Here is a 285,700-nt window from a genome sequence, read left to right on the forward strand (position 1 = left end):
GGACGCGCTCTGCGGTGTTCAGGTACCGGAGTTCAGGCGCACCGGGGAGAGAGAGAGGGAGAGCCGCGTCAAGCCAGCCAGAGAGAGGCAGACCGGAGATACCTTCAAAATAAGACAGTCTAGTCCTGGAAGCCACACAGTCTTGTTACACCTTGTTGAATACCATGAATCTAGTATTTAGGCTTTTATTTCAGCATTCTCTTCGGTAGTATAAACTAGAAAACATAGTAGCTGGTGAACAAACAAAATCATTAGGAGCACAGCACTTTGTTGCCATTGCAACCAGATGGTTAGCTGCTACTAGTGTGTGCTAAAGTGAACAAATCACTTAAGCACAACACTCACTAAGTTATATGGGAAACAGTGTTACCATCAGCAACCAACAATTTCCCAAGTAGGCCTAATCTCTCTGATTTCATGTTGACTTTTTGTACTCACAGCTTCCATCCCGTAACCAACCCCAATAACGTTGAGTGAATCAAATAATAAACAACAATAAATAAAAAATAATACCTACTCCGATAACCGTTTTATTTTGAAAGTTTTGGCAGGAGAGTTTTATTCTTAATCCCGGATAACTTGACACTGACGGAGCAAGTGAGAGCATGTGACTGGTCCCCACTCCTCCGCCTCAAAGTGCACCCCAACCCAATATATCCCTCAGACACTCTGTCTCTGCGTGGCGGTTATCTCACCAGCCATGCTGGGGCTCCACACTCAGCAGGGATGAGGATTCACTAAACCCAAAGGTGTGGCAGAGCTCCGACACAGCAGTACCTTGAAATCATCTTATGCTACACCAGGTTTCAGAGAACAACGGATAATGGCCATCACTGTACTCTATATTATCATAGTGGTGGAATAAGTAGATCCTGTACTAAAAATATAAAGACCATAATTAAAAAATACTCCATTACAAAGTTAAAGTCCTGCATTCAAAATGTTACGTAATGCTGTAAAAGTGCAAAGATTTTTAATAATGAGGTATTATATACATGTTGAGTTGTGTTTTTATTACTAGGGCATTCACATGTTATCAGTATCTTAACGACGTATAGTGGTCATGGTGAATGTATTGTTAGGTGGTTTAATCTATCACACCCGATGATATTTCATATTTCATAAACTGGTCGTATGTTTTGGGTCAAAATTGAAAATTGTAACCTGAAATGTAACTAGTAACCAGATGTCAAATAGGCTTATATTTAGGGGTAGAAAGTAAAATGTCCCTCTGAATTGTAATGTAGTGACATAAAATAGAAAGACTCAAGTAAACAACAAGTACCTCAAGATTGTAGTGAATGCACTTTCAGCGTTGTCCAAAATTTGGTTTCACTTACTTTTCATCCATTAAATAACGTGTTTTTTTTATTCACTCCAATCAAAGAAAGGGCCGTTATATTTTAGATGAGAGATGATACCAACAGGGCTGAGTGAAGACGGTAGAGAATAGGCATCTTTAACGTCTTAAAATAGAGAGAAACTCAACTGCTGCTCATTTTTCTTGGGGCTCCATCCGATTCCCTGAAGGCCCGCTGGCAGTCCCTGGATCCCCATTTGGGATCTAATATTAGAACTGCAGTGCAGTAGGTGTAAGCAAACAGCTCCCAGGGAGCACTAGTCTTAAATGCTCTCATGCCAATTTTTTAATATGGCCTCCAAATAATTTTCTGCTGGTGTTCTGTTCGATGTTTACATTCATCAGGAGTCCTGTAGCGGCTCTGAGGGGCTATAATGCTCATTGAACACTAGCAAACAAATTTGGAGGCATTAAAAATAGACAAACTTTGCTATTTTTAGGCCCTACGAGCGCGGCAAACTATTTCAAATGTGCTGTGCTGGAGGAAAAGACACGTTGTTACCTAAATTGAAGAGGTTTTTCGGCTGTAATGCCAGTAAGATGCCAGCTGTGTCTGGGAGGTAGGACGGGAGATGGCAGCATCTTCAAGCCTGTTATTATGAAGGGACAGGAATTTAGGCAGGTAAATTATTTTAAATATCTGGAAACAATTACTAACAATAAACTCACCTTTACGACGAATGCGACGACTATCTGTCCTCGGGATATTGAGGAGCTTCAATGCCAGCAAACACACCCTGATCATGTTCTACAGGTAGCTCTCTGAGAGTATTCTCACCTATAACTTTGTCTGTATGGGAGCCGAGGACACAGGGACAAGTTGAAACAGCAGTAGTCAGATCATTGGAAATAACCTATAGAACCGGTCCACGACCAAAAAGGCAATCCAGCCCCCCCCCCTTCACACATCATTCCAGCTGTTGCCATGTGGCAGGAGACTCTAGGTTCCACTAGCTAGAAAACATGGTTAAAGAAGTAATGTGAAAATGTATTTTATGTATTTTAGCTGCTCTATGTCTGTTTGACACTGTATTGCCAGAAAACCAAAGTCAACTTTCCATTTCATGTAATGGACAGTAATCTTATCTCTATTAAGTCGGGGGATCACCTATATAAGTCAACCTGATTGTCGAATGTCTGCATTAAACTGTGGAGATATTCTGCTCTGACCCAAAGTGTTGCACTTACAGACTGGCGGATTCACCGCTAGTGTGGCTGTAAAATAAAATGAGATTTTCCCTCAGAGTAGGGAAACACCGTGCAATACCCAATCAACGCCCACAGCCGACAACACTCCTCGCAGCTCTCATAACTGTTACAGCAGCGGCATACATCAAACATTTAGTGTATCTCAACAACAGAGTTAAAGAATCTAGGACACATTGAACCACATAAACACACACAGACCTCTACGGCTAACATCTTGCTCTCCCCGAGAAGAGAACTGATGAGGAGCATTGTTGGATGCCTCCGTGTGTGTGTGTGTGCGTTGGTTGTTACTGGGTCTCCCTGGCTGTGTTCGTTTTCTCTCTCCTTCCAGCTCAACTCATCCTTCTCACACTTGCTGTCTCGTGTAACTCATGCAAGACTCCTTCTGCTCCACAGAATCATGTCATGGATTTTTTTCACTCCTCCGTCACCGTGGTGTGTCCAAATGATGCTTTACATTAGTCACTGAAATGCACTCACACACACACACACGGGCAGAAATACTTTCCCTCTGTTATCGGTTGACGGATGGGTATCTAGGGCAAACATTATTATCAGCGTGTGGTTGGCACCCCTTGGGTGTGTTTCCATGGTGACCATCACATAACATTATAAATGGGGAAGTGTTTTATTCAATGCTATTGTCACAACTACGCGCACACACACACACACACACACACTGATGCAAATTCAATCACAGATCAATAGTCCTGATCAATCATTGAAATTGCCATGAAAACCACATCATGCTGCAAAGCTGACATACTCTACATACACACACACACACACACACACACACACATACACTTACACACACACACACACACACACACATACACTTACACATACACACAGCACACAAACACACATCCAGAAACACATTGACACTGAGCCTGCCTACTACTCTGCTTGACCTAGTGTCATGTAGTAGTACATGAAGAGGTTAACAGAGCATGCACACACCACACACACACACACACGGTATGGTCAGCGTGTTCATGTCAGCTTCTGAAAGGTTCAGCTTTCTGAGCAGGGGAACAGAGGAGACAACAGCAATTATCTGTCTCTGTTGACTGTAAATGTGTCTGTTCTGCCCACAAATCACTGTGTTCATATTTCGCCATTCTTATGAGGAAAATGTCTTATGTGAAATGTTTCCACTGTAATCTGCAGCGTGTAATCTAAACGGTACTGCATTAGTAATCACAGTAAGACTTTCATGTACAAAATAAGTTACAATTGAGTATCTTTTTCACCAGCATAACAGGCTGCTCGGATATGTTGCTGTATTTTAGACAAACAACCGGAGGGATTGTACCGTGCATCCTTTTTATCAGTTCGAGGAATCATAGAAATGGATCACACAATACAATTTCCACATCCCGCTCTCCTCTCGCTGTCTCCCTCAGCTTTTTCTGCACCGTATTTGCAAAGCATAAATGCACAGCGGTCCTTACAAACGCATGGGCGATCATGCACGCAGAGCCAGCGACTACCTCAGACGTTACATTTATGACAGGATAAGAGAGACTTAGGGGGTGTGTGAGCCAGTCAGCGTAGAGAAGCATCTTTTCTGGCAATCGGCAGAAGTGAAGTTGCTTAGCAACCTTTGGCCTTGATGACAGGAAATTATGTCATGCTTGTAAAGCAGACACACACTTATTCACAGGCAGATAACAGGTGCACACATGCACACACACACACACGTGTGAGTGTGTGGACACGCAGACGCACACATGCAGGGTGAACGTTGCAGGAGAGTAGATGAGAGGAATAGTGTTGAGATGATAATCTGGTGCAAGGGTTAAAACAAACATTGTATTAATCTTCTCTAATGGTCCCACTGATCTCTGAGTCCATTAAGGCATATATATACACACACACACACACACACACACACACAATACATGGACTAAGCTGAGAATGTGCTGCTGTTTATGGGAGAGATGCATCTGCTGCTCTGTCATTTCTCACCGCATCCTCAACCCTTCTGTGACCCCATCTCCTGCCTTCAACCCGTTTCCTGTGATCCAACAGTCACGCCATCTCTCTGACTAGGCACATACACTTGCAACATGCACACACAGACACACAAACACAATGAAGCGTATTGCTGTGTGCTCTGGGAGAGATAGAGGGAGAGAGAGGTGGTGACATGTGGGGTTATATTTTGGAGCTGAGGCATATGAGAGAAGATCTTTTATTGTTAACCTGCTTCCCTCCCACGGTAGAAGTTGCAGGAGTTACAGCTCCACACAGTGTTCAGTCTGTGTCACTGCACTGGTTTCCTTGTGGGACTTCGTGCTTTAATTATTCATGTTTGTGAAGGAATGAGCTGCCAAAGACCCTGCAACTCACCAATGAGTTTGAGGATCTGCTTTCGAGGACATACTTCATCCTCCCTGAATAATCCAGTTACTTCCAAATATATCTGATACTTCATGTGCTGCAGTACATCACTGTCTTTTACCACCTATGTGTGGAATGTGTTGTCCAACGTGTACTTTGGGCTTTTTGTAACAAAATGTGGTTGAGCCTTTATGTCCATGCTGCTATTGTTGGTAAAACTTTCCATGAAGACATCTATAGCGCATTATGAGGCCATTCATAGTGCAATTATAATGCTTCATTACTACATTTCACTTTACTTAGCACACACAATAACGTATGATACAGGATGTACTATTACTGCAAACTATGGATCCTTAAGTACAGGTGGTTGTTGAGAGTACAGGAGAGTATAGGTAGTCATAATCTATTATAAGCCCCGTCAGTCAACCTCTAGTTTATAATTATTAAAGAGCATCCATAAGACATAAGTCTCATCTATAATATTAGTGAATCAGAAAGCATAATAATTGCCCCCATAACACGCTATAGATGTGTTCTTCATAGAAAGTGTTAGTAAACTGTTTTAGATAGTATGTACAGATAGTAGATTTTAATTGGAGTACCCGTGTTTACACATTCTTAGACGGTGGGAGCACAAAGAGCAGCCAAATGTCTTGAGAAAGACTTCACACGTTTAGAAGGTGATAGTCAAACTGTCAGGTAAAATCAGTGAGCTCACTCTTAACTTATACCGACGTCAAGAATGTATTCGCTATGTTGCCAACATACCTACATATTCTCCCTGGTAATACTATTGAAACCTTAGATACTGTAAAAATGTAATTGTAGTTTATTTTAACTCAATGCTTAATGAAACTGTTTGCTAATCTTTGCATTTCAGTGAGAATAATCACACTATATTCTGTTGGATTGTTGCAAATAAGGTTTTATTATCATCTCTGTAGGTGTTTTTTTCTTCTAACACTTACTTTACCATTATCTTGCTGTGCAACATTAAAGTGTTAGCACACGGTGTGCATTATAATGTCAACAGTGATGATTTTACTGCAACTCAAAACAACTTTCCACGCCTTCTTTTCTAATCACTGGCACCTTCTATCCATGTCTGTATGGATAGAAGGCAGGTACATTCAACACCTGAAGTACTTCGTGTGACTTCACTCGCAGCCTAAATCCACCAACTGCATCATTTTGAAATATGCTAAAATTAAATGAAAGTGCATAATGGGCTAAGAGAGTCTCAGTGGTAGCATAGTGGAGATCATCTCTATTTCAGCATTGGCCTTGAAAACAGTAGACGGCGTGTTGAGCGATTTCCAACTCGTTAAGTTCCTTTTTATATATTTTTTTCATATTTTCATCCCAGTATTCACACATTTAGATGTGCAGCATCTCTTCAAATGTCTAATAGTCCATGCTACAACACGGTGCCATTAACCTTCATCTGTGTGCTCATTACACAACTCGGAGTTCAATCATTGATAAAGTACAACTCAGACATTTTCATGAGGTCAAAACATTTTAATTAAAAAAAAAAACCCGAACAACTCATTTGTAAGAACACAAGTTCTCCAATTTGTCCAACTTCCGTCACATTTCACTTTCTCTCGCGCACACACACACTCAGACAACGTGATGGACATCTACTGCAACTTTGGAACAAAAACATGCCGACTGATTTTACATTAATGAACACATCCTAGATTTAAACAATCCAGTGTAGCATGGGTACATAAAGATTTGTTTTAACTTAAAAGGACCATACTGTGATCGTGTCGGTTTTAGCACATTGATCAAAAATACTGTAGTGCTAACTATTTCCAAAGATGCAGGTTTGGTAAGAAAATCAACTTGATAACCTATCCAAGAATAATTTGTTGCCTTTATTTAAGCTAATTTATAACCCCCCCAAAAAACAACTCCTGGCATGATTGAAACCAGTGGCTGCCTAAAGATGATTTTATCAGCGTTGAAGATTATTTACAGTAATGGAAAGTATTCCTGATTTGGACATAATGTACTAAAACATGCAAAAACCACAAGTACAGTCCTTAAAAAAAAAAAAAAAAAGCGCTTACAACGACCCTCATAGCAATGAAGGTTATTCCGCATTTAAGCCTTAAACAGCACACAGGGATGTGAGCAAAACAAACGGAGGGAAAATTATTATGTGAAGCAATAGCTCATCTATTTACAAATGAATCAGAGACGGAGAAACGGCAATTCCTCCTCGACAAAGAAGCAATCACATCCCTGAGTACAGTGTTTGTTATTCCTATCATTTAGATTCACTGCTGTGGATCCGGTATTATCATCAAGTCCTTTCTGCCCGGCTCTACGTGGATCACAATAGTGCCGCACAGCATCAAATTCCAAGGTTTCTCTGACCCAAAGTCTCAAAGAAAAGGCTCACATTGAACATTAAAGAAACCTCCGCAGCGGTCGTAATGCTGCAAATCCAAGCACAACAAAGTACCGCGAGTACATTAAGCGAACAACAGCCAGACAGCCGTCCAGTGTCGTGGACAGTCAAAGACTTGTTTCATCCCTCAGAGTGGCACATGGAGCAGCATGCCAGTGTTAGCCGATATGTCTAGAACACATCATTATCTCCTTATTAACAAAAGGCTAGGGTGGAGCCCCTTCCTCTGCTTTCTCCAACTTCTCCTCCTCTTCCTCCACATCTTTGTCCTTGCTCTTTTTGTGTTTCTTCTTCTTGTGTTTGTGCTTGTGCTCCTTTTGTTCTCCTTCCTTGCCCTGGGCGCTGTGCTTCTTGTGCTTCTTGTGTTTTTTATGTTTCTTGTGTTTCTTCTTCTTCTTGTCCGCCGCGGTGGTGGCTGCCGAGCCGCTGTGGTTGCTCTGGGTGGGGCTGGAGGGTTGGCTGCCAGACACACTGCCGCTGCCACTCCTTCCCCTCTCCGTCTCCGAGCCTTCGCCTTCACCTTCGCTGTAGTCGGGCACAAAGGCCGCCTCGTCCGTCTCGCGGCCCAGGTCAGAACACAATCGCTGTCTCCTGGGCTCTAGGCCACGACCCTCCTCTCGTCCTCCTCTGCCCTCTGCAGCTCTCTCTTCCTTCCCGGTCACTCCTCGTCCCTCATCTCTTGCTGCAGATCTCCCCTCCTCTCTTGCTGCAGATCTCCCCTCCTCTCTTGCTGCAGATCTCCCTTCCTCTCTTGCTGCAGATCTCCCTTCCTCTCTTGCTGCAGATCTCCCTTCCTCTCTTGCTGCAGATCTCCCTTCCTCCCTAACAAGTTTTAGTTTGGTTGGTTTGTCGGAATTTGTCTGTGCCGACCTGCCACCTTTACCCTCTTCCCTCGGTGCTCTCCCTTTCCTCTCTTCTCTACCTGCGCCTCGCCTCTCCTCCCTTGTGGCATCCTTTCCTTCACCCCTAACAGGTTTCGGTGCTTCAGTCTGCCCTTCTCTGGCTCGGCCCCTTTGTGGCACGGGTGAGGGCTCCTTGGGTGCACTAGGTCCGTTTTCCTGGCCTTCTTCGTCGTCCTCTCTTTCCCACTTGGAGCGAGGAGGCGGCTGAATGAGCGGCTGCTCGCTGGCCGGTGTGGGTTCCGGGCTGATGCTCGGGCTGCGGCCCCGGCTGTTCACGGGGCTCGATGGGAGCTGCTCTGCAGGTTTGGAGGATACACCCTTCTGATCTTTGTCGGAGTCTCGCTTGGTTTCTTGAGATGACCTAGTGTGGAAGGAAAAACAGACTTCTTTAAAAGAGTAATGCAATGATGAAGCGTTTCACTCCTACAACAGCGTCAGACCCAGGATGGACAGAACGTTCTCAATATTAAAGCAGCAGAACCAGAGAGATCACCTTTTTTACTCCGAGCATTCTTCTTCCTTGTGAAAACCTGCCGCCTACTTTACTGACAAAGCAACGGCACCGCTGACAGTTCGTCAGTGTTTTGTGCTAGCAGCAGGCTAATGTAGCCTTGAGCCTACAGGGGTCTGGTAAGCTCACTTCTTGCTTTTCAGACTTGATCCCCAACTGACGGAGGCTCAGGTGACAACACTTGAGGAAATGTATCTGACTTTGTGCAGCTCGCTCTGGAGTCACAAAAGGCTTTACGCAAAGAGTTCCCCTTTAAGGCGACCGAGGAACATGACTTGGTTATGTAAAATCAATCCTTTAACCCATAAGGCTCAGGCTGGGTTACAAGAATCACCACAAGTAATGATTTGTTTTCATTATAAAATAATTGGCAGATGATCAATTTGATTAATGGTTTGGTCTATAAAATGTCAAAATAGAGAACAGTGAAAAATGACTAAGATCTCAGGTGACGTCTTTAAATTGCTTGTATGGACAAAAGCAATTTAAGCGAGTGCAAAGCTATTCAGCAGGAAAACATGTCATTTTATCGATGCTGATTAATTCTGTCCATTAACTGACTAATTGCTTCAGCTCTATTTTTTCAATACTTCTACATGTTTACATACAAAGTCATTGCAAAGACACGAGCAGACATGTTCGTGTGGATAGACTTATAAATCGGCATCATTACGTAGTTACTTCGACATCCTTCTTATCCGTTTATTGCAATTAAATCAAAGCAAAATCGTTTATTTTGGGTTCATACAGCTGTAGTAAACCAGCCGACGTGTGGCTTGCGTGATACAGTGAATACATTACAAAGAAATTCAACAAGCGCCTCCGGATGATGTTATGAACCCAGACACGACGGCATTTACTTTCCCGGAATATCTGGGACTTCCACAACACGTACAAAGCTGCAACAGTGGTTATTTCAGCCACGACTGATGAAACGTTGTCTACATGGAGGTCAGCCCCGCCTCCTCTACGACGCATCCGGCACGAGTGATGTGGATTTAATAAAAAATGAACGAGCGATCAATCTCCCGCAAGTAACCAGATGTGACAATTCGCTTTGCGTTTGGTGTGAATACAGCATCACAAGAAAGATACCAGGTCGGGATATCAACGGTTAAACATTTAACCACACAGAATATTTTGGACCGGTTACATGTCCTTCTGCAAGTTAATTTAATACAGGTGCCAAAGCTTCATTTCGGCACCCGTGTTAGCTGCCCAGTGCCCGCGTGTGTGTGTGTGTGTGTGTGTGTGTGTGTGTGTGTGTTTCTAGCTGTGTCTGTAAGAACAGCCTTTATAGAGACCACCGATCAAACTATTTAGAACAAATATCGGCCCATAACCATCAGTGGCCAATCGATCGGAGAACCCTAAACGATAGCCTGATCAAAGTGCGGCAATTAACTTGAACAAAGAAATTACACAAAAAGGCACAACAGACTCACCTTGTGGAGCTCACTGTGTGGCTCGTCAGCGCCTTGCGGCTGATCCTGGGTTTGCTCTTCACAGCAGGCTCCTCGACATCTTTCACTGCTGGAAGAGAAGGAAGGGGGCGGAGAGGAAGCTGGTTTAATCAATGCTTAATTAGCTGGCACAAGACTAAATCAAAGTTATCATCTCTTCACACACACGTGCACGGAAACGGAGATTCAAATTACCTTCTCTGTGAGCAGCAGCTGGTTTCTCTCCTGAGGGGGCACTCCTCTCTGTTCTGTCCTTGGACACACTCCTGGGAAATAAGAGTGAGATATAATTACACGTATTAACGACTGCGGTCACAGAACCACTATATCAAATCATGGATATGGATGTGGTTTGACAAACAGCAGGGAAAACAAATGTAACGCACCTGTCAGATTTAGAAGATCGCTCGGACCCTTCGCCCCTCTCCTTAGACGATGTGCTTGGCTTCTCCTGAGGGTCTGAGGAGCTCCTGGAGCCGGTTGACTTCTCCTGAGGGTCTGAGGAGCTCCTGGAGCCGGATGACTTCTCCTGAGGGTTTGAGGAGCTCCTGGAGCCGGATGACTTCTCCTGAGGGTCTGAGGAGCTCCTGGAGCCAGATGACTTCTCTTGAGGGTCTGAGGAGCTTCTGGAGCCAGATGACTTCTCCTGAGGGTCTGAGGAGCTCCTGGAGCCAGATGACTTCTCCTGAGGGTCTGAGGAGCTCCTGGAGCCGGATGACTTCTCTGCGATGGTCATTTTATCCAGAGAGACAGACCTCCCTCCTGCACTGGAGGGCTTTCGCTCGGTCCTCACCGACCTCTCTCCTTCGAGGTCTCTCTCCACTGAGACTGCTATTTTCTGCGAGCTGGAGACCCTGTCCCTCTCTCTGTCGGACGTCGTGCCTCTGTCTGATCCTGAAGGTCTGTCCCGCTCTCTGTCCAGTCCGGAGCTTCTGCTCTGCTCTCTGTCTGAACCCTGCAGTCGGTCTCCAGCACTTCCTGGTCTCTCTCTGCCGACTCCCCTCTCCCCAGATGCTGACCTCTCCTTTCTAACGGCACCTTCTGCTGTACCGCTGGGCCGGTCTCCTTCAGAGAGGTTAGCAGCCGCTGATCGGTCTGAGGTGGTCTTCTCAGACCCAGACGGTGTCCTGTCTGTGGTTGCTGACTCGGTGCTACCCTTCCTCCCCAGGTCCCTGTTCAACTTGATCCTCCTCTGGGTCAGCGGCTTCACCTGAAAAGCACATAGAAAGTGTCACAAGGGGTTAATTCAGAACAACTCAGCGCTTTCATGAGATGATATATTCTGAAATTATAATTTTTTGATTAATGGTTATGATGGTTTTCTCGAGTGCATAACTCCAAAAAAAAGCTATTTGGATGTCACCTTGCGCTAAAGGACATTTTTAATTAATTATTCCATTTTACACACCGTTATTCAATTAATCAGAAAAATAAATACAAACATGAATTCGGGCTGCAACTAATTATTTTCAACTGGTCTATAAACTCAGAGATGGTGAAAAATGCTCATCTCCTAAGCAAAAGCCTAAAACACAAACATTCCATTTACACCAAAGACAATCAGCAAATATTAAAACCAGTATCATTTTTGGGCATTTAACTGTTCTGTTGATTGACTAGTTGAACAATTGAGTAATTGTTTCAGCTCTAATGAGAATCGTTAGCTGCAGCCATTTGTAAATACAAGAACTTAGTGAGTCAGATTTTTATAATACCAACGCAATTAATGGAGTTGACAAACACATCTGCAAGTACCATCTGTAAACCCACAAATCATTACATCCCAGTGTTTCTGAGGACCCACCTGAAGGTCCATTAGCGGTCTGATGGATCCTCGATCCGCGTCTCCCCGGCCCATATCACGGCTCCCCGGTATGGGAAGAAGACCGGGCCGGTCTGAGGGGGGTGGGAGTCTGTGGAGCGGGTTCTGATGAGACATGTGAGAGTGGGAGATGACATCACCTCCGAGTCCGTCTATTCTCCTCAGCTTTCCAGGAGGGGGTCCAAGCAAAGAGCGGCCCTCCTCTCCCATCCTCCTCCGACTGTCGGGGGAGGGAGGTCTGTGGAGGAGTGGGAGTCCGTGTTGATGGGGGGTGGGAAGGAGACCACCGCCCTGAGGAAGATCTCTTCTCCCCCGCATGTCGTGGCCGGGCCGCGGGCCGTCATGAAGAGAGGGATGGTGTAGAGGAAGGCTCTGGCAGGACAGTGGGGGGGTCTTTAGCAGGGCGGGCCTCACTGCAGAGCTTTTACCCTTCTCCTTTTTAGGGGTAGAGTTGGGGGCGTCTTCTGGTTTGGTTTTAATGGGCTTCAACGGTTTTGTGCCAGAGGAGGAGGAGGATGAAGAGTCTTTCTTGGTCACCACACCTTCTCCGGGCCTTTTCTTCACTTTGTCACTCTTTACCTTCACGCTCTCCGTCTTAACTTTAGCTTTAACCTTTTGGCCCCTGTCTTTCTTTGTCCTATCAGACGGAGTCTTTGATGTTGACTTGGTTGGCGGTTTAATGGGTGCGGCGGTGCTTTTAGAAGCTGGAGCTTTAGAGGTTGCGGCTCCAACTGAAGCCTTTGAGGACATGGGAGGCGTTTTAACGAGTGAAGGCATTTCGTCCATCGGTTCGTCTCTGACAGGAGTCGCATCCCCTCTGTCTACTGACTGATGTGATGCCTCCGATTCGTCCCCAGTCCTCTTCTTCTTTACTTTCTTTGTCTTCGGGAGTTTAGTGCTGGACTTAGTCGCTGATGAGGAAGAGGATGGAGGATGGTTAGGGGGAGCCCCTCTCTCGTCTCTTCCTCTTCTTCCTCTCCCCTGGGGAGAGTAATTTCTAGATAATGGGGACATTCTGCCCCTCTCCCTGTCTCTGCTACCACGGCCTCTGTGATGCATTGAGGGGTGGTCGTAGTCTTTGTAGTACTGGTTGTACCAGTCTGCATACTCCTTCTCCCACTGCCGATACCGTTCTCTTTCCCAGCGCTCATTGCCGCCAGGACTGGGACCCTTCAGTTCATACGGCGGGAGCTCCCGAGGAGGCGGCTTTCGTCCACCAGGGCTGCGGGGCCGGAAGCCACCAGGGCCAGGGCCAGGGCCAGGGCCAGGGCCAGGGGGAGGGGGAGACCGTGACCTGGACCTATAAGGTCCTGGTCCTTCTGCTCCCTCCCAGCCTCCTGGCCTGTAGGGGGGAGGAGACCGCGGTGAGCCAGACCGACGATACCCATAAGACCTTGAACGGGAACGGGACCTTGACCGCGATCGTCCATAACTGCGGCCATTGCGTCTAGAATAAGGGGAGCGGGGATAAGACCGGCCATGGGAGCGTGAACGGGATCGACTGGGAGAATAAGAGTAAGACCTGGATCTTGATCTGGATCTAGAGCGAGAGTAAGGAGAGCGGCTGAATGGAGAGCGACTGTATGACCGGGATCTAGCAAAGGAAATGGTTCAGAAGACCAGAAGGAAAGATTGGATTATGCAAATTCTAACAAATGGCTTTAAAGGACTGTGTATATGCAATTAATGTAAAAACTAAAAACTATTTTGATATGCTGTCTTCATGAAGTTACCTTGAATATGATGGTCTTCGTCTCTTTGGTGCATTTCTGTACTTCATAAGCTCTTTGTGGAAGTCTTTAGTAAATTCATCCAGTTTGGATGTAACTCTGAGGATACAAAGACAAAAACACTGAAACTACTAAAAACTACTCTCGTGTGAAACCACAATAGTTCTTATGTCACTGATGTTAATGTTATTTATGCGTTCATTTCACATTAGAAATTCATAACTGTATGAAAAGGAAACAACTCACGTGTCCTGTCGGTGGTGCCGCTGTCTGTAGAAGTCTTCCTTAGAGAGGGGGGGCTGACCGAGGGGGGGCATAGGCAGAAGAGGGGGCTGGGATCCAGGGGGAACCCAGGGTGGGTTGAGCCCTGGGGGCCCGGGAACATAAACAGGCTGGGGTTGGTATCCCATGATAGGAGGGAGAAGGCCCGGGCCAGAGTTGTACGGCGGGGGATAGGACTGGGGTGGGGGCGGGTACATGGACGGCGCTGGGTACACTGGAGGGACAGGTGCAGGAGGTGGAGGTGGCTGGAGGTGAGTGGGGGGGTGGTCTCCTCTTCCTCTGTAAAACCTGGTACAAAGGGAGGGACATGAACCATTGCGAGACTGACATATTACAAGACAAACTTTTAATTGATCAGATAGTCCCAGACGGGTCTTACCTCTCCCAGGGTCGGCCTCCTCCTCGGTGAGAGTGCTGCGGTCGTGAATGGTGACCTAATAAAGAGCAGAGAGTTTGCTAGTTGAAGAATGTGGTTCCCTCAGGCTCACTTAATCTCATTAAATGATCTAAATTAAACCTCCTACCTGGTGGATGAGGCGGCCTTATAGGCGGCGGGGGGCCGATCCTATTTAAATGGTAGTTCTGCGAGAGAAATCACAGTGAGAATAATGTAGTTACATCCAAGAGAAATTACAGTTTCTTGTGTTCACAAGTATGTGCAGAGGCAGAAATCTGTAGGTTCTCAGTTCAACTTGGCACAAATCAATTATACCTCTTTTTCAGAAATGCAACCACCTAGGGGAAATGGTGTTTACATTTTTGGTAAAATAGCCATCATGCATTGGCTCCTAATTCTGATCAATTTACCTCTACATGCTTGTCAACAAGAATATATGGTGTGGTATTCATTACTCTACATATTAAACAAACAAGTTTACAATAAACAAGTGTCTTCTGTATTTTAGGGATGGTGAAGGTTCTCTTAATATTGGTGTTGTCATAGATTCTAAGATAAATATAATCAGTAATAGTTACCAACCCTGAAATTCGTTATCGGTGCAAAAAATGTAATAAAACTTGTCACAAGGTCACTAAAGAAACAAGAGACGGTAAGTAATCTGCGGGGTCATATTGAATCTCTTGTACTAAACGCTGATAACAGTCAGTGAGATTGAAGTGGTACACCTTGGTTCAAGTAGACTGCTTTTTAATACGAGTAGCAGTCCCAAGTAGTTTCGAAACGGCAGCTATTTATTTTTTATACAGCGCCAATCTGCAATAACGCAAATCATGCGGCAATCTCATCTGAAGTGCACGGCCATGGGTGATAAAGCAGGAAGGCAGGCGGGATGTTTGTTCTCGTCTCCAAAATATAAACAAAGCAACAATGCAAAATAACATCACGAACCTGATGACTCAAATGTAAAGGTTAATGTGAAAGCCGTGTGGCGGAGGAATGAAGTGGGAAGTAACTGTACTCTGGCATGGTGTGAATAAATCTAGCTCGTGTGAAAACGCCTCAATTCAGATGTTCAAGGCGGCCTCATCTGTGATCCACTTACTGAGGGTCCTGAAGAGTCTGGTGTCACAGTAGGTTCTGGATTTGTCTCACTGGAACATAAAACAGACGGAGACATTTAGAAATAAAAATGGCGTTTAATTTCAAACTTTACTTCTTTAGACTGCAGCTTTTAGATTAAACTTACCCCGGAGGGGGTGGTTCCACATGGCTGGCGGAGTGCATCGGAGAATGGTGGTCAACAACAGGTGAAGGTGCAGGGGCTGGTGAATCATCTTGTTCTTCAACAGCAGCAGCATGAGGAGGGGTAGGAGCAGAAGTAGGAGCAGGTTCAGGGGCGGGAGCGGATGCAGGAGTGGGTGCAGGAGCGGGGGGCGGGACCTGTACTTGAGGGGCAGTGGAGGGTGCACTTGTGGGAGGAGGGTGAGTGATGTGGGCCAGCAGCGGGTCCTGCTGTCTCGAGTGCAGTGGCCGGACCAACTGAGGGCGCGGTGGCGGCGGGGCTGCATTTTGCACCTGCTTGCGAACATGTTTGGTGTATCCGGTCTCATTCTTAAAGTTGTTCACAGCCTGCATGAAGAGAAGCGTGTTAAAAAAAAAAAAAAAAAAAGGAGATTGTGCTTTTTTTCAAATTTCTGCTTTGTACCAAAACATACAACGCATCAAAACACATGCATTTGAAGGGGGTTACCTGTCGGAGAAACTTGTTGGCGATGAGATTATCAGGTGAAACATCGGACTGTTTGCATGTGAAGCAGGTGTGCTCCTCTGAGTCCAACAAGGCAGTCCTGATACCTGAAAACAAACAGCCCTTGATTAGACGGAAGCTAATTTGACAAACAACTCAAGCCTTTAGACTCATGATTATGTACATTTTTATGAAAATAACTTCCCCTCAACCTGCCTAGTCACCATATATTCACAGGCATCATTTTCTACTTTTTCTAAGAGTGAATTTAGACTTTCCCAGAGATTGAGTGTGAGATCAGTCCATTACACTGTGGAACATAAAAATGAATCAGAACGACTCAGAACGAAGCATGGCGTGAGGCAGCAGTTCTCTAGAGGGGCCACTGTTGATTAAATAGATATTTCTGCCATTTTCCCAGTAAATTCCCCCTAAACATCTATGCAAAATGAGCACTTTAAAACATGTGTGACGGGACCAAAACATTTAGTAGTATAGTCGAGACGTTTGCTTGGTAAAGCCTCGTTTTGACTCCCTACTTTTATTAGTTTGTATCACTATTTTCCTGTAAAATTTAAGATCTTTATCACGAGTAAGAACTCACACTCATCGCAGTAACTGTTTCCACAGCAGGGTATAACGACGGCATCCGTCATCAGGTCATTGCAAATCGGACACAAGAGTTCGTCGGGGATTGGGTCGGTCTCGTCCTCAGAGGATGACTGGTCATGTGGAACAAACGGAGGGCGCTCCTTCTTTCCTTGTGCATATGCCTCCCTGTAATAACAGAGATTCATTTTTGTTTTTAGTTTTGAGGACCATTACTAGCAAAAAGAAGGAAACAGCAGTCAACCTGTGTTTGTGGTCACAACAGATGGGTTAAGACAAATGTTGCAAAAATGAATGTGCCATAAGAGAATATTTAACTTTGGCTGAAACGTACGCATCTATAGCAGGTATCGCATATTCTCCAGTGCTGGTTAACATGGCTCCTTTGGTGCCGGGCTCTGCCTTCACCATGAAGCTCTGAGGAATGCCCTTACTAATCCTCACTGGCTTGGGACTCTCCACACTCTTATCCTGGATCTAGAAAGTTAAAAAGAAAAATTTGAATAAAACATAATACAAATAACCATTACAGACTTTGAAGATGAAACGATAGATGATAATTACCATCAGCAAGGGGCATTGCCGAATGTAGTGGCCAGCCTTTCCACAACGAAAGCAGGTGTAGTGAGCAGGTGGAGGTCCAACACACTTCTTGGAGTAACTACAGAGACAAGTTCAATACATTTCTTAAAACTATATACAGCTAGAGAAAGACATTGTTCAGTATACTGCATCATGAGCGTAAACACAGAACAAAGGCTGACTTTCATCGAGCACAAGAACACAGTGTGTGTGTGTGTGTGTGTGTGTGTACTAACTGTATCGGGTCATATTCATGATTGGACTGAGATATCATGGCTTTAATCTTGTCCTCCTCTGATGCATTAGCGTCAACCAGGTTAGCAGTCTAAAACACATAATGGAGAGAGGGAGAAGAAAAAAGAAAATAGATAAAAGGAGGATGTCAACGCCACAAGATGAAAGGAAACATCTATTCAACTTGATTAGCATTTGTTCTGGAAGTACAGCCCGCATGTACATAAACAGTACCTTGGCGAGTTGGGCGAGTGACATAGACGGAGAAGAGTCGGTCTGTAGGAGAATCAGAGTGGAGATATTAAAGGTATTAACACAGTATCTAATAGACATACAGTGGAAGATAAGAGCCCAGATAGTCCCCCACCACATCTGTGTCCAGTCCCTTAAGAGTCTCCATCTAAGTCAAGATTAAAGTCTTTTGTTGAGGACCGAGTGCATGAAATAATGCAGGCATGTGAGCATGTAAATCAAGACATGGTTTATTAGGCTCATCCCTCTACAGACAGTTTCGAGTCATAACTAAAAACATAATGTTGTGAAAGCCTCACCTGAGGTTGTATCTATTCAGAGCTGCTTATATGAAGAGATCTACATTTAGAGAATAAAATAGGATTTCCCCAATCATAGGAATATCAGCGACTCCCTATTTGGGCACCATCAGCAAACTCCAGAAGTACATGACTAGCACATCTGTCTGTAGAGTCCCTAAAGCTTCCGCTACGGTAGGGAGAGGCCGATTTCCTCAAAGAAAAACTTGACATTTAATTTTAGCACGCGGTCTACCTTCACCAGGCCACAGGGATTCAAGTTTTAGCACAGACTTGTCAAAAGAGGCCGTCATAGACGTTAGAAGCTTTCATCAAAAGCAGTTCACGCCTGCTTTCTGTAAACTAATGAGCTTGCAGGGAGTTGTGTCAAACTGTTTCAATAAGAAATGCTAACACTGTTAAAGTGTCAAATATTTACAGCCGACGAGACACAAATGTAGAAATGAGTCTTTAAATAAAGTGCCTGATGAAGAAACTACTAAGAGTTGTCAAGTGTTCCTTCAAAGTGTTCCCTAAAAAGCACCCCAACACCTCTGGAGTGAAGGGAGAAAGCAGGTTGAGTGACGTTTCTGATGCAGGTCAGGAGTCAATGAACCATGAGAATTAAGTCTCATGCACGGACAGAGAAAGTCATACTTTACAGCGACAAACACAATGGCTGCTCTGCCCATTTCTTGGGAAAATGCTCTTGGAGGTAAATAAACAAGTGGGCAGGGTGGGTTGTCCGTCGTGATATGCAGGGCTCGGAGGAAAGACTGGGTATTGCAGAAGGCTGTGGAGGGAACACACAGGGATCTGGTGCAAGTGGTTCTGACACTGAACCACTGAACAACTTTATTGACAGGTTCTGCAGCTTACAGCTCACAGGACACACTACACCAGTATACTTCTCACTGCAGCAGCCATGGAGGGCCTCCGGAGATTGACAAGATATTTACTTTACTGATAATCTGTCAAAGTACTTTGTGATCATGTCACAGCAATAGAAGTCAGTGGCCAACGGACAGCATCTCACGTATCAAAATGAGCTTCTTAACCGATGCCCCAAACCACAAAAATACACTTAGAGCTAGTAGCTGCTGTTTGTAAGACAGACACGTAGGAATCTGAATTAATTCAAAGCTTTGAACTCATCAGGATGACATCTGTGAGCCTTCGGGGTTTAAAGGTTGTGTGCAGTCCATACTCAATGCAGAATAGAACATCTTCATGGTGAAATTGTACAGGACAAAAATAATTGACATGGGCAAATATGACTGAACAAGTTTAAGTATATTAAAGATTAGCAGGGTGAGCTTTCAAAATAAAACACTGGTGAGTCTCTCCCACAACTTTAGTCTTGTAATTGTAATCAAAGTTAATTACAATCAATCCCAGCCACATTTTACTTCATTGGGTTCTTAAACCACATAGAAATTGAATATTTTCACAGAAAATAAAATGACAAAAATACCATATTTGTTCTTTTACAAACCCCTTTAAAATACATTTTCCTGGCCTGAGGCAGGCAACAATACCATTTCATTATGAAATACAATCATAAACAAATTACGTGATATCTCAATCCATTATAAAGTGGCAACAGTTCAACAAGTTCATTAAAAAAAACAAAAGGCGGCGAGTCTGTTGTTTCTCATCTTAACCTCATCTCGTTCAGCAATTTGAAACTTTAATCTGCTCCTTTCAAAACAGAAACCCGGTGGTTTTAGAGAGAAACAACAAACTATTGTTAACTGTGGTGACTCCAGGAAACCCTCCCAAATAGACATCAAATAACACAGAGGTTGAGATCTCAACACAAATGTAGCCAACACACAGTGAACAGAGGATACACACAACTCGATCAGTACTGACAGAATGTTCTCAAGAAAGGTGACTAAAGCCAGAAAGAGGGGGAGAGGGAGAGAGGTGAGAAGAGGAGGAGAGAGGGTTGATTTTGGGTTTGTTTTACATACGGGTCTAGAAGATCCCACCACAGCTGTGTCAGAACGATCTCTGCGGAAACAAAAACAGCAGAAAGAAACCGTCAGCTGTTGACAAAACTCAAGAGCAAACATTAAAACCACATCCAGGGTAAAGTTGGCCGCATTCACACCAGATCAGGCAGTGCAGCGTAAACAACAGTTATCCCGTTCATTTAATAATGTAGTATTTTGGGTATACTTACACAATGAACGTCCTGCCAGCAGGTTTCACTCCTCCAAGCGGAGTGCGGCGGACGATCACGGACGAGTGTTTCGGGATGTGGATTTCATCATCGGTGTATTCTACAAAACACGACACAAATTATAGTTCAGACATAAAACATTGTTCAGTAGAATATGTAGCAAAGTAACTTCGGGCCAGACCAAAAAAAATGGCATATAAACCTAATCAGTAATGTACACAGTGTCTTAATACGCAATAATAATATTAGATGTAACAATGTTTTATATCAAATAAGTGCACAAAAAGATGGTGTTGGAGGAGTTAACTATGACTTGCATAGTCTCACAATTTCAATTTAGGTTGTGAAAAAATATATAACAATAACCAAAAGATCTATGAGTTAATAAAAATCCTTTTTCGTATATATTTTTTAGGAATCACCTGGTACATTTGGGTATTTGATGCAAATAATATTACGATATTAGTAGCTTGACATAAATAAAAAAAACCTGGCTCAGGAAAATGTTAATGTTATCTAGACACGGGGTATGGCGCTAAAACAGATTGACAAAAAAAAAATTGGAAATTTTAATTATCTTTTTAAGGAAAACATGTGGCATATTCATAAACAATGAAAAAAGTCCATCATTTCAGTGGTGTAGCACAATATGTAGCCTCAACATACGGCGTGATATTTTACCTCTGTCCTAATGTTGAGACAGACGAAAATGTGCACCCGTTATCCAACTATTACTCGCCAAAGATAATGGACGACATGTTCTTGTCAGCTGATCACATACCTTCTCGCGTCTGCGCATTGGTGATCTGCAGGTCGCAGTCTGTGGCCTTGAGGCGCTCTCGGCCCATAATCTGCTTCTTAAGCTCGTTGAGGGTGATGTGCAGCCCATCGAAAGTGACAGTGTTGTAGTCCAGTTTGGAAGAGAACTTATAGTGAACACACGACATTTTAACAGGTCTAAGCACTTAAGTCAATCAAGCACAAGGAAGAAAAAAAAAACACAGGCCTGGTATGATAACAAAATAAAACAGCGTCAACACTGAACACAGCTAGATCTGGTGACTTTAATATGTTAAACTTTTGTTATATTCGCTGAAACACTGTAGACAAAAGGAGGTGGGTGTAAGGGGCCAAAGAGTCTTTGTTATTGCCAACAAAAAAATAATCGAGATGCGAGGCCAGAGCGCCATGGAGCGGCGTCGTGTGCCTCGTCAGTTCTTTAAAGTCCGATTAAACATAACAGGGTGCCTCCGAGAGAGTCCATACAGCACAAAGTAAATCTATCACAGCGGTGTGAATGAGGTCCTTCGTGAATAGTCTTTGGTGGAAAGCCCGGGCTGCTAGTGTGGCTAACAGCGGGCCTGGGGTTTCCAGGGCATCAGTCCGTGAATGTTTGCCTTGTTGGTACAGTTCGTATTTGTCAAGACAAACCCGCCCGAGCTCCACAAAAAGTCCACAAAACCGAGTGAAATCTTCCGCAACGAGTCCACAAATGTTATCGCCGATAGACCTCCTTGAAGACCGTATTCTGAAATCGTAATATACTGTTTTAAGTGCTAAATTAGCTAGTTAGCTAATGTCAAGGCTAGCATGCTACACCTCGAGATTAGCTAACGATACCTCGCCACTCAACACAACATGAAACCACCACTTGCCTATCAGAAGCTAACAGCTAGCTAACGTTAACGGTTAACGGCGCTATGCTAACAATGACCTAACCAATGCACCAGTTAGGTGGTCGGGACGCAAAGGTTCCTCTTCATTAAACGGCCATTTTCCATCACGTCGAGTCGAAAGTTGAGTATCCGCGTTAATCTTCAATTTAAATCCATAAAATCCATTTCGATGATCCAAACTGCTTCTCTCCTCGCTGTTTCATCAAAATGGCGCATGTCGGAACCGGAAGTACACAGGGTTCTTCCAAAGACAACACATGAACGCAAGAGGTTTCACGTCGGTCTATTTAAAAATGGAAGCACACTTCCGACAGAACAACGACATGAAAATATTGGCAGTTAGTGACGGCAGTTCATCATTGTTTTCTTTTCTTTTTGTAGATACCGGCTTCCATAATATGTAATGTTATTCTATCTAATATTAAATTAATAAATATGAAAAAGTGAGGCAATACAGTTATTAATACATGTAGATATAAATTAGTTGCTGGAGTTCAATACATACTTATACTTTATTTCATAGCCATATGTATTTATTTCATAGGCAAATGTATGTATTTATTATTATTGTTATTTAAATAGCATGCCAATAATATAATAGCAGGTGCTGATTTAGCCCATACATATTAAATATTTATTTATTTTATAAATCAATTGATCCGTCATCAATCTGTAGTTTAGAAGACGACTTTCTTTCAACTTTTATTTCTTATTGTATGTGTCTCGTTGTACCACTAAACCCTATGCTTGAGTTTGTGTTGGTGTTAGCAGGGCAAAAGGTTTCAAAATAGATGTGAACGATCTTGTTTTTCTGATGTTCTTTGGCTGTTCAATTGCGTTGTTTCAGGAGCATTAATGTATTTTCATGGTAGTTGTCGGACATGACTTCAAACAGGGATCTATATTATCCCTCTAGTACTGTAGGGTTAGTAATGGATGAAACTCGACATATAATGAAATATGTTTACAGGTAGCGTGGCCGAGCGGTCTAAGGCGCTGGATTAAGGCTCCAGTCTCTCAGGAGGCGTGGGTTCAAATCCCACCGCTGCCAGAGTTTTGTCGGTGTACTACTTAGTAATATGCAAGAAGGGAAAGTCATACACAAGAGAAATATACATTAACATTAAGTCAGTGCCATGAAACCATAAAACGGTGCTCGACATTGAAGCTGGCTCAGTTGATGTTTGTGACGGTTTTGTAAGGTATTGCCATATGGTTAGTAAATTATATAAGTAAAAATTTGAATTGTTCATTTTATTGAAAAGATAAAGTCAAAGCTGCACTAATCAAACATTTTTTTTCCACAATGCACCAAATGAGAAAAGTGCAACGTTAGCAGTGTCTATGGACAAACCCACAAAGAATTATCACCTCAGTTCTGCATTTTTAGCATCTCTCAGCTCACTGTTTTGGTCCAGTCTCACTGAGGTTCATCAACCCCATTTTTCCAGTCCCAGCAGGCAGCTGTCTGCCAAGCACCAAATGGAAGAAGGACAAAGTTATCGACTAGCTAATAAACATAAAAACACAACAGTGATTAATCTGTATATTTCTCCACATAGACAGACTTAAAGACTTGCCTTGCTATTGGTTTTCAGAGGTAGGCCGAAACAGTCTTAGGTGCTGGATTAAGGCTCCAGTCTCTTCGGGGGTCGTGGGTTTAAATCCCACCGCTGCCAGTAATACTTGTGAAGTAATAATAACAAGCAATGTACCAGGATGACTTTAAGTCATTGCTTTGTCCTGTGGTCAATATACACAGTGAAATAGGTGACATGGTCTCTAGTATGTGCGATGGTGTTGATTTTCTTGTGTGGTCAGTACGTGATGGCACCGTGAGCGTATTCATCAAAACTGCCTTGAATGTTCGCCTGCATGATGCTGCTGCTTCCATGGTAATGAATCACTCTGCCTGCTGTTATGCTGTTGAAGCTGTTTATGCGGTCCTATCATCATCTCTAACACAGCTTACTCATGCACGTTCACACACACAAAGTCTTCCTGTTTTTTCACCACAGGGAGGGGGTCAATTTTATTTTGATTACTTGTTTGTACATTTGTACTTTGCTTGGAAATTTGCTTCTGTGCCCACTTATGCAAGGGCGGATATATGAATATTCTCTCTCACAGACACCTGAGATGTGAACTGTACAGCAAAAAAAAAGAAAAAAACAACACTGCCCCTTAAACCACACGTATTTCTCCCCAAAGCACATTTTTGTGTAAATTCATAAACTTTATTTGATGTAAACAGAGACTCGGTGACAAAGCCATAAGGGTTCCCTTTGTTACACTGATGCTCACATGCTTATGCAATGCACACTCAAACAGACACAGCGAGAGACAGATTGAGAGGGATCTAATGCATTTAATGGGATTTCGATTTTGAGCTTAGGTCCACGAAAAACGAGGACAGGAAATGGACATAGTTAGTTGTATCATTCCCAGATGTTTGTGTGTGTGTGTGTCTTGTATTTCTACGTGATAGTTTATTATCGTCATGAAAACGCTCCTCCTTCCTGTCTCTCTCCGCATGACTGTCTGTCTCAAACACACACTCCTATAATTATACACACACTCATTCGCACACACACTACGGATATACTGTAGATATAGCTACTGTAATAGCATCGCAAAAGGACATACAAAGAGCATACAAATATGAATTTTTTTCAAGCAAAAGGATGCCAAACTGTCTCTGATTCCAGCTTCGCACACATGAAGTTTTACTTAATTTCTTTGTTTTGTATCATTGTAAATTTAATATTTTGGGGTTTTGGACTGTTGGTCAGACAAAACAATCACTCTGGATACGTCAAACTTGGCACTGGGAAACTGTGGTTGTGATTTATTTTATTTTCATCATTTATTCTCTGACAGATCAGTCTGTGCAGGCCTATTCCGGTCTCCAAGGCCTCTCCCTCTTTTCTTTACCAAGAAAGACTTCCGTTCATTTAATGTTCTCCTCTCACAGAAGGTCCTCTCGTGTTTTACGTCCTCCACTTCCTCTCCTCTCAGACAGGCGTGGTCCTCCTGTTGGCAGCACAGTTTCCAGGCACCATCTCTGTGTTGTTGTGAGCTGCCGCAGTAGTTAAATCATTCACGGCCATGTCTATCTTAGCGTCTTTGAGAGGCGAGGTCAAGGTGTAGAGCATGAACTCCGAGCCCACTGTCACTGGTGTTGGCAAACCTGCCATGGCTTTGGATTCAGCCGAGATGGACAGCTCTCGGTCTCGCACCAAGGATGCTCGAAAGGAGTGTGAGACCGAGTCCCCTGCACTGTGGTTGCTCCTGTAGCTATATCGGCGTGAGCGGCTGTGGTTGTAGCGGTTGCGGTAGTAAGATGAGCTGCGAGAGGTGGGCGGTTTAATGAGGGACGGCCGGCCTTTAGTGCGCAGCTGTCTGTGTTTCTCTATGAACACGTGCACTGCAAGGACGCCCACCATCTCAGCCAGCACGAAGGACAGAGCTCCAAAATAAAAAGACCAGCCATAGGAGTAGCTCTTCTTGTTGTCGCTCTGGCTGGGGTCGCCTGAGTTGGCTGATATGTACACGATGATGCCAATAATGTTGCTGAGACCTGGAAGAGTTCAGAGATGGAGAGGGTCAGATGCATGATAAATACTGTAAATACATGCATGCACATTAGATGTGCGTGTGTGTGTGTGTGTGTTTCTGACCTGCAGAGACAAAGAGTATACCCGCGCAGAGGATGACGTTGTAACGTGACTTGTAGAACTCGCTGGCAGCCACACATACACCTCCGAGAAATAACAGTCCCACACTGAGGATGGGGAAGAGGCTGGAGGCTCGTACTGCGCCTGAGGAGAGGAGAATGGGGATATACTGTATGTAAAACTTGAATACCTGAGACTTGCACTATAGTTGTTATAGATCTCGCAGTTACATGTGCACATTTGTTACCCACGTAGTAAATACTCTGCAGCATCTTGCTCATAGTCTGCATCTTCAGCAAAGTGATCGATGTCTTTGCAAACCCCCCGAAAAGTCCCTGCAGACAAGAGGAAGACAAAGAAATACATTACAGTACACCCATTTGATAACTTCTCCGGCTCTGTGTCACTCTGCTCTGTATCAGTTTATAACATGACATATATACATGAAAATGATTTTTGACCCAGCACACTCTATCTTCTCTAACAATGACTTGCATATTGAATGTGATGCTACCAACTGATGGGCTGTATCGATTTTTTTTTCCCCTGCTTTTATACATGCAGAGGCTAATTTTGATATTTCTCTCATCTCAATTTTAGTTCACTATGAATCCAATTAAGACTGAATATGTTTCTGAAAAAAAACAACAGGAAATTAACTATCTATCCATCCATAACAAACTAATGATACGAGGATGTTTTATATATAGAACTCACACGATAGGACACGTTCAATAAAACTGTCAGAGGCATTTTGAACTTACCAACCTTCACGTTTCACTTTCAAAGAGCAGACTGAAGGGACCTCACATTAGTGCCGATAGTGCACTTATTTACTTGTCGGCCTTGTAGCACTTAGAGGTAATTATGTCTGAAGACAACAAACCTCATGTTCTACTCTATATCATTTCAGGACCTGCTAGTACTCTGAGGGGTTTTGAAGGGAGTTGACTTGAGGTAATTTGTACGACTTTCCAAGAGCAGATATTCTCCTTGGGCAACAGACAGCTCTGTCATCCATGAGCTTAAGTTTAGATCACTGGACAGCCAGGAGCCCCAAGTCAGCTGACCTGAGGGACCTGGAGGGAGATTAAGGGGTTAGGGGGTCAGGGCCAGCCCATTTGGTTCCTGGTAAAACCTTTTATAGAGGTTCCACCTGGAACCCCGTTCAGATGGTTCTACCTAGAACACAACATAAAGGGTTATACCTACACCATCTAAGAAAGAATCCAGCCAGAGGGTCTATCCAGAACCTTCCGCCTTCTAAGGACGCTAAAAAGAACACACCCAGGGTGTTGTAGTGTACCGAAAACCCCTTTTGTGTTTCAAGGGTTTTATCTAAAACACAATAGGGTTCCTCATGAAACATTCGAAGAACCAGGGACTGATGTGGTGCAGAGCAGGTGTGTCAGTTTGTAGTTTTGTGTCACCGGCCTCCATTGAAAACGGACTTGTAGCCTTGTGGTGTGAACACAGCGTACTAAGAACTCTTGAAGAACCCCTTTGGAACCCTTATTTCTAAGAGTGACAACCTATAAAAGCTTTGATTTAACTCCTCTGAAGAGTCAAAAATCAGCTGCACACATCCTCCCTCCTCCCAGTAACCTTTGGCCCAGCAGTGCCTTTCAGCATTTTGCTCACACGGGGATGTATTGATAATTGTGGCCCGACATTGCTGCACCGATTGACCAGTATTGATGATGTGACTCGGTCGCCATGGTTACCGAAATAAAACTCATTCAGGCGAGCTACAACTCGGCCGCGGTGAGCAGGTCAGAGAGAAAAAAGATCCCGAGAGAGCGTTTATTCAAACGATTGTCAGGATACAAAGAGAGACGAGGTAACATGTTGTTTTCCTCACTCTCAGGAAGAAGAGCTATTTTCTGAGCACTTGTATTATGCGGCGTGTTTGTGTGCCGGCTCATTAGTCTTTATTCAAACAGTTACTTTAGGAGACAATTTTGTTGTAGCTTGACGTGAATATATCTCACAGAGCTCCCATTACTCCGTTCTGTCTGTGGTGCTGTGTTTCATAAGTGCACACAGCCATATGGCAGGCTGCTGTCCTCGTGCGTTTGTATTTTGTATCAATGTCTTTGTTGTGCCTGTGGTGTCACTATTTATTGTTGAAATGTGTCATCTGGAAGAAACCAACTCTGCAGCCTCATCCTATAATTAGTTATAATACACAGAGAGCCTTCAGCTTCCCGTCTTTCTGTCTGCCTGCTTCTGGCTCACTGTGACACAAACCGACGGACACACACACACACGCGTGCTCACATACACGCACACACACACACACAGGACTGTTGAAGCATTGATGTCCTCTGCATGCTTTGTTACCTTCCCATTAAACCATTTTGGAGCTTAGCGATAGTGGGGCAGCAGCAGCAGCAGCGGGGGCAGAGAGAGCGAGAGAGTTGAATATTTCCATTTCATTCAGAAAATTAAGTAAGTGCAGCCAGAGGATATAGGAGAAGAGAAAGAGGGGCACTATTAAAAAGCAATGAATAATTGAAAATGTCATTTCCATCCATCACATATCTAAGACTTAAACTCCTTCCCCTTCCCTCCCCAAGATGTGGACATCAATCCAAATCAAACCATGAATCTGAGCTATTATATGTGATATGTTGTTGGAGATGTTCTCTGAAGACTGTCAGTGCCTATCAAAAGAGTTAGAGGTTTTCATCACACAGAGAGATAAAAATAAAGACTTAGACTCAAATGTATTTTTAACTGACTGCTTTAGGCTCAAAAGGCTGGTTGATAAAAGCTTAACGTCTGTTTCAGCTCAAACATTGTGGAACAATCTCCCACTTAGTATCACTGCTTTTATTATCTTGTTGGGTGTAAATTCAAGTTTCTTATTAACTTTGTTTCAACTCTTTTCTTGATCATTTGTAAATAATTAAATGGATACATAAATAAAAAACATTACCACTGTTTGAGTACTGTAAGTGGTTATTCAGTTATTCACTTAGTTCGACCGATGTTAAGATTTTACATACAAAATATATGATAAGCTCATTATGATGTACTGGTATTGATCAAATTATTTCTAACTGTAAGATTTTACTCACACATCAAATAATAATAAGAATAATAATTCAATAATACTATAAAAATCACAGAAGACTTTTTTCTGCATGAAGTACTTTTACTTTTGATACTTTACATTTCAACAGTACTTGCAGCCTACTTCTTTTGAATGCTGGACTTTTACTTGTAAATAATAGGTTATTTTTACATTGTGGTATTGGTTATTTTACCTAAAAAAAGGGTCTGAATACTTCCTCCACAGCTGCTAAATGATGTTTAATGCCGTTATTATTTATATTCTGCAAGAGTTATGATGATATAAATACAGGCAATGATTTAAATTAGCAATTATTATACTGTATATTGGTATAATTTCATTTATAATGTAGGCTACTATTATATTATATCTAAAGAGCATTTATCACCCCATATAGAGACTTGATGTATTTTCTCTCATGTGGAAGTAAATGCATATTGCACCATAGGGACTTACAGTGTATTTGTTACTTCATATCAAGTAGTCTACTGTTCTAGTACTTTGATACATTTTAATTTGATGATATATTAACATATGACAATAATATTGCTGTATATTAAAGTGTTGCGATTCTGTATTCGTGGACCGGTGACATTTGTAAACTTGTGGAGTGTATGTCTTACCCTCAGTGCAGCAGGTCCTCCACAGACCGGAGTGGGTCAGGACCTCCTCGTTCTTGCGCACGGTCTCGTTGTCGTTCTGGTTCTTGGAGCGGCACACCCCGCGGGAGTACAGCCAGTAGTCCGTGCCCACCGCGATGGTCATGAGGCTGAAGGCGCAGAAAGCCCCCGCCGTGGTCAGCAGCATCATCACACCGCGGTTACACAGCCTCATGTCGGCCGGGCCTCCTCCTCCTCCTCCTCCACAGCGAGGAGTCCTCCAGCGGACGGAGACCAGCGAGGGTTTAGAAACTGTTAAACACTTTCCCCCGGTGTCTTGTCTTTGTGTGGATCCATTCGGCTGAAAGAAACTCAGATTGTGTGCACATCTTCTGCAACCTAAGCGATAGGCCCGCTCGTGTAGTTGGATAACTGTGCAGGTTTTCCTCTAAGCCACATGCACAAGACTAAGGTCACTGAGTTGGGAAGTTTTGTCAGAAGCACAGTTGAAGAATCAGAGAGGAAACACAGGCCGAGGGGCAAAAAAGTGGAATAAAAAAAACACAAATCCTCGATAAAACAAAAAGTTGTTGGGAGAAAACAGCAGCAGCGCTCCTCTGGACACCATCTAGTTGATTATAGCTCGACGTGTGGTTAACTGCAGGATAATCCCGCCCTCCTGTGTGTGTGTGTGTGTGTATGTGTGTGTGTGTGTGTGTGTTTGTTCCTGTCACTGAGCAACATGGACGAACCTCGTAGCCTGAATTAGTGTGGTTCAGCACCATGGACAGCAGCACAGTGGTGATAACGTTAAAATGGGAGTTTTCACAAGTGAGGGGGACAGAAAACTTTACTTTCTTAGTTTATATGAGCGTATATAAAAAACATGGACTACGGTTAAATCATGCTTTCCATAGTAATGTTAGTATAATAAAGAAAGCCACATAACTTACTTCATTATTATGCACTAATCAAATAATCACCTATAATTTCCGAGCATTGAATACAAACAATGATTGACAACCAATTGAAACCCTTTCCAACAAGTAATGTTCATGTGTCTGTACTGTAAAGAGCATCATCTTTTACTGCATTATCTTTGACTGAAGATCAGTCAGAAGAATTATGTGAAATAAAAACATCTAAATAGTGTCTTTACACGAAAATGCATAATAATAATAATGTTGAAATAGAAATACAACATCAATAAGTACCAGGTGTGCAGCTGATCAATAAGGCTGCCTTTAGTAAATGAGGTTGATAAGATATTAGACGCACTTTTACAATATTTTGAAAACTTTATATAAGGTACAGCCAGACATTTTATTTTCTAAGGACATTTTGATTGATATCTTAGCTGTTTACTCATTACGAGTTCTTTATATTAACATCATCAGGGTCACACCAGTAAATGGGAGAGGAGAAGAGTCCAGGCTCCTCCATATGAATGAATAAAAGAGTTAATGACCACATGAATATTTAAGGTTTGAATATAAAGTGACCATCTGGGAAGAAGCCAAAGCAATCAGCATCAACAGAAAAGATGGTTGAAGAGAAAAACAACTATTGGAATGGAATGCAACACACACACACACACACACACACACACACACACACACACACACACACACACACACACACACACACACACACACACACACACACACACACACACACACACACACACACACACAAAACAGCAAATCTCAACCACTGATTAAAACAATAGGAGAGAACAATAAACCTTAATTTTGATTAGTTGTTGAAGTCAATTATCAAGCAAAAAAAATTGTATTTCTTTAAAGTTACAATGAGGAACTTTTAAGTTGTTATTAAACTGTCTTAATTTAATACTGAGGAATCAGCGAGATCAGGCCAAATCACGCAAGATCACCAGAAACTCCTTCAGCTCAGACTTTTACTTTCTGTTAGCGACCAGACATCACTGCCGCCTTCGAATTTCGGTGGGAGGAGGAGGAGAAGGAGGGCTCCACGCCCGGCAGTGCGGTCTCCTCCTTTGGCGAGGAGCAGAGCTTCGCTGCGCTGGGAGCCAAAACAAACACCACACTGCTGGAGGTCCCTGCCCCATATATCTGGGGCTGCTTGAGGGAAGGGAGGCTCAGGAGCACCCGAACCTGGACAGCGCAGCGAAGTCTGTCAGACCCTGCTGCAGTAAAATTAGTTTTTCTAAAAGGAACTCTGGAGCTCAGAAAGACACCAATTTATCCACAGCGACTGTCAACAATCAAAACACAAAATTAAAGTCCCTCGTAGCAGCTTTTGTTGCAACAGATGGTGTAGTGATGTGTAATCTGTTATGTACAGCTGAGTAAAATACAAGAGCCAGTGTTACTGAAATGGTATAATGATAATTCACTTTAATGTAGGTATCATACTGTAGGTGTCTCTCACGCGCAGGTAAATATGGCGCATGCAACACGTACACTGTCCTGTTACACAATTTCTTCAGGTTGCTTTATAAAAGTTGCCCTCTTCCCCCAAACCTCTTGCTTCTTTTCCGGCTTTTTGCATAGTAAACAGTTTATTCTCCCCTCCTCTGCCCTCTCACTCTTGTATTACATATCTCATTTCCCATTTCTTTTCCACCTTAAATTGTAGAAGTGAACGTGAGTTGGGGACAGGGGAGGAAGAGGACAACGGGAGATATAAAAATGGGAAAACAAAGTAAAAAGTTGGCAGAGATAAAGAGCAGAGAGAAAGTGAGATGGGGCTGTGAAGAATATAGAAGTGTATTATAACATGACAAACACTTCTAGCTCTAGATCCCAGTCCTATTTACCACATACACTGAAACACAAGTCATACAGAATTATTACATCTACTTTATATATTCATTTGACAGAATCTCATATTTTGCTCCACGCTTTGTAAAGCTAACTCTTTAGCATATTTCGACATTATTAGAGACACAGCATTCGAAGTGGAAACAAAATATGAGCATGGATATTTCAAAACTGACTTGCATTGATAAATTCAAGACACCAGAGGTTGTTTTTTTTCCCTCCTCCATGATGTCAAACGCAAATCTTAAGGGAACTACTGTACCAACAAATATGGCATGCATAGAGGAGCTGCACCACAAAGACTGTATATGCCTACACAGCACTAAACCACTGCGTACACAGTGCCAGAGAGAAAAGAGAAGAGAGAGATTAAGCAAGAGGAAAAAGACTGAGACATTTTTAAATATCGCTGCCAAACAGGCATTTGGGGGAATTTTCTTCTTCTTCTTTTTTTTTGCATCAATTCGGAAGACGAGACGTGCTTAAGACTAAGTTCAGGACTAACTTAGACATGAGGTTACAAACCAGGATTTTCAAAAAAACCTTCCTTCCCTCCAAACCGCAGCCTTCACAGATGTGTGTGTGTGTGTGTGTGTGTGTGTGTGGATGTGTGAGTGCATATATGACATATTGATCATGGAATGTTCATGAGGCAACTTTTACAGGCCGAAGAGAATCAAGTAAACAAATGAACACTGTTGTTGATCGATAGGAGCACATACACACAGTTACACATCCACTATGACTCTGTATTGACCTGCTTCACCACGAGGACCTGGGAATACTATGCCTGGAGTTTTCTGGAAACTGGTCAAACTCAGTCTCAGTGTGACCAACCAGCAGCTGAAGCCATTGTGGTGGTTTATGATTATTGTCCAGTTAAGATTCTGGTGTGGGTTGAGGTGTAGGAGACGTGGCGGCTTTAGCCTCGGCGGTGATGCGATGAGATGCTGGATGAGTCCTGGATAGCTGTGTAACTGGACTCTGCGGGTTGGAGTAAAGTCTTTTTCGGGCGGCGTCTAACCAACAGGAACTCTTCAGACTTGTATGATGAATTCGGGGTTGGTGTAAGAGAAGCCTTGAAACTCGTTCTGGTCCAAATTCATAATGAAGAGCTTGTCTGTGGGCGTCAGCTCCACCGCCATCTTGGTGAACTCCTTGTCGAAGTTGCCGACGTCACGGCGAGATTTCTGCGAAAGAGAGAGAAAAGAAGGAGAAAGAGAGAACGTGTTAATTAAGTTAGAGTGACTTTGTACAGCGTTTAAAAAGGCAGTTTAGAAAGAAGAAGGTTGACAACAAGCAAAAAGAACAACTCTCCCATAGAGGCACAAAGATGGAGGATAGAGAAGGAGGGAAGGGAGGATTCAGAGTTTCAGCACACAGAAAGACAATAATCTGCAGAGGTGGGACAAAGTCGACTCAAGTCCCAAGTCAAGTCAAAGTCCTAAATGTTGTGTTTAGAGTCCTAAATCATTATGTACCCTTCACCAGATATAATGCAATTTTAAATCTGTAAGCAGGTAGTACAGCACATTTACAAAAATGTTATGTTTTCACACAATTTATTGTTATGAGACAGAGTTTTGTGAAGCTGTCCTTAGTCTGAGTGAAGTCATGTGTATTGTGGTATTGCTGAGTCTCAGTAGAGTCTAGTCCACACCTCTGATCTGTAAATGGAGGCGCCATCACTCTAGACTCAGAAAACACACACTTCTGATTCCACACAGGACTTGTCGACAAAAACCAGAAACACAATCAAAAGATGAAAAAAGACCCACCGAAACATTTCAACAGCACAAATGCAGAAAGATCCAAGACAAACCTCCGCAGCCAGAGAGAGGAAACGTTCCAGTACAAAACAGACATGGATCGATAAAACAGACCGGCTGCAGACCAAATCACAACCGGAAAGGATTTCACACAGGGAGGTGAAGCAGTGAGCCCCAGGCAAGACACATGTACCACACACACATAACGTCACACACACAAAGCATTCAGTTTCCTACCTCCTCCTTTTTGTCTCATCACAGGGCTTCCAGCTGAAATGAGGGGGGGAAACTTTCCCACCTTTTACCACTGGTCCACAAACTCACCACTAATGCAGCTCATTATAATGTAATGTATCATGTGATCAGTAATTGGTGTATATATGGAAAATGGACACCATCACACAGTTGAAATAATATAAAATCTTGAGTCATGTTTTGTTTATTACACATTAATAATTTGTTTATTTATAAAAACTTCCTCTCACTCCACTCTCCACGGATGAAGGCCATTAATGATGCAGTGAAAACTCAGGCAGAAGTTTAGTAAATGGACCTTTCATTTTTGGTTAAACTGTTTAGATTAGGATTGTAGTTTTTTGAAAAGCAATCTAATATTGTTATTTTTGATGTCTAGTATTTCAGAGGCCTCTAACAAACACCATTTCCCATAAGCCCTAAACCACATTATGGCTCGTGGCTCGACAAGTTTGTTCGGTAGTTACAGCTGAGTGAACACTGTAAAAGCAGAGGTCGCAGCTAAAAATGTTGGTGACTTTTATCGATACATATAAAACCAAATTAACCGAGCACCCACGCGGCTAAATGTTCATAGAAGCTGTAGGTTTTTTTTCTGTCCGTACAAAGTAATTGCTGTTTTACTTTGATAAAATCCCAAAGGTAAGAAAGGTGGCTGACTGACACCTTTAAACAGAAACTGTAATGACAGTCATCAGGGTAGCTGATATCCAAACATTTTTAGAAGTCCGATGAACTGGAAATCGTGTTAGTCATTTCCCCATTTCTAGTTGATGCTGAGCTAAGCTAAGCCAGCCGGCTCCTGCCTCTTTCGCTTAGCTTCCAGGTATGATAAGAGTTGAACTGATCTTCTCACCGAGCAAGTCACCAAATAAAAAGTATGCTCTTTAAAAGGGTTACCGTTTTGGGTGTAGCAGCAGAAACAAGGCAGACACAGCAGAAGTAGTCTGGTAGGCACCAGTGAGTATATTATCAGTTTCCAGTCATACAGGACAATTATACAACCCACAGAAGCACCGCTCTCATCCAGAACAATTTATCCAAATACCTCTCTGATATAGAACTCCATATATATCTATATTTTTTTCCTCATAATCTCTCTCGTTATGTCACTATTAATTCGACACCATTACGATCATCACAATAAACGCTCACTTTTTCCACCTGGCAGAATCAATCAAAGCGAGCATCTTTGTGCATCTGTGACGTCAACATGATGCCGCCTCCCTTTTTTTGATAGGAGCTCAAAGAACAAGATTTGACACATTGTTATAACCCTGCATCGTTTCACAGTTACAAAAAGATAATACAACCTGCCTCACAATGAAACACGCGTCTTCATTCATTTTATACATGAAAATGACTTTCCGAGGGTATTGTATTGTTGGAGAACAGATAAGCTATAATGCATATTCTAATAATTACACATTATACTGCAAAATGGCACAAGATGGCTGTCCATCACAGTTGTTGAGGACAATATCTTTCCACGTCCTCGTGATTCTGAACCCTATTTTTCTTTTTTTGGCACTTTTGGACATCCTAACAAACTAGCAGCTTCACAAGACTCGTCGGATGTGAAATTCTCCCAATAAATGTTGTTTACAAGCGTAGAGATATGTCATTAAAACACAGTGTAATGTGGTGAATGTTTTCATTAATGAGTCAGGAGAAAAGTAATACAATTTCAGTCAAAAATCACTAACTTGACGCAGACTTACACTCTTGCTGGCTGCATGTATAAAGACGTCTATCCTCTGACTGGTTAAAAATGAAATCAGCAAAAATGTTAAGCCCATCACAACACTGACGGAACAGAAAGTGGAGAAGTATTTGGTCCTATAGACAATATAAAGTCAGCATTGGGAAACTGATCGGTACTCAAACAATCATAGCAAAGCAATCGGTCAGTTTTCACTTACATTGTATGTATATTACCAAATATGTGAGTATAGTACATCATAGTACACGCATCAATATTACTGAGAGGTCGTCATCGTCAATATGCAATCACAGGGATGGTGATACGGAGAGAGAGCAGGTTCGGGTCGGCCCTGAGGTCGGACCCACGACCTGAACGCGCTGGTGTGAGCAGCCGGGCGGCATTCAGGAGCGAGCAACAAGATAGAAATACAGCCGGTAGAGCTGATGTGCTAAAACCACAGTAAACTGAAAACCGTGTCTCCTACTGGCAACCTGACACGTGAATATTGGATTATTTCTCCTGATTGTTAGTGTTTGAGCACCTGTATACATTTGCACCTGAACGTTATTTGGAGAAATTGTTTTCTAGGAAATACGCTTGTTTGTTAGTTTGAGTTAAGACGAGAGGATCGATACCAAATCTTATGACTGTAGATACAGAGCTGGAGCCAGGAGGCAATTATCTTATCTTGGCTTAGCATAAAAACTAGAAGTCGGGGGAGAAACAGCTAGCCTCGCTCTCCTCAAAGATGCAGCTACTAGAAACTAAAATTAAGACGTTTTATCTCATACACATGTGAAGAGAGTTGAGAGAGGTTTTTATGGTGAAGACTCTCGAGCAAACACAACAGCCTGCAGGTGATGAGTTTAACTTTGGAGAGAGCCAGGCTAGCTGTTTCCCCCTGCCTCCAGTTTTTATGCTAAGCTAGGCTAATCGCCTCCTGGCACCAGCTCCTCACCCTACACGCAGACATGACACTGACATCGATCTTCTCATCGACATTGAACTATTTCTTTAACATTTCACCCTGCCGCATGCAGCCTGGATATGACATCATGGTGCATTTGTTTTGTTTGTTTTTAATGTGTGTTTCCGAGGTGTCGGGGATTACTAGTGCAGCCCAGTGATATGTGGCGTGGTCAGTGAGTTGAGTGAGGGTACTCAGGGTTAACAAATGAGAAGCCTTGGAATTCTTCCTGGTCCAGGTTGGATATAAGCTCCTGATCTGGGGGGGTCAGCTCGGGGGGGTGGCGCGTGAAAAAGCGATCAAAGTTCTCTGCATCACGCCCACCCTGCCGTGGAGAGGAAAGGAGAGGAGAGAGATATGGGCGGGGTGGAGGGGGAGGTGGAGTGAGTTGGATGAAGGATGTGAAGAAATAAAGGACAACGACAAAGAGAAAAAAGAGAAATACAACTAAAACATGGCATCAACCAATCAAATCACTCACAGCCGAAACTGTGGATTTCCATTGGTCCGCATGTGAGCCGGTGACATCTCAGCTCTATCATTGGTGATTACACTCACAAATCCCATTTGTCAAGGTAGTGACCAATGGCAGGTGATGGTTGGGTTCAGGGGATGAGCGATGTAATCTATAACTTACCTTCACTACGTGTGTTATTCCCTTCTTTACCGTGACTCATTTCTTAGGTAATCAGTAAAGTTCAGATAATATTCAACAGTTGAAAAGAGTAAGTGTGTGTAATATACTCACAGCTTTAGGTTTGAAAGGCGGCTGGACCTCTTTATTCTCCAGTTTTTCCCAGTCTATGTATCGGAAGAAGGCGTGCTCTTTGATGTCTCTCTCCCCCTCTGGACCGCAGCCCAGGCGCTTACCTGGGTGCTTGGTCATCAGCTGAAATCACACACAGACACACAAGGTGAGAAGAGTTTGGACATGCGTCTGTGTGTGTGTGTGTGTGTGTGTGTGTGTGTGTGTGATTGTGTTTGCCTGCTTATATAATGTCCAAACTGATCCCCCCTTCACTGCATCGAGCTGTATTATAGGTGTAAAGAAGCAGATAAACTCTATTAGGGCTGAACTATACATTTTATTTGTGGATGTATGAAGTCTGATAAATTGGCTCAATTGATGTCAAGACTGCAAGTTTGAAAATGAAAAACAATCTGGAAATGTGAGAAAGAAGTGAGCGTACCAGACCTCTGCAGCCCGCTCCTCATCTCTACTAGAGGCTCGCAGCACAAGGCTACATTAGCCGCTACTAGCATAACACATACCAAATCTACGACTGAGCTGTCGGCGGTCGAGTAGCATTATGGGTAATGTAGGCGCCAGGGTTTCACAAGAAAGAAGAATGCATGGAGTAAGAAAAAGACAATATCTCTGGTACCGCTGCATGAAGTCCTCTTCCCGGGGCTTTGCGATATATATATATATATATATATATATATATATATAACGTTTCCAAAACAATCTGCATGTGCAGACAAAAAGATGATGCATTCTTTAAATGATTGTTCTTTTATTTAACTTGACTGAATATTCTGAAATTTGAAACCCACAATGAAAAGGCAGCGTTAAGAAAACATACCGACAGGTTTATGTGCTTCACCAAAATGTAGCAAGATGGACCTGAAACTTATACGGTGTTTCCTCTATTATCTGGCACTCACAGCTATCATTAGGACTTGTGGAGAATGATAAGTAGCTGTAGCTGCACTGTTGGAGGTATTCTTACACATTTGCACTCTAAGCTATTAGCCCTTAACATGTCGTAAACTCCGGTGTTCCGAGTGGATATCGAGAGGGTTTATGGGAGTGCATTAGGTGTCTCTATAGTTTGGTTTATACACGCCGTAGTGAAGGTGGCGCGAGATTCGTGTGCCAGAAAATAGCGTAACAACGACCTGCAAGTCTTGCGCGATGGCTCCGCAAGCGGTTGTGACGGTTGGTCGTGCACCTCTGAATTTTTGTAACTCGGCGCTCGCTGCTCACACGCTCTAAGGTCTTAAAAATACATATTTACAAAAGTACATATTTAGCCAGCCAAATCAAATTGTTTACATGATATTCAACCTTCATTTCTTTAATATACATTTAATACCAATTAAAAAGACAATAAAGTAGTAAAGTAGACATTTCGGAAAATACTGCAACACACAGCATGTGGAGCATCAAGGCCTTTGTGCGTGCTTGTAGATTGCGTGCCATATGAGGAGGCTCCTGTGAGTCTAGACAAAGCTTATGTGGATGTGCATTTGAGCATGCGGCCTCACCCCCTTGCAGATAGCAACAGCTTCTTTGGACATGGATTTAGGGTAAGAGACGTGGTGCTCCATGATCGACTGGAACAGCTCATCTTCATCTTCCCCGTCAAAAGGCGGCTGGATGGGCACAAATATACTTCATCATTTTTTATTTTTTTTGCCACAATTGTTCTCAATTAAAAAAGTAACGACAGTGATTGAATACAAACCTGTCCAGCAAGCATTTCATAGAGCAGTACTCCAAAGGCCCACCAGTCTACCGACCTTCCATAAGGCTGATAAGCTATGATCTATAAGACACAATGGTGGAGTCGTGAGTCTCATTCAGGGGTTAAAAAAGAACCATCAACCAACTATCCAACAGCACGTTAACACACCTCTGGAGCGATGTAATCTGGCGTTCCACAAAAGGTTTTTGTGGTAGTTCCATCGTACATGTTCTCTTTGCACATGCCAAAGTCGGCTATCTTTATATGGCCTTCAGCGTCCAGCATCACGTTGTCCAGCTTCAGATCCCTGACACACACACACACACACACACACACACACACACACACACACACACACACACACACACACACACACACACACACACACACACACACACACACACACACACACACACACACACACACACACATTATTCACACCTGTATTCTCCAATGATTGTAAACTGCACACAACTACACAACACTCGAGCTGATTTACAAACTGACCCACCGGTACACGATGCCTTTGGAGTGAAGGAAGAAAAGTCCAACGGCAATCTCTGCAGCATAGAACCTAAAAGACAGACCAACACCAGTTTCTAACCATATGTGTGTGTCTGCATTGACATGGATACACAGCATGTTGTGTGATGACATAAATAAAAGGCAACTTTTTTTTACTTATGATGTCAAAATTGCACAATCATTTTCTGTTTTCATGAATGGACTGACGCCTGCAAGCTAGTTCAGGCAGGCAACTCGAGCTGCAGTGATACATATTCACGTCATGTGTCTCAACTCTGCACATCATCTACCAAACACACTTGATCTCTCCCTCAGCCTCGTCAATCTCTCAGTTTTGCTGGCTTCTTTTTCCGCCCCACCAACACACCAGCATCCTCCTGCAGGCTCCGGCTAGCTGGGGGAATATATCCAATATATTTAAATCAGCTCATGTAATCATATCTGCATGATGAGTCACGAGGTCCGAGTCTAGACGCCAAACTAACTACAGTATGTTTATTTATAACACTGTCTTTACTGTACATATGAGATCTATAGTGTGTGTTCATGTCATACCTCCAGCTGTATATTATCTATATATTGTCTTACTATTAGCATTACTTGTACCTCTACTTGCACTATATATGTTAAATATATAAGTATTTCATACTGTAACTGCTGTACATGTTCATACTGTATATATATATATATATATATATATACACTAACTCTGAACCAACAATGTGCAACTCTGTGCAATGACCATAAAGTTGAATCTACCAAAAAGCTGCTGAAATCATTTGACAAATACATATGCATGTCTGAATAAATGGTATTATATTTCTCACTTATTTTATTGTATTGAAGTTGTATAATGTAATTTCTCTTTCATAGTAATAATCTAGTGGATTATTTTATTAAATTGTTATCTTTTTAATGTCTTACACTTTTTAAATTGCTGAATTGCTTTGGTCTTATCTTTTGATTGATTAATTAGTACATCTTTCAACATTTCAGGACCAACACAAAGGGTTCAGACATCAACTGATAAAGAAGAGAAGAGCACAGTATAATGAAGGGGAAAATGAATTAGAAGTAAGAGGAGGAGCACAACAAACTCTGAGCAAGAAAATACAAGAAAGTGTTTTGCATGAACACTCACACAGCATGAGGCTCCTTGAACTTGCCGACTTGTTGGATCTGGTACATAAGGTCTCCTCCATTTATATACTCCATGACAAAATACAATCGGTCCTGGAAGACAAAGAAGAAGAGGAGAACAATTCATAAATGTGATAAACCGTGTCACAAGTGCTGCCATGTTTCTTTATGTTCTCGTCGTTGTCATGTTGTCTCCATACCATGGTTTGGAAACAGGAGTGCAGCTGAGTGAGGAAAGGTGGTTTCCCACCCAGAGCGAGGACTCTTTTCTCCACCATGGTGCACTCCACGTCGTCGTCCTGGATCACCACGTCCTTCTTCAGGATTTTGACGGCGTACAACTCATCGGTGCCCTTCCTCTCAGCCAGCATCACCTGAAGGGAGTCAACCAAGAGGAAACAAATCAGCTTCACAGTGATTTAATCTTGTTGTCCCGCCACTGGCTGCCATGTCTAATGAGCATCACCTTGCCAAAGCTGCCCTTGCCCAAAACCATGATGAAGTTGAAGTCCGAGAGCTTGACCCGGTCCTGATTGCCATTGCTGTCATACTTGCACACCGAGGAGGAAGAAGAGTCTGTGGGCTTCCCTGGCCCCACCCTCGCCCTCTGGAGAGAGAAGATATGACGGGAAAAGAACGAGATTATAAGAGAAGAAGAGAAAGGCCTCATCTTTAAAAAAAAACACAAGGACAGCACAAATTTAACCTGTTGTCATTTTGTGTCTCTGTTTCTCACCTCAAACTTTTGTCGTAGCTCCTCGTTACCGTCTTCTCCATCTGGCTGGACGGGAACATTAAAGTATTCTCCTTCCTCCTGAGAAAGCATCTTAAACCTAAACCCCAGAATAAAAACACAACATCCAGGATTATCACTGGACTATGACAATAAAGCCCTTAAATATCCACACCCCTGTTCCCTCTGCCTTTGTTATTTGTGCATACACCTGTGTCATTTTCCACCGTATCTTGACGTCTTACCATCCATCTACCCCTTGTTTCTGAAGCTCCGAGATCCCAAAGGACAGGGATCCCATGAAGTCGTTCCTGCTGGTCAAGTCCCAGTCCCAGATCTCCACTGACAGACGGCGGTCCTTGTCGGTTTCTTTTAGGTTGCTAAGGAAATGAGATGAAGGGTGTTCTTAAAATAGGTAAAACATGAAAAACCGCGTCCACAATTTGATTTCAAAGCCACATTCCCCACATCTCTCTCCATTTTAACTGGTTAACGCCTCAGCAAGCGACAGCTTTTCATGCCTGTGCCTTTCCTTGCAGCCACACAGCAACCCAGAATAGCTTGAATAACAACAAGCAACAACAGGAAAAAGAATGGGGACAGGGTCACTCGCATGAGCTCCGGTTAGATTTCTACTTTAGTGACCGAAAACGGGGCCAATAGAGTAACTTGAAACCAAAGTGCACATTGCAACAATGCCAAAAATACGTTTGCTGAAGCCTCAAAACTCATGGAACACAATGACTCACAAAGTGAAGGTCTCATTCCAGATGGGGTTGAGGCAACATTTGATGGTCTTGGTCTTCTGCTTGCTCTCACTCTTGGGATCTGGGATCAGCTTGAGCTTGACGTAGGGGTCTGACAGGCCGTTGGGATCCATGGGGACCAGGTTCCTGGCCTCTTTGACTGCGAGGGGTTGAGGAGGACACGGTTACAAAAGAGTGTCAGAAAACCATCTGAAGATAAGACACACTTTGAGACAGTTTAGTCTGGATGTTGTCCTTTCCAGAGGACAGCAGGATGTGAACCTGTCAGTCCGAGTCCTGCCCTAAATAACTCTTTGACAACATTTAACAACAGTTTAGTTTCTGTTCCATAATCAATCCACAGCCGTCTGAGAGAGAGCGCCGGGACGTGGATGCATGTTCCAGTGCCGATATGGGTCAATCGTTGGGTCATTGATCGACTAATGGACTTTCCAGTTTTAGTCCTAGGCTGATAGAAATTTGAGAGGCCTTCAGTGTGTGTGTGTGTGTGTGTGTGTGTGTGTGTGTGTGTATGTGTGTGTGTGTGTGTGTGTGTGTGTATGTGTGTGTGTGTGTGAGAGAATGACGAGACAGAGCACTCACTGGTGACGGTGAGAGTGTCGTCAGAGATCTGGGCAGAGATTTGGATGCGTCCTCTCCTCTCGGTGTGATCTGTCCCACACAGGCTCGGGACGTTGGTCACACATCGCTTGTGGATGTTCATCATACAGTCTGACCACAGACACACAAAAATGCACAAGTTAGTTTTATCCAAGTAAGTACAACGTATGACCCTCCTTAAACCTTTAACTCAGTACCACAATGCTTTCGGTACTTTATCATCAGATTAAAGGGTTCTCAGATCTAGTGTTGTGTCCGGTAGGGATGGGACGATGTACTAACTTGTGATTTATCATTATCTTATTTAAGATTTTGTTTTTTTTCATGAAAAAATAAAAATCTGTGATTCAGTGGAAAAATTAGTTTCTTAACAAAATGTGAGGGGAAGTGATTCCAGTATGTTTCAGTGCCATTTTAAGAGTTTTAAAGCAAGTTGTAATAATTAGTGAGACAATATCGTCAATCGCAATTACTTGGGCCTTCATTGTCATGACCAACAATGGTCATATCGTCCCATGTCCAATGTGTTGCATTTGGGGACTGACAAGAGAGATATTGCTGAAGCAGCAAAAGGTCGAGACATCTGGACTTTTAAGGATCCTATGCCTTCCATAATGCAACTCAACAGCATTGTTTCATTAGACCCTCCCTGCATAATAAACACCATTCTACTTACATCTGGGATAGTTTTACATTAATTTGTTTTGAGTACAGCTATACAGGCAAACATAAAAAAACAGATAATAGTTCATCTCTTATAGTGAGCACTTTTTTAAAACACCCAAACCTTCTTTGTAATTTCTCCGTCTGTCCACTAGATGTCAGCCTGCTCTGATGTACAAAGCTCCACATTTTACTCCACTCACTGGAGGCAATCGATTCCATGATAAAGACCTTTCTTATGAGAACGTCTTCTGATGATGTTTCATCTTAAAACTCCACGAGGCAGTGCACTAAACACATCATTCATTTATGTAACTTCCACATTTCTGTCTGCCTCCACTCAGCTGCACTGTCCATTAAAACTTTATAGAGGGATGACCCAGAAAAAACAAGTTTTTGATGTGGCAGAACAACACATCTCATCTCATCATGGTAGCAGATCTAAAGTAAATAAATCCCTTGCCTGTGTATTAGGAGCCCTGTGACAGTTTCTTAGGTCTCTCCAGTTTAAAGCGAGCAGACAGAAAGTTGGGAGGGACTTGATCCGACATTGTCAGCCATCAAGAGTCACGTCCCCGTTTTTTGAAATTTAGCCATGAGATCATAACCAAACTTTTGTTATCAGTGATTTATGTCTCAAAATGTCTTACAAAGAGCCCAAAGATTATTGAGAGTTAATCATTTAGCCATAGCGAGTTGATATCAGAGACAATTTTGTGTGCATTTCAAAAACATCTAATTTATTAATATGAATAAAATTTGCAAGAAACACAGAGCTCTTAGTCAAATGTTTGTTCACGTTGGATTAATATAACCGAATAACCTCCATGTGAATTGTGTTGTACAAGCTACTGCAGTATTTTCAGCACCAACACTTTAACACCAACCTTCTTTCTTTTCCTTTTTGACTACATCTGGTGACTAAATATAAATGTATAAAAACTGCTTCAAAGTCCATCAAACGCTGTGTGACGCTCACAGGTCCAATGAGGAACTGTCTGCTGACTAAATACTGCTGGTGATCGCACAGCAGAGATGTAGCCTACTTCCTGTTTGTGTCTTTGTTGCCAACGAACAGGCAAATGATCAGCAATAAATACGACACAACAGCAAGGACGTAAAAAAAACATTCACTCGTATGAGAAGCTGATAATATCATCAGACATTGTGACTCATGAGCAGGTCAAATATAGTAAATGATGTCTGCAATGTAAATTCAGATAATGTGTTTTTTTAACTTCAGTCCACAATCCACATATCACAAGCAGTGTGTGGATTATGAATGCTACAAAGTAAAACAGTATGAATTGGAATGACAGAAATATACAACGTCAGCCCCGATGCTGCAGAATTAAGAGTCTGGAGCTGAACCCAGCAGGGATTCAGTCTCTGTCTCTGGACTGGATGAGGAACCCGGAGAGAACCTGGAGAGAACCCCCCGACAACACAGGAAGGACAGGTGACAGCGCTAATCACTACACTACAGAGACACGTTAACAACACACAGTGTATGTTGATGTTTGGATCAACTGTTAAAAAGAAGCAAAAAGACAAATGTGCAAAACTGATTTCATTGTCTCTTGACTATAAGCCTATAGATTATAAGACTATAAGATGTATAAACGAGTATATTAAAGTTGTAAATCTATAAAAGTTTGTCAATATGTGAAAGAGTTCAAATTAATTGTCGTAAAAGTGAATCGTTTGAAATGTATACATTTATGCAGCGAGCCACAAAAGCTCAATAAAGCAGGTAAATTCACAATTTCTGCTCAAAAGCATAAAGTTCATTTGTGCCACGTGCTCAAAGTGTGATCACTGTAGATCATTAAATAAACGTTTTCATTTTAAATTAATATCATTTTGAATAAATAAATAAATATCCCTATAAAAATAAATCCTGAAATAAATAAATTAGTGACTCATTTACACATTTATGGAGACAATTATTGCCAAATGTATTTATTTCAGGATCCATTTCATAGGCCACACACACACACACACACACAGATAATTGTGTACGTACGGTCACATTTCATGCCCTGGTGTATTAGCCCGTAGAGGAGGGAGCCACAGTGGTCACAGAAGGTCGGGCTGGAGTAAGTGTGGACCTTAAATTTGTGTTTACTACGAGGATCCTGCAGAGGCACAAACACAGAGAGGAGAGAGAACAGAGAGTCACTTCAATTCAACATTTGAAGTAATCCAGGTCGCTTTGTGTCGCTGTGCTACGACTCCATTAAAAGATTGAAATCTGTTCAGTTGTTCCCAGTAGTCCTGTAAGCGGTATTTAAAGGGTCGTTTCACCCGAATTACAAAATAGAAAATGTTCTCACTTACCTCTTGTGGTTTCTAACCATGCCGATAGTTTAGCACGTTTTGAGATATAATATATGGCCATAAGTATGTGGACACCAGAACATCTCAGCCGTGTGTGAGCATCTAACTCCATAAGCATGATTATGAAACTATAACAACAATAATACAACCGTACAATTCACTCTTCTGGGAAGACTTTTCTCAACATTTTTTGAACCTGGCTGCAGGAACTTGCTCTGCAAAATTATTGAGATGAGGCAATGCAGCTCTGATTGAGTGAGTTTGGAGGATGCTTAAAAATAGGTGAGAACAAAACAGCTTTGGTGACAAAACAAAGAAAGACAGAGGAGTTAGAGATTAATAAACATCAGTTATAGGACTTCAAAATCCATGCTGACTCACAAATATGTGTGTGTGTGTGTGTGTGTGCATCATTGTGAACACAGTAAATGAGTGATGTTGGCTCATTAACCTGAGGCAGCCAGGCAGCACATTCTCTCTTTACTGACATGTCTCAATGTGATTTGGGGCTGACAGCTCAGCAGGAGGACAAGGGGTCTGTACGTGTGTGTGTGTGTGTGTGTGTGTGTGTGTGTGTGTGTGTGTGTGTGTGTGAGAGAGAGTGTGTGTGTGTGTTCATCCAGCAGCAAATACAGGAACTACTTGGATGTACACACACACACACACCAAAAAGCCAGTGCTGACCTTGCTAATGTTATTAATAAACATCACTCACCAGCAAAACAATCACTAACCGTGTGTTTAACATCTAACTTGAACAGCAGCAGTCTGCTTCACGTTGTCTTTACTTACATCGGAGGCAGGTCCCTTGTCGGCCCCCGGACAGGAAAAGGTGACAAATTCATGACAGCGCTTATGGACCACAAAACAGCACACTGGTGGAGGGAGAGTGGAGGGGAGAAGAAAAGCAAATGTCAGACTGAGGCTTCCTTACAACGCCAAATAAGGCGACACAACAGCAACAAAGAGATGAATCAATATGTCAATTATATGCATTAGTCACTGCGCAATAGGCTACTCATATTTCAGCAGTTCCCATTTGTTTCTTCCGTGCTCGCCGCCAGCTATATTTAGTTTTATTGCTTCAGTTTGAGATGATTTTAAATTTAACCACAGCATGGTGGGACATTTCGTAATCGCGCCCCATAACATTAAAGCTGCGACAGGAAACAGAGACAGCAGGCTCCACACACACACACACACACACACACACTTTAGGGAAGTCTTCTTTTCCCTAATAATCTGTGGGACAAAGTTTAGTGACAGTTCATGACCGTCTATCACGTTACGATCAAGTAGCAGCTATGCTCAGAAAATGACATTACTTTACTGTAAAGCCGCCTTTTAAACCATGAGAAGACAACAACTATGCCGTATTACGATATCAATATTTAAGACGATATCTCATCTCATATCGAGATATCGATATATTGCCCAGGTCTGCATTTTACGCGAGTATTTTCTCTTTATGCTGCTTTATAATTTGACTCCTCTACATTTTATCTGACCGCTTTTGTTACATTGCAGATTCAGATTATTAATACAAAGTATAAATCAACTTATATACTTATGATATATTACACATTAAGTATGCAAAGTGGAGTAGCTGAAATTAGCTCCACCTTTTCCAGCTGCAACATAAATACCTCACTAATTTAAATCATTATATATTATGCATAATTCTGCAAAAAGAGTACTTTCACTTTTGGTACATCTGTAAATTCTGATGTCGATTACTGAAGTAAGGACTTACATGCAGGACTTTTACTCGACACAGAGTGTTACTATCAGAATACTTCTTACACCAATGAACGGGTGTTTTTAAAACGTCCAGGGCTGCATTCTTCCTCATCATTTCATAGCTGAAGCATCAGACTTCTTGCTTGCATCATTGTTCACAGTAAGTTGGGTGGTAAAAGCTCAGACAGGCAACAAACCAAATCTTGTCTCAAGAAAATGTAAGAAAACAAAATCTTAAATTTGGGTTTCACTTTGAGCATTTTAAAGACAAACCCGATAACTTTGTTATCAAGTAAACGCGGATGAGTTTTGTGGTTTTCAGGTGTTTTAAATGAAAAACACGATCAACATGTGGCTGTCTGACGGTTTCACGTGTAAAATAAAACCCCATTGAATGCTGAGAGACTGCAGACAAGAGATCCAAAATGCTATAAAAAGGTACAAAAATGTTGACAGGAGTCGAGTAGGAGAGACGGACAAGCTGGTCTGATCCATCGCTGTGAATGTCACCACGGCTGCAACTAACAAATGTCCATCACAATCCTACAAAGCCCAAGCTGACACATTGAAGTAGCTGGTTTTGTCCCAAAAAAAAACAAAGAGATGTAGTTTGCTGAAGAAAACCAGCAAAATCACATTTGAAAAGCAAGAATCATTGAATGTTTACCGACTCAACGAAACGATTATCAAATCATGTGGATCGGCTACTTGATTAATCAACAACGTATTTAAACTTGAACGTAGTGTATACGGTTGGAAGCCGTTAAAAAAGGCTTCAATAATTACAGTATAAGAAATTGGCCACTACTTGTAATAAAGTGGAACGTTTGAATTGTGAACAACAGATCATTTAACTACAAATAAATAAGACAATATCAGTTTACATGTGCAGAAATGAAGACATCATTTTGGGAATTTGTCAATACATTCTGACATTTTAGGGACAAAACGATTCATTGGGAATATAATCTGCAGATTAACAGCTCATGAAAACGATTGTAGTCGCAGCCCCGATAGAAACCGAGCAGTACTAATGAGTATTTAGCCCTCAGTAGGTTTGTTTGAGCAGAGCTGCTACCGATCCATCACACATCCAGCTTAAACCAGACCATGAGTCAGTAAAGCCTCTAAACTGTGCACACTCTGGGTCAGACGGAAATAAAGTACAATCCTTCCCTTTAAATTTTGATCAGTCACTCGCTGCAGAACGAAGACGTGAACGTGACCAACACCAGAAGTCCATTTAGATAAATAGGGCAGATCAAGTCTTCTGTACAGTAGCCCGACTTTGTGCTTCAGCCTCACATCACTGCTGATTTAAACCACTTTACTATGACATGCAGTATCGGCTAAAAATAGAATTAAGACATCATTATGGAAATATTAAACACACAACAGCCAGAACAAAACAAACACACACACAAACACACACACACACACACACACACACACACACACACACACACACACACAGGGTGACATTAAGCTCTGGTTTGATCTTAATTATTCACATTGCCATTACGTTTTCATGAGGCACCGCGGCACTTTCCGCAGCTTTCTAGCAGGTAAGCAACAGAGTGCTCCTGGTTGTCCATGCATCTGTGCAGGAGAGAGGGTGGCTCACATCACTGAACACCTGGACCTACAGTACATTTTTTTTTTGGTTGGTGCAGTTTTAATTCTAACAACAGACACACCAGTAACTGACGGTGTGACATCGAACACTGTCCCTCTGCAGTGCAGGAACAGACACACAGAGTGACTGAAAATAAAAAGGGGAACGCAAAGAGAAGAAGAAGAAAACAACGAGAGGAAAAGAAAGAAGAAGAAATAAAGTCAAACGGAGAGGCGTCGTGTGTGTGTGTGTGGGCAGGAAGGGATGGGGGCACAGCTGGGTTTGAGGCGATGTGAGGGGGTGGAGGATTCATTTGTGTGTCAGAAACACAGAAACACTGAAGTGGAGCCACAGAAAACACAGCGAAGGATCGCAGTCGCACTTTAGAGCTTTTTGTTCATAAATCTGCTCCGTCACTTAAACACACACACACACACACACACACACACACACACACACACACACACACACACACACACACACACACACACACACACACACACACACACACACACACACACACACACACACACACACACACACACACACACACACACACACACACACACTACTGAGAGACAGGCCTAGTGACCTGCCGAAGAGGTCTTTGCTCTGTTGCCTAGCAACCAGGCTGAGCCCTACAGTCGGGTCTACACACACACACACACACACGCGACGCCTCGGTTTTATCTGAATGACGGCGATAACGGTAAACTCAGAGCCGCTCAAAAAAAATAAAAAGAGACTCCTGCGATGGACTGCCAGTATGACAGCGGGCCGACCGTTTCACATCAACATGACCATCGGGAAGTTTCCTCCATCTTGGATGATTACAAGTCCACAAAACGGAGACACTTGAAAGCATCATTAGGGCTTCAGCTGGCCTGAATAAACTGAACCACAGCGAAGACCCCCGCTACTGGACAGACTCTTCCAATTTAATATTCTTTATTACTAAAAAAGGGACGACAAAAAAGGGTGTAAGGAGATCCATCAGAAATGCTCGTTTAGCATCCAAACATCGTGTGTTTGATTGACAACTGATCACTGAGATACAATGTCACAAACCTGGGCTGGTTTTTACTGAAGCTTGACAGAAATGAACAGTGTTTTTGTTGCTGCGAAAGAAACGAGAGCTACCGGCTCACTGTTGTATGCCAATGTTAGGGTTAGAACAAAGGATGAAGGAGCCTGCAGGCCGCAGGTACTCTTCTGCTGCGAGCTTCTTACTGCGCACGCGCATCAGAAGAATGAGCTGGACCCGGTCCAAAATTAAAACAATATTTAATGTACTACACAAAGTTCACTTACAAACTGAATTAACTATCAACAGTAATGTTCTCGAGAGCAGAGACCACATACAAGCATCTCCTCACAGTCCGGCGCGGCCAGTTAGCTGAAAATGAGAGCTGCAGTAATCTGAGGTAAACTCCCTAAAACATTGTCTTTTGTATCCCCTGAGAGTCGGAAAGTGTCCGACACTGTCATAAAACATGTGAATGACCCTCCGTGGCGATTAGTGATTGGCTTCATTTGAATTCTGCCCCCTCCCATTATCGATCCCTTAGCAAAACATCTTGGCTCTTCTCAAAACATCTTGAACTCCTCCTCTCTGTCCTGCTGGTCAGCTTTGGCATTTGACCGTCCCACTGGCCCCATCCTCCATCGATGAGGTCGCCTCCATTTGCTGCTGCATGTCTGACACCTCACTCAGAATCCCTATCTGACCCTCAAAACTATTCTTAGTGTTTTAATACCTACAGTGACTATACTTCTATGATTTAATACATTCAATGAGTTAATATACTGTAACATATAATATCCTCTATAAGTAAGAATATTGTAAACCTATAATACATTCCATATGGAAACATATTGTGACTAACATATTTATTATTGTGACACTTCTACTCACCACTAGGGGTGTTATTAAATCCTACTAATAATGCATTTAATACTGAAATTCTCCACACCAACAATCAGTCACGTTGCAGTTTACATCCACGTCTGTCATTTTATCCTATTAGTCATCTGTGTAAAATTGTCATAAATGCCATTTGAATTCTTGAGATAAACCGTTTTTCTTTTGTGAAGTCATAGTGACCTTTAACCCCTCTACGATCGAATGAGTCGTTCCTTTGATATCACGATAACAGGTCGCACGTGAGGTCATAGTTACCTTGACCTGTGACCCCCGAATTTGTCATCAGTTCATCCTTTAGTCTAAGTGGTCGTTTGTGCCAAAGCACAAAGTTAATGAGTAAACACATTATGAATGGAGAGCACCGGCTATCTCTATGCTACGTTAGATAACATGCAAAGTGCTCGTCATGTGACCTGGGTCAGCTGATGTTATCATCACTGGGTCTGATGGAGGAGTGTTTATATTGATAGAGCTGAAACAATTCAACTACATAAGTATATTAATTAATCAGGTAATTAACAGGGATTACGCTGGTTTAAGCTTCCTGTGTTTTACTGTATCTTTGTAAATTAAACACATTGGTGGTTTTTGACTGGAAGACAAATTAAGCAAATTGAGGAGAAAATGAATAAATCTACATGAGAAATCATCTTTATTTGCAGCCCTACCGACCAGTAAATCATCAATATGTTGTTATTTGCTGTGATTTGATTAATTCATCTTCATCTCAAAACATTCTGGGTACTTCTCCAGTCACATCAACATCCAGTCAGCCATCCTGACATTTGACAGTTTCAGAGCGCCGACGCTGGAAAGACGTGTCAACTTTGAAATTCATTGTGAAGCAAGTTCACTGACGAGCCGGCGCTGTGCTGTGGGACAGCCGGACTCTAAAATATGTGTCTGCTTTCTCGGCCTCAGTGTCACAAACGTATCTTGTAATCAATATCTTTAGACTGGCTGGCCTGTCATCGAATCAATGACAAAGAGACTTCACTTCAACCGCTGATCAGCCAATGATCGGGATTAAACTATTTTTGGCATTTTGTTCTGCATTCTTGTTAAGTTGTAATGTGGGCACAGAGGCAACATTAACTCTTAGGTGTGCAAATAGGTTTTTTTTCTTTTTCAATTGTTCCCAATGAGGAGAGAGCAGATGTAGCTGCATGTGGCCACCTCGAGAACCCCCCCCCCACCCACCGTTTGAGCGGTGACTCGTCCATACAAACAATGAGGGCAAGCATCCTCACGTGGGTGCTTATGGTGAAACAAAATCAGACAAATAGAGAGTAGCCCGAATAGACAATAAAATAAACAAAGGAGCGATGCTAGTCTATCATACGACAGCAGTTAGAGTGGTGATATGTTGCCCACGATATTGTTATACGCTGGGATGAAGCGCCCTGTCAGTGCTTTTCTGCCAGAAAAAAACAAACCGCTATACGGACACGCGCCCTAACACGGACTCTTTGCACGTTTGATCCTTTTTATTTCTGTTGTGAAAAGCAGGTTATATCTGTATCTATATCAGTGGGGCGAGAAGTATAACGCTTCCTCAACAAGACAAGAAAGAAACATGTTTCGCTCTCGTCAACCTTTGGTGGAGTTATAAGAGCTCATGTTACGTCAGAAGGGACACACCTGCATAAGAGCACAGTGTAACTGGTAGCCATCTGTGTTTTGAAATGTCCTCCATATTAGTAATCAGAGCAACAATGCATTGATTTAGATAAATATCTCAACTACTGGACTACAGTATGGACATTCATGGTCTCCAGAGGATGAATCGTACCGACTTCAGTGATCCTCTGACTTTCTTTCTAGAATCGTCACCAAATCAAAACTTGAATTTGTCCAGTAAACCGTGGAAAACATACGTGCTTAACACCAGCATGTCAGCATTTAGGTCAGTACAGTTACCAGTGTTTAAAAAACAACATCTCTAAAGCAGCCTGAGACGCATTTTATCTTCTGAGCTTCTGTCTTTCAACCATATCGGACAATTTAGTGATTTCTGTCCTGATGGAAAGATAAAACTTTGAGACTTGTCACAGTAGGAAAACAGCAGGCGGGATAATAAAATGATTGATGCCCGAATTTCATTTAGCTAAGTTTCATTAAGTTTCAGGCTCCCAGTATTGTGCATTCTGGCTAACCAACATGGCTTACTGGGACACTTAAAATAATAAACAGAGCCTTCAGATCATTAATATTATCAGTAATGTGCAGTTTTACATCTAAAGTTAAAATGTCTGCAGTGAAAAGGCCTTTGTAGAAACATAAAACTAAATACAAAAAAAAAAAAAAATACAATCATTTCATAACCATTTGCTGCATTAAATAAGAGTTTGTTTTCAGTTTACTTTTTCAAATCAGAAAAGCTTTCCCTCCACTGATCCGATATGACGGCCGAGAAGAAAATTTACGTCATAAACCTGAAGTCCAAACTCTGATTAGACATCTCTAAAGCAGGAAACCACCCGAGAGTGACTTCCTCCATTTGCTCTCACTTTGAAAGACAAAAAAGAGACATTTTTACCTGCAGAACAGGTATTCAAAACACACCCACAAAGCAACAGAAGACACCAATGTAACACAAACATAAGCAATAGTGTCTAAAACACACAATCTGCCGAACACGTCAGAACAAGTCGCCGCCACATGTCGAACATTCCTCCTGCTTAAGAAGCGTGTGTGTTTGTATAAGAGTCTGTGCACCTCACATTCACACCGAACTGTATCTACACCCGTCCTGTTCCTCCAGCTGTCTTTAAACAACTCTCATGTTAGGGAGAATGAATGAAGAGAAAACACACACAGCAAATAAATTACTATATTTGGCTGTAAAGTGGGTCTTGACTACAAGTTGAAACATAGTTAACAAATGCTGTTCAAACCAAGCCTAAAAAAGACAGTGCAAACAAAATCTCCCCCGTTTTATCGTGTTATGACCTGCAAGTCGCCAAATCAAAGCTTTCTGTCGCAACACGTTCAAACTAATCTCACCATTATATTCTCGTTATGATGTGATCCACAGCTCCAGGAGAGCTACTAATGGAGGTTAAGTTGACACTGGTTTAATCGACCAAATCCTGATCATTTCTCGTTCACTAGTCGTTCCAGCTCACTCCTATCGTTTGCTAAAATGAAGGAAAAGAAAACCCAATAAATGAGGACACAAAAGCTGTTTTTTCATCGTTTTTTTCCACTTGTTGTTGGTCAAAGTCTGTCATTTAAATGAACATCAGTTCCCCAGAGTGGCATCTTCAAATGTTTTGTTTTGTCCGAACATTTAAAATCTCAAAGTGATCAGTTTACGAGATCTAAAGCACACACAAACGATTAACCGATTATCAAAATATCTGACGATTAATTTATCAATAACCAAATCAACACTTACTGAGAACTTGAGACGAACATGTTTGTTGATAAATCTTACTGTTTACCTCATGTCAACATGTTAGGTTAACAATAATCTAATAATACTAATTAAATATAACTACTAGGAATCCTTCATCACCAAGTCAGCTCTTACTGGATGTTTGAGGTGAACATTTGTTTGATCCATATTTTAATTTAAGTTGAATAATTCCTATTTATGGCTTCAGTGTGAAAACCACAAGAAACCTTTTGACCCGTTCACAAAATCCATTTCTTCATACTAATCGTTAGATTCAATCAAGCCCGCTGTTTTCCTTCTCCCACCTAAAAAAAACTCACATTAATTTGGTCCGCAGGTTAAGTTAATTAAATACATACTTTACTTTTCAACCAAATTGAGCCAAATATATTGGACTAAGTTCATCAAATGTTAGGGCTAACGTTTTTTTGTAATTGAAAAATGTGATTTCTTTAATTTCTAAAATCTCATGTTTTTGCAGCAAAATCCCAAAATATTAATATTATAAGATAATTTATTTTTTTAAAGTTTGCTAGAATAATGACATTAACGATTAACTGATTATCAAAATAGTTGCCAATCAGTTTTATTTCAATCAATGAATCGATTGAACTAAAGGTCTCAGCGTCCACCTGTCTTTGTGAGTCCGGACCCTCGTCTGTATTCCCCATCCTTGGTCCTGATCAGCGGTTGCATGCTCCCTTTTCTGTTACTTTCACTTTGTCATGTGCAAATACAACAAACAAAGGAGCTCTTTATCTTGCTTTCATGCGTGGAAAAATGTCTGCGTAAAGCATGACTGTAGTTTGTAGAGAAGTGTCTGTAGCTGTCTGTGTCCGTGGCGAGTATGATCACAGCTTATTTAACCAAACGCATCCCAATATATATTTTCCAATTTAGCTCCATGACAGCAGAGTAAACGCCGTCCATGAGATGTGGTTGAAAACTCAGAAAATAAGCTCGTAAGTGGACCAGAGTTACAGATTTGTTGTGAGATTTAGCCCAGCGTTACCCAAGATGCCTCTCTACCTTTTGACCTGCCAATCACCAAACCACTGCTTCCTGTGCAGCTTGACCGATTGTGTATTAACTCCTTTCTCTATCTAAAGAGGGAGCAATAATGGCTGACTCACAACATCTCAAACAACCCTTACTGTACAACAGGCCGTCCACAAATTTAAGAGTTATCACTGAACGGTTGGAAACTCACCGCGAAACCCGACCTGAGAGCTGCTCTACCTATGGAAGGCTCCGATTGGTCCGTGCTCTGTAAAGTGTGTTATCAGCTCAGGTTGATTCACCACAGGAGCTCACGAGTCCAGGAGGCTGTGCACTCTCACTCAAGAAGCACATAAAGTGTTCATTTATTTTCTATCCCCAATGCACTTCCTGTAAAACCACCAGAGCTGCTGCTGTAGTCTCAAGGAGACGAGGGGACTGCTGATAAAATTACACAACTTTGCCCGACTCTTTCCAGTCAATGAAGTCTTATGCAAGAGCATAATGTGGAAACAGCTGGTCATTTTCTCCTCAAACGTGACTGGTCACGTGACTGGAGCCAGATGAGTTCAGGTGTTTGGGTTTCTGAGATGGATCAGTGAAGAAGAGGAAGTGATACCGCGAGCACATTTTGCTGTAAGCATGCATGTGATTGAGGGGTGTCACTATGTTGCAGCCGGTTTATGAAACTATTTTATGCAGAGGTCCGTGTCTAGACACCCACCCGTCCCCACAACCAGCTGCCCACCCACGGACTCACATCACCGCCCGCCCACACACAAACCCACCATTTTACAATTCCAATCAGATGTTAGGCTCGATGTTAGGGGAGGAAAAAAAGAAAAAAAAGCTAGAGAAATCCAACTTCCTGGTTTGTCTTCGTTCCATTTCTCCTTGGCCAAAAACAGACATCTCAGCTTTCACGACTCCGCAGACTCTCCTACTCTTACGTTTCACACCGTCTCTTCAGCCTGAGCCTCCTCGGAGTGCTCTCGCTCTCATTTATCACTGTTGGCAAGCACCTACTCCGAGTTTGTCACCTGCCTGCCAACACCAACACACCGTCGACGAAGGAGCCAACAGGTCACTCTTAACATCGTGCAGACCTGCGGCCCCTGAGCACAACAAACACACAGCAACACTCCTTCAGACAGTGAACATCCGTCCACACACCCACAGCCATATGCAGCAGAGGGATTTGTGAATGAGCCACTGCTCTTACCTTGGCACTGGAATCCCTGTTTCCCAAAGCCCCTGTGGACAGAAGACAGGGATGTGAAATTTGGGGGGATTCACAAGAGATGCACTGACAATGATGCATGCATGCACACACACATGCAGATATGCAATCACACATGGACACACACGCACGCGCAGATCAACACACACACACACACACAGAGCTGCAGCAGCAACAGTGGGGCCCTCTGTGTATCCAGCTGCATTCCTCCACCAGAACCTCCAGTTTCAGAGATGGGTGTCGGGTCGATGCGGTAAACGCCGAGCAGCGGCGACTGCTCTGCGGCTGCCGACAACGCATCCCACCCCCCCCCCCCCCAACACCCCTCTCCTTCCGACAGGCCCGCGGTGCTGTCGCATTGTGGGAAGACTGGGGGAATGGCGCATCGCAGTGTTTTTGACAATGACAATGAATGAAACACTGCGGTGTCTGAACACTGTCGGTGTGGAAGGAGGCCGTTCAGAGCCGCAGCAGCAAGTGACTCACCTGTGTCCGTTGCCCTCTCACACACATACACACACACACATACACACACAGACACACTCACCAGATGAAGTCCGTGCAGTGGCTGCAGAAGGTTGGCTGCTTGAAGAAGCGCGCGATGAACTTGTGGTTCTTGATCTCGTGCACATTCTTCTGGCGGAGTGCTCCCTGGCGGGCGAAGCCGCGCGCGCTCTCCGGTGCCTCTCCGTCGCTGCTGGGGTCAGCCATCTTAACGAGGAAGCGGCGGCGGCGGTCCGAGAGGAACAAGGGGTGAGGAGAGCGACGAGAGAGAGGGAGAGACGACGGAGGCAGCGGGGGAGAACGAGTCGCGGTGCAGGTGCCTCCTCCTCCTCCTCCTCTCCGCCCCGCTGACCGCCTCGGTGTCGCTCGTGCTGCCGGTGTTTCGTCGGTCTGCGTCTAGCTCGCGCTGAAGCTGAAGCTGCTGCTGCTTCTTCCGGCGGGTCCCCGTGCCGCGCGCCTGCTCCCCTGTTCTCACCAATGTGTTGCTCCTCAGCCGACAACTCTCTCTCTCTCTCCCCTCCTCCTCATCTCTCGCTCCCCCCCCCCCCCCCCCCCCCTCTCTCTCTCGCTCTCTCTCTCTCTCTCTCTCTCTCTGATACCCTTGTCAAAACTATCAAAGATATGAGTGCGTGCGCGCGTAGATGTTTACATATCTATGAAACCATATACTGCATACTTTCAGTGAAGCATAACAATAACAAACACGCACACACAAGGCTGAATCGCTAACCTGACAATGACTCTGGGGCCCCAGACTCAGGGGCCCCCAAAGCCCCGGGATTAATTGTGCTTTTTTTGGTAGCCTACTGTGAGGTTACCAAGACTCCAGGAAGTGACTGGTCCCGGCAAATAAATAGTCCTGCACATAACACAACCAGAAATGAAGACCCCACAAATAGTATTTGAAGTTTGAAGTTCCCCGAGCTTCACAAGCAAGATAAAATGTATTATTTGTGAGGTGTACAGGTTCTGGTGGGCAGAGTTTTTTGCCGTTGGACAGCTGCCGTTTCCCCTTTTCAAGTATTCATTCAGATAAACTGGCTGCAGCCTCATGTTTATCCTTCAGAACTGAGAGTAATGCAGTATCAGTCCTCTCATCTAAAGCTCTCGGGAAGAAAGAGATAAGCGTGCTTTCCAAAATGTGTGAAATAAGACGTGAAGTGTACACATTGCACAGAGATGGGGGCCCACGTACACATACAAGGATTACTAACTAGGAAAAATTGCCAACTGTTCCAGTCCCCCAGACCTCGAGGGCGCCCAAAAAGTCAGTTTTGATAACTTCATTAGTTGTCGTGTCGTCTTTCTCTTTCTTTGTCTCATTCAGCCCTATAACAATTATTAAAAATGAAACAACATTCTTTGGTTGAACTGCTCACAACTCAGGGATTACAATGTGTACTAAGAAGACCGTGACTTTGGAAGATATATTAGTCTAAAAGTAACAATAATGTCAGGAAGTAAAGTGACATTTCTTTATCAACCTGACAAAATTACGTTCTTGTGGGAAGAAAAGAAAAGAAAAGGCAACACTGTAGCTTCTTTACATTCTAATAGAATGTAAAGAAGTTACATTGTATCAGAATGTAGCTTCTTTACATTCTAATAGAATGTAAAGAAGTTACATTGTATCAGAATGTAGCTTCTTTACATTCTAATAGAATGTAAAGAAGCTACAGTGTATAGAATGATTCTATTGAAGTTATTCCTTTTTTAAATGTTTTAGACGAGTCACTAATCACTTTAAAATAGTTATTATAGCTGCTTACATTTGGTTACATTGCTATTTGCTGTCATTGAAAATAAAATGATTCAATAACAATGTATGTATAGGCTACTTGTATTGTTTAAAATAATGTCAGCAGGGACTGTTGGCCCTTGGGCATTTTCACATTATCAAATCTGGCCCTCTTTGAAAAAAGTTTGAACACCCCTGGTCTAAATCAAACTGCTGAAGCCTCATATCAACGTCAGATAAACTGAGGAATGTATTTATGCACAGAAGGAGGGCTGTGGACTCTGTCCCTCTTCCCAGTGGAAGTGCGTCAGGAGAGGTTGACCTAATGTACCTGAATGAGAAGGAGGAACGATCACAGCATCTAAATCACTGCTCATATGGGTCCATGACTGTTGTTCTAAAACAGACTGATGAACCTATCCTCTAATAATGTGTGGAAACTTTATGAATATGCAACACAAAAGCAGAACATCGACATAATAAGGGCTTTAAAGTGAGCCCGGCTTTATTCTCTAACGTTGACACTTTGTTCTGAAGAGGGTCCGTGTATCAAGCGTTTTAAGACCTGCTGTTATTTTAGGTTTCCAATTAGAAAACAAATGATTTAATGCAGCTTTAATCAGTCAAGTGTTTGATGCAACAGTTCAAATCATCTGTGTGATTTCAAATTACTTTTCTTATTGAATGCATCTGTGCAGCTAAACGGTATATCGTTGCTGGTATGCTTGTGTAGTTGTGGGCTGGTGACAGACGATGAACACCTTTTGGAGCCCCTCTCTCACATTAAACCTGTAACATAACAGGTTCAAATATTCACAGTTAACCTCCTACACATAACATGACCATTCCAGAGGAATTAAAGGCACAATTTATAATGTACAAGGAACACCCCAGCACATAAATCCATCAGATTTTTGGATGCTTAAACAAGAAAACCTAACCTTACTCAGTTCAATACGTTCAGGGGTTTTGCTTTACAAAAACAAATACTGTATTTAGTTTTATCGAGGGCTGCTAATCTATTATGAATTCAGGTGCTGGGGTGTCCCTGTTCATTACACTTAGACTACGGATTGTGCCTTTAATTCCTCTGGTCATGTTATGTGTAGGAGTTTAGTGACAGAAACAAATATGTGTAACTGTTATGTTCAGGTTTGATGTGAGAAAGGGGCTTAAAAAGGTGCCCATCATCTCTCACCTGTCACACAGATGGTGTAAAGAAACGAATGCAGTCTATAAGGAACATTTCATTTACGTGCAAGTCCCAGCTAAATACTACAAACCTTTACTACTATATAATGTAATCAATCTTTCTACTTTTACTGACATTCTTTCAAATAGCTTAATGATGTTTTACTAATATTTTTGGGGATATGTTGTTTGGATATTTGACTAATGATTTATTAATATTTTAGAAGTAATATTAGGATATTTTATTAATATTTTAAGAATATATTTATGCTATTTTACTAATATTTTGAGGATATTTATCTAAACAAATATTCTGATATTTTAATGATATGATTTGATTATTTCACTTATGTTTTTAGGATATTTTCGTAGTAACTCTTGGATATTTTATTAATATATACAGTAAACATGTCCAACTGGAAAAGAGGGTCGAGGGACAGAGGGTGTCGTATGCGTTATAGATTATTAGACTCCTCGAGGCAAATTTGTGATTTGTGATATTGGGCTGTATAAATAAACGTGCCTAGTTGGTGGAGATACTGGTCATGATGAGTGCATTAGTAAGATTACACAGTCAACATGTAGTCACTGGTTGATCAATAAATAAGATGCAGAAATACATGCAGTGAAACTCTGAGCCGACCTGGGTTGTTGATCTGAACCTGATCCCGATTTCAAACACTTTTTATGTGACTGCACACTTCCTCTTCATCGCTCAGAGGTGACTGTGCACTTCAGCAGTGAACATGGACTGTGGTGGCAGAAGTGGGAAGACAAAGGAAAGAAATGTCTTCATGTATGTGTATAAAATGACCAAATTCTGCAGAAAGGGGATGTGACCGCTGGTTTGTACCTTCAACAATGACAGCGAGCTTCTGAACAGCATTTCCTCTCTTGGTTTATATATCAGCTTGTAGACACTGAGGACAAACAAACAAGCTTTCCTTGGTGACCTAAAGAACAATGTTGGTGTTCAGTTTCTGCAATACTGACTTTAATGTCATCAATGATATTTATAATAAGCTTATGTAGACTATGTGTTGTGGTAATAATTACAAGGTAATTAAGAGGGTCAAGTTAATAGTTAATCAACAACTTGAACTGACGAAGAGACACTTGGTAACTCAAGTAAATAATCCTATTATATTATAAATATGTGTTAAGTTTAACTGTATATCATCTTGAATATTACAACCAGGCTACATTTTCAGTTTTGTGTCTCAAGCTACAAACACATTATTTCTTTATTTCATAATGAGTGAATTGTGGTATCCACAGAACACATTCTCCATTTTTCTTATAATTATACTTATCATAATTATAATACCTCATTAGCAGCGATGGAAAGTGAAAGTACATTTTCTTAAGTAGGCTAGTGTATTTACATTAGAAACAATTTGGAGGTACTTGTATTTTACTTCCCCCTCATAAATATTCTACCTTTATTTTTTATTACATTTTATGTGACAGCTATGAAGATGTTAAAAAACAAAATATATAAACAGCTTAATAAATTAACAGCTAATAAAAACAGTAATTAAACTAGTTCAAATGAGCTTCAAATCAACCACTTAGATTTATATATTTATATTTATATATATATATACTTACAAATGATTCACGACTTACATTTTGAGATCCACAAAATGCATTTTTAAATATCTAGAGATCAGAATTCTTATTTTAGAAACATAAAAGCAGTCCACTATATTTAGATCTCCTGTCTGGACAACATGGTGCTGTTGATCAGCAGTGGAAGTAAAAGATGCAATACCACATTATAAATATCAAAGAAAAAGTCCTGCATTCAAAATTATACTTTTTAAGTACAGAAGTAATTTAATATTATCTTTACATACAGAATTGAGCCTGTCAGTGTTTTATTGTTGGATTATCATTACTGCAGTATCAATGTCAGCGACACTTTAGTTGAGGTGCAGCTAATTTTAACTACTTCATATATTGATGTGTAGTTTAAACTATGACGATCATGCGGACTTGTCTCGTGTTTTGAATTAAAAAACTTAGTCTGTGAATAATTAGTAATTACAGCTGTTAAATAAATGTACTGGAGTAAAAAATACATTTTCCTCTGAATTGTAATACAAGTAGCATAAAATAGCATAATACTCAAGTAAAGTTAAAGTATCTGAAAATAGTACTTAAGTAGGCCTACTTGGTAGTATTGAATTAATTTCAATATTGCTAAATTAAAAAATAACCTGCAGTAAGTAAAAGTATATTTACTCAAGTAGTACTTGTACTTTACTTGAGTATTTCCACTTTGTGCTTCTTAATAGTTCTACTTCATTACATGAATGGTCTTAGTATTTCACGTAACATGTATGTTACAGTTAAAGTTATTAGTAATTGTAGTTGTGACATAAATGTAGTGGAGTAAAACACATTTCTCTCTGAATTGTAGTAGAGCAGAAATGCAAAGTATAGCATACAATACAAATACTCAAGTATAAGTACCTCAAAATTGTACTTAAGCACTTTAGTAAATCTATTTAGTTACTTTAGTTACTATAGCAACAGTCATTTAAAATAATGTATTTTAAAATGTAGCCTATTTTGAGACACAAAACTAAAATGTTTCCAGTGTTGTAAATTACAGTTTATCATACTACTGAATATAATAAAGCTACTTTTGCTTAATAAATAACTAAAATATCACACTTAAGATAATTGTCAAAAACGTATAAGTTCTCAGCTTCTCTCTAGAAACTAAGTGGGAACATTTCTAAGTATTTAGTATGAAACTAGGAGACATAAAATAAAGCGTTGACGTGTAAAAAGTAGTTTTGCTTGTATTTGAATAAACCTGTATTTGGGGGACATGCCTTGTTATAAACTGTAATCTGGCGCCCTCTTGTGGTTGAATAGAGAGATGACAGGTCGCCTCTGAGATCTGACGTTTGTGTAACAAGCTGCAAGCCCCGCCCAACTGGCCGCGTCCTATTGGTCCGCGCATTGAATGGAAACACATGATTGGACAGAACGCTGAGTTACAGCTCCCCCGGAACTTAATGTACACATGAAATATATTGTATAAGCGTCCCGCCTGCAACCAACAGAGCAGTAAGTACCAGTCTTCCCCCTCTAAATGTTCATTTAAGTTACGTGTGAGACTGAGGAGTGACTGTGTGAGGCATGATAAACGTTTTCATTCAAACTGTCTCCAGTTATGCCGACGTCTCCCGTTAACACGCGGATCCCCCTCACCAGTTTCGGTCATCTCATAACAGAGGTGAAGGTAAGAACAGTGTTTGATTTATGCATGCACTGTCTACAGTGGTGGAATTAAATAAAATAAGAACAAGTGGATTGATGGAGTGAAAATGCATCTGTTTTGATTTAAAAACAAGGGATTATTTGCATTAAACAAATACCTATTAACATATCACTTTCTCTCTTTTTACTTTTACTTTTCCCTGATCATTTTACTCATGAGGTGGAGCACCTTTCACGGCCTGAAACAATAATTTGTTTATTGATTTTGGCTTGATCATATCAAATAAAATAAGATAAGATAAGATGGAGGCGTTTTATGATCTCCCAAATTCACTGTACAGCTTTACAAGAAACTGTCTAAAGGTTGGAAACATGTAGAGTGTATAACATTTGTAAAATAGCAAATAGCTGTGCAAAAAATAGGGATACAAATAACGAGTATTTAAAAAGACAAGGGCGGAAAATACACAGTGAGTGTGTCTCTCCTCAGCAGCCACAAGGGGCAACAATGAGCCCAGTACGCCTTCTAAAACAAACTTACACAAGCTACACAAAGGTGAGATTCATGCTGATATATATATATATATATATATATATATATATATATTATATGATATTTATGAAACTGATCTTTACAAGCCCCGAACCAGGAGTTTTAAGTAGTGGTGGATAAATCTTGTACTTAAGTAAAAGTATTACGGTGCAACTGAATCAGAATCAGAAATACTGAATGTATCTGCGGGGGAAATTGGACAGTGACAGTTGCTCTTATATACTGTATTATAGGCCTAAGCATAAAGAAATATGAGAAAAATAGAAATAAAGGACTCTGTAAATGTAAATGATCAACATAATGCTACAATATACCCAATATATGAACCAGTAAGATGAAGAAGAAAGCTGCACATGCACTCCTGCTGTTACTAAACCTTACTCACAAGTAAAAGTCATGCAATCCAATTTCTACTTAAGTAAAGGTACAAATGTGTTAGCAAATATACTATGTAAAAGTACTATGCACAATGTCCCATTTCAGAATAATGTACATTATATTATTGGATTAGTTATGGATGCATTTATGTGTAAGCACCACCGAGGTTGCAGCTGGTACTGTGGGGGCTTATTTTTAACTACCTTTTTGTACTTAATCTGCTCAAAACTGTACAGTACTTGAGTAAATGCATGTAGTTATTTTTCCACCACTGTTTTTAGAGTCTTTCCACTGAAAACAGCTGCTTTCTGCAGCTGAAAATAATGTCATGAGAGTTGTGGGTTTTTCATTTTCGTATTGTTTTCATAAACAATCCTAAAAAAAGACTTGAAGTTTTCATGGTAATACTTAAACAAAACATATTTAGCATTATTTCAAATAACTATAAAGTTATCTCATCTTTTCTTTTCTCCTTGTGATTGTTTAATCTATTAGACATTGTAATATAAAATCATCCACACAGAACCCTCGTCCCGTTCATCTGTGTTTAAGAGTTGTAACAGAGGTGTCAGATATGCTCATTATGACATTTTATCATCGATAAAATCTTAAAAGAATCAGATAAACAACAAGGGCACAGCTGCTGATTTCTAAATGATTGAAACAGCTGTCCTCTGCCCATCATGCTCCAGTCCACAACGTGGTTTCACTTCATTAAATCTGTATCAGGCTTGAGGGGGAAGAAAGGGTTTCCTCTCTACTCTGCTAATACCGGCTGCAGAATAAATCAGTGCTGCCGAGCAGAGCGGCCTCGTCAGCACTCTGCTGTCGCCGCTGGCGCACTCCGTGCAAGTGTAATGTTCATAATGGAAATTATTCATCTATTCACATGGATGCTTGTATTCTGCATTCTCCCCCCTCATGTGCTGTAAACCAGAGGAACACTTCACTTCATGGAATTCAGTCGTCTTGAATTTAAAAAAAAGACAATGTAAGAAGATGGCGGCGACATTTTTAAAGTGATAGTTCATTTTTACTGTCATGTATAGCACAAATTAAAAAAATACACCTTTTCACTTCAATTGCTGAGAGTTAGATGAAAAGATTGATGCCACTCTTGTGTCTACATGAGTATGAAAGTGTCAGTAGACCGTTAGCTTAGCTTAGTGTGACGACCCTCTCTGCCTGTTCGTTTGGCTGCCTTCCTTGCAGGTGTGGAGGTGGGTGTGGCAGAGGGTCGTCAGGCAGAGTGGAAGCACCTGAGGCCATTTGCAACACTGGCCCTGTGTGCCAGAGCACTCAGTACAAAAACCCTCTGGATCTTCAGTTGGCTCTCGCTCCTTCCTGAGACACCCGCTTTGGCTTTGGTTTCAGTTATGGTTTGTTTTTACACTATACAACACTGCATATACACTTTACCCTCACTTACACTGCTGAAATGACTGACTTCACATGTCACTGTTAGTTTATGTTTGTCTTTTATATTACTTTAAACTTAATAAATAATTAATCAACTGTTCATTGAATGCGTCTCCCTTTTTTTGTCATGGCCGTTCGGCCCGGTTTGTGACAAGTGGGGGCTCGTCCGTCCAAATTGATTGGTTTGAAGCTGATATTTGGTTCTGTGTTTGGGAGATGCATTTTTTTGGCAACAGTGAGTACATGGTCTTCTAGTGTGTTCGTTGACTTTTGTGGAGTGTCCCTGGATAGGTGAAGCAACGTGGTCCGTGTGGCTGCGTTGGTTTGTTTTTTTTGTTTGTTATTTTTGTGTGGTGTTTTTTTTTTTGTCTTGGAACAGTTTAAGAACTCTCTGCCCAGTCGTGTTGCCACATATCTTACGGAGCGTAAGGTTACAACTGCCAACCAGGCTGCAGGATTGGCTGATGAGTATGTGCTCATTCATAAAAGCCGGCTCGGTGAGCCTGTGTGGGAACCTGGGTTGCAGAATGATGGAGGGGTTAAGTCATCTGGTCGCTTCGGGGGTTTTCCAGGTGGAGCGCCTGAAATGGGAGGATACGTGCAATTACTGCCGTGAGGCAGGCCACTGGAAACAGGACTGTCCAATACTTAGGGATAGGAGGCAGCAGGCTGGAGGTGGGCGGCTAAAACCTGTTGCACTGGTTGTAAGCGTTCGTGGTCCTGTGGGAGTGTGGCAAGATGGGCATGCAGAATCTGGCGTGGTTGGAGGCCCAGATGAGTCCTATCGGCCTTTTGTCTCAGAAGGGTTTGTAACACAGACTGGTAGTGACATTAAGGTGCCCGTTAAGATTTTGAGGGATACGGGTGCTTTCAACTCCTATGTTCGAGACTCCATTTTGTCATTTTCAGATGAGACCGATACACGGGATAAAATCCTGATGCGAGGAATGGGGTTGAGGGTGTTGCCTGTCCCGGTGCATATGCTGAATCTAGACTGTGGCTTGGTGCAGGGCAGAGTTCCTATTGGGGTGAGACCAGCGTTACCAGTGGAAGGGATTGACGTCATTTTAGGCAACGACCTGGCTGGCAGTCGTGTGTGTGGGCAGATGTGCCTCCTCCTCCGATAGTCACTCCCTTTCCTTCAGCCTCAGAACAGCCTGAGAGTGTTGTAAACTTTCCCGAAGGTTTCCCTCCATGTGCAGTTACTCGATCGATGAGTCGTGCCAAATCAAAGGAGGTAGATGGGGACGTGGAGAAAAATTTGCCATGTTTACCTGATTTTCCTTTGTCTGTGTCTCATAGTGATCTGCAGAATGAACAGAGAGCAGATCCAGCCTTGGAGGAGTTGTTTGGATCAGTGCTGTCAGTTGGTGAGGCGAAACATGTTTCCAGGGGCTACCTTCTTCAGGATGGTATTTTGGTGAGGAAGTGGGTGCCCCATGGTGTAGATTTTGTTGGGGATCCCATTTTTCAAGTTGTCATTCCAGCCAAGCTTCGGGGTCATGTGTTAAGACTTGCTCATGATGGGTCAGGGCATTTGGGTGTCTGGAAAACCTATGACCGGATATTACGCCATTTCTTCTGGCCACGAATGAAAAAGGATGTTTCTATGCATATTAAAACGTGTAGTACGTGTCAGCTGACTGGTAAGCCAAATCAGGTCATTAAACCAGCTCCACTGGAGCCGATTCCAGCTATCAGTCAGCCGTTTGACTACCTAATCATTGATTGTGTGGGGCCGCTGTGCCGTGCGAAGTCTGGTAGCCAGTATTTACTGACTTATCTGTCAAAGCACCGGGTACCCGGCAGCGTATCCTTTGCGAACAATAAATGCAGAATCTGTGGTTAAGGCCCTGAGGCAATTCATAACTGTGTTTGGCATCTCTAGAGTCATACAAGGTGACCAGGGATCACATTTTTCTTCTCACCTGATGGCCCAAGTGTTAAAACTGCTAGGTATCAGACATAACCAGTCGTCTGCTTATCACGCACGGAGTCAGGGTGCTTTGCAGCGGTTTCACCAAAAACTCAAGTCTCTTTTGCGTTCATATTGCACTGAGCTAGATGGGGACTGGGAAGATGGACTACCGTGGTTGCTGTTAGCTGCACGGGAGGTTGTAGGCCTACAGGACAGGGCAGGGTTTAGCCCAAGTGGTCTGGGGTTTGGCCACACTGTCCGGGGTCCATTGTCTGTGTTTGAGGATGGTTGGAAGGAGTCAGGTCCGCCCACCGATCTTATTGATTATGTGAATGGGTTTAGGCATCGACTTTGTTCTGCAGGGGAGTTGGTGATGGAAGTGTTGGCCGCATCACAAGCTGGGATGAGGAGGAGGTGTGATCCTCAAGCTGAGATGTGTGAGTTTAGTGCCGGTGATCGAGTTTTGGCTCTTTGTCCGTTGGGGACTTCACCCTTCCAGGCTGAGTTTTGTGGTCCGTTTGCAGTGGTCAGGCGCATCTCAGACAAGAATTATTTGATTTCAACTCGCGGTCGCAGGAAACCTAATAAGTTGTTCCATGTTAACTTGCTTAAACCCTATTATGCTCACTCTTCTAGTGCACCTGGTGATGTCCAGCAGGAGCCAATGGCATTGAGTCCTGTGTTGGAGGCTGATAAATTGGATGCAGATTCAGTTGAGTATGGGCGATGCTGTTCTGGATTCTGATGAGGGGTTGTTTTCTGGTCGGCTGAAAAATTAGGGGACCCTCATGAGGATAAAAGGGTTGTTTATCTCCTAGGTTGTTTGCTGTTGTCGTGGTCCTGTGGGACCCCCGTCTTATGGGGGGGGGGGGGGGTGTGACGACCCTCTCTGCCTGTTCGTTTGGCTGCCTTCCTTGCAGATGTGGAGGTGGGTGTGGCAGAGGGTCGTCAGGCAGAGTGGAAGCACCTGAGGCCATTTGCAACACTGGCCCTGTGTGCCAGAGCACTCGGTACAAAAACCCTCTGGATCTTCAGTTGGCTCTCGCTCCTTCCTGAGACACCCACTTTGGCTTTGGTTTCAGTTATGGTTTGTTTTTACACTATACAACACTGCATATACACTTTACACGCACCCACTCACTTACACTGCTGAAATGACTGACTTCACATGTCACTGTTAGTTTATGTTTGTCTTTTATATTACTTTAAACTTAATAAATAATTAATCAACTGTTCATTGAATGCGTCTCCCTTTTTTGTCATGGCCGTTCGGCCCGGTTTGTGACATTAGCATAAAGCCTGGAAGCAGGGGGAAACAGCTAAAAGAGCTTCGCACGCAACCTCCAATAAAACTACACCTTTGTTTTACAGGAGCTTATGTGCTGAGCTTTATTGACACTTGTTCTATGTATTCAACAAACGAGATGTAATGGTGAGCTCTAGAGGTGCTGCTAGGCGGATGTTGTTACCTTTGGACAGAGCCAGGCTAGCTGTTTCCCCCTGTTTCCACTCTTTATGCTAAGCTAACTGTCTCCTGACTGTAGCTTTGTATTTACTGTTCAGACATTAAGGGTAGTATCAATCCTCTCTAACTCTCAGCAAGAAAACAATTAAGTGTATACCCCAAATTCAAATCCTTTAAATATAAAGATACAACCAGGAGAAGGTTAGCTTAGAATAAAGACTAGAAGCAGGGGAAACGGCTGCACAGGGCTGCTAATAGTCAAATGCATTGCCTAATGTGAAACCACAGCTTGTAATTGTAACACTTTGTTTTTTAATAGATTAAAGAAATGAGCTTTAGAGGTGCTCACAGGCATTTCTTTTTTGTTGAACAGAGCCAAGCTAGCTGTTCACTCCTGTTTTCAGTATTTATGCTAAGCTAACCTAAAGGTCTCCTCTTGGTATAGCTTTATATTTACTGTGAGTCTGCTCATCTAACTATACATTTCTCAAAATGTCAAGCTATTTCTTTCTCAGCCACATGTCATGCAAAGCTAGTTTGAAAACATCATTAACATTAAAACGCATTCATCATTTTTAGTGACATGATTTAGATAAATGTGTTTTCAACATCATTAAAAAGTTAATTCTCCTGTCAGTAGTTATGAGAAACGCCTGGCTTTCATGTATTTCTGTTGCAGCTATTTGAGAACGGAGATATTTTGTTAATAAATTTCAGCATATGCATAAGAAGAAGAAAAACCTTCAAACTCTTCAGCCAAAGGGAATTGCAGCTTTAAGCTTTTATCACAGTTAAACTCTCATGAAAAAAAAAAAAAAGACCGTGTAGAGTCTGTGGAGAATGAGCTCTGTGCTGCCAGCAAGTCCAGCTGATTAGCTGGAGCTCTGGCTGATGAATAATTCAGTTTCATCTAATTCAAAGCATTTGTTGAGTGTGATTCGCATCCCCATAAACCATTTTGTCATCTCAGCCCTGCCTTCGTCATGCCACTTAAAACAAACCTCCTGTTTCAACATGCGAAGAGTATTTTGTGTTTGCAACTGTCTCCGGCACTTGTAAAGAAATTGCTACATTTCTTGTCACATAGTTTTCAGATTGTTTTTTGTGTTTAGTGGCTGCGTGCAGCATTTTTACCTCCTCGCTAAAGAGCAGGCCCTCATCTAGATTATGATGAGACTCGCTAAATTATTGTGTTTACGTGTTCCCGTCTTTTTTGTTTCACATTCATTTTGACCATGCAGGCTTCATTCTATCACATTCTATTCTGTCACCTTTCTTTTCCTTAATGTACAATCATTCACGTTTACGTTCACGTGCACGTTTACGTTCACGTGCACGTTTACACACTGATGATGGAGAAGTCAGTGGGAGCAATTTGGGGTTCAGTGTCTTGATCATCAAACCGTCGACCCTGCGTTTAAGACGACACGCTCAAACGGCCACAGCCACTCCCGGCTCATTGATGTCTGGTGATGATTGATTTTTTGGTTAACTGTTTTTTGCTTTCATTTTCACATGTGGTTTGTTCTATTTACTATTTTATATGCTTTGAATGCACTTTGGCTTCACTTGCAATGAAATGCTGTTCATAAACTAGATTACTTTGTCTTTGATCTCCTCAAACGTACATTTTGATATCGTGATATCAAGCAGTGTGGTTGCAGTGCTTCCTCTTACTGTGTTTATTTGTGCATTTCAGAAGCAGCTGTTTGGCATCGAGGCCCCGGCTTCTGGGGAACTGACTGGTTTGAGGAAATACTTTAATAGCTACACTCTGCAGGGTCGCAGAAATGTACATAACACACACACATATTTACACGCACAGGCTGCATTCAATATAAACGTTAATTTAAGCTTTTACATATCAAGTACTTCAGAAATATGTCCTTCTCCGCTCTCTTACAGTGTGTCGTGGCTACTTATGGGCTCTTTGCTGTAACAGCTGCTGCCTACTGGATGCACAGACAAAACAAAAAAGAAGACCAGGCGTCCAGCGCCACAGTCTGAAACATCGGCCTCTCACAGTGACGTTTATACTCGCCAATGATTAATAAAGATGTGAAGAAACAGAAGGAAACCCTGATGTTTCCTTTGTGTAACTTGAAATCTGCTATGTTAATGAATGCTTTGTAAATGCTAGAAGCTGACTGATCATTGCTCTGTGATCAGAGAAGTCAGACTAGTTACCATGGCATCAGTGTGTGCGTACTAATGTGTGTGCAGTTAGATTGTTTCCCCACAAGGTGTACTTCTGCCTCTGATACAAACTGCAACCAAACCAAAATTGTATATTTCATCTGGTTTTATATACTGTTTTACTACCCATATTATAATTATGTCAATCACAAAAATCATACATTTTGTAAGAATGAACAAAGGGCATATCTAAGATTACATTTTATTCATGCAGGTTTTGAGGGACAATGCTCCCCCTCCAGGGGTTGAGAGTATCTGCATTCAAAATGTTTTAAAATGGTATTAGATTGAATATTTTCTGAATGCAACCAAGATCATGTCTGAGCTTGTAGGGAAGTTCTTATCTTTTTGTGTTACATGTTTGTGTGTGGCCATTATATTCTTCTGTCTTTAGAGCAAAAAACGTGTTTTTGCATTTCAAAGTGATCTGCGTAAAAATCCAGTAATGTTGCACATTGAATGTATTTTTGCATTTAGTCGTTTAAACCATGAAGGAGCTCAACATGTATGAATCTTCATAGCATATACATGTATGTTTGTTTAGTTTTAAGTGTGCAGCGTTTCACCACTTTATTAAGAAAAGAAGAAGCAGAGAGCATTTTATATAATAATGAGACTCATGATAATCAATGTTTGATATGCTGAACACGCATCATTTACAGTTTCACATTCATTTTGACGGGAAGGAGTAGTTTGCATAGTTCAAAATCCGGATCCAAAAAGATTATTTGCATTAAAGTTAAACATTCAGACCTACTTGGTAATTCTGCATTTTTAGGTCATGTAAACGGTCTACACGCGACATTTACACACGCACGCACACACGCGACATTTACACACGCACGCACACACGCGACATTTACACGCGCATACGCACGCGCTCTGCTGGCAATCACGTGATTTAAAAGAATCAGCTTGTCTAAACTGAAAGTAAAAGTAAGAGCTCGACCGGAGCACCTGAACAAGCGTGTGGTTTGTGTGCGCGCGCGCGCGCTCGCATGTGCGCGTCTGTCAATTAAACCGTCATTGGAGAACTTGAGGAAACATATACGGTGTTACAGAGCCAAAAGATCTTTTTGATAGTGCGGCCCCGCCTCCCGGTGTGATACGAACCTGAACCGAAAGTAGGAATGTTTCTTGTCATGAAGAGCTGCGACCTCCAACAGGGACCAAGCTGACTGGAGCTCTCTGCTGTTCGGACTCGCCAAGACTCTTCTTGACAGTCAAGTTGTTGCAAGTAAGTGAACTCTGTGCATCATTAATATTTAACTAAGAGTTGGTTGGTTACGAACTTTTTTGTGCGGCAGCAATGACACATGTCACTCCTTCATTCATTTGAACTCAAAAAGGTACAAAACTGAAAGACACAAATGATTCTGTTTCGGACGCTCTTACTGTTTAGAACTTTAATTGGGGTTGTATCAGTGTGTTATCAAGCAATTCAAATATATATATATTTCTATTAGAAATGGACAACCTCTCCCAGTCTTATCAACTCCTATTTTTAGATTGAACACTGATACCCGTGTAACTACCATCTCACCTCATCCCCTAAGGTTCCAAATAACAGAAAATATTACTCAATAGTAAATTGTTTTTTAGCACTTCTGCTGTGACGTTTGCCTACTTTTTGTTCTGAACTCAATATTTGGACACATTATCACACGTTGTGAATTTTTTTTGTGATGTTTCTAAACTGCATTGGATCTCTTATGAAACACTTACTATGAAGTAAGTGCGTGGGTTTTAACATCCACTTCGGGTCGACGGGTCAAAGCCGTGTCCATGTCCCGTTGTACTGCTTCAAAAACGTAGGCTATGCACCGTTCATCCAACGTGTAAACCTTCAAACTGAAAGTTAAACTTCATAGTCTTTGTTTTATTACAAAGCGGAGCACAGACACTGCACTTATTGTGAGCTGAGAAAAACAGGATCCTGGAGTTACACGATTTACTGTAAACTGATACCTCACAAATAGACGATCAATCAAGTTTATAGGATTTGAGCTGAGATTGAAATGTTTGGTGAAGCAGCAAGATTACAACTTAGTGAGATATTTACATGCATTTATCATCGTTTGAGCAAAGAGTTAAAGCAAAAGCTGATGTTAAGTATCATAAGAAACTAAATAGAGATAAGATAAAATAATCCTTTTATTATTCCCACAGCGGGGAAATTTACAGGATTACAGCAGCGTATAGTATAGTGCAAACAAGAGATCAAAGATCAAAAACAAGTATTATAAATAAGTAATAAAACAGTAAAGAATATTAACTTAGTAAAAAATCCACAATAACAAATATTATATACAGTATATACAGACAGAATACTTTTTGTATTTCACAGTGTATTTATATTGATCAGATTTTTAGTGTGTGGTCTACTGGGAGCACGGTGAAAGAAAGAACAAAAAATGTGTTGGAAGCGGTCCATCTTCTTGTAAAGCCCTATAGTCGAAGTAACAAGTAATATGTTACTTTTAACTTTATTTAAACAGCACGTCTCTAAACAAAAGTTGCTTTAAAACATATAAGCAAAAACAAGAAAGACAAACAGAAACCGAAAAACAAGACTATACTTATATCCTACATACTTGCATACTAACGTGTTGGAAGACTTTTACATAAATTATCTTGTAGAGCACGATCGGTTTTTTTTTTTCTTTCATTGTCTCGCTTGCCTGCAAAAGTGAAAGTGTTTCGGCTGTCATGAGCTATGTTACAGCCGCCCTCCCCAGTGATTGATGATACAAAAACATGCGGTTTATTGTCAGTCACATGACCTAATTAAGACACAATACACACAGACTGGATTACTTGTGCCCAGTATGCAGTGAGGTTAAAGGGCCGTAAAGTGATATTTTTATAGTAACAATGAATCGAATGATAACAAAGGGAAAGAGGTCGCTCATTGTGATGAACCTTCAGAGAGTAAACAACTGAATCTGCAGCTCCCCTCGGCTTTACAGAGATGTATAGTGAGCTCATTGTTAAGCTGTCCGGCCCACAACCTTAAAAACCCACAGAACACTACCTGCTCAGCACCAAACAGCTTACAGACAAAGTTAACGTCTCTAGCTGTTGAACATAGTGGAGCATTTAGCAGCTAAAGAGCCAGATATTTCCCTGAGGAGTTGGTGGAGACCCAAAACAGAGCTAAAAGAGAGAGAATATTGGACTTCATTTCGTCAGGTGGCCAGAGACACTAATAGAGCTGCAACGATTAATCAATATATTAACTATTACATTAATCAACTATTTTGATAATCAAAAATTCTCTGATTCCAGCTTCTAAATGTGACATTCTCAAAGATTTTAATAAATAAATCACAAAGTCACTATCTATTGCCAAAGGAGGTAACACAATGGTGATTATTACTATACTGATGAAAGAATTGCAATATTTATATATTTGCTGTGTTATGAACTAGGTGACTGTGGTGACATTCCACTATGTACACAATTCAGAAACATAGCATGTTAGTATTACATTTCTTTCTCAGCTTTCTCAAACGTCCGACTGGTAAACTCAACTACAACTGAAATGATTAAAAGTGAATATTTTCTGAATTCTTGAGCTGCTCTGTGACAGTAAACTGAATATCTTTCAGTCGTGGACAAAACAAGACATTTGAGGACGTCATCTTGGGAACTGAGAAAATAATCAACAGCTTAATCCACAGTGAGAATCATCTATAGTCGCAGCCCTAAACACAAATGAATGATAATGTTGCTCTGTAACTGCTGGATGTGTAAATAAGCAGCTGTTTATATGTCAATGTTGTGTTCACAACTGGTTTCTGCTGCCCCCTAGTGGCCATACATACCATTAGACCTATTGCAAATATATTGTGATGATTAAGAAATGCAGTTCAGTGGAATAAACTGAACTTTTGACTGATTGTTCACCTTTTTGTATTTCAGCTCATCACGTTCTTCAGTGGCAATCCGTCAAGGACAGATGGCTGAACAGATCCTGCATCTGCTCCTCTCCAGAAGTTTGTGATGAAGTTGATAAATCTTGATTCAATTCTCAAGCTGTTGTTTAAAGCAACATGGAGTCTGAAAGAGGACTGAGCAGCAGATGACCGGCCAGAAAGGGGTCAGTGATGGAGGATCTGCCAGTGAAAAGTGGAGGAACTGGTGCAACAGCTGGACAAGAGGAGGATTTTCCTTTCTAGGATGGTCAGAGACAATCTTGATAGAACAGTAGTACCGAGCAGAAAACAGAACGGTGCAGCGGAGACGCAGAACCAAAGTCGACCCCCCGAGGAACCTGCAGGACCAGAACGAGTCCAGAGCCCAGAGAGAGTTCAACCAGAGAGCCAAGAGCCCACAGAGAGTCCGCTAGATCTACACTGGAAACCACTGAACTTACATGAAGAACCTGAAACCTGGAGCCAGGTTAGCACTCAACGTTTGCTCAGTTTGTGGATTTTATTGTTTTGGGAGATTTGTTTTTTTAAACAGCACACAGATGGCTGGAGCGAAATCAAACACCAGGATTTATTTCTCAAATTTGACATCCATTGGTGGAAGAAGTACTCAGATCTTTTACTAAAAGTAAACGTAAATACGCAACAGTGTATATAATGCTCTGCATTCCCAATTGTACTGCAGTAAAAGTACATCAAAATATGAAAAATGAAAGTACCAAAAGTAAAAGTACTCTTTATGCAGAATGGAATGAGTGATGCGTTAATGGTTAAGCATCACTTTGATGTTGCAGCTGGTAAAGGTGGAGCCAATATTAACCCCTTCATATATATTTAAAGCTATTTTTAAAACATTGTTATGAGATTGTCTTTTTATCAGTGACAAATAATGGACTTCACATGTTTGGGCTGAGCATTTGTTGGTTTTTGTTTGAGCCAGACATTACATAACAACAATAATTAATAGTATTAATTTGTTATTATGCAGTGTTTTTTACATCTGTATGAGTTCCAACACACACACAAAATCTGTGGTTATCACTGTGTCATCGTTTTGAAGCTCAATTTGGAGAAGTCAAATATCTGAGTTTACCTTTGGACTTTGACTTTTTATACTGAACACAGGACACATAATCTGCAAGTTTCTATTACAAAGCGTCTAAACCACTGCAGAGCATTACTGTTGTTAGTATTACATTATTTTTATTCATACACTATACTATAGCATCTCTAAAAATAATGTTAAGAATACATTTTATAGATATATATAAACTTTGGTAGGATGACTTAGACTCAACCCGTAAACATTTGTTTAACTCTGCTTTACTGCCTCCTCTGTGACTGTTGTTGGCAATAACTTTATTTATTATTCTCTGCTGCAGCCAATCACTGGAGCTGATGCTGAGAATTTCCCCACGCACCTCCGTCCATTCAGCAGCGCAGCAGAGTACAAACTAGTGAAACACACCTACCAGCAGCTCCAACACAGTGGTTACTACTGGGGATCGATGACCATGGAGGAGGCACACGAAATACTCACACAGGCACAGCAGGGTACCTTCCTCATCAGGTAAATCTACCACTACATGGTTTTGTTTTATCTGTTGTTTTTGTCTGCATTTGGTTCAGGGTAAATAAATAAAAAATGAACTTCACCCAGTGTAGCTTGTTTATCATAAAATATGTACAAAGCATTTATATCTTGCAGTATTTATATTCGTCACGACTTTTGATGAATCCTATTTTGTGAACAGCTGAGTCTGATTCTAAAATGATCTATTGTGTTCACTAATATCTTATCCTATATTTAGTCAAACAAATTCCTATAAGATCAAAATTGGACATGCATATAGATATAGTCCTTCTGTACCCTTTTCTCTTTACTGCATGCCCGATAAAAAGCATTATACAAGAAAATAAACCACACTACGTGTGCATAAAGTGACTGTAAATGCATGCTGCTGTGTTGTTATAGAGACAGCGGCCAGCCAGATGTTTTCTTCACTCTGAGTTACCAAAGCGACGAAGGCCCGACCAGTGTTCGCGTCCAGCTGAACAACCTGCTCTTCAGCCTGTGCGGCAGCCACAGGGCGTTTGCGTCACTTTTCGCTCTGCTCACTTATTACACCGGCTCATCCTGTAAACTGACATCGCCCTATCGCAAGCAGCGACCGGAGCGCCTGAAGCAGATGTGCAGGAGGGCTCTCATGGGCTCATATGGAGCAGAAAATATAAGCACCTTACCTGGACTCAGCACTCCACTCAAAGACTATGTTCGTGCGTACCCTTGTTGTATATAGACGCCTGTGTGGACAGAGTGTCTGTCGCTGTATCAAGATGTTGATTGTATTCTAAGTTAAAGAAATATTCTGTTTTTGTGTTATTTTTATTTTTATAAATATCACAATCACAGCTTGAGTATTTGATCTGCAAGTTGTTGAAGGCTTATTTGCACACATTATCATTATGTTTTACAGAATACCCATGGTACACGTTATCGTTTTCTGATAAATAACCACAAATATATCCTGTGTAGCAGCTGCATCACTGACGACATGATATGTATGTATCAGTTGTAACATCTGCTGCTGTTTGAAGCTGCATTAATTGATGGTTGGCCAAGAAGGGGGGAGCTTCAAAAGAAGCTGACATATCACCAGCTCATCATGTTATGGTAGAAATAATAGCAAACAGTTATTTGTTTCTAGCCACTAAGGAATAAGAGTCTAATGTTTTCTCTTCTTTTACTCTGTTTTGAATAGAAGCCTTGAGCCGCCGTGATTGCAATTATGTTTTTAATCCTGTTATCTCGAGATTGTGAATTAATTATCTCGTTATCTCAGGACAAAAGAGTTGTTTTCTGGTCACAACGGGTTAATTATCTCATTATCTTGGGAAAACACTAGGTCTGTTTCTCTGGATAATTGGACAAATACCCAATTTTCATGAGAAAGCAACAGGTTGTTTTCTTGAGATAAGTTATGGATGAACCCTAAAATGATTAATCCAGCTAATGTGCATGTCTCATTCAGTATTTGGTCAACAATATCAACAGGATTACTGAAATATACTGGCCTCTTTTGAATGAAGGTATCTGAAGATTTAGTTTCTCTAAATAAGTATCGACCCTTTCACATGACATAGCCATTTGATTCAGTTCTTAATGCAGTTTTCAAACCAATAAACTATTCAGCATTTGAACTCAGTTAACATGTGTAATTACTTTCTTCAGTCCTATGGAACAACAGACAATTGTACAAAAGTGTGACGCTTTGCAAAATGTTGTTCATGTTGAATGAATTAAATTATTAAGTTGACAAACTATAATGCATGTGAACCCAAGGCTGAACTGCTGACCAGGCAAAGCAGGAAACTGCCCCTGGAATAAAATCCTGCTAAACATCAGCCTGATAATATTTCCACTGTGTTAGCATGCTGACATTAGCACTGAGCTCAAAGCACCGCTATTCCTATATACAGCCTCATAGAGCAGCTAGTATGTAAACTCAAAGTCCGTATAATAAACTTATCTGTACAGAATACTGTTTTGTATAGTCGGCGCACCAGAAATCCGCATTCTTTATTTTTTTATACAAACAGGAAACTACACAGTAAGTGCGCCGTTGGACGTCAATCAAAGTGTTGCATTCCAATTAAACCTCACAAAGAGTAAACAATATTTGATTTTCCAAGATTTTCCTGGAGCTGTCTTTTCTTTAGCAGCTCCTGTATTTCAGCACTCTTAAAATCAAGCCTTTTCTTACTGCTACATACAGTATATGCATGCGGACTTTTTGAGTATACTTTTATCATTTTACAGTGCAAACACTACTCAAAAGCTGTATGGCATTGTGATACAGCTCTATGCTTTTTATTCTCAAATACATTTCTGCTTAACTTTAACCAAAGTAAATTGGTGTGGGGGGGCTGAAGAGGGGCCCCCATAGTGGGTTAATCCGGCCGTGTATGAAGCTGACTCTCAACTGAAAAACTATCTGCCATTCTAATCAGCTATGTGTCAATACACAAATATAAAGCTACACACAGTTTGATTGAGTACCAGTCTTCTGTCATCTGTTCCATTTCCTGTCCTAAATCTGACTGCCAGTGGCCCCTTTAGTCTAAATTAGCCCTGCATCAGGGACACACACACACATACACACACTTTTCCTGTCCTCGAATTTTCCCTGCCTCATTAACCTTAAACAATGTTGACGTGAAACCATCACCACTGTGACACATATTGAGGCGAGGTCCGTTTATTTGTGTCGCACTTTAAAACAATAAAGCAGTTAAAAGTGCTTTACATTAGACATATATAGATTAATTAAAAACTATATATTAAAGAAACATAAAATACACACGTAAAGAGGATTTAAAGAGAAGAAAGAATCATTTGAATGAAACAAAAATAAAGGGGAGGATAAAAAATAGGCTACAGTGCAAGATATGTATGAATATTGCCAGATTTATTTTATGAAGGACAGTGTTATAGATCCGATTTGTCCATCTATCTGAGTGACGGTGCGGAGTGTCTCAACGGTCTGCGCGATCCCGTACTCTCCCTCCCACTGTCCCGCGCACTGATTGCACCTCTTGCATGCGACTGAGTACATCTTTATTTTGTCAAACGACCTCTCTTGACTTGTCCGCCCGAACGCGCGCGGGGACACGCAGACTGGGATTACAACCACTGGAGTGGCGCGCGCACGAGTAGCTCGTGTTTATGTAATGCCATATGTGACTGTGAATGCATGTGTGTGTGTGTGTGCGCGCTGGAGCTGGCGCGAGCTGGTCCAGCATCGCAGCGGCGACAGCGGTCACACGTTAAACATCAGCGACCCGTGCGTGTTATTCTGCAGGATTGAGGGCTCGTGAGATTTCAGGGGGTGCGGATTTGACCCAGCATATAGGAGGGCGCTCGAGCTCCACCGCACGCACGCACGCACGTAGACCCGGTGAAATCGTCACGCGGATAGAATCAGTGGAATCTGTCGCTGAGTGTGTTCCTGCGCGGCCGGAGAGCATCTTTTGCAGAGAGCGAGGTCCGGTCGGTCCGGTTGGTTGGTCGGTAGCACCGCGAGGAGGGTGGGGAGGCACAGCGGGAAGAGCGCTGGACTCCTGGCCGAATCGGAGCATCCCACTCCCGGCAGCATCAACCCTTCCGCGCCTCAGCTCCAGCGGGAGGCCCGGAGCGGCGGCAGGATGTAGCAGCGGATTAGCGGAGGAGAGAGGGGCGCTCAGAGGAAGAGAGCGGCACCGAGAGGACCGAGGCGGGACGGAGGGGACATGGGGAAGGACCAGGAGCTGCTTCAGGCCGTGAAGACCGAGGACTTGCTGACAGCTCAGCGGCTTCTACAGAGACCTCGGCCAGGGAAAGCCAGTCAGTATCCCTCCATCCTCCTGTCACACACACACGCGCGCACACACGGACACCCGTCATTACGAGGTCAGGACAGTGCAGGCTAAATCGGATGTGATGCCATTTATCCTAAATGGTGTACTATGTTTGTGTGTGCGTATGTGTGTGTCTTTTTCCTGCAGGCATAGGTGTATTTATGTGTGTGTGTGTTTGTGCTATGACGTTGCATGTGTGATAGTGATGACGTTGCATGTGTGAGAACAGTCATCAGAACGAATTTAGAAATTAGGAGGATGCTTGTCACCCATTTTCCACCATTGACCGTTTGTGTGTGTGTTTCTGCATGAATGCACAAAAATGTGTGTATATGTGTGCAGACCAGAGAGGATGTGTGTATTCGTGTGTGTGTGTGTGTGTGTGTGAGAGGGAGAGAGAGGTGGAAGTACACAGAGGTCCTACACTGCTCTCGGGACAGGGGAATTAGTGGTGTGTGAAGATGCCAGATGTTAGTGGTAATAATGTGATGATCGTACGAGGACACGTGCAGACGTGTGCACAAATGTGACGCTCATGTGTGTGTGTGTGTGTGTGTGTGTGTGTGTGACGTGGAGTCAGCTGGGGCTTGAGGTGATAATTAGATTTCAATTACAGCCTTTGAAACTGGTCTCCTCTCCCATTTCATCACCAGGCCCCTCTTGATTCTCTGCTCTGAATTTATCTTCTCCTCACTACTCCTCTCCTCCTGTTTCCTCTCCCCTGCTGTTGCCTCCTCTTCTCTCGGTTACTCTCTCCTGCCTCCTCTTTTCCTTTCCTCCAATTTCCTTTCACATCTTCCCCTGTTTTCCTCTCTTGTCCTTACTTTCTCTACTTTTTCTTATTTAACATATCCTCCTCTCCTCTATCCTTGTCTTGTTTCATATTATCTCCTTTATCCTTGTCTCCTTTCCTACCCTCCCCTCTCCCCTCCTCTTGTTTCCTGTCCTCTCCTCTTCTCTATCCTTGTATCCTCTCCTCTTCTCTTTTCTATCCTTGTCTCTTCTCCTCCTCCCTCTCCTCACCCATTGTTTCCTCTCCTCTATCCTTGTCTCCTATTCTCACCTCTTTCCTTGTCTCCTCTCATCCCCTCTCCTCTCCTCCTCCCCCTTGCTCCTATATCCTTGTCACCTCTCCCCTTCCCTCCTCTCCTATCTCCTATACTCTCATGTCCTGTCCTCTCCTCTATACTTGTCTCCTCTTCTCCTCCCTCTCCCCACCTCTTGTTTCCGGTCCTCTTCACCTCTATCATTGTCTCATCTCCTCTCCCCTCCTCTCCTCTCCTTCCCTCCCCTCTATCCTTGTCTCCCCTCTTCTCTTCTCCTCTCCTCCTCCATCCACTCCTCTAGTATTGTCCCCTCTCTCTCCTCTCCTCCCCTCTCCTCTCCTATCTCCTTTATTCTCCTCCTCTCCTCTCCTTGTCTCCTCTCGTGTGTCTGTCTCTGGACATTCCAGCAGTGCCATGAAAAAGAAAAATGCTTCTCCTCAAATGCCAGAACAGATCAGCTCTGAGTGCTCAGTCCACTGCACACTGACAAAGAGAAAGGGGGAGGTGGGTGGAGGGTGAGGGACATGAGGGGTGAGGAGGAGGGCTCGAATGGGAGCGAAAAAGAGTGAGAGTGCAGAACAGAAGGAGGGAAAGAGGGAGATATGAGTACAGGCATGTAAAGAGACAGGAAGTGATGGGTGAGTTGTGGAAGGTGTGTGTGCATCAGAGAGAGAGTGTGTGTGTGTGTGTGTGTGTGTGTGTGTGTGTGTGTGTGTGTGTGTGTGTGTGTGTGAGTGACTGTTGAATTCAGGTTTATGTTTGAATAATTAAACAGGAAGCCGGGTTTCTCTGCTGGAGAATCTCTCACACACACCCACCCACCCACCCACCCACACACACACACACACACACACACACAGAGAGACACACCTGACTCATCAGGTGTTAGTCATGTGCCTGGCTGCGTTTTCATTATTAACAGTAATGATGTTCAGAGCAGCAGGTGAGAGGGAGTTGCCGTAGTGGTTGTTTGTTGTCAAAATATCACAATTTGATGGAGGAGGGTTTAAGGATTTGAAGTGGTGGCGGCACAATATGAGGCCACTTCACTTCACAGTCTTTCTTGGTCCCTGCACGTCAGACAGTCACTTCTTCTCCAACCGATTAAAGCAATAGTGCAACATTGGTGACAACATCGATACCACTCTTCATGTTTGTACGGCAAATCTCAAGCTGGAAGGCTTAGCGTAGCTTAGCATAAAGACTGGAAACAGGGGGAAACAGCTAGCCTGGTTTTGTCTGAGGGTATCCAAATCTGCTTACCTGCAACTTCACAGCGCAGAACTTCAAATACTATTTGTGGGGTCTTTACATCTTATTCATTTTTTCATTTTTCAAGGATGACAGGATTCCCCTGGCATTTCTGCCTTCTGAAGAAACAAAAATGAAATAAAACAGTACAAAAGATGATGCCTTTCAGATGATTTGTGCACACTGTAGCCTCCCAAAATGGCAGTCAATTCCAGTCCAGATACGTATACAGTATATATATAAAATAGCACAAATCCGCAGTAGCAATATTGGCAAAATATGGCAAAAATAAGGTATAAATATGGCAGAAATATGTGACAATACGCTACGTTTATCTGGCTTTGGCTACACAGACAATACTTGTTAGAATGATCAATGCATTATTGGTTCTGGACTTATCGTTGGGTTCACTGACAATAACAACTAACTATTTATCACCAAACTTCTCCGTTAAGTTCATAGTCCTGCTGGAATCAATGGGCTCACTGATTCTGTGGATCAAAGTTTTAATGAATCACTTCCGACAGAGCGATGTTGAGTTTCTGGTTCACTTTAAAGCCGAGGACATTAAAAGACAAAGAAAGGCGTATTTCTAAACCAATTGGTAATGGTTTCTTTATCTTTGGCTCAGTTGCAATAAAGCTTTTCATCTTAGAGATTTGAGAACAACTCTAACATATTTGTATCTCTTTAAAGTTGTAGTACGCGACTGAAATGAGCTCTAAGTCATTTGAAAGATGTATCTGCCGCTGTTGGAGATCAAGGAAGTGCTGAACGTTTTCACAGCCAGCAGTACTTCACGAAGTAATAGGGACTGGTATTCCCACAACATCAAGTAAACAACTGTATCTGAACAGTATTGTAATAGACCAACAGTAAACCAGCTGAATTATTAAACATTATTCATTTGTTTGTTTCTGAAAGTAAAAGTTGGAAATCTCAGTTATCAGTGACTCATCAGCAGCACAAGCAACCTTTATAATCCCCAATACGTACAGTGTAGTGTAGCCATGGGGCAGTACAACTATTTTAAAAGTATTTTAAAAAATCTTTTAAATCACCTTTTCAAGCAAAAACACTCAAAAGACAATGCAGTGGTTCCAGCTTCTCAAATGTGAGTATTAGCTGTTGTTGAACTGAATATCTTTTGGTTTGGGGCAGTTAATAATGTGTCACCTTCGGCTCTGGGAAATCAGCATCAATCACAATTCTTATCACATTTTATAGACAAAATGATAATATTCAACAGATTAATCAACACCGAAAATAATGTACAATTAATGGTGTTTTCTTCCTTCATATCTGGGTGGCCACAAAGATTAAAATGTAGAGGAAGGGTATGACTAACAAGAAGGTGCAGCATCCATTGTTACATATTTTGTTTTTGATCTTTGAGAAACAAATGAATGGCTTTTAAAATATTTTCAGATTGCCAGGTTCAAAGTCCAGCTGTTACAGAGGAAATCAAAATGTCACCATATATTTCTCCCACTGTTGTTGGTGATGTGCTGTATTTGGTGTCTCCATAGGGACCACTGTCTTTCCTAAAATTGTATTCTTTCTGACAATAAAATGCAGAATAATACAAGATTTACAATTTTCTTGAACATATAATAATAATACCAACTATTATTGCATCATTTCTAAATGTTTTATATCATAGAATTACAACATATCTGCGTATTGGTTTTCTTATCATTGCCCTTGCATTGCCTCGTCAACCTGTCATTGTGTACTTTTGATTAAAGTGTGGTGTCGTTCCTGCACTATCAGCATATTGTGACCCTGAGTGCGGTCACTCGAACATATGTGTGCACTCGTCTGGAAGGCGAGCGATGGAGTTTGTTTTAGGCGACACGTTACACTCAAACTCTAAATCCATGATGACAGGCGGAAGTCAGAGGGGAGGAAAACTGGACTTCAGAACATCTCTGGTAATGAGAACCCTTGAGAAACCCTCCACTTCACCTCTCCTGAGGTCTCTGAATCTGCTCTGTTACACGGAAGGTGGCTTCGCCAGCAGCTACCAGCTCAACCAAAACTGAAGGGTTTCAAATTAAAACCTGAATGATGATGATTTCACGTCAAAATAAGCGACACATGAACTCTTAAATGGCTACAATTTGTGGGAGATGCTGCTAAATGATATCATAGTAATCCCTGCCAAGTGATTGACTGTCTGTGAGAATGGCACATTGAGGGGTTACTATAGTGACAGGGGCTCGGTTGCAGTGTTATGCCTAAAATGATCATTTAAAAAAAACACAAAGGAAAAAAATGAACCCTGCTCCAAGGACACCATCAGAGAAACATTATGGTAATGCTCTTAAAGTTTGGAGAGGGATCACAGAGGTGGTTCTGGGTTAGAAGGGGGGAGTTATTAAGTGATGTCATGATTCAGACTCGGTGTAGTAAAAGAAGTCCATTTGAAAAAACAATAGTTGAACTAGAAGGACACTCGGGCCATGCCCTTTATCGCAATGTTGATAAAAAATGATTTGTGTATCCACTGCAAAATGTAATGGGTTCTTCCTTGGCCGAAGCTCCGCCCCTCCACCAAGTTGTATGAAAATTGGGCGATGAGTAATTCTGTAATCAGACAGACAAACAAACAGGAGGTGATAATTGTGGGTGTTGGATGTCGTGGCGCTGCCATAAACTTGTGGTCGGGGAGGCGGGGTCATGTGGCTCTCTGATGGTGATGGTGACACAGATATCTGCACTCATTGATTCATCTGCAGGGGGGGAGGGATGATTCATATTTTTAATCCAAGATAGATGGGGGGGTAGAACCTTCACGTGCACAAACACACACGAACACATGCAGCCGAATGATGTCAGCTGCAAAGTGTAAACAGAAAACAGCACACCAATCATCAGCACGCGCTCTTTAGCAAATTACAGCGAAAATTAGAGTGTGAGAGCAGGATGAGGGGATGAAGTGCAGATAGAGCTGCAGAGAGAAGGAGAAGCTTTTCCCCAGATTACAGAGCAGCTACAGATTACGGCCCGTGGATTATGAGGGTTTGACCAAAAAAAAAAAAAAAGTTGAGACAAACGAGCCGCTTTTTCTGTGTCTTTTTCTGAGGGTTGTGTGTTGGTTTTTGTGAGTGTGTTTGTGCCTGTGTGATTGTTCCTGCTGTCTGATTGCTTTATCTTTCTGATGCACATTCACATAATCACAAACACAGACACACATTTACGCATCGACAGGATATGCACACACCCAAACATACTAAGAACATACTTAACATACAGACATTGAAAGTGGAATCAATCTTTAATCTAAATCTCAAGCACATTTCCCAAAATACTAGTCCCTCAAGTTTATTTGTTTGCTATACAAACCTGGTTTTACTGAAATGCATCATTTAACAAAGATGCATGTGTCTGGTGCATGATAATGAACTCATGATCAAAACCCACTATCTCACATAAATTGATTGACAGGTCTTTTAATAAAAGGATAAACGCCAAAAAACAACTAAATCAACGTTATTCATGTTTGGGGGCGTAATAGGTTTGTTAACATTAGTAACACCGGCGGGAATCAAGCCTATATTGTACTTATTATCAATTGAGAAACACATTTTTCAAAATGTTTCATATTTGTGAATACGCCTCCAATTTATATGTTTAAAAAACAAAATGTTTTAATCGTCGTCACTTCTCCTTGACCTCTGCTGCTGTTGTTGCTGCTGTTGTTGTTGTTGTGAAGAAACTGTTGTTTGAGCTGTCACAGGTGGAGCTGTCTACTCTACCAGCAGGAAATGACTTATTATAATATGCACAAGGAGAGAGAATAATCACTGGATTCTGAATAGATTTCAATTTTGACCGTTTCTGTCATGAGTTTGTTTCTCCCTTTCTTTGCTCACTCATCCTCTGCGTCTCTCTTCTCGGTTTCAGAGCTCCTCGGAGCAGCAAAGCGGGTGAACGTCAACATCCAGGATGCAGACGGGTGAGGGACTACAGCTCCTCTGATTCATGTTCTCCTTGCTAATATTCCACATTGCCATCGTGGTTTTTTAAGGTTCTCTTCACTCATCTTCTGTTTTTGCCCTGATTGTTTTTACCTTCTTTCCCTCATTGTGTTCTAGTTTCTTTGCTTTCTTTCTGTCCTCTTGACATCATATCACACCTTTACATGTTTCATGAGTTTGTTATTCATTACAGTGTATTGTAGCTTTAGGAGTTTAATTGATATCACATTAGGTTTGCCCTGATTCAGGTGTTAGATTCAAGATATCGAAATATATATAAAAATATGTTATGGTGTTGTGGGACAACAGGGTTTTATTATTATTTCAGGGAAATAGACTCTGTGGCAAACAAACGTTTATAATACTTACACGTTTTGTTCAACAAGATAATGATTGTTGAAGCTTGAATGCAATCAGCAGAAGTAAAAGCCAACGTTAGGCTATAAAAGAACTACATCACGGGAACATGAGCGCGATCATACATGCGGCGAAGCTGTGAAGGCCGACTAGACGGCGTGATGGCGTTATTGTCTCATTTATCTCCTTGTCAGTCACTTAAAATTTTGGATCTAAACACAAAACTTCAAAAATCTCGAGACAGATCTTATTTCAGGCATCTAACCAAAAACCCATAAAAAAAAAACAAAACACTGACTTCGAGACAACGAAACCGAAAATGTAAAAAATGCTCAAAAAAACAAATTTCCGGTTTTTAGGACTCATTCCTGCAGCGCCAACAATTTAGGACAGTGGTTCCTAACTTGGAGGTCAGACCCCCCCACGGGTTTACAACATGTGCCTATAATCAATATTTTGATAGAATGGACTAAATGACAATGTGAAATCAATGTGAAAGGGGTCGCTCGTATTGATGAACCTACAGAATTATCACCCAAAACTGAGGTAATAGGAAGGACTGTTAATCACCTAAAACTAAGAGTCAGTTGTGTTTTCATTAGCTTAGATAGAGCGGATCCTGTTCACAGAGTCCACCATGTTGTTGTAGTTCATTGTGGGCGGTAGTAGTAGCCCTGAAGCGACAAACCAACACTGGTTCTAGAGAGGACCTTTCACGTTTTTATGTTACCTGAAGTCCACCGTGGCTCTCTGACACACTTGGAAAGGGAAGTGTGAGCCAACCTCACCGCTAGATGCCACAAAAATCCATCACTCTGGTCCTTCACCACCCTTTGATGATGTAGTTTGTGCTGACCTGCAATGCTTTGACTTTTCCCCTTGCTGATGTGCTGAACCTCTTCACTCCAGTACCACGTAACATCAAAACTCCTTCAAGTCTCTTAGACTATATTCTGACACACGGTTTGATCATCCGACTGATGAAGGCAAGCCAAAAGGACATAATCTCCTTCTGAGATCAATATACTCTATCAGTCGTAGACGCATTTTACACATTACGCTCATCTTAAATCTATCTTTGAAACATATATCCAGCTGAAGGCTGTAATTACCAACATTTTCCGGCTCTCAATTTGCTCAGAAATGTTCCCTTATCAACTCTGAATGTACAGCTATGGATTTTGGCTATATTTAGACTGGTGAGCGGTTAAGCTTTTTATGTGCACATGCTTGGTTTGCGATTGTGTTCCATTCGGCACCATCAGATAACAACTTTTTATTCTGTTGATTGGAATCAGATAATTGGACTCAACTCCTTGTGTAATGACTGATGATTCGTTGATTTGACTCCAGGGCCTGGCCCTTATATTCACTAGGGATCCATTAGACACACACACACACACACACACACACACACACACACACACACACACAGGGATGCGTTGTGTGTACGCTTGGCTTCGGGGTAGAGAGATTGCTTATTAATGGAAGTAGGTCATTTGCCCCCTCCCGTCGCTCAGACAGAGCTGAGGGGCGGAGCTGCACTACGCTGAAGATTATTTCAGTTATGCTCCGGTTTCACACTACGTATGTGAATATGTGTATTTTTAAACATAATCTGTGTCTGTGTGAAGGTTGGCACCACTGCACCATGCTGCTCTGAGTGGTAACAAGGAGCTGATCTCTCTGCTGCTGGAGGCCCAGGCAGCAGTCGATATTAAAGACAATAAAGGTAAGAATACACACAGATTTAAGTGTCCTCACAAGTCGTTATATTACCATGAAACGGGTACAAAAAACACACACACGGATGGCCGGAAAACAATCACAAAAAAACAGGAAAACAAAAATATTTCTGGCTTCCCCTGCGTGACCGATAATACCATCTTTTGTAATAAAAGGGGAGCTTGTTTGAAATGCAATAAACATTCTCTCTGTGTAGTATACGCTATTTATGAGAGGTGACAGATTTGTGTGCACAGCAAACAATAGACGATAGAAGAGCTTCATGGCTGCAGGACTGGGAGCCAAGGGGAAGCAGAGCAGCAAATATCTCCGTCTCATATTGGCAGCTTCCAGAAGAAAAAGACGAAGAAATCTCAGGGCAGATGGGAGATATAATCCCTCCAGGATGTAGGCCTACTGTCTCCACACTCCAAGTCAGCTCAGTCATCCCCAGTATGGCTCTAAATAGAAGTAACTGGCAGGCAACCTTACCAGGTGGTCCCACTCAGGCAGCACCCTCCGTTTCTGAAAAGTGAAGCCAATGTGGAGGTGCCTTGTTCTCTCTGCTGGCCATCAGGGGGCGACTCCTCCGGTTGCATGTTCCGATTGTATAGAAGTCTCTGAGAAAATGACTCTACTTCTCACTTGATTTATTACCTCAGTAAACATCGTAAACATGAGTTTCTGGTCTCAATCGCTAGTTTCAAGTCTTCTTTAATACAGCACGATGTTCATTTTGTAAATTATGATCTCATTTAGAGTAAAATAGACCTTAAAGCGGAGTATGCTTTAGGGCAGTCTTACTGTGATTGACAAGTCGCTAACAGAGCCATATACGTATGTATATATGATCACTTTCGTTCACTGGTTGCAAAGAAAAACAAGATGGCGACGGCCCAGAAAAAATGCCGAAGGCCAAAATGCCGAACTTGAGGCCTTAAAACGGCAGTCACCAATCCACTGGGTGACGTCACGACGATTACGTCCAGTTCTGAAAGTGAAAGTAAAGTCTATGGTCCCACCTCCTCAACTCTTTCCGTGGAGGTGGTAGGGAAACCCAAAATCATTCCTCCGGTGCCCACCTAGCTCATGGTGAGGACTGGAAATCTTGATTCACGCCAGATATTTTCCTCAGGAGTTGATGGAGACCCAAGTAAAGCAAAAAAGGGGAGAATGCTAATGTTGCTCTGTGTCTGCTGGATGTGTAAGGGGCCATTCAAATATTGCGCGTACAAATTACTTATTTTAAATGAAGACGTGCAACAAAGTGCACTCAAAACTGAAAGCAACGTCATGGTGGCGCACATTCGTTCCGACGTGCCTGTTTTTTCGGGAGTTCATCGTAATTGAAAAATCACAATTTTTTCGTTTGCAGCAAACACACAACGGGTCATGTGACAAGAACTAACCAATCAGCTCCACACACACGCCATTATAGACGCAACATGTTAATGTTTGCAAACTAGTTCTCCATATCAGCTCAAATATGTTGTTTCCGCTGCCCCCAAGTTTCCAAGAAATCTGTTATTGCGGGATTAAGATTCATCCCTCACTCAGATGGGGCAAGGGGAGCTGTTAACTTGGAAGTTCTGATCCTTTTTCAGACGTCACATCCGCTACCAGATGTTTTTGTGCAAAGATGCCAACGTAAGGTCACTGACCTGGACATCCTGCAGGCCTGAGCCTCTGGGCTTGATATCCTGTCCAAAAATAAATCACAAACAGAAAATGGGTTAAGCAACTCTGTGTTAAACAACTCTGCCAGGACACTTCTGGGAACACAGTTCAGGGTATTTCCAAAATCGGAAAACTAATTTGGTTGCGAGTTTAGAATTTCTGTGGGGCCTTTATTATCCTCATGGTCCACTGTTTTATGATGTGCTCACGATCCACACTTTGACCACCACTGTCTGACGAATAAAACACAGTTCCTGAAGTTCACACGAGACATATGAATCTCAATATCTCAACAATTGAGCTTTCAGAATTGAAGGATGAACTTCCCCATTCACCACTGGAAAGGAAATGGGCTCATATCACTTCCAGCAACCCTCCAGAAGAACCTCCCGGAATTGAGGCAGTGTCGATTACATCAAAAGATTCCTGAGTCCGTGTCCCCCCCCCCCCCCCCCATCATCAAACAAGTCCAGTGTCTCTCTTTCCCTGCATAGTCTGAATGAAGTCTAGAAGATCTTTAAAGGCTGCCTGAGAATCATTTTCCATCACATCTCTTCATAACTCCTACAGCTGCTGTGTCTCTTTATCCTGCCAGCACCTCTCTTCTGAGTCAGGACTCCGTCATGCCAGCCAGGCCTGGGGGGCCTCTTTATTCAGCTTGACGATGTGGCTCATCGCTGGTAGTAAGACTGAGGGTCTTGGGTTGCTGCCATGAGAAACATGCTCACTGGTCCTTGCAGCCACTAATACAAAGTGGTGTTTAATGTCTTCTGGTTAGAGGCACTAGTAATGATTGCAAGGTGGATTTTTGTGCTGTGCGCAGCTGGACTTTGCATCACCTTGCATTTCCTGCATGGCTTGCAATGTCCAGTTTCATGCATGGTTCTTTAAAGTCTGGTTCAGCCACTTAAAGGGGATTTCTTCTTTTGCCCTTTTGTCTGAAAGCAGTTTGTCTGCGACGTCCCATGAGAACGACGCTTGCACAAACAATTCTCCAACGGTCACAAAAGGTCACAAGCATGTCAACAACAGTATGATTGCATTTCCAGGAGGGACATTGAGAAACTGTGCCTAAATCTGTTGCTACAGTGAAACCGATGAAATGATTGCCAAAATTCCACTCACATTAGGCCTGAAATCACAACTGTCGTTATTAATTGACCTACTGATTGTTTTCTTGATTAATCCATCCATTATTTGGTCTATAGATTCCCAGGGCCCATGGGGCCCTCCAGAAATGTGTTGTTTTGTCAAAACAACAGTCAAACACCCAAACATCTTTATGTTCTCATATTCTTGTATGAATGTGTGCATGTCCTTGTGGGGTCCGTGTTTTATTGTGCTGTCAACTTTGTGTGTGTTTTTGTATGTGTTTGTGTGTGTGTGTTTTGTGTAGGGATGCGTCCTCTGCATTACGCTGCATGGCAGGGGAAGACTGAACCAATGAAAATGCTGCTGAAGGCAGGCTCGTCAGTCAACGGACAGTCAGATGAAGGACAGATCCCTCTCCACCTATCAGCTCAGCACGGACACTATGACGGGGTAACTGTTTTTTTGTGTGTTAGTGTGTATAGTAGCTGTGTGTGTGTGTGTTTTGTGAGGTGTGTTAAGTGTGCCAAAGGGTGCATGCATGATATGATTTGTTATTGGTCCAAACTAGGAAATTCAGCAGCGTCAGTAAGATTTGTGTGTGTGTGTGTGTGTGTGTGTGTGTGTGTGTGTGTGTGTGTGTGTGTTACAGTCGGAGATGTTACTACAACACCAGTCCAACCCGTGTATCTCAGACTCAGCTGGGAAAACACCGTTGGACCTCGCCTGTGAATTTGGTCGAGTCGGAGTGAGTAAATTTAACTGAAAACAAAAGATACATAAATAGAAAGAAAGAAAACAGAAACACGCTGAAAATACAGAAAACAAGTTTAATACAGACGCGCTGCAACAGTGACATTCAGACATACAACATAAGACAGTCAACACAAAATATTCCTTAAAATTTAACAATTCACCTGTATGAACAAATAACTGTTACAAATCTTATCAAGGATTGTATTCTAGAAAAAACTTTAGCACCTTTAAACATCCCATCCGTGGTCTAAAACCATCAAAATAAGTGTGACAAATTCAACATTTATACCCTAATATATTCTAAAACATCGGCAGCCAGAAGAGAGAGTGTACAGCTTCTGCAGCAATGATTTGATTTCACAGAGAAAACTAATTTTAAATGGAATTTTGCCAAAGGTTCACGCTTGTTTACGTGGTTAACAGCAGACTTTGGAAACTGTTAATTGAAATTACTTCATATCATACACGAATGTGCGTTTTCGCCTGAATTTTTAGGTGGTCCAGCTCCTGCTCAGCAGTAACATGTGTGCAGCCATGCTGGAACCGAAACCCTCCGACCCCAACGGAGTGTCACCTCTTCATCTCGCTGCCAAGAACGGACACATCGATGTCATACGGTCGGAAAAACTTTGAGTCTCAGTGTGTGTCTGTCTTCAAACGTCAGTCTGTCAATCTGTCAGTCTGTTTGTCCATCTAACTGACTCATCCAATCTAACTTAAACTCCAGCATAACAATTGCAGTCTGAAAATCTGTTACGGTCTAAAGCACACATAGTTTTTATTGACTTGCATTTATGGAGATGTTTTTAAATTCTACAATGTTTCTTTGCATAGACTTAGTTTTCACTTTACGTCTATTATTCAATGTAAGCACTTCGATGAAATAATGTCATGACAAAGCGGTTAATATTATTATTATTCTGTGCTCCAGGTTGCTGATTCAGGCTGGAATAGACATCAACAGACAGTCTGAGTCTGGCACAGCGCTGCATCAGGCAGCCCTCTGTGGGAAGACAGAGGTAGTGCGCCTGCTGCTGGATGTAAGTCCATCTGTCCGTCTCTCTATCTCTCTGTCCGCCTGTTTAATGTGTTTACAAAAGCAACTGTTGTTAAAGCTGCCTCGCTCTCCTCAGCCGAGCAAGTTTTACACCTCAGCACTTGGCATTCATCCCACCGAGCTGTGTGATGAAGCCCGTGGGATACGTTTGCTTGTTACATAAGTGTAGCAGAATGGCCAGCGTCCTACCTGTCATGCAATATCCAAGGCAGCTGGGTTTTGTTTTGTAACCCTTTCTGATGTTGCTGCTGAGGCAAGCACACACAACAAATGTTAGCAGCAGGCGTGCACACACAGCCAGAATGCACAGCATATCCCTGTTGTGAATTTCACATCTTCTCCACTTCCATCCAGAGTGGCATCAGTGCAGGGGTGAGAAACACTCTGAGTCAGACTGCCCTGGACATCGTTAACCAGTTCACCACCACACAGGCCAGCCGAGAGATCAAACAACTACTGAGAGGTGAGAGCGAGTCTACGGACTACCCCGTACTACTACCACTTAATTAATCATCACAGTCCAATACCAAGATATATATAACCCAGATACTTTTTAATAAAAGTTGATTTACCGCGAAATAGTCAAACATTAAGAATTCCTTTTTACTATATTCTGTTATTTACAAAATTACAGGACAGAGCTTAATACTAATTAGGTAATTACATGCTTTTGTAAATTCACCTGCAGCATAGAAGCAAACAGTGCACCTCACCCCTACTGCCTTCCTCTCCATCGTGTTCTGCTCCCTCCAGACTTTTTTTCTCTACTTTTTCCAACTACCTGAAACCTTCTGCTGGACTCAACTCAACTCTACTGCTGTACTCTTTATACTCTATACTCTTGTGCTGTAGATGCCTCGGCTGCGATGCAGGTGCGTGCATTGAAGGATTACTGCAACAACTACGACCTTACCAGCCTCAACATCAAAGCTGGAGACATTATCACGGTACGTAGATCTGATAATCGTAACAAAATACTGTATATTTCTGAACTTGGTCTTCATAGATGTAGGCTACTGTACATAGACATGTGGACACTGGTACTATCTTTTGTATAACTTTCACTTACACGCCAGGAGCCAGTTGCCACAGCTCTTAATAGGTTTCAGCCAAGTTATGGTGCAGCTTAGTTTACGAAGTGGATCACATCACTAAATTAAAATGGTTTGCACCACACAAATAATGATTCAAATCGAATAATTATAAGTTAGGCTACGTTTCACAAATAACTGTGCTAATGGCATTAGCGTCAGTTAGGTTAGCTTAATTGGATATTTTCTATTCTTTTTTTTTGCTCTGTACACATAATCATCATATTCCTGTTGATAGGCCTATATGACGTTAATACAGGTGGTTTTTCCATCCAAACACATGAACGTGTCTGCTTGGAGGCCATTGGTGCACAACGGAGACCTTCGAGATTGTAATTTTAACTGCACACTAACTCTGAAACACACATATTCCTCTTTGTATGCAGAAAGAAATAACATCTACATTTATAAAGAATGCCTCCCTTAAAACTGTAATTTTTGGCAGTTATATATCACGGCTCGTGATGGTACAGCGACTTCCTGTTTACAGTTTCCTTTTGACTGGAACCTATTTACACATTACTAAGGTGTTTACTAGCTAAGAAATATATAAGTGGCTGACCTAGTTTGTTAAATCTTTTACACAAGCTAGTGCTATGAACTTAGGAGGTGCAGCACGGTTAAAATCTTATTTTTGTAAACTGTGTGTGTGTGTGTGTGTGTGTGTATGTGTGTGTGTGTGTGTGTGTGTGTGTGTGTGTGTGTGTGTGTGTTGACAGGTTTTGGAGCAGCACTCTGATGGCCGATGGAAAGGCTGTATTCATGACAACCGCACAGGAAATGACCGTGTGGGCTACTTCCCCTCCAACATGGTGGAAGTCATCAAGAGGGCAGGTGACCACCCACATCACAGCTGTATGTGTGTGTGTGTGTGTGTGTGTGTTTGGGTGGGAGGATGTGTGTGTATTCGCATGTGTGTGAGTTCAGCAGCTGTTCTGCAGCTATAGCTGATCATTAGTCGTAGCTAGCTGCAGCATCATCGGCCTCTTTGGTCTATTTTCCCAACCTGTCAATCATCTCCATTGATCAATACTGTCCCCTATTGGCTGTCAACCTTCCTCCCTTCCTCTATACTTCTGCTCCTTCTGTCGCCCTTCCTGATGAATAAACCCGTCCAACCAACCCGCTCTGCTAGATTGTAATGCTTTTGTTCATTTTGTTTGTTTGCTTTGTTAGTGATATTATATCATAATTTAAAGAGATATATTCCCTGTGGATATATGGATGTATTCTTTTCTCACATTTTGATTTTAATCAGTTATTATTTTGTACATTTTCAGATCTGATTAGATTTGTTTTGTTTCAAGTTGACTGATCAGTTGTTGTTGTTGTTGTTGTTGTGTTGTTGTTTTGCACCTCCCCCCTCCTGGCTCGTGTCCAGGTCACTCCCCCTCCCAGCAGTGCCACACCCTCCTGCTCCGCAGGCCCAACCCCTGTCCCATTGCCACGGTCAACGGACACTCATACCCCCCCACCAAAGTCCTCCCCCTGCATCTGCCTCCCCCTCCTCCTCACCCCAACACACTGTCCCTCCCTCGGTTCTCCTCCTTTGGGTACGTTCCTTTTTCCATCTCTCCTCCATCTCTGTCTACTCCTGCTCTGTCCACTCCTCCTCCTCCTCCTCCTCCTCCTCCTCCTCCTCCTCTCTCCACTTCTCAGGAGCAGCAGAGTCAGACAGGTACATACTGTAGTATCACTTTAAATCACAGATAAGCATCCTTTCCACGCTGTTTGACAAGACCACATATACAATATATCATCTATCTGCTTGTTATATTATGTGTGAAATGTATGTAAATGAGTAAATGATATATGTATATATTAAAGGATCAGTTCACCCGAATGACAAAAAATGTATGTTTTCTCACTTTCTCCTCGCTTTGACGCTAGAGTTCTGCTGCCACTTTATTTATTATTCATTAAACTAAACTTAATTATTCATTAAACTATTTGGAAAATGGAAACCATCCAGAGATAATTTTATTACCCAGATCGACCAGGACATTTCATTTTTTAGTATTTAAAACATAATTTTTCCATGTGGCATCAGTTTACTTTCACTGTACTGGAATAGTTTTCTTGTGATTTGAGTGAACTGACCCTTTAACTGAAATATTCAATTTAATGGCACCATTTTTATAATTTAAAATTCTTACATATATCAAATCTGAGAGGCATTATTTAGAAATGTATAAACATTTTCCGATGGTTTCGCTTGAATCATTTGATGTTTGATTTAGAATAAAGTAATTGTGCTTTGCACAGGGCTTATATTGTGCAGACAGTCTTGTGAGGGAACTGTGGAGCTTTACAAATCTCAACATCATTAACACTTAGAGGTGGTGCAACCACTATGAATAATTATGTGTTTGTGAATGTGGAAGTGAGTGTGTGCATCTATCTGACTGTTTGCTAGTGTTCATCTAAGAGCTAAATACATTTTTATAAATGAAACCATTTATATATTAACATTCATTTGTGAAACTAAACTACACATATAATCGTATGGGCTGTGAAGCTGCTGATTAGTGTTTTAAGAACTTTCTTCGAAAATAGAGTAAAATATCAATTCAGTATCAATTGTGTTTGCGTGTGTGTGTGTGTGTGTGTGTGTGTGTGTGACAGGTTCGCGGACTGCAGAGCTGAGTCCTCAAGGGTCTCCAACTCTTGGACAGAGCAGCGCCAGTGAGGACATCTGGGTGCTACGCAAACCACTAACAGGTAAACTCACAAGTGTGTTTTCGGGTAAAAGTGTGAAACTTTGTCTTTGAGGAATGTTCTCTATATAATTAATACTGCATACTGCAATGTGTGTGTGTGTGTGTGTGTGTGTGTGTGTGTGTGTGTGTGTGTGTGTGTGTGGTAGTTGGCGAGCGCAGTGGCAGTGTGGGCAGCATCGGCAGTATTCGGTCAACCAGCAGCTTGCAGAGTTCTGGAAACACACATGTTCTGACCATCCCTGCGCCCAGTCCACACCCGGCAACCACACCAGGAGTCAACACACACGGGCTTAACGCTCCAGGCCTGCACGCACAAGCTGAAGGGGTGAAGGTAAGAGACTCTCTGCATTTATTTGTGTGCCATGAGTTGCAGGCGTTTCCGTCACATTGCTGCTGGATCTTTACAAAACAACAAGCACGTCGTTTCTGGGAAACAGCAGAACATTTTCAGGAAACAAACACAGGTTTGTTTCCTGTTTCCTGACCAGGTTAACCACAATTCTGCTTCCTGTTCAGTTTGTTTTTCTGGTGAAGAGATCAGATTTTTTCAACAGTATAGACAGGTGCATTAAGATGATGGCCTCCTCTTTGTTATCAATCACACAGTAAAATGAAGCCCCTAAGTACCAATATCAACCTTTTCTGCCTGGACAAACTGTAACAGTTACATTCTACAGTATTTTTCCCTGAATATCTTTTTACACCTCAACTCCTCCCTTTTGTGTTCTTCCATTGTCTGGTGTGCTTTCATTTTACAATCTGTGACGTCACCCTGCAGGTCTGCTCTCTAACACCTTTAGCACACTCTAAATTCAATTTTAACAGCAGAAATAACTCGTTTATTTTTAGGTAGTACCTTAAAAAAATAGTAAATCAGCAATTAGCCAAATTGGATTGTGTTCCCATATTACGCTGAAAGGACACCATCTATTTTAAGAAGTATTTGTTCTAGGATTTCTGCTGCATCTAAACTGCAGGCGGAGGTCGTTCAGAAGCCAGAATCTGTCTTTTATATGTGCACTTAGTCCACTGAGCTGAGTCACAAGGGACTTCTTGGATGTGAATGATTATGCTTGAGTAAATGTTTCATTTTGTGAGTGTGTGTGTTTGTGTTTTAGCTCCTGGCCACCGTGCTCGCCCAGTCGGTCAAAGCCAAGGAGCATCTCTTGGAGCAGTCGCAGTCTGTTGAGCAGTCAGCGAGTAAGCACACAAACTCACCCAAACGCAACACAAGAGCATTGGCTTTACTTGAATTGATGAGTTGTGCCATTTTCCATTGAATTTAATAGTCTGTTTAACTGCTGCCTTGATAAATGACAGCATTGATTCAAACAGATACAACAAAATCTGTCCTTACTTCCTAATAAAAATAAATATACCAGTGGGGATTTAACAAAAAAACAAAAAACGTTTTGTCCGTAGTAAAGTGATAACAATTGAACAAGATTTAGGCGGTGATCAAAAGTACAACAGGTGCCTCAGGGATTGTTTTGATCTCTGCTTTTATGAATCATTTCTTTCTTCATTTCTCTTTTAGTCAACCTGGCCCTCTAAAGTCCACCTGTCTGTTCATATCAGACACAATCCTTGTATCCCCAATTCTTGGGAATTTATTAATCTCACTTCGACAGAAGCATATTAATTAGCATATTTTAGTCTGCTGTCATTCTACTGGTTTAAGTGATACGTGGGAAGTGTAGTGCTAAAACAGCACCACAGAGCCAGCCAACCCTGAACACTGCCAAAATAATAATGACGGACTACACAGGCAATATGAACCAGGCTCCTCATCCTCATAGACTGCACTTGATCACTAGATAACACAATTTCTTGGCTTTGCAACAAAGAACCATTTCAGTTTCCTGGTTCCTTAGGTTGTTCTTATAAAAAATGCTTTCAGGAAGAGTTCAAGCTGTTCATTTGGCAAATAATTAGCACAGCCCTGACAAGCCTTTTCATAAATAACTAGTTTGACACATTATAAACTAGTGCAGTGCCCGTTGAAAACACAACGGGGTGAACACTTGGCCTGTGGTGTTGCTGCCTGCAGCTTTCTCGAGAACTGCATACACACAAACGACTTCATAATCAACACTGCGCTTCCTTAAGTCCTGAACAATACACCTGCTATGACATAGCTGCATCACACAACCAAGTTGTGGCTACTCAAAGTCAGAAACTCTGGTAAAATAAAGAATACCAGGGCCAGACTTTGCCTTTGGGCAAAGTAGGCAACCTTGGGGCCCCAACTAAAAGGGCCCCAAACAGCTATAGATTTATTGATGTTTTGACATGAAAAATACTGAATTATGTTACTATTCTAGCTCATTGCACCCGGATGATAGGTTGTCTAGATATGCAAAGGGCACACATGCAGAGATACACATAAACAGATAGTATAACTGTAGATAGTATAGATAAGTCATGTGACACACTGAGGACCAAAGTGCATTTATACAAATTGGAATTAAATTGTACTAATAGACTTACTACATACTACAATAGGTAATTGTTTATGTACAAATGTATTGTAATTAACAAAACTACAAAAGAGTGAAATAATAAAATTGTACTCTCCTGATAAAAGTAATGCATTTAATTCTCTCCCCTATTGTTTCTCTCTCTTGTCTCACCTTTCCACCTCCACCCATAGGCTCTTCCAGTTGCACGGTTCATGAACAGCGGTCCTTTGAGCGGAAGGCAGAAGAGGATGATGGGAAAGTGAGTTCTTGGATGGCAGATTGGTTCACTCTGGAGCATCCTCTTTCTGTTGCTCCTGTTTCCTCTCAACCAGTGCTTTGGTTTGAGAGAAAGACATCTACAAGATTGTGTTCAGTGGGCACAGCGAGATGTCCGCCAGGGTGGCTGTGTTGCACCTGAACAGATGACACCCTGAGGATGGGCATGCGAGTGTTTTCACCATGGAGACAGGCAGAGAGACGGACACATTGAGGAGTCCCCCCCCCCCCCCCCGTCCTCACACCACACTGCGACACCACGCCCCCACATGCTGCCGCTCTGTGCTCTAGAACCAACTCTATGTGTGTTCTGTGAGGCTGAGGGTTGAATTCTCCGTGTGTGTTCTAGAAGCACACATCCACCGGTTGCCAGGCGACAGCAGTGTTTTGTCAGAGGAGAGAAAGCAGTGGTGTATCTTGATTGGTTGATCCCATCCAACGTTCTTTTACACTTAATGTATTCACAAAATATAGCAAGCATGCCATCTATAATTTGACTTTTAAATGGAGCAGTTAACCCAAAAACATTATTTCCCACTAACTCTAACATATGCAGTAAGATCCCAAAGTGATCTTAGTGCATATTTTAGTGGCAGTATGTTAGAAATAGTTATGTTTTGGAGCATAAATATAGGCAGTATTGTTCTTTAAACTTGTCCTGGCGTTGTGCACCTTGGTTATTGATCTGTAAGCTAAAGACAAACTGACATGCTGTACAGGTGTGCTATTATGTGTAACAGGTTCCCATTCCTTGCTGGTGACTTCTCTCCTGACTTTGTTGTAGAGCAGGGTTACATTTTGAGATTACAATGGAGGTTTATGTGCTTTTTTCCTTAACAATCTTCTCAATTGTGTTCTAGAGCAGGCTGCTATGCTTTGTTCTACAATAGTCTTCTCTCCTGTGTTCTAGAGCAGGCTGCTATGCTTTGTTCTACAATAGTCTCCTCACATATGTTCTAGAGCAGGCTGCTATGCTGTGTTCTACAATAGTCTCCTCACATATGTTCTAGAGCAGGCTGCTATGCTTTGTTCTACAATAGTCTCCTCACATATGTTCTAGAGCAGGCTGCTGTGCTGTGTTCTACAATAGTCTCCTCACATGTGTTATAGAGCAGACTGCTACGCTGTGTTCTACAATAGTCTTCTCTCCTGTGTACTAGAGCAGGCTGCTACGCTGTGTTCTACAATAGTCTCCTCTCCTGTGTTCTAGAGCAGGCTGCTATGCTGTGTTCTAGCACAGGTCTGTGTTCCGTGCTCTAGAAGAAGCCTGTGGACTCTTCTAGAAGCAGGCAGTAGTGTTCTGTGTTCTGTGTTCTAGAAGCAGGCAGTAGTGGCGTGGCTGGGTGAGTTTCAGCTGCAGTTCTACACCACCCACTTCCTCACCGCGGGATATGATCTAGACACCATTAGCCGCATGACCCCTGAGGTAAGGTCATGACCCCTGACCCCCTCACGCCCCGCCCCCTTGTCTGTCAAGGCTCCGCCCAGCTCAGCTCTCAAATCAGCTCCCCACTGACGTGGATGATGTCCTCATGACCCTCCTGTCTCTGTCACCTAACCCCCCCCGGTGTGAGTCCTGAGCCTCAACCAGTCACTTCTCATGCTCTGTCTGCTTCATTTACATACCTGTGTTCACACATGGCCGCGTGTTCCAGTCTGTGCTGTAAACGCTACCCTGTGTTTGTCCTTGAGTGTTTTTTTAGTGTGTGCGTGTGTGTGTGTGTGTGTGTGTGTTTGTGCATTGAAGCGAACACAGTGGTATGACATAAACCCCCTAGGCACAGGGGACACTCATCACAGATTATCAAAAGCAAAATAATCCTGCAGGCATATCAAACACAGCTCCTCTGCAAATGTCAAACGTACACATCAATTGTTTACATTTAAGAGACATAAAAAAAACACCTCCAGTTGTTGTGGTGATTTCCTGATGTGACTAAGTGTGCTTTGCGTTGAAGGACCTAACGGGAATTGGGGTCATGAAGCCTGGACATCGAAAGAAGTTAACATCAGAGATCAGCAAGCTGCCCTCCACAGACTGGCTGCCAGACCACAAGCCTGTAAGGCTCTCCAAGTATTACACAGTCTAGAAAAAGGAGGAGATGTTGAGTTTTGGGAGCTGCAAGATATACACATGCAGCTCTTCCAGTTTATTAAAAAACTAAATATTAAAAATAATGTAAAAAAATGCATTGGAATTCTTCTCTGTATATTTGTAATCTGTGGCCAAGCTTTTTACATTGTGCCCATGTTTGTGTGTCCCTGTGTGTGTTTCAGGCCAATCTGGGAGACTGGCTGTCTCACCTGGGTCTCAGTCAGTACTACCAGGTTCTGGTGCAGAATGGGTATGAAAACATTGACTTTATCTCCGACATCAGCCTTGAAGATTTGCAAGAGATTGGAATTACCAAACTCGGTAAGACACAGCTACATTATTGAAATAGGGAATATAATATTAAAAGGCATGTAGAGGTACAGAGCCTTTGATTTTGTTCACTTGATGTAAATGACAAGTACGATTGTCAAAACTTATGAATAAAAGAAATGTCACTCCACTTGCTGACAACACATACAATAATTTGGACTGAATTTATTGAGCTGTTGCCATTATCAACCACAGAACATTCATTTTGTTGACATATTAAACCTTCATGGTACAAAATAAGACAAACATAGAATGTATTTCCTTCCAATTAAACTTTCTATCAACTGAAACTCTTATTCATCTTCTTGCTGGATCATCTTCTTGCTGGATCATATTATTGCGACCCGATAGCAAATATTCCGAGGCCCAGTACCCAGGGATTGGGAAGCTCTGTGTTAGATACTAATGATGTAATGTAATGATCATAGCTACTCGTGCAGAATGGGTCACTATTAGTTTTCCATGAAATTTAAAGGGTCCATTTAATGGTTATTTTTATAAGATAAACAATAACAAATAGTCTCTTCTAGCTTTGAAGTCTACATATGCTTTTATTTTCTTTGTACTTCACAAAAACTATTTCTCTTCTCCCACACCGGTGCCTCGCCTCAGGCCATCAGAAGAAGCTGATGTTGGGAGTGAAGAGACTGAAGGAGCTACAAAGGGGAGAAAGAAGCTCTGAGCCTCCTCAGAGCCCCTCTACACCTCCATCCAGCCCAGGTGGCAGCACCGGCTCAGAGCCCCGGAAGGAGGTGAGGAAGCAGAGGGACGGCGCCCCCAGTCCGCTGGCCAAACCTCGACCGGGTCTCACACATTCACAGACCCCTCCCCACACACCGACGCAAACCCCACCACTAACCCCCCCACATGGCCGGACCCAGCAAGCTTCCCCAAGGGCTCGGCCGCGCCCTTCCACCCAGATGGCGGCAGCAGATTCGTCAGTGCCGCTGCTCCGCCTGCCCAGTGTGGAGGAAGAGCGACGGAGAACTCACAGTCTAATTGGCTCAGAATCAGACTCTAGATATGCCACGGTCTGCCGCAGCAGCTCCGCACATACTGCCCCTAATGATGTCACTGTTAACCGCAGCCAATCATCTGTCACCCTCCGTCCCCGACGGAAAGGTCGGCCCCCGACACCACCTAAACGGTCCTGTTCTTCCATTACCGGGGGTGACGGGGATGTAGAGGGACAGGTGGAGGGGCTACTGGGGCTGCCAACCTATCGAGAGCGGCGAGCCAGTGACTGCGGCAGCCTGGGATCAGCTTTAAGATCTCAGGACTCAGCGGGCCTGGAGAGATCAGAGGGGGCTTCTGGGAGTGTTCGCAGCCTTGCTGCTATGCTGGAAACATCCATCGTGGGTGGAGCCAAAACCTTGCCCAAGAATCTGGGAGGCAGCACCAACTACCTACAGGTGTGTGTATGTCTTTGTGATTGGTTGGTTTCAAAATGTTTATTATTAAGTGTAACAATCATGTGACCTCCAGGTGAGTCCGCCTGTACTTCGCCGGCAGCCAGGTGCAGGCGGTCTTGGATCTGAGGAAGATGATGTCTTAAGTCGGCGTCGGACCATCAGTGGACCAGAAGGCCTCCCTGGTGATCAGATCGACCCGTTACCCCGGCCACCAGCCCAGCAACGTCCAGAGCCTCGGCCCCGCTCCACCGTGGTCTCCTCATCAGAGATCACAGACGGCACAGCGACGCTCCGAAGGAGGCCGCGTCCTCAGCCGACAGACTCTGAGGCACCTCCGTCCGCGGATGCCAATGCTGTTACCACGACATCTGGCTCTGACACCATACGCAGGAGACAGCCCACCTCTGACCACACAGAAAGTGTCAATCAAAGCAATAACCAACTGGGCTCTCCCAGCAGTCAAACAGACAGTAGCCGGAAAAACGGCGGCGACCCGCAGCAGAACGGCGGCGTGGTCCTGAGGCGGAGGCCGGTGTCTGAGGACTTTGATAAGACGGAGGCCAACAGAGACAGCTGTGAGTGGATGGAGGCTAGGAAGTCTCTGAAGCCGCCGGTATCACCGAAACCGTCCACAGTCACCCTGAGGAAGGCACAAGCTGACCCCCCAACCCCAACTCGCAGGGTCCCCATACCCGGGCCTGACAGTACTGAAACAGCACAGAGCCCTGGTGAGATATACACACACACATATACACACTAAACTGTCTATATTAATGTATATGTGGTCCCTCAGTAGACGTATCACTTTATAATCACTATGTATAGAATTCTAAAGTGATTATAGCAATAAGGTAGTCTGACCGTATTGAATTTTGTGAAAAAATAAGCAGTCTGTGTGTTGACCCTTGACCCTTTCACATCAGAATCCTCATATTGGAGTTGTTGGGTTGGGGAGTGAGACTACCCTGCATTTCTGTCTACCTCAGTGTCATTTTACGACTGACAGACACCAAAGACAGAAACATCTCTACACATAGGGGATTATATTTAAATATTTGATGGGGGGGGGTAACATGCATGTCCCCAGCAGAGTCGAACAGGAGACGCAGAATGCGACCGGATGCAGTAGGATATCCTGGTATTTTTGGCATACTACATATTGGGACATACTAAATCTTTTTTCTGGCTTACTAAATAGTTTGGTAGTATGGGTGTTGGAACAAACAGGCAGAGAGAGAAAGGCACGGGAGAGCTGGAAACTCAGGAGAGGGGGAGACACAAGATACACTTAAATAAACTGGAGCACAGCCACAGCCTTGACATTTCCTTCATTTTAATAACATCTTTTGCGATAAACTCAAGCTGAAATAATTAGTCTATTAGTCGATGGACAGAATATGATTCTGCGACTATTTGAGAACCTATTAATTGTTAAATAGCTTCTCAAATATGTGAATTTGCTGCTCTTCTGTTCTCTGTTTTATATTATGTAAACTGAATATCTTTGTGTTTTGGACTGTTGGTCGGACAAAACAAAATCATGACATAAACCTATAGTATTGTTTGCGACCCCCATGTTGCTACGTTGAGGAACAGCGAGGAATTATTCTGATTTAAAACTAGAAAAGTGAGTTAATTGAAGATTTTGTACGGCTATCTCAACTAAATAATAATAATCAGAACTCTTTCAGACTTTGACCAAAGATGATCTTCATTTATATATAATTAGATATCTGCCTTTGTATTCAGCACCGGTCTTGTATATGTGAGTGACTGCTTGTTTTTTATAAGAAAACATGACATCTTTCTCTCTCCTCCTCTCTGACCAGAGCCGAAGCGTGTCCCTCCTCCTATATCACCGAAACCCCGCGGGCCTCCAACAGCACCTAAACCAGGCAAACCAATAGTATCTTCGGCTGCCATGAGCCCGAGTCCTGCTGCTACCAGCCCAGCTGCAGCCAGCCCCACCCAGGCCCCAATACCCTCCTCTCCGCTCTCTGCCGCCCCTCTTCCAGCTCCTGACACCCCCTCTGCTCCCTCCCTCTCTCCGGGACTCCCCCTTACTTCCCCCTCTCCGGCCCAGAGTCCCTCCACGCCGTCGCCGCACCCCGTCAAACCTCCCCGCTCGTCCATCGCCGGCCTCTCCATTGACCTGCTGGGAGGACGGGAGGTGGAGGAGGAAGAGGAGAGGAGGAGAGAGGAAGAGGAGAGGAGGAGAGAGAGGGAGCACAAGAGGCACAAGGAGCAGCAGCAGGAGGAGGAGAGGAAGAAAGCAGTGGAACAGAACCTGAGGGAGCTGGAGAGTCAAGGAGAGGAAGTAGAGCAGGGGGAGGAGGTGCAGCATCGTTTGGAGGAGACCAGTGCCTCCTTGGCTGCAGCTGTGCAGGCTGTTGAACATCAAATCAAAGAGGAGGACGCACAAAATGAGTGAGTATTCATGACGTTCATCATATGATTTTGCCATAGAAAGTACCATTTACATCCAACTACAATCTCTCTGGGCTTCCAAATGGATACTAAGATGTAGAGCTGCAGAGTGAGAGGACTTTGTCCAAGTGTTTAGCGTTATGGAAGTTAAAGTCCTGCTCATCTCAGACAATGTTTTGGTGACTGACAGTGCGAGCACCTCCAACATGATACTCCCCTGTGTACATAAGATCTAAAAGAAATAGTTCAACATTTTGGGAAATATGCTTCTCATCTTTCTTTACAAGAGGGAGATTATAAGATCGGATGTCTAATGTCAGCTTAGTTTAGCATAAAAACAAACAACTAGCAAACTCACAAATGAATACATCGTATCCTATTATTAGGGCCTTAATGAGTATGCCACACTGTCTCATGTAACACATAATATGTGTATGTGACAAATAAAACCTCTGAATCCTGAAAAGCAGAAGTGTAAAATACAGAAGAGTCTCATACTGTAACCATTTATTGGGGAAGTACAACTGTGGTTCAGTGACAATGGAAAGAGATATCTACCAAAACCTTTGACCAGCAACACCATCACCAACACCATCACCCTCAGAGATTTATAGAAATCTGATAAAACATTCTGCTTTTTAAATCATGTTCATTCATTTTCTAGTTCTGGGTCAGCGCGGTTTGAAACGATTTTCTGATCACAGCTCTGATTTGGTCCTCTGGCTGGCAACTGTGCCTAAGCAACGGTTGCTTCGGCTGATGCATTCTGTAGTATTTAAAGCTGTATGTCAAAACAAACAGACGGATACAAGGTTGGAGTATTTATAACGACTACCATGGTAACAGCGAGTGCGTTTTAATACTATAGCAAACACTTCTCAGTAGCTTCTCAGAAATACAACAGAAGAGCAACTGGTGTGGCTGTTTGCAGCACAAACAACCAAATACGTTGCATTTCCTGTGGCTGCTTCAGAGTAATGTATTTAATGTGAAGCAGTGGCAGCAGGACGTGTTCCATATGCATTAGCAGTGACGCAGCTGTAGCACGGTGTGAGGAGTGTTAACAGTAAGCTGTGAATCCCTCGTACTCAAATAGGCAATTTGAATCCAGCGTATAGCAGGGTGTGCCACTACCACTAGAAACGACCATCTATAGAGATAATTATTGAATGTAAGTACAGTTAAAGCCTAAAAAATGGGGTTGGTTGTCATGAAAATTGTTGAAATGTGAAAAGGGGTCTCTCGTAGTGTTGAACCTACAGAGAATTATTATCTCAATCTACAGATCCCCTCGGCTTTACTGAGCTTTATAGTAGGTTCCATGTCATTGTTGGGCTGTTTTGGTTCCCTCACTGTGGTTCTAAGCTCTAAAGCCCCCAACTGTACAATACCAGCTCAGCCCCAAACAGCAGACAGACAACGTTCACTATTTGTTCTCACTGCCCCTAAGCAGCCAAAAAAACAGTTATTGTATTATTATTATTATTATTACACTGTATCTATGTTGAGGAACATTGAGGTCATCATTAATTACAAAGAAATCTTTAAAAAGCGAACTAAGAAACCAGCTTACACTCCCCATTTCACAGCTCTAACTGTCTGCTGTGACTGTGATGTGTCTGCCTCATTCACAGCTAGAGTTTTCCTTTTTTTTTCTCCAATCCCCGGCTCTCTTTCCAGCAAAAAGGCTGCAGTCTCCATCTTGGACGACATCGGCAGCATGTTTGACGACTTGGCAGACCAACTGGATGCAATGCTCGACTGATCCCCTGCCCACGTCTCATCTCCAACAAGCCCTTTACCCCCCCCCCCCCCCCCAATCATGTGTAGGTGTATCAAGAAAACTCTCCCAAGGCTCGATGCTGGCGCTCTAAGAGTGTGTGTGTGTGTGTGTGCGTGAGCGCTTCTCATGTAGCCTTGTACAGTAATACTGAGGAGGGAGTCCTCTTCGTCTGGCGCAGTAGCTCTAGTACGCCTCCAGATGCGAGGAGGCCGCTCCCACACAACCTCTGACCTCTGCAGCCCAGCGAGTCACCACCGCTGCCGCCGCCGCTGCCGCTGCCGCCCGGCCTCAGACGGCTGTGTGGACCCAGAAGCACAATCATTCTCCTCATCCTTCTATCTCTACAGACTCTGACAGAGATGCTAACTCAGTCAGAAAGGGAGGCAAACCGATAAGCATATTGCTTGCAAAAAAAAAAATAAGCACACACACTGACAGACAGGCAGACAGATAGATAGATAGATAGATAGATAGATAGACAAGATGCAAACAGATGAGATAACCGGAGAGAGAGTTTTTAAAAGCACATTGAAAGACAGGCCGCTTTCTGAGTCTGTCCCACTCCCTGCGATGTCAAAAGGATGTGTTTTTCCAGACAAATCGTAGCCTCTGTTTCTCTTCTGTATGAGCGGAGGAATGTGGTTAGCCGGACTTCCTGACCTGTGTGTTGTCTCTCTCCATGTTGTTGTTGTTGCTGTTGTTGTTAATGTTGCCGTTGTTGTCGTTACGAGTGTGTGTAGTCCCTGCTGATGCTCATGTCAATGTCCTCCCACTCGTACAGTAGTTATTCTAATGATCAGAACGACAATATAGATGTGTGTCCATGGATTTTGAGACACTCGCACACACACACAAACACACACACTCGCACACACAAACGCACACCCACACTACATTGGTTTTAATCTTGCTGGTGTTCTGCTTTGTTGGTGTTTAGCTCCATCTATGGAGGTTTGCTTGGAAATGACTCTCCACATTTACATACAGTTACATGCAAAGACACATATATATACAAGCACACTCATGCGGTGTATCCTTTTGTCCTGCTGCAGTGAACAGTGTTTTTAAAAGATAATCCTATATTTCAATGCTTTATATAGTACATCCAGTATACATAGTTTATAATATACCTGGGTATTTCAGCTGTTAGAGCTCCCTCTAGTGTTGGTTAGTGAAACTGCCTCTAATCTGCCCACCTTATATCTTGTCTCCCCTCCTTTTTTTTTATCTCCCTCTGTGTCTGTTTTGTTAACTCTGCATCTCTCTGTGCCTTGGTAGTGTTTGTTCATATATTCAAAATATTATTTGATTATTATCTTTAATGTTATTATTTGTCCTGGTTCCTTGCGAAACCTCGCTCCTTATGTGTCTGTTATGTCAAAAGTAGCTTATAAGGGTTGAGTTGTGAGTCCAATGTGATCCCCTAAAATCAATCACCCTGTCTGCAGTCCTCCTGTAACCATTGAGAAGCCTTGTACGAGGCCCCTGTACGCTGTAATAAATTGGCTCTGCTCCTCCTCGGCTCCCCAGTTTTCAGTGGTCCCCCATGTAGACCAGACAGTGGATCAACCACCAGTGTTCATCCCAATGAAGAGTCCACTTGTATTTTTATGCTCTTTAAAAACAAAGATATATTTGAGAGACAGACGGTTCTATGTGAATACTAATGATGATAATTATAGACATTGAATTGAGGTGAGCTGATTGAGCCTGTACATTTATGGTTGAGTTGTGGATGTGTTGTGACGGCTGTTGTGCCATGGTTGGGTTTAGGTTGTGTTTCTGCTGTGACGATGCATTCCTGTACAGCTGTGATCAGAATAAATGTATAAATTAAACCTTACGTGACTCTTGAAGTGTGGTTATTTTAGAACTCTTTTTTTAGGAACTGTCAGAAACTATTTTGAGACTTTTTCTCTTCAGCAACCCCAATATTTACATTAACAACACCCTTAGCCACCACATTTTTCCATTCAGTCAGAAAAGCTGAGTATAGTTAGGTTGGCAATATATTACATTTTAAATTACATAAGGAGTATACGTTCTACAATTATTAAATATAATGGGATTTTTCAGGGCTATCTCCAATATTATTTAGACTTAATATCTAATATGTTGACAGTTTTAGATTAAAAAAAAGAAAAATGCACACTATAATGCAGATATACTAACTACAGAAAATATAATTGGACAGTTAAATAACTGAATTCCAATTAAGTGACTTTTAAAATCCTATGAAACAGAATGGGGTTGGGTTGTTTTCCTGTCTCTACTGGAGGATTTTAGACCAAATTGTATGATGTAGCGCTACGTTTTGCCTTAATCTGAACTAGGCCTAACCCAAACCAGTTGGCCTTTGGAGTAGCTTATTCGTCGAATGATAGATGTTGTTGTTCAATGCTAATACAATCACCGTTGTTCTACCTTTGTTTTAATGACTATTTGTTCAGTTAGTATTGCCCAGTATATCAATAAGGCCCCAATAAGCACGAACATGGCCAAGGAGTCCGACAATAATGTCTCCACTTCACAGAAAGTCCGACAAACGTAGCAAGCTAGCAGTTAGCCATTAAGCTAACCAGCCTAACTAGCTAGCCCAGAAAGGGGATGGACTTCCGTTATACGGAAGCCGTATAAGTACATTTCCTCTGGCGCATCAGTACTTCTCGGCAGTCTGTGGTCCGTCACCACCACCACATGCAGCATGGAAGGAGAGATGCACACTCGCTGCCTCGTTCAGCGGTTTCTTACTAACTTTAAGGCCCTGCCTGCAAAGAGAACCGAGCTGAAAGAAACCTGACCGGTGAATAAAGTGAGTATCGTGTTGCTAACATGCGGAGGACCTTGTATGCTAACCGTAGATGCTAACCTTTAACTTACCACGTTGGTATGAACGGCAACACGTGGATGTCCTGCAAGGGCCAGGCCTGCCACGTGGTGCTTCCACCTCCCTTTAATATTAACTTAACTTTTTTTAAAAGTAACTAATCCAACTTGTGACATTTGTCCACAAAACAAGTCTGAGCTGGGTCACATTTCAGCCCGAACTTAGTGTAAATCTCCTTTTTTATAAGAATGTGGTGTTGCATAATGACTATGTAAATCTTTAGACTCTATTCAAATCTGGTCTATTATACTATTATCGGTACAAGCATGGGAGTTGGTTCTTGATCTTAACACAGTATAAATGGCAGGTCAAAGATCCATCACATAAGCACATTAAAGGGTGTTTTAAATTAAAGTTATTGTGTTGGAATGAAATCACACTGGTGCTGCTGGAATATATTCATTACCCTGACCTTTTTTTCCATTCGTTCTTTCCAGTAAGTCACATGTAGGCCTGCTGCACCTGGACGATTTGCATGAAGGTTGAAATGGAGAAACAAAAGTAATTTGCCTTTAAGATGGCCCTCCCTGGAAAAGAGAAACCGTGAGTTGATCTGCATCCCAAACAGAAATGTGAATGAATAAAAGGATATGATGGACTGGTAACACTTTGAGGAGCATCCTAGTAACTTCCTTCACACTTTTGACAAAGGTGAAAATAGATATGACACACAAAACACTTTATAATGTAATTATTTATGAATATTTAACAGTAAGGCCACACCAACTTGTCCTACGCCTCTTATTAGGGCTTAATGGGCACTCTAATTTTCTCATATGAGGGTCCATTGATTTTTAAATGTGTATCATTTTCTATCTTATTTTTTACATCCTACTCTTTTGCCTTGCAGATGAAGCTGGTAGAGCTGAATGTGGGGAGACTGAGGGGCGGTTGTTGCTGTTTAAGCAGTCTGAAGACTCAGGACCTCACTGGTTTAAGAGCTGGTGAGTCCTTGCCATGTGTTGGCATGTGAATAACGTGTAGCCTGTGATGACAAAATCAAAGTACTTTTCTGACACCTACTATGAGAGCTGAACTCCAGCTCCTGATTCTAGCTTTATTCTGAGGCTTAGTTATTATTATATTAGTGCAGTCTTTGTCCTAAATGTCCCTTTTTAAATACCTTTCCCCCTAATTGTTACAGATCAGAGGCAGCAGTGTTTCAGATGGTCCTGAGATCGACGTTCTTATTGACACAGCATCTCGTTAGCTGTGACGTCTGGTGAGTCCTTGCCATGTGTTGGCATTTTAATAACGTGTAGCCTGTGATGACAAAATCAAAGTACTTTTCTGACACCTACTATGAGAGCTGAACTCCAGCTCCTGATTCTAGCTTTATTCTGAGGCTCAGTTATTATTATATTAGTGCAGTCTTTGTCCTAAATGTCCCTTTTTTAAATACCATCCTCCCTAATTGTTACAGATCCGAGGCAGCAGTGTTTCCGATGGTCCTGAGACCGACGTTCTTATTGACACAGTATCTCGTTAGCTGTGACGTCTGGTGAGTCCTTGCCATGTGTTGGCATTTTAATAACGTGTAGCCTGTGATGACAAAATCAAAGTACTTTTCTGACACCTACTATGAGAGCTGAACTCCAGCTCCTGATTCTAGCTTTATTCTGAGGCTCAGTTATTGGTATATTAGTGCAGTCTTTGTCCTAAATGTCCCTTTTTTAAATACCATCCCCCCCTAATTGTTACAGATCAGAGGCGGCAGTGTTTCAGATGGTCCTGAGATCGACGTTCTTATTGACACAGCATCTCGCTAGCTGTGACGTCTGGTGAGTCTATTCAGTATATTGGCATTTTAATTAGGTGTAGCCTGTGATGACAAAATCAAAGTACTTTTCTGACACCTACTATGAGAGCTGAACTCCAGCTCCTGATTCTAGCTTTTATCTGAGGCTACAATGATCACATTTCTGTGTCACACGGGTTGTTCTGGTCTGATCTGTCTGTCCTTTTTTTGCAGGTGCCCCAACACCAGATAACTGATGCCCTCAAGCAAACGGAACAAACCTGAAGAAAAAAAACTACATATGTATTTAAAAAGAAGTGAATAAAACTGCTGTAATTGCTTTAATACTATTTGAACCTGTCTTTTGTTTAAATAAACAGTAACTCTTAACTGTTTTCTCTGTGGTCTGTTGTGGTGAAACTGGGAACCCTTTGTATACTTTTTATGTAGTATTTGTGCCCCAAAAATAGCAGTAATCATAAGACAGATAATGGAAGTGGTTTGCTTGCCAGAAATGCTTTAACTGAAGGTGTTATATGACCCAGTTGGCTACAGACCTGCTCAACAGTTTTCATATTTATATAAGTTATATATGTTAATATAAACATTGCTGGATACTTGGCATTGGTGTTAGCAGAACGCATCCAAATAAACAATTTTGCATGCGATTGTGGCTTGAAGGCACAATCTGTTTGAACCTCCATAGATTTGTATATTCCCATAACTGAGGAGCTGTAAAGTTGGGTGTTTCCATCATTGGCGTAAAACATTTAAAGGTTTCATAGAACAATGTAAATCTAGCTCTTATTGGCCCCTATTTTCATGACTGGAATAGATTTAGGAGGGACTTAACATTTGGATTTCAGATTAACAATAGAGTACATAATTACACAAAAAAAAAAAACATTTAAACTACATGAGCCTGAGATTTGAGTGAAGAGTCTGAGGTTTCACACCTCGAAACGTTTTAGTCTATACACTACAGCTCGGTACTTCAGTTGTAACACTAAAGGGAGTCGATGTGGAACCAGGGATGAGACATTTTGTCCCATCTCGGATTTTTCCGGTGACTTCGCTCTTTAACCTCATTTCTAATTTTAGCACAGATCTCAGGGGAATCTCTCGTAGCCTATTACCACAGAAACCGACACATCCGGTCATATGAATTTTTAAAAAATTTAAAAAACGGTGTGTTTTAACGTTTAAGGGCGAGTCCTCATTTGCGTGTCCCCCTGGCCTCTGGCGCGTGTGTCCAGATTTCCATACAGGTGCGTCTTCGGCTCCAGCCGCTCGTTTGACTGTCAAACCAGGCGGCGCGGCTTCCTTTTCCTCCGCCCTGCGCATCCCGCATCCAGTCGCTACCAGAGAGGAGCGCAGGGGAGTGCCCTGCACCGCGGACAGCCGACACACACACACACAGCCTCCTCCTCCTCCTCTTCCTCCTCCTCCTCCTCCTCCTCCTGCACTGAAGCCGGACTCCTCCGCCGGGCAAAACTCCACCGACTCCCGACTACCAGCTGCTGTTGTCGCTGTCAAAGCCCCGTCTGCATCTCCCATCAGCCGGCTGCACACTAAAATCGACCCGCGGTCCTCTCCGGTAGGCCTGACGGTAAGAGCGGTTGTTTGTTTGCGTGCGTGTGTATGTGTGTGTGGAGGAGGGTGGGTAATGCATTTCCATTGACACATAATCACGATACAAATGCGTTTGACACGATGTTTTAGCTCCACTGTGACCAGCTGTGCTCGCTTCATCCTCCTACGACTTCATTTAAACGTAGATTTGCGATCAGCAGACTGAAATATCCCAGATTCGGTGAGCGATGGAGGCTGATGTCACTGTGACACATTTGGAGGATGTTATGATTAAATGATGGCCTTTTTTTAATGGAACATCTGGCTGCTGGTGAGACAGGAGGATGGATGCTGGTGGAGGAGACAGGCAGGCAGCGGACTTACTTAGATCCATTAAAAATATGAGGAGGAGGAAGAGGAGGAGGGAGAGACAGTTCCAGTAGAGAAGACTTAACTGATCCTGGTCAGCCTGAACTCTCATCTGGGCCCTCTCTCTCTCTCTCTCTCTCTCTCACTCTGCTGTAATGTGGCCTGTGGCAGGGTGGGGCACACTTTACAATTAAAGTATAAATACTTAAAATCTTAAACCTTAGAGGAATGTAACAACGGGCATTTCTGTAAATATTGTACTCAAGCTGACTATAAAAACCTTTCTAATGTACTTCTGACGTGGTATAACGCTGCATTAATGCGCCGTTTCCTCTACAGCCGTGCATTCGAGGTATTTGTACTTCAGTGTTTCCATTTACCTGACAGTTACTCTGAAAGTATACAGTGCGAGTACACTCTGTTGCCAGTTTATTAGGTACACCAGGCTAAAACTAATGCAGTCTAAAACAACAGCACGACAATAAATAAATCATCAATGAAGGTTATAATGTTCCGTTTGGTGTGGATTCATTTGGGATGATATTGGAGGATGTAGTTTGATGTGCTGTTGAGCAGTATTGCATCATACATAGGTATGTGTGTTATTTATCCTCAATGAGAAATAAATGTGTTGAACAAACCTCTTTGTATAATACGATGTAGTTCGACAGCATCACAAACTGGGGCGATGTGGCCAGAATTTAATATGATATAGGTCATTTCATATCTCAATAACGATGTGTATCACAAAATAGCATGTGTTTCTGTTAGTTCAATGACTAAATTAAGAGTCTACATGAAATAACCACATGTTAAAGCCCATTTCTTTGTATACTCTCGTGTGAATTAAATACTAAATACTTCCTTAGTTTTCTTTGGTCCAAAAAAATCCAATAAAAATACCAAAACCAACAATGAATTGATTCTTCTAACCCGTGTTGTGTGTGTAGGCTGATATTTATTATCCCTCTGTGCTGTAAAAACAGCTAAAAACACATTAGTGCACCACACGGTTACACCGGCTGACATGTTCCTTCATTACGATGAACACGAGCGCTTCAGATTATTCAGAGTTGATCCCGCAGAGCTGCTGCCGTAAATACTCAACAGAGCACCAAATGTGTATTAATCCGCCAATGTAAATAGTCCCCAATAAATAGGCTATATATATTAGTATAAAGAACGTTTTAAAATCTACTTTTGGTATTTTTATGGGATTTGCTGTTAAATAGAGTATTTCTACAGTTATTTAAAGGTTCAACATCTTCCATCAGATACAAAAATGCCAAACAGTGTCCCTCACTAGAGGTACAGACACTTAAGTACTACTCACGGCAGGTTACATCAATAGGTCAGAGTGGCATTTTGACAGCAACTATCTCAAAATGAATGTGTCCCGTTAACCTCTTCCCTCTGGTGAAGCTCTCCAGAGCGGCTGCCATCTGGTCTTCATACGGGTTTCTCCATTATCGTCATAAACATATCAAACGGAGAAGTGGTTCCCACCGAGGGGTCACAACATTTATCTGAAGGGTCACAAGAGAAGAAAACAAGAAGAAAATATTTCTCCCTTCGAAATATGCTTTTTCCAGACTAACTTTCCTCTGACCTTTAAGAATTATTCAAATAAAGTGAAGGGAAACACTCTGTGGTTGCAAATGTGTACTGGTTGTGACCAGACGAGGGGTTTTTAATCACCGGGTCGGGTTGTTTTTGGAGAGGAGACCGCTGCAGGAAAAATCTCCCGACGATGAACTAACTGGGAAAAGGAAGACAACTCCCATGATGCAACGCTGCTACTACACAACGTCACGACCCCTTGCGGCATAAAAAAACGATATATCGTGTGTTTAACTGTAGAAATCACACAAAACATTTGATATATCTTGATTTCCACCTAAATGTTCATGTAAAGTGTGTTGTGTGTGTTTCTTTTGTGTATGTGTGTGTGTGTGTGTGTGTGTGTGTGTGTGAACAGAAGTAGCATCATGGAGGAGTTAGACGTTCCACAGATGAGGAGAGAAGTGGAAAGCCTTCAGTATCAGCTGGCAATCAACAGAGAGAAATCCTCCATCACCGTTACTGAGTGAGTGTGCAGTCCACACACACATATATATATATATATATATATATATATATATACACACACACTCTCTTAAGTATTGAGGATCAGATTCGTGCTCACAGTGTTTTGTCTATTTCTAGGCTGGTGAAGTGGATCGAGGGTTGCGTTTGTGAAGATCCATTTCTGAACCCTGAGCTGATGAGAGCTAACCCCTGGGTGGAGAAGGGCAAGTGTGTGATCCTCTAATGGTCACACACACACACACACACAATCACAGATGCATATAAACTAAAGAATCATGCACTCCCACGCAAAGTCACGCTGCACTAACCCACCCATTCTCTCCCCCTCTCACACACACACACACACACACATATTATTGCTATCATGTTTATTTATTGGGAGACTCCTGAATGCTTTTAATTTATGTAAAGACTACTGTGTGTTTGTGTGTGAGCGTGCAGCACCGAGTAGCTTTCTAGAGGTTTGTTTTCATGGACTGCTGAGAAATGTTCAACAACACGTTTTTATTGGCTCTTTACACTGTCAATCAAAATAAAGACTGTTTTGAATTTAACAACTGGATTTTGGATTTATTGATGCGCTTACATGTAACATACAGGCGGTTGTGTGAGTGTGTGTTACAGTAGTTCTCGGATGTAGACATTTCGTCTGACAGCGTTGGACATGCCCTCGTTGAACCGGAACCACACGTCACTGTCGCCCACCGCCTTCCCCATACAAACAGCAGCACACTTCTCACCTGCAGAGAAAGGGAAGGAGCCGTTATTATTGGGTGTTTTTCTATTCAGAATCAGGTTTATTGTGGTGTGTTGTTTTGGTGCTTCACAAAAAAACAAGTACTGCAAAAGTCATGAATCACAAATATAAAATAGACATTTTAAGTAAAAAATAAGACGGTAATATAAAGTTTTATAGACTACACGGCTGATTGCCCTTAAAGCTTCTCTCAAGTGACCTCATGACTAGTCAATAAATAAATAAATTAACCTGGCGATTGTTTGCTCAATGCATTGATTATTAATCATGATAATAGTTATTTATATCGCACTTTTCTGCTTCACAACAAAAGACGAAATGCAAAGTAAAAGATAAAACAGACAAGAAATGCTAAAAACATAAAAATGTCAGAAATCACAATTTCCCAAAGCCCAGTGCTTTCTCTGAACCTCAACAAATATTCAGTTTATTTTCATAGACGGGTACAAATACTCAGTTTTAGAATCCGGAACGAGTAAGTTTCTATCATTTTAGCTTTGAGTGCGACTTAAACCATTAATTAATTGCCAAAACTGTCGCGGATTAATTTGATCAACTAATCGATTCAGCTCTAATCTAATCCTCTCAAGAGATAAAAATAAACGACTTCCCCAGTGGGAGGATTTGAAGCTCTCTCGTATGATTAGAAAACCTGAATACCTTTTCTCTCAACATTTCACCTTTTTATCAGCTTTAGCTCCGAGAAGTTGTGATGAAAAACAAACCCTAAGTTCTGTCTTCTAGAGGCTAAAATAACAAATACTGAAAATGAGCATTAACTGGAGTCCGACTCACAGCCCAGTGTGCCGTTCCGTATATCACCGACTTGACTCATCATTTCCATCAACCGGTGTTTTACTCACGTCGCCACATTTCACGAAAGATTGTTGAAATATGCAGAAACATCTGCGTGACCCCTCGGGGCTCTCATGCACGCATAGCGTTTGCTTTTGATTAATCAAACATGTGAAAATGAAGAGGAGAGCTGCGGACCCCGTTGTTGATCCTACTTTGACCTACAAACAGCCACAGCTCTGCTTCTCCATCCCACCGATCCACTTCAGTAATGCAGCGCTTTCAGGAACGCGAGTGGTTTTAATGGATCCACTTTTCCTGGAGCGCTGAATCTTGGCCGATGTCAACGACTGAATAAAAAGCAACAGGTATTTGTGCAAAGCATGTTTTGAGTTGCAATTACAGTAATCACCTACCTGCACACACCTGTGAGCCAAAATAAGACGACTTTGACTCGGACTAATATTTGTTTAAACCTGTTTTTCCTCCACAGTTAAAGGAACAGGTTTCTGTGGTTGATGTTGATGTTCATGCAGTAAATGACAAACACTGCATATTGTTTATTACTGGATATTATAAGAAGTCACAGAGGAACAATAATATGCTCCAAAGTTGTGTCCACTTTCTGAAAATAATGAGAACAAGCTACACAATTCTGCTTTAATCGTTTGTGCAAATGTGACATTTGTTTTTGGTGCGGAGCTGCGCTGCATTTGAACACAGCCGTCCCCCGTTTGGTTCCCAGTGACACAAAGCTGCTGGAAGGCCGAACCACAGCAGACTTCTATGAATAAATGTAGCAAACTAAAGTATATAAGCAGCATTATACGTGTAGTAAAATATGTCGATTGTTAATTGTATTGGCTGGTGTCCAAATAAATTAAAAAAAATGTCATGTCAGGCCTTTTATGATGCCAGTAGAAAAATGATATTACAAATATTATGGAGGGAAAATGCCGGAGCTGTTGACAGTCCAGATCTCCCGCCCGCAGCGCGCCACAGGAGCTCTGAATTTGAAGTGTTATGCAAAACACACATCAGTTGTCACCTCTGTTTGTGTTTGGACCTGAACAGCTTTGTGTGAATGACGCCACACTGGTGTCGCACAGTCCGAGGGTTCTACAGTACCTGTCTCTGAGGTGGGCTGCGGTTTCTGGGGTTTGGGGACAACAACTCGACCAAAGAAGTCCACCTCCGGCTGCAAGACATGAAAACACACAAAACACAGCGTGAGGATGAGGATGAGGTTTAGTCAGGAAGTTTCTGGAACACAGTCCTCAAGAAGGAGGTCACTAACAAGGAACGATCACATCACACACCATCTCTCATTAGCCTGATTTCACAGTTTCGCCATGAGGGACTGTAACCCAGTGGCTCCTCATTATCCTCATTTCTGCCCTCTAGAGGTTCTCTCTATTCCTGAAGCACTAGAGCTGCAGCTCAGCCAGAGGGGCTCTGATGGTTCAGGGCAAACAGATACTGGCTCCACCTGCCGGCACCAACTAACACATAAAGACCACGGGACGCTCAGACAGTGCTGATCCCCGACTCAACTAGGGGATTAAATAACCAAAGAAAAAGGTCAAAACTATAAGCAGAAATGGTCAGTCCCTGAAAAACACACCCTGTAGGAACAAAAAAAGGTCTTAAGACTGAAAGTGCTGCAGCTGAAATGCTTTAATCTTTTTAGTTTATCAATCCATGTTTATAATATCCATGGTGGTGACATTTTCAGCTTAAAATGTGCACATGTATACATGTTGTATGGGATAAAAGAATATATTTAATGGCGTAACAAATCAAATGACATTAAAGTAAAACTTACATGAACTAACATCAATATTTAAAGAGCAATATACGACATTCAGAGCATTATTATAGCAGAAAACAACTATTTTCTGTGTAAAGATATAGTGGAGTAACGTCTACCTGAGCAGGGAATGAAGTCACTCTCCCTCTGTGTGTAATCTGAGCTTCTCTTTGCTTTGTGAGCGTGCCCCACTGACTAGTTTGTGGCCGCCGCTCTACACTGCTCTCATTCATATTCAGCTCATCACTGACCACAGGAAGCTGTGTACTTGTATTAATGGTTTTGTGGGGACGTAGTCAGATTATGGAGAATCACTTCTGTGGATAAAAATAAAATAAAAAAAACGTGTCCCCACAAGTTAAACCATCAAACTGCATTAATATTAAGTCTATAGTTGAGATTACGTGAGTTAAGGTTAGGGTGCATCTCCAGGGAATCTATGTAAGGCGATGTAATGTCCTCCGAAGTGAGAAAAACACGTGTGTGTGTGTGTGTGTGTGTGTGTGTCTCACCCTGATCTCCACTGTGGTCTGTTTGACGATGTTCTCCAGCCTCTGCTGGTGGTTCCTGGTGGATGTAGGAGCGGCCCTCTTTTTTTCCTCCTCTCTCGGCTTAACACAGACACAGCAGATGAGAAACACGTTAGCTTATTAACTCGTCTACAGGCTGAGCCGTTTATAACAAAACCTAACATCTGTCTCACGGTTGCAGGGTTTCGTTGCAGCATCAGTTGCTCGGCTCGCCTCATCTTCTCTTGCTCCATCTCTCTGCCGATGGTTTGTTTGGCCTGATACGTCAGCTGACGGCGCGGCGGCAGACCCGGAAACCTCACGACCTCCTCGACACGCCTGCAAATACACACACACACTAAGTGAACGGCTCTACGCAAACAACAAGAGACACACATCGTTTAAACACAGACAGAGGTGAAACATGTTAGATGACAAACAAAATAACTTTAAGCTTCCTCTATTGGTGCCATGGTTTATGTTTTCCACAACAAAAAACACTGAATCTCTAAAACCTTAATCCTCTTACTGCTGATCTCAACACACGCACACGCACACACACACACACACACTATGTGACTGTGAGCTATTCATTGCCAGTTATAACTATAAAATATGAGGGATGTCTTCATCAGAACAAACTCTATAATGAAAGAGCTGATTGGATGGTTCAACATGATGGATTACATCTACGCAGCTAACACTAAGTAGTTTAGTCTTTGGCTAGCACAACCATATGTTCTATGATATCCTATGGTACATCTCCAGCTGTACACTCACTGTGTTTACATGCATGCACACAAATACAGAGTAATACAATTGAGACAATAGTTTGATGTAACGGAGTTAATTTGAGTCAGCATTGTGTTTCTTATCAATTTAGACGACGTAATTGTGTATCACGATATCAGGATGGTACAAATATTAGTGGAAATAAGAACAGAACTGAGATGAGCTCCACATTAAAGCACATCATGGTTAAAGGTTTAAAAGATTGATTTGAAGAGAAGGAAGTTCAAGTTTACTGCTCTTTTTCTGTCGGCATGTCGCTCCCCACAGATAGCCTCCAAAACCAGGCGCCGTTAACAATTCTGTCAAAGTCTGACCAATCAAGAGCCGTCCAATCAAATAACCCCGTTGGGACTGGCGGCGTATCCGCCGTCTGCGTCGTTTATAATGTATATCCCCGCGACTGTGTTCCAAGCTGTTATCCTTGAGAGTGTCAGAGAGAGGTGTTGTGGTGCGCTAGAGACGGCAGGTACAGGAAGGTGTAGACCAGCAGAAGCAGCAGCAGAGCCAAAACCAGAGGCAGGCACCAGTCGTTGGTGACCAGCACGTTGTCACAGCGAACCTGCAGGAAGGAGGCCCTGTGGGGGCGCGGCTGCTCCTCCACATGGGCCGGCATGACTGAGATGTATGTAGATCTCCCAAGTTAAAGCGCCAGTTTGAACCAAAACCTGCAGAGTTCTGCTCCTTTCACTTTTAATCTTTTATAACACGCCTCGATGTTTCAGATGGTCTCCTCCTTTCTCTAAAACTTCTTTCCTCCTCATTTTGCGGCTCTAATAAGTCGAAACCTCATGAACGCATCCTCTCACCTGTTTTCCCACCAGCTTGCTACTCTGCTCCCACACCACTAGCATCAAACACACACACGCACCAGGTGTTAAGGGATTACTCTCTAAGCCTCCATGCAGAGCAACATAGTGTGGACAAGAGCAGTGACCTTCAACAACCCCAGAAACACACATCTGCCCTGCATGTGTCCACATGCAATATACAGTTGAGTGCAGGAGTGTGTGTGCGTGTGTGTGTGTGTGTGTGTGTGTGTGTGTGTGTGTGTGTGTGTGTGTGTGTGTGTGTGTATACTCACGGCTCCAGGATGTATGTGTACTGCCCCTCAGGCGTGCGGTCCTGCCTGTATGAGAGGTTGTATGCCAGCATGGTGTTGATCAGCTCACGCATCTGCTCCTTCTCTCTGCTGCTGAACAGCTGCGGATTCACCTGGAAAGAGAAACACAAACAAACAAACACTTTACTTTTACTTGAACAGATGCAGGGCTGCAGGTCCTACATCAACACACATGCACAGGTTTACTGGACGTGGTTTTCCATACAGGCCGTAGTTTGGGACAGATGATGTCGAGGAGAAGTGTGAGAATATCGAGGGACAGGCTGAGCTGGCTGATCCTCGTTCTGATGCATGCTGGGATGTCGGCCAACATGGTGGACAAAGCGTTCCTGCTGCTGAGGAGCCGGGAGGAGGCCTGGAGAGGACAAGACCAGAGAGGACACAATAGTCTCTACACTAAACATCTTACGTGTTTTGTTATTTGATTATTGTAGTTTTTGTTTCTACATTGATTGTTGAGATCATTTAATCATCATGTCGTGGATTCGTACCTCGTGCTGGCTGTGGGGATAGCTGATGCGGGGCACGTGTGTGTGGGCAAACAGGAAGTGGAACGTGACGGACAGGAAGGGCAGGTATCTCATCAGGGAGAAGTTCTGCCCGTGCATAATCACATGGTTCAACCTGTCTGAGAAGGACAGCCAGTCCAGGGCCTCACACACACTCTGCAGGTTGGGGTCCCTCACACGCATGGACAGATAATTTTCATACAGACCCTGGAGGAAAAGAGACCCGATATCAGACCTAAGACGTCATAATGTAGAGTTTTATATAAACTATGAATGTGTGGCTCATCTGTTGTGTGTAAAGCACGGCACAATGGTTTTTTACATGACTTTTTCTGTGCACTAAGATTACAGGAAACTATCTTGAAGGCGTGTTCATTACCTGAGAGACCTTCTCAAACTCTCCACTAGATGAAGCCAAATGTAGAATGTGCTGGAACCTCTGAGCTCCACTTCCTGAACCCGGTGCCTCATCGAAGCCCTCACCAATACGTTTCCTGAGGGAACGCATTTGAATGTTTAGTCAACATCTATTTAGTTAGGAGAGAGGTTACAGATAAGACAGTAAAGCGATAGATAAGATTTCGTCGCCTTTGATTTAAAAAGGTGCGACGAGTTGACATTTGCCTGCTGTGCCTTTTTATTGTGCCAATGATTTCATTCTCCTGTGATGACCGCGGCCTCGATTCATTCATGCTCACTGATCAAAGTGCAAAATAAAAGTCTGTCACAGACAAGACTTTACTTTTTAGAAGTCTTTTACAGGTACCCTGAAATATCTAGTTTCCAATTTCCCTGTTGGTGTAAATGCAAACTTATAAAACAGCGACGGACCCGAACGAACGCTGCAGGGACCCCGACCACTCGTGAAACTCTCCTGATCTTTTGCATTTCACAATGTCTGACTAAACTTGAACTTTGGCTGCCTCCAGTAATCGTGGCCGTTTCTCAGCATCCAGCACAACATCATGAGACCCTCTGGTCAGACCGACTGTACCGTTTTGTACGTTGTAACTGGAAGATAGCCTGCCACAGATGGAACAAGCCTTTGTTCTGGTCCTTCTGCCCCACAGAGACACTCTGGATGGTCTTTGAGTTCACCTGCTTGTGGCCGCGACCGTGGAGGAACTGTGCAGACAAGCACACATATTGTGATATGATTATGCTGTACATCACTGCTCATGCAACACACAAGACTTTTTCTTTTACAGTGCTGCCACCCACCTGCAGTGTGTTGATGCAAGACCTGATGTCGTTGTCGGTCTTCTCACACAGCGACATCAGAGTGCCCGAGTCTACCTTCATCCCCTGCTCGAGGGAAATCTAGAAACAAAAACTCAATGTAAACTTGGATTGTTGGTGTGTACGCAAATGTTTGTGTACTCCTATGTGTGTGTGTGTGTGTGTGTGTGTGTGTGTGTGAGCTGACCTCTCCCAGTCTCTGTGTGAGGCGGGAAGGCTGAGTCTGGGGGAAAACCAGGAGGAAGGCCTGCTGCCTGAGCGGTCTGAGAGCTGGAACATATCTAAAAGGAAACGTATGTAATCAGATAATGGCTGCAAAGAGAACACTAGTTCCTTTGTGATACTACCACAGTCTCTCTTACAGGTCGTTACAGATGCAGATGATTGGTCGAAGCAGGATGGACTCCTTCTTCTTTTTCTTCTTTGTGGTCTCTGCACCGGCCTCCCCACCGTGTCCATCTTTTCTGTTCAGAGCTGCTAACAGGATGTTGATGGCAGCCTGTCGAACACCACAGATGAAGAAAAAGAAATCACTAATAACCAAGGAGATTGAAGGAATGCTTTAACACGTTTCTTTTACTGATTTTAATCGTTGGAAACGTACTGTAGGTGCTCCGTCGATCTCATCAATGATGAGGCAGTTCGGCCGCTCATCGGCTCCCAAAACCGACTTCATCTGAGTTGCTGTGTCGATGCGTTTCTGGAACACCTCTGCACTGCGATCGTCACTGCAAAAACATCAACTGAGGTCACAACAGGGAACCTAATTATGATTTACTACGATTCTTAGTGTCATTTTTAATTTGCGTTTGTCTAACCTGGCATTGATTTCCACCACGTTGTACCCAGCATGCTTTGCTATGACATGAGCCAGGGTGGTCTTTCCCAGACCTGGAGGACCAGACAACAAAGCCACCTAGAGAAAGACCAAAGTAAAAGATATCTTGTAGAAAGACTAAAAAGGTCATTAAACTGAAATTGCCCACGACAGGAGTATGCAGGCGTGTTTACCTTGAATTTGGGTCGTTTGTACTGATCCAGTTCGGCCTCCAGTAGCTCCTCAGTCACCTCAATCTTGGTCTTGAAGCGATTCGGATTCTGATTGGGTTGATTGGGTTTGAATGAGTTCTGTTTGGGAGCCTGTCTGTCAGACCGGACAGGGCGGGACTTCCTCTCTCTTCCAAACACAACGGTGTCCCAAAGTTTCAACCACTTCAGCAGACAGCGGTTGGTAAACTACAAGGAAACAGTGACACACAGCGGACATCTTTAACGACATTAAAGAGGAACTAAACCCCCCAAAAAACCTTTTTGCAGCTGAAAACCAATGTTTATGGATATTTAGTGGTGTTGTTGATGTATTCAGGTTTCAAATCTTTTACTATTTTAATCCACATTTTAGTGCAGAGTATTTCAATTCTACATATTGTGTTATAAATATGCATAGCGACTGCCCTCTTCCTGAGACAAGACTTTTGCAATTATTTTAAATAGTCCCTTTACAGCACTCCTACCTAACCACAGTAATAGTGAGCATGTCAGCGATTAGCTTAAGCTAATTAAAAGGGTTATGGTAATTCAAAAACAGAGTGTTGCAGCGCTATGAGGCACTTCAGTAGAATCTCTGGGGTTCAGTTCGGCTTTCAAGAGGTTTCATTCACTCAGTGTGGATGCATGTAGACGTGCGGTTACACAGAAACACAAAACATGACTTACATCGTCACTGAGAAGCTCTGTGTAGTGTCGGGGAGAGAATCTGTCCACCCAGAGTCGGGAGGTTCGTCCCTCCGTGTCTTCAGCATCGTGGTTCTCTCCATCGTCTCTGCTTTCAGGCTGAACGAGCTCATCGTTCACACTGCTGGAAGGTGACACAAGATAAATAAACAAAAACATGTACTGCTGCATGTCATCGGACTGTTGATGTGTCAGTGTGACAGAGACAGGCGGTGAGTTACCTGGCCAGCAGATCGGTGACACGCTGAGATTCTTCCATAATTTGCTGGTGGCGCTGCAGGATTTCAAAGTAAGAGAAGAAATTTAACCAAACTTGCAATCTCAACAGCCTGAGAGTTACAACATATCTGCATCTGTTGATCTGAAATACATCAATTTAATAATATCAAACATTTGCTCAGGTAAGTAAGCATTGTTTTGTATCAGACATTTAATGTAGATCTACTCTGTTGGTATGACAATGGTTGTTCTAATCTCTGTATTTGGTTGATCCAATGTTTGGATTTAGAGAAACTGACTAAACTTTTAGCACCTGGAATTAATGAGAATCAATAGCGTGTGGAGGCTACTTGGCAGATTATTCACAAACAGCAGCAACCTGGTCACTCACCCTCTCTGCCTCCTGCTCTCTCAACACACCTATTGGCACTGCCAGCAGCCCCAGTGCACCCTGGGAGTTTGGTACCAATCTGCAGTCCACCACCTGGACACACACACACACACACACACACACACACACACACACACACACACACACACACACACACACACACACACACACACACACACACACACACACACACACACACACACACACACACACACACACACACACACACACACACACACACACACACACACAGATAAATGCAAAAAAAATATGTATAACGAACACAGGCACCTGATGTGTGTTTGCTAAGAATGAATCAGTATTCAGGACGAGATGCTGCCAAACGCATGCTGTGTAACGTTCAACGTGCCGAGGAGTTTAACCTTTGTCCCTGTGTCTTCTGTTTGTCTGAGGTAGATCCGACTCCCCGATGAGTCGGTCACACTGACGTACTCTCCATCTAAAGGAGGCCGCTTCAGCACATGCAGCGATGCTGGCGCCGCTGTGGGACGTCGCCTGGGCGTCTCTGGGATTGTAGCAAAGCCACTTATATCCAACGCGGCGGGGGTTGACCTGAAACACACAAACATGCTCAGAAGTGTGTTTTTAAATCAAAGATATATTGTTCAATCAAATGTGAAACATGTCATCGCATGCTTCAATAGGACAAAGTTATGTCTTTAGATTCCTACTTTTTGTCTGAGCAACATGTTAGAAAAAAACTAAAATCCTACAGGTTGCATTGAGCAAATGTTTTTGATCCGAGCATCTTCCTTTTGCATAAACCAAGTATTCTGTGTAAAAAGAAAACATCTGCCTCCTACTGATGTCTTCCACTCACACTGCGTTGATCACCGGCCCATGCGTCGCTCCTACCTGAGGTTGCCAGGTGTTTCGTACTGCTCCGGAGAGGACGGCGGTGAGATGTCATCACTCTGCGACGGGGCTTTGCTCTCTTGAGTCTGCAGTGAGTTGAACAGTCGCTTGACCACTCCCGCGTCCTGCTTCTTCCGCTTCGCCTTCGGGGCTGCGGGTGCAAAAGTCCGATTCGAGGGGACAAACTTACAACAACCATCAAACACGACAAGGACGAACGAGACCAGTGTGATCTGAGGGTGAACTCACTGATGGACGGATCCACCAGCAGGTGCTCTACGTCACCAATGTTGCTTTCTGGAAGCTGCTTCTGACGTTTCCCCGGTTTGGAGGATTCCTCTGAGCCAACACACATAAATAAATAAACAGACAGCCGAGACAATCACTCTGTTACGAGGAGTATCTCACATATTGTATGAACAATGCACACAACATCTCACAGTAAGGACATTACTTTCACAGTCTACATTAATAACTTCCATCCCACTGTCTGGGGCTGTATGCAGCCACTAAAATATAAAAACCCACAGAACTTAATTCAATCACAGATCAAATGCTTCCAAGAGATGTGTCGGGTTGAATTTTGATGCACATAAACTCGTAAAATGATTCACAAGACATAATAAATACACGTAGGCGTAGGTATATGTGATATATTCTCAGGCAAACTACTTAAAATTAAAGCAAACTAGGTGTTAAATGCAAAATTTTTGTGAGTTTGATGACTAAACGAGAACTGTTAATTGTGCAGTTCAGTAAGTAAAATGAACAACAGATCAAACAGAGACGGAGGTCTGCAGTGTAGAAGTACAAGTAAAAATGTTACTAAAGTACATAAGCAAAAGTACTTAATTATAATCCAGTAATATGATTATAATTATTGATGCATCATTGTGCACATCACTTTAATATTGCAGCTGGTAACAGGTGGAGCTTATAATATATATATATATATATACATATATATATATATATATATACATATATATATATACATATATATATATATATATACACATATATATATATATATATATATATATATATATATATATATATATATATATATATATATATATATATACATATACATATATATATATATATATATATATATATATATATATACACATATATATATATATATATACAGTATATATATATATATATATATATATATATATATATATATATACATATATATATATAAATAAATTTAAAAATATGTATTTAAATAGAAAAATATAGATGTTATTGTTTGTATTTATAGTCTGAATCTGCAAATAAAATGTCAAATAAATGTAGTGAAGTAAAAAGTACAGTATTTCTCATTGGAATGAAGTAGAAGTATGAAGTAAAATTAGCAGAGAAATAAATGTACTCAAGTAAAGTACAAGTACTGTACCTCAAAATTGTACTTAAATGCAGTACTTGAGTAGATGTAGCCTACTTGGTATCACTACACCGGGTTGTACTATAGGTTTATGGTGAAGTTAAGCTCACGGGTCAGGTGTGAGGGGTGTGGAGCTTAATGTAAAAGTTTAAACTAAAGACTGATACGCCTTCTATTTCTCAGTTAACGTCGTCCTTCACCTTCCATCTGAGCCAACGCGTCCAGCTCGTCGGCGAACTGGTCGTCGAAGTCGTCCTGTACCCCGTACATTTCGTCATATTCGTCCATGTCGGCTCGGACAGCTACACGAGACAACCAGCGACACGGCAATGTGTTTTAACCTGAAGACAAACACACTCCTCTCATTAATATTCCCTTCGCGACTTCAGCAGCAGATTTGACGGAGCAGCAGATTTCCCGGCAATTTTTGTTGTTGTTACGGATCACTTCCGGGTAAAGCGATTCTTCTTCTTCTTCTTCTTCTTCTTCTTCGTGTGAATGTTTGCAGTGTAGACGCTGCTGAGCGTGTTACTGAACTTCACAGGATACAAACTGAACTGTCGAGCTGACATTACTGACATTACTGCCGAGCCACGTACAAAACACCAAAAAATCATCATTGACTGATAAATTAAATACATGGAAAACCAGTCAAGACTTCTCATAACATTTAACACTTTTTCACATTTTGATATTAGTTTAGTTAGTTTACAATTCAAAATGTACAGTATACAGCAACATATGATTAAGTAGTCTGGGGGGCCGTTATGCTCAGTTTTCCCCTGAGAGAGAGAGAGAGAGCGAGAGAGAGAAAGAGAGAGGTGGGGAAAGAAAGAGAGAAAGGCTGAGACAGAGATGCACTTCCTCCTAAAATGTGAAACATTCAATAAACATGTACTTTAAAAAATTCAACTCTGTAATTTCAGATTTTAAAGAATTTAGTGACATCTCAAAATTAAAAATACTCCGAGGAGAAGGAGATAAGGCATCTCTTGCTACCCAATATGTATTAACATACCAGGACCTGAGGGACAGTGAGTGACCTACACACACACACACACTCACACACACACACACACACTATATTTATATAATTCATTATCAATCTAGATGTTATATTAATGTTATTGTATTTTTAATTTTTTTTGATGCTTTGGCAATACTGTTTCTAAACTTTCATGCCAATAAAGCTGAATTGAATTGAATTGAATTGAATTGAGAGAAAGAGAAAGAAAGAGAGAGAGAGAGAGCTGGTGTATTCATATTTATACTGCTGTCTACTTGTACTTATACCTTCACTTTATATTTTGGTGACTGCTGCACATGCTCATATTGTATACCGTAGTGCATCCATATCTTCCTCTCACTGTTTTTTTTTTTTTTTTACCTATAAAAGTTTTTGTTGCACACGAAACCTTTGTTCATCTTAAGCTTTTTTTTAAGAAAGAGAGATTAATGATGATGTGTGTGACGTCAGGATGTCTCCATCGCCACCATCTGCTCCTCACAGCAAACACACACTGGCCAGCAGTTTGTGTGTGACACAGTTAATTTCACGTCAGGAAGCACGAAAACAAAGTTAACTTAACTGTTTCTGTCTTTTCCTCTCTGACTAATCACTCAGGGAAAAATGTCAATATGTCTTAAAAGTAAAAAAAAAAAAAAAAAAGAAAGTATATTCAAATCAAAGAAGTCACACTTCTCTAGTTCTCATGTTTAATACTCAAATCGTTTTCAGCTATTTAACCTTCATCATGGTGGTATCTAAGGAGGTTTCCAGTAAATTAAATATGGAGATTTAACATTTTTTATCATAATGAAATATATAGTTGAAAAAATAAGTAATCGGAAAAGTTAGTTGTGATATTATATCTGTATGTCTTGAATAGTCATACATCTTTTCTTCTCATCATGTTTAATCAATTAATAGTAAATGTGGTATATAATAAAACAGTAATATGTAGTAATATGATATATAATAAATCTATTTTGTACATATGCTATACCTTGCAGACTCTGCTGCTACTAATCACATCTTATTTTATTTTAAAAATATGATAGCAATGTGTACGCTTATGTAGTATTTATAGTGATTTATAAGTGATGTAAAAGTCGCACGACTATTAGGAAGGATGTATTTTACAGTGACATTTAAAACTTAAAACCTTTAATACTAACTTCTCCAGCTCAGGAGATTTCCCCACCTGGTTATTGGTATTTCCAAATGTTTCTCAAGCTTAAATCCCATACATCATTTCTCAGTAGGGCTGTTGTAATATGTCCAACAAGTAAATACAGGGAAGATCCCAGAGTACGTGCAGTCAAATAAAGCAAATAAAGCTTAGATTCTCATCCAAAAATACCAAAGAATATGTATAAAATCTTGGATTATATTATAGGATTTATTTCTAAAACATCATGATCATAAGTCAATAATGGAAATCCACAATGGATCTATCCCAGAACATGTAATCATGTGAAGAAATGTCTCTTAAAAAATCGCCCACACTAATTTTTGTGTAAGATCGGGTGTCATTTCAAGCTGTCTGAGTAAAAACTTTTATAGTGACTGATTCCTTCCTAAAAGTTACTGAATGAAACTATAAACAGTTAAGAAACTGTTTAACTGTTTCTCTTACACACACACACACTTTCACAGACCCTACTAAGCACTTACCAGCAGATGTTTGTGTGTTAAAAACGCTAATGATTGTATACTTGTCATCGCCAATGATTGACCATCTGTGTGTGCGTGTGTTTTTGTGAGTTTGTGTGCATCAGCATGGACTCTAGTCCACAAGAGCATCTGCTGTACTCCACTGCTCACCCACGCCATGCACTCCATTATCCCCTAGCACAGCATGTGTGTCAGCGCTGCAGGTGCCACATTAAGGTGATGTGTTTAATCATCAATTCAACCAAAGGACTGCCCTCTTCACACGTACAAGAAACACGAAACACTCACTTTCTGTAACGGCGAGGTCAGCTCGTGGTTCAGCCGAGACAAGACTTCTACCAAGGGCCGGAGTGTGTGTGCTTGACTGTGTGTGTGTGTGTGTGTTAATGCCAGTAAGCTTTGTGTTGAAGGGGAAGTGAGCCGCGTCTGTTGGTTTCCAAAATTTTCAGGGAGTGTAATGTGTTCATCTTTGTGTTTAGGGTGTTTGCAGAGCAGGTCGACAGTGTCGGATTGTGAGAGGCGGTTAATGAGAGTGACTGCACAGGTGTAATTCGACAGGTGTGTGTGTGTGCATGTGTGGCAATACAAGAAGTGGGGTTTTGGTGTATTTTTAAGTGTGTGTGTGCATTGCTGTGAACATTGAGGATGTCAAACTCCACCACCAACTTCTACGCCCTGACTCAGTCCTTCAGCTCCTCTGACATTATTGTCATAGTAACCTACTTTCTTCTTAACATCGCTGTCGGCATCTGGGTGAGATATCTGTGATGTATATATACATATGTGTGTGTGTGTGTGTGTGTGTGTGTGTGTGTGTGTGTGTGTGTGTGACATGTTCTGGATGCTCGAGTGTAACAGTTTTCTCTGTCAGTCATCATGCAGGGTGAGCAGGAATACTCTGAGCGGATATTTCTTGGCTGGACGGGACATGGCGTGGTGGCCGGTGAGTGTGTGTGTGTGTGTGTGTGTGTGTGTGTGTGTGTGTGTCGTGATCTGCTCTGTAACATCTCGCTTTTTCTGATAAAAAAAAAATCTGATCTGCAAATATCAGTAAGATTTGATATTATTGCAAATAAATTGGTGGGTTGTGCTTGGCAGATTTAGCCAAAATATATATTGATCCTGTATACCTGAAGTGTAATTTGTGGATTGGTTCAGACTGAAATATTGTATATTTTACTCCATGTATTTATCTGACAGATTTTGACAGATGCTTTTCAAATTAAGACTTTACATTAAAAACAAATGATAAACTTATAAAATACAACACATTGATAAAGATTAAATTAGCTGTTCCCAGCCTTTTGGGGTCGTGACCTCTTACAAAAAGAAGCAATATCTGGTCGGGGTCTCTTATGGTGAGTCTGAGATTTTAGCAGCTCCTCTAAATTCCTCAGTTTCATTTAAATAAAAGACCCAAAAAGACCCAAAAAGGGTGATAGAGAAAAGTCCAACAAATTAATACAAATGTGTGTATCAGATGCATTAATCTTGTAAACCACTGGACTGAACTAACTCTAAATAATGCAGTTAAAATTAGCTCCACCCCAACTAGCCACAACAGTAAAATGCAACTTTTGCAGTGATGCATCAGCGTTAACAACAATATGATAATATATTATCAATCTTTCTGCAAAACAAGTACTTTTACTTTTTAAAGTGCCGTTTAAGTAAGCTTATCTATGCAGGACTTTTACTTGTAAAAGAGTATTTTTTAAATTGCTGTATTGCTACTTTTATTTGAAATATCTCACCGGTATGCGCAGATTGGAGCGTCCCTCTTTGCCAGTTCAGAAGGCTCAGGTTTGTTTATTGGTCTGGCTGGTACTGGAGCTGCTGGAGGCATCGCTGTCACGGGTTTTGAATGGAACGTGAGTAGACAAACACATGCACACATCTTTCCACTCAACAAAACACTATGTGACGCATATCTGTTAATACTAAATAAACACAATATAGATGGAATGAAGCAGAGCTAGCCTGCTAATCCATGTGCATGCCATTTCTTTTGTATTACAGTAATAGGGCTGACTAGATAAACAACATACCGCTCCAAGAACTAATCTCCCATTTGAAGCTGAAAAGAAATCAGTTAAAATAAGTATTTGTAAAAGTGGGTTGTACCTAATAACCTCTCTCTAGTCTGTCCAGACCAATTTATTTTTGGCTGGTGCATTTGGGTTTTAACTTCCTTCAACAGCTGTTGCAGGCAACCTGCTGCAGAGGGCGGCAGCAGAACATTTCTTATCCTTTACAACTGTATTAGGTGGTGTGCAGAACATGAGGCACACGTCAGGCAACTGTACAAAGGCTTGACCATGCAGAGCACCTACAGAGTTCAAAGATGGATCTCAGTTTTACCAGAGAGATTTATTATCTCCTGAGGCGACTCTTGTGGACAATCTGGTCAAAGCTCTGTGTCGTCTTTCCTTCTTCCTCTCAGGCCACCTATGTGTTGCTGGCTCTGGCCTGGGTATTTGTGCCTGTCTACATCTCCTCAGGGGTTAGTTTGCACACACACACGCACAAACACACGCACAGATCTATGTCTGCTTGTTAAGGCAGGTTCAGGAGGTACCTTTAGGTGCCAAGAGTCATTCTCTTTGCCAGCATTCCGCACCTTGAAAATTCCCCAAAAGGGTGTTTCACTACACCACACACACCAAGTGTGTCATACACATGATCATACTGAGCCCCTAAGTCTCTTCTGTGTATATGTGGTGTGTTGAAGAAGTTGAAATGTGTGTGCGTGTGTGTGTGTGTGTGTGTGTGTGTGTTCAGATCGTGACAATGCCAGAGTACCTGGGCCGTCGTTTCGGAGGAGAGAGGATCAGAACCTACCTGGCTGTCCTCTCACTGCTGTTGTCCATCTTCACAAAGATATCAGTACGACAAAGTCACGCACACAGAGGCGGCATCACACTCACTATTTGCCTGCGTTGGCTTTCCAGCATTTAACTTCGCCTGCAATGAGATTGAATCTTTGTTGTGTTTCCGTCTCCAGACTGACCTGTACTCTGGAGCCTTGTTTGTTCAGGTGTGTCTGGGATGGAACCTCTACCTGTCCACTGTCCTCATGCTGGTGGTCACTGCTCTCTACACTATAGCAGGTACACAAACAACCACACACACAATTACATCTGGTGAAACTAATACATTGGGAAAAGATTCCCACAACACACACTCGTTTCCTTTCAGGTGGTCTCGCTGCTGTCATCTACACCGACACTCTACAGACATTGATCATGATTATAGGGGCAATCATCCTTACAATCACTGGTATGTACAATTACCTTCATTTATAAACCAACGCAACAACTGCAGTTATTTTTAAGGAATGTGTAGTTACAGTTGTGTGTTCCCCGTCTGCAGCCTTCAACGAGATTGGTGGCTACAGCAACCTGGAGCGTGTGTACAGCATGGCGGTGCCAAGTAAGATCATTCCCAACAGTACCTGCCACCTGCCACGTGAGGACGCCATGCACCTGTTCAGAGACGCCGTCACTGGAGACCTGCCGTGGCCCGGCATGACTCTGGGGCTCACCATACTGGCCACCTGGTACTGGTGCACTGACCAGGTACATGTATACACAAACACAGGCAAAAACAAGCAGGAACCACCACTGCTGCAGATGTTTCTTATAATGCAGTTCCTCTAATGGCCACTAGAGCCCTAATAATAATAATATGTGTTCTTTTTTTAAAAGTAGCTGTGTCTATTTAAGTTTTGGCAGTTTTTGACCCACCATCTTAAAACTGGGGAAGCTGGCATGAAGTAATATCACTGCCTTGCCTGACTGGATTTATTTGAATTTAGTCGCATATTTGGAAATCAAACAGACAGTGAACAAGAGGGCTGTCTGTAAACAGTCCATTGCATTTAAAAAAAACTGTGTTCACTCAACCACAGTAAGTTGGTCAGTAAGGTTGGTCAAAGTTGAACAAGGAAGTAGTCCCACACACAGTTTTGGTATTTCCTTTCCTTTCAGTATGACAAACTTTCCTGAAATATTGGGATGTTAACGGCTAACTGTCAATTTACCTGAACTGGTTGAGGCAACAACAGAGCTGAGTCAGCAACAATTTGTCTTTTTATTTACAGCATTCACTTTTGGTACAACATCAGTGTAAAATTGCTTATATACCAGTTATCAACACAGTAGCCCTACCCTAACACCATCAGTAACCAATCACAGTGGTTTCAACACCAGAGCCGGACTCTTATATCAGACATAATCGGTAATGCATGTCGCAGATACACCACATCTTTGTAGGTTGGATATGGAAAAATAATATTTACAGTGAACAATTCGGAAAAAGAAAAGCAGTTGAGGTAAAAATAGGCTAAAAATAGGCCTAGTAGTTAAAAGGTTAAGAAATATTTGTTCAAAGGATTGTTAACAAAACTGAAGTGCCTGAGTTGGCAGAGGGGATCTCACTAAACGCTGACTGGTTATCATCAACAAAATACACTTCCTCTTGTAGAAAGGGATCCATGCTTAAAGTTGTGGGTTTATTTCCTCCCAGGTATCAGTGTCTGCCTCTAAAATGAATTATCCCCCAGACACCAGTGACACCATCCAGTCTGAAGCCTTTAGCATGGAAACATTGATTTTGAAGGTGATGAGAATAATTGACAGACAACACCTAAAAACATATTAAATCAAACTGCCAACTCTTGTTGACATAGTCAGAAAATCCCAATTCAATAGTTCTTGTATCTTGAGCCTCGAGGTTTGAAAACAGGAAATGACACGCATGCCAGTGATAGAGAAGATTCCACACTGAAGAGTCACCACTGTCTGCATCAGCAATCGTCCTCATGTTCCTGTGCTGGCCCACAGTTCTACCTATTATTTTGAGATGCTTTCTGCTGCGATGCTCCACCTCGTGCCCTTAAGTGTCTTAAATTGCTCAGTTTTGAGAAAGATACTCCCAGTACCCCTGATGGGTTGCCTGGCGGCTGTGCCGAGGCGCCATCCGTCTTCCTGTAACCCGGGCTGTGGCGACGTGGCGACCGGCTGGAGCGTGTCTCTACGCGCAGCTGGCCCGAATCCGGCTGCAGCGCTTGACCCTGCCAGTAACGATGTCCTCCGATCACCTGGACATCAGCTCGGGCGGGGCGGTGAAAACTTCCTGGTTTGGCGATGACTACTTTAGGTGCTCTCTGTCGCGCATCACGACCTGGAGATTTGGAGGTGTGGAACAACTAGACAGAGAGAAGAAGCAGAGAGTGATGAGTTGCACATGGTGTCTATTTGTGAGGTTACAGGGGACTGGAAATCCTCCACTACCTATTTCACACATGGAGTACCTCAGGGATCAATCCTCGGCCCTTTACTTTTCTATTTAAGCTTCCACTTTCTGTATAAAAGCTAGATGGTCTTAAACACATAATGGGGCCCAAACAGTACATTGTCAGTGCTATGTGGGCCTCTTGAAAAATGGGGGAAATGGCTACATGGCTATGACCACAAATACGTTTTTAAATAAATGTTTTTATCCCCTTTTGAAATATGGAAAAATATTCACAATAGCAGCTGTATCATCATAGTTTCGGTTTATTTACACAACACAGAAAGTTTGACTTTCCTTTTTGATCGCCATGTGAATTCTGTTGTCCGAAAAGCACGGAAACTGTAAGCCGTGCTTTTATTTCATTCTGATTAGACAACAGACCAATTTAGCACCTTTACAGTGTTTTAGATTGGATTTTTTGAAATCGTCATGATTGTTAAGAACTTGCTCGTGACTGTATTTCTGATCTGCTAATCCCTCTCAAAAGACACATTATTTTAGAATTGCATTTAGTTAAATTGTTTTCATTTTGTGCTTTTACTGCATTTGTTCTTTTAATGGTATCTGGTAAATTGCATTTTATTTGAATCTATGTATATTTCATGAAACTATTAATTTCTTTGGTTTTACATCTTACTGAATAAAGTTAGTACTATTATTGTTGTTATTTGTGTTCCTCTGTGTGTAGGTGATTGTACAACGATCCCTATCTGCTAAAAACATGAGTCACGTGAAAGGAGCATCAATCCTGGCTGCTTATCTGAAGATGCTGCCCTTCATCTTCATCGTCCTCCCTGGCATGATCAGCCGAGCTCTCTATCCAGGTGCGTGCACACACGCATTTTGGAAAAGGAATGGCATGTTCACTGTGAGCAGGTAGTGGCTTGCTTTTAAACTGCTGCTGAAACGCACCCTTTTTAGTGGGATTTATGTAAACGTGTGAGAGAGTAGGACTGAACCACCTGCTTGTTCAGAACAAACATTAATCCTGGGAACCTCTGCCCTTGTTTTTGTCAGTGTTTTCTCATTTAACATTTAAAATGGATGTGAAAGATTAAGACAAGCATTCAAGATATTCAATTTACAACAAAGAGAAACCGCATGTTCTCCCAGTTAAGAAGCTGAGAGTTGCATTTCTGCTTGAATTTTATGTTAGTCACTTAATTGACTAATCATTTCACCTCTACAATTAACTTTTCATTCTAAAATTAATCTGTTGATTATTTCAATTCAACTAACCACTTAATTGTTTAGTCTTTAAAATATAAGAGAACAGTTCAAAATGACATCACAATTTCCCAGACCCAGGTTTTGGATCAACAGTCTAAAAAAAATCTAAATATTTACATTGTTATGAAACAGAAAAAAACAGCAAACCCTCACATTTGACAACCTGGAATTAGCAAACACGTGGCATATTAAAAAGTTAAATTCTTGGCAAGAATTATCCGTCAACTGACTGATTAATTAATTGACTAGTTGTGTCAAAACCAAAGGATTAGAAATATTGTCCTATATAATATAATACTACTGTATTTACTATTGTATACATCCTATATAATATAATACCTGTCCAATGTGCCTATGTGGTGACTGGTGTACTTGTCTGCGGAGCTGCTGCGATTGGCGGATGAGGTCAGTGCTTTCTTCTGATTGGCTGGGCGGCCGCAGATCCAGCATGCTCTGGGAGAAGCGGGCCATCATGTTGACCCCATCTCCTTGGCGATTCCCGCGCCCTGATCCTGTTGTCGCTCCGTTGATCAGCGGGTCGCTCAGCGGGTCGCTCAGCTCCGGCTGGGAACCTTCATAAAACTCCTCCTCTGACGCTGTGGAGTTGCTTGAAGGACCGTCATTGGCTGCTCGGTCACACAAGACCTTGGTGCTGTCTTGGCTGCCCTCACCCGTGCTGCCAGAGTCCCTGCCGTCGTCCTTTGATGTTATGCGGCCACGGACGGGCGGCAGCTCCTCGCAGGTTCCCTTTTGGTTGAAGCCCTCGAGACTTTCCAACTGGTCCATTTTCATCAAAGAGACCTGTGGTTGGCCTGGCTGCTCCGAGGGGGTGGGGTCTATGACTAACTGCAGAGTGCGGCGTTTAGGAATAGGAGGAGCTACAGTTTGAGTCTCGGGAGTTTGTTCGTCATTGTTTGTCGGCTTTGTATCGGCAGTAACATCGGATGGTGATGGTGCATTCGGTTTGTGTGTGTCTGGTGTTAAAGGTGTGTTAGGCTGCTGAGGGGGGCCACTGGAATCTGTTGCATCAGTTTGGTCTTTATTCGGAGCTGTGTGCGTTTTCTCTTCGGGTTGTTTGTTGGTTGGACTCACAGGAGTAGAGACGTCTGCACTCGTATTCCCGGAAGGATTTTCTGCTGCTGCTCCTGCAGCATTTGCATCCCCAGCTGAAGCAGGTTTCTCAGTCCGTGGTGGTTGCTTCAGTGCAGAGCTGAAGCAAATAGCCCGGCTGGTCTCAAACCTCTCCGACCTCTGTAAGTGAACCTGATTGGCTCGCTTTTCATCCCTAATGTTGATAAAACCAATCACGTCGCTTGGTGGGTCTGGCTCCGGCCAGATGGGCAGGTACGGGATCAGGTACGCTTTCTCCAGATGGGCTAATCCCGGATGTAAGGGGGGCTCTTCAATGACATGTCTGAGACGGCTTTTCGTAAACTTAAGCCCAGTGGGATTCTTGTTGCTGGAATTTTGATCAGAAGGAGTGGAACTTGTGTAGGTTCCAGTGGCAACAAGGGCGTATTTGGGATTGATGAGCTTCCTAGCAATAGCAGCTGACACCGGAGCAGGAGCTGCCTGAGGGACCGGGTTGGGGATTGGTTCATCGACCATGGGGACCTTGTTTAGAGACACACCTCTGGACACGAGGTAAAGGTCACCAAACTGCAGGTCGAAGGTCTCCACTGCCTGTCCTGTGATCACAGTGATGAGGTTACGGTCCAAACGGGACGAGGACCAGGTGAAGCTGGAGGAACAAAGACATGGAAACATGAATTCACAGCAGTGACTCCCTTATTTACATGCTTATCTGACGGGTTTTCAGATGTTTTTTCTTACTGAATTTGGTTTATGTTTGTCACGTTTAAACTCTTTCTTTTATGTCACAACTGAGAGAACCCAGCTTCTAGTTTTATCATTACACCAAATATTTGTACCCCGAGGTCACGTATGACTTTATGCTCTGTGCATGATTTCTTCACGCTTCTTTTTAACTTCAAGATTATGAGAGCATAGAGATGTAATGGTGAATAATAGATAATTATAGATGATAATGACGAACCAAAAGGCTGTGTGTTAAAGGTTTATAGTTGTGGAAAATGCTGCAGCAATGCCATTGTTGCAACATGCCCAAGAAAAGGACAGTGGGTAACCCAAACTGGATTTTTTGCTCATGTGATGATAGCATATTTCAAAGTATTTTAAAAGCATTGTTTGTCAGAACATTAGACAATATTGGTGACAACTGTTGCTGTCCCTGTGTAGCATTCAGCCTATTTATCTCAGTGTTCCAGATGTTATGAAGCAATTTGGCCAACAGTTGCCTATTTACACATCCAGCAGACATGGAGCAACATTGGCATTCATTTAAAGGTGTGTTTTTGGCACCCCGACAAATATTCTCTCTAACGCTAACTTTGTCTCTCTGCTGTTTGGTGCTTAGCAGGTAGCTTAACTTTGGCTTTTTAATGCTTTTATGCTGAAAACTGCTGCTGAAAACTGGGTGAGAGCCGTCAGACTGAACCAAAACAATAAAGTCGCGAGCCAGAAAACAAAAAAACTGTGAGCTGAAAGATACCAAAATGCTCCTTAAAGCTCTTAATGAGCCGCCTTTCACGTGTCACAGTTATATAATCCATGTTAATACATGAATAAGGATTAGAGCAACATACTGCTCACCTGTATGAACCAGAGATGGCTTTGTCTCCATCTACCAGCAGGAACTTCTGGCTCAGTGCTCCACGCACCTTCTGTGCTGACCGTGTGAAGAACTCCACACCTCCACAGCAGCGTACGCGCAGATTCTATACATACACACACACACACACACACACAAGGTTAATGCTATGTAAAGAGAGGGCTCTTGGGGATTTAGTTTTGATGGGAGGAAGGATATTGGTGAACAACAGGGAAATTAAGGCAACAACAGAGTAGGGAGACGGGGAACAAAACAAGAAACAGTTCTTCTTTATTAATACCACCATAACATGTTGTTGGCTGACTCTGCAGGTTGGAGCATGGACTGAATGTATGTGCATGCTTGTGCGACACACCCTGCGGTGTTTGTCTTTGGCCCTGTGATAAGGGTGTGGTTCCTGGCCGAGCGTTACCTCGTCAATGTTCTGTGTGAAATCTCACAGGGGACGCTGGGCACAAGAGTCATAACAACAGCAGAGATGGCAGATAAGAAAAAAAGTTAAAAGAGAGGCCTGGCGGGTTAACGATGTGAGGAAGGAAGAAAGACAAACATGTTGCAGAAAGTAAAGTGAGAGCGTGCATGGTTTTATCTAATTGTCTGCAGCACAGACAGGAATGTGCTTACGGTCTTCCCCGTCCAAAAGATTTCGAAAAGCCCCAATGAAACATTAAGTGTGTTCTGTCTCGAGCTAGACCAGTTCATCTCGGAGAGGCGAAGAACAACAAAGACATTCAGCCTGTGGCAAAACAACTAGCTGGTGCATGCATCTTATTAAGGCTTGCAGGCGAAAACCTGTTTCACTACGTCATTCAAATGCCCTTCTTTTTTTCCCCTTGTGTGTGTAATATACTTATTTTTGGAGATGGGTCTTTAATGAAACATATTTTGTTTAAAACGTTGGAACTGGAGCGTTGTAAAATAAATAGTTTTCTATTATTATATACTTATCAGGACTAGCCATCTGTCCAACTAGCTCATCCCCCAGCTTATCAAAACATCATCTGTGTGTGTGTGTGTGTGTGTGCGTGTGTGTGTGTGTGTGTGCGTGCATACCTTTAGGTGTCCACGGTGCATATCAGCTCTGGCACACATGGAAAGAAAGCAGGGGACTGAAGCCATGTCAATAATAATGTATACAGGAACTTTGCGTCTGTAGGATGCATCCAGCAGGTCTCGAAAGATATCCACGTCTGTGAACACATCCATCACCACGGCTATCGCCTACACACAGGAAAACACACACAGAGGAAACCACAAAAGGCGTTAGTGTTTCCTGGGTTTGATTTGACAATATTACCCTCATTAAATCCTCATAAAAAAAGCTGTGCACTTATGAGAACTGCATCTAAAAAGTACATTAAAACTGTCAAAGACAAAGAACATGTCTGAACATAGATGTCCCATAAGGAGAGTGCTAGACACAAACGGTGCTGTGCAGACTGCTGAAGTGTCTGGACAGTGTGTGTTATGTGGGTTCAACAATACAACACTAGTGAGAACATGGTACTCTTCACACCGCGCTGTCTATGCACTTTTGAACCCAGTTTAAAATTTAAAACTGCAGAACTAGGTAATTAAGCGAATAAGCTGATCTAGAAAATAGCTCTGGAAAAAGCCAGTTTGTGAACCTTGAGGTTAGAATATATAACAGATTTCAAACCAACTTTATTGTGATTATACTTGTGTACAATGAATCCTAGAAGACGTTTTAAAAACTAAAAGATAGAGAAGATAGTTTGCAATAAAAAGCAGAATAATTTGATGACGTTGGCGTGTCGTAAGCAGTGAAAAAGTATTTCACTCTGAACTGAAGTTGTTTTACTAGACTTCTATGTGTGCATGCTCCAGGACTAACTTGAAAGGTAAAGGTTATGTACGTAGTGCTGGCATGAGAACTACTGACGTCAGAGCATTTTTATTCCACCGGCGTAGCGAGATCACACTTGTTTTATTGAAACTTCGTTGTGTGCATGTGAGAAAAGAAGGGAACAGGAAGCGAGACACTGGATTCAATTCAGTCCAAATTTACGCCCTTGTCAGATGATTTTTGGTAGATGTAATTTAGCCTGACGCACTGCAAAGCTGTCAGCAGGGTTTGTGGGGGAAAAACAGCAAAGGAAGTCAAACCTCTGGTTGAAACAATCCTTCTTAATCAGTCAGTGATTTAGCATACAACCATGTAAACAAAAACAACTGACAAAGTAATGCAACACAAGATTATTTTCATTATGAATTAATCAACTAACAGTTTAAAACCCAAAGATATGCAGTTTACGATCACATACGACACAGAGAACTGCAAATCCTGACATTGGCGAAGCTTATAAAACGTATTTTCTTTACTGTGTCAAACAAGCACTTCTTTGTAGCTTGTGGTGTTGTGGCAGTGAACTGCATTATACACTGAGCACGCAGAAACATATTGAAAACCATGACGTATTGTGGTGCATTCAATAGCACTGCAATATATACAACCTTATTTCAGTTTTTGTTGAGACTGGTTATTTGCGTGTTGACTCAGTGCTGTGGTAGCCTACATTTGCTGTGGTGTTTTGTACTTGATTGTATTATATTACGATGTGTTTTGTCCTCCACGTATACATAAATGGAGGAGCGAAATAGAAACATCTAGCAATATAACGTAATGCAATATAACACAAGTGTGATCTCTGAAAACTGTTGAATCAACGCCTCTTTGACACATAAGTTACATAAGTTACACAAAGAGAGCATGGCCTTTGTTATTGCAGAGCTATTGTACTGGAAATTACAGTGTTTTTTAACTTTAACGTCGTGTTTCTGTACTTTTCTGTCTGATCTGGTGGAGGTTCCCTCAACTTCATCAATCCCTGCATTATAAAAACATCATCATCATCTTCTTCACTGCCTACCCTCGTCGCTGACGCAATGCTCTTGCGCACCACCTCCTTGATGTGCGTGTGCCCCTCGGTTGGAGGCTGCGTGTACACGGCCACGCGCGTGACCCCTCGGTATGAGTTGGGCTCGGGCCAGCCGAGGTCCAGCTCCGCCACTGAGCCCTCCGACCGATCTGGCCAATACTGGAGCGACACCTCGCCGTCTTCCCCGAAGTTCCCGGACCCCGGCGTGATGTTCCCCGGCCCGGGTGTCTCTGGCTTCTGATGATGCTCGTGGCCTGGCCGGTAGTCCTCCGCAGTATGTGCAATCCACTCCAGCTCCGGTTCCGAGAGGAACTCCCGCACGCCCTTCTCGCGGACCAAGTCCCTGAACGCATCGCGGCCCTTGGTGACAAGCGCCTCGATCGCCAGCCGTTGATCCTCGCAGTAGAAAAACTCCGGTTTCCCCTCGCTCACGCGCCAGTTGACGTGGTGATTATCCAGACATTGGATCTGAGACAAAGCCATGGCCCTGATAGATCCACCGGTCAATAAATAGTTAAGTACCAAAACCACTCTGACCCAGTTTCCACTCCTCGGTCCGAAGGGTCAAACCTCGAAAAGGTGCGATCTGTCATTCCGGTCCATAACGCGTCCGCGTGACCTGAGCTCGTGAGGTGGTAAACAGACCCCACCGGCAGCGAAGGACTTTCACCTGAGGGAAATAAACCGATAGAACCGTCCCCGAGCACGGACTCTCAGATCTCAAGTTACTAACACACACACACAAGCAGTCACGCACACTCAGGTGCACCTACGCGCCAGCGCCACGCCTTTCACCTGACAGGGGGCCGGAGGAATCCAGCGGCGGCTCGGTTCATGCGCTCCAGCCGCGGGGCCCGGCAGTCATGCAGGCAGGCAGCTGTCTGGGTGGATGAGTGCGTGTCTGCCAGTGAGTCAAACCTATTGGTATCACGTTGTGGAGAGAGAGGCAGATAAGTAGTAATTAATCCTTTGAAAAAAAAAAAAAGAGTTGAAACTTGTTGGTGACTCAAGTTAACTTTTACGCTGACGAGACACTTTTCCTCTTTTTGTCTGCTCGCCGATTCAGCAGCTGTTCAAAGCACAAAACACGACAACTGTTGAGTTCCCCGAAAGACAAAGTCGTGTCAGTAACGTGGCGCGGCGTGGCGCGTAGGAGTCTCAACTTTCACACAGTTCGAGTCCAAGCCGGTTCCTTCATTTTCCTTTTCCTCCAGACAGAAAGTTCATCGAGGTCCGGGTACTTTGTGTGGACTCCCCGGTGTGTGTGAGTCTGCCTCTAGAATTTGGCAACGGAAGCTCAGTCACCGGGAACAGCAAGGCGGAATGTCCGGTAGTTGGTTCGGAAATACAGTTAACTCCACCCTCCTCCTCCGGAACAGAGGGGGAAACAAATCTAAATGTTCATCCCAAAACAGAACAGTGTAATAACTAACTATGGGTCCATTGAGTTTATATACTGTAATATAATGTACTCTTCCCTTAGAAGGTTATAGTTTAACGAGGATAATTATTCTAGTACAAGGCTAGTTTAATACTGATTTAAAAGAATATAAGAATATAAAGGAAAACAATCTGAAGGAGCAGAATGTTATTAGGTGGGTTAATTTCCTTTTTAGGTAATGCAGTGCAGATACCAAACTTGTGATTGCTGGTTAGTGACGTGTTACTGTTAAATATGCTGGATTTTTAGAGATAAAACAAATTACTCATGCATGTCTGGATCAGAGTTTATTTAAGATTAAGAGGTCAAGTTTAGGAATACCGAGAGATGCACAAAACAGACGGGTGACTTATTATGCGAGTCCACTTTTTTTATCATCTAACAGATAGTTGAACTATAGAAATAAATGAAATTTAAAGAATTTAAACATCTCGTACATCTTATGAAATCACAGCTCAGCCTTCAGAGTGCAGATCTGATGTCCCATGAAAGAATGTGTATTGTTATCAGAGCAGGGTGGTATGTAGCTGTTCGTTTTGCATACAGGTTTTGTGTACATGCACGTTTGCTCACTGTGCGAGAAAAAAAAGGGGTGAAGTTACTAATAACTGATAGTAACTGCAGCAGGATTTTGTGTAATTATACATGTACAGCTTTGTGCTTGTTTGGAGCGAAATATTGTAATTTCCAACATTATGATTGGAATAAAGGAGAACATTTTGTCATCTGTTGTACGTGATCTACCCAGCCATATTTAACTTAGAATAAAATTACAGAATTTAACATAAATAATATAGTTCATTTCAATTAAAGTGCTTTTAATTTGACCCTAGATCCTTTACCTCTCTGTAAGCAGAAATTAGAATTTAAACGTGAATTTTGTTACGTCTTCCACCCCTTTGTGTGAATGACTTGTGTCTTCATATTTCAGACACCGTAGGATGTGTGGATCCAGAAGAGTGTGTGCGAGTGTGTGGAGCTGAGGTGGGATGCTCCAACATCGCCTTTCCCAAACTGGTCATTGAACTCATGCCAAGTGGTGAGAAAACTGTTATTTCTAAATGTGTCGACTGCTTTGATAAGCTTCTTTTTTTTATCAACATGCATGTGTTCATCTGTGTGTCGTATTACAGGCTTGCGTGGACTCATGATAGCGGTGATGATGGCCGCTCTGATGTCATCGCTGACCTCCATCTTTAACAGCAGCTCCACACTCTTCACCATGGACATCTGGAAGAAGTATCGCCAACGGGCCTCGGAGAGAGAGCTGCTCCTGGTCGGCAGGTATACGTCACTCACAGACGGGAGGGTCAGCGGTCAGAGAACATCCGTCCTAAACCCTTGATGGTGCCAGCTGACATATGCACACTCTGAACATGCTGTGGAGGGACAACTTTTAATGTCAGGATCAATAAAGAAAAGAGAAGCTTAGAGGTGAAAGAGACGTATGTGTTTTGTTCCAGGATCGTGACTGTGATCTTGGTGGTGGTGAGCGTGGTGTGGATCCCCATCCTGCAGTCGGCCAACAGTGGCCAGCTGTATGTTTACATCCAGTCAGTGACGAGCTACCTCGCTCCGCCCGTCACCGCTGTGTTCACCCTGGCCATCTTCTGGAAGAGGACCAATGAGCAGGTAACACACAAACAAGTTGATTTTCATCTTTTGGGGTATCCATTCATAGTTTTGTCTATAAAATTGTGTAAAATGCCCACAAAAAGTTCCTATAATCACAATCCAATGGGATGTCTTTAAATTGTTAATTCTGAAAATTCTAAATTCTCAGTCCAAAACCCAAATATATTTGATCAACACTAATTTAAAAAAAAGAAAAAAATCGTAACATAAGCAAAAATGCTTTTTTTCTTCAATAAATGACTCAAAAAACATTGGTGATCCATTGGTTTGGTGATTTGGTGAATCCATTAATCAACTGATCATTACAGCACTAATTACTGTCAGAAACATATAAGCACACTAGTATTTAATAATGAAAAAAACATAATTAAATCTTACTCCACAAACTCCTTCGGGGACAACACAAGATATTGCTTTTCAACACACACAGGAAACATTCATTCTCACACACACCAAACTCAATTCAAAGTTTACTCCAGTCTGGACGCTAAACTACACTCATCAGAACATACTAGAGTTTAAAAGGTTTTCCTGCACTGTTTGTCCTTTCTCCCACACTGTACTGGTGTTTGTTTTTATTAGCCTCACATGGGATCCAGCTGCCAACATCTCTCGCTGCTTGGTGTGGAGCCCACGTGTTTGCGCACATGAATGTCTTTGTGTGTTACTCACTGGTTTTATGAAGTGTATTGTTTATTATTTCCTCAGCATGAGTGTGCTGCTCCTTCACTTGAACAGATGAAAGGGTTTCTGGCTGATAACAGTGTAGAAGTGAGGGAAAGTGTGATCATTAGAAGATAAAGCTTAACATTGGGAGGTAAAAGAGATAACACCGCTGTAGTAAAACTGTGTTTCAGCCAAAGGCAAATAACATTTTTGACTGCAAGTAAGTACCAGTCCACTCAAGATTGAATCCCTGTTTTCTTAAGCACACATCCTGGGTGTGTCTGCTCGCTGTGTGAACACGCTTTTAACTACTAAAATAAAAAGGATTTTCTTTCATAATGAAAGGATTTTCCCCCTTTACACTTATATAACTATCACCCGTTTCCAAATCTGAATGAAGCTACAAAAACTGTATTTTAGTTTACTACAATCAACTTGCCTGGGGTTACATGGGTTGATAACAACAATGAACACTGAGAAGAAACACTTTGGTGATTTGCCAATTTAATAAACGTTACCTAAAACTCAAAAAATGACATTCGTGTTATCCTTTGGATGAATTGTAAAGACTTTGGGGATCCTTTAACGTTTCATCTTGCGCCACCATCAGGTCAAATTTGTTCAGTACTTTACCGAATACAGCCTCCATTGTACTGCGTGTATAGTGCTCAAATGTTAGCATGTTACCACACAAAACTAAGATGGTGCGCAAAGTAAACATTACACCTGTTTAGCATCAGCATGTTAGCGCTGTAATTGTGCGCAAGTTAGCATGTAGGCATTAGCATTTAGCTCAAAGCACTGTTGACGGTACATTGCAGTCTCACAGAGCAGCCAGCATGGCTGCAGCCTCTTTAGCCTTGTCTCCACAGCGAAACTAACAACACATTAAAATATAGTGATTGAAAATGTCTAAATTGAACATTTTGCACAGTTTAAATCTATTTGCCCAGACGTCTTTTGACCTGCAAACGAACAAATCCATGCTTACTTGTCGGGGTTTGAAAATGTCACCCATTTTGTTTTGGATGTTTCCTTCTATTATGGCAAGTTAGTAGCACTGTTACACAAGAGGCAAGACCTTTTTTTATAAACACAGTAGCCTAAGCATTTTGCTGTATGAAGCTGAGGTGTTGACTCATAGGGTCAAAGGGCACATCTTACCATGCAGGATGTGACACATGCTGACAAGTCTGAAACGGTAGAGAGCAGACAATACAGACTGGGAACATGACATGTATTCCTTGAACCAGAGCGGCAAATATAACTTGTAAAAATACCAATCAACCTTGTAATTAGTGTCATTACATCAAGACACACGTGGTGTCTGTATGTATGTATTCGTCTATATATCCCTTTGTATTAATCCTAGAAATTTTGGGATTAATGGTGTTTGATTTTTTAATCTATATATGAACTAAATCCTGAAAAACAGACCATTATACAACAGTTATACTACAATAATAGCTGTTACATTTAATAATTTTTTTCCCTCATGTGGTACAATAGATCAAAGAGATAAACGGTTTGGAGTAATAAAATGGTGAGTAGAAGGACAGGTGTTTGCTTTGCGAGCTGTGACAAGGTGATTATTTTCATGTGTGGTAAGTCGAGCCACACACATCACATTCTTTGCTGAAGGCTGAACAAAGAGGAAGACAGAGAGTTATTTATGTGACTGCACGTGTGTGTGTACTCAAGGGAGAAGTGACACGATGGTGACAGATTATCATGGTGGGAAAGTGAGAGTGTTACAAGACCGAACACACCCAAAATACTGAAGCATTCAGCAGCAGGACGTTCAGCATATTAATTCACATTAAGGCATGCAATGTAATCTGAGTACATGTGTGTGTGTGTGTGTGTGTGTGTGTGTGTGTGTGTGTGTGTGTGTGTGTGTGTGTGTGTGTTTGTGTGCACTCAGGGTGCGTTCTGGGGCCTGATGGTGGGTTTGGTGGTGGGTGTGTGTCGGATGGTGCTGGAGTTTGCCTTCCCGCCTCCCAGATGTGGAATCGTGGACTCGGCACCCGAGGTCCTGCGCAGCGTCCACTACCTCCATTTTGCCATTCTGCTCTGTGGACTCACTGCTATTGTTGTCACTGTAGTATCACTGCTCACACCGCCACCCAGCCACGAACAGGTGTGTTCACACAGTAAATAACAGACGTATTAGGGAAGCAATGCTTATGTGAGTATTTTGCTGTTGGTTCACCTGTAATGTTATATACTAAACATAAAAAAAGAGTTGAAACTGCGGTAAAGGAGCAGGTTTTATCTAAAGGTTGGCCTCCGTGTTATAGACAATCAAAGAGGCCAAACCTATCTACTATATCCAAAAGATCAACAATCAACCAAAGAGCAACATCTTACAGTACAGTAGAGCTATTGTTGCACACACAAGAAAGACGCTAAATCCTAAATATTTGAAGCCATTTGTCCCATTTTACATTATTCTGAACTGTGAACTCAGAATGCAAACAGCAGCCGCTTTATTCTCATGACACATTTCAAGAGAAAATATTTAACCTCCCTTAAACACACAGACAATTAATCACAATGCTTGTTATATACATTAAAACATCTACAGTATGACAGCATAGGTGGTTTAGGTACATTTTGTTGCATAGACAATAGTATCCATGCTAACTGTGATGGCCCTGTGTTATCTAAGATGAAGAATTCTTATTAAGAATAAATGTCAAGAATAATCATGAATCACGCATGGAAATAAAACTGAAGTTTACACTTCAGATTGGTCTGTCTTGCCAAAAAAGTGTGAAACATGTGAAATAGTTTGGAAATATGCTTAATTTCTTTCTTGCCGAGGGTTAGAAGAAGAGATCTATACCACTTTCATATTTGTCTGTTAAATATGAAGCTACAGCCAGCAGCTGGTTAGCTTAGCTTAGCATAAAGACTGAAAACAGAGGGAAACAGCTAGCCTGGCCCTGTCCAATGTAAAAGAAAATATCCATCTACCAGCACGTCTAAAGCTCAGCAATGAACAAGTCTTGTTTATACATTATATCTAGCTTTAGAGGTGGATGTAGGCAGATTTTGTTACCTTAGAGGCAGGCTAGCTGTTTTTGCCCCTGTTTCCAGTCTTTGTGCTAAGCTAAGCTAACAGGCAGCAGCTTCAGATCTTCTCACCAAACTCTCTGCAAGAAAGCGAATAATCATACTGTCAAACTCATCCTTTATGGCAAGATACTGTGGACATACATTCAGCTTCTCTACATATCGTCTAGGTTGTGATTATGCCAAACTGTAATTGCTAGTCAATAAATGTTGTTATTTCCAATTTCTAATCTCCCAGTTGTGTAACCTGACCTGGTGGACTCTGACTGAAGAGCCACCAAGAGAAATCCCTCTACAGAAAGTGTCCTCTGTCAGCCACCGTAGCTCCCAGGGTAAGAGTATGAATATTCACACGATTTGGAATAAAACTAGCCATCATGTGATAAAGACTCATCAGCACACACACACACACACACACACACACACACACACACACTGCTGTAGTTATTGTATGAGTAACTTCCTGTGTCTGCTCCGTGTGTGTGTGTGTGTGTTGCAGGCTCTGAGCCAACCCGGCGGGTGACATGTGGTCAGGGGACAAGATTGTGTATCCCAGCGGCGCGGCGCTCAGAGGAGACTCCAACTCCCAGAGTTCAAAACATTAGAGAGAGTGTGTTCTGGTCCAGGTTCTGCTGTGTCAATGCACTTCTGGTGGTCAGCATCAACATTTTTCTCTACGCATACTTTGCCTGAGTATTTAACTTCCTGTCTCAACCTCCTGCCAATCTCTCCAAGAACATGGCGAAACAAACTGTGTTTTTTTTTGTACTGATTTTACATAAATCCTGCAGATGTAGCTTCAGGTTTTGTAAAATAATAACCCTTTTTAAACAAGAGAGCACAAACCTCTAACTACAAACCTCTAAATGAAGACAACGTTGAGAATAATCTGCAGCTGGATCCACATCCGTATCAAATTACCCATAATAACAGATAATTATGACATGGGAGAATTTAAGGAAGCTCAAAAGGTCACGAAAGAAAAAAGCCTTTAAAAAGCAACCTGGTTTTAAAGTTTAAAAAGGCTATTGTACAAATTACAATGAAGCTTGTGGCTTGTAACAAGCCAACATGAATGTGCAGTTAGTGTTAGATAAAATATGACATCTAAATAAAAGGGCATAACACATCATCTTAAATTGAAAGCTTACAAAATATATGGTAAGAATACATTTATGTGGTCTAGGTTGTATGTTTCTTCCATACTTTCTTTTAGTCTATATACCTAATAGTAATTATATAGTTATGTTTATGACGTTATGTTTGTCAAGGTTTTGTGAACCCTCAGTTATCGTTCTCGTGTTTTCATGCTATTGAGCTTGTTTATGTTGTTTGTAAATCAAAATTTCTCAACCTTTTTAATTCGTCATGTCAGTTTAAATATACACGCTTTGTGTTTTGTATTTAAGAGTGCATTTGGAGCATTTAAATGAAATAATGAGAAGTTTTACACTTTATTATTACACATTTATCAGACAGATTACAATTGAACAGAACTGAAATTTGTCTTTAACCCCTTTCTGCTTAACAACAGACTCGAGGGGCATTAACCCCAAGGTTGAGAAACGTCTATGTTGCTGTGCTTTTTCAATGGTGAAAGACTTATTATAAAGGACCTCATGTTAATCAAAAGACAAAATATCCATCAAGTGTTTATTCTTGTGATTTCTCAAATAAATGTAAAGATATGTGCATCAAAGCTACAAGTGTTGGTCCAGTATTTATAACCAGATGATATCACTCTTTCTTTGTCTTGTTTACAGTTTACTTACGTTCAGGTTAGAGGCACCGACAAGACGGTAAAGCAAAGCAAACATGAAGTTCAATTAAAATTGAAATTAATATTTTCAATCCAAGCTGTTGGTGAAGGAAGGTCATTAGGACTCAGAGGACGAGTTGAAAAGGTTCACTATAGGGCCGCACCACCGCATTCTTCTTCTTTGTCAAAACCTGGCGCCTACATTACCCACAATGCAACGCGATCGTCAACATTCGGGCGTGTTATGTGCTATGCTTATGTGGCCTTCAGCCTCAAGCAGAGATGAGGAGAATTTCTTTACAATTTTAAGTATTTATGATTAATGTTGTTAAATACAGAATTTCTCATGTGAAAATAACAAAAAATGTAAGCTGATCGAGAAAATACACCTTCAGGCCCTTCAAATCAATATTGAAAATTTGCATTGATCAATTATTAGACCAATTGTTTCATTAACAGCCGGATCATTGGATAAGTAGGTTAAGTCGCTCCAGTTTGATATGTGGTCAGTGGTACAGCGGCTGGACGTATTCTGGCGGAAATATTCCTACTCTGCCTCGACAGCGCCCCCTCCAGGCCAGTGAGCTCGAGCAGTCCAGCAGGTCGATGACGTCACCACGCAGGAAGTGGAGGTTGGCGGTCTGAGGGGGGGTGTAGTCGCAGAGCGCATGAGCCAAACGGGCCTTCTGCACAGAGACAGAGCAAAGACATGAGACAGGTGTGTGTTTGAAAAAAAAGCTGTTTATGAGGTGTAACAAAGCTTACCCCCGCAACTGGTTCAGGGAGACGACGGGAAGTCTCTCTCCCGGGGTGAGGAGGGTGAGAGTAGAGGCGGGCTGAGGGGAGGGACTCCTGAGAGCTGCTTTTATAAGGGTTGGGGTACGGGTTACGTTCCGGTTGGGACAGCAGGCGAGGGGACGCAGCAGGGTCTCTGAGGCAGACCACTTTCTCCACGGCGATACTGTGAGTCCTGTAGAAATCCACCAACCGGTTGAGGGAGCGAAACGACTCGTCCCAGATGCAGTACTGACCTCCGCCCTCCAGCACCCGGAAATGCTCCACCCTCTCACCGTAGCTGCAAAATAAGAGAGGTGAGAAAGGTAAAGGAGATAAAGTCAGGTATGCATGCTCCTCAATGCACCAACAGCCAGTGGGAAGGTGCAAGTTGTGTTATTCTTCATTCCTCGACTTGTTTCCTCGGTTAGGAATTCATGCTCAGACGTGATGTGCATACCTCCGTCTGTGTGGGAAATGGGAACTATGCATCACAGGAGGTTTCCTCTCAGTCTATAATCTCATATATCAACACACACACACACACACATTCTGACATTTTATAGATTCAAGCTAAATAATCAGCACTGATTATGCTTTTTATTTTCTCAAATAGATTTTTTAGATGTGATAAGAAATTCTCTAGCGCCCAAATCGATGTCTTCTGATGTCTTGTCCAAAACCCAAAGATATTCCGTTTACATATGATGTAAAGCATAATTGTTTCAGATCACTTTTATTTGCATTTATTTACACAACTATCTGTATTTCTATTTACACTATTTGTATTTCTATGTTTCTATTACTACATGTTTATTATAGCACTATTGTCTTGCATCTTGTTCTGTATCTGTTTTTGTGTCTTGTTGTTTGCACCTTATGTTCATTACTGTGTTTGGCACCATTGACCAGGGAAACACAATTATTTCCTCCATGTACTGTACTGTATATAAATGGATGACAATAAAGTCTCTCTTACCTTAAATATCAAACAATTACTCAATTTATCAAGAAAATCTGCAGATTAACCAATAATTTAAATAATCGTTAGTTGCGATCCTAATCTAGACATTTCTGGGATATATTTCACAAAATACACTGTTGTGTATCAGCTATAATCCATATTTCATCATATTGGTATTTTCTTCTCGAAAGAAAAGAACATAATAGTACTATCCACTATGAAAACTCAGTATTGTAAGATGAGGAGACATAATGAGCTGCAGCCTCGGCCAACACCTTTTTGCAGTTTCACACTTTGTCTTCTATGTTGATTGCTACTGTGCTGGTTTGTTGGGAGTAACTAATTAGACTTAAATATATCATCATTTTAAATGAAACATGCACGATGTAATATTACACTACTTCAGCTTGTCCCTCCCGTACACACCTGAAGATAATCACTTAATGACAATAAAAGGAAGGCGACACCACGACCAGGGTTAGTTTGCTGAGGTGCATCAGCCGGAGAAATGACTGAGGACTTGTAGTGAATACGTTGGTCAGCAGTGGTTTCTTCACAACAAGAAGGTCATGAGTTAGATCCCATCTTCCTTCTGCATCCGTTTCCTCCCACAGTCCAAAGAAACGCAGTTATGTTAGTTAGAGACTCTAAATTGCTTGTGTGTGTTTGGCTGTCTACTGCATCGTCACACTGATATACCACAATGTGTTTAAAATATACACACGTCATAATAATGTTCATGGTTTACAGTGGTATACAAGAAATCAAAGTTACAAAGTTACATAGTGTGGAACTGGGACACAGTTTCAAAAGCAGGTACAAAGGATGGATAGTTCAGAGGAAGTTCACATGCTTTCTATCTCACATGACACATTTCTGTGTCATGATGTCATAAAGAACTGCAGACGTGATGAGGATTGAAAGAATATCCTTTAATGAGTGGCTGCAGTTTACAACTATAAAACCACGTCTGTTATGACTCCTGTGAACTCTTCTTCAACATTATCACCCTCTGTTGATCTTTCTGAGGATTACACTCTGTGCATGAGTTTTGAGTATGTGTGCATAAATAAAGAAAACCTCTTATCTCCCATCCCTTGCAGGCAGACAGATGTTGTGCCTTAAAACATGTGTTAAACAATATGTGCACGGTTTGTAAGTGCATGTCTGTGGCACGTGTCGACTGCATAATTTACCTGTGTTTAATTCAAGACAGTGGTGTTACGCAATGCCCTGATTATTGAACACATTTAATTTACCCTCAATGATTAAATGTGTCCCACGTCACTTTGGTGACCCAAATTACATCTCCTCGCGCACACACACACACACACACACACACACACACACACACACACACACACACACACACACATACTGTCTGTGCAGCTGTTCTATTTTTAGTTTTCCTACAACATTTTTAAATAGTCTGACTCTCCCCTCCACCAGCCCTGACACACACTCAAACACACTTTGATGTTGTAACTTGCTAATGTACTCAATGTGACAAGCATCCAACTGCACAAATGACAAGAAGATGCTGCTGCCTGCATGTTTCATGCAACACTTCTGGTTGTACAGTATATTCTCTCGTTTCACTGTCCTTTTGAGATCAGACCCAGGGACAGATGCCCAGCCCTCTGGTCATTAACGACACACAATGGCGGTTGAAAGGGAAATCACAGCAGTGCAGCAGATTCAACACATGCAAATATAACTGCAGCACCCAAACATTTTAACATCCCAATGTGGGAACAGACAACAGGGGAACGTTGCGGCATGAGATTCGTCAGACTGTCTCTTGTGTTTGTGTGCGGTGCGTTCACTGACCTAACGGAGACAGAAAAGTCTCCAGGAGCTGATTCGCTCTCCCTCACCAGGAACACTCCAGGGTCCTGCCACTGAAGACGCTTCTCAGCCTCAAGTCTCGACACCCGTCCTGCAAACCACCTACAAACACACACAATCATGTCTCCTCTTGAGCCGATATATCACAGTATAGTCACGTTGAAAGCTGGCATAAGAATATTTTGGATGAAAAATCAGCTCAGTTATGTATCTCAGTGGTTCCCAACATGGGGGTCAGGACCCTAAATAAGGTCTCAGAATAAATGATGGGTCACAAGCATATATTTTCAGACTTTTCTCAGATTTTTGGCCTGTGATTTACTGAATACTTTCACCTCTTCAGGCCTCCAAATGTAACACTCCAAGCTGGAATTTACAAGTGGACTTAAAGTTTGGGAACCACTGATGGTAGTTAAAGCGATCCACATGTATAATATTATATTTGCAGGAAATAATGTCTGTTTTCTATCCTAAATTGATTTGCTGTATAAAATATGTGGACTCATTTTCTTTTTTTTACGGATAAGGAAGGAGGGAAATGTAGTTCTCTGGCACGTAGCCACGCTTCCCCTGGATCTCTGCTGTGACCCAGCAAGAATCATCCTCCATTTCTGTCACCTATAACACACATGCACAATTATTCTTTCCATGTAGACATGCAATCTTTTTGTTAACTTTCAAAAACCTCTAAATGTGTCAACCTAAACATTTACACACACACACACACTTACCTTGATAATGTCCCCTTTCTGAAAACTGATCTCGTCTGCTTCTGATGCTGCGAAGGAGAAGAGAGCCACCGCCTCCATCCTGATCAGTCGGCCACGGAAAACAGTTTCACTTCATGAATGAAGAGACTGAATACAGCTGTGCGATTAGAGCCCTGCAGGGCGATGACACTCTTTTACAGGATGAGACAATCAGTGCTTGTGTGTGTGTGTGTGGGCAGTCGCTAACATCCTGCTCATTAGTTAATGAGGAGAGTTTTCTCGGCGCGTGTGTCCCCCTGTTCCTCCATGTGACTGAGTTACATAGTGGGTGAACACGTGGAGGTGGTGACCGCCCTCTCCATCTCTCTATCTCCATCTCCGATGCCTACCTACTCACTTTAAACTCTGGGGCTTTAACGGATTATTTCCATGAGGGAAATCAGAGACAAGAGAGGCGGGGAAGGACTGAAAATAACCTCAAATAGACTGTGATGCCCTCAAGTGTTTATGATTATAACAAGTCTTTGTAAAGGTTAACCAAATGCTTCCAGCTGATTCACACGAGTTATCAGCTGACATGATGAGGCCTATATGTATGAAACAATGTTTCTCACCAACTACAGCAGCTAAGATAACTGGAATCCTGGAATTTAAATTGCATTATAAGATAAACAGTTCTCCATAAGAGTAATGGATTGTGTCTGGAGTTCAACTGAATGGGGAAAAAGTCTGATTCAAGAACAGGTGAATAATTCAAAATATGTCCACACAAATTTAGAGGCAGTAGTGGCTGCTTATTGGTCAGTGAGCTTTTGGACCAAAGAAATGACATTAATGTCACAAAGGGTTAGGGTTATTAAACTGCACGTGGTACAACAATGGATTTGTGGACAGGAGCAAAGATTAAACTGTTAATTAATGTGCAACTGACATTTTTGATTTGTAAGGCATGCAGTGGTGATAGGAGAAACAAAAGTGTAGAAATTCTTTGTTCGAAGTAAAAGTCCTTCATATATCAATATATATGTAAAGTACCAAAAGTAAAAGTATTATGCAAAATGGCAGATTTATTTGACGCATAAATGCATACATACATACATCACTTCAATGTTGCAACTTGGGGGCTAATTTTAAAAAAATTTAAGAATTATCTGAATCTGCCAATCAACTAAAGTTATCAAATAATTGTAGTAAAGTAAAAAGTACAATATCTCTAAAAATGTTGAGTAGACTTATAAAGTAGCATAGAATACAAATACTCAAGTAACACTTGTGTAAATGTACTTAGTTACATTTCACCACTGAGGACGTGCTGATCTGACAAAGTGTTGGCGAGTGAGGCCGAAGGAAATCAGCCTGGTGCCCTAATGGAGAGTAATGGATGAAATAAAGCAAACATTTAGATTTGGCTCTCAATCTTGGCAGCATGAGACCGGTTGGGTTGTAAGGTCTCAGTTTTAGGCCTGTGCAGAACTCTTATTGATGAGTTGTGACTGACCTCTGCTGGAGGTAAAGAAGAGTGCAACTGCATTCAATCAATGTATCTTAAAAAGCAATAGAGACGCATTACAACATGAAAAAAACAACAAAGATCAATAACTTCCTGCTTGGTATTTAATGAATTTACAATATTGAATGGGTTACAAAAGGAGAATGAACTGTTCATCGCATAAATTTTTGTGAAGTCAAAAATCACAAAGTGAAACATTGAAATTGATCTCAGGTCTCTGTAGCAACAGTACACATGTATAAATCAGGTAAACTCATCTTTTACTTAAGTAGCTAAAATATCACAAAAGTACCCTGAGTTGAGACTGCGTTGTTCATCACTGATAACAAACCACGATAAGGCCGAGTGTGTGTGTGTGTGTGTGTGTGTGTGCGTGTGTGTCAGTAGCAGTCCACTATGACCTCTTGCCCCGGCTGTGTGTCTGGATGAGTGTGAGCGGCACTCGTGGTCAGTATGTCCTGCAGCAGAGAGAGGGGGGAGTTGTGGATGTGGTCGCTGCTTTGAGTGAGGACGTCCAGCCTCTCGTCCAGACCCAGAGACCTCAACGCCTCACACACACTCACACTCCCACCGTCACCTCTCTCTGCTGCGATGTCACTCCTCTTCATCCCCAGTGTCTTTCTGATCTCCTGCCCCCAGCCCGAGCCAGGCAGTTCACAGGATACCGCTGCCACGGCAGCAGTAGCATCTGGGCAGACTGCGTCTCTGAGTGTCATCAGCAGTCGACAGGCCTTCAGACCCACAGGTCTGTCGCAGTCAACCAGACCGCTCAACAGCGCCGAGATGACTCCCAGCTTGACCACGCCGGCCAATGCTGACTCCGCACCCTCTGTGCGCGTGTGAAGAGTGTAGGTCTGTTCAGAGACGACACCATACGGGTGCTGCAGGGCACGAGGTGCGTCTGAACCCTTCCTGTAACCCCGGTGGCCTGAAAAGGCTTCGTCCAGCACCAGCTCGGCCAGCTCCAGCGTGTGAACTTTCACCTCCCAGTCCAGATCGGCGCTGCCCTGTGAGAGGACGGAGCACACGGACTGCTTCAGGAGCGAGGCGGAGGAGGCGGATGGCGATGCAGACGAGGAGCGAGAAGAGAACCAGGAGATGAAGTATTGTACGACAGCCCTCCTGGGGAATCCCTCTGTGTCCTGGGAGAGGATCTCAAGCAGCCGGCTCACTATTTCAGTCTGGAAGGACACGGAGGTTCATCAATAAAAGTCAAGTTCACTTCTAAACACATTGTTCCTCCAGTTTGTATTTCTCTCTTTATCTTTAGAGGCCCTGAACAACAACACGGGTTAGTAGGTTTATTTTGACTGTAAATATACAAAATAATAAAGAAGACAGAAAGAGAAAATAATAACGTTACAAAATTGATAAATAAAAAAATACAAATACACAAATATACGGTCAAACAATTATACAATTTAACTGTAAGAGCGAAGTCTTCCCTCTTCCTCTCTTCCCTCTCTGATCGGGGAAGGTTAGAAAATATTCTGCCACCAATTGATTGCTTATTAATTTTTTCTGTGATCGGGATGTACACAGGTTAATGCAAAGTATGAGAAACCTACCAAATACAAGTTAAAACAGGTGGCCAGAGGCTCAAGTAGGGGTGGTAATTGATAGGATTTTATTGATACCAATGCCATTATCAATTCTGCTTATTGGACCGATTCCCTTGTTGATTCCTGATCAATTTAAATCTACCCAGGTTTTCAGCATCAACGCGGCTGTTTTAACATCCGAGACTGAACACATAGTACTATGTCTGTCTAATAACATTTGAACGGGTTAAAATAAATTACAATAATTTTACAGAAATGACAAGTAACACTTTCTTTGTGAAATGAAGCCACAATTTGGACCGTCTCTACCTCTCCACCAAGTTTCCTGAAGTGTGGACGCAGATTAGAAATACCATGACGAATTCAACGTATGACAACCCAGTATGTGTGGAAAGTTGGACTCAACCAAAACATATTAAATACTGTAACGTGGTCCGAAATGTTGATCCTAGCAGCTTATGTTCAATTATCCAAAAATCCACGATAACTGGCATCTGATGTACTGTCTTACACCACAGCAAGTCTAGTCTGTTTTTTCAGATTGAAAGTAAAACAATGTCTGCCTACCTCCTCCTCACTGAGTGCTGTCCCCTGCTGCCAGCCGTGTGTCAGTGACTTTGCCAGTGCAGAGATGGCGCTGGCTCTCACGTAGCTCTCCGTATCCTGGAGTGCCTCCTTCAGGAGAGGAGTGGTACAGCAGCCGCCCAGCAGCACGTGGGACGCGTCGCACAGCTCCTCGGCTGTTGACACGGAGACACGCACACCTGCCAGGTGTCCCAGAAACTCCACCGTCGAGTCTCTCACCTCCCAGTGCATGTCACACGCGCGCTTCTTCACTATCTCCACGAGGTCTAACATACACATACATTTACCTTCAGGGACACATTACTGTGTGTCATAGCCACAAGTGTTTATAGGCTGCTGGTGAACTTTACCTCGTCTGAGCTGGTCTGTTGCAAAGGACAGGTCTGTGGACACACTCGTCCATTTTACTACGGCCTGGAAGGACTTGTGGAGTACCTTAGAAACACAGACAGCCACTTCAATGATAGAAACCAACAATGACTTACAGCTTAAGCTTATAACCCTCATAAATAGACTCATTGTGACTTTAAATATGGACGAGTCAATGTGGGTGAGACGCTCATGTAACCACACAAACAGTCACAAAGTCAAAGCATACGCGCCCGTCTACCCGTCCTTTACTGAGACGTTAATATCTGAGGTGACACATACATATAGTACACCTGTGTGTATTAGTTATATAAGGCCACAACTAACAATTATTTGAATCATCGATTAACCAACTGATTAATTTCTTGATGAATGGTTCTTGTCTAACCATCCCAATTTCTGAGAACCCAACGTACTCGTTTTGTCCGACCAAAACTAAAATAAACTAAAGGTATATACATTTTTTTTCAACGATATAAAAACCGGCAAAACAACCAATTCATACATTTTAGATGCTGGAACCAGTGAATGTTTGGAATTTCTCCTGGTCACTTCATCTTATACAGTATCTATAGTCAACTCTACTGTCACAGTGACAGCTAAGCAAACTGATGATGTGACTGAAAGCTGCAGAAAAGGCTAGTAAGTGGACCTTTAGTTGAGATTATTATGTCATACTACTCACCTTTGTCCACTGGCCAAGTGGCTTGTGAATGTTAAAAATTGTACCAGACACTCAATAGATTAACATTGTTTGTTTGTCTACCAGCAACATGCATATTTTAGCAGCATTTGGCCGGTGGATAGTGCTTATTTTGAACCCCGATACCACGGTTCCACTCTCAAATACATTGCTTCTATACATGACAGCATGTACACATCAGTATGGAAAAGAAACATCTGCTTACATTGTGTAGAGTAGATGTTTAAAATTACAATAAAGGTTATTTAACTGAAATATTACGTCTTGTTCTTAAAGCTACAAGATTTTATTTTTTAAATACCTTTTAACAGGTTAAGATTAAGACATCATCGGTGAGTGACGGTGTCTTCTTCTAAGTCACTGCTCCCCAGCAGAGGTTGAAAGTTGAAATAAAAACAGAAACACAACTTACAGTGGGATCCGAATCAGGATTGTCCAGATATTGCATCAGAACCGTGAACACTTCACTGATCTTCTCCTTCGCTCCTGAAACACACAAGATGGAGGACACATGCTAGATGTTTCAACCTGAAAAACACTTTTTCACACACACACACACACACACACAACACATAATGTTCACACACTGCAGCATTTATTTTTGTGTCAGTGCATGATGATATTTTATCTGACTTTCTTCTATTCTGTTTTATTAGATATAATTACGTTTAGAGAGATTGGGGCTCTTAGTACCGAGCAAATAACTTAAGATCTTCTTTATTTTTCTGCTGCATGTTTGCAATAAATATTTGAGGCGTTTGATTAAATTGTAGTTTTAATTTAATGTCATATTGTCATATGTTATATTGCCATGTTCAGCCATGTTCTTTCCAATAAAGTTTTCCTTCAGGCTCAAGTAAAAGTGGTTAGCAAAAGAAAAGAGAACATTATTTCTGTCAGGATCGTCCCACATAAACACACAGTGTTACCTGGGCTGCTGTTGAGAGCCGTCAGAGCCTCGAGGGCACATTTCTGAACTTTGCCACTGCCGATTACGTTCCTGCAAACCTCACTGCAACCGGTGGACGAGGAGGAGGAGGAGGAGGAGGAGACGCCGCTGCAGATCCTTAACAGTGACAGAACTGCAGTGACGATTAAATCTGGAGGACAGGGGAGGACGCCGGAAGGCTGGGAGGACAAAGAGAGAGAGAGGCAGTGATGTTAGTCTGCTGCTGCACATAAAGAATACAGTCCAGCTCCTCTGGTTGTCTTTGCAGCCTCACCGAGAGTGTGATCCGTGGTGTGTTTGTCAGACAGACACAGATGATGGAGATGCAGGAGGTTTTACACTTCAGCTGCTCTACCACTGAAGACTGATGCTCGTCTGCTGTAGGAACAAAAGTACATCAACTTCTAAAAGGTGCTAAACATGCTTTATAATTCTTTATTTCTGTGTGTATCTGTGTGTTTTACCAGTGGTGTTTGTGCCCAGTAGAGTTTGACCAGTTACAACATGGAGGGGTAGCAGAAGTATTCTCACGGCCCGGGTTGTGTGGACAATATCACTGCTCAGAAACACAGAAGAAGAAAACAGCACCCACGGGTAAATTAATCCATGTTTTCTACTACTTGAACCACCTGATGTCAGAAGGCTGAGGTTGTACTGAAGACACATTCTCTATGCGAGCGTGAAGTCGTGCTGTGAACTGATGCTTACTGATGACCTCGGCGAAGAAAAGCAGCTGCAGCATGAATGAGGTCAGCGGGTTTGTTAACGTTCAACATGGCCGACAGAAGACGGCCGACGCGTTGGTCTGGGACACGTTCATCAGCGCCGGAGCTGCTGCAGACAGACAGGGACGCCGTTTATCACTGAATCCGCTCATACACACAAAAGGGTTTCACTTGATCAATTCAGCTCTACACTAGTACTACTACTACTACTTGTCCCATGTTGCACTGTGTTTGTGTTCATATGAGAGAGACGGTCTACCTGCATGCAGCCAGAATGACGTCCATCAGAGGCAACGTGAGCTGACTGCAGCCTGCCGTCACCAGTTCCTCCAGAGAGTCCGCGACTGTGTGGAGCAGCTTGTCCCAGAGAGGAGGCCCGGCCTGGGCCAGGAGCAGGGCCAGCAGTTTGAGGATCTGCAGACTCTGACGGAGCTTTGTGTATTTTTTGGGAACCAGTGACACCTTGAGGTACTCTGAGATCGCCGTGACAGCAGCAGTGTACTCTGCGCTGGTATGCGTCCTCCCGTCGTCGTCTTCTTCTTCTTCTTTCTTATCTAAGCCGTTACATCCCAGAGACGAGACCGGCTGAAAGAAGAGCAGGATGTGGGCGAGCATTTGATTGGCAGCTGAGGCTACGAACAGACTCGTGTCTGTCTGGAGTTGAAGGAGCGGGTCAATGAAATCTGTGAGGAAAATAGATTATATGAATTAAATATTGCCTCCCTCCCTCTTTTATAATATACAACATATTAGCAGAGATGGTCTCACTTCCTACATGAAAAGTCACCTGATTGCACAAAGAAACCGAGAGCCTTTGGGTGATGCAGCATGCTCCGTAAGCCCTGGATCCAGCCGATCCGTAGACAGGGATCCTCCCAGAGTCCAGCTTCTTGCCAGTGCTGAAGGCGGAAGACCTGGTTCAGAACCGAGCGTTCCTGCAGGCGGGAACATCACCAAAGTCAGAATTTGTTTTAACAGTTGTGGTAAAAAAAAAAAGGTACAAGGTGTCATTAACTCCACCTGAAGCTTTTTGAAGCCGTCCTCGGTGGCAGCCATTAAGCCGGTGAGTCTGAGGGTGAAGGAGAGGACACCGGGGTCTGAAGCCGTGTTGTGAACCACAGTGGATGTGAATTCAAGCAGGCATGGACAGGCCTCCAGCAGAGATCCGCCTTCATGAGGAGAAAAGGTGGACATGAGACAGTGGCACAGATCTAACATCCATCTATCCATCCTCGGCTGGAATAACTCAAGGCAGATCCCCCCCTGTTCTCCGCACTCTTTGTGCATTTTCTATGTATCACTTTGCCTTTGGCAGACTTCAAACAGCAGCTTCACTCTAATAGATGCATTTATTTAGGAATATGCACCATGTAAGTATTATATCAAGATAAATAATAACAGCACACCATCCATGTGGCATATTTCACTCACCCACTCCCTACTGACTGACATTCATTCATTATGTTGTGTTAAATAAATGAGTTTATTATTTTGTATACCCGTTTATCTCCTCTTATTGTCCCAGTATTATAACTTGGCTGTGAACCTATTTTATGACATTTTTTAGACAGAATAATATAATAATCTGCAGATCAAAACAATTGTTACTTGCAGCCCTATTTTGGATTATATTGTGCTTTAGTGGTGACATTTTCCAGACAAGTAATCAAATAAATGACTACACATGAAATGCCAGACAGTGACTCAGCCTTATATCCTTGCAGTTACCTGGGTGTAACATATAGCAAAAGTAAAGCCCCTGAAAGCTCCACCTTGAGAGGAAGGAAACCAGAAAGAGAAGCAGGCAGGACTAAGGACAAGATAACGAAACTTTCCCACCAAGTTCGGTACTAACCAGCCTCGGTGAGCCCTGAGAACCAGTCCAACAGTTTCTCCAGGCTGGTGTCATCGGGCAGAGACCTCCCTGGGGCCGCCAGCACCTCACACACACCGGGCAGCAGCGACACACACTCTCTATCCATGGTGCTAACGTGTGTGAGTGTGTGCACGTGTGTGGATACAACTTTGCAGCTAAAAGTCACACTGAAGCATACATAGCTTATAGTTTAGCTAAACGTCCATCGCGCGTGGCTTCCCTCTTCTTTCAGTGTAAATGTGAGCGTTTACAACTCTACCCCCCCCCCCCTTGCAGTGCGTCCTTCCCTGTTGAACCAGTTCCGGTGTTACGTTTCCGTCACGTCGTCCATTTTCACAAAATCGCACATGGTGCCGCACCGGTCGAGGACCGTCAGCCTCTTAATTTTTGGGATTTTGCTCCGTAGTGGAGAGAAATCCGTCTCGTAGTACCTGATAAATGCAAGATACGGTGGATATGGTGGACGACCCCGAGTATGACGAGGAGGAGCCCTCGTTTAGCGACCCGGAGGACTTCGAGGATGACATCGAAGATGAGGGTGAGCGCGAGCAGGAAACGCCGCTGCTTTCTGGCCTGTTGCTAACAGTTAGCCACCAGCCGTGATATATGTACTACAAATGCTACAATGAGAGTTAGCTTGTCACTCCGACTACTGGACTATAATGTTTAAACATTGAGATGTTATTACCAGGTTATAAAACATATAACGGTACATCGCCATTTTCCTTAACCCACTCTGTTTCATTTCACGGCCGTTGAAGCCTCACCCAGACCCCAGACGTTTCACTGTGGCCTTGTCTGTCATTTTGACAATTAAAGCAGTGGCGACGCTAACTAATGACACTCATTTTATTATAGCTGAATTAATATTTAAGGCCAAGACCATTACTGCGAACCTCCAGTCTGTGGATCGCATGAAGCAGCTGCTAACGATGCTAACTTTCACATCAGATAAACGTTGATGCTAACGCAGGGTGCACAATGCCCCTCATGTCTGCAGATAAAATGACACATCAGCAAATCGAGTGATTCCTTAGTGTATTCGTTCACAAAGTTTAAAATCAATGAAGTCGTATACAACAGCCATATACCATTGATATCCATTAAGGTAGGCTAAACATTAGAAACACCTCTCTAATTAAAGTGACACAATTCACAGCCCCCAATATAACAATACAGTTGGATTAACACCTCTCTAAAACATTAGATGCATTAGTTTAAGACGGGTGCACTTTACAAAAGATGCTGAGAACCTTTTTGTTGCATGTATCTTTTTTTCTCTTCCCTTCTATATATTAAAAGCGCTGATAATCATTCAAATAATCTAAGAAAATTAAGACCGTAGTCTCTCGCGGTTTGGATTGAGCGCTATTGGGGCTTGAAGTTGTGACTATCGCGCCAATCTTCCCAACCCCTCTTTCTCTTCAGAGTTCCTGGAGGACATCCTGAAGGATAAGCCCCAGGAGGCTGACGGCATAGACTCTGTGGTGGTGGTGGACAACGTCCCTCAGGTGGGCCCAGAGCGCTTGGAGAAACTCAAGAACGTCATACACAAGATTTTCTCCAAGTTTGGCAAGATCACCACTGAGTTCTATCCAGAGGCTGACGGCTTGACCAAAGGGTATGTGATCTGCTCTATACACTGTTATGGAAGTGTTCTTGCTTTAATGTGTGAAATTAAGATGTAAAATAAAACCCATATCTCATGCAGGTATATCTTCTTGGAGTATGGTGGTCCCTCCCAGGCCCTCGAGGCAGTAAAGAACGCAGATGGATACAAACTCGACAAACAACATACATTCAGAGTCAATCTCTTCACCGACTTTGACAAGTAAGTGCTCAGTGTCTGATAAGAGATGCAGCAAATGTGACAGCAGATGTGTGTGTGAGACAAGTAGAGTAATTCTGTTTGCTTATTTCCCCAGGTACATGAACATCAGTGATGAGTGGGAAACTCCTGAGAAGCAGCCGTTTAAAGATTTTGTGAGTATTTTATTTTCAACAAATACTTCTTTTTACTAATCATAAGTAGGTTATTATGTGGGCTTTTTGTATTTCTTAAATTTAGCAGAAATGGGAGGATTTGCTCCGGAGTAATCCTTTAAAATACGCAACTCAATATCAACAAATTAATATGCCAAAATGTCTGTCTGTTCAGGGAAATATGCGCCATTGGATCGAGGACACAGACTGTCGTGACCAGTACAGTGTGATCTACGAAGCTGGGGAGAGGACCGCCATTTTCGACAACGATGCTAAGGAGCCAATCGTATCTGAGGAGAGAGCAGTAAGTAGTTGGTCTCGCTTTGAACTGCTGCATTAATGGAGGTTGTAATGTAAATCAACAGTACTGGCTGGCTTGCAGACTAATGACATTTTTTTGTATCTTGATGCAGCGCTGGACTGAGACGTACGTGCGCTGGTCTCCTAAAGGCACCTACCTGGCCACCTTCCACCAACGTGGCATTGCATTGTGGGGCGGCGAGAAGTTCAAGCAGATCCAGAGGTTCAGCCATCAGGGCGTGTCCCTCATCGACTTCTCACCATGTGAGAGGTAATGAACGCTGCTGTTAAGCACTACTAGTTGACTCTTTCGTAGGATTAGGCTTCAAGCGTTAATGATGTGAGCTGATGCACCTTTTCAATAAATCAGGCATACAACATGGACCCAAATCTGATTGATCTGCCGATACCGCGCCAAATACTTTACTTTACCAAACTGATGAAATGCATATCTTGACACATTGAAATAACAGCTATAGAAAAGGAAACATGACGAGCTACTTGATCCAAATCCTGGAAGCCCTGGTTCAAAACTATTAAACTCATGCCCATAGTTTATTAACAATGACCGATGGATAATGTTCAATGAATAGTGCCGTATCTGATGTGTGGTTGTGCTGCCTTCCAGGTATGTGGTGACCTTCAGTCCCCTGATGGACACAAAGGAGGACCCACAGGCCATCATCATCTGGGACATTCTGACCGGACACAAGAAGAGAGGCTTCCACTGCGAGAGCTCTGCACACTGGCCCATATTCAAGTCAGTTTCTCCCTCTCATTGTCGAAAATCTAAATGACTTCAATGTTGCTTTCACGGCTGTCGCTCCTGCAATGATTTGAATGTAATATAACGGAGCATATTGGTTCCCAGGTGGAGCCACGATGGAAAGTTCTTTGCCAGGATGACCACAGACACGCTGAGCATCTACGAGGCTCCAGTAAGTACAAACAAAGACAACATATAGTTGTATTTGTGAAGTGTGCAGCTATAATTCTTTAATTTTTCTCCTCCTTTTAGTCAATGGGCTTGCTCGACAAGAAGAGTCTCAAGATTTCCGGGATCAAGTAAGAGATGATGCTTTTATGATGCGTTTCTGGTAATTGCTTTAAATTGGGGGAAATACTGACACTAATCTGTGCATTTTGTTCATCTTCAGGGACTTCTCATGGTCTCCTGGTGACAACATCATAGCATTCTGGGTACCCGAGGACAAGGATATCCCAGCCAGAGTGACTCTGATGCAGATACCTACGCGTCAGGAGATCCGCGTCCGCAACCTCTTCAATGTTGTCGACTGCAAACTGCACTGGCAGAGAAACGGAGACTACCTGTGTGTGAAAGTGGACAGGACTCCGAAAGGAACACCGGTAAAGAGAAAGAGGCGAAACAGCTGAGACCTCACTGTAAACCAAATAAAAATCACATGCTAATCTTATTTTTCAACCTTTTTCAGGGCGTCGTCACCAATTTTGAAATCTTCCGCATGAGAGAGAAGCAGGTTCCTGTCGATGTGGTGGAGATGAAGGGTAAGAACATAAAAATAACATTCAACGTATTCTTTTTTAAAAATTGTTTCCTGATGCATTGTTCGTTTTGTTTCTGTCTTTGCAGAAAGCATCATAGCGTTTGCATGGGAACCCAACGGCAGCAAGTTCGCTGTACTCCACGGAGAGTCTCCCAGAATCAACGTCTCCTTCTATCATGTCAAAAACAACGGCAAGATCGAGCTCACGAGTGAGTAGATCAGACCTGTGTGCTAACTGTCTTTCTGACTCTGGGTTGTACCGTCTAGGACGCACAGTAAACCTCCACTGACTGTGACACTTGATCCTTTTTTTCTTCAGAGATGTTTGACAAGCAGCAGGCCAACAGCATCTTCTGGAGCCCCCAGGGACAGTTTTTGGTGCTGGCTGGACTCAGGAGGTCAGTTGTGTGTGTGTGTGCGTGTGTGTTAGTGACAGCAACAAGAAGCCGCTGATGACAAAACTAAATAACTTTTCTGACACCTCGTATGAGAGCTAAGCTCCTCTGATTCTAACTCTGATCTGAGGCTCACAGTATTTTATATATATTTGTCAGTTTTGATGACGTCGTCGTGTGCGAGTGTATAACCTTCTCTTCTCCTGTCTGCGTTCAGTATGAATGGAGCTCTCGCCTTTGTGGACACGTCCGACTGCACCATGATGAACATAGCGGAGCACTACATGGCCTCTGATGTGGAGTGGGACCCAACCGGCCGCTACCTCGTCACCTCCGTCTCCTGGTGGAGCCACAAGGTGCGTGCTGCTAAGTGACGCCACAAATACTTGTCTTTTTCATTCCTGCCAGACCAATTCACTGTTGATGGGGGGGGGTGGACATCATAACAACATACTGAACTTGCATCCTTTTCCTCATTAAAGGTGGACAATGCGTACTGGCTGTGGACGTTCCAGGGCCGTCTTCTCCAGAAGAACAGCAAGGATCGCTTCTGTCAGCTGCTCTGGAGACCCAGACCTCCTACCCTGCTCGGCATAGAACAGATCAAGGTACCATTTCATCTTTATATGTACACATACTGTATCTGTGTGTGTGTGTGTGGAGCCAGTGATGACATACTAAATAACTTTTCTGACACCTCGTATGAGAGCTGCACTGCAGCTCCTGATTCTAACTCTGATCTGAGGCTCACATCTACAACGTCCTGTGTATTGGTGCAACGCCTACGTCATATTGTATTTGTCGTATTTTATGTAATTTACTGTCTTTCTACAGTAAATATCCATCTTCCTCTTGCAGATAATCAAGAAGGATCTCAAGAAATACTCAAAGATCTTTGAGCAGAAGGATCGTCTGAGCCAGTCCAAGGCTTCTAAGGTTTGACATGTTTATTTCTTTAACTGATCCAGGCTGGTCACTTCTATATCTTAACCTTTTTATCTAGTATCTAGAGTTGGTAGAGTCACAACTATCTGTATTGTCCCTCTTTAACTAGTTGATATGGTGGAAGAATTTAAGTGTGCTCAAGCACATCAAGTTCTGTTTCAGCCATCTTTGTCTCTCACGAGGAGATTTAAAGGCTCCTCAAAATCTCTTTGTTGCATAATTATAGCTTCCATACTAGAGACAAACGAATCATTTATCGATAAACGCTGCATGGTTACGACCCAGAGCATTGTTCTGTTTCATGATACTGAATGTTTTATGTGTTTGTGAGTAGGAGCTGGTAGACAAGCGCAGGACCATGATGGATGATTACCGTAGCTACAGGGAGACGGCACAGCAGACCCATCTGGATCAGAAGAGCAGCCGCCTCGAGCTCAGAGGAGGTGGGACCTTTCTCATGTTTTGTACCACCACCCACCCCCCCCCCCCCACCCCACCCCACCCCCGAGTCTGTTTCTGTAAGTAAGGAAATCACTGACATTTGTTCTCTGTCCTCCAGGAGTGGACTCTGATGAGCTGGACAGCAATGTGGAAGACTGGGAGGAGGAGACCATTGAGTTTTTTATCAACGAAGAAATCATTCCCCTTGGAGATCTGTAGTCCCCTACGCAGGTAAAATTAACGACCCAGTGACATGACAAATACATTTACCCAGTTTGAATCCTGTATCCCTGTGTTTGTTCATTTGCCATCCGTTATATGACAAATGTATGTCAAAAGAATCTGTCAGATCATTTTTTCAACCGTTTCAAATGTCTGTTGACTCATCCTGCATTTACAAAAATTCATCCAATCAAATAAGACTTTGGGCGACCAGCTAGCCACACCTGTCATATAGAACCGTTTGTGTATTGTAGGAGCTAACAGATCAATGTGGTGGAAAAGGTGTGTTTGGATTTTAGCGGGCAGAAGCTTTTTTTTTTTTTTCATTTCCAAAACACTCTGACTGAGGTGTAATTAATTCGAGGGAAACTTTGCCGATTTTCAACCGGCTCTGTTTTAATGCGGTGCTGGCGGTGCCGCAGTTCATGCAGATGAATGCTAATAATGAGTTCAACCTTTAAGACTGATGACCACTGTGGGCGTATGTTCCCCTCTGTCCCCGTTTATGTAGATAACAAACAGTTTAATTCTTAATCTGTATTCTCTCCCTCTCTCTCTCTTTCAGTCCATCCGTTGTTGTGTGGAAGGAGGAGAGAGGAACTGCGTCATTGATTGGAGGACGACGACCACGCTGTGAATTTTGGGGTTCAAGAACCGTAACATTCATATTTAGTGACATCATCAAAGCACGCCTTGCGGATCAACAGCCACATCCCTGGACAAGAGAGGATACTTTGTATTTAATATTTTCTCTTTGTCTCACACCATCTTTTTTTAATTTTTTTTTTCCTGTGGAACTTGGTATTTAGTAATACTGTCTCCTTTTTTTTTTCTATTCATCGATTGGAATAACTTGCTCTCTAACCTCAGCCCCGTCTCTCATCGGACCTTCTTTTTACAGGGGTTGTGTTATGAACTAGCCTCACCATGCAAGTGTGTTATCAGAGGGCCATACCAGTGGGGGGTGATGGTGTTGTGGCTAAACGAGCAGCCTTTGTTATAAATGTGCTGATGTGGCACTATAGTGGCCTGTATCCTCCTCCTTTCAGATTAGGCTTTCACACAGGGAGGGGGTGCGCAGTGGGAATAACTTTAAATAAACATTCAAACACAATGCTACCTGACTGTGTCTCACTGTTTGGTTCTTCATTGAAGAGGGCATCGTCTGTGCTCTCTTCCTGTTCAGCTTGAGTGACATGAACAACCATTTTGATGATAAGTTTAAGTCATTTATCAACCAAAAAAGAAACACGTACTCTGGTTCCAGCCTCCCATATGTGAGGATGTTTTAAATCACTTTCAATGAGTTATATTCAAGCTTTGGACTGTTGTTCGTACAAAACAAGCTATTTTAAGACATCACCTGCAGCTCCAGAAAGCTGATGGGCATTTAAAGACTAATTGATTAATCAAAGTACAGTCAACAGATCTCACTGATAGATGTGTATTAGTTCCACCCTGTGTACAGTTCTGAACACATCTATTGAGCATTCACTACATCTGCCACATTACAGGTTTACAAATTTAAGATGACTATAAACCTTTTATTGTTTCACATTTGATAAACTGATAACTGTCCTCAGAAGCTGCAGTTTGAAGCTCAGCTGGGTATCGGCTGATACTGAGGTCACTGCATCTGAGGTTTAAGAAACTTTTTTTTTTTATTATTGTGCTTAAGGTGAAATTTCTTCATGATCAGATGATTTTCTTCTTTCTAAATGTCGTAGTTCAAAATATTCTAAGTCCAGGTCCTTCGCTGCTTCATATCTACTCTGTATTTTGTGGTTATGAAAGATTTTATGTAGCCATCATGGCTTTCTCTTTACTCTTCTGGATAGCCGGTCTGTCATTGCGAAGACTTTTATTGGGAAGTTTTCCAGCAGGTTACTTTGACCAATGTCCATAATTACGGTGCAGTTCTATATCCAACATGTTGCCTCACAGTTTTCAGGATATACAGAGAACATCTAGTTCTTGATGTGCCAGCACAGTGTTGTTCCACTCTATGTTAACTCTATAGGCTGCAGAGATATTTTACCTCATTAACCTAAAGACCTAATGTATGTACAGATGTTCACTGTGATGTTCAACACGAGGAACAGAACAGTCAACTAACATCTTATCTATAGAAGACTTGACTTAACAGGTAGGAACGTCGTGTAAAACTGATGTTCTCAAATGTACCTTCTTACACAACATCTGAGTCATTAATCAAGTTTAAAGATGCTGCAACATTTGACGTCACCTCAAATCTACAACAGGCCTCTTTCTTTGAATTAACTTAGAGGTGTTATAAATCAGTTTTTGATGTGGAGGCAGCTATTTTGAAAAGTGTTATCAATGTTTTGTGCATCTCATTTACTTATTTATGGCAAAATAAACAAAACACCTTAATGCGTGGTATAGCTGTATGCAAGGTGCTCTATTATTAATTATTTTGTTGGCCCCAAAGTTGTCAAATGTATATAAAATAATATTTATGTGTAAAAAATAATAATTGGTAGCTAAATAGAAATGTTGGGTACATGATCTCGGGGCTAAATGGAAGCCCATTTCTGCCAAGAAAAAAAAAACTGTTGGAAAAGGAAAATACTTAAGTCAAAATGCTGACGTAGCATATCATAATTTTGATTTAGTCTGGGATAATTTTGACTTACTTTCTCATAACAATTCAATGTCCTATAATATTGATCTAGTATAATCCTCATAATTTTGATTTACTATGACTACATATCTAATGATTTTGACTTACCATGATTAGTTCTATTTGTATTAAGCATAACTTTCCATCTATTTTATCTTTTTTACCCCAGGCTTAGGCGGGTTTATGGTTTCACAGCCTAAATCGGGTGGGCGTGTGTGATGGTGTGGGCTGTAAAACGGTTCGTGTGTGTGTGTGTGTGTGTGTGTGTGTGTGTGTGTGTGTGTGTGTGTCTGAAGAAGAGCGGTAGCTGTTTTCACCCAAATATCGCGAGACGGTGCTTGATTATGTGGAGAGCGTAGACCGCCACAGTCCTCTCGTGCCCACCCGGTCTCATCACCGGGCTGACGGACAGACAGAGAGAGCTGGTCGGACACGCGACAAAGGGCTGACCGACCGGCACCATGGAGCTCATCTGCCGGGTAAGACAAAAACCAGGGTTCCGGTCATTTGTTGGTGTTTTTTTCCCCTCAGACAGACAGATCCATGTTGAGACTGGCTTAATTGTGTCCGTGATGCTCCCGGTATGTGAAGGACATAAAGGGAACAGAACCGGCTTTCTTGCACCTCAAAGGGAGCACGATGAGGGTGCTCGTGGGGGAGAGAGAGAGCAGAGGAGAGACTGGAGCAAAACATGTCCAGTCGTCCTGTCTGCTGCTGCTGCTGCTGGGTGCGGAGCAAAAGGAAAGTGTCCGTTTACATGAGAGGGGGACAGTGTCCGCACCGGCCGGTGAAAGGGCACATTGTAACCCGTGTACTGTATACATGAAGGTTGTTTTCTGACCGAGGACTGAGAGGAGGTGATGGCGAGTAGAAACAAATATGAACTGAAATAAAACAGCCTGAACCTCCCTTCATAAAGAGAGAGATTTTTTTTTAATACAAAGTAAAAACCAAGCAACCTTTAGCTAAAACCTAAAGTGCACACGTGTCATTGAGCTTCACAGACATTTTCAAAGTTCACGTAGGAATTTTTAATGTTTTTTCCCCCCTTATTTTGCGCGTGTTTGTGCCCACGCACGTATGTGTAAGTACAGCGCGTGCCAAGACACGAGAGCAGTGTGTGGATGTTGATTTCTCAAAATAGGCCCCCCCAGTCAACGTGGAGTTTAGATTTCAAACCGAGTGGAAAGACACACCACAGGAAAAAAAACTATAATTTTCTAAAAAAATCTGAGCCGTAGGACTCTCTGTTGTGCTCCTCCGCCGTCTGGATTTGTATTATCTGGCTTTGTAGCGTCATGTTTCCACTGTTTTCCTCCAGCAGCAGATGTTTTTATGGGACACACAATAAGCTCTCTGGGCCGAAGCGGCCTCCACCCCCACGGCCCCGTTTGTTCACGTCTCTGTGACAGCTGAGCGCCCCCGGGAGGAGCCTGAGGTTCCCACGGCCCCTGGGCAAAACCATTTATAGCACATACATTAAAAAATGTCCCGTTTAGGACTTGGACTTTCAAATGGAAACAGAATGATGGATAATGTCAAGCGCAAATCGGATTCTTATTTGTTTGGCTACATCCCAGGAAGAGGTATTGAGATCTTTTCAGTAAATAAGTAGCAATATCCCATCACAATGTACAGTTAGTCCTCAATATTATCAAAATGTAGCTGTAAAAAAATGTTTTTAAGTTATATTAGGTATTTTAATGTCAACGTTTTCTAGTAGGCCTAGTTGTTATTATAAAGTTAAAGTGCTTTACATGAGTTGAGTCTTTTAAGATACTCTATTTTGATTGTCAATTGTACTTTAAATATGTAAAGCTCAATAATTTAATACACTTTGCTTTGGATTTGAAGAATAATGGAACAATAACTGAATACGGTGGTATGATGGAATCCTGCAGAAAGTCTGTGTATGACAGCCCACCTACACGGTTACAGTAAACCTCAATACTTACAATTCATTTAGCATTTAGCACCTTTCACATAATATACGAGGGCTGTGTTTCACTCAATGTCAGCCAACCTTTATCGTTGATTATGCTTGTTTGTTTCTGGTTTGTAAAAATGTCACCACAGGCTCTTACGTACTCTTGTTAGCGTTCCGCACCGCCTGTTTCAAATTATAAGCCTCAGATGAATCGATGCCTGAACGGTTGTTTTGTAAAATTCACCCGACTGTGTTTCGACATGTTCGAGGCAGTCACCTGGAGAGCGTATATGTGCAGGATATGATGGTGGTATTTCATTTCAGTTTAGTGCAGTGTAATTTGTTCCATTTTGATTGTTATTGGTTTAACCGAACCACTGAACCAAAGTTAAATTAGGGATGCTGCTTGGTGTTGCCTTGGTAACCAGGCAGCTGATACAATGTTGCATTGTGCATCATGTTCTGTGTGTAGACATTATTTATGAAGAGCTTTTAACTGTAAATCATTTTTTAATTTATTGTTCATAAATTATGTACTATTGCTTTATAGATCAGCTACAGGCCTCTGAGGAGAACAGGTTTGGCAGTGTTTATCCTCACACACTATTTTAAAGTGTTTGTATAATTCCTTTGTTACTTTATAAGGAACTACATCTTTTTTGTTCCACAAAGCAGAAGAAAAACATTTGGCCATGCTGCTTTCAGCCATTACTCTCCGAGAGGGGTTGAGAGGAGCTGAAAATATTGATATTCTTAAATGTTAACTCAGAGTAGTAGAAGTAGAAAGTACCATAGTACCAATACAGTATTTGAGTAGATGTACTTAGTTATGTTCCACCATTGTCAGTGAACCCCCAGTATGCGTTTTGTGAGATAGAGCCACTGAAGGATTGATCTGGTATCACACAGCTTCTGTCTATAATATCCAGTTTTTGTATTTTTAATCAGTGTGTCATTGCCTCCATGAATTCCACTGTAAAAAAGGAACATGAGTCTGAGTTACATTTCCTGTTTCTTTCAGTTGCATCTGGCAAGCAGGAAGTGTGTCCTTCCGCGATAGATGGCCACCATGGAGCTGAGATAACCTCTTCTACGTTCCCCCACCAATCGCGGCTCTGGATCGGGTATAACCATGGGAACATGGCGTGGTCTACGAGTGGCGTTCATCCTGGGGTCTTTGTTTATGATCCTGCTGATCATCGTCTACTGGGACGACGTCGGAGGCTTCAACCTCTACCCGCTGCAGGAGCCCAAACACAAGTCGCCTCACCCTCGGACGACTGCTGGGCCCTCGCACTCTACGTACACCAGCAGAGCCCAGACCAGTACTTCCTCCGCCGTCCCCACTACTGCTCCAAGTACAACACTGGTGCTTGAGGAGACAGGGGGAGCGGCTGAGGCGCACACAGAGGAGGAGGGGAAGGAAAAACAAGTACAGAGGAAGGAGGAAACAAGGGAGGATGAGGAGGAGAAGGAGAGAGGTCATAATGCTGAGGACGATAGGGAACAGGAGGCGAGGAAGCAGAGGATCGTGGATGTGTGTTCAGGACAGGACGCTGTTGAATTCCCCGGAAGGACTCGGGCGTTTGAGCAGATCCCAAACAGGGAGCTGGATCACCTGATAGTGGATGACACCCACCAGATTATCTACTGCTACGTCCCCAAGGTACAGCTGCCTTTTGTGTGTGGGTGTGTGTGTGTGTATGTGTGTCTGTCTGTATTTGTATGAACATGTGGGTGGTGGGTTAGTTCACTTTGTTTGGATCTAAGTGTGAGAAAAATAGCAAGAAAGAGAAAAAAAATCTTAAAATCACAGTTCTTCATTTCTCTAGCGTTTGTCAACATTCACAAACACACGTTCGTGTGCCCTCTTGTCTTTTTTGAACGCCTCGTCTTTCCCTTTTCTTTCCCTCCATCGTTGTTCTCCGTTCAGGTGGCGTGCACCAACTGGAAGCGAGTGATGGTGGTCCTGTCTCAGTCTCTGATCTCGCCCTCCTCAGGAAAACCTTACACTGACCCAGAGGCTGTACCTCCTGACCTCGTGCACAACTCCTCTCTCCACCTCACTTTTGCCAAGTATGACACACACACACACACACACTCCCTGATAAAGCTACATTGTGGACGACAGATCTGTGTAGAAATCGGCAGGAGAAGAGCTAGTTTGGGTTAGCCAAGCACACTCACAAAGACAACAAAGGAAAATCTACCAATAAATCAGGGTGTCTATCCAGAACTTAAGAAACTTAAGCTGACTCAGTTTGTAAGTCACTGTACGATTTGTCTCTTTAGTAATTCTGTCTCCACTTGTTTTCAAAGAGGCGTTAATTAATGAAAAGTTACACGGCGTTCCTTTTTTAGACAGCTCTACGGAAACACTTAATTATTCAGTTATACCGTTTGAGGAACTACACGAGAGCTGAAGGAGTTATTTACTGAGTTGACTCTTGGAAGAAGGGAGTGCTAAAGACGGGCGGGGGGGTTGATGCTGCAGCACAGACAGACCTTTCTCTGTCTCTCAGGAGCTGTCTGTGTTTGGATATATATCTGAACATATGTTTTTTCTATCTGCACTGATATACAAGACACCTTTTTGTCCCCTTAAGGACTGATCAGGCTTTGTTTTCAAGTCACTTAGTGGCCAAATGTTTTTAGTATTGCATGGGACTAAGCAGCTAACCCTCAAAAAGCGTTACAATCAGGACAAAGCTAAAGATCTGCTCTCATGGTGTTGTGTGCTGTTTGTGTCTCTTGCCAGGTTTTGGCGCCATTATGGTTCTCTGTCCCGCCACCTGATGGCACTCAAGCTCCAGCACTACACCAAGTTTCTGTTTGTACGAGACCCTTTTGTGCGTCTTATCTCGGCCTTCAGGAACAAGTTTGGAAGGTGTGTGTCAGATAGAGCGGGTTACACGGGTGTGTAAGTGTTTGATTTAAGGGTGAGGAATGGGCTACACTGTTGATTCAACTGCAGTCCTATCATTCTTGAATTGGGTGAATTTGTGTTTGTTTTTAAGGCCCAACGAGGACTTCTACAAGCAGTTTGGCTCTGTCATGCTGCGTCGTTATGCTAACGTGTCAGGCGGTTTGCCAGAGACAGCGGCGGAGGCGTTTGCAGCGGGAATCAAGCCGACATTTCAGCAGTTTATCACATACCTGCTGGATGCAGAGACCGAGAGGGAGAGTATCTTCAACGAACACTGGCGGCAGGTACTTGTCTCACACAGCAGTGAAAGGCTCCACTTGATACAGTTTGACATTATTTCTCAGATGGTTGGATGCCGTGAGGTTAATCTGCATACTTACCCCCCCCCCTGTTGTTCATATTCAACTTCTACATCATTTTTTAAAGGCAGGGTTAATTTATATTTTTGTTGAAATTCTCATTACATCCTGACAGCAATAAAAGAATCATATAAAGATCTGGTATCTGTGGCCGTCGCAGGATTGTAATAAGCCGGTACAATCATTCAATTTGGCACTAATTAAATTATTGTTTACGTTCATTATGATCATTTTGGGGGAGTGGCTTTGGAAGTTGACCTGAAGGGACGTGATGTCAGTGTTGCCGACTTGGCGACTTTCTTGCTAGATTTAGCAACTATTGGAGCTAGTGCTTCTAACTACCTTCATTGGAAAAGAGTTAGCAACACTGGGCTGGGTTTTTCTGTTGGATTGTTTTTTTAAATCTAGCATACTCTTGCTAGTTTCTCAAGATTGCCAACCCTAGCTTTAAAAGACCATACCAGTATAACATGGACTTCTTGCCCTTACCTATCATCTCTGCCATTCGCACTTTGTGTCAGGTATTACAAACAGACGCACAAACGGACGCAGCTATAAAATTGTACGCCTGCTTTTTGTGTGTTTCAGGTGTACCGTCTGTGCCATCCATGCCAGGTGAAGTATGACTTCATTGGGCGACTAGAAACCCTGGAAACAGATGCGGAGCACCTGCTGAAGCTTCTGGAGGTGGATCAGCTGCTACGCTTCCCTTCAGGGGCTCGAAACCGCACTGCAGCCAGCTGGGAAAGAGACTGGTTTGCACAGATTCCCATAACAATGAGGAGAGAACTGTACAAGCTGTATGAACCAGACTTTGAGATGTTTGGCTATCCCAAACCTGACAGCACGCTCCACCAGTAGACCACGTCGAGCCAAAGGCCTGGGCGCTGCACTGTGTGTAGAGCCCACACCTCAGCTGCCTGCGCCGAGCCAGCAAATGCCTTTGAAGACCAGTCTATGATGCTGTTTGTTTCATTTGCTTTGTGCGTACCTCAAATGACGGAAGTGCCTGCCAGTATTATTGCATTTCATATCTGAAGCACACCTGCTTACAAGCTGCGTTATCCCAGTCTGTTTTCCCCATGTAAAGGCACTTTGAATAGTATTTTGTGAATAGTATTTCGGTAAGTCATTGGGAAAGGACTGAGGCTAACTGTTGACTGACATCTTCGTGAAGGGAAATGTGTGGCAGAGAAATAAAGTGTTTTTGTATATGTGACTTTATTTTTACTGTGTATGTGGAAGAAATATTCAAGTGGCAATACCACTATGTAAAAATAGTTAATCGTAAGTAAGGTCTGTTTAATAGTCCAGGGAGTACCACGCAACAGTTGTATATGTCTTCTGTAGCTGTGGAGGACCGTTATCAACTGTAGGCTTTAAAAATACTAATTTCTAACAAAAAATCAAGAGACTTCTTAATTTTAAGTAAAGGTTAAACCAACTGTTGGCATATAGTTTGAAAGATGTGGGTGTTTACCAGGCATTGAAGGTCTAATGAAAACATGCTACTGCTACATTATGGGTATAAGGATCCAGCATTTTTGGAGCTTGATACATACTAGATATCAGGGTATCCTCTACTGCTTTGATTTTTACCATTCGAAATTCAATCTATCGGTGAGTCTTCCAAATGTATGAAAGTATTGAAGTGCATCCTAAAGTAAAAGGAGGCTACAGTCGTATTTTCACCAAAAAGTACTCAAGTATCAATAGTAAAAGTACTTAATATGCAGAATGTAAAATTATATTAAAGTACAAAATTCGCCTCTAAATTGTAGTGGAGTATGAGTATCCATACAAGGAAGAAAGGGTTGCACTTAGAAATATAGAAGTGTAAAGTCTAGTTCCATAAAATGGAAATACTCAGGCAAAGAACAAGTACCTCAAATTTGTACCTCAAATTTTGCACAGTACTTGAGTAAACGTACTTAGCTGCATTACACCAGTGCTGTAGGGAGTGTATAGACAGAGAGTGAACGACAAACAATCACGCCCTCCACTACTTTCTATTGCACAAAAAGCCGCTGTTCTTGCGTTCACAACTGTCCTGCTGTCTGTTTCCACGTGTTCCAGCCTTTTCTACAGCCCCTCCCCTTCTGTTCCAAACCTCCCCTCCCATTGGCCGAGCCTCCTGTCACTCAGCAAGGGGGGGCGTTGTTGGACCCCACCCTCCTCGTTGCTTGACAGTTCTGTCCCGACGTCACCGGTTCCGTCCCAACACGGAAATAAAGTATGTCCAACGGCTGCGTTGCTGTTATTATGGATTTAAAGCGGCACTGCTAAGCGTAGCTTTCACCGTGTTTAAGGACTACGCGCGCGGCTTGTTTGCGATGTTAAACGGCCGGTGCGGACTAACTTTGTGACAGATGGACGCCCGCGCTGGAAATGGAGAGAGAGTTCGACCTCTGTTGTTAGTTCAATAGAGCTCCGTTTGTTCAGAGCCATGAAACAAAGAGTGTTGGGGGTCATGGGGGCTCTGGGACGCCTGCTGCTGTCTCTCCTCCTGCTGTCCTGGGACGGCAAGCTGTTTCAGGTATAAAGTTTGTCACGTTAAACTGTGCGTGGGGTGTTGTTGTTGTTGTTGTTGTTGTTGTTGTTAATACTGATTGGGTCTTGCTATTTATGCGCAGCACGGACCTCAACTGGCATCCCACTGCGCTTCTGTGTCTATTTCAGGCTCGAGTAAAGTTGCCGTGATATGATGATAGGACGTTGAGTGCAAGTTGCCTGAAGAAAGTTATTATTGCCTCTCTCTATGTGTGTGTGTGTGTGTGTGTGTGTGTGTGTGTGTGTGTGTGTGTGTGTGTGTGTTTGCGCGTGCGTGCATGCATTGAGCGTCTCTGTGCACGTCTTCTTGACTCAAGAGTTCAGTTGTGCGTTGCCAGTTGCCACCCGTTGGTGGGTAAATATGGGAGTGGTGAACACACACAAGTTCTCAGCATTGAGTATAAGTGTATGTATTGGGGGGGGATAAGGATATCCTGCTATATGAGGAACACGGTATAATTATGAGAGCTGAGCTGGACTGTCAACCCACTGACACATCCACAGACGTCCACACACAAGCTGTAGTCCAGCTATGATGAAATCTCAGATACATGACACATGACACCTGGCTTAAAGTCTCTCTCTCTCTCTCTCTCTCTCTCTCTCTCTCTCTCTCTCTCTCTCTCGCTCTCTCTCTCTCTCTCTCTCTCTCTCTCTCTTTCTCTCTTTCTTCCTGGCGGCCCATCAGGTTGGAGGGGTCAGATCTGTCACCCTCCCAGAATCCCTCCTGTTCGTCTCCACAATGGACGGTAGTCTGCATGCTGTCTCCAAACAGTCAGGAGACATCAAGTGGACCCTCAGAGAAGGTTCATTACACATAGACGTCAGTACTGTTTCATGAATTTCTAATTCTATTCTAACATATTTCTCATTAAATCTTTCTTTGATTTCTTTCAGACCCCATTATTCAAGTACCTGTCTACCTCACAGAGTGAGTAACACACAAATACATGCAAGTACTCATACAAATATAGGACTGAGTGTTTTTTTTTTGTGAATAGCAAAGTATTGAATGCTGTCATGTAACAAAAGTAGGCAGATGTGTAGTCTTGTGTACTTATTCTTGGATTAGATAGTTCCTTTACATTATTTTATTCACGCTTGTACAGCTGAATTTTTTTTTTTTTTTTAGACAAAATGTTTTGACTCAAACAAAGGTATTTGAAAGGTACTGGATAAAGTATTGGTGCCGAAAGAGGTAAAAGGAATTTAAATATATTTCAAATAATCACTGGACTGCTGTCTGAATGTTCTTTTTTGTAGGCCGGGTTTTCTCCCAGACCCCAATGATGGCAGTTTGTATGTCCTGGGCGGCAAACACAAGGAAGGCCTGATGGTAAACAATGCAGTGTGTGTGTGTGTGTGTGTGTGTGTGTGTGTGTGTGTGTGTTTGAGTGTGTCGGTTTCACCGTATGACCCCCTCCCCCCCCCCATTGTTTGGATGTACCCACAGAAACTGCCCTTCACCATCCCAGAGCTGGTTCAGTCGGCTCCCTGCAGGAGCTCTGATGGTATCCTCTACACAGGTGAGACATTGTGTGTTTGTGAGAGGTGAAAGAAACGAGACATGTGCATACTTGACATACTTCAATGCTGTTTGTGAATATTTGTGTCTGTGTGTGTTTTTGTGCACATGAAGGTAAAAAGCAGGATGTGTGGTTTGTGGTGGATCCTGAGACGGGCGAGAAGCAAACCAGTTTAACCACCTCCTCCTCCGAATCCATCTGCCCGAACACTCCTCTGCTCTACATTGGTCGCACAGGTATGTCATGCTCACTAACATTTTTCAACTCTCTGTGACCAGAACAAATCGCCAAAGTGCAGAATAGACATCTTTCACTCTGTCCATGAACAGTATTCTCATGCTTCCTGGATTACTGTTTTCCCCCCCGCAGAATACATGGTCACCATGTTTGACACCAAGACACAGGAGCTGCGGTGGAACGCTACGTACAATGATTACTCTGCTCCACCTTACGACGACAAACAGGACTACAGTACGTCTCGCTCACGCACATCCCTGCACACACATTCAGTTATGGAGGCTTACTTAGCTGGATTGCATCAATGTCAATATGAGCTGATAACACAGAACCTGCTTTGTAATAAGCAAACTGAACTATGTATTTGGGGACCTGTATGTCCAGAACAGGTTTGAGGAGAATTACAGTAGTACTGTATGGAGTCTCTTCACGTCATAAAATATTTCAGTCAATACTGTGTATTGTTTTATTGTCAAGCATCTACTTGACTTTAAAGATTCTCTATACAGGATTCAGAGCATCAGTATAGCTGCAAGCTAAGTAAACATAGAGTGGAGTAATGTCTACCTGAGCAGGGAAGGAAGTCGCTCTCCCTCTGTTTGAGTTGTAATCCGAGTTTCTCTCTTCTTTGTCTGCACATCCGGGCTGGCCGTCCCAACCAACGGCATCATGGAGAAAGCGTAGCACCCGACCTCCGGTTTCCCCCCCCCCCCCCCCTCAGGGTTAACATAGTTTGCTTTGTCAGCACTGTTGCCGTCGTTTGCACTGTTTGCGCTTTCAGCTGTGAGCCGTCGGCTGAGCCTTCGCCATGTTGAGAGCCTCGGGGCGGTAATCCGTCTGCTCTCAACATCGCATTTTGCACCTTTTAGATGTCCACCCATCTGACACCGTCAAAGGATTTTAGTCCAATAAAAGTATCACGTTCATAGCTTGTTACAGATCTGTCTCCAGCAATTCTTCAAAGGATTTCTCAACATTGTGAAATAGAGCATTTTGAACCTTATTCCTACTTACTCAAGAACTACTGCACTTACTTGAACCAAAAATCTGGGACATGCATTTCATAATTGTCTGTCAGAGTGTATTTTGCCACATATTTTGTTTGAGATATAGATTTAAAATGTGTAAATATGCATGCGAGTGCTTTCTAGCTTGATAATTCTATTTAAAACAACCAGACTTTGTTCATATGAAACCTGCGAGAACGTGTGAAATCTCTTGAAACAACTCAAAGATGTGACATTCCAACTTGTCCAAAACTGACCTGTGCTGCCTGTTGCCCTTCCAGAGATGGCCCATCTTGTGTCGAGCGGTGATGGTCTCGTAGTGACCGTTGACAGAGAGACAGGTAGGGGGAGGTGTGTGGTTTTTACTATGTGAAGATCTGGTCACCTTTTTATTTGTCTTTACTTCCACCTCTTCTCCTCGTAAGACTTTGAGTGTTGTGTGTGTGTGTATTTTGTCTTCCAGGTGACGTCTTGTGGAGTCAGAACTACGGCTCGCCCGTCGTAGGGGTCTACCTGTACTCTGGCGACTCACTGAGACACGCCCCTCACCTGTCGCTGGCTATAGAAACGCTGCGCTTCCTCACCTTCTCCTCTGCCAACGAACAGGAGGACGCACACTCGACATTGAAGTGGAGCTATCAGTTTGTGAAAGAGCAAGCCAGCGCACAAGCACAACTCGTGTAAGAGAAATTGTGAATACATGCATTCAAAAAAAGGAGCTTTGACAGCGTTGTGATGCATCAGTCTGAGCGGTAACTAGAAGGCTCTCGGCCAACACTTGCTCCGACAACTTTACTTTAAATTGAAGTTAAGTTAAGTGAGGTGTCTTGACATACACATTTAACGGACAAGAGACCACGAACTGCTGAGTCCGTTGTTTTCTCTATTCAGGCTGTATTAGATCTCACACTCACTCATCCACTGCAGACTAAAAGAATAAGCTGTGGTAAAAACTTTGTTAAACTGTTGGCTGGAAGTAAGTTGCAGGTGTCTGGTAATATGTTTTAAGGGACAATGCCAGACAATCAGAAACTACAAAGTATTTCCTGTGGCAACAGTATAATAAATAAGATAGTCTGTTTCATCATCTGGTCAATTGATTATTAATGTGGCAATCCCAAGATCCAATCAGTTATTTCTTGTCCTGAGACCAATCCGTTCATTCCATTTGATTCAAATATTTTTATACATTTTTGAGGTATCCTACTAAATAATAAATCAATAATTGGCTGAGAGAATAACCTGACTTTGTCTCCTCATTAAGACCCACTCTATATGTAGGGAAATTGGACTCCCACCTCTACGCCTCCACTTCCCTCGTCCACCATGGAGTCTCGTTAGTGGTGAGTTTAGATATGTAATCTTTTTGTGTGTTGGACACACCCGATCTGATACATGTGACCGGTTTGTGCTTCTTGTTGCTGTGACAGCCTCGGGGACTGACCTTGGCCCGAATCGAGGGTCCAGTGACGACCGGAGTGACGGTCAGTGAGCGAGGGGAGTGTGAGATCACACCGTTCACTGATGTGCGCTATCCAGCAGGAAGCACAAACAGCCGGAAAAACCACTGGCTGCTAATAGGTAATCACACACACACACACACACACACACACACACACACACACATACACATACACACACACGCTGGATGTCATCCAATAGCAATGAAAACTTCTTGACAGCTGGATGGCTGTTCTAACTACCTAAACAACAACTAAGTTTCCTGGTTCCTTACAGCCATAACAAACTATGAATATGTGTATTCTGTAAAAAGTGTTTCCAAACCACAGAGTCACTATCATTAGAAAATCTGTGTTTATTTAGGCCAAAGGGCAGTGGACTGACGATATATGGACAAAACCTTAATTTTGGATTATTGTAGGATGATAATAAGTGAATAAATTACAGTTATGTTGTATATAATTATTCTAAAAAGCTAGGAAATCTGTGTGCTCAGTTCTGGTATTTTAACTTTGACTGTTGAAACTGGACGGTGACTTAATCCAGAGACAGAAAAGCGGATCAGTCCGATGTTTTGTCTAAAATATAGAAAACTAGTTCCATTTTGTTTAGTAAGATAAAACTAGGTATTGATTTTGTAAATATGGATGATACACAAAGCACAAAAAACATACCTGAATTAATGAATAAGGACTTTAAGCAAAAATTTGCCTTTTTACTTGTTGCCAACAGTGAGGTAGGTATCGTCTTTAGTTATCATCAGGGAGATGTCCAGGGTTTTTGAGGTGGTTGTTGCTACTTCCTTCCAGAAGGTCTGAATATAGGGGACACGACCAAAAAACATGAGCATGATCAAGCATGGTTTATCCACATTCCCTCCAGCAGCATGGCTGAGTGTCACTTTGTTTAGACTTCTGTTTGGGAGAGATAAACAAGCAAATCAAGTTTTACCAGCAGATGTCACTCCAGGCCTGTGACTTGATGGAGGACGACTGTGTTTCCCGGGCATTCGGCAACATATCTTCAGTTATTTCAAGTCAAGTATTGAGATGAAACAAGCGAATATCACAATCATTTTAAGTGTTCTCACTTTGTGTTCAGCATGAAAGCAGTACCTCTGGCTGAAGAAGAAAGGTTCCCTCAAAACTGAAAATACCTCTCTTTGATTTATTGACGAGAGAAAAGAGAGTGACCACAAACACAGACACTCAAGCAGCTTTGAAGGCTTCATCTCTGAATGTTTTTAGGTCATCACGAGCTCCCTCCAGTGGCTCACACCACCATGCTGAGGGATTTCCCAGCCGGCCTGCAGCGTTCTGGTGAGGCAGTCATCCCCCCTCGACCTTCTGCCTCGCCTGCCTCCTACTACCACCAGCGCTACGTGAGTCCCTGCTGCAGTCTACAGCTGAGAGTCAGTGAATCACAGCAATGATATCAGACAGTAACCCTCTTCCTTCATGTTGTTGCTGTCTATCACAGCAGCTGTGTCAGAGACCGAAGAAATAATGGGATAAACTACTAAATCCACTTTCATTGTAAACTGCTTTACAGACAACATTGACGACAAACACGGATAAAAACAAGTCATTAAACCTCATTATATTTCCATTGTTTCTCATCCCGCTTGTGTTATTGTGTCCTTCAGTACCAGGCGGTTGCTGGTAGCCACAGCGACACTAATGCTGACAGAGGAGGGGTTGATGGGAGGTCGACAGGACAGGCCCAGAGGCCGGCCGCTGTGCTGCCCGTCTATATGACTCAGGACCGTCTGACTCTGGCTGTTCTGACGCTGCTGCTGGGAGGATGGCTGGCCTTCGCGCTCACGTACCCCGTTGTGAGTTTGTGTCTTATGTCTGTCTGGTGTTTAGATGCATGTGTTTTTAACGTTTCAAAAACAGAGGACAAAAATGTCATGTCAAAAAACTGCCCTACAATTATTTAAAGATAATGTTTTCCACTTTTACTGATAAATCTTTTTAAACCAACTGATCATAACTACCAACTACCACACCCTTTTCAGGATTTCAGCCCTTTAAATGAAAATAACACACATTTTATTATGTACGGGCGACACAGTTAATTATAGGAGCTGAGGCTGAACTTCCAATATTAAAAACAAAACACACACCTTTGCAAAATGTATGCCATATGCATCCACACAGCCAAATTCAAAAGCTAAAAATGTCCCTAGAGAAGCTTGTGTGTTTTAAGATGCAGTTTTATTCTCAACGATATGAACAAAAGGTGGCAAACTGCACCGATATCAAGCAGTAGTGATGGTACAAGCAGGAGAACAGAGGCATCCTGTGGAGTTCTTGTTTTTCTATGAGTGGATCCCTGTTTTGTTCATCTCGTGCACGCTTACAAGGATGCACATGCATGCGTGTGTGCACAAATGAGTGATAAATAGACAGTCCTGCAAATGGTTTAACACTATTCCACTGATCAGGTTTCAGTATGTGGCGGAAACGCGACAAAATGTGCAGCAATGCACCAGAAAAGCAGGGAAGAAGGAAGAACGATGGCTATTAAACATTGATGTAAACAAGGAAATGCATTCAACACATTTGTTAGGCTTGAAGGAATTCAGAAAATGTGTTTCGGTGAGTGTCAATGAATGTTAACGTAACTTTTGTTTGTTTTTGAGAAAACTCCACCCTGAACTGGAGCTGCAACCTCTTTTTGGCTGCGTTTTTTGTTTTGTCTGTTGAGGCTGCTCTCAGTGAAGTAATCGCCATTGGCAGTGCAGCAAAGGAGAGTTCTATAATCTTACAAATCTCTCTCAAAGAAGAGCTCCCGTTCAACACGGATCTCTCAAACTGCCTCTTCTAACATAACTCTTCTGTATCTGTGCGTGTTTCTGCAGCGTGCAGCTCATCAGCTGAAAGCTCAACGGCGGCTGGAGGAGGCTTTTGAGTCTCGTCTCCAGCGCATGCAGACAAACATGCAGACGGCGACCTCGGTCTCTTCAGACGCAGCCCTTTCTACTGACACAAACCTCTCCAGTGGTAAGTAACTTCTAAGAAAAGTTCCTCTGTTATGTTTTATTCCCTGTATTTAATGACCTGTGGGTCCAGTTCAATGATGAACATCCTCCTTTGCATTGCACTTGAGAAATGAAGGATTTTAAAAATGAATAGTGTTGACGCAGCAGGTTTTCTCAAAGCCTAGAAATCTTGAATATATTATTCACACCAATCATACTGCTAATCTTCACTTTTCTGTATCCAGATACTCCGCCTGCCGACCCTCCACCTAGTCCTCACAGTCAAAGCAGCAGCACCTCTGATGTGGATAAAAATGGCACCGCCGGGCATAATCCCACAGCAGGTAACGTTTTAACATCAGAATTGTTTAATTTCCTTCTGTCCCGCACCACTAAGATGAAATGAATATCTTGCTGCTTCATTCTTCCTTCCAACGTCTCTCAGAAGGAAACAGCGAGGAGGTGCAGGTGGGTAAAATCTCCTTCACGCCGTCTGAGGTGCTCGGACACGGCACCGCGGGAACGTTTGTCTTCAGGTACAGTATTTACATTTCAACACAGCGCTGTTACGACAGCTAAGTGCAGAACAGGCGTAAGAAACCTTTCTATAAGTATTAGTATTTGGTGACGAAATGGTCCCTGTGATCTCAAACAAAGTGTGGCTTCAGCAATCGGCCTTTGACTTGTCACAGCAGGAAAAGCACAAATGGCATTCATGATGACTCATGCACTATTTACTTGTCCCATTAAGTCATGACAGTGTGACAGTGAGTCAGCTTGCACAACACCAGGACCCTGAAACTGAAGCAGCTAAATGGATTCAATGTTTTTTCCGACTGTGACATGTCTCCAGTAAAGAAAACCTAGTTGTTTTTTGTACCATTGTGGAAATCAAACTAAATATTTATGGTGTGGTATACTCTGGAAAATGGTACGAACAAAACATATCCACAGATTTGAGTTAATGGGCTAAACCATAAAAACAACCCACTTAATTTCTTATGTAAACTAAATTGTTGTGATGCACATACAGTACTGTGCATAATGTGTCATGGCCCTCTGTTTTGGCGTCTTTAGGGGTAATTTCGATGGACGGCACGTAGCGGTGAAGCGAATACTGCCGGAGTGTTTCGAGGTAGCAGAGCGCGAGGTGCAGCTCCTCCGAGAGTCGGACACTCACCCGAACGTCATCCGATACTTCTGCACGGAGAGAGACCACCTCTTCACGTACATCGCCATCGAGCTGTGCGCTGCCACCCTGCAACAGGTCAGCACTGTAGGGCCTTTGTCAGTAAAATAAAAAAAGAGCAAATAAGACCTCATCTCAGGACTGTGTGGGTGTGGCTAGACTGTAAGTGATTGATGTCGTCTTCCTGGTAAAAACAAACACAAAATAACATATCTACAGTCAAAGCAATCACAGTATCCATTACCTTGAACAATTCATCAAACAAAACATCATAGCAGGTGGTGTTATTCCTCTTGTGTGCCCCCCCCCCCCCCCCCCCCTTATTAGTTTCAGTGTTTTTTTTTTAATAGGTATTTTTTTCTCATTTGTTTAACATAAGTAATGAGTTCCACTGACTGGAGGCTCTTTAAATGAGTTCCTTGGCAAGGAAGTAGAAGATGGCCCATGGGGACATTTGTAGATGATTATGCGATAGACCTGTCTGTACAAGTCTGGTTTACCGCCATGATTGCATTGCTGGCAAATATTAGAAACCATGACAGACTGCGGTGCATCTTTGCCACAGTTTGAAAGAGCAGTGAAGAGACAGCCTTGCGGCTCTATTTAGTGCGAGCAAGTCGTTTTTAATATCTTCTTTTTTGCAGCAGAGGACCACGCAATCATACAAGAACCTGTTAGATGTGAACCAATTACACCTTTATCATTCTTATTGGTCGATGGAGATTTGGGACGTTAATCCCCATCAAAGCTTCGCTCCACCTTCAACATGAGCAGAAGTCTAATCAGTCAGAGTAACTAAAAGCAGCTGTGTGGGTGTTCACAGGTTGTAATAACAAAATAACACGTGTTTGTTGTGTGTCTCTGTCCTCTGCAGTACGTGGAGGATCCGTCTTGCTTTCCTGAGCTGAATCCTATAACTCTGCTGGGACAGACCATGTGTGGCCTCTCGCACCTCCACTCACTCAACATAGGTCTGAGATACACACACACATATAGACTATACATGTACACACCTTTCTTTATTTGTTTCTAAATTATTTCCCCCAGAAACCAGTGCTGCTCAGCTTTGACAGCTAAAATGTTTCTCTGTGTTTCCCCTCTTCCTCTTTCTTCTTCGCTCTCCATCGTCTCTCCCTTTAGTCCATCGTGACCTGAAGCCTCGAAACATCCTCCTCTCTGGTCCCAGTGCGCTGGGTCGGGTCCGAGCTCTCATCTCTGACTTTGGACTCTGTAAGAAGATCCCAGCCGGTCGGAGCAGCTTCTCTTTGCGGTCAGGAATACCAGGAACCGACGGGTGGATAGCTCCTGAAGTACTGCGGGATACTCCCGGCAACAAACCGGTAACATGCACACACACGTATTACATATGTAATATATATTTCTTTGAACACTCTGAAAGGGTCAGAGTTAGAAAAAATGAATAGATGATGGAAGTAGCTTGAGGGTCTGTGATCCAGATATTTTTTCTGTCCTAAATTTACATACAAAACCAAAACTGAGCGGTCCCCAAGATTGAGGAACTCTGAGGTAGAGACGAGTATTTTGTTTGTATTTTTACGGACAGATTGTGTTTGTTTTCTGATCCGGTGTTTCTCCTCTTCTCTGCACAGACGGCAGCGGTGGACGTCTTCTCGGCAGGCTGTGTGTTCTACTTCGTGGTCAGCAGGGGGCAGCACCCCTTTGGCGATTCATTTAGACGGCAGGTCAACATCCTGTCGGGAGAATATTCACTCTCGCATTTTATGGAGGGTATACACGGTGAGAGCGGTCTTTGTGCATTACGTCTTCACTGGCTTCAGGTCATACCCTCTTTTGGTCCAGAATTAAGGCTAGTTCAGTAAATTCCAGCCTTGCACCACCATCTTCAAATCACACCTCAACAATCCACCTTCTTTCCAAATATCCTCAGTGCTCCGGGGTTTTCTTGCTACAAATTCCTTAAATAATCAGTTTTTTATGGTTTCCATGCAATTTTCAGACATTACCGTAATTGCACAATTACAATAATCACAAAATAATCTGCTCATGTCACAAATACAAGAAACCCTGAAAACCGTTTTGTCCCTCAAATCAGATGACGTCATAGCGCAGGATCTGATCGAGCAGATGATCAGTGCCGAGGCCGAGTCGCGGCCCTCCACCGCCTGTGTGCTCAAACATCCGTTCTTCTGGAGCCCCGAGAAGCAGCTGCTCTTTTTCCAGGTGTGTTAAATCTGTTGGCCACGGAGACACAAATCAAGCTGTGTCAGCTGTCTCTCTTGATTAGTAAACTTTGTTTGATATGGACAAGTTAAAGTAGCATCAACATACATGTAGGCCCAGATTCACTGTGTTTAGTGCTTATTTACAACACCTGTCCACAGGAGGCTTTTTTTAATGACTACTTGTCATTACTTTCTGGTTTAAAAATTCCTATTTTTTCTGATAAACACAAAGCAAAAAATGTGCAAACGGGGGTCTGAGTGTGTTTGTGTGCGTTGGTACGTAGGACGTGAGTGACCGAATAGAGAAGGAACCAGCAGACAGTCCGATCGTGGTCAAACTGGAGACTGCAGGGAGAGTAGTGGTTCGAACCAACTGGAGGATGCATATCTCTGTGCCGCTGCAGACAGGTACACGCATCGCATCACATTACTGCACTGTTTGCACCTGTGCAGGATGACAAAGCCGTCAAATGGTCTGTAATCTCCCTGTGTACGTTGCAGACTTGAGGCGGTTCAGGACATACAAAGGGAACTCGGTCAGAGATCTGCTGAGAGCCATGAGGAATAAGGTCAGCATGCTTACTGGAACTCTTCTATTTATTTGACACAAGTAGTCGCGCTTTGACACGTGTATGTTGACGCGTTACAGAAGCATCACTACCACGAGTTGCCACCGGAGGTGCAGGAGGCTCTCGGCGAGCTGCCCGAAGGCTTCGTCAGCTACTTCACCTCACGCTTTCCACGGCTACTGATGCACACACACGCTGCTCTGCACATCTGCTCCCACGAGAGACTGTTTCACCCCTACTATCTACCCCCCCACGCCAAATAGCAATAACACGACCCTGCACATTATACTCTGTACACACACTGATGTACAGAAAGTGCCCTTTATTGCTTTTGTAAAGCCCGCACTGTTTTTTGGTACAGTGCTGTGAAAAAGTTTTTATATGGCTTGAGCTGTTTTATAGATTTATTTTTATTTTTCTGCAGCTGTTGATCGGGAAACGGTTTTAAGATTAAATTAGAAAGTACACTCCACTAAAGCTACATACTTTATTATAATAAACAATGTTTTTGAACTACATTTTAACTTGTAACTCCATCAGAATTTTTGTATTCAATTAAATGCAATAGTTCATCAATGCGTTTCCTCTAAACAGCTACTGTAGAAAATCAATTCTTAGTTTCAGGTGATTTCACACAAATGATAACAGAGTTATGACTATTATATTCCATTTCTATAGAAAGACAAAACAAAAGGAGAGAGAGGGGTATGACATGCAACAATTTCATTTTCAAAAGTTTGTCTAAAATTTAGATAATGTTATTTAATATGACATTAAACTAATAGGAAAATGTCATTTATTTTATGATGACATTCTGGGCATAGCGTGGAAGGTGATGTTCACCTATTAGTAGCTCTGGGGTCCAGATTAAACGGCACCACAAACCATATGCGAGGTGCACAAACTTTGTCACAGCACTGTAGGTAACACAGACACTGGACTACAGGTTTTTATAAGAGATAAAGCTTGTGTTGCTGTTCCAAGGCTTCATGTCATAGAAGAAACCTCTGCTATCCTTTTTAAAACAGTCACGTTGCTGCTGTGCTTCTCTCAGCTCCTCTGTAGGCCGTGCCAAAGACTCCACAATATTTGCTTTGCTGTTTGTTTTTATGTATTTGATGTGTGTGTCCGAATGTAGCTACACTGACTGAAGAATGTACTGCGCCTCGTTTCTCACTCAAAGCAGTACATGAAGCGCAATAGTCAAATATTGGCTCTGTTAAAACGTGGGCGAGTTCTGGGTAAATCAGATTGATGCAGGCGATAATGCAACAATGGCAACTACTTCATTTGCCAATTTCATTTCAATGTATAGATCTTTTCAACAGAAATGCAATGTATTTCACCACTCCTGAATGTTGGCATTGCTTGATCTTTTGAGCCTCTTTTCAAATGACACTAAATGCTCTCGGAGATATGTGAAGTGTCTCCCTGTAACTACTGGATGAAGGCTTTTTTCATTGGTCTGCAGTAGAATGAATGATGAAGAATCCAAACTTTTGTACTTTTTTGTGAATGAGTGAATTGAACTGATGCTTTGGGTGTGCCAGAGAATTAATAAATCAAGTGTTGTTAGTTTGTAAATTAAAAAAAAGTTTTTATTGGTCTTTACTCTTCTTAGTTTCCATGTTACTGGAAAGAAGAAAGTGACAAACATTTTATTGACTTTATTGTTGGACAAATGTAGAGTATGAGACAATGGGTAAGACTTGAAAGTACAACTTAAAATGCTTACTTGGGGGGGATGGGGTCCTGCAGAACATGAACACACAACTTTAGCCCGGTTTTGATGATCTCACATGAGAGATTTCTGCATTCCTGCTTTTGTGTGAGCTCTCTCTGGTGTGAAGGACGGATGGGCTCAGTTGGAAAAATATGATGTATGATAATCATTAAGTCATTAAGAGTCATTAAGAACAAATTATTATTTACAATAGCGACCTGGCTTTTAAAATGTACAATAGTAGATCAAATATTTATGACATAAAATTACCATAAATATATTAAATCACAATACAACATTTCGATTTTGTCAGGACATGACATCAACTGCATGTTAGTTAACAAATACTGTGAGTCTGTAACCGTTTTACGAAGTCCAGTTCTACATTGTTCAGTTTGACTTTTTCCCTCTCGTTAGATAAAATGTCTCCACTTTCTCTTCTCACCCTGGAGGTTTAGTTTAGACATGGCCGTTAGTTTTAGCCGACTGTGCACTCGAAGGATAACACTTCTTACCTCATCCGTTAGCTTCAGCCGACAAAGATGCATGAAACACTGCACGCAGAACAGAATATTCAGGTGTTACAGTAGAGTTGCTGCAGGATTGACTAGATTTGATTAAACTCCTATTTCTCAGTGATCAACGGTAACCAGGAGATAAATTAAGGTCTTAATTGCGAAGATGTGTGGTATAGTTGTCTCACCTAATTGCAGCTTGTTATTTCCATCAGGTGGAGAGAAAAGCCTCATGCTGTTAGTGTTGAACTGTACGAATAATGGTGTTTGCATGTAATTGAAAGAGTAAATGATGCATTAGTAATGATGCACTCTGAGACATTAACTACGCTACGTGAGACTTGACATTTTAAATCTGATCTTTTTTCTTCTCCAGACCGTAAAACAACCGCTTTAACACAATCTGAGTGTACTTTCCCTCCTGCCAGCCAGATGTCAAAGAGTCTTTAACAGCTGCTTTTATATATACATTCATTTAAAACCCACTAATTCACGACATAGACTGTATTGAACAATTGCAGCCTGATGACCAGGATCACGCTGTTGAGTTTTATCAGAAAAGAGTCTGACTTACTCGTGATGACAGGTCACACATTCTCTGACGGGAACACAGAGGAAAGTATGTTGAGTTTAGGTTTGAATGGGTCAGACGCATGTCATCTGTGAGTGCAGCCATGATGTATGATTGACTCACTCACAAACTAAATTGTTCAATCTGGATAAGTACAGTATATTTATCCAGAAAACACGTCAAGGAACTGATTTTTTTGTCGCCAGAAATCCCAAATATTTTTTTGTAAATTAAATTTGACAAACAATCACTTTAATACTTAAGTATTTTTGAGTTTTTTGAGTTTGACAGGGAGTGCAGCGTCACTGTAGATCAAAATGTTTAAGTGCATTGCTCATGTTACACCAGCAGAGGGACACATGTGCCTTTCTTGTAAAGCGTGAAAGTATGGAGGAGGAGATGGACAAACAGTGGGTTTAACTGTTTAATCTATTGTTTACATAAATTCAATTTAATTATTGTAAGAGGCATAAAGTAAAAGTTTTGCGATTATGTAAGCATGCATGTGTAGTTGTGCTTATCGTCATCTATCTGTTGTGCTCATTAACAAGCAATCTGCCCTCGGGGCTCTGCAGCAAAAGAGAAAACACATCCTGCAGAGCCGATTAGATGCCAGACATCACAAAGTTGATTCCACTGTCGGTGTGAACTAAAACAGAAGTGGTTTAATGACGTGACGGCCTGCCGTCCAGTGATGTGTCAGGGCCAAATCATCAGCTAATGAACCCCTAGTTGTTTATACTTCACTGTATGATTCAAACGTTTGGTTAGCTCCCACCCTCTGTGTGCGTGTGTGTGTGTGTGTGTGTGTGTGTATCTCAGGGCCAGAAACCGAAGGAGTACTTTGGCTCATTATTAAATATCAGAGTTCAGACGTAGGTCCAATCAAAACAGCCTTAGGGGAAACATCAGCTTAACTGAGTCATGAGACCAGATTCTCTCGCACACATGCAGGCGTGTACACACTCAGACCCTCTCTCTCTCACACACACACACATTCACACACGCATTGCTATACAGATAAGGAAGGTATAGTGTGCTGGCACTCAAGTGTATACTGGACTAGTCAACATGCATTTCTTATTTCAGTTATACCTCTAACGTCTATTAATCCTCTGCAATAATATTAATACAGACTTCAAATACAGAAAGGCTACATCTGAATGTGTGTGGGCTTGCTGACTAAGCAACCGGCTTCGGCTAGTATTACAGTGAGGTCTTGCGTAATAGTCGGTAGATCATTGCCAAGTGATTGCCACAATGGCGTTGCTAGATGTTTCAAATTTGGGTTTTGCTCGGTGGTCGTTCAGTGTCGCGGCATTATATACAAGGTTGTTTGTGGTGGTTTGTTGTGTGTTTAAAGGTGGCTGCTAGGGGATTTCTATGGTTTTTGGGGTGGTTGCAGGTGTGCTCATAAGAAGTTAATGCGTTTGTTTTTCAAGTTTTCTGTGTGTGAACAATGGAGCTTTAAGTCCAAAGACATGGTTTTGTTAAGGGCCATATATTAAATTGAACACTCACACACTTATAGGCCACACAACACACACACACACATAGTGCGGTGCAACTTGAGGACAAAATGTCCCGGGTCTCTCTGCCTCTATAAACGGCTTCCTCATGTTTCAGAGACCACTGGGGATATATTTTTCTGCTCCCTGCTTTCCCCCTCTCATCTCCTTTGTAGGATACCGCGGGAGGCTGGTTTGGGTTTCTCTGATCTGTGTGGGTGTGTGGGTGGGTGTGTGGGTGTAGAGGGAGGGAGGGGGAGACTGAAACAGGCGGAGGGATGTCGTTCTTTACAGTCTCTCCATTTTGGGATCAGGACAGGAAGTGGGCTCAACAGAGGAAACATGACCTCTCTCCCTCCTCCCTCCCTCTATCCTCTTACTTTTTTCTTGTATTCTCTCTTCCTCCCTTTGTCCGTCCCTCCCCCAGTCCGTGCCTTCCCACTCACAGGGTCATTTCTGCCTTTTTTTGGTTCCAGAGATCCCGTACACGCTGTCGCTTGCGTGTAGACCTTGATTTGCATTCTACTCGCTTCCTGTGTACGTAAATCTATGCTAACCAGTGATTTCGAAACTCTCTGGTCTAGTTGTTTCTGGGCTCCCTCCCTCTCTCTTGAGACGTGCAGTCTGTTATGTATCAGAGCTCCTCTGATTAAAAGCCAAAGCAAAGGTCAGACTCTGCTGGGTAACAGCGATACTGCCAGACTTCAGCTTTGCTGTTGTGCCCAGCGGTGTGATAGCTCGAGCTGATGAGCATCATATTACATTATGTGGAATGAAAGCCAATACGGTTAGCCTGCAGGCTTTACATCAGGACTCATCAGCTCTCTGCTTTCTGGCTTTGCAAAGAGGGCTTCTCATGTTCATAAAACTGCCCCGGGACATTAGAAAAACATACTTGAATTTATTGAATTTAACTCAAAACATTTTTTTATTTTGTATTAATCCTCTGCTTTCTCCCTCCGCTCTTCTAATCTTTCAACCACTTTCCAACACAGAAAGTTTTGACCTCTTGCTTTGCCGTATACACACTCAAACACACGCAGACGCCCACACACTGAGAAAATAAAGAAACAGCATGTCAGCAAACGGCAGTGTATTTCACCACAGAGCACAAAGCCAAGGCACTGGGAAACAAAACAAAAACAAAAAAAAACCAACAAAAGCAGAAGACCTCCCTCTTCTCATTCTGCTCGCCTTTTAACAGTCTGCCGTTCATCTTGTTTGTTTCATGTTCCCCAGACGTTTTCCTTTCTGGTTGTTTTCTCTCGGACGCATCCAGTGCAATGACGACACTTACAAAAAACAAAACAAAAAAACTTGCGTGAGTGGTAAAGGTAGGTTAGTTAACGACAAATGTTACAGCAACGTTACAGTTACAGTGATACTGTTAGACAGAGTGGTGTTTGTATTGTCCGGTTACCACCTTACACACAGTTTCAGTCAAATACTTACAGTATTCTATGTACAAGATGTATGAACATGCACAAAAAGGGCCTTAAGTCACTATGCAAACGCACACAAATACATACAAATTACAGTTTAATACAGTATTATAATAATAAGGCGTGTGGAAGTGCTCATGATCCGCCTCATTCCCCTCGAGGCCATTTGGGCTTAATACTCAGTGTGGGAGGAGCAGCCCAGCTGTGTCCTACTGCTGCGTACCAAATCATGCAAATGTTGGCAATCAAACATTTTCTTTTCGTCAATTCTCCGCTTGACAACATGTAAACTGATTGGAAGGATATGGGTTGAAAGGATTTTGGAGATGCATGTTTCTGTGGTTGGCTGGCAGGTATTCAATAAAATCATATAACAGGACATCTGAGACAGAGTTCTGATCAACAGTTTAACCACCAAACTGCAAGTAAACATAGCAACAGGACTATTTCTTCATGCTACATTACCAGCTGACTGTCACTGGTGAAATAGGGCTGCACCTAGTGATTACTTTCATTACTTATTAATCTCTTGGTTATTGTTTTTAGGCCAAAAGCTGTGGACACGCAACATCAAGACACACACAGAGTAGCCACTTTATTAGGTACACCTTTCTAATTCTTGGTAGGACCCAGAACAGCCTGAATTCTTTGAGGCATGCACTCAACAAGGTGCTGGAGACAATGTACCTGATAAAGTGGCCACTGAGTGTGTTATCAGTCGATATGAAGAGTGTTTTGGGGAACGTTTATAGTCGTGCTTCTGGTCTCAACCAACTCTTGAGGAACATATCTGCCTCTTTAGCTGCTAGATGCTCCACTGTGTTGGACAGGAAGTGTGAAGTGGATTTGAGGGAACTAAGTTGCCGGCTGTAAAACCAAAACATTGAGCTGAAAGACGCTAAAACGTTCTATAAAGTTCAGGGCGATAATTCCCTGTGGGTTCATCGCTAACGACGACCCCTTTCACATTAAACAGTCTTTTTTTTTTCTTTCATTGTTGAACAGCGTCAGAAAATAGTAAACACTATTTCCGACAGCCAACGTCTTTAAATGACTTGCTTCGCCCAACAAAACAGTCCAAAATTCAAACACAATGATATAACACAGGAAAAAACAGCAAACTGTTGCATTTGAGAAGCTGGAACCAGCATGTTTGCTTGATAAATGACAATCAATTGATGATCAAAAATGTTGCTGACTGACTAATTGATTAATCAAGTAGCTGTTGCAGCACTAGACCGAAACATACAAATGTTATAAAACCGTTTTTGTCCTACGGTAACTCGAAGGTGTATAGAAAGTACCAGACTCGGTGCAGGAAAGAAAGTGATTGTGTATCATCTGCGTAAGTGTTTTTGTTCAATCTGGTGTGTTTGACTTGTTTTGTGCTAATCTTCTCGGCACAATTCCCACCGTGACGGCTAGAGAAGTCCAAAATGGCCGCCCGCAACATGGTAACTAGGTCATTTACAGTTCAACCCTGTCACTCTCTGCTCTTCCCTTCACGTTTACAGAACAAAAAAACTATTAGTGTAGCCACATACCAGAGCCTTCTTGTAAAGGGGATGCTTATCATATACCTCAAGTTAAGTCTAGGCTGTTGTGGTACTTTTACTGGGATGTTAGCGGGAAATAGAAGAAAGGCAGTGGGATAGAGATGGGCCATAATTCAGGCAAGACCAGGAGCTGTGTGTTTCTGTGTTTCTTCAAACTAAGGAGAGTCTCTAATTTGACCGTCTCCCGTTTCTGCTGGAGAGGGAGGAGACGAACAGTCCGTCTATTGTGCCGCAGAGGAGAGTTGTAGGATTAGACTTGCTATCTGCAGCTGTTCGTCTCTTGTACGATGGCGGGAGTAATAAACACAAGAGGTAAAAGATAGGCAGCCCAGGAGAAAACAGGGAGCATGAGAGAGAGAGAGAGAGACTCATCTTTTTTTCCTCTGTTAAAGTTCACTGACAGGAACACTTGTGCTTATCACATAACACAGCATATGACCAGTATGAGGCCAAACCCTCACCCCGCTCCCTCTGTCACGTGGACACTAGGACAAGGCATTCTTCAGCACGCTCTTAACTTCCCTAAATCCTTCCTGCCTCCTGCTCTTTGCTCACACAGCTTGATCCTGCCTCTCCTCACCCGGCAGCAGTCTGACTTTTATGTTTAGTGACAGGGTTGTCAATAGTCATATAGAAAAAAAACACTTTCAGTGCTCATGTCATGTAGTTGGTGCTTTTCTCTATTTGTCTCTTCTTTTGTTAAAAACATTTTCTAACCTGTATATGAAGGCGAGAACACCACGGCTACAAGGAGGTGACTGTCTTTCCAGCACACACACACACACACACACACACACACACACACACACACACACACACACACACACACACACACACACACACACACACACACACACATTCATACAGGTTATATTCAGGGTCTTGTCCTCTACGACCCTCACAGTTTCCACAGGGGCCAACAGGTCCAGAGTCACATCGAGGCTCCACAGGGGCTCCACAGGTTCAGAGTTCAGTTAAATCCACCGACTCCTCCACAGGTCAGTGTTAATTATGCGCTTGTGGGGCTGCTGCGTCCTCCGGGCCCGGATTCACGGCTGGTTTCACAGTTTACAGTCAAGAGAAGCCGTCGTCTGCAGCCCGAAGGTCACTGCAGCATGATATCTTTTAGGTTTTCCTGCAGGATGGTGTCCTTGACGGCGTGAAAGACAAAGCGGATATTTTCTGTGTCCACCGCAGTGGTGAAGTGGTGGAAGAGCGGCTTCCCCCGGTTTCTCCTCTTGCGGCTAAACGACTGCACCAGGAACGCCTGGAAGGAGCAGAGCAGGGAGACTTTAGCAACCGGAGAGAGAGTCGATCTCTCTGCAGGGTTACCAGGTTTCTAATCTGCTTTTTACCATTTGCACTGAAAACAAAAGCCAATGCGCTGTCTTCTTGTCTCCTCTCACTGCACCGTCACCCCCTCACAGACACACTCCCCTAATATTTTAGTCATGAGGCCTTGTATCGGGTTACTACTACATTAAAAACCAAAAAAGAAGTGAATCCCAAGCTATGGAATGACCTGCTGCGTGAATGCTGCAATCCAACACATCGTGACCCAACATCCTCACTTCGTTTCATCGACCTTAAAAAAAGGTAAGTCTCATCAGAGGAGGTGATATTCCAAAATATCTTGCAAACTGAGTGAGTGAGTTTGAGAGTGAAACTCCACAGGGCTTGATTAACTCCATGGTGTGGCACCTTTCTCTACTTTTCAACTGATTTGTATTTTTGCGGTTGAGCACCCAATTGGAACGCACACTTGCTGCCTTTGTTTGGATTACTGTGATTTCTTGCGTGCACGTAAACGCACCGATGAACGAGAGCCCGTGTTTGTGTGTAATGTGTACACGCTCATTTCCGTAATGTATGTGTGTGAGTGCATGGAAGCACACCTGGATCATAAACCTATAGGAGGAAAATAAGAAGCAGCGGCAAAATAACTATCAGCAGAAATGAGTTTGGTGCCTCGTAATGTTTGACAACATTAAAAACCTGTGTTTTCAGTGTGTGTGTGTGTGTGTGTTTACCTGTACATCCTCTAGCCTGCGTGGGTCCCCTCTGAACTCGGGGAAGTTCTTGCGGATGTCCACTGTGCAGATCTTTTCCACCAGCAGGTCTGTTTTGTTGAGGAAGAGGATGATGGACACGTTGAGAAAGAGCTTGTTGTTGACGATCGTCTCAAAGATATTCATGCTCTCCACCAAACGGTTTGTCCTTCGATCCTCCATCAAGACCTGGAACCGGACGGACGTACACACACACACGCACACAATTATCCTTTGTTTTTTTTCAGGCTTTATCTGAGCACCAATTAAGGATTCAGTCGTCATCATATGACCGTTGACGTGAACCGGAGCCACGACTGAGGGAACAATCAAGTTCCCTCAGCCAACCACAAAGAGAGCTTTGTGTAAATCTCGAATGCTGTCTCTCTGATGCTTCTTGTCCAATTTGTAATTGTTAAAGTCAAGAGAATATTGATCAGACTGTCTGAGTAACTTCATACAGACGTCGGCGTTACCTGATCGGAAATGTGCTTGAAAGTTACCTGATCGTACTCTGACGATGACACCATGAAGAGTATCGATGTGATCCCGTCGAAACACTGAAACCACTTCTGCCTCTGGGACCGCTGCCCCCCGACGTCCACCATCTTGAAAGGGATCTTCTTGATGACAAAGTCGTGCTCGACGATGCCTTTCGTCGCCTTCCTCGCAAACAGAATGTCCTGCTTGCTTGGGATGAAGTTCTGACAAAGAGGAGACAAAACATTTTGTTAGACGCCGCAAGAGGTGAAGAAATTCAAAGAGATTTATCGAGTCACTGTGACTCACCAGTTGACCAATCCGATCCAAGTTATCCAGGAAGTATTTGACCGACTCGCTCTGCAGGCAGGAAGAAGAGAAAATTCATTACAGAATACAAAAATGAAACTCATCACAGGTGTAAAACAACCCGTCCGGGTCAAATTGAACCATGGTGCGGTTTGTTTCCAGTGTGAAGCATTTTGTTGGATGGGTCTGACTAATCATAGGAAGTGCTGGCAGGCCAATCAATGTCTAGTACAGGGAGATGCAGCTCATGTAGGTGATGACAACATTAAGTCATGTGATACCAGATTAAATGAGGGCTATAATCTAACAAAACATCAGCCTTTGATCGGACTTTCAGATGTAAAAAGTACCCTTGTCATCAACCCAACTAAAAAGAACCAAATGATCAAATTAAAGCACTGAAACCTAATAGTAGAACATTGTATTTATTGTATTTCTTTTTCATTTGATTCACATTTCATGGAAGCAGTCGTACTGTGGTTATTGATTTAATAATACATCAATCCATTGCGTCTTCCCAATCAGATAAAAAGGACAGAATGCACGTCACCAACCATAATCACATCAGTCTCATTATGATTTAACTTGCACACTCTGCTACTTGTAAAGCTACTTTCATGGACGGCATCCACTCACAGCACAGCATTGTGAAGCGAAGTGATTCAAGTGACATAACCGATCATTGTGTTTATGTGACCCATAGTTTTTATTGTGTTGTCTCATAATCACAAAGAGTGTGCTTGTTAGCATTGCCACAGAAACAGACAGGATTCTCCGAAGTCCTGTAATCTGACATGAGAGCCGCACTAATCAATAGTCCTACATTAACTATGGGGTGATTTAAAAGGAGCTTCTTGGAGTTACAAACCTGCACCTGACTCCTCTCAGACCTACAGAGCATGTAACTGTCTTCGAGAGAATTATTTGTTTTTTCTGGCCCACTAACTCTACTAGCTTATTCTCTTTCGAACTTTTAGAGAAGCCCAGAGAAATCTTTTCTCTGCTGATACCGATTGCTGATCGTCAACGGAAAATCATCTCAACGACCCAGAAGTCAAACCGTCAAAAGTTCTAAATGTTATTATAGTTATGGTCATCTATAGTTGTTACTTGCATAAAAACACAGAATTTAAACTATTACGAAATATAAGATTGTATTATTACACCATTCGATACACCACTATCCAACATCCAACTCTATAACTATTTCATGTCTTGAAAATCAGAAACTCGCACTTGTTGAACAAGAAGTGTGCAACACTACTGGACGAGAAAGTAGAGCATGATTTAAGTTGCGCCACAAGGCAGCCACTGAAAATAAGTTTTTGTGACTTTACGAGAACTTTACTTCATGACGAAGACGGTTCTGATTTCTGTCATTAAACATGTTCACAACAACAACACACCAGAGATTACGTAATCATTTCTAAATTAGATTTTTTGCATGTCATTTTTGAATACACGCTGTAAAACTTAGATTTTTCATGCAGCAGTTGTGCTGAAAATCAATTAGCAGATTCTGGAAACTTGACACGTGTAATCGCATCACAGTGAACATAGAGTCTGCATTCATTTCTACAACTGCTTCGCTGTTGACCGGTAATGTGGTTTATCATCAGTCTGATCTCCCCTCTAATGGATTACAAGGCGGCTAATTGATTTTCGTACTGTTTTGGAAATGAATGGAAACCAGTGGGCGCCTGAAACGAACAGCAAAGGTGCACTCGGTTTTCTGAAGCACAGCAGCATGATTAGCAAAATGGTGTTCATGTTCATTTGTAGTGAATGTGCTGAAACTGAAGCTTAATTCTTCTTTACACATGTGATTTCTGACAAGAGTTAAAACCTGAATCTCTCTCTTAAACACACACACACACACACACACACACATTCAACAGGAAACAGCTGTGTGTGTGAAAACAGTGGGGAGAGACATGGGGGAGGGAGGGATTAGCGAGTCAGACAGAACCCAGTTACAAAGTCTTTTTAGCACACACACACACACACACACACACACACACACACACACACACACACACACACACACACACACACACACAAACACACACTTGAGCCTCACTACAGTTGATCAGTATTCCCCTTTAAACCAAAAACTTTGTCGATTTTTCGGTTCCCGTCACACTGATCCAACAGAATCGGTGAAAACTCAGTTAAATCCATCTCTGTCGGTCCCTGACATGCCGCGTAACAACCAGGAAACGCGACCCCCGTGCGGGTGAGATGTGACCCTGTGACCCCTCGCCGCTGACCTACAGTGTCACAGCAATAGGAAACACAAAGCCGAGGGACTCTGATTGGTTCAGCTGGACGTGAACAGGAGGAGGGGCTGGTCGGAGGGAAAAGCAGGGAGAGGGGAATTCCCAGAGATGAAGGGATACGCAAACACAGACAAGAGACATAGACACACACACACACACACACACACACACACACACACACACACACACACACACATATATACACACAAACACACAGATCATTTCCACAGATGCTTTTACTGCCATCAGCAGAAATGAAACATCAAACTAAATATCAAAATTAATGAATTTTATGAGGCCATGGATGAGTTTTAGTCCCTTGTAATGCAGATCTATAACTTGTAAAACTGTGTGTGTGTGTGTGTGTGTGTGTGTGTGATTGAGTAAGGCTGGAGGAATGTCTCCATTCATGGTGTGTATGGGCAGATTAGGGGCTTTATTATAGCAAAGACCTGAATAAGCTCACATTGTGTGTGTGGCCACAGGTATATGTGTGCCACTCGTGTGTGTGACTGGGTGTGCCACGACTGTTTGACTGCTGCAGTCGTTTCACTTCAAACTCTGATGTATTTTATTCATTAACTCACTGAATATAGAAAGTAAACATCTCTGGCTGTAACTATCAACTCTTTCATATTGTCGATGAATCTGTTGGTTGTATCTCATTCATCATTTAGTCTATGAACTTTTCATCCCTAAAATGGCTGAAAAAAACGTCATTAAATGCTATAAAAACTCAATACCTTGATTGAATAATCAATTAGTCAACTAATTGTTTCGGCACTATACTATTCATACATGTATGTGTATGTTGTATGTTAGCTGTAATTGTGCTATAAGTGTGAATAATAATTATATAATTGTACTTAATTGCTGTTGATTGGATAACTTGTTGTAGTTGCAACAATCATCCCGATCAGTAACGACAACATCGTACAAGTTAATTGCTGAAATCTGGGACAAAAGATGACTGAAAGAAGTCCGAACTGGTAAAGCAGGACCAGTCAAACATTCAGACCGGTTTTAAACAAACCTCCAGGTCAGTCAAAGTTATCTGGAAGAGAGAAAACGAAGGCGAACAGTAAAGTCACGACTAAAACTGTCTGTTGTAAACATCCATCGGTTTACAGACCGACTTCCTGGTTCAACTTTGACCGACTGGACTTTTAAAACTGCGTGTGTTTCTTGACCAGATGCACTTTGTTGTGCTGATGTGGATGATGCAAAAACTAATAAATCCCAAATTTATCCTTCAGTACATACGATATTTCACATGCAGTTGTTATGGGAACGTAAGCACACACTTGAGGATGCTCGGATAAGAACCGAGAGACGCGGAGAAATACTTTTCCACTCTGGGAACACTTGTAGATAAAGTTACAGACTGTAAATACAGAAGAGCCAATGTTAACTCATGAAGTGCAGCAGCAGAGACTTCCAGGATGAAATCTCATATCGTCGACCATATGGGGGTGAGTGTGTGTTTCAGCATTTATAGCCTCTTTACATCTTTATGGGGCTTTAAAGTCCCCTATACAGTATACGGTCTTTACTCATACCTCCTTTGTTCAGGACGCATGTGATGCTGAAGGCAACAGTTTACTCTCACAGCGTGATATACAGCCTTGTTTTCGTCAAGCAGCAGAGGTTTTGGTGTTTATGTCATATCTAACTGCGCGTTATCTGGGTGTGGTGGGATCCCGGAACGAGTAAACAAAATCCTTGCTTTCGGTTAGTTTTTTTTTCTTTCTCTCACTATCTCCACTTCTCCTCCAATGCTCTTCTCTACTCCCCGCTCCCTCTCTTTCTTCCTCTCACCACTCTCTCTCTCTCTCTCTCTTTTTGTTTCCTCCCTCTCAGCCGGTGGCTCAGCTCCAGCCCTGCCTGGGAAAAGCTGACTGTGGTATCCCCGGAAAACCTCTCGGAGAGCGGAGAGAAGGGGGGGGGAGGTGGAGAGCGTCTAACTCAGCACATTTACTCCACAGTAGACATTTTAGTTTTTATTTCTTTGAAAAGGATACGGCTGGTGTGTTCTATATTTCTCTTATTGTCAACTAATCCCACGAAAACACCAAAACCATCAATGCGTTAGCCAAAGTCTCAATACTTTCCAGTTGTCCGTGACAAACTGCGATGAAAGTTGACACATATCGAAAGAAACGTAAACACAGAAAGCAGTCGCTGGGTCAGCTGTCTGCTCATGCCGCTGTGCGTACGTTTCATTGATTGTGCGTGTGTGCACGCTGGAGGGGCCTTTTATTTTTTAGGCGGAACAGAACAGAGTGAAACACTAGTTGACGCTTCGCCGTGTTATTGAGCGCTGAAAAGAATTGGGACCAGCTCAACTCAGTTAGTAGCTTCATGTCACCGGCTTCCAGTGAAACTGACTTGCAGCCTGTTGTTGTGTCGCTCGAAGTGTGAACACAGCGTGAGTTTAATAGTTAAGAGTGAGACTCAGAATTCAGTGAGAGCAGAATTAGCATGACTAGCTAGTCAGTAACTACCTGCAACAAATAGCTTTTGTTTGAGTTCGGTTTGTTGGTTTGTTTGTCTGTTTGTCAGAAGGATTACGGAGAAAGCACTGGCCCGATTTCATAAACCTTGTCTGTTTGTTGTAGCTTGGGCCAAGAAAGAACCCATTAAAATCACGGGGCGGATGCTCACTTAATTATTCACGAATGGAAATGGCATTGGCAGAGCTCTGCGCTCTTCAAGAGCCTTACTAGTTTTAAAAATAGGACCCAGGTTGAAAAAGACAAAATGGAGAAACAATGGAGATCTATGGCACGGAGGAATAAGGCTTAAAACTTAACTTAAACTGCATTTCAAACTCCGTATACATACATTCCATACATTAAATTTGACGTCTGCATTAACCCATCTGAAGCATTTAGTGAGCTGGTATAAAGGAACTTGCGGTTCAGGGTCTCAAGGACACTTTTGGCACACAGACGGTAGGAGCCGGGGATCGAACCTCCAACCTTGTGGTTAAAGGGCCCTACCCATTGAGCCACGGCCGCCCCGGCTTTTCATACACACAGACAACACTTGTTCAGTTTCTTGTTGGTTTTTAGTCTTTCCATGGAATAAGTTGACAGAAAGAAAAAGAAAAAACATCACCACCCTTATCCTTTAAGCCAGGACAATGTCTGCGAGCCTGTGCCGCTGTACCGCACTAGCTTTATCATACAGCTACTCCTGATTAGACAAGGTCTGACCCAAAGCTGTGCACGGACATCTCACACACACACACACACACGCACACGCACAGTATGTTAAGTGAGAGGGAGACGGAAGTGGCTTCCTGGCTGACTCCAGATAGTTTTGCCACTGATAAATGTGTCACAGGGTGAAAGGTCAAACGCACAGCTCTGGACAGAAGGTAGAGCGGCTGTGTCACTTCCAGTGACGCAGAAAATAAACCAGCTGCAACATCCGATACAAACTGCACTGACAACAAGACCAGCGGGTGATGCAGAGACGCTGTGAGACGTTCGCCGTGCTGACACTGAATGATCATCCGTGACATTCTGTTGAAACGTTAAGTGTCATAAACGGTCTGTCTGGCCTTTCACGGCACATTTGTAGGCACTTAAACAGTTACTTGTAAAACTAAGTGGTTCTCCAGCTGTTTCTGCTGTTATGTTTCATAATCTTTAAACTACAGTAAGTGGCTGCTTTAAACAAGTTTGTTTGGTTACCGGCAGAGAAAGAGTTGGTGTAAAGCAGCGTTAGGTAATCTTAGTGTGCAGGAGAGTTTTATGGAGATGTTGAAGTGCCCTCTCTCATGCATGCTAAATCCCCTCTTTCACTGCCATTGGTGGTTATTTTTTGTAGTTTAATTGATTTTTTTTTCCACCCGCCCAAATTCAGCGAAAAACCCGCCATACTCTGCCTTTGATTGGCTAGTAGTCGTTGCCAGAATTTAAGTTTATTGCCTTCTTGTATAGCGCTCTCGTATCTAATTACAATGTCCTAATAATGGGAGGAAAATGTTTTTAGTTTTTTAAAATGCTGCTATATTTGTTGCCTATATGGATGGAATAAAATCACAGATATGTTGGAGGTTTGAATTTTGATGTGGTGTCATAATTAAACTAAATGTTAAACCTAATGGTGATATGGCACACTGATTAACAAGAACATTTTAAAAAGGCAGGAATATGTAACATATTTATATGAAATAATTAAGCATTTCAATATTTTATTTTTTTTGGTTTTTGGCCACTTGGCAGCAAGCTGTAAACTCAACATTGACACATGTGGAGTCGTGTTTCTGGCCAATATTCACTCATCTTTTAGTTAGTTTAGTCTGCTTTGACCTTATTTTCCATCTATTCCACACGATTAGTACGGTAAAAAGAGGATCAGTAACGTGTGCAACGCACTGGTTTTGATCAGTATGTGTTTAATATATTAGGGTTAAAAGGGAAAAAGAATAAGACTCTAATCTAAGAGCCGTTTGTTTCAGATTGTGTTCGGTGCAGCGTGGCAGATTAAAATCCACAGGGCTCCACTTCACCGGCTCCATTTCCAGTCAAGAGAAGAATAATTACGTCTTTGTAAAGTCTCCAAACACAAAAACATGAGCGTGGTAAGTTACGCAGGAAAACAATAAATACCTCCACAGGCTTCTCTCGGTGCAGTTCTCCTTCACTGTGACAGGTAAAAAAAACATTTCCAAAATCATCCAGTGACTTCCTCTGAAGTTGTGAGCATGTCACTTGTTATCAACTTTGTGACTCCTGGCTGTGGTAAGTCAGTTGCTGTGCAGATATCTGCCAGTCTAGACTGCTAAACCCACACAGTGCCAAGTTTTTATTAAAGATTATTCTTTCACAGCTCACAGCAGAGTGAGACAGAAGTGATGGAGAGGAATGATGGGTTACAAAGGTCCTGAGCTGTATTCAGTTCCACGATGTTATTTCATGTGCTTTAAGGACAATCGGTTGACTTTATTTACTTCTTTGGCACCACATTGACGCAGAAAAGGCAATATTACATTTTCAGCCTGAGAAACAAGTGGAGTCCTGATTAGTCATCCTGATATAGTTTTCTTTGGCTGCTGAGACACATTAAATGTGAAGCATCAGCCAGTGAGTAATCTATGACTGATCATGACTCCTGGTCAGTGAATGAACCGGAGGCTGGTTTATAATACAGACACAGACAGTCATGGAAGATTATTTTTAAATATTTCACCATCAATACATACGTTTGGGACTTTCTATGTAGATACGTCAGAGCCTCGGACTGCTGCACGAGTCATTTAAGCACTTGTCAAGGCTTTTAAAAGCGCAATAAGCATGATTTCTCTACTAAAAACGAAATGTATAGACTAATACAAAAACAATCCGCCTCAGTCATCACATATGACCCACTAGAAGTGTGTGGAAATGTCTGCAGACCCTTTGCCTGTATTCTCTTATTTTGTTGTGTTCGGGGCGTTTCTGGACGTCAACCTTTTATAAAGATTTAGCGACCAAGTGCCAGATTGTAAGAGGAAGCTACAAACATGGGGGACACAGCGCCGAAAAACACAAATACAGCCAGTCGGAACGACAACCGCGCAAAGCTCGTTCCAAAACGAGAGGGAATCACATCCCTTAGTGACTTTCTTACTAGATTTAGCAACTTTTGGAGCTAGTTCAGCTTTTATTGGAAAAGAGTTGGTGACACTGGACTGAATATGTGAATTTTGGTTGAATGTTTAAAACTTAAAGCACAACACATCTAAAATATTTTCCATTCGATGGAGTGGTGCATCAATGTCGACACTACATAGCCTCGACAAATCTACTCACCAGTTGGAACTCGGAACGTCGTGCGTAGGCCTCGTGTATGCCGGCGTCGGCCCACAGCGCGCTCAGTGCCATCACGTACAGCTGAAACTCACTCGGCTCGACCCCCGAGCCGCCCACGCGTCCCTCCCACGACATCACCAGCATGCCCTGCTTCTCGTTCTCGCAGCTCTGCCAGCTGATGCCCAGCTTGTCCCGAGCGTCCACCAGCACACGCATGCCCTGCAGAGACACACAATCAGTGCACATACATACATGTGGTGAAGTGGTGCAACGGCTGCTTTTTTTCTAATTCCAGCAATATTGTACAAATATTTCCTGACCACACGGAGGGGGAAAGAAAAAAAAACTAAAAACGTCATAATGCATGTGCTGCTTCCAGGGGAAAACTTTGACACAGTCTAGTGTTACTGGTAAACATGGAGTAACTTTAACCGTGCATGTGTCCAACACGCACAAACACGTGCATGTGTGGCTGCTGGTGGTTTTCTGTTCTGTGTGGGAGGTCTCCTGCTGAGTGATCAAACCAACCAACACACACACACACACACACACACACACACACACACACACACACACAAACACACACACACACAGACAGATATTCAATGTTTTCTCTCTGCTTCTCTTTTTCTCATATACACTTCCTTGTAAATACTTCCTTTTAATCATTCAAATTCAGCATCTCAATTTGTTTGCCAGCAAAGTTGGTCTATTTTGTGTGACCGTTTTTATTTGTAACTCATTACTTATAGCATTTTTAACATTGTTTATTAGTCAATTTTGCTGCTTGTTTATCTTTCTCTTTGCTTGCTTTTTTGTGGCCTAATAATTGACTCCGATGTGAAGCACATTCCACAGCATCTTAAAGTTCAGAGTCTGCTGTATTATTAAAGCCTGTTTGCTTGATTTATTGATTGAATCAACAGAGGACAGAGCAGCAAGCAGTATTATTGAACTACGACGCGTTTGAAAGGTCACAGTAGGTTAAGGGATGTGAGTATCTGTGTGTGTCGATGAGTCACCTTACCCTTGTGCAATAGCCAAGTCTAGTCAACTTTATTTGTACAGCTTAATCTCGCATTCAAAGAGGCTTTACAGGCCCACAACATGAACAGCCGCCAACACAGCTCAACCTCGTTTCTACAAAGACGAGGAAAATCCAGAAAAATCTGAAAGAAATCCTAGACAAGGAAGTTCAAAGAGATTCCCCCCTCTTAAGATAGATGTCTGTGCAACAGGAGGTGTGGGTGGAAAAAAAAAGCAAGTGCAGTAAAATAAAAGGAAGACGTGACAGTTTGTGAAATGCACGCAGCTTCTACAGTGTGTGTGTGTGGTGTGTGAGCTTGTCTGTGTGCAGTCTGACTGGGATTCTACTTTGTGACTAGCGGGTGTGTTATTAAATCTGATCCCTCATTCAGAACTTTTCTTTTCAGAATTGATGTTTTTTGTTTTTACGGTAGGAATGAGTAAGACTGACAGAACTGGTGTTTAACACAAAGGCACACATGTGACCGTAATCTGACCCACATGCCGATCAAACGGCAGCATGTTGGCAGTAAAAATACTGATGGAGAGTCACTGTGTGTGAGCTTTGAGTCACATCCACTCTTGATTATTGTCTATGTAATCATCTACCAACCTGAACCGTATCAATTTACTACTCTGTGTATTTGTAGCGTGACCCTCTATAGTCTTGTTTGTCTCACTTCCTGTATGAGCGCATGTTCCTCTGTGTTCCTGCTGGTCAGACAATCTGTTTGTCCTCCTTGTCTGTCTTTAACAAGTCAGTTAGTGTGTATCAATTCAGCCTGTCTGCATTTCTACACCAAATAGCAGAACAAGGGTTGAGCGCCTTCTCGGTAGCCGAGTGGTTACAGCGCATGCAAAGCTACGGCAACACACAGGGTTCAACTCTAGTCTAGCCCTTCTCTCTCTGTCGCACTCATTTCTACACCGTCAAATAAAAGTGTAAATGTGAATGTTGTGCTTTGCAGTGTAATCATCTGTCCAGCGCAAAGACACCGGGATATTTTCCATCCCTCCTATTTGTTTGTTGTTCAGGTTCATATGGTTCTTTGTCAGTTGAATCAACCTCTACATTTGTTTGTGATGTTGACAGGTTGGTCAAACTTTTTGCACCACAGTTTAACAACTTGATTTCTTTTTCCTTTTCCTTTAGGGTGGATGTTTTGCTGTTCGCTGTCCCTACTTTTTATTTGTTAAAGGCCGAGAATTGGTTGCCAATTTCTAAAAACAACCTGGCAACCCTTACTGTCGAGCCCTGTTAGCATTCTCAGTATGTAGCTTTACAGATAAATGGGCCGTACATACAGTAGATGCCTTAACCTTTATCCTGGTGGATTATTATCCAATTTCACAACTCCAGTATAGTTCACCATTATCATAGTTTACCACCGGTAATTAAACTTTTCCATCTGTTTTAAGGAGGACTTGGTGGTGACTTTATGAGCTGATAAGGACCAGATGAATGCTACATTTGTTTTGGTCTCTGAGGTCTTAGGTTTTCTCTGAGGACACACCCACGTTGACTGGGTCCTTTGAAAGACGGAGCCTCAGCCTGTAATAGGCGGGTTGTACTTCAAAAGAAGTGGTTTGTTGGAGTTGTTGTGTTTCAAATCAAAAGTTAATCGAGGGTGTTAATAAAGTGTTGCTATCCGAGCCAAGCGGCCACACTCGAAGGTCGTGAAAAGCCGTCCGTCATCGCGATTGGTTGTTCACATGAAAAGTGACAGAAATAGTTGTGCCAAGAATGAAAAAAGACAAAAGACGAGCTCCTGGTATTTGTCTTTTGTGTCACTGGCGCCAACCACATGGGGCTAGAAAAACATAAAAATCTGATCTCTGAACTGAAGACCTGTGTCCTCACAGGAGTGACGTTAGCAGTCGCCTACGGAGGCAGCTGGCTGGGACTGAAAAGCTCTGTTTCATTTATCACTATTGTGTAATTACAAAGTAGCTCCCTTCCTGCTTTCTGGATGTCCGCCCCATCAGCTGCACAACCCTCCTCCTTAAACATGGTGCCGGTGTTTCTCGCCCCCACAATCCCAGTAGACGTCAAAAACTGTCAAAATACAGCTAAAGGCAGATAACCAGCGCCTTTTCCCCCTGACCTGTAACAAACAAGCATTAAGTAGTAAATGATCTCTTCAATCCGTACAACTCAATCAGTACAAACTGTGCTGAGACCCACAGAACTCTATTTGAAATTCTTATCATGACCACAAAGTACAGATGCACCGCTCATCGTCCCGGATAATAACGTCAACCAGCCCAAAGTCAGTACAAACCATTAAAAGTTATAAATGTTATCCTTTTACTTTGTTATTGTCATCGTTTTAAACAAACAATTATGAGCAAATATCACTTTTATATTTGTAGCCCGATGAAACAAAAAATAAATATAAATTATCTCGCGAATAAAGAAAGTACCGTATGTGAAACCGTGGAATCTGAAGATTTCTTTTAACCTTAAGGCCAGTAGGCGATTTAAGGAAAGGGTGCCGTCCCCCTTCTTAAATTACCAAAAAGCAAAATTCCCCTAGTTAACCTGCCATCCCCCCCCTCTCAAACCCCTTGTAGCAGAGAGAGTGCAGCAACAGAGGGGCTGTTTAGTTGAATATGTTGGTCCTGTCGGTCTGACTCATTGATCATTTATCTGACTGAGGTTTGTGCAAGTTACAAAATACCACCAGCCTCACAGGTGGTGGCGAACGAAAACAATCGATCCGCCCCTCTTGTTAAAAATTAACTAATGGCTTGGGTTATCTCCCCTGATTGATTAGTGTTTGAAAGACTTGGTTCAGCAGTAATGATAGACAAACAATGACGATCAGAGATAAAACCTCCAAACCATCGTGTGCTCAATCTATATAAAGTGGATGAAAACTAACAAGTCTTTATTGTTGTTGTTGTTGTTCTGGTACAGCTTGGGAATTAGTGGCTATAAGGTTGTTCAGAAACCTACACTTTATGTTCAAGGCTTGACACAGTTCTTTAGTTTCACTTCGTGAGAAATAAATAAATCCACTTTGAGGATAAGAGCAGATTTATCCGTTAGCGGAGGTGTAATTACTGAGATTGAAGAAGCGGCACCAAACCTGGTCTACACCTCTATGTTACTTGTTTTTTTTTAAGCCTAATTGTGCAACACACCTGTGGGTTCTCTTTCAACTTCATCCCTCCTTAACTCCCCGCTTTGTTCTCTTTCTTTATCATTAGGTTCCCATGAAGGGAGGGGGGTCCTCTACACCCGGCAGGTGAGGCTGCGTGTTCAGGTAACATCCCACTTAATACACCAACACTTCTCAGCTTGTTTCAGCATTTACAAATGTCACATGAAGTATTTCTTAGCCGTTTCTAAGGGAATTTTGATACACCTTTTCATTATTGTCAGAGATTTTATAGTCCCAATAAGTATCAATTAGTCAAGAAAATGATTTACCAATTAATCATAATGGATATAATCATCTGATTGTTGTTTGCTGCTTTTCTCTCCCGGTTCCATTGTAATGTAAACTGAATACTTTGGGCTTTTGGCTTGGACAAAACAAGTAATTAGAAGATGTCACTTTCGACATCTGCCACCATTGACATTTTATAGACCACGTGATTAATGTGATTATTGGGAAATGAATAGAGAATAATCTTTGACGTAAATGGCTTGTCACCCTAATAGTATTGTTATGTCTTGTGGAGGGAATACATTGTTACTGGCAGGTTGGAAAAGACGCTCCCCTCATTGTCCAAAACATGCATTTCCAATCATGTGATTTCGTGTAATTTATGCCTCTCCTGCACCCTCCTACACATCAGGCATTGTGTGTTTTTCAGGAGGTTAAGTGGTGGTGAAATGTGTGTACGGGGGTGGGTGGGGGGGGGGGGGTCCTGTTGATGGCGTGGCCCGAGACAGCGCCGCCGCTGTATGCTGGTATTCAGGGGGAGGGAGGGTATTGTGTACTGCCTCGGCTGTGTAGAAGTGGAGGCCCTTATCATTCTTGTCTGGGCTGTGTGGCACTCAGGGCGGATGTGCTCATCCCTCAGGAATAGTCTGGCATTGTTAGCTGGTGAAGGAGGCCCAGCCATGACAGCAAACAAAGGGACAGCGCTTCAGGATAAAAATATGTAGTATGTCAACAAACCTCCCTCTGTGTTTGAGCGAGTATGTGTGTGTGTGTGAGGCTCCACTGTGGGGTGAACATGTCAATATTAGGGCTGTGATTAATAAGCAATATTTTCTTTACTACTAATTCATCTGGGGATTATTTTCTTGATTAATCAACAATTGTTTGGTCGATAAAATGTCATACAAAGGCAAAAATAACCATCAAAACTTCCCAGTTGATATCTGCTTGAGTCCAAAACTCAAATATGTTCAGTTTCCCATCAATAAAGATGAAGAAACACATCAAATCTCCACATTTGAGGAGATGGAACTATGATTTTTGGCATTGTTTCCTAAAAAAAACGACTTAAAACAAGGAATGAATCAATTAGTTGATTAATATTCTCACACATCCTTGAGTTTAACTGTAACTATTTAACCCGGTTTTACAGGTTTTATACATTCACGATAGAATAAAATATCAATTTAAAAGTGAAAAACTGAAAGACAGAAGCAGGAGTTTATAAGCCTGGTGGTTTAAACTTTGGACACAGTGCTGTTAGGTTTGCTTGAAGGCCCCAAGCTATCTATTTCCCATGAATCCTTGTTCTTACCTTCAGTATATTCTCATAGATAGTGTCCCGGAAGTCCAGAAGTGCTTTTTTATCAAACTCTTGCCCGTTAATGATGCGCATCTGTTTGAGGAATGTGGACTTTCCGCTCTCTCCGGCCCCGAGCAGGAGGATCTTCACCAGCCGACGGACGGCTCTCCTCTCCCGGGCGAGCATCGCGTCTATCTCCCGGCTCCTGCGCCGCGCCTCGCGCTCCTGCGCCGCGTCCCTCTCCCGGCTCCCCTCCTTGCTGCCGCCCGGGTCCCGGCTGGCCTCGGACGGGAGCAGGCAGCGGCTCAGGGTGCGGACAACTCCCGACATGGCGAGTCGTGGGGAAAAAGTTCACCGAAACTTCAGCGGGAAAATGTTCATTATAGGATGTGACTTCTGGGGTGGAAATGACCCAGTCTGGTTACATCCACTTGATAAATAATACGTCTGCAGCGGATAATGAAATAAATTCTACATTTAGAATGAAAGGGTGAAGCCGTTATCTAGTCTCTAACCAGCAGACAACCCGTGTCCATCTTGGGTAGACCGCGCCATCAACAAAAAAATCAATCTGGATAGAGAGGAAACAAAGCCGGAAAATGTTTAAAACACTGTTTTTAAAAAGTTTAAATGTTTGAGTCCGTCCTGGCCTGTAAACAAAGACGTAGGCTCGAGTGGATCAGTCGTCGGTCTGGCGATCCGAAGCCAAACAATAGTAAGAAGACGCACACGGGGACAGCCCATCCACAGTCTGCGCTCACTGCCAGCGGTTTGTGAACTTGGGCAGCGGAGTGAGAGCAGCTCCTCCGGGCGGCGGTGGGACCGTCAGCCTGGTGAGGAGGGCGCCGGTGCTCTACCGGGGACCACCGACAGGGGAGTGACAGCTCAGACAGCTCTGAAAGGTATCTCCATATCTGTCACTGGGATGAAGAACGACGACGACTGGCTGTCGTTACAATGATAATCTGAAAAATAATGACTTAGTATCGAACAATAATGACTTAGAATATCAAAATAATGATTAAGAATATGAAATTAAAGACTTAGTCTCTCAAAATTATTTTGATTTAGTGTCTCAAAATAATGACTTAGAATCTCACAATAATGGCTTAGAATGTCAAAATGATGACTTAGTTGCTCAAAATAATAAAGTGTGTTATCATTTTGACTTAGATCTTAAAATAGTGACCTGGCATCTCAAAATTATGATTTAGAATCTTAAAACAAGCACTTACTATCTCAAAATTATGAGAAACATTTTCAACATTTTGACTTTGTATCTCAATTTAATGACTTAGTATCAAACAATAATGACTTAGAATATCAAAATGATGACTTCGTTGCTCAAAATAATGACAAACTCATTCTCAACATTTTGACTTACTATCTCAAAAATAATGAAAAATGTTTTCAACATTTTAAATAATCTCAATATAATGAATTGGCATCTCAAAATAATGACTTAATATCTCATATAATGACGGCATCCCAAAATAATAATACAATTTTCTCAATATTTTGACTTAGTATCTCATTATTTTGAGACACTAACTCATTATTTTGTGATATTTTCTCCTTATAATTACTCACAGGGCCTTTTCTTTCAGCCCAGTGGCAGAAATGTTCTGCCATACAAGCCTCTTATCTGGGATTAGCAGCAAAAGGAGATATATAGCCTATAGTTAACCCTTTTCCCCCCAACATCCTCTAAGGAAGACAAATTGACAACTCTAGATCACCGAATGTTTGTTGAAATAAAAGGATTGCTTTGCAAGATTAAAGGTCCAGTGTGTAGGATTTGGCAGCATCTAGTGGCGAGGTGGCAGATTGCAAACAACTGAAACTTCTCCCGTGTGCCAAGAGTGTAGAACTATGGTGGCCAACGTGAAAAACATGAAAATGCCAATGGCCCTATCTAGAGCCAGTGTGTGGTTTGTCCTTCCTGGGCTACTGTAGAAACTTGCGAACCCTATGTAGATTTAAACGGCTCATTATGAAATAACGAAAACACAACGATTCGTATTTTCAAGTGACTATACCAATGAAAACATATATTATATTCAAAATCTGCCAATAGATTCCACTAAATACTAGTTGTATTTTACCACAACTGGAAACAGACCCACTGGATAAAAGACGTCACAAGTTCCTGAGCTGAAAGTCTGTTTCTCTCCAATCTGGTTCCTCCACCAACAAGTCTTTGCATCGTCACACTTTCTCTCTGTCAAACAGCCAGACAAGCCAAAGCATCCAGGCATGTACAAACTGGTTTGTGTCCCTGGGAAACATAAGCTTCTCACTCAGCCAATGCGACAGGAGACCCTCTTCTTGACAGCCTCCCCTGCCAGAGACACTAATCAGCCGCAGGATCCAGGCCGTTTTCAGGGCCAGTTTCCCTGCAAGAACAATCTGCCTCACAAACGCCAGTTGGGTCCGCAGACCTCGTGTACTCCAGCAGACTCCCTTCTGCCCACCAACTGTCTGCTGCTAAGATGGTGACTGTGAGCCAAAGGAAGTGGACCCAGCAGAAGCCGGCCAGCCGGATGAAGCAGCAGACATGGTACTGAGGGCCACCAGAGAGAATCCGTTTGGACGGGCTGAGGCTGAACTGACGTTCCTCTGACATCAAAGGAAATTGGTACATCTGTGTTATTAGTTTCTTTTTTTTTTGTCATTTTAATTTGAATTGGCATGGTCTCATCTAAACACTCTCAGCCTATACAACATGTTCTTCCACAAAATATCAACTCATTTCAAATTCAATCCTATATTTTTTTTTTTTCAGAGATGAGAAGGAATAAATTAAATCCCAAAATATGCTCAGTTGTTGCTAAAGCCAGGAAAGCAGATGCCATCAAAGAACGCAATCTCTGAATATCAATTATTCAACTAGCAAAAGTTACTGTCGTTGGGATTTTGGTGTAATATTGCAATGGATATGTTAAATATTCCAGCTTTGTAATTCATCACAACTGTTGTCATGATATTGTGATATTACATCCACAGCAGTAAAAAAAGAAGAAGAAAAAAAAGAAAACTATATGAATTGAAGGTTATTAAACCAGCAAATGCTTAAAATATTAAATTGATGACAAAGTATGAAAACGTATTCAATTCCCCAAACCAAAAGTGTATTAATAGCCAACTCTAAATAAATATGACATATTAATTACAAATAATTTCTGGAAAAGCTGTTACTGATATCAGATTTTACTTTAAGGAAAATACTAATTTAAATCTGTAAAATATTTTCTTCTTCAGAAAATGGAAACTTTTGTCAGACAAATAGGGAATGATGCCCCCAGCAGCTAAATGGAATCCAGCCATCACTTTGTAAACAATGTCTTCAGGTTACATATAACTCTAAAAGCACAGGGAGGGAAATATTTTGGAAATACATAAATTATTTGAATAGCAAAAAAGGCTCGTGCATTTTTGCTGGGTCTGGTAACGCATGAGGAGAGAGAAGCTGAAAAATCTATAAATATGAAATTGAATGTGGAATTAATTCCAGACTATTTTTAGGGCAAATAACTCAACAGAGAAAAGCCCAATTTTGTCATCAAAAGGCAATTTTTGAATTAGCAAATATTTCCATCACAAAGTATTAGGGGTTTTGCCGGTCCCTAATGTCTTTGTGGTAGAAATGAGGTTTTGTGGCTCAACGTCCTCTCTGATTCAAAATCATCACCCCAAGCACAATTTGATTGAAATCCTTAGCGTTATGTAGCCTACTACTTTTATTTGTCTGTCTTTGACACCCCTTCTCTGTTTATTATCTTCTTATTGTTTCCTCTTTAATGTTTTTTGTGTCTTCTTTGAGTTTCTCCTCGTCCAAATCGAGAGACCATGTTGTACAGATTGTAAAGCCTTCAGAGAATGAATTAATGAGATCGACCTGATTTCACTTTGTACCTTTGAATTCAGAAACAGAATTCAGAATTCAGAACAGTCTAAAAGAAACAAGCAACAGTTTTTTTTAATGAAAAGAATAGGTTGCAGTTCTAAGTTTCTTTGGGCAGAGGGCGCTGTTAGATCAGATTTGGTGCGGCCTCTCCTAAAACAAATCCCTCTTTTTAAAACTTAAGCAGGAGGTGAGAGATGGTGAATGAAATGCACGGTCAGCAAGCAAGGTATCAACGAATAACCCCGAAGAGGCCGTGTAAATCACGCTCGGAACATCGTGTTCCATATTGATCCCAGTGTTGTTGAGGACGTGACAGCACGATCACACACACACACACACACACACACACACACACACACACACAAACAAGTTATTCTATTGAAATGAACCCCTAATTAAAAAAATCCAACAGCTGCGACAGTCTATTGAACCAGTGCAGTGTGTGTGTACATAATATTTACGTGTATGAGGAAGAGGGAGAGATGTAGCGCTAGATTAAAATTCATCTGGATGGCAACACACTCCTCTCATGTAATTAGCCTAAAAGCCTTTTCATCAGGCTTGGAACAACAGACACACGGGCGTGCACACACACACACACACACACGCACACACACGCACACACACACACACACACACACACACACTAATGGACACCCCCAGAGTATGCTTCTAGCCACTAATATTCTACATTCACCTCTTAACGCTACTGGAAGAGGCATCTGTATGATGGCACCATTGCCTTGGTGTGTGTTTTCGTGTTTGTATGAGTTATTTATATGCTAATGAATCTGGGAGGGCATGTTGAGTGCTGAGACTGTGTGTGTGTGTTACCTATGTTGCCTTTCTGTTGAAAGTCCTAACAACACGGATCCAGCTCCATTCTGAACTATGTTCAAACCCTCCCCCTCCTCATCCTCTTCGCTGTTATTCCCACTTTACTCTGATGAAATATTGTTATTCAGGCACACTGTCTGGATGCCTGTCTGACTTGAGCTACTTTGGCACCAAACACACCTTTTGTATCTGACTGAAATGCCAAATGCAGCTGTTAGCGGTGATTGACAGGCCCACACTCCAGTCAGTGCAACATGCTTCTCTTCTTCCCTCTCTAATGGCAGAGCTGGTCTCACTGCTCCATGTCAGAGAGATGAGACTCAGTGGGCTGAGTGGCAGTCGGTTTAGAGGATTTGCAACTTTTGTTTGGGTTTGACTTTGCAATGCTAAAGGACAATTCTGGTTTATTGCAAACTGGGTCTTACAGTAGAACACTGTACGCACCAAGTTAAAGCAGCTATAATCAACATTTTTAATCATAACAATGGATGAAATTGCTGTGTGAAATGTGAAATGGGTCACTAATAGTGTGGTCCCCTCATTTTAGCATCCTTTAGCATTTTCACCTTCATGAGACAGAGGACAGTACAGGACAGGACAATGGGGAAGAGAGAGGGGTATGACATGCAATAAAGGTCCCAAGGCCGGAAGCGAACCCCGGACGTAACCACTCGGCTGAGGCTCTCCAGTCATAGCCTCGCTTTTGACTGCAGCAGGTAGCTCTACTCACTCCCTTGCAGTGAGGAAATATTACCAATATATCCGGAGCACATTCTCCTCTGCCCTCACCACACATGAAGGTGCTGAGCAATGCAGCGAGCGAAACACATTTCCAATAACAGGTAGGAGATAAGGGATTGGCCTTTAAAGTCTTTTACTGGGAGCAAACTGTGAAACAGCGCAAACAGAATTGGACGCACCACCAATACCAATGGAAGTATAGACTAGCTGTCAAATTAGTCACATTGCCTTTCATGGTGGAAAGAAACAAAGTATAACCATGTAAGATCACCTTTAGACCTGCAATAAGTGATTGTTTGGGCAGCTTGGTGTCTTACCTACCATGTTTCAGATCTCAGCCAGTTTGGAGAGTCAAGATTTGATGAAAAAAGCGAGAAAAATAAAATGCAAAAATAAGAAAAAGTGTAACTAACATATCCCCAGTGGGGAAAAAAAATCTCTCAATGAAAATATGTTTGACTCTCTCTTTGATTGGAGGTCTAATTCAGTGCTGAAATGATTACTCCTTCAATTGGTGAGTCAGTCGACAGAAAAGTAATCATTTTTGACCATCTTTTGAATGTTATTTATCAAGCAAAAATACGTTCCAGCTTCTCAAAAGTGAGGATTTCCTGCATTTCTCCGTTTGACGTCTTTGGGGTATCAGACTGTTGGTTGGACAAATCAAGCAATTTGAAGTTGTCCCATTGGGCCCTATGACATTGTGACACGGCATTTTTTGATTGAATGATTAGTTGATGAATCTGCAAATAGAAATAATGGCAGATGTAGTTTGATTGATTTATGGTTTAATTTTAGGCAGTGATTACAAAATCCAACTCCTGTTGTTTGTCACTGCACTGATGATGTGCGTTTGTTGGTATTCTAACTAATGATTCAAACATCCAAAATTTTCCAGGTGTTGGTCCATTGATTGCTCACAGCGAAGCCAGGCTGGCTCCTCGCATCAATACATGTGAACGCTGTTTTTCAACACCTCACCACCCACCAGCCTTTCCCTGACGGCAGGCCAACGTTTTCCATTTTACACTTGATGCTTTTAGCTGGCACTCTTATTCAGAGTGACTTGGCCTGGATGGAACGGGAGAGTGAGCTTCAGTTCCTGTATGACTGTAATAATTAGCGAGTTAAAAATCAGGAATGCAAGGTCAGAGCCCTGCACTGTTGCCATGACATTTTCTTTAAGGCTCTACAGCAGTCATGTAAAGGGTAAAGTGCTCAGAGAAGAAACACAGAGGATTTGTTAAAGAAAGTAACAAAGAAAGTGTGATTTGGTGGGGAGATGGGGATGTCAAGTGTTTCTTTGGAAATAGCTTTTAAATGGAGAGTCACTTTGCAGATCTGACTGGTGAGAGAAGATAGTTCTTCCACCATTAGGGAGTCGAGGAAACAAAAGACTGGATGGAGTGGATTGATAAGCAGTCTGGAACTTGAAAAAGGAACTTAAGAAAGCAGAAAAGCCTAATTGACTCTGCTGCTTAAGATGGCACACACAGCGGTGGGGGATAGGGGAAGAAAAGTGAAAGCATAGACTCCAATAGAGCTAGATTCAAAGCATCTTCACACCCATGGTACACTCACACAGGTGCTTTTCTTTTCAGGACTGTAGACATACTGTTTACATACTGTGCTTGTTTCTTCTTCTGAAGTTGTGTGAACACCTCACCAAGTGAGTGGCCATGATGATGGGTGTTTCTCAAAGTCAAGGATGCTTCCTTGGTAGGATGGGTCCTTCCAAGTTGGGTCCTACAGAGGAATATATGTTTATTTTGCATTCCTCATCAACAACAATTCCTCACTAAATTCAAAACATATATATACATATATAGCTCGCTGAACAACTAGATCTAATATAAGTCAAGATTCAGCAACTGGATTTCCAATTTCTAGCCTAAAAGTTGTTCAGAAACAGATTTTGGCAGATTGCTGAGGTTAAATAACTGAAAGTCTACGGGCATCGTTTCCTTGGTTTAAAATTGGAGTTCGGGAATGTACCATATAGGATTGTGGGTGTTTAGGAGCGTGGAGAATACACAGATGGATTCTTGAAAATGCTCTGAAAGCACTTGGGACTTAGTCTTTGATACAATTCGAAAGACCTTTGAAATGGTAACAGTCATTCGGCAAGATTCAATGACAAAGCATCCTTGAAGTTCAGCCGTTGAAGTATCCTTCTTGACTTTGAGAAACACCCTGTCTGTTTTAAAAAGTTTTGAAAAATTGTTAGATGCAGCCGCCTGATTTCACGAACAGAAAGGGGGTTTCATAGGTATTACCCGGGGACTCTGTTCTATATTTATCATACCTATATTGTCACAAATTCCCCTTCGTATTGTTTTCATCCTGCCTGTTTAATTAACTCTCTTGTCATTTCAGGTCCTGCTATTCACACCCTATCATCACTCATTCCCCTCACCTGGTCTTAAACGCCCATCTCACCTGCAGCCCATTCCCTCATTAGTCCCTCACTATTTAGGTCCCCTCACTTGCACTTGTTCCCTGCCAGTTTGTCTCGTGTGTCTCAGCTAAACTCTCCAGCGTTATCTAACATTTGTTCCTGATCTGCCTGTTCCGACCCTGTCTGCCTGTTTTCTTGACCTTGGATATGTGCCTGCCCCGTATTGGATTTCTTCGCCTTCTTGACTGACCTCCCGGTTTTGACCCTGCCTGCATACAAGTAAACAAAACTATACTTGTATTCTGTCTCTGACTCGTGTTTTTGGATTCCCGTACCTGTAATCATTACATATATGCTATTTGAACTGTTCAATTGGTATATTGTAATCTACTGATGGTTTCAGTTTGAGATATTTAATGTTAGCTGGTTGCAGTATTTGTGTCACTTGAGTATTCAAAGTATAAATAAGTGAATGAAATATGTATTCGTCTCATCATTTAGATGAACGTTAAAGTGACCCACATAAAACAGGTGAGCATTACTTAATAAAGTAAGGTCCAGGGAGCTCAAAGGACACAAGCAGGGATAGTTATTTTTTGGGATTTTATTGGTAACATCAGTAAAAATTATACTGTAGCTCTTAAACTATACTCTCCATAATTCGGTGCAAAAATGTAAGACATGAAAATATGTGATCAGATTAATCATTTTATTCTATATATAATGAGGGAGGAGCAATTGCTTCAAATGTCTGATCAATGTTTGTCTGCTGGTGTCTTAATGCTGCTTCACTACCAGAAGCTAAACTTAAACGATGTATCAACTTACCAAATAACTAAAGTCCTTGAGCTTCTCAGAAGCGGATAGAAATGCATAACAAAAAATAACCAAGAAACAACATTCATATAGAGTAAAGATATGTAAACCGAACAAAATAGAGTATAGTTGTGGCATCTCTCCTGTAATATTTTGGCCCATTCTTTACTAATTGTGTCCCCAGCAGTGGAGAACACCGTTTCTGACGGTGTTGAGTCTTGCAAGCAGAGGTGATGAAGAGCGTCCTTCTTACCCTACCACCAGAGGGCAGAGTCTTCGGCGGTAGGAATAGGACGAAGGCCGCTGTACACTGGCACTCTTGATCTTTTTATGGTTGGTGCCGTAGAATGAGGCTCCTCCTCAACGCTCTGTCTTCTTTTGCGAAGAGTTCTTTTTAGTGCTTAGAGACCTTTTAGAATAGGTATCGCATAAATATGTCTAACTTACGTCTTAACGTCTCCTCCTCCTCTTCATCCTCTTCCACTGTAGTGAAGGACTGTAAATCTTTAAAAAAAATAAACTCAGCAACAGCCCTGTGTCATTGTCCCTCATCTAGCGCTGGAGAGTGGGTTGGACTGAAGTTGTGGCTGCTGCTTGACTGATGTCTCTGGAATTGTTTAGGAACACAAACTAGAACTTCTAAACTTCCAATTTAGAAGTGTTTGAACCAAATCTAATTGTGTCCATGAGTTAATTACCGCGGAGCTGCCGGGATGCTGCACTGAGGACGTGGGTGCAGCAGTCGCGTTGCTATAGCAGTCAAACACACAGCAATGCTTCAGATCTATACAACGGTGTATCTGTGTTTCATGAGGTTGCCGGTGTTGCCCCCCCCCTGCTGCGCAGCCTTTTACCTTTTTTTTTTTTTTTTTTTTTTTTTTTACATATATTACATTTAGATCAATGTGAGCTCACACTTTTGAACGTTTTAGCCCCGTCAGCTATGACTGGAGCGCAAACATGCAGTCGCGCAACGTTAAACATAATCAGCTTATGCCGGCAGCTTCGTCATCCCTAAGGGACCGTTACGAATTTGAAAATACAAGCGATGTGGAAATGAACTCATTTAATTTTCAATTCATCCATGCGCACACTCCCTTTTATTTATCCTGTAAATTGACAGCCCCCAACTCAATGATAACCCAAAAGTACATAGGACAGACTACATTACTATTGGCAGATATTGAATATAATATTCATAACTGTTTTAATCAGTGTGTAATCACCCAAAACTAAGAATCGTTTTCCTTGGCTTAGAAAAAGCCGTTTATATCTTCTTAGGGAGTGGGTTGTCTTCCACGGACGCCGCCATCTTGCACCGCCATGTTTCTACAGCAGCCCAGAACGGATACTGGCTCCAAATGGGGCCTTTCGTGTTTCTACGTTATCTGAAGGTAGGGATGCGTTCCGAAACCCGGCATTCAACGGGCCCTGGTGCTAAATAATTAAAGATCGTAGTATTGATAAGCCCCGACATTACTGGTGTTTTTTTATTAGTACTTTTTTAATGTAATTTATTATCACGCTGCAGCGTGCATTTGCTCTGCTCACTCTGGCGGGCTGAACTCCTCCAACGACACACAAACGCGCGAGCAGCGAACCAGGTGAAATGACTGACACTCGAGTTGACGGCAACTAATATTTCCGAGTAAAAAGATAATACTTTATCGACACATCTGTGAACATGTAAAACAAAAGTGAAACCTAATTCAGTCGCCCGCCACCACTACAGTATGTTTACACAACGAATGGCCCAAAGCCACAGCTCTAGAACGAATATTTAGCTAGATCTAAATTATAAATAACTTCTAATTCTGTTCTGAATTTATTTGTTTTTTAAATCTTATATTCTTAAAAACAATTATTTAGTCATGTAGAAGAACAGAGTATTGATAAGAGTAGCCCTTAGTTGTACTAAAATCTTAAAGATACCTATACCTGTAGGCCACCGTAGTTCTCTGACACGCTTGGAAAGGGAGGGGCTGAGGGGTATTTAGTTGGTTGCAACCTGCCACAAATGACTAGATGCCACTAAAACGTACGCATTGTCTCGTGGATAGCTTTATTATGCTGCTCAAAGATTTGCTGAAGGTCAGCATATTTAAAGGAATCATATTTAAATGGTACAGATGTCTCTTATTTTGACTGATGAGACCTCTGATCAGTATCTCCCCACATATTTCGTAGTATTTCTGCACCTGTTGGGACAACATACCTTCCTCAATAGTATACGAGCTGTCATAAGTCACTCCCTTGCTGACTCAATCACTACTTTTAATAGCTACTTTACTCTGAAGGGTGCAATAAAATGAGATTTTTGGACACTGTCGGTTGTATGATTGTGATTTGTATAACTATAAATGTGTTGCATATACAGCACATGCCACTGACCCCTTTTCTGTGGGAGGTTTTACAGTGCTATAAAGCATGCGTTTCACCCCAGAAATACGCCACTTAAATGAATAGCTCCATCAAACTTCAAACCGGGCAGAGGTCTAATTATTCCGAAGAATTGAAATCACCTAGTTTCCAGGCTCTTTGAATGGGCCCTAATGATAGACCTCTCGCATGATGGCCTTTTCAAGGGAGAGCTTAGATTGGAAATCATTTTGCTCTTTACCTTTTTCTTTTGTGAGTGTGACTGAAACCTTGACAGTGAGCCAATCATGGTCATTTATTGTGTCCCTGAATATAGTTTGAAGGGTTGTTCAATGGCCTGCATACTTGCAGGAATCACACGTGGTTCCTGCAAGCACGCAAATGGCAGCGACTGTCCCAGCACACGGCCCTGGTGAACATACTCAATGTGCGCTCTTATGTACTGGTGGCGGTAACCAACGTCGGGGGGCGATATATAGCTAATCATAATGTTTCCGTGACCCACAGCAGTAAACAAACATGCTACCTGTGGAGGAACATGTACTGCTGTACTTACTGCTCAGATAAAAGTAGAAGAGAACACATAGACAATGGGATTTATGTCTGAATAAAGAAGTGAATAAGTGTCTTAAATATGCCAATGTTCAGCTACAGCTTCATCAACCGTGGTTGTTTTGAGCCGAAGGGGTCAAATTTCTCTTGTTTCATGCTGTAACACGGTCAGCCTGCAGCTTACGCCTGTGTGTCGCGTTACGATTTGCATGTGAAATCGATCTTGCGTAGGCAGAAGCATTAGGGTACTTGCGTGGTCCATGCTGCTGCTCTTATATCCCTGGTTCAACACACAGGTTTGTTTGTATTGACTGGTTAGACCTCTCCTCAGGACAATGTGGGCAGCTTGATTGACATCTTTCTGTCCGTGCTGTTAGTGTTTTTTCACCTGAAATAATAAACTCTTTATGTGTGGCAAGCAGACCAGCAAACAGTTTTTGACCACACTAACAATTTATTTATTTATTTTTTTTTTCAAAGGCTAAGCGGCAAAAAATATTGATTTAAGCACAATATTTTGTTTTATTTCGCCAAAATCATGTTGAATTTTGGAAATGATGACAATCTTCTTTCAATAAATGCTCTGGATTTATTGGAAGTGTTTGGAACTCGCAGAAGTCGGAAACAATCCATCTAATTGTACAACTAGTATAATACTTTTAGTGTAGCCTGATCTTTATCTGCAACAGTGCAGAAAAACTGGCTTTAAATACAATGAATAAACATGCAAAAAAAGCAGCACAGCTTTCAAATGTTGATTTTAGAATTTAAATGTCAACATTATGAAACTATTTGATACAGCCCGAAACAAACTCATATTTCCATATTTCATACACACAAATCTTTTGCGAGATAATGGCGTTTATTTGAGGCTCTGCTAACAACCTAATAACAACCATACCAAGATAGTGTAGGCACTGTCATTGCTTTGTTGACATAGCCGGGTCGGCCGTGCATGCTTTCAGTGCATGTTGGTGCATGTTAGTGCATGTGAGCCTGCCCCACTGGCTAGCTCACGGTTCCCGCTCTGCACTGCAGGTAAACACTGTTAGCTCTGTTTTGCCATAGTTTGCATTGTTAGCACCGTTAGCTGTGAGCCGCTGGTTCGCCTTCGCCATCTTGAGAGCCGTTGAGAGGCAATCTCTCGCCGCGCCAGCACCCACCCTTCCTGCACTGATGAACATAACTTTATCTATACGTCCCTGATGTATAGATAAATGCAGGCATAAATACTGTAGACTTTCAATTAAAAAGTCAAATGAGTGGGAACTAGAAAAGGTGCAGTCAGTAGAGAGCCGATCTCCACCAGGTCTGTCTGCAAATTTTACAATTTGTCTTTGCAGTTTCCTAGTTTTACTCCATTTCATAGTCTGACTGTTTGACAGCTCGTGGGTGGACTGAACATGTCACCCCATGTCTCTCAGAATCTCTTGGCTGTAACAGAAATTGAGAATATTAGTTTTGTAACTTTCAGGTACTTAACGTGGAGCGAGGCGTGGAGACAAGTAAAGGAGACCGCGGATCACAGAGAGGTGACTAAAAAGCCGATAAATGGGTGCAAAGACACATGGGGCAGAGAAGGGAGGTGAGATGGACATAATTTTCACCTCAGAGTGAGAAAAGGAACAGCTGGTTCCTCAGACCGAAGAAAAACACATTTCTTAAATAACATAACCCTTCGCTCTAAGATTTAGCCAAACAATGAATTTATAAAGAGGAAAAACCTCATCTTACACACATGTGCGTGCACACGCACAGATACACACATGCTGTATTGCCTGACATTCATTCTTTACCCTTTCCACAATCTTAAATGTTGCCTTGTAAAATTAACCTCAAGCCGTATGTCTTTATCTCTAAAATCTGCCTTTTTCTTTGAGGATCAGCAAAGATTTTTAGCTGTTACGTTTTCTCATTGGTCCTCACAAGTTTAGATAAACTCCAACACATGCACATTTGCACACATTTCCCTCTGGGACTGGGTGTAATTGTGAGTTTGGCCTGGTATGGTGTGATAACTAATAAAACTGAGATTTCTGGGGGAAATAAGGAAGAGAAAGTGTTGGAGTGTTCAAATCCTAATCACAATAACGCAGTGTTTATGGTGTGCAGGACACACAGAGGGAAAGCAGGGGATGAAGAAGTATTGGCATTAGAGCAGGGAGGGAGAAGGGAGGGTTATCATATTTTCACAGGAATTTCCTCATTTCAAATCTTCATTAGGCGCTCCCTCACTTTATATTTGTTCTCAGCTCCTCCATCATGCCACGGCAGCCTCTGGTCCTAGGCTGTGTAGAGCGATATACTCAATATGCCTCAATGTGTGTGTGTTTGTGTGTGACAGGGGGAGACGGAGCGAGCAGAGCCTTCGTGTCCAAGTATGTGTGCATGCTGGCTCCTGATTATCCTTTGAGTTTAATAATTACAACTCTTTGTCATTCATCCAGGTTCTATCAGTCTCCCCACAGAACACTCCTCCCTCTTCGCTGCCATGGTTTTCTTCATTTCCCTTTCGTTTCTGTCTCCGCTCCTCCTCCTCCCCTCTCACGAGAAGAGCAAACACTGGTTTTGCATCGGAGAACAAAAGAATTTTAACGGGTGAACAAATAATTTGCTCTTCTCCACTCTGTCGTACAGCTATCACTGTGGGATGAGCCAGTTGATTTGATCATCTTCTCTTCTCTGTAAATAGGCCTGTCTGGCTTTAATCGTTCAACACACATAGGCGGAGGTATAGATCTTAATCTGACTAATCCTGGATTACAACTCAGCTATCAGACGCTGTATGTGAGTGCGTGTTTGTCTGATATTTGAATCAGTGACTGTGTGGATCTTTTTGCAGTGTGTACGTCTCTCTTTTTATACTTTTTCAAGTCGGATCCCCATCAGCTTCCACAAAGTAGTAAATCTTCCTGGGCGGGTCCACACCAAATAATAAAAATATACAGTACAATAAAGAATGTATACAAACTTGTAGTTGCCGAAGCTCAACCAAACTTCAACCCTTGAGTTGGCAGATGCTTCTAGTTTTTGTAATGGTACCGATTAACAAGCGATTTAGTCTTAAAGAATGACTCTTCAGGGAGATTTTGCGAGTCAAAGGGAGAAATTAAACTTCAACAAACAACTTAAAGGTTCTTTTGGTGAGTTTTCTTGTCAACAAACAAGTTTTTATTGAGTTGAATACTTTAATACTGCCTTGTTTACTTGCTAGCAGTCCCTCTCCTCGTCTTTCTTGGAGCATTGCTGCTTCTTTGCACATTACTGCCGCCAACTGACGATTAGCGGAATAGCATTAAATCAGCGGCAGTAATGTGCATCAGGTTGCCTCCGTGTGTGCGTGTGCATCAGGTTGCGTGTGCGCGTGCGCGTGCGCGTGCGTGTGTGTGAGATGCAAACAAAACCGAGAGCCAGTCATTAAAGCATTCCTCCGCAGGGTTACTAATGGTCCAAAACCACAGGGTATCTTTTTATGGGCTGTCCTGCAAACCCAGACAGGTGTGTAGGAAAGTTAAATCATGTAGAAGAAAGTTTCCAGAAATTGTTTCTGTAATAGACACTCGTCGGGCGTCTGACACAAAAAAACATCTTTTTATATTAAAGCCCCAGGCTGCAGAAACCAATTAAGTCATACAAGTCGGTCAAAACACCTGAGATAATTACACAATCAATAATTGATCAAAACATCCCTAAAATGAGACAAACATTGGATCTGAGGATGTTTATCATTTTATGGATGTTTTTATAAATTATTGATGGCAAAAATGATAACAAAATATTAATGAATCAGTTTTTGTTTCTGTGACTTTTTGTCAGAACATCTTTTGATCTTTCTTAAGTTGCATATTCCAGACGGAAGAAGCGCTACACAGAACACTTCTCAACCACAGTACCTAAAATATATTCCACCGATGGCATAAATCAGTATATAGTTCTTCATAAAGAGGTGGGTTGTGTTATTCCAAATGACATTTATGGAAATTTTTATTTAGACCCCACCGTTAGCCATGAAAGTTGTCACACACGGCACAGAAAGAACAATGGATGACTAATGTAGCTGACTGATGGCTAGTCTGTGTGTGTGTGTGTGTGTGTGTTTACTCTGTAATGTGGCAGTATATTTGTATGGATGCAATATGACGGTATTTGTTTTCATTAAAAGCTCTGACATTTTCATTTTTGAGAGCTGAACAAATCAGTTTTCACTTTTCCTCTCTGACAGCCTAATATTCCACTGCAATAACACTTTTAAGAGCGTTCATTGTGCCCATTGTTGAGGTATTCAGTGTGTGTGTGTGTGTGTGGAACTGTGTGTGTGTGTGTGTGGAACTGTGTGCCACATATATGACCTCTTTCTCTGTCTACCCCGCAAAGACTTCAGCTTTCCTGCCTGACTGAACACACACAATGTAGCTGTCCGAATAACACGCGACAACCAAAACACACCCGTCCCTGACCCACATGTCTGTTATTGGTGTCTGTCGCCCAACGGACTACACACACACTCTCATCCATGCATGAACACCTAAGATAGATGATGGAAACTTCAAACATGTGAAAACTGAGAGAGACAGAATTGCCTTTTTTAACTAAACATCAAAAACGTATTCAATAAGTAAAAAACATTATATTCAAGCAGTGACGTAATGCAACAGCCATGTTTATCTAACTCAAAATCAGTGTGTTCTGAAGTAAAGTGACTAAAACTGCAAACAAAGAGCCTCTTCACGTCTATCTTTATTGCGCTTTGGGATCATCCGGTTGATCTTGAACCCTATTTGTCTCCTGATAATCACACAACGCGACCCAATTTCAGGCTGGTCTTAACTGATTATCTTCCCCGATAATCAACTCTCCAGACACGTGCATGCGGGCCAGTCATGGCCACCCACAATTCAGATTCAAATGTTTTGTAGAATATTTACAACTTGTGCTGTGAGAGTAACACCAGCTGTAGCACATGCAATGCTAATTAAATTTAAATTCAATATTCACACTGTTCAACAGCCATTCACTAACTGTGTCTGCTGTCTGGTACTGAGAGGGTTGTGAACAGTGGGTTTTTGCTGCTTTGTCACCTAAAATTGCTGCCTGCTGCAGCAGAAAACGGTGCCATGATGGCACTATCAAACGTGCCCTGTGGAGTTTTTGTAGAAAAATGACATTCAGTGTTTTTCACCAAGGTGCAGTGTGTGTATCCTTGTTGTCTAACGGACGTGTTGCGCGAATTTCCTTCCTCTATAAAATATTTACAAGGCTGATTTTTCTTTTTTGGAACATCATAAATCTTGTATTGTTTACATCCATGCCTGCTTGTAGGACTTTCACGTCGCAATTTATGATTTTAATCGATTTTCTTTTCTTAAAAACAAGGTAGGCATACAAAGGAGTTTTTAGCTTTCACAACTCTTAAGTTTTTTGTTTTTTTTAAAGAATTATACAAGATGCGTCTTGAAAATAAATCTTGTATCCCTAAAGACAAACAAACGTATGTTATGAGGCATGTTGCAATGCCCTCCCCTCAACCCACACACACACACACACACACTCTAAAGACCCTCTCTGACGGGGCAATCGAGATAGAGCTAATTAGATAGTGTTTGATGAGAACCATGTTGGATGTGTTTCCATTCACGTACCCTAGAAGGGTGGTTTTACACACACCCTCCTCATCGTGCACAACTCTCTCTCTCTGTTGCTGTTGTAGCTGACCGAGAACCAGCAGGCGGATCTTCTAACGTCCCCCGTTTTCATCTGCGCTTCCATTCTTCTCATCGGAGATACTATGAGAAACTTATTCCATTAATGTGGCCTGCTTATTCAGCAGTTGTTTTTTAGGACACACATCTCCCTCTCGGCTGAGTGCCTGTGTTCATTTAAATAGATGTTTGTTAAGTCACTATCTATCACTGAAGGAGGTGAAACAATGGTGACTGAGCCTATGACCCGCTGATGAAAGTATTGCAAATTTATAAAATACTTTCTAGGTGTCTGGGTCGACACTTCCGGGGAAAAAAATGCTGTATTTCAGTTTTTCTCTATTGTTAACACACAAAAATGGAACTATGCACACAATTATGAAACCTTAAAGTTCATGTATCAACAATAATTCTCCAGACTGGGAAACTCTAAGCACAATTCCATTGCTTTCACTGAAATATAATTTTTAAATCAACCAGTTTAGAAATCTTAAGGATTTCCACTTTAAAGTGAAAATCCCTTTAGTTTATGTTCATTTTGAACATCATCCTAAAACATGAATTTGAATTAATTGAAAAAATCGAATTTTTTTGGAAAGCTCTACTTGTATTTTTAAAAACTGGGTCCCTAGAAACACTGGTGTAAGGGATTACAATTTCAAAAACGGTATTTATATTACCGTTATTAATCAAATTAATGCTGTGTTACCAGAACACACTTTGTTTTTTGAGACAGGTAGGCTAATGTTACGATGACATGAACACGTAGCAGGTCAGTATACTAAACTACTCAGGCGGGTATAGTAATATAAAGAGTGAAAGACAAATTCCTTTTGATACCAATAAGTAAAGCACATTTTTTTTACTTTTTAAAGGAGTAATATGTAAAGTGTAACTTTACCAAAACTGCTACTAACCTGTTAACAAATCTGATTCTGCATGATGTAGGATTGTATGTTCATACAGCAGAGTTCACCCAACTACTTTCTTTATACTTATTGTTGTTTCTGAAAAACCTGACATTCTTACTAGCACTATTTTTATTGACTTCTTCCCACTCAAATTGCAATTCCTTTGTACTTTATGTAAATGATGGTTAAATATTGCATTCACACTTTGTTGTTCTTAACCACCGCCACATGCTTGAGTTGCAAATTGTGATATTACTCTCTGCATATTGGATGTACTTTCACATTTATTTTTATGTAGGCACTGCAATTATAATTTAAACTCCCATGGTGCATTCTAATGGCAGGCTTTCAGGGGTAAATAATTAAATATGGAAAAAGATTGGTATACTTTTAGTTTCTACCGGGTCAGACAAACAAACAAATGAAAGGACTCTGATATTATATGAAGAGGAGGACCCCTGCTGCTGGCACTTTGCTGATTGGAGTTGTAAAAGACGATTGGCAATTATGGGATATTGCTGAATGCTAAAAAAAAAACTTGTGCACAAGAGAGTCATAATGGCAGTAAAGTGACTAGAATATTACTTATGAGCGACATTACAGTCTAAAGTTAACTATGATGTCGGCTAACGTTAGCCACCATAAGCTACTGGTCATACAAACTCCCTGAATTTATGCAACTGATCAATGTTGCGTTTTATTGCTGATGAATTCAATTTTTTTCTGATAAGAGGATAAATGTTATTTGTTAAAGTTGCATACTCTCACTAGGGTTGTCTAAAAATATTTTAAGTATTTAAATAGTAAAAAAACAACATATATTCAAATATGAGATCAATATTTGTTTATTTGTTCATCAACTTTCATAACAACTTAGATTGGTGAGTAGTACTTGCTATCTTCTGTAAAAAGAAAGAAAATAGTGCGAACATTTACTGGGAATGACATACAATCCGTGTTAATTTTGTTAACTAAAACTATAACGAAATGCTTTCATCAACAACCTTTATTTCCATAACTCAGATGAGACGATCCCCAGACCGCACTGGAGTTATTTAAAACTAACATGTTTATGTCAAACATGGAATATCGTTGACGAGAAAAGATGAGGCAAAAATGTAGTTCAAAACATAAAAATGTACCAGAATCTTTATTTTTGCTGCTGCGGCGGCGAACTTCAAAAAATGATGGAATAGTTCTCAGTGATTATCTAATACTTGTTTTGCTTGAAATGCTCGTTCAACCTGTTTTTCATCAGATAATTATAAGATGTGAGGATGAACCTCAGACGCTCTAGGATCTGGACCCACTAGGGTCCAAGTTTCTTTTTTTTAAACAAATTCAATTTGTAAAAGTTAAACTAGTGCACAGTGCCCGTTGAAAACATGCCTGTTCAGAACGGCTGAATGCTTGACCTGTGGTGTTGCTGCCTGCAGCTTTCTCGGGAACCGCTCATGCAAACATCTTCATACTCAACACTGCGCTTCCTTGGGTCCTGAACAATGCACCTTGCATGACATAGTTGCATCACACACCCAAGTCGCGTCTACTCGGAGTCAGAAACTCTGGTAAAAACACAGCAGGGTCAGAATTTACCCTATAAGGCAAGGTAGGCAACAGCCTGGAACCCCCAACTATAACAGCTATAGATTTATTATGATGTTTAGATGTGAAAAATATTGAATTATATATATATGTATATAGTAATAATCTAACCCCAAAGTACATTAAAAATAAGCAGAGCAGATTACTGCTCTTACTTGCTACTTCAGAGGAATATATTGTAGTACTACATTTACCTGACATAGAAATGTTACTGGTTACGTTGCAGATTCAGATTTGGCTCACAAAATATAACAATAAAAATGTAATAGATAATGCCAGCATTATATTAGAGTTGTAAGCTCTGGGGGGACCTCTAGCTCACCCGGTAGAGCGAGCGCCCCATGTAGGCTGAGTCCTTGGCAGCGGCCCGAGTTCTACTCGATTCCCATTTGAGGCCCTTTCTCAATAAAATAATTGATAGCTAGGTTTAGTACATTAAAGTTCCAACAGTACATTCTGGTGATGATGCCCTCGCATGAGGTAAATGTTCAGTGACTTGCCATAAACACACATTCCTCTTACTGTGACATTGCTTTGCGAGCTACCTGCTAGTAGTGTGGCTAAGTGTGGTTTTATGTGTCACCCCAAATCAAATTAAGTCTGATGTCTTCATGCAATCGTCCATGAGTTTAAGATTCATAAGTCATTGAAAATATTTTGACATTTTACAGGAAGAGGAAAGAGTGATATTTTGTTATAGAGACACTCGTAAAACAAGAGTAAAATGAACGTCCGCTCACCGTCCGTCCTTCTGTCTGCTTGTCGACTCACCACACTTCACTTTTTCTCTGTTTATCTTTTAATAAGTTAATTAGTGCTGGAATATCGTGATGACTGTTGTCAGGCAGCTTCAGGCTTTATTGGTAAACACCAGCCGGAGGACTACGCAAACCACACACACACACACACACACACACACACACACACACATTCAAATGTACACTCATACGCATCAAATTAACATTTAGAAAGAAAAATACCAGTAAAAGTAGGACAAGAGAGCATGGTACTGAGCCAAACTCATCAAATACAACTTCTGACAGAATTCTTCATGAGTCAGAATAAAACAGCAAGAAAAACAAGAAAACAATATTGTGTGTGTGTGTGGGGGGGGGGCTTTTTTGTGTCAACAGTAAATGGCATAGAGATTATTCTTTTAATTTTCTGTGATCAGCCGAACTGAAGAAGCACTTAAGATTTAGTCTTTTTGGAGTGAGCACTCAATTATGTGATTTCTCCACTTAAGTTGTTCTGGCCAGTAATTTGACTTGTGAAAGAGGCATTAAATGCTAAAGAATCGGTTATCAAATATGTAAAGGCAGCTTGTAAACAATGAAACAGAATGCCTTGCAAACACTATAAAAAAGAAACGGACACCACAGGAGAAAAATGAATCGTATTATTAAAGCCAAATTCAGCAATGAACTAGAAGCACGTCGTGGTAGATGCATAAAACTGTGGTTTCACGACTTGACGTGTATGCACAAAGACAAATATGGATATACATTCTTTTCTTCCGATTTATAACGAGGCACTGATGCCTATTTCTGTTTTGTGTAACTTCACATGCACAAGCGTCATTTCCACTCCCACTGATGTACATAAATAGATGCAGAAATGCTCTTCAACACCTGTTTGCATATATAGATTTGTATGACCGCTTCAGCACTCATTAGACATGTCAATGAGAATAACGGGAAAAAACAAGTGCAGGCTCAACAGCACCAGCACAGCTCATTACGGGCGACCGTTACACACGGCTGTGGCTATTTCTAGCCCCAACACTGCTAATTAATGACATGTACCTGTAGACCATCATCGCGTTGCTATCATCATTATTAAACGTCAGAAGGATGATCAACGATTAATGTGGCTCAAATTAAAACACTTTACAAAGTGCTTCACAATTCAGCACAAAATTAAACATTCACTAGCCTACTAGCCATTCATTAACTCGAATAATCTAAATTAAAGTTATTAATTAAATGTATTCATTATTAATTCATTCAAATGGCTCATTATTTACAATTAGGTTTAGAAATGGGACTTTGATTGACATTTTACACAACGCTGTGTAGCCTGCAAAAATGATGACATGATCATTTTTTGTGAGTACATGTTATTCAAACATCTGGCCCCCTGACAATGTATTTTAAGGCAACAATAAAATACCACCTTAATGGAATAGTTTAACGTTTTGGGAAATATGTTTAATCACTTTCTTGCTGAGATTTAAAGGGGATGACATAATTGATCCCACTCTTATTTGTCTATAAGTTATAGCCAACAAACAGCTTAGTAAGTATAAAGACTGCAGTTTTTGTGTATTCCGAACCCCACAAAAAAATCAAAGTGACACTTTTGGTAAAAGTTTCTATGTGTTTACACATGTTTGTCTTTCAGGATCCAAGTGTGTTGCTCGTCCAGCGCGGTTCGGACTGTTAGGTTGATTCAGGAACCAAAGTTGGTACCTCCTGCAGCAATGGAAGTTGCAATAGAAAGGCGCCGTGAGGAGGCGTGCGCCGATGTTTATAGCCTCGGTGATGTCATGGCCGTGTCTCAGGGACTCCCTGGGGTTCCCGTGGGGCTCGTCCAATGAGGCACCAGGTTGTGGTTTAAACCAAATATCACACTCGGGTGAGATTTTAATGCCTGATGGAGACTTGAAATACTTTCACAGTTTAGGCTTTTGTTATTTACATGTTTCTCCCACAATGATTTGTAAAAAAATGTTTCTAATCAAAGAAAAAAAGTTAGTTAATATTAAAAACACAATACAAGTAAATTGTAAATGGTACAACAACAACACAAACCACCATAGAGCCTAATCAACACATCTGTCTAAAGCTAGGTTTGGTGTAATTAACCAATTTGAAAGAGAGTTTTGGATCCAGCTCCCCCGCGACCCTGAATAAGATGAGCGGTTACAGATAATGAATGGATGGATTGGTTTGTCAGAAACCTGTTAATTAAAAGATGCTTCATGGACTGAGGCTGTTTTTTATGATTTGTTGTGGCTGAGATTCCAAAATCTTGTGGAAAGCCTGAAACCAGAAGCGTCCAGGCTGATGCAGCAGATTAATGCCCCTGTGGGTGTAATGTTTGAGTCTGCACATACTTTTGACCATGTGGTGTTCTATTGGATTAGAACAAGCGTGATCAAGATTAGCTAACTTTTTATTGTGATATTGAAGAGTTTTTCAAAATGTGTCTGCTTTTATAATTACGGTCTGAATAATATGACATGAATGCAGCAAAACACCGGCTTCCAACGCGCCTGTATTTCAAGTGTGTAATGTCCCTTCTCAGGCTTTTGTTGTTGTTCCCATTGTTGGATTTCGGTTTAGTAGACCTTTGTCATCCCGAACACATCAGTGTAAAGTTCAACTGGCGGCCACTTGAATACTGTATTGACACTAGAGAATTTTTTTGGCAGAATCTGATTTAGATTTTTTTTTTAACAAATCTTATTGACAGCGAGGCTCCAGATTAATTTTATTCACCAAACGTACAGAAAAATAAATGTTATCCCTGTACTTTGTTTTTCACCGATAGTGGTTATTTGCATAAAAACTTATGATTGTATCAAAATACGTGATTGTATTTTTATCTAAATACTTGCTTGCATGGGTTAAAACATTTTTTTATTGTATAAGCTGCTTAGAGCGAGTGAGCTATGAAGTGAAACAGGTCATAATTTCCTCTCTAATATCTTTTCTTGCTGCAAACATCTCCTTCAAACAACTATTTATTAAAGCTTCTCGCCAATAACTTCTGTCTGTGATGGCCTGATCAGGTAGACATTACTCCACTTTCTCTTCACATAGCAAATAGTTGTTTGCTGCTATATTAAATGCTCTGAATTATCAATTTAGCAGCGTTAATGTGCCACTCAGAGATCTGTTATACAAGCACTTAGTGAGGAATCACAAGTCTCTACATGTTCTCTGCTGCAGCATCACACACATCCAGTAGAAGCATGTGTGTGTTCATTCTTCATCTGGTTGCTGTCGTCTTTTTATGCTCTGTTGCTCCATCGTCTGTGTCTGTTTCCCAGCATCTGAGTACTTCAATTCGACAGACATCATGAAACCATGTTTAGCAATTTATATGCAAAGCAGAGAGAAGAAGAAAACATCTCCTGGAATGATCCACAGTTAACGGGGAGAGATCTAATTGGACAGAAGGTTGCTGGTTGTGGATGTATGAGATTGCTTCACAGACAAAAAAGAAATGCGCACGTACACGCACACATGCGATTTAGACATCTACACAGACAAGAGACCTTGTGAGAGCTCTTTAGCAGAGGTCGAAGGTAAAAAGATGATACTCAGAGAAGTCTATTCATCAGACCCGAGCGGGGGCTCTGCAATCCTTGTCTTCCCTGCAGGCTGTTGAGAGTGGAGGAGGCGGAGGATTCGTCTGATGAGGCTTAATGCTGATACTGACGAGTGTGTGTGGTTTTCTGTCGCTTCAAGTTTGCGCACGTATGTTATGGACAGGAATTATTGCAACACTGATGTTTGTACTTGGGGCATATTTGCATATACATAAGCGTTAGTGTTTATGTTCATGCATGTGTGTGAGAGGGGAGGAGGCGGCTCTTACAGTAAATGCATGTGTTGGTGTGCACTACAGTGTTGATGACTGGCCTTTATTTAGTGATAAGGTCATGCAACCATACTAATTTCCATAAAACCATAAATTTATATTGTCTCTTCTGGCTGATCTGAATATTTTCTCTCCACAGAAGGAAATTTCTGCCTTTATCTAGTCAACCAAATGCCAAAGGTCATAGGACCACCGGGTAAACACCAAGTTACCCCCAGCAGTCCCATCTCAACATCTTCTCATAACTATGATAGTAAATAATATTTGTGAAACTTTTGGAATGACTGAACTTAAATTTTGCAGTACAACATTCCTTTAAAGTGGGTGTTTTCTAGGTATGGGCATGAGTACTGGAGTAATCAATTTAGACGTCCGTATTCATTCAAAGTATCGAGTAAATCACATCTTTTATGAAGATTAGCCAGCTCATCACAAAAGTGGTGACTGATGATACGCTCCTGTTAAGCTTCGTGGAAGTTGATGGCGTTTGTTGAGCGCGAGTACAAGCTACCATCGCGCCGAACAACAACTACGAGTGAAGGAGTTGTAATGTTATGAGGAAAGCATGGTGGAAATGCTGATCTGCAGCTACTGCCATTATGGAAATACATACACGTTATTCCATATGGTCTCAGACAGTCCCAAGTTTAATGAACATAAACAAACGCTCCCAAAGCCAATAACTAGTGCGAAAACTCTAATTTGTGATGTCATTAAGTATGATGACGGATCCCTAATATGGGGTACATTTTCATTTACATTTCCATGGAAATAACATATTGGAATTCTTAATTTAGGTTGTATTCCCCTTTAGCAAGAATCCATTTCAAACTAAAATCGTGTAGATGACATCGACACAACTATACAGGTTGTTACAAGCCAACTTAAATCAAATACCAACTCTTAAATTTACATTTTCTTTTATCAATATGACAAATCAAATTGAACCTAACCATATCATACCCACCATTCCTTAACAGTTTATCAAGATCATATCTTGCAATATACAAACTGGATTCAGACAATAAATTACAAATGAGTGTCAGTTTTATTTTTTTTTCCAGTTGTGGCATCACATCAAAAGGTAGTTTATATTGCTTATTCAAGTAATGTCATTTCATCATGTAAAAAGTTTGTGATGCAGTGAGAAAGTACCCGCTTCATGCCTCAACTGCACTAAAACATTTTTAACTGCAAAATCCAACAAAAGACGAGACAACTCATGATGATTCAGAGCTTTTTGGGCCAGTGGCTCCTTAGAATGAAGTGTGGCATGCTTGCAACAGCTCATCACATGAATGTGTCTACGAAATTGAGAGCACTTCAACAAAATAGCTATTTTCTCCTTTTTAAAATACTCAGATTGCTTCATCTGACTGTCTGACTTCAACTGTTGGACACCTGAAGAGGTCATTTTCTGCATTTAAAGTTGCAAGAGCCGAGACTGGGAGCACAACGATTGCCTCACAACATGTCGACAGCGGGCTGCTCACAGCTAACAGCGAAAACTACGCCGAGAGTGCTGGCTGAGCCAACAGTGCTTTGCCTGAGGAGGAACAGGAGGATTGGGGCTTTGCTTGTGCGACGACGCAGTCGGCCGGGACGACGTTATCAACTGTAACGGCCGCATGAGAGCAGTGCAGAGCAGCGGCCGTGAGCTGAGCAGAGGAGCACGCTCGCATGCGGTAACGCACGCTGTAAAAGCATGCACGGCTGGCCCGGCTATGTCAACAAAGCAAGGAGAAGCTCTGATAACAACAAACACAGAGGGTTGACATTACTACACTGTATCTTTACATAACAAATAGTTGTTTGCTGCTATATTAATGTTCAGAATGTTAAATACAGCGCCCTTAAATGTGAAATCTAAATGTTCTTCTTTCCTGCTCCATTAATTAGCTTAAATGACTTAATGAGACATTACAAGGTTTTTATTTGTCATTGTCATTGACAGGGTTACACAGCGGAATTTAGAGAAAAACATGAGAAAAACAAGAAGGAAAAAAAAAGATATTATATATGGAGGATGAATTAAGGAGTCTCGCAGCCAGAGGGAAGAAGCTGTTTTGAAGTCTGGTGGTTCGGCAGCTTATACTTCTGTATCTCTTCCCAGGCGGCAGCAGGGTGGACATGTTGTGGCGGGGCTGGGTATTGTATTTTAATATCCCCTATATCTAGGGACTTGACCCCAGGTTGGGAAGAACTGGTGTGACAGCTTCATTATTTTCAGTATCTCAACACACGCCACAACAAAAATACAACAGAATATAGAACTCAGTTTTCATTCTGTCGGTAATCCTCTGATTTCAAAAACACAAAGCAAACTGACAAAGCAGCTTCCACCTGTCCTTACTGCCTCATCTGATTTGGAATTACTGAACCCATCCGCTTTGAGTACTCCAATCACATCTGTTGAGAGAAGGGGAGAGAGAGACGGGGAGACAGAAACCAAGAAGCACACAGACACACACTTGTGCAGAAAGACCAGTGGAGAGTGAAGTGAAGGAGGCTCTGGGTTGGGACTGAAGAGCTCTCGTACATCATCCCATTACCTCGGCTGTGTTTATGCGTGTGTGTTCTCGCATTTCTCCTCGTTTGTTTCTGCATGTTGTCTGATGTTTGCGTACACGCAAGAATTTGCCTTTGTGCATGTCGTGCGTGAGCAGCCAGGAGACGGATGCTTGTAAATGTTTCCTCTGCTGAGTTTACTGCTTCCATCCATCATCAAAGATTTCTACTGTCCTCGGACGGGCAAACGTTGGTGTCAACTGCGCTGACTAACACCAGTGGACTGGTATCGAGGATGAATGGTATCGGGGTCTCAGATAATGTCTTTGGCAACGTGGAACACTGAGCAGAAAAGTAGGCTGGATGAACGATGGAGGGGCACAGTCGCAGTTCAATCAAGAACGCTGAAGATTGTGATTGATAACTTCCTATCACAGGAACAGCTGAGTGCAGGGAGGTCGACCAGCGGGGTCTGCTTCAGGGATGATATTTGATGAACTGCCCCACAGTTCTGAGATGCATTTTGAGGATGGGCTCTTATCTTTTGGGGGTGAAGTAGCAGAGCAGCAGTGGTTTGAAGTATTGGTATATGTTGACTGTAGTAAACAAACATATTATCAAAAAGCATGATCCAAACATGTCCTCTGAGAATTATGTTCATGTTGTGCTAATTTGCAGAAGCAAATATGTTACTATAAGAAAATTTGCTGCCAAAATAAAGTTTTATGTCAAATTCAGACACAGATTGAGATCTCGGTTCGATTTTTATAAAGTTGACAGGACAAGACAGGATGTGTAACAACTCCAACCCCAATCTTTCCCGAACCGTAACAGCTTGGCTGAATGTTGCCTAAACTGAACCACACATGGGACTCAGGATGCTATTGTCCTGAGCTTTGGACCCCAACAATCTCCTTACAGCTTGGTGTGGTACAAACATGTAGCACTTCCTTTTTTTGGATTTGGAGCTTTGTCCACAAACACAAAGACAAATATGTTGATTTGATCATGGCTATGATTTTTGGAGATGGCCTAAATTCTGTGCAGGAATATTAAGGCTCTTAACAGGGATGCATTGTGCAAGATTTCAAGGGAATCGGAGTCCTTACCACTGCTCTGAGTTGATATTTGAATACATTAATTTGCACGCCTGTATTTGCATGATGTGTTATGGCAGTTTGTATCAACAAGAATAATTTAGAGTCACAGAGAAACTGTATGTGGCATTTAAAAAAAATCACTAATGAATAACTTAATGGAGCCTCATTCAAATGTCGAATGTACCAAATGTTACAAAACATTTATAGAAGCATTGGTGAGAATATTGCATTCCAAAAAAATCAGTTTAGCCATAACTGACACTGGACATGTGTCTTAAAACAGGCGATCCAGGGAAAAATACAACTTTGCTGCAGCGCGTCAGAGTTCAGGTGCCAACTTAAAGCGCTTTGTAATTGGACTTTGTGGCAGTATTGAATCTGGAGATTCACCAAAAACGAATCAGTTGTTCTCTGGCCTAACTTTCCCCCAAATGTTACTGAAATCTGTCAGCAAATGTATCCTGCACACTGACAAACACACAAAAGGTGAACATTTTCCTCACATCAGACTATTGGCAAACCATATGCATCAATTTTGTATTTCTGTTTATTTCTGCGAGATGGTGGCTCTGTCAATGTCTGTCTGTCACTGCTACTTAGCTGTTCCCTTCAAGTACCTCAAGAGAAACCAAAATGTGTCACGAAGATTTGTTCAAGCGCACATTTTCTGTTTGAAGCTTGGAACACATCACACGATTTAGAGCCCAATTATAACCCGGTTTTGACCGTGACAACGGGCTTTTCAACGTTGTGGAGAGTCTGCAGAAAAGAGGACGGGTCACCTTGGACAGTCAACGCACATTATCTTTAGAGTGCGTCGGGCTTTTGGATTCAAATCTCGGCCTTTCAATTGAGCCTCGCTTTCAGATTTGAAACATGTCTTGTTTTGAGGAATGAGATTGGTGCAGATTGGAACGTAATCCTGTAGTTTGCAGTGTTGGACAACTGTAATCTGAGTGCAGTCTGCTTGTCTATGACGGCAATCTACAAAAGCCAGCCTTATGAATATGTGATCAATCTTTCCACCACCACACACGGTTTAAATGTCTTCTGGCCTGACCAATATTTATCTCAGCACTTAAATAAATCACTGGGAACAAAGCCGCTGGTGTCTTCAAGAGAGAGGACGGTGCAAGTAGTTACTCATAAAGGCACTACTGTAAATGTGAAATGTGTTTCCCTTTCCCTGCTTCTTCTTGGTTTGATGTATTGTACTTTGTGCTTGTCATTTTGAGGGAAAAGTCTTTACTGAGATTAACGTGAACATGATCAGACAGACATTTGTCGAATGTGGTTGTCTTTTCCTTTTTGCACGCATGTGTCTTGCTTTCTCATATTTTCTTGCTAGATAACAGCTTGGCTGCTAAAAAGGATTTCACTTGCGCACGTTCTCACACACACGTTCACACACACACACACACACACACACGCTCACACACACACACACACACGCTCACACACACATACAGAAGCAGGGGGTGCAGAGATGTAATATGTAGTGACATGTTTGAGTGGAGCTCAGAGACAGAGTGAGTGAAGCAGGGAACGTCTTTAATGTAACACCTACTCATCTACATGAGAAACAAACAAGTTGAAGACAACACCACTTCAGACAGGCTTAGACACTGACTCACACAGTGTCACGGACAAGTACACACACACACACACACACACACACACACACACACTGAAAGAATATAAAGGCTGCACTGCCAAAGGAATACACTCCATATTCAGCCATGTTGTCATATGCTTGGTACCAAATATTCACCGAGATAGAGAAGAAAATGTAACGTGACCTCTCCTGCATTGGGAATTCAGAAAATACCACAAGCAGAAGATGATATAAATCCGGTGCACTGTTAACCTCTGCAGAACATGCAAACACAATATCTTACCCATCACTTTCAAATGACAAACTGAAAGAAGAAAATGTGAATAGCTTTGTAAAGTCGCTGTGCAGTTAATTAAATGCCAAAAACATGAGACTCGAAAAAAACTTGTCGTTTGCCACCTCTGACCCATCATAGATTTGTGTGCCGTTGTACGTGGACGTGTGTTTTTCAGGTTACTAATTACAGAGCGCCGCTCTGCATGGAAGGAGCTGTTGTTCAGAGTGAATGGAAGCGCAGCTATCAGGGGAGAGTCAATGAGAAGGCACAGGCTATAAAGACGGTGGCCGTGATAAGAACAGGTTGCTAGGCACCCTTCTCCTTCCACCGGAGCTGACTTTATCCAAGACGAGCCGGTTCATGTGTCTCGAGGATGATGGGATAGCTTCTGGAGGGCAAAAAAAGTCAAACTACTTGACTACGAAGACACTGGGGCCAAAGGTTTAAGTATAGGTGCTAAACTTTATGCCCTAAGGGGAGATTTGTCTTGCAGCCACGTAAAACACAAAACACAATAAATACAAGACACATATGTGTTATAACTCTGTCGTGCTGTTCATTCTGCACACGTGACATCTATTGCACTGCTGTCCATCCTGGGAGAGGGATCCCTCCTCTGTTGCTCTCCCACAGGTCTCTCCCTCTTTTCTCCCCGTTAACGGGGTTTTTTTGGGGGAGTTCTTCCTGTTCCGATGTGAGGGTTCCGGGACGGAGGATGTCACATGTGTACAGATTGTAAAGCCGTCTGAGGCAAATTTGTGATTTTGGGCTATACAAAAATAAATTGAATTGAATTGAAATATTTAGAAGCAACAGCAGCACATACATACACAAACTGGCAGTAACAAAATATAAATTGTTGACAGCCTGGCGTACATCCAACCATTTATCACCCCGTCTGATCATAAATGGTTAAAACAAGCTCATCATCATTATCACCAATTTTATATGGACGACAGATCCTCAGCTGAGTTATGACAACATGAGGTCAAATATTTTTCTCCAGCATGTTCGACCTTTGGTACTCTGAATCTCCGTCCAGAGGGGAGAATCTCAAGCTCTCCGTATACAGAGCATGAAGCGGAGACTGTAAAATAACTCAAACCTTTGAAATAGCTCTTTTTTTTAGAAGATTAGGCAGAAGTTAGCTCGTGGTGATAACGTGCTCGAAGTTACATGTCAACTCATGGCAAACACGAGGATGACACATGATGACGGCCAATGGGTGATCGATACGTTGTCTCTCCATATCGGCACATACTATCTCTGCAACAGATCCTTCAATGGCTGAAGTAAACTCTACAACAGCTGCTCACACCTTTTGAAATGGCTGCAGACACTTTCTCAGTTTTATTTCCTCCTGTCATTATCACAGGGATTGGACCTTAAGTGGCTGCTCCCACACCCCGCTTCCTAAAGTAGTTACACATTGGGGGAGGGAAGACTTTGTATGCAGCTTGAAGATGGAAGCATTTAATCTTTTTCAACAGCTGGAGAGAATGTGAATGAGCCACAGTCTGTTTTTAAAGCTCCTCCTGCCGTTTTTCAAATGGCTGTCTGATCTGCACAGGACGTATGAAATGTAAACTCGGTATTCGTGTTTTACTTGTATGTATAAATACATACGTGTTTGTATGTAAAATGGGGAAGTTGACTGTGTGTGTGTGTGTGTGTGTGTGTGTGTGTGTGTGTGTGTAATTGGTTATTCTGACCAGTTTGCTGGATCATTCAACGCCAAAACAACTGTAACGGACGGCTGAACAAACCCATTACTCTGGCTCAGTGCTTCTGACACACACACACACACACACACACACACACACTCAAGACTCAACTACCACATGACCTGCTTTACGCTCCATGGGAAAAGGGCAGGCAAAGAAAGAAGTGGTGGGGTGGAATAAAGAAAAGTTGAAATGGATAGTTGGGGTAAGTACATGGAGGAAATCTGTGGCATTGTTTTAAATAAGAGCAGGAGGAATTAATTAATTCTATCAACGTCTGCGTTTACCAGAGGGGTGCAATAGAACATTTCCAATCAATTTCCCGACACACAATCAAAAGCACCACTATCTAACCTGTACTATCATCTACGTGTGCGTGTGCGTGTGCGTGTGTGTGTGTGTGTGTGTGTGTTTGTTGAGAAGGTGTGGGCATTAAATTGAGCGATGGAGTGCGCTCATTGATTTCCACAGTAAAGGAAAAGTAATCTTCTCTGGGCTGGGTTCAATTCGTGTGTGTGTGTCCCTTTTCTGTGTGTGTGTGTGTGTGTGTGTGTGTGTGTGTGTGTGTGTGTGTGTGTCGGGATCGCTCTGTGATTGAAACAGTGTTCAGAAAACAGTATTAGAGATTTTATAGGCCTCTCCTCGTACATATATCACTCCCAAATCAGTTGATATCCGATCCTAATTGCAGCAATAAAACATGAACAATGCCTGTTCCATCCTCACATGCTTATATTTGCGAGGATGTGGAAGGTCTCAGGTCAGGTTCGCCTCTACAGCTCTAAATTGCTTTCCAGCGAACTGGTACATGACATTTTTCAACCGGCAGAAAGGAGAAATACGCTCTTTGCCTCACAGAGCAAGTCGTACTGTATGGGCGAATAAAGCATCAGAGGCGTGTAAGATTTATAATGCACTGTCTGAAATTGAGGGACCTTTTAATATGAAAAGGATTCTAAAAACCCGTTTTTTCTTTTAACAATATGAATACTTGCACCATCCTCACAGCCTCTGCCCCTGACAAACAAAAGGTATTGTGGATATTTAGATGTCCCTTTATCATTGTAGTCCATCCTAATGCTTTGTTGTTTAACACATCCCAATGGGAAGAAATAAATCTTCTTTTTTTTTTTTTTTTCTTCTATCAGTAATGGTCAATTCCAGAGACGCATAGAGGACCTTAGCGATGAAACATAACCACGGTTAATTCAATATAATCTTCTCCAAGTGTGATTTATCCGTTTGCCAATAGTGCAGACAGACACTCCGTCTGGAGATATTTATCTTATTGATTTAACAGCATTTTGTTTTTATAATGTATCATTCATTAGAAGACTGATGTTGTTTGGACACATGAAAACATATAAATCTCCCAATAATGGATAGCGGTGATGGGTTAGGTGATAAACAGTCTACGTGTGTGTGTGTGTGTGATAAGGAGGAAAGACATATCAAGACAAACTCTTGAGCAGTAAATGATAACCAGTAGATAAGTAATTACTAGCATGCAGTCGTCATGCTTACACTTAGCCTTGGCCCCTAGACTTTACATTTATAATATGTCTTACCGATAAATATTACTTATCTAGGCTCTGGGAGGGGTTTGTGAATTTAAGACCTCCATGGATTCAAGACGCATTATATAAATGGTAATAATTAAACCTCAAGGTGTCATGTCCACTGTTTTATGGATGCGTCTTGTATAATGGTGGTCTATGGGGAAACATCTTTTTTAGGCCGCAGGGGGATTTTGCGACTGCAATATCTTAAGTGGCCACTGAAGAACGAAATTGTAGCAAGGCTGAGTGATGGCACGGCATCCAGCTCTCTTAATTCATCACGAGTGAAGCATTTAGCAGCTAAAGAGACAGATATTTCCAGCTGGCAGAGACCAAAAACAGAGCTGAAAGGAGAGTAAATACACCTCTAAAGCCTTGACAGCACACTCATATAGGACGAGTAGACTTATTTTGCTATAGAAGCCTGAATAATGGCCATCGTGAGCGCGAGTGGCACTTCTCCCGCTTCTCACAGCAATTTCGGCTGCCTGTTTTATAAAGTCCGTCATGCACAAGCATTGAATAACAGGGCGTTAGAGGAATACTTCATCCACAAAATAACCGTTTGCATATCAATTACTCACCGCGTATTACCTTGAATTCTTGAAGAAAACGTTTCTCGCATGTCTCCTCAGCGAACGGAGAACACGAACTGAATATATCCTCGTACGTGCTGCGAGTCTAGACAGTATACTGATATGTTGATAGTTGCAGAATTGTTTTTAAATAAGTGGAAAATATTTTAAAGATGTAAACCATCCTTAAGGATGAATTCCATGTTTCTATAAACTGGTGTATTAAACATTTAGCAAAACTAGCCCTGAATAGTAAAACACGTCACAAACTCGAACTAATGTCGCGATGAGAAACTTATAAGCCGCAGCCTCCGTATCAGCGTAGTGCAGAGCGGCGACGGTAGACATTAATCCACTATATCTTTACATAGAAAATAGTTGTTTGCTGCTATATTAATGCTCTGAATATTGTATTTAGCGCCTTCAATTTTGGACCCCCTTTACTTCAATTCATTGAGGATTTACTCCGTTTTCGGATTCTCTATTCACTGTGGAATCATACGAGAAATCCACTTTATTAATGTAGCTAGAGAATGACAGCAAAGGGGGGCCAAGGTTCAGAATTGAACTTGGGACATCTGGGAAAAAAGTTTTCTTCAAGATTCAACCGAAGACGCGGTGAGTGATTGATGTGCAGATGTTCATTTTGTGGGTGAAGTATTCCTTTAAGTTGGGTTTCTTGCTCCTGTGTGCTCATGTGCTGCATGGACCATTTAGTTCAGTTATTCATCCATGCAGTAGGCATGAATAAACATATACAGGGAGAGAACGTTGGCCAGTTTATTATTATTATTATTATTTTAAACTTAGTTTGTCCCGGCGAGGAAGAGAAAAGAAAAATGTAATACTGATATGATCTGAGAAGATTGACTTCCTCAACTTTAAACGGGCTCTTTCACAGTCTTTCCTAGTTTGTTCAAGTCATAATATGGATCAGATATTACTTAATTGAGATGATAAATTGATTCCGTGATCTCGGAAAGTGGAACAAGAGGTGCGGTTCTCTGTGTGTCGCGAGGACTGTCCGGTTGTTTTGTTGTTGTCCTGGCTCTCCGTCTCCGTCTCCGTCTCAAGCCCCAGGCCATGATCTCTCCCCTAACTCCCCAGATACTGCCATTCTCTACCTGCCCACCTTTTCACATTCCCTCATCAGACCCGCAGTACATATTCAGTACCAGCCTCTTTTCCCTAGTCAGTTGCCTAGTTAATGTCGCTTTGTTGCTTCATACCATTGCTGATATTGTCACTCTGCTTGTCCTATATTACAATTTTAATGCGCACAAGTGACGGACTTCAACGCTTCTAAAAACGCTTTGGTGGGGATTGGCTGTAAGGATAGAAGGTGTTTACAAATTGTAAAACACTCTTAGACATCCTTGTGATTTTCGGGCTATACCAAAATGACTTAACTTGGCATGGGCAACACTTTTTTCTTTGTTCATATTGTTATGGCTCTACTCTAGTGACACCCAGAAAATCTGCAACACAGTCATTTTTATTTTCTAACAAATTAGATGCAGAAGCTCAGCTGAGCATCAGAAGACCAGTAGACTAAGTCAATGATCGGGCCGGATGATGTGTCATTATAATAATTGAAATAATAGCCAAATGTAGAATTACTGTACGACTTCTAATACGAAGATATCTCTGATGCAGCTGCAGTGCAATGACGAGTAATAGGAGGTGCAAATATTTCAATAATCTAAAAGCCTCAGCATTAACATCAGGCTTTGATCCTTTGAGTCCTTCGGAATCAAAAAGCAAGAGCTTATTGCAAGGCTCACCATTTTCCACAAACTGCAATCACAATAATCATCACAATCACACAGGAAGAAATCCATATCGAGCAGGACGATAGCGTGATGCAACAGAAATGCAGACAAAAAAAACCTTTCGAGTAAAACCGGTGATTCTCAACCAGAGAGCTACTGTCCTCTGTTTTTTTTACATGTATAATCAGTAATACGGTCTGATCACACAATTACAGCAGATTTCAGCAGTCGTAGTTACCCTTTCAGCCTCACTCTATTGTTGATTACATCTGTTTTGATTAGTCAACTGACAGTTTTACCTGCAGGGGGGAAGCAAGGCCCGGTAGAGTGATTGCCAATCATACAATCATACAATCATTGCAGCTATTATGAATCATGCCTATTCTACTGGCATGCACTCTCCTGTGGGTTTGACAGAGAAACTTTCTACTTGCAATAATTTTAGTATTACTACGAACTGCACGCCGGTGAAATGTCGGAAATGCTGTTTTACTTGCTGTGAGTCTTGGCCCTGTTGCACCAAATTCCATAGAAAACAATAAAAAGCTGCGCACAAGCGATTCAGGAAAAAGCCTTGTCTTTGGCAGGGAAAATATTTTCAGATGACGATGATGAAATTGTGAAAATGTGTATTTGAATGACTAAACTGGCATTAAGAAATACGTACACACAAAAGCCCTCCAATAACACCTCAACATCCCCCGTTTTTAAAAACATGTTTCCAGCGCCCCCAAAGTTCTCTGAAATCTCCCCGTAGAGAAATGCTGCTGTAACTGGAAAAACAATTAAAGCTCATTTTGTAGAGTGATGTTTTACAGTTACAGTTTCCCCTCATTGATTCCTCGTTTCACCAGGAGCTGTTAGAGTAAATATTTTAAGGGGGCGGGGGAGCTAAACCATGTAGTATCTTAAGAAGCATTGGTCAGAAAATGTCAAACCTCAATACGTTGTTTTTTTAGATAATATGCCAATTGTGGTATTATTTCTTTCTTTTTTTCCCTTTTCTCCAATGCGCTAAGATACGTTATTTTTTGTTAGCTTGTTGGCCTATATACTGCAAGATAAATCGATTCAACAGTTTTATACAGTTGATGAACACAGTATGCAGTATGTACTGTATACGTTGTATTCTGTATGAGTCTTTGAGACGATAGTTGTATAGCAGCTAAAAAGTATTTGAAAGAAGGTTATATTAGAAGTCGTCTCAAATGTGTTTATGACTAAATGTGTACTCATTCAAAGACAGTGTAATGAAATGCTAAATGACTTTAAAACAGTATTTTATTTTATATAAAAGATTGATTTGCTTTGCGGCCAAATATATATATATTTTAAATTCAGATTTATACAATCAGTGCATCCATAGAAATGACCAGTTGTTTGTGTATATATAATAATATGAATAATATATCTACATTTATTCATTATATATTCTGTTGAAACAAAGTGTTGCCTTTCCAAAATGAGTGAAACCAAACATTGCCGTCCTCCTTTTGCAACTTTTTGTGATGGAGTTCTCTGCTCAGGATTTATCTGTTTGTCACTTTTCTTCACTGTGGTATCATTTGGGGCGGCCGTGGATCATTGGGTAGAGAGGGCCGTAAGGTCGGCGGTTCGATCCTTGGCTGCTACGTGTACGAGCCCACTGCTCCCAATTGGCTAGGGATGGGTTAAATGCTGAGGCTGAATTTCATATATATGTATAATGACGATGATAATAAAGTTTAAGTTTTACTAGAAGTGTGCATGTATAACTATTGTACAACCTATGCAGTTAGAAGTAGTACTGTCTGTGCCACTGAAGATGTTTGTGCTGTAGATGGTGAAAACAGAACTCACTCCGACTGGCTTCATTTTCTCTGCCAATGTAGTTCTCTCTCAGTAGACAAATCTACTAACAAAGGACGAACAGCATTTCTTCTCTCCATAATGATCAGTATTCAAAAGTGCCAATGCCACAATATAAGGTAAATCCAATGGAGTTGATGATGCTTGAATTTTCATTTAACAAAAAAAAAAAGGGCCAATTCTCAGTGGTGACTCAACTTGCAGCAATCTGGAACTGAAAAGGGAACAGTGTATATAGAATTTGTATTTTTTTTACACCTAATTCATTTCAGACCTTGGAGACAGATAATGAAAATCATTTCTGCAGGCTTGTACAGTAATTTTCACTGAGTATTGAGCCAGGGGAGTGTAAATAATAGGGAAGCAAAACTTAGAAAGGGCTCGAAGATAAACAACGTAGCAAAGACGAAGCGTGTGTGTGTGTGTGTGTGTGTGTGTGTGTGTGTGTGTGTGTGTGTGAGAAGATAAAGGGGGAATATAGAGGTTGCTTAATATGGAAAATGATTTCTTCTTGATGAAACATCACACACAAAAGAGCCATATAAAACCTTTATCCTTAGCTTGGCGTTTCATCAACCCTGCTTGTCTGTGGAACAGTGAGTGGACACTCAGTGGACATCCTTTTCTCATCAGCCACACATTTTGTTTTCATTCCTGCGGCAGAAAATGTAATGTGAGACCTGCTGCTAATAAAATGCCCAACGCTGGGGACTTTGAAGATCTTAATGGCACAACTGCTGATGCAAGTCCATAAACGCGTAAAAATTGTCGTCCTGCACCAGCAAACAACAGCACATGCAAGTAATTAATTACTTGGCATGATTGCCACCCCCCCCCCCCCCCCCCCTCCCCCCCCTCACTCTGTATGCTGCTGTTGCTCTGTGTTGCTAATGTTGTTTATCCTACTTTTTTTTTTTTTTTTTTTGTCGCCATTATGTGTTTGATTCCTGCAACCTCATTTAATTTCCACTGCGGAAAAGCTTCCCAACGTCGCTGTCACTTTGTGTGGTAAGAGGTGGTGGCAGCAGCTCTGCTAATTTCCCTCTCTGCGGAAGCTCGAACCTTATGTTTCGTGTCTCGGCATCAACTGCGGTGACATACTCACACACACACCGAGGCAAACGCACAGTCACACATTCATGCACACTTCCCAATAGCCTGAGGACAGCCTGGAGCGACTCCAATTAACAGCAGCGCCCACTAAACAAAAATCGCAAACTCCTCTGTTCTGTACATTTTGTGGGACTTTCAAAAGGGGACACTCTAAATTTGATCCTTTTGGAGAAATATTTGCCCTAAAGCAGCATGGCAAAGAACACAGACACGCGCACACACACACACACACACACACACACACACACACACACACGTATGGAGGCACACGTCATCACAACACACATCCACGCATAGTGCCACTGGGAGATGTTTCATCTGTATCTTTCCAACGACTTTTTATCTTTATTACCGTCGTCATCATTCTAACCTCCGCAGTACTGAACATCTTGCCCTGGAGAGAAAACGCGCATGCATACACACGCATGCAATGGCCCATGTGCAAAGAAAGACAAACACACACACACACACTCACTGTCTAATGAAGGTTTGGGTGTGGGTGGATAAGAAGAGGAATGCTGATAAGGAAGGGATAGAGGGTCGGATGTAGAGACATAATGGATGAAAGGGAAGTCAGAGGGGTGGGAAACAATGAGCTGCGTGGTGTGTTGAGAAAAACATGAAAAGCGCATGAAATGAGTGAGAGAGCAAAAGTAGGAGGAAAGCAATGAAATGGCTGGAAGAGTGACAAAGGAGGGACGAGAGCTTCTGCGGTTAGTTCATCCCAATATTGAAAGTAACACGGGACGGAGGGGAGGAGAAAATAGGAGAGAGAATGAAATGGCCTTGAGTGGGACCGGTGATATGCACGATGAATAATGGAAGGACAGAAGCTGCATAAGGAATTGAGATGCTAAGAGATCGGGATGACAGGAGGGAGCTGGCGAAAAGACGCATTAAAAGGAGATACAAAATTAAGAAAATACAAAGGGAGGTTAACACAAAGGGGTTTGTTAGAAAAGATTCAATTAGATTTACCATAGAAGAGCAGAACAGCCTGATGTGAGTGGGGGATTTAATTATGGTAGGAGTATTATCAAATGGGGCTAGAACTACAAATGCTGCTGTCAGTTCATTTACGTTTTTTGTTACCAATACCTAAATACAATCTTCTTCTTTGAGATGCTGTAGTAGATGTAGTAGGTGTGGGTGCCATTCAACCATAATCTTTGAAATGTTTTCCAACGACTCTGATGGGTATATTCACTTCTTTCTGGGAGTATGATGAGAAGTTAGATATCAATCTCATGTCTGTATGTCTGTGACTGCGTCATCGCCATGTTTAACAGGCCAATACCATGATTTGTATGATGTTTTTATACATGCTGGATGTACCAGAGAGCATCAGGATGACATATTAAGCTGAACTACAAAGGATCAAGCCCCCTGTAGGTGGGCCCAAGTGGGCTGAAATGGCCTTGCGCAAGACACACAGAACTGGTAGCGCCCCCCCGCTACCAGGGGGTCACTGCTACCTTTGGATACACAGACTTTCCCTTCTGTGATCAATAATGAATTATGTTACATTAAAATGCGGCATAGGCTATGTTGAAACCGGCAGCTCAAATTGGATTCTTGGCACCCAGACATCTGATAAAAGCAACAATCCACATGGAAATCAGATTTCCCTTATTGACTCTCAAGCACCTATTTTTTTCCCGACTCCCTAACCAGCTCCACTTAAGCTCTAAACATCAGAGTCTTTGGCCCCCGCTCTTTTTCATACGGCAGAGAAAAAGTCTCTTTAAGTTGAACTCTAAACTTCGACTGTGAAATTGACCAGATGTGACAATGCAGATGATTTAATGTGCCTGTATAATGGAGGCTTTTCTGCACTTCCATCAGCAGTTAGAGGGTCCCTGCATGAGAGGTGATGGAACAGAAGCACTTAAGTTAATTAAGAAGCCTTATCTATGGTCCCTGCGCTCAGAAAAAGAGACCCGTTTGAATTGACGATAGCTACGTAATTACCCTTTATCGCCTCGTAGAGAGGTTAGGAGTTCTTTAATGAAGAGCAGTTTTGTTTAAGAGAGAACTGGAATATAAATGGTGGGTGCAGGCATGTGTGTTTGTGCACGTGTGTGTAAAAGATAGGTGTGTATGTGTGTGATATGAGGGTGACTATTTAAAAAAATTGAATTATTACTCTCTGGTGCGATCATTGTCCTTCAGCTATGAAATGAAATTCAACGTCCTCTTCCAAACCAATCAGTCTCCCTCTCTCTCCCACACACACACACGCACGCGCACACGCACAAAGACAAAGACACATTCATGTACATACTTTTCCAAAGCTGCTTATGTGATTTCATGAGCCATCTTACATCAGAGAGGAAGATCAGACAAAAGATGAAGCCAAAGAAATGGAAACAATACCTCTGAAATATAATCCTTTTTTTTTATATTGATGACCAGCTTCAAATTTTGACTGTGTGTGTGTGTGTGTGTGTGTGTTTGAGTTATTGCCTCAGATTTGGAGTGTTTACTCCTGTCTTGGGAAGGGCGCCACACTCCTCCGTTGGCTTTGCAACACGGTATTTGGCTCTTGCGAAGAAAGCAGACTCATACATTCCAAAGTCCCACCTTGCATCCTCCAGCTCTGGTCCTTTTAATGAGAAAGACAGCTTGTGGCCTGATGAAAGTGGCCTGGCAGTAATTATGAAAAAATCGACTGTTGAATCTGAATCATTTCACTATTTACCAAAACAACAACAACAACAACAGGGATTTAGTTCTGGTGCCATTAGTGGATGTGCATGCTTTGTATAAGTCGTTATCAGTGAACGATATCACATCAGAGTAACTGACTTCATCCTTCACAGACACACGTCTTCAGCCTGTGGCCTTTAATCACGGTTACCTTCTGCTTTCCTCTCTCACTCCACGGTAGAAAATTGAACTCCTGCTGTTGTGGTGCCCTGATCTCATTTTGCTCGCATAATTGTTTTAACATGCAATTCAATTTTCAAATGTATATTTCTAATTTTGACCGGATCAAAATGTACTTGCATAGTTGTGCATTCCAAACTCTACTTAGTAAAACTAAGTAAATCATAATGTGTTTAGATGTAATCTTGTAAGATGTAGCTATATACAGTATATATATATATATATATATATATATATATATATATATATGCATAGCAAGATGAAATAGATATTAGGGAGGAAATGAAGACCTGTTTAACTTACTAACACCAGCTCCAAGCAGCTTATAATACATCAATAAAACTACTAAGGCCAAGGTTGTTTTTAATCAAAGCAAGTATGAAAATACAGTAATTTATTTTATACCACTTACATTTTGTGTTATATGCAAGTAACCGCTATAGACAATAACTAAGTCAAAAGATAACATTTAGAATTTCTAACAGTTTACCCCGACTTCGCGTCTGTTGAACTTATTTGTCGGAACGTTCCAGGACCGTGGTAATAAAAGAGTGAAAAGCAGGTTTAAAGTAGGAAGAGAAGTGAAAGATCATGCAGGGAGAGATGGAATAAAATCACATGTGTTCCATTACCACCTTGCTGCTGCGTGAAAGTGCAGTTCGTGTCTCCACGGTGCTTTGTCACACGCTGAGAGGCGCAGCATGGTACGCACACACGCTCAATCCACTTTTGTTCAAAGACGTGCTCATCCAGGCTACTTTATGAAACAAGGCTGAGACTGGGCTTTGTAGTGGAGCCAGTTTAGGGATGGTGATGGTCCAGGGGATGATGAAGGTGAATGAGTGTTGGCGGTGGAGTGGACTCTGCAATTGATCATTTAAAGAGCAGAACATACACTCTGTCCTCACTCCTGAGCCATCGCACATTTAGGAAAACAGGGAATTTGAATGTACTTCATGAATTGTGTCCTTTTGATCTCCTCCACTGCCGAACGAAGAAGTTCGCGGAGACATTTCAGGTTTGAGGTGATTGTTTAACAGAGCAGCATCTGTATCAACAGAGATCAATGACATTAACATTCACTGTCCATATTTCTCAGGTTGTCTGTAATTTGTTCTCTTTCACTTCTCTCCCCGCTGCATGTCCAATCAGTCCCTTCTGCTCAGGCACTACAATGATCAGATGCTGCATTTGTTTTTCTGTCACATCACCTGAACAGCAGCTACGTAAAGCAATGTTGGTCACTCAGATGTTCAACCCACATGAACAACTTACATACGTACAACTCAAGTACAATCTGATTCATTACAATTCAACTGCACCGCAAATTACAGCCTCCAAAAGGAGCATGAAATTGGAAAAAAACACCAGAACGGTTCCAACAGAGACCCGGTTACCAGAGGTAGAAAAGTTAACCAGACATGCCGGATTTAACAAACCAATTAGTCAGTCCTCATTCTTGGAGTTTTCATAGTTGTAAAACAAAAACATGGTGTTGAAAAACTTCCCTGCAAATGTATTCTCTGCTTCCATCGCCAGCAGCTGATCTGCTCCAGGCGCATCTTTCTCTGTCACTCAAACACACAGTCGCTCAACTTATTATACTGATCTGATACCAACAACATCATATTTGTTTTGTAAGAGACAAGACCTGAGGGATGAAGACTAAGTCGTCAATTAGGAAAGTGCACACCGGGTTTAATTTTGCATCTACGATGAAGAGCTGCTCTCCTACCTTTCTCTATAGGGAGCATCCAGGACTGTCTCCCAAGCAGCGGGGGATACAGTCACGAACAAGCAGGGGTTAAATTAAGATGTATTATGTGTGTGTGTGTGTGTGTGGGGGGGGGGGTATTTTTATGTTTGTTAATGCACTCTGGCACCTTATTTACACTGAAAGTACATGTCTTAATCATGAAATATGTATGTATTTGTATAAGTTATGATGTTAAAAGCAAAAGTAGTAGATTGTAATTAGTAGTATTGAGTATAAACAATGGTGGAATGTAACAAAGTACACAATACTACAACAAAAACATAAAACATCAGGAATTAAAGGAATATGGAATTATAGATGACAGAACATGGAACTTCAAATTCATTTTTTTTCCATTAATTAATAAAAAAAACGTTCACATTTTGACATTATCAATGCAAGGGGAGTGAAAAGAAGCCCCACAACAATGGGAGTGTATAATGGTGTGTTTAAACATTTTAATATCCAACCAGGACTGGAGAAACTCTTAATTACAATTACACCTCCCCACCTTCCCAGCTCACACTGCTGCTTATTGCTCATAACAGGTTCAATCCCTGCAGGGATAAGTACGAGTAGTACTGTAAACAATAATGTTGAGTTGCCTCTTACCAAATTACTCTGAGTGACTGTAAGTGTCCTCAGTGATGCAGTGAGTAAGTCTAGGGCTTTTACTGTGATAGGTAAGAAGAGAAAATGATTACCTTTCTAAGAACTTTGTACAGGTGCAACTCATAACCCTCAACCGCAGTACTTTAGTGCCATATTTCGCTTAGTTTTCTTTGTCTACGAACCATGGACGGTTGGCATGAGCCAACATATGCATTGTGCATATGTGAGAAAAACAGGCCCAGTATGCCAGCAACGAGTGGAAGCAGAGCGCCACTACTGCCACTGCACGCACACACACACACACACACACACACACACACACACACACACACACACACAGACACAGCACCTGCTGGTGCACATTAACACAACTCCATGAATTCGGCTCTTATCAAAACACTGTCATACTTAAAGTATCGGTACCAATAAAATGGGGTATTAAGAGTTTTGCAATACTTTTCTAGTATACCGTGCGACACTACTCAAAATGTAAATGTTTCCAATGCTTTTGGTTTATTTAACAGTTATCTTGTCTTTATACTGAGCGATACATCCTCACGGAGCCGCTAACATGGCCGAAGAATCTTAGCTGTTAAATAATTTGTGCACATGAATTACTATTCTTCCTTTGTGTTGTAGATTAATAATTTGTTCCCTCAAATGTAATATTCTTGTACACCATTAGAGTCTTCAAATGTTGCAAGTATACCTTCTGTGCAAGCTGTTGGCGCAGAGCAGTGCTTCCCAACCTGGAGGTCGAGACTCCGCGATGGGGTCACAAGATAAATTCACGGGAGTCACAAGATGATTAACAAGAAGAGAAAAAAAGAGGAAAACATATTTCTGTTACAGAAAATGATGTCTTAACTTTTCTCTTCAGGGAGGGGTGAGCTCAGGGGTGTTCAGTTGGTTGCATTTTCTCCTACACACTGGACCTTATAAAACATGTATTCATGCCATTTTTTTGTGCGTGAAAATGCTGCACTTGGCCTCGGAAATGCAAGTCTGCAGTGTTGTAAGCCAAGAGCGACAAGGCAGTGGATCAGTGGTGTGATGAATCAGCTAATCAGAGATCATTAGCTCTTGACAGCTACTCCACAAATCAAAGAGGAACCTCCGTGCACTCAATCTGTTTTTGTTTTCGCAGAACTTGTTAATGTTTCAAAAGTAATGCATACATATGACAGGATGCCTTGAGCAAAGGTAAAAAAGTAAATAAATGCAAATACAGATCACACACACTTAGACTGTGAGGTTAAGGCGGGATGTAACCAGTGGGGCACGCTCACACGCACGCACATGAACTAAAAGCATGCACGGCAACAACACATACGGAGGGAGAGCGGCTTCATTCTCTGCCCAGGCATCACTCCACTATATCTTTACAGAGGCCATCGTTGTTTGCTGCTATATTGATGCTCTGAATATAAAACGTAGCACCTTTGACAGGGCGATGTCAGTTTTTTTGAGATGACAAGAAAATATGAATGGAAAGTTGTAAACTTAATCTTGCCTCTCTCTTTCTATACGCCAAGTGTGTAGTTATCAGTGTTTGTTTCTGCTAGTGTGTGTGTGTGTGTGTGTGTGTGTGTGTGTGTGTGTGTGTGTGTATGTTACAGCAGAGAGTACGATACTACAAAAAAAGAAGATTGAACAGGGAATGATGTAAACTGATCTCTGTTAGAGGGCCACCTCTCCCTGGAGGCAAGATCATTTCACACGTACTGAAAGTGAACACACACACACACACACACACACACACACACACACACACACACACAGAGTCGAACACAAAAAGCTCTCATAGCTTCAAACAGAAGATATCCTTAATAGGGTGTGTGTGAGTGCGTGTGTGTGTGTGTGTGTGTGTGTGTACATGTGTACATGTGATAACAAACATAAAAGTACATTTCCATTAAAGAAAAAGAGACAAAAAAGAGAAACTGCTGTTGAAGAAGCCTTAAGATGGACTGGATGTCTATTCAGATATTCACATTGATTTGCATTTCTACTACAAAGAGGGATTTTCAGATTCTTAAATTTAGACTTTTTTTTTCAAGCCCTGAGAAGGTAAAACTATCTCACGTTTATTTTTTCGCAAGAAAAACAGTAAAGAGGAAAGAAAAATATCCATTTATTTTGTGTTGCACTCTGTTTTTTCTCTCCTTTTTATGTCTTCATAATCATCTTGTGGCCTTTCAGATGTCTCTTGTGTCAACCCTGTCTTTTTAAGTATATAATATAATAAGTGCTTCAAATTTGAAAATACTTTTTTAATGTCTTTTTTTATCATCTTGTGGAAACGTTTTTCTTTTTACTGCAACTACAATCCTTTTTTATAATCACATTCTTATCGATTTTAGTAAATATGCAGAAAGGAACAAACTTTACATAAAGGACCCCCCCCCCCCACAGGACTATCTCAACCCATCCCAACAAAAAGGTATCATGGTACATGTAACTGCTATATGCTAAAGTAAAAAAAACAGTAATATGGTAATATCATACCATGAAGTGGTACCATTACAACACACTATATACACACCATCCTTTCCAGTATTTTTTCTTATTGATCATATTTTGTTGACAATTGCAGTCCAGTCCTTTGATAGAGAATTTGGCTGCAGCCATTTCTGTGTAATTGCTTTCTTGGTGGCAGCCACGAGGTATTCATCCTGAGTCATGAGTCGGTCTGGGATTTTGTCCAGGTACAATGTGACAAAAGAGCAATCAACTTGTATTCCAGAAAATTGCATTATTTCTTTTACAGTCTCTTGCCAGAATGGAAAAATAAAAAGGCAAGCCAAGAAAATATGAGAAGTGGTCAGCTGTTTTTTGTTAATATCACACTGCCTCCAGCAGTCCTCCTGTCCCTGATTACCTCTTTGAGTACATTTCCATTTTGAAGTCACATTATATGGACCTTAGCTTCCCATTTACCATTGCAGTCATCTTCAGATGTCTCCAGGCCTCATTCTTTCTCCCATTTCTGTTTGACGTAGACCGCCATGATGTTTTTGTATTCTATTGTATATTCTGGATTTTAGATGTGTTATCTTTCATCTTATGCATCAATGGATATATTGACCAATTTTGGTTTACTATCCTCCATTTGGTTGCACTAGTAGTTCCTTATCTGAGGATATCTGAGGAAATATATTTTTATATTTACTTATATGTAAATGTATATGTAAGGTTGTATGTATTTAATAAGCTCAACCCAGAGATATTTTTTTTCTTACATTTTTTTTAATGCAATCAGTGAAAACCCAGCTGTTCAATATTTTTTCAAAGCAGCAGAAAAGTAATATGCTTGATTGGCAAATTTTGAGATCTTTATCTCCTCTGCTTTCATGCACACTTTTACTTTAGACTTCTTGAGAAAGACCAATACGCCTAATTCCCAGCAGACATTTGGACTTTTATCATATATTACTATCGCCATAGCAATGTATTTGCATAATAAGACCCTGAATCATGAATTTCATTTCCACACTTGTGATTTTCCTACTTTGAAGTGTCGAAACGTCCTTTGAGAAAAAAGGCCTATAGTGTGATGGACGGCATCTGAAAAGACTGCACGGATTCTTTCGAGAGGAAATGAACACATTAATGCTTAAGCAAACTGCTCGTCCTCTAGTTCCACATCTCTTTTTTCTTCTTCTACCAACAATTTAACTGCATCCCTGTGTAAATGAGTCCCCGATTGGACTATAATAAAAACCGGCTGAGCCTTTGAGCCTTTGAGCGTCTGAAGATTAGCCTGTAACCTGTTAGGAGGAGAAAGAGAAGAGAAGAGATGTTAAATGCAAAAAGCAAGTATAAGAAGGGTAAAAGGGAATGAATGATGTATAGTGAGATAAAGAGGTTCCAATTGAATTACTTCTCCACCAGTGCAGCTGTGACCACTCACGCTCGCACACACACACACACACACACACACACACAAGGACCTGCACACAAGTCACTTTCCAGCTGCACGTTAAACCTAAATGCTTGTAAAAACCAAAGCCAATCAAATCCCCTCTCCCCTCCTGGGTGAGAGGGCAGGTGTTCAGCTGCGGTTGGCAGCTGATTTGGATGTGTGTACTTGTGCATACGTGCGTGCACAAATGTGTGTGAGTAATAAAGTGTGAGGTTGCGTGGGAAATCCACTTCAGCTATCACACAGCCCTGCCCACGCATGGTGATCTTCTAGGGTCAGGTCGTCCTCCGAGTACGGGCTCCGATTGGTTCCCGTGACCTGGCTGTGCCGTGGTAACCCACCCCCCCCCCCCCCCCCCTCCGATCCCTACAATGTGATCCCTATGTCAAGGTGTTTTTTTTTATCTCAAAGTTATGATTAATATAAGTACAAAACCCGCACACAAGGTATATCTATATCTATGTACCTCAAACTAAAAAAACTTTTATAAGAAGATAAATCAGCCCCCTCTTATTTCTAGAGATGAATGGAGGATTGGCTGGCCTGAGGGGGGCAGTGTGGCTCTGTGGTCCACGAGGTAGAGGAGATAAGAGATGAAGATGTCCCCACATTGTAACTTTTCCTCCATTGTCACTATTCATTGAATAGGACCCATGTGTCACTTTCTCATCTTTTCTCTTTTGTTTATTGCTGCCTTCAAGGTCTCATAAGCTCTGTGAAAAGAGAGAGAGATCATGAATGTAACTTGTTTGGGATTCAAGGATTTTGGTTAAGAAGACAGAATAATAAAAAGTTATCAATGACAGAATGAAATGCAAGCGTTAAGTGAATCTAATTAAATATTACACGGTTTAGTAACAAATAATGAAATATGTCCTCATAACCACCGCTTTTTTGAGATCTTTTCCACGCGCCCATCTCGCATATCATGTATCGGCAGCTCCTTGTTGATCTGTACTGTTCACTTTGTCGGGTCTTTGACGTGTGCTCAACTCCCAGCTGATTTATTTCTGACAACTGCAGTGAATGCAGCATGTGTGTGTTTCAGCAGAGCGCGTAGGAGACACGTAGAGGGCCGAAACAGGAGATGTCGGGGGTGACAAGGTGCTGTGATGTGCATTCATGACAGATGTGCATGTGGATAGCATGTCAGGGGGTGCACATGCACCAGTGACCAGCTCAGCCAGGTGCATGCATGTGCAGTGTAAATATGTGTGTCAGTTAGTGTGTGTGTGTGTGTGTGTGTGTGTGTGTGTGTGGTGTAACCCTGAAGTCATGACTTCATGCATGACGGTTAAAAAAAAGAGTGCGTACATTCCTCTTTGTCTCTCTCACACACACAGATGCATAACACACATGAAAGGGTTATAATAAAAGAATAATTCAATATTTGGGGGAATTTAGATAAGAAGATCAATACCGTTAGCTTAGCTTAGTTTAGCACAAACACTGGAAACATCTCTCCTGGCCCTGTCCAGTGGTAATGAAATAATTAACGAGCTTAAGAGGAGGTAGTGGGGGGATTTTTGAAACTGTTGGACGGAACCAGGCTAGCTGTTTTGTGCAACGCTAAGCTAACTGACTGCTCACGTTGGCGTCATATACACTGTGCTGACATGAGAGTTTTTTTTTAATCCTCTCAATTAATTCTGCCAGAAAGTGAGAAATGAATGTGGAACTACTCCTTTAAGTGCATAACAAAGACACATTCTCCTCTAACACTGTTTGGAGCCTATCATGGACGTCACCGTATTTAAATGAATAAAAGGGTGTCCGTCTCATTTTCCCCACAGTTTTATGAGCAAAATGGTTCTTTCAAGTAGAGCGTCAACATTTTAGAATTATATTTTAGTGATGACGTCTAATAATGATGTGTTCAGGGTGATCATTTTGTTGGCTGCCTCATTCTTGCAAATAACCGCACTGGACACCGTCGGCTTCTGTTGGCATTCAAATATACATGTTGATCAGTCGTAAAACTTGACACTTGAGTGTCTCAGAGCTCGTATTGACTGGAGCAAAACAAAAATGAAGCAATAAAATGATCCAGTGTCATGACAGCCTGCCCCGCACAGTAATTAACACTATGAATAGCTGCGCAACGGATGGGCCTGGATCAGCTATTAAAGGTCAGGACGCTGAGGAACATTCTGTCTGATCCCAGTTATCTCTGTTCTGAATTAAAAAATCCCTTTTTTTAGAAACGCAAACAACCAAACTGTGCTCACCTGACCTGAGAAAAAGTTTTCCTCATTTGTCCTCATCACTAGTGAGACACAGGAAGGAATAATTTATTCCTCACACAAGGAGACATTTCGTCTTGTGGTATTGAATTGTGTTTCTATTCCGAGGTGATTTTTGATGTTTGTCCTCTGCATGCACCCTACAGAGAGGATAAAGTCAGTAGAGGTATTTTTAAACCACTAAAGGAACTCTTACACGCTTTTGATTATCAGTTTCCACACCTCACACATACTTTATATGGTCATCAAGTGTATACACACACATGTGCCATATGTTAGTACTTTCAAATGATTAGATTATCATCACATGAGACAAATGCATATATGGTCGAGAGATGGAATTTTGTAAGAAAAGAAGTAGCTTTGGACGAGGATGAGTAAAGGGCAGCGAAGTAGAGAGAGATGGAACTGAGGAAAAGGAAAGCTTGTGGTGTGCTTCCCTCAGGGCATGGCATCAGTTTTCTGTGACATCTCTGCAACACCGTCCACACCCTGTGGACCGGGAGGGCGGGGACTCGGGAGCTCTTCGGGCGTCCCCTTGTACAAGTGGTTGCAGGAGTTTGAACGAGCACAGGCATGCACACAAATAACACGGTTGTTTATGTTTTGCATAATCTCCTTTTACATCTGACCGGTTTCAGTTCTGTTTTGTGTTCCCTTTGTGTTTGCTTTCCTTTCATGTGCTGGTTACGAGCGTGCAGTGGGTCCGCTTGCACAGTGTGATGCTGGATAATTGTATGTGATTACAGGTGCACAGGGAAGATCCCCAGAAGTGCACGCCGCAGCTCTGTGGGACCAGCCCTGAGGCCCCGCGGTCAGGCCGGACACACGTGGGGCCGGCCAGCGTGAGACGAGGCGCAGCACCAGTTTGACCGTCCGCTTTGTTGCTGCAGGGATGACACGCGGCAGGAGCTACGAGATCAAGTGTACACCTACACAAAGAAAGTAAAACCAACAACAAAAAACAAATGCATCATACAGGCACAGACTCATCCACTAGCGCCCAGCTTGAGCCTTTCATTTTGTATTTCTCTCTGCACCCTCTCTGCCCAGTCCACACAATGACCCTGAAATCATTGGCTATATTTCCCTTTTCATACATCAATAGCCCTGCTTTTTCTGCTTTCTCACTTACTCTTCTCCACTCTCCCTCCTTGAAAGAGTCCTGAAAGCCTCGGCTGGGATTTTCACACCCCTTTCTCTCTGCTTGACTCACTAAAAAGTGATCCCTCTCCACGCCAATCTTCCCTTTCTCCCACTGTTACACTTATCCCCACATCCCTCCCTGTCTCTTTGAGTCCACTACAGGTGTGACCTAACTCCTTACAATTCCCTCTTCATTTCCTCACTCTCTCCCTATTTTTTTTTTTTTTATCACATGAAAGGCTTCCTGCCTCAGCTAACCCTCATTCCTGCTCTTTCTTCTTGTGCACCCTCGCCCTCTCCCCTAGCCCCAGGAGATAGCTTGGATAACAGGTGGAGTCACTGGTTTTGGGGGATCAAGTTTCCATCTGCCTGAAATGCAAGAATGCGGCATCACCCTGGGCTACAATGAAACCGAAAACAATAAACCACTAAGTCTCACACACACACACACACACAGACACACACACACACACACACACACACACACACACACACACACACACACACACACACACAAGAAGAAAAGAAGAAAAGAAGAAAGAAGAAGAAACCATTTTTATTGTCATATACATATACACATACACGAAATTTGACCTCTGCATTTGACCCATCCCTGTATATAGGGAGCAGTGGGCTGCCAATGACAGGCGCCCGGGGAGCCGGGGGTTCAGTGTCTTGCTCAGGGACAAAGAGAGACTCATAAACTGTCAGCAGTGTTCGATTACAAAAGTGGACTTCTATTCATTCAGTTTAGTAGCTTTCAGTGTTGTGCCTTTCTCCGTAATTATTTTTCCTCACAAACAAGAGGAGGGAGATATATTGAGGTCAGGAATGAGATGATAAATATTTCCTGTGCACACAACAATCACACAAATCTCTTTTCACAACGAATGAGCACTTCTAGAATCCACATGGCCTTGACATCACACCGTGGCAACAACCACAGCCTCAGCACAGAGATGTCATATTGTTTTTTTGCACACAAACAGAGGATGTATGTCGCATTGATGGCGACTGTGCACTCTGACTAGGTGTGGCATATATGCTGTGTTGAAGCCTGATTGATATCCAGCAGCCTGCGGCAAAACATGATGGTGAAAGAGCATTTTACACAAAAAAACAGCCATTGTGCTGATGGGAACAAGAGTTCTAAACGCAACGAGAATAGGCAATTGATGCTGTTAGTCAGTGTCCCACAGCTCTGCTTCAAAATCTCTGTCTCTTTCTGTCCGCAGCCACTTTCCCATTGTGTGCATCCTCCCAGCACTCCACTGCCATGACAGGTCAGTTAATATTGACATTATCTCCCTCCACCACGATGACAGCTCGAGCTGCAGGAAGCTGCTCATTAGCTCTGCATGCGCCTGTGTGTGTGTGTGTGTGTGTATGTGCACATACAGCATTGTGTTGATTGCTGGGATATAAGTCATTAGCCTATTCAAACAGGTGGTAAAGAGACGGGGGACAGTACCAATGTTTGTCTGTGTAAGAAGGACAGAGATCGGAGTCATCGTTCAGCCCTCTGCCGAGGTCATCTCGCTGCTGGACAGTGAGTATTAAAGAGAGAGAGTGTGTGTGTGTGTGTGTGTGAGAAAGAGAGAGAGAGAAGAGAGCGAGATTTGTCGAGCAGGTCACTAGATGCCTTCGGATGGATGTCTATGCACATGTCAAGTTAAATATCCGTCTGAGGTGCACAAAATGATTAATGTGTGTGTGTGTGTGTGTGTGTGTATGTTTCTTTGTGTTTGTAATTATATGTGTCTCTCTCTGGGTGAGAAGCCATAACAGGATGCTTTGGTGATAGCAAGCAATAGATGGATTGAGGGTGGAAAATTCAATGGTAATTGTACTGGATACACAGGTAATTGGAAGCTAAATTGCTTTCAGAGTTAAAACCTGTGAGCACTCAGTCAGTCTGTGTATTGGAACCAGATAACCCCCTGTGTGTGTGTGTGTGTGTGTGTGTGTGTGTGTGTGCGTGTGCGTGTGCGCGTGCGCGTGCGCAACTTGAATGACTACTAAGAACTGGACACTTTACAAAATAAACCCAATAATGTTATGCAAAATGGCTGTTTGAAGAAATGACTTCAAAACATTTAGTTTCATTAAATCTGACATTTATTGGCATTTATCTTACCATAATGTGTCGTACTGTCAACTGTTTGTGTTGGCTCTTGTTAAGGATGATGGGTATGGATAACAAGGATTTCATTTCACCTTGTGAACATTCTGAATATGAATACTCTAAACTGAAGGGTCACTTACTACATTTTTTTAGAGCTTTTGATCTTGCTCAGATGTCATCATGTGACCTAAAAAAGAAATGTTGGTCATGTGATAACAGGTGGTCGTATATTGTACAGTATATATCCCTGTCTCAGGCTTTGATGAGTTGTTCTTGTTTACAAATAGTTGCAGGGCAAAGTGGATAAATGGTATTTTATATGAATAACTGAATGGAGTATTAAACTTTCCTTCAAAATCTACTTTTTACAGGGTTTTTATCAAATAAAATGTAGCCCGATTCACCCTGGGGTAAAATATGGACAACTTATTATCTCCAACATATTCCTTTATGAATTTCCAGCCTTCTTTCAATTTATGATTCGGGTCAGTTCTACAGAATATTTTTCCCCGCAGCTAAATATGTTAAAATGCTGCTTACATTCATACACATAACATGACTGCAATATCTATGACCTGCCTCCACTGGAACAGGACAGAGACCGGAGGAAAGTAAATGAGACAGCTTTATTAGAATTTGGGGCTCAGAAGAACAATTTGAAAGAAGCCAGAAAGAGTTTGAAGAAGAGGAGGTCGGAGGTGACCAGACAGGGGCATCATTATATTTAGAGCCTGGTAATATATTCCTTTAAAAAAAATTTAAAAAATACCTCACACAAACTCAAGGGCACCACACAAAGTGTGACAGAAGGCTTTTAAAAAAAGAATCATTGAAACAAATGAAAGTAACTCTGTAAAAGAGACAAAAGCCAAAGTTGTGTGTGAGCAAGAGATTGTGAAAAAGGCGATGGTATCATAGCAACTGGCAGATGTCCAATGTTTAGGAGCAGTCGTTCGCCGTCTGCAAACGCGTTGCTGCGTGTCCGGTGTGGAGATAGGTGGATGTGACTGAGGGGCCCACAAGCAGGCCAAGATCCAAAGGTATAGACCACTGGGGGGGCTGAACAGGGGAGCCAGGTGTGCGGTTCCTGAATGGTTTGCACCTTGAGGAAAATAATGTGAGAGGAAATGCAGAGTTTGACAGTGGAGTTGTTGCAGAGTTTTTTGGTATTGCGCAGTCAGGCTAAATATGGTGAAGACCCGAGCAATATGACGGCTGACGTATAGAAAGCAATTATTAAAGGTCTTGCCGGTGCCGCTACACCGAATTCTCGGTCACATTTGTGACAGAAATACGGATGAGTGACAAAACCAAACGTAATGTTAAGGTGTTTGGTCACCCCAAGCTGTCAGAACAGCTCCAATACTCCATGGCATAGTTTATACAAGGAACTTTACTGGAGGGATGAACAACATCCTTCCAAAAGATCACTCCAAATCACCCATAGGGTGAGAATCATATTGATCAAACTATATGCAAATGAATAATGACTAACAGCCAATTTGGGAGTAAATCGCTGTTCACGGAGCGTTTATAATAAGACACATTCATCAAGCGAATAGGTACAGCACATGATTAGTCACATGTATGCCCAGAGCATATAATATAATAACAACTAAGAAATTTCCTGAAATGTTCAAACCAAATGCTTGGTGTACTACAACAGTATCTCTAGTAGTTTATATTAATTATTCTTAAGTTTTTGATTTTTACTTTTACTTACTCTTACATTTAGCTTTTAGCAGTTGAATAAATGTGTTTTGGGGATTGAGAAGGCCATAGCATATGATTCTCTTGAGGCTTTTTTTTTTATGTCTTTCTACTCTGATTGATGCCTTTCCCATTCATTTCTACACATTATAATATAGTTCTAATAGCAATTTTGAACTAGAAGATATATGTTGGTGTTTTAATGTGGAATCCAGAGCAATCTTTGAAGGTTGGCCCTGCAGACTGAGTGGCAACTACTTTTCATGGAAACTATAGTTACATCATAGCCTCTTTAATTACTGGAAACAGAAAGCATGAAGCCAGTTGCCAAATGAGCCTGGATGGAAAGATAAATGGCAGAACTGGGGTGAAGGTGCTTGAGGAGAACGTGTTGGCGACAGACAGTGTGGGGAGACTATTTGGCCACTCAGGGGATGGAAAGTCTGCCTCTGAGGATTTATTGAGGCAATAAAAGATAAGGTCACTGTGTTGTAGGCTTTAATATTAATGTGCCATTTAATGACCCTTACCATGGAAGAAACTAGGTTATCAGTAGAAGGCTACTAAGATTTAGCTCCAGGCAGGTTTTTTGAAATGGAGCATTTGTGTGTAGCTGGACCACCAGCGGTGCATCAGAGAGTTCCTCTTCAGGAACGTAATAAAGTGAAAGTTCTTTGAAGTGAGTAAGGGGGGAAAAACAGGCTATATTGTTCTCATCGTTGCCTCTTACTGCCTCCTTTGACACACAAATGATCTATTAAATAATATACAGTAACAAAATGAACAACGCGAAGTCCATTAATACTTTAAACGCTGCTTATCAACTTTAAATTAGAGAGAAATTGGTAATAAACTTCTTCCGGACACTTTTCTCCGTGTGTTGGGGGCGCCGTCCGTCACGCTCTCAGTGCTGGCATGGCCTCCCACCCCCTTAGTTCGGGCTGACCAATAGGAACCACGGGAGCACTCAAGTCGACCAATCAGCAACAAGGGATGATAGTGAATGGAAGTTTAGTTTTTGAGTTTGGGATAGCAAGCTCGGGGGAGAGCCGTTAACGGAGAGACTGAGCGACAAAATCGGGATATTAGTGGAAAAAGTAAATCAACACTCTTAAATAGTGACTGTTTGCTTTCTCGGAAGACTGAAAACGCAGCTGAGTCAGGCTAAACAAGAGCAAGAGCCCTCTCTCTCCGCTGAGTGTGGTCGAGGAGGGTGGCAGGTGTTCAGCTGAGGGAGACGCATCGCCTCAGTCGGCTCCCCCAAGCCTCGATAGGGTGCCCGGAGACGGAGGGAAAAAACAGGCTAAAACGCTGAAACGTTAACCTTAAACCACCGTGAGTATGAAGGGAGAACAATGTAACGTTTTTGAAGTAAACGTTTCTGGTTTCCCCCCCCGGCTGGACTGTCGTGGAGGACCACTGAAGACTGGATAAAAAAAAGAAAGAAGCGGAACGCTCCAGTGTCGCAGTAGCAGCAGTGAGAGTAACAGTGTATCGTTTTCTTTCCCACTTCAAAGCGACTGTTACTTTGTGGCTTCAACTCACTCCTCTTCGCCGTCGCATGCACATTCAAGGGAAGAAAAAGAAGAAAAAAAACTCAGTTGTTGCAGAAAAACTTGTAATGCGCTTATGTTTCTTTTTTTGTTTAATGCTAACCTGTTGTGTCATTGTGCCGCGTAACACGATACCCGGCGCATTACGGAGAGTTAGCCTATCTGGTATCCGAGGGCAGAGTGCCTCTTCTGGGAGAGTGCTGGATCATTTCGACCCGCGACGACTTGGGATAACAGTTAACGTTCATTTTGGATTTCTTACTTTAGATAACAGGCGGCACGCTTCTCCATCACCACACTTTGAGGGTGAAAAGACTCGGTCTAGTTGGTTTTCGTAAAAAAAAGAAGAGAGAATCAATTACTGGAATTACGTGCTGTATTGCCTCTCTGTTAATACGACCACTCTCTAAACAGTTAAATGATCCGCGGGACAAATCCCCCTGAGAAGACATCAAAACAAGCGCGGATTTGAGGTCGATATCAGAGAATAAGCCGATAAGTCTAAAATACACTCAAATGTATTAATTCCTCGCTTTGGATCAATCCAAATTAAAATGAGGTATCGCAGGACGCAGAAACACACGGACTCCGCCACAGCAGACAGAGATTACCGTGCCGTTACACCGTAAAGCCAGACACTAAGTGAGGGAAAGTCTTTCTGCTGGTGAGGCGAAACCCCCTTCCTCTATTTTTTCTCTCCCGCTGCCTGCTGAGTTTTGCACACCGGAGCTGGGGAGTCGGAGAGCGGGGGAGCTTGTCGGCAGTGACGGTGGTGAACTCCCGGAGCTCTTGAGCGTCACTTCACCGGGAGGCAGCGGAGCCGAAGCCCGTTCCTCTCCCTGCTCGGACTTATTCTCGTCCGAGAGAGTTGCATCAGCAGCAAAGCACAAGCGGACACGGACGCTGTTGGTCCCGTCTCCCGCCTTGATGAAACCGGGAATTTGCAGTCCTGAGGGGTCCCCGGAGCGCGCGGAGGGACCCGCGGCAAGGAGCCGACAGAAGACGATGGAGACCGTGACGGCCCGGAGCCGGAGCCGGTGTCCGCCTATTTTTCTGCTGCTCCTTCTCGGAAGCAGCTGCCACATGTTGCACGGACAAGGTAAGAGCTGCATTCCCAGAAGTCCTGGGTTCAAATGTCACCAGATGCACTAAACATAGCTACATTATGTTGATAATTAGATCCATTCACACTGTAGGTGTTAGGGCGACATGTTTACAAAGTGTATTGCATGAAAACACTTGACAGACTCATTTGCCACTTGCACCATGGTGAACAGGGGGAAAGTGAGATGATGCCTCCTCAACGGGAAACAAGGGTGTGATTTATTAGACCAAGGAGAACAGTGTGCCTGTTAGTTGGGATGTGTCCCTGCAGGAGGGTAACACAGAGGGGGTTATGGGGCCAACAACAAGGGTTCACTGTTACTGAAGTCAGGCTTATTGTTTGTGGGGGAGGTATACCTACTGAATGTGTAAATGATTTGTTATTGTTGTGACGCATGGATTGTAGGGTCATGATTGTAGGATTAAGGTATTGAGGATTTGTATGGGAGGGGTGTTATAGTTTCCAAGCATCGATAATCCCCCTCTTAGTCAATGACCTGCTTAACTACAGCATATTCATTGTGTATGCATTTAAGTTGTGCTGGCAGGTGTCCAGATTAGTGCCTGATTTATTGTTGCAGAAGGTTTAGTGTTTGGACTAGTTGTTGAATACAGCATCAGGAACTGCCTGGGGAAATTGTGCGTTGCCATGTTTTTTCTTCTTCTTCTTTTCCAGCTATAGAGAGAGTGATGGCGAGAAACTGTGGATATTTGTGTGTTTTTGTGTGCATGCACCTCGTGGACGTGCCAGAAAACCAAAGCACAGAAAAGGTCAGGCTGGTGTCAGCGCACCGCTTTCTCTAGGTCACAGATGGCGTGGTGGGCTCAATGTAAGGCTGAGACTTGGGGGTTATGTGGAGGAGGGGTCTTAGGAATGTCTGTGCATATATATATATATGTGTGTGTGTGTGTGTGTGTGTGTGTGTGTGTGTGTGTGTGTGTGTGTGTGTGTGTGTTAGAGGTGGGGGTGAGCTATTTGTGAGCGTGTGGAGAATGTGTGTGCCGCTTAAGTGCAGGAAGATAGAGGAGGGAAAGAAAGTGAGAAGGAGGGAGGCAGTGTGGCAAAGAGGACAAGGAGGGAGAGGGGAGTGGCAAGGAAGGCGGGTGAGAATATGAAATGGTGTGTGGGGGTGGGGGGGGGTGGAGAGGGAATGCGGCGCACCGTGCTTGTCAATCAGAAAGCTGTATCTGCAGTTCAATCGATGATGACGGTATGACAACACCTCTGTGTGTGTCAAAAGTTGCTCTTCTCTCCTCTCCCTTCTTCTCCCAGTCGTCACACTCTCCCTCCTCCTCCCTCCCTAGGTGTTGAGAAGGAGGTGGGAGACGGAGGGATGGTGTGGCTGCAGAGTCAGCTCCTTTCGTCCTCCTCCTAATGTCAAGGTCTCAGTACCACCCGAGTTACCACAACCCCCCCACTCGCAGACACAGCAACCCCGTCCAGCTGTCTGCTGTGAAATGTCTGTACCTCAGCATGGCTGGCATGAGTTGTGTTGGTCTATGCGTGTGTGTGTGTGTGTGTGAGTGTGAGTGTGTGTGTGTGTGTGTGTGAGTGCTGGGGTAAGGGGTGAATTAATTGAAATTAGTGAAACAGATGCGGGACAGGGTTGGTGGAGAAGGGGGGGGGGGGGGGGGGGCTTATTGATTTGATAAGCTGTGCCAGGCGGCCAATTGAAGGCCGTAGATTTTCCAGGTTCCGACCCCCCTATCCCCGGCATTTATTAGGACGTTTTATTTTAGGAGGAAAAGGATGAAATTCATGAGCCAAGGTTGATGCTCCTGATCTCTCCCCCACCCTTCTCTCTTGTCCCCCCCCCCCACACCCCCTCTGTCCCTCTCCCTCTTTCACTCTCTCTCCCGCTCTTTCTCTCAGTCAATCGATGCCCACACCCCCTCCTCATAAATGTGAGGCTTTATATGAGCCAACTCTCGTCTCTGGGAGCACATTTAAATAAGCTCATCGATCTTTCATTTTAGAGTTTAAGTGACGGCAGCATTTTACTGTCTCTCTCCTCCTCTTCCTCCCTCCTTTCCTCCACCTCTCATCTGCTCAACTCTCCACCCTCGCTTCTTTATTCATAACTTACCCCCCCCCCCCCCCCACACACACACACACACACACACACACACACACACACACACACACACACACACAGCCCCCCTGTCACTGAGTGGGTTCTGCTCCACAGCTGTTTGACTGATTCACATTTCCAGCATGGATACAGACAGAGCCTCACTCTAGACTTTATATTCTGACTGATGGATCAAATCTAGTTTGTTTTAAAATCATATATGTCCCCAACAGAGTCCAGAGTACTTTGCCAACTGTTCAGCATTTTCCCTGAGAATAGCCTCGTGTCATTTCGACAGCCGTGGATTTTGATATCTTCGACATGATTTACCAACATTTTTAGAAACCCAAATGAGGACCACATAACGCTTCAAATGACACAAAAACATTAAAATGTTCAAAGTCAGAAGGGGTTCACACAACAACAGCGATATGGACCATTAGGTTCATAATACGTGCTGAATTATTTTGTCCCAGATGCTAATGTGGATAATGATAATGGTCGATAAGTAGCCAACGTGTAATGAAAAAATACTGCTGGTCGTCATTATTGCTAACCTTGCCCAAGGTAATTGCATTAAAATGTGGCTCGAGCATCCCAGCTGGAAAACCGTTGCACTTCTCTCGTGTCTAAAAAAACTAAATGGCAGGTCACGATGTTTAGGGCTTCTGATAAAGTTTCTGACTGCGAATTTGAAAGTTTTCTTCAACCCGGGACAAGCGAAGACTTGCTGACCCACTTCGTGGATCTATCAGTGTGGTTAGGTTTGATATGACACATATCATTGGCTCGACGAAGCCAATGCTTGATGCTGATTGGACCGCTGGGCATGCTTAAGTGAATTGAGGTCACAGATAGGACGTTTGGATGGTGGGCTGGGAGAGTTCTGAGCGTGATGTCAAAACCCAAATCAAATAGACTAGCGTAGAGCTTTACACATGTGCGCACACACCCACACACACACACACACACACACACGCTCACAAAGTCCTTCTCTCACATCAGTGTCAAACAGCTAAAGCAGACGTGGAAATTTGCTTAACCACGTTCTAATGAGGAGAGGGTAAATGAAAAACCTTGTCAAACTGATTACCATCGTCCACGCTGCACAACCTTACAGTGACTGTTCCACCTCTCTCACACTTGTGAATCTTATGCCAATTTTTTTAATTTTTTTTATCATCTCCCACTTATGGTCTGATTTGTCAACATTTGCTCGCAGCTCATAAATTCTGCTCATCGGTATTTTTCAGAGCAGTCGTGAGTTTGTATTAGCGGCTGTTTGCCGCCAGAATGGTTGCAGCGCGCTCCATCACTGCAACCTGAGGATTGTGATGTACTTTAAACTGTACATTTACAGCTTGTTACACTACAGTTGTACATGTGTGATTTATTTGCCCCCCCCCCCCCCCAGACATGACATTGTGTATTCATTTAAGTTGCCCTTTTGTGCTGGCAGGTGTCCAGATGAGTGTGTGGCTCGTGGTGGCAGAAGGTTTACTGTGTGGAGTAGTTCAGCATCAGGAGCTGTCTGTGAACATGATGCGTTGTTTTTTCTTCTGGAGAGTGATGGAGAGAAACTGTGGATGTTTGTGTGTGTCTGTGTGTGTCTTTTGAATGTGTGCTGGGTACACAGTTATATAAATATATATATATATATATATATACCGTATATGTATATATATATATATAGGTTCTTTCTTCGCCCAGAGGCACAAATTTAATCTCACATTCAAGTAGTTTGAATTTTGGAGGCCTCAAGAGAGACTTTGCTCACTGATGGATTGTGTGTGCTGTGTGTGTGTGTGTGTGTGTATGCGAGAAGGAGAGCAAGCGATGGAGGATGAGACAGTGTGAATGCGTGTGTGTGTGGGAGTGTGTGATAGACGTCAGGTTAGTCAGGTGACAGGTCTAAGAGGAAGTGAGGTCCCTGGTCGACTCCCTTATTTCCTGTCTGTCAGGAGAAACAAATCATCACACTTCCACAGCCACAGTACGTGTGTGTGTGTGTGTTTGTGTGTCTACCTGTCTATGTGTGCACACTACATACAGTATATGTTGCTGGCAGATGTGTGTGTGTGTCGGGTTGATGCTAACCCTCTATCACTCCTAAGTGTTTCTTCTCAGAGCAGAAGAAGTATCGGCTGTAGAGAATCAGCCAGAGTCTGCTGATGGAAAATAATCACCTGTGTGTGTGTGTGTGTGTGTGTGTGTGTGTGTGTGTGTGTGTGTGTGTACAAAGTAGATTGCAGCAGGTACATTTATCCAATCTTCTTTTGTTCACATGTACTCTCAAAGTAGTTTCTATGACTGAGCGAGCCTGTAAATTGTGCCGGTTCGATCATTAAGAGGTCGGTTGAGTGTTTTTTCCTCTCCATCAGTGTCACTTTTGACAGTGGTGTGTGTGTGTGTGTGTGTGTGTGTGTGTGTGTGTGTGTGTGTGTTTCTGACCAGTCTGACTGGTTTCCCATCTTTGTGAAAAGATGCATTTTATAGGAGTTTTACACAAAAACATTCTTCAGAGCTTTGAAATATGAGCCAAGTGGGACACACTCTGGTCTCCCTCTGCCTCCCTCTCTGGGGGGGGGGCTCTTCTTCTTGGTTTCTCATTGTTGCTACCCTCCCTGTCCTGTCTCCCCATAAGAGACTACAGCATGTATTGCTGCAGGCCACACAGGTGGAATGGAGGCTGTTTTGCTGTTCAGGCCTTGGTGTTTATTATGTAAGATAGGGGGAGGAGGTTGCTATTGATCTGCTGTCTGTACGTGTGTGAGGAGCGAGGGAGGGGGCGGCGGTGCTGTAGAACAAAAGCTTATCTTGTACTTTTCAAGATCGTTCTACAGTGACACGTCCAAATAAAGCAGCAATACAGGAACTCTATTGATCGACTGAACTGCAGGACGTCACACAAAGCAAAAAGACTGACGGACACATATCCAGACTGGCAGACGAACAGAGAGGTGCATGCATGTGTGTGTGTGTGTAGACACACACGCATTCACAGCTTTTGCTTCTTAACTTGAGTGGAGGTAAAGTTAAAATCCATGATGACGCTTATTAAAGTAACACTTTGACACGAGACAGAATTTAGTGGGCAACAAAAATATGAAACATTCTGTAGTTCTAGGTTCTTAAATGTGAAGATGTGCATTTGTCTTTTTGAACAGACGGCTCTGAACAGCTTTGGTGGAGTGCGAAGAGGAACCTGCCTCTCCTGGTCTCTAATGTGGAACATCTGACATCATGGCTTTAATGTTAAACACAGAACATGCATCTTGATGGTGACCTATACAAATGCAGATTTTGTGCAGCTTGCTTGAGGGCTACTGCTGCGCCCGGAAGTATTAAAGTAATATTGTTTGAATTCGCTGACTAGAGATCGTATTTGTCACAGTCAAAAGGAGACTGTGGCTGTTGCTGTACGGTTGCTCTCTAATTTAATAAGACCTCTGGCTGTTGTGAAAGCAGAGGGACTACAGGGAGTTGTAGTCTGAAGAAAAGTTATTTTCACTGTTGAGGAGTGACGCTGTGCAGATTAATAAAGGATCTCACACGGAACTATACAGCACATTTACTCAAAAAGCAATAAGTCAATATTACAGCAGTTTTTTAAACTCAACTAGATTAGCAGAAGGTAAAAAAAACAGCATAAACAACTTTGTAAATGACTTTACCTGTGTTCTCCTCACAAATACAGAACATTTAGTATTTCTGGTTTCATGATGGCGCCCCCTAGTTTTGCATTCATTCGACGGAATACCACTCACTGTAGTCTATGTAGTGTGAATCTGTACTATGCACACATATATATATATATATAGGTTAGGTAGACCTTCAATATAATATGTAATGCAGGTCCAACTGAAAGATGTGTATTGAGGAATTATAGTGGATCGAGAGCCTCTCTTATACTTTCTATTTACATACAAGTCTGTACATTAATGGAAAAAGAAACATCTGCCGATATAACACCATCCTATGATACACCACTGCTAACTGTGACCTACAATATTACAATAAAGCTCAATCAACACCTCATTAACCGACTGAACACTATAAGCTTAACTAAGAGGAGGTTTACTTGATGACTTGTGTATCTAGACACATTCAGTCAAACGTGAGAATGAGGCACCCAAACGCCTCGACCATCATCCTTCAGTAATTTACTGATATGATTATGTGTCTTTTTTTTATATTCTATTTTTGGCTGACTGTTCCTATTGGAGACCTTCAGGCCTTTTCTTCTTACAGCGTCTGATAAAAAAGACAAGAGAAGCAAGGAAACTAAAAGTCACAAAACACCTTGTCAACTGTGAAAGGGGTATAGCGTCTATATATATATATATATATTACAAAATGTCGTACAAAACGTGCACATTGGCACAACAGATTCTTGTTTCGTGTGAATATGTTTTATCTCGCATCACTGCTTTGTTCTTTGTTTTTGAGATAAGCCGCGTGTGATGAATAGTAATGTCTTTCTCTGAGTGTTTTCGATGCTTGGGAAATAAGCTGCAGCCAGAGAAAGATGAGACGAGCTAATAAATGAAAGCAAGAGCCACTGTGACGGTTTCATCACGAGTGGTAAATGTTATGAGGCCTAATGGCATTAAGAACTTTGAACCCAGTGATGGCAATACGCAGTGCAGGACCACAACTCTCTGCACGAGGATTCATCTCTAAAACAAGTCATTATCTGGGTTCCACATGTGGGAGAAATGTTTGTGAAACTTACTTCGGCCCAAGCACTGCAGGCTCTGTACTTTAAGTTCCATGATTATATTAAATATGACGTGTTTATCACCAAGAAAAGCATAAACATGAGAGCATGTTTGCTTCCTTTCCTTCTTTCCCTATGGTCACACTTCACTTATTACAGTAAGACACATGTCAGCAGACGTTAACACAAATAGTTGCATAGCTAATTCAATATTTATATTGTATTTGTATGACTGCGATAGAGTGAACACTACATCAGCTGCATTTGACACGGAGTGGCGGTTGTGAGTTTTGCTTTTCTTTTTCTTTATCAACAGTTTAATTGAACTCTTCCTGTGCGTTAGCCTCTTGTCCAAGCTTTTGAACATGAATCCTCTTCATCACACCTCATTAAGAGGCCATCACCACATCTGTTCTGTTTCGCACAAACTTTCCTGCATCAAGCGTTTATCAAGTCAAGGACGAGCACCGTGACAAATCCAGCGGGTGTGGGGGGGGGGATATTGTGAGCAACCTATCCTAAAATGAAACTGAATAGATACACTTATTGCAGAATATTGTACATTATTATTGTAAGCAGATGTATTAAAACATATTTTTCACACACAACAGGCACACATGCATGTCAGTATCTCCCCAGGGACAGCCTATAATATTGCAGATATGGTGGTCATATACACGATTTTCAATATAATATACAGTGCAATACATGTGTTCCACTTACATGCATTTAGTACTACATAAAGAATAATATATACATATATACGTATATATAGAGAGAGAGATAATATCAGCAGTTTATTCATAAGATATATTTACGTGCTCTCTGTTTCTGAGCATATTTTGACAGTTTATGAAACTAAAATATGATATTTTACCCGCATGTTACAGTCCATCCATACTGAGTTTTAAAAAAAAATGTGGATTCATGGGATCCCAAAAGGTGTTAACATTGTCAACGCTGAAAAATCACAGATGTCAGGTTCCTGTGGCATACACAAGGCAATCTAGGAACAGATTTCTTTTTACACGAACAACTGGTGGAAATAAACTTGCAGGTGGCTGGAGATACATCAGAGAGACACTCTCCCCCCCCCCCCCAACACCTGGGAAATGCCTTTAAAACCCCAGCCTTGTACTGCCAGTCATTTAGTGGCAGCACTAGATTAGTTGAAGGCTCAAGAGCAGTCTCACAGCGGGGTGAAGAAAGCGACTCTCTCTCTCCCTCACCGAGGATCTTTCAGTCGGTATTTGGATTCAAACTGGCAACCTTCCAGTGGATCATACCCGAGGCCGTCTCTCTTTGTGTCACTGCACTTTCTCTGTGCCGATCTCCCTCTCCTTCTTTCTTTTTTTTTCATCTGCGTCTCACGCTTCCTCTTGGCTTTCAGCGTGGCTGTAGTCATTTACGGTGACATTGGCAGGCTGTGGAGTGATATGGAGTGAAGATTGCTCAGTTGAAGAACGCCAAGCGCACCTGGTTGAGGCTCTTTATTTGTTTGCGTGTGTTTTCATTGTGGCGGGGCCATCGAGCTATTTGAATAAGGTCTTTGCATAGTGAGTCCCCGGTCACGGAATATTACCGAGGTCAGGCTGGGTTTGATAGGAGTGCACATCATTGTGTGTGTGTAATAGAGCTGCATGATTCACTTGTTCAGTCCTGAGGCTTTACGCTGCTGCAGGTGTGTGCTCTCAGCTTGCTGCGTTTGATCTGCCACAGGTGTGTGTGTGTGTGTGTGCACACCTGTCTGTGCATGGTGATTTATGGTATGGGCTCAGAGCGAAAGAGACCCTTTTTGATCTCATCCAGGAAGTACTGTACTGTGTGTGTGTGTGTGTGTGTGTCTGGCCAGAGGTTTTTAGCTTCGCCCTTTGATCCAAGCTAGAGGTGGGCATACCTCTGTGAGGAGCCAGCCAGCCAGCAGCATGGAGACTTGGCTTTGCGCTACAGAAGTGTGCGAGTGTGCGTGTGTGTGTGTGTGTGTGTGTGTGTGTGTGTGTGGAGGAGTGAATATGGCCGCAGTCAAAGTGGTGGGACGTGTTTGTGCTGTACTGTATGTATATGTGCAGTAGTGCGTGTGCTTTTTTGCATGTTGGCATCAGTCTCATCAACGATACGCTGTCTGAACTCTCCTCAGTCTGTGGCTCTGCCTTTTAAATGGCGTGTTACATAAAATGGCCAGAGAAACGGATTACTTTTTCTTTTAAGCGTTTCTAGACACATAGAGGAGGGTGAGCTACGAAATCCACAAAAGTAATGCCTTACAGAAGCACACACTTTCTGTAAACAGCGGCAAATCAATTTTCCTCCCATTTCATGTAAAAACACTATTATGTGATTATGTCTACCTGTTGATATCGAGTCAGCTTGACATCCTGTCAGGAAGTGGAAGTGCTGCACTGGTAGCTCATTTCACAGGTAAAAGTATCTACCGTATTGCGCAATAGCGTATTTTCAAAAAACGAAATATATAGAGAAATGAATTCTTATTTTATTACCACCTTCTCAGGCCCCAAATCAGATGAGTGGTGTAGGTCTTTGCACAGAGGTGTGTACACAGCAGTGCGTTAATTCCTTCTTTGGAGGTTCATGCGGGGATAAGAGGCTTTCTGCAGAAATGGAAAGTATTGCATTAGTGCTGGCAGAGCGCCATCAGCTGTATGACCACCTGACGTTTACGGTATAATCAGGAATCACATTCACTAACACTAATCACGTTTGTCAAGACAGTAAGGGGAATCTTCAGCAGCTCTCCTTTTAGTTTTGGGCCGTTGCTGTGCAGGCTGGTGGATATGCTGGCTATGTGGTGCGGCTGTACTTCTACCTGCTGGTTTCCTCCCTTCACAACACCGGCCTGTTCTACTTAGCTTAATATGACTGTGCTGGCATTTTCTGCTCTGTGTAACAGGCTGTTCACTCAAAATCAAGGACAATGAACAGTTTTTTTGCAATGGCACTTTTTGCCGCGCCAAGTCAAACCATGCCGCGTTGATTTTTATTTCCATTACCAGTTTACAGGCGTCAAGTTGTGCGGAGTAGCGCCCAAGATGGACCATTTCTCCACCTGCATCCGTGGAGGAGACCAGAGAGAAAGATGCTTTTAGAGAGAGTGTGGTCGGCTCTCAGTACTTTGCTGAATCTCTGTGGTGTAAAGTTTAATTTCTCACCCTGCATATCTGCTTAGGTTTGACTGACATGTGTGCTTTCAGCTGTATAGGAGTTGTGTTAACTTACTTCTGTATAAACCCACATTTCCAAATTCGTCCACTTCATAATAATAGTTTTTAAATAACAGATAACAGAACAATATCGAATGAGCGAAGCTTTGTTAGCTTTGTTGATGTAAAAACAAGTGCAAGAAGAAATAGCCAGGTGAGATGTTCGATGAGCTGCAGACAACAGGATCTTACTGCCTCTCTGCAAACAGCTTCAGCGGCTTTACCTGCTGCGCTGTGTGATGGAAAAACACTCGCAGCTAAAATAAGTGGGGTCTTTTATTGTGAAAAAAACGTATAGGAGAAGAAAATGTGTTTGTGCAACGTTTCGCAGCCATTCCTTCCAACGCTAATCACAGCCGTGGATCAGCCTGCTGCTTTTAAACAACACTGACTCAAGAAAAGTGCGTCATCAGTTAAAGACCCACCTTCATGCAGGTAGCCCTGTTGTGAAGAAGAATGCAAAACCCCTGCTGAGTGAAACCGAGTGAAGCCAAGCCAGCGCAGGCGTATGGAAAAAGGCCGAATAAGCTGCTATTCATTGTGACTGAGACCTGGCGTTGCAGCCACACGTTGAGCTACTGTACAGGGATTTAAAAAGGCGCCCAGTAAAGATGTAATGATTGCAATTTTCTTAGTACACGTGTGTCACTTTATCTAACAGGTTTAACTTTCAATGAAGGAAACAGGTGCAACATATCTGTATAACAACACACCTAATGTCATGTGTGTGTGGCTGTCCCGTGTGCTGCAGCTGCCACTGTGTACATGATGTGTGTGTGGGGGGCTGTGTGGGGGGCTGTGACATTACACAGCTGGCTGGAGGGCGATTGCAGGCAGCTGAATATCCGACGTCATTACCAGTAAATATCACAATACAAAACGTGTGCTTTCTGTTTTAATAGTACAAATGTTGGAAGATAGCGAGTATGCTGCTCAGCTTGTCTTTTCAGCGGTTACTTCTCCATTCTGATCTCAAGCGCGCAGCTGAAAGGTACGCGGTGAGTTTACGTGACGTAACAGAAGTGCATATGTAACGACGTCATAGATGGACGCTCGGACATCGGCACCAACAACTGGCTAGTTTGGTTTCGGAAGGAAATGTTCATGTCCACTTATTTTGCTGTTTTGTCACCTTTAAGACTCTAGATTGTATCTTTGCACTTTGTATTGAAGTACGTGGTCTCATGGCTTGTGTACGTGCATCATCTTCACTCAGGGAAACGGCCTCCGTATCCGTCTGTTCATCAGCCTGGGCATTTTAAAGTAGGAGGGGCTTCAGGAAACTGGATAGCTTTAACTATCAGTGAGTTTACATGTTCACAACTCAAGTGGATTTTGCTAATTTGGAGCAAAAGTACATTGTTGAAATGCTACTTTTTGTTGACATTTTTACTTTTTCTAAATGAATGGTCTAAATTGAGTAGCGTGCATGTATTTCTCCTGTGTGCTGAACTCAGGGTTCTGACTGACATGTGG

At 42.2% G+C, this 285,700-nt stretch overlaps 15 protein-coding genes, 1 long non-coding RNA gene and 6 other non-coding genes across 38 annotated transcripts; 14 read left to right on the forward strand and 8 right to left on the reverse strand.

The window, feature by feature from the left end:
- Window positions 1-6,421: 6,421 nt before the first annotated feature.
- Window positions 6,422-22,266, reverse strand: LOC142949703 (uncharacterized). 2 transcript variants are annotated; one of them, XM_076091507.1, is made up of 20 exons: window positions 21,125-22,266; window positions 20,344-20,443; window positions 20,132-20,171; window positions 17,860-17,901; window positions 17,628-17,716; window positions 17,374-17,470; window positions 17,144-17,286; window positions 16,805-16,977; window positions 16,204-16,307; window positions 15,700-16,082; window positions 15,556-15,604; window positions 14,578-14,635; window positions 14,433-14,487; window positions 14,018-14,341; window positions 13,775-13,870; window positions 12,024-13,635; window positions 10,606-11,429; window positions 10,415-10,485; window positions 10,202-10,286; window positions 6,422-8,606 (listed from the first exon to the last, which is right to left on the reverse strand). In XM_076091507.1, exons 1-20 carry the CDS (start codon window positions 21,288-21,290, stop codon window positions 7,550-7,552), a joined length of 5,568 nt encoding a protein of 1,855 aa, XP_075947622.1. In that variant the 5' UTR covers window positions 21,291-22,266; the 3' UTR covers window positions 6,422-7,549. The 2 variants fall into 2 exon arrangements, with proteins under 2 accessions (XP_075947622.1, XP_075947621.1); XM_076091506.1 differs by having other exon boundaries at window positions 10,202-10,289.
- A 2,660-nt stretch (window positions 22,267-24,926) lies between these two features.
- Window positions 24,927-29,624, reverse strand: cacng3a (calcium channel, voltage-dependent, gamma subunit 3a). Its single transcript, XM_076091511.1, has 4 exons — window positions 29,399-29,624; window positions 25,948-26,031; window positions 25,700-25,840; window positions 24,927-25,599 (listed from the first exon to the last, which is right to left on the reverse strand). Exons 1-4 carry the CDS (start codon window positions 29,607-29,609, stop codon window positions 25,034-25,036), a joined length of 1,002 nt encoding a protein of 333 aa, XP_075947626.1. The 5' UTR covers window positions 29,610-29,624; the 3' UTR covers window positions 24,927-25,033.
- A 2,099-nt stretch (window positions 29,625-31,723) lies between these two features.
- LOC142949704 (protein kinase C beta type) lies at window positions 31,724-58,047 on the reverse strand. Of its 3 annotated transcripts, none has more exons than XM_076091509.1 (17): window positions 57,579-58,030; window positions 57,014-57,045; window positions 46,906-46,988; window positions 45,800-45,911; window positions 43,093-43,221; window positions 42,493-42,649; window positions 41,989-42,123; window positions 41,747-41,843; window positions 41,477-41,617; window positions 41,211-41,384; window positions 41,012-41,103; window positions 39,857-39,919; window positions 39,514-39,652; window positions 39,346-39,426; window positions 39,146-39,253; window positions 37,623-37,763; window positions 31,724-33,368 (listed from the first exon to the last, which is right to left on the reverse strand). In XM_076091509.1, the coding sequence occupies exons 1-17, from the start codon at window positions 57,740-57,742 to the stop codon at window positions 33,216-33,218; spliced, it is 2,001 nt and encodes a 666-aa protein (XP_075947624.1). In that variant the 5' UTR covers window positions 57,743-58,030; the 3' UTR covers window positions 31,724-33,215. The 3 variants fall into 3 exon arrangements, with proteins under 3 accessions (XP_075947624.1, XP_075947625.1, XP_075947623.1); XM_076091508.1 differs by lacking the exon at window positions 31,724-33,368 and adding an exon at window positions 35,142-37,199 and having other exon boundaries at window positions 57,579-58,032; XM_076091510.1 differs by lacking the exon at window positions 57,014-57,045 and having other exon boundaries at window positions 57,579-58,047.
- Window positions 58,048-72,573: 14,526 nt separating this feature from the next.
- socs1b (suppressor of cytokine signaling 1b) lies at window positions 72,574-78,970 on the forward strand. Its single transcript, XM_076091512.1, has 4 exons — window positions 72,574-72,867; window positions 75,555-76,034; window positions 76,948-77,135; window positions 77,541-78,970. The coding sequence occupies exons 2-4, from the start codon at window positions 75,813-75,815 to the stop codon at window positions 77,863-77,865; spliced, it is 735 nt and encodes a 244-aa protein (XP_075947627.1). The 5' UTR covers window positions 72,574-72,867; window positions 75,555-75,812; the 3' UTR covers window positions 77,866-78,970.
- Window positions 78,971-80,854: 1,884 nt separating this feature from the next.
- Window positions 80,855-108,481, forward strand: LOC142949708 (caskin-1-like). The gene is made up of 22 exons (XM_076091513.1): window positions 80,855-80,948; window positions 87,169-87,220; window positions 89,234-89,331; window positions 92,398-92,543; window positions 92,743-92,838; window positions 93,342-93,463; window positions 93,778-93,886; window positions 94,258-94,366; window positions 94,756-94,850; window positions 95,714-95,828; window positions 96,376-96,672; window positions 97,620-97,715; window positions 97,861-98,045; window positions 98,833-98,914; window positions 100,368-100,435; window positions 101,771-101,878; window positions 102,411-102,512; window positions 102,730-102,868; window positions 103,490-104,289; window positions 104,363-105,017; window positions 106,119-106,716; window positions 108,397-108,481. The coding sequence occupies exons 1-22, from the start codon at window positions 80,855-80,857 to the stop codon at window positions 108,479-108,481; spliced, it is 4,251 nt and encodes a 1,416-aa protein (XP_075947628.1).
- Window positions 108,482-111,152: 2,671 nt separating this feature from the next.
- Window positions 111,153-113,514, forward strand: LOC142949709 (uncharacterized). Of its 2 annotated transcripts, XR_012954067.1 has the most exons (7): window positions 111,153-111,311; window positions 111,824-111,929; window positions 112,237-112,330; window positions 112,531-112,608; window positions 112,810-112,887; window positions 113,090-113,167; window positions 113,359-113,514. It is a non-coding gene; the product is annotated as an uncharacterized LOC142949709 (long non-coding RNA). The 2 variants fall into 2 exon arrangements; XR_012954066.1 differs by lacking the exon at window positions 113,090-113,167.
- On the forward strand, window positions 112,369-112,457 carry LOC142950164 (small nucleolar RNA SNORD60). The gene has a single exon (XR_012954134.1). It is a non-coding gene; the product is annotated as a small nucleolar RNA SNORD60 (small nucleolar RNA).
- On the forward strand, window positions 112,647-112,735 carry LOC142950165 (small nucleolar RNA SNORD60). The gene has a single exon (XR_012954135.1). It is a non-coding gene; the product is annotated as a small nucleolar RNA SNORD60 (small nucleolar RNA).
- LOC142950166 (small nucleolar RNA SNORD60) lies at window positions 112,926-113,014 on the forward strand. The gene has a single exon (XR_012954136.1). It is a non-coding gene; the product is annotated as a small nucleolar RNA SNORD60 (small nucleolar RNA).
- LOC142950160 (small nucleolar RNA SNORD60) lies at window positions 113,206-113,294 on the forward strand. Its single transcript, XR_012954130.1, has one exon. It is a non-coding gene; the product is annotated as a small nucleolar RNA SNORD60 (small nucleolar RNA).
- Window positions 113,515-113,920: 406 nt separating the features above from the next.
- On the forward strand, window positions 113,921-117,890 carry gng13a (guanine nucleotide binding protein (G protein), gamma 13a). Its single transcript, XM_076091518.1, has 3 exons — window positions 113,921-114,733; window positions 117,044-117,151; window positions 117,271-117,890. Exons 2-3 carry the CDS (start codon window positions 117,054-117,056, stop codon window positions 117,374-117,376), a joined length of 204 nt encoding a protein of 67 aa, XP_075947633.1. The 5' UTR covers window positions 113,921-114,733; window positions 117,044-117,053; the 3' UTR covers window positions 117,377-117,890.
- chtf18 (CTF18, chromosome transmission fidelity factor 18 homolog (S. cerevisiae)) lies at window positions 116,283-129,776 on the reverse strand. Of its 4 annotated transcripts, XR_012954068.1 has the most exons (24): window positions 129,498-129,776; window positions 128,154-128,243; window positions 127,905-128,055; window positions 127,412-127,601; window positions 127,029-127,121; window positions 126,640-126,692; window positions 126,401-126,542; window positions 125,696-125,920; window positions 125,503-125,600; window positions 125,289-125,412; window positions 125,047-125,183; window positions 124,872-124,965; window positions 124,667-124,765; window positions 124,440-124,570; window positions 123,825-123,939; window positions 123,428-123,652; window positions 123,142-123,291; window positions 122,898-123,028; window positions 121,219-121,363; window positions 121,028-121,126; window positions 119,834-119,903; window positions 117,740-117,893; window positions 116,764-116,824; window positions 116,283-116,591 (listed from the first exon to the last, which is right to left on the reverse strand). XR_012954068.1 is itself a non-coding variant. In XM_076091516.1 (23 exons), exons 1-22 carry the CDS (start codon window positions 129,583-129,585, stop codon window positions 117,772-117,774), a joined length of 2,772 nt encoding a protein of 923 aa, XP_075947631.1. In that variant the 5' UTR covers window positions 129,586-129,776; the 3' UTR covers window positions 116,283-116,591; window positions 117,740-117,771. The 4 variants fall into 4 exon arrangements, 3 of the variants coding, with proteins under 3 accessions (XP_075947631.1, XP_075947632.1, XP_075947630.1); XM_076091516.1 differs by lacking the exon at window positions 116,764-116,824; XM_076091517.1 differs by lacking the exons at window positions 116,283-116,591; window positions 116,764-116,824 and having other exon boundaries at window positions 117,638-117,893; window positions 126,401-126,539.
- Window positions 129,777-132,887: 3,111 nt separating this feature from the next.
- Window positions 132,888-152,600, forward strand: slc5a10 (solute carrier family 5 member 10). Its single transcript, XM_076091520.1, has 14 exons — window positions 132,888-132,917; window positions 133,741-133,845; window positions 134,418-134,477; window positions 134,756-134,860; window positions 134,979-135,084; window positions 135,173-135,253; window positions 135,347-135,552; window positions 137,961-138,096; window positions 146,467-146,574; window positions 146,669-146,819; window positions 146,999-147,167; window positions 149,761-149,976; window positions 151,153-151,246; window positions 151,414-152,600. Exons 1-14 carry the CDS (start codon window positions 132,903-132,905, stop codon window positions 151,605-151,607), a joined length of 1,746 nt encoding a protein of 581 aa, XP_075947635.1. The 5' UTR covers window positions 132,888-132,902; the 3' UTR covers window positions 151,608-152,600.
- fam83gb (family with sequence similarity 83 member Gb) lies at window positions 136,044-145,374 on the reverse strand. Its single transcript, XM_076091519.1, has 5 exons — window positions 144,086-145,374; window positions 142,248-142,415; window positions 141,176-141,300; window positions 138,842-140,243; window positions 136,044-137,183 (listed from the first exon to the last, which is right to left on the reverse strand). Exons 1-5 carry the CDS (start codon window positions 144,575-144,577, stop codon window positions 136,821-136,823), a joined length of 2,550 nt encoding a protein of 849 aa, XP_075947634.1. The 5' UTR covers window positions 144,578-145,374; the 3' UTR covers window positions 136,044-136,820.
- A 579-nt stretch (window positions 152,601-153,179) lies between the features above and the next one.
- Window positions 153,180-157,068, reverse strand: LOC142950147 (GRB2-related adapter protein-like). Of its 4 annotated transcripts, none has more exons than XM_076092049.1 (5): window positions 156,991-157,068; window positions 156,780-156,877; window positions 156,242-156,361; window positions 153,593-153,748; window positions 153,180-153,411 (listed from the first exon to the last, which is right to left on the reverse strand). In XM_076092049.1, the coding sequence occupies exons 1-5, from the start codon at window positions 157,066-157,068 to the stop codon at window positions 153,180-153,182; spliced, it is 684 nt and encodes a 227-aa protein (XP_075948164.1). The 4 variants fall into 4 exon arrangements, with proteins under 4 accessions (XP_075948164.1, XP_075948166.1, XP_075948165.1 ...); XM_076092051.1 differs by having other exon boundaries at window positions 153,180-153,364; window positions 153,588-153,748; XM_076092050.1 differs by having other exon boundaries at window positions 153,180-153,355; window positions 153,579-153,748.
- Window positions 157,069-158,569: 1,501 nt separating this feature from the next.
- Window positions 158,570-165,503, reverse strand: brat1 (BRCA1-associated ATM activator 1). 3 transcript variants are annotated; one of them, XM_076091522.1, is made up of 12 exons: window positions 165,228-165,503; window positions 164,393-164,541; window positions 164,160-164,307; window positions 163,632-164,055; window positions 163,356-163,478; window positions 163,112-163,203; window positions 162,922-163,025; window positions 162,628-162,826; window positions 162,111-162,184; window positions 160,977-161,061; window positions 160,609-160,892; window positions 158,570-159,660 (listed from the first exon to the last, which is right to left on the reverse strand). In XM_076091522.1, exons 1-12 carry the CDS (start codon window positions 165,352-165,354, stop codon window positions 158,860-158,862), a joined length of 2,610 nt encoding a protein of 869 aa, XP_075947637.1. In that variant the 5' UTR covers window positions 165,355-165,503; the 3' UTR covers window positions 158,570-158,859. The 3 variants fall into 3 exon arrangements, with proteins under 3 accessions (XP_075947637.1, XP_075947638.1, XP_075947636.1); XM_076091523.1 differs by having other exon boundaries at window positions 162,922-163,022; window positions 163,356-163,481; XM_076091521.1 differs by having other exon boundaries at window positions 163,356-163,481.
- A 60-nt stretch (window positions 165,504-165,563) lies between these two features.
- On the forward strand, window positions 165,564-172,174 carry eif3ba (eukaryotic translation initiation factor 3, subunit Ba). Its single transcript, XM_076091524.1, has 19 exons — window positions 165,564-165,786; window positions 166,677-166,869; window positions 166,960-167,079; window positions 167,174-167,231; window positions 167,407-167,535; window positions 167,645-167,802; window positions 168,160-168,291; window positions 168,403-168,469; window positions 168,550-168,596; window positions 168,689-168,899; window positions 168,986-169,058; window positions 169,144-169,266; window positions 169,377-169,455; window positions 169,670-169,808; window positions 169,935-170,060; window positions 170,311-170,388; window positions 170,732-170,840; window positions 170,957-171,069; window positions 171,626-172,174. The coding sequence occupies exons 1-18, from the start codon at window positions 165,687-165,689 to the stop codon at window positions 171,055-171,057; spliced, it is 2,043 nt and encodes a 680-aa protein (XP_075947639.1). The 5' UTR covers window positions 165,564-165,686; the 3' UTR covers window positions 171,058-171,069; window positions 171,626-172,174.
- Window positions 169,502-169,586, forward strand: LOC142950161 (small nucleolar RNA SNORD60). Its single transcript, XR_012954131.1, has one exon. It is a non-coding gene; the product is annotated as a small nucleolar RNA SNORD60 (small nucleolar RNA).
- Window positions 170,114-170,201, forward strand: LOC142950163 (small nucleolar RNA SNORD60). The gene has a single exon (XR_012954133.1). It is a non-coding gene; the product is annotated as a small nucleolar RNA SNORD60 (small nucleolar RNA).
- A 1,858-nt stretch (window positions 172,175-174,032) lies between the features above and the next one.
- LOC142949717 (carbohydrate sulfotransferase 12-like) lies at window positions 174,033-180,135 on the forward strand. Of its 4 annotated transcripts, none has more exons than XM_076091525.1 (6): window positions 174,033-174,183; window positions 176,653-177,297; window positions 177,565-177,707; window positions 178,390-178,551; window positions 178,649-178,841; window positions 179,505-180,135. In XM_076091525.1, exons 2-6 carry the CDS (start codon window positions 176,764-176,766, stop codon window positions 179,775-179,777), a joined length of 1,305 nt encoding a protein of 434 aa, XP_075947640.1. In that variant the 5' UTR covers window positions 174,033-174,183; window positions 176,653-176,763; the 3' UTR covers window positions 179,778-180,135. The 4 variants fall into 4 exon arrangements, with proteins under 4 accessions (XP_075947640.1, XP_075947641.1, XP_075947644.1 ...); XM_076091526.1 differs by having other exon boundaries at window positions 178,390-178,518; XM_076091529.1 differs by having other exon boundaries at window positions 178,390-178,547; window positions 179,505-179,666.
- Window positions 180,136-181,127: 992 nt separating this feature from the next.
- ern2 (endoplasmic reticulum to nucleus signaling 2) lies at window positions 181,128-194,251 on the forward strand. Of its 2 annotated transcripts, XM_076091530.1 has the most exons (24): window positions 181,128-181,452; window positions 182,155-182,272; window positions 182,364-182,397; window positions 182,730-182,802; window positions 182,920-182,992; window positions 183,106-183,228; window positions 183,362-183,463; window positions 184,518-184,577; window positions 184,700-184,916; window positions 185,501-185,579; window positions 185,667-185,817; window positions 186,945-187,078; window positions 187,343-187,531; window positions 188,564-188,705; window positions 188,929-189,027; window positions 189,129-189,219; window positions 189,761-189,950; window positions 190,747-190,843; window positions 191,013-191,212; window positions 191,483-191,630; window positions 191,947-192,074; window positions 192,361-192,484; window positions 192,578-192,645; window positions 192,726-194,251. In XM_076091530.1, the coding sequence occupies exons 1-24, from the start codon at window positions 181,363-181,365 to the stop codon at window positions 192,906-192,908; spliced, it is 2,913 nt and encodes a 970-aa protein (XP_075947645.1). In that variant the 5' UTR covers window positions 181,128-181,362; the 3' UTR covers window positions 192,909-194,251. The 2 variants fall into 2 exon arrangements, 1 of the variants encoding a protein (XP_075947645.1); XR_012954069.1 differs by lacking the exons at window positions 191,947-192,074; window positions 192,361-192,484; window positions 192,578-192,645; window positions 192,726-194,251 and having other exon boundaries at window positions 191,013-191,399; window positions 191,483-191,621.
- Window positions 194,252-198,040: 3,789 nt separating this feature from the next.
- gna12a (guanine nucleotide binding protein (G protein) alpha 12a) lies at window positions 198,041-217,354 on the reverse strand. The gene is made up of 6 exons (XM_076091531.1): window positions 216,617-217,354; window positions 210,881-211,099; window positions 202,798-202,848; window positions 202,512-202,712; window positions 201,991-202,197; window positions 198,041-201,227 (listed from the first exon to the last, which is right to left on the reverse strand). Exons 1-6 carry the CDS (start codon window positions 216,932-216,934, stop codon window positions 201,066-201,068), a joined length of 1,158 nt encoding a protein of 385 aa, XP_075947646.1. The 5' UTR covers window positions 216,935-217,354; the 3' UTR covers window positions 198,041-201,065.
- Window positions 217,355-285,700: the final 68,346 nt, after the last annotated feature.

This window comes from Anarhichas minor, unplaced genomic scaffold, assembly GCF_050575085.1.
Source record: "Anarhichas minor isolate MPS153535 unplaced genomic scaffold, ASM5057508v1 ptg000014l, whole genome shotgun sequence".
NCBI classification, from domain to species: Eukaryota; Metazoa; Chordata; class Actinopteri; order Perciformes; family Anarhichadidae; genus Anarhichas; species Anarhichas minor.

Bases quoted from the DNA above. Each gene is read 5' to 3' on its own strand.
- LOC142949703 (XM_076091506.1), bottom strand. From the start codon at position 21,290: ATGTCGTGTGTTCACTATAAGTTCTCTTCCAAACTGGACTACAACACT. The intron at 13,871-14,017 runs GTGAGTTGTTTC...TTGTATCCTCAG, and splicing joins CGGCACCACCGACAGGACAC to AGTTACATCCAAACTGGATG. The intron at 10,290-10,414 runs GTAATTTGAATC...CTTCTCTTCCAG, and splicing joins AGCTGCTGCTCACAGAGAAG to CAGTGAAAGATGTCGAGGAG.
- cacng3a (XM_076091511.1), bottom strand. From the start codon at position 29,609: ATGAGGCTGTGTAACCGCGGTGTGATGATGCTGCTGACCACGGCGGGG. The intron at 26,032-29,398 runs GTAAGACATACA...TCTTGTCTGCAG, and splicing joins GAGGACCTGCTGCACTGAGG to GGACTTTTCGGGGGGTTTGC. The intron at 25,600-25,699 runs GTCAGAAACACA...GAACTCTTCCAG, and splicing joins TATACTCTTTGTCTCTGCAG to GTCTCAGCAACATTATTGGC.
- LOC142949704 (XM_076091509.1), bottom strand. From the start codon at position 57,742: ATGGCTGACCCCAGCAGCGACGGAGAGGCACCGGAGAGCGCGCGCGGC. The intron at 57,046-57,578 runs GTGAGTGTGTCT...TTCTGTCCACAG, and splicing joins CACTGCACGGACTTCATCTG to GGGCTTTGGGAAACAGGGAT. The intron at 41,385-41,476 runs GTGATGCTCATT...GACTCCCTTCAG, and splicing joins GCAAGGGCAGCTTTGGCAAG to GTGATGCTGGCTGAGAGGAA.
- socs1b (XM_076091512.1), top strand. From the start codon at position 75,813: ATGGTCAGAGACAATCTTGATAGAACAGTAGTACCGAGCAGAAAACAG. The intron at 76,035-76,947 runs GTTAGCACTCAA...TCTCTGCTGCAG, and splicing joins AACCTGAAACCTGGAGCCAG to CCAATCACTGGAGCTGATGC. The intron at 77,136-77,540 runs GTAAATCTACCA...GTGTTGTTATAG, and splicing joins CAGGGTACCTTCCTCATCAG to AGACAGCGGCCAGCCAGATG.
- LOC142949708 (XM_076091513.1), top strand. From the start codon at position 80,855: ATGGGGAAGGACCAGGAGCTGCTTCAGGCCGTGAAGACCGAGGACTTG. The intron at 87,221-89,233 runs GTGAGGGACTAC...GTCTGTGTGAAG, and splicing joins AACATCCAGGATGCAGACGG to GTTGGCACCACTGCACCATG. The intron at 101,879-102,410 runs GTAAGGTCATGA...TTTGCGTTGAAG, and splicing joins TTAGCCGCATGACCCCTGAG to GACCTAACGGGAATTGGGGT.
- gng13a (XM_076091518.1), top strand. From the start codon at position 117,054: ATGGAGGAGTTAGACGTTCCACAGATGAGGAGAGAAGTGGAAAGCCTT. The intron at 117,152-117,270 runs GTGAGTGTGCAG...GTCTATTTCTAG, and splicing joins TCCTCCATCACCGTTACTGA to GCTGGTGAAGTGGATCGAGG.
- chtf18 (XM_076091516.1), bottom strand. From the start codon at position 129,585: ATGGACGAATATGACGAAATGTACGGGGTACAGGACGACTTCGACGAC. The intron at 125,184-125,288 runs GTACGTTTCCAA...GGTGTTCGACAG, and splicing joins AGATCGACGGAGCACCTACA to GCTGCCATCAACATCCTGTT. The intron at 124,766-124,871 runs GTCAGCTCACAC...TTTTGTTTCTAG, and splicing joins TCACACAGAGACTGGGAGAG to ATTTCCCTCGAGCAGGGGAT.
- slc5a10 (XM_076091520.1), top strand. The intron at 133,846-134,417 runs GTGAGTAGACAA...TCTTCCTCTCAG, and splicing joins TCACGGGTTTTGAATGGAAC to GCCACCTATGTGTTGCTGGC. The intron at 138,097-146,466 runs GTGCGTGCACAC...TTCATATTTCAG, and splicing joins CAGCCGAGCTCTCTATCCAG to ACACCGTAGGATGTGTGGAT.
- fam83gb (XM_076091519.1), bottom strand. From the start codon at position 144,577: ATGGCTTTGTCTCAGATCCAATGTCTGGATAATCACCACGTCAACTGG. The intron at 141,301-142,247 runs GTATGCACGCAC...GTGTATGTATAG, and splicing joins TGCACCGTGGACACCTAAAG to AATCTGCGCGTACGCTGCTG. The intron at 140,244-141,175 runs GTGAGCAGTATG...TTGTTCCTCCAG, and splicing joins GCCATCTCTGGTTCATACAG to CTTCACCTGGTCCTCGTCCC.
- LOC142950147 (XM_076092048.1), bottom strand. From the start codon at position 157,068: ATGGAGGCGGTGGCTCTCTTCTCCTTCGCAGCATCAGAAGCAGACGAG. The intron at 156,362-156,779 runs GTAAAAAAAAGA...GTGTGTTTGTAG, and splicing joins ATTTCCCTCCTTCCTTATCC to GTGGTTTGCAGGACGGGTGT. The intron at 153,749-156,241 runs GTCAGTGAACGC...CTTATTTTGCAG, and splicing joins GACTTTTCTGTCTCCGTTAG to CTACGGTGAGAGGGTGGAGC.
- brat1 (XM_076091521.1), bottom strand. From the start codon at position 165,354: ATGGATAGAGAGTGTGTGTCGCTGCTGCCCGGTGTGTGTGAGGTGCTG. The intron at 164,542-165,227 runs GTTAGTACCGAA...CTCCTCATGAAG, and splicing joins CTCAGGGCTCACCGAGGCTG to GCGGATCTCTGCTGGAGGCC. The intron at 163,204-163,355 runs GTAAGCATCAGT...GTTTCTGAGCAG, and splicing joins TTTCTTCGCCGAGGTCATCA to TGATATTGTCCACACAACCC.
- eif3ba (XM_076091524.1), top strand. From the start codon at position 165,687: ATGCAAGATACGGTGGATATGGTGGACGACCCCGAGTATGACGAGGAG. The intron at 167,080-167,173 runs GTAAGTGCTCAG...TTATTTCCCCAG, and splicing joins CTCTTCACCGACTTTGACAA to GTACATGAACATCAGTGATG. The intron at 168,470-168,549 runs GTAAGTACAAAC...TCCTCCTTTTAG, and splicing joins TGAGCATCTACGAGGCTCCA to TCAATGGGCTTGCTCGACAA.
- LOC142949717 (XM_076091525.1), top strand. From the start codon at position 176,764: ATGGGAACATGGCGTGGTCTACGAGTGGCGTTCATCCTGGGGTCTTTG. The intron at 178,552-178,648 runs GTAAGTGTTTGA...TTTGTTTTTAAG, and splicing joins AGAGCGGGTTACACGGGTGT to GCCCAACGAGGACTTCTACA. The intron at 178,842-179,504 runs GTACTTGTCTCA...TGTGTGTTTCAG, and splicing joins TCAACGAACACTGGCGGCAG to GTGTACCGTCTGTGCCATCC.
- ern2 (XM_076091530.1), top strand. From the start codon at position 181,363: ATGAAACAAAGAGTGTTGGGGGTCATGGGGGCTCTGGGACGCCTGCTG. The intron at 189,028-189,128 runs GTAACGTTTTAA...AACGTCTCTCAG, and splicing joins CGGGCATAATCCCACAGCAG to AAGGAAACAGCGAGGAGGTG. The intron at 192,075-192,360 runs GTGTGTTAAATC...GTTGGTACGTAG, and splicing joins AGCAGCTGCTCTTTTTCCAG to GACGTGAGTGACCGAATAGA.
- gna12a (XM_076091531.1), bottom strand. From the start codon at position 216,934: ATGTCGGGAGTTGTCCGCACCCTGAGCCGCTGCCTGCTCCCGTCCGAG. The intron at 202,713-202,797 runs GTGAGTCACAGT...CCTCTTTGTCAG, and splicing joins TGGATCGGATTGGTCAACTG to AACTTCATCCCAAGCAAGCA. The intron at 201,228-201,990 runs GTAAACACACAC...TGCTCCTTCCAG, and splicing joins GCAGGCTAGAGGATGTACAG to GCGTTCCTGGTGCAGTCGTT.